The 229,246-nt window shown below is 37.2% G+C and overlaps 1 protein-coding gene across 1 annotated transcript; it reads left to right on the forward strand.

Annotated features, from left to right (window-relative positions):
- The first annotated feature begins 76,560 nt into the window (after positions 1 to 76,560).
- ASXL3 (ASXL transcriptional regulator 3) lies at positions 76,561 to 198,439 on the forward strand. The gene is made up of 14 exons (XM_062513457.1): positions 76,561 to 76,614; positions 76,884 to 77,099; positions 77,532 to 77,660; positions 102,278 to 102,360; positions 133,524 to 133,632; positions 134,975 to 135,086; positions 144,589 to 144,710; positions 157,059 to 157,176; positions 158,098 to 158,217; positions 162,639 to 162,802; positions 183,458 to 183,554; positions 184,032 to 184,137; positions 189,944 to 191,885; positions 194,185 to 198,439. The coding sequence occupies exons 1-14, from the start codon at positions 76,561 to 76,563 to the stop codon at positions 197,854 to 197,856; spliced, it is 7,044 nt and encodes a 2,347-aa protein (XP_062369441.1). The 3' UTR covers positions 197,857 to 198,439.
- Positions 198,440 to 229,246: the final 30,807 nt, after the last annotated feature.

Consider the following 229,246-nt stretch of genomic DNA (forward strand, 5'->3'; position numbering starts at 1 on the left):
CAGAATTTCACTAGATTTTAGATTATGTGGAAACAAATTTTGGGAAACTTTTCCTGAATTCCCATATCCACCATAGAAAATACAAAAAGGAATTTCTTCTAAATTAGAACAGCACCCTTAGCAAAAAGCAAATGTATTATTAAAATATTATGAGTGACAAAACTATAATCAAATCTGGTTTGCAATCCAAATTAGAGATTTTGTCTTTGTAGAAAGAATAATTAATAGTCATTTTTAAAAATTAGAATATTACAAGAGTTCTCACTTATGCTGGTTAAAATATAGTGAGGGATAATTTGCTCATAATTATTATGCATATGGCTTATTTTTCAATGGAGAAATATAAAGCTACCCCTTAAGATTTCTATTAACCTTCCACTTTTACATCCCTTAGGGTTTCACCCAGAGTATTATTACTCTCATGGCACCCAACCTCCTGCTATGCATTTTCCTCAGAAGGCAAGGTAAGTGACTTCCTTGTGAGCCAATAAAATCAGTGGGATGGTTATTTGGGTAATTCTGCTGGCTCGTCCCACAGGACAGCATGTAAGTTGATATACAAAGACTACCCAAGATCATAGGGTAAGATTCAAAACTCCATCTTGTAACATTGAGTCCGACAGACCACTGTAACACACTGTTGGAAGCCACTGAGACAACTAATTAAAGACAATTTTATAGACAGAATATTTGTTATTTGTACCCCATAATAACATAGAATGGCCTAAAGGGAGCAATGGCTCCCCACCTTTTTTTTTTTTTTAATCCTTTATTGTCATGTATTTTTAAATTTAATTCTTCTCTTTACATGGATATACTGTAACAAAGCTCTCCAGTAACATTAATACTGATTAACAGTGTTTTTTGAAAGTAAGAGAGGGAAACTACACTGAAAGTATCAGTGCAGCAAGACTTAAAAAATGACTAGAAGAAAAGGTAACCTAGAAGAAGAATAGTAAATTATAAAAGAGACCCAGTGGATTTTACCTAACACCATGATAATAAACAGACCCCTGGATCAAAATCAGTTTTTCTCTTTATCTTAATTCAGCTTTCAGAAGCATCATATTTCTATAACAAACCCTTCTGAAATATGCCATTTTGTAGATTATTTCATTAGTAATACTCTCAATATCTGATGAAACAACATATCAAAACTAGCTGTTAGAACCAGACATGGATTTTCTGATGTATCATTCCCCAGATGGAAAATGGTTTTCTGTGAAAAAGAAAGTAGTCATAAGAATATGCTGATTTGATTTAAAATGTAAAAAGATTTAGGTTCAGATAAAAATATTCTGATCAAACATTTGCAGACTCAACAGCAGGTTATCTAATAGCAAATTATAAAAAGCTTATTTTATTATCTATAAAATTTTAAATTTTTAATTTTTTTAGAGTATATTCTTCTCTTTTAAGTTCCCTGCATTGTGATAATGAGATGTTCCATGAGATGAATTTCCATATGTCCTTTTATATAGCTGAGAAATTCTCATTTAATTTTAGAAGAAACTTTGAGCTTGGTGCAATTCTAGGATACAATGTTAAAGAAACATCAATTTATTACTGTCTTCTTTTCCGTCATGCAACAGTCAAATATATCACAGAAAATTTGGAAAAACCATTGGGATATAATAGAGATTTTAGAGAAGACTAATAATTAATAGAGTTAGGAAGTTAGGATATTGCTATTATTTCAAAGCAAAAAGGAAGTAGTGCATTGTATATTTGTTAAAGCTCTTTTGATATTTAATATGTTTATCAAGAGTGTAAGTCTGTATCCACCTCAATTTCAAAATTTCAAAATACATAATCATGTGTCCAAAAGCAAATACTAACGAGGACAAATGTTAACATTCCAAAAGAGTTTTGGTCATTTAAATTGTCTTGCTCAATCTCCAAAAACCACAGTAACCGCTTTTACAGCTCCTGTAATTGAAAGTACAGTAATCACATTAGCAGCAGAAAAAAAGCACAAGCAGGCTTGTTTCAAGGTTAAGAAAACAAGGCACAACATAATCATTCTGAATGTGATCCAGCCCTCATTACGAATTGTATGTCAAAGAATTCTTATCTGCGTGTTTAATACAGCACATATCAGCACTGAACCAAATGGCAATATGATAGTTTGGGGACTGTACTGTCTTGGTGGAACAGGAGGTAATGAGTAGCTGTGAGAGCACTTAAAGAGAGCACAGTGATAAAATAGGCCTGTAAGGTATACCTTCCTCATTTTACACTGGGGTTTCACCACTTTCAGTAGCATGACTACTAGTAAATCAATAGCCACACCTTGTGTTTACCTGTGACATTTGTTACCTTCACGTGTCCCAGCCTCACCACTCAGCAATTCCCTCTCCTGTGGGCAGACAGGGTCTAGAAGGTGTGAAAATGAGGAGCTCAGCGTTCCAGCCATGTCACACATGATGTGTGCTCCTGCAAGAACCAGGCACACAGACACTTCAGCTTCACATCCTTATCAGTCCTGATCATGAATGGATGATTTCCAGCCCTCCGTGCACCACAAGAGTCATCTCACAACTTTTCTTTCTCTGTGTCTGTGCTGAAGACACTAGTTTCTTATGAAGATTCTCCCCCTATTTGGACCATTCTTCAACTCCATTTCCCTTCTTGATGCCAACAATAAGCATCCCAAGTTTTCTCACCAAGTATCTCACCTAATTTAGGGTCAGTTTATCTTGTGACAAGAGATTGTTTTATTTCCTTTAGGTATTTAACAGTCTCATCTAATCTCCAGGAGAGAGGGAACTTCTTGCTTGAATAAAGATGCAACTTTCTATGTCTTTCCTGTCAAGCTTCTTTTTGTGGCAAAAAGTCTTTCCATCTTTTTATTCTTGCTTACAAGCTTTTACTCTCCCTCACAAAACCTGCAGGTAACCACAAAAAGGCCATTTTACAGGACCTTTTCATAGACCTCAGACTGGGATTTTCCATCTCACTGGTCTTTCCATTTATTTCTTCATCATTCTCTCCTGCATAAGTTGTAATGGCTCATATCTGTCCATCTTAAAAATGAGATAATGAGAATGACTTGTAATTCTGACCTCCAAACTGCACTGTTTGCTGTGCACCTCTAACTATTTGTACTGTCGTATACATATGTACATCTCCTTAAGCAGAAGGAACTATGAGCTAACTTTCCATTTTCAGAGTTTAGAGTTTGTTTTCTTGCTTAAATTTCTCCCTGAATCAACCAAAGCATCTGACAATGCTTTTCCCAGACTAAAAGATATAACTTACATTGAGTTCCTCGAGGTTTTGTTTTCACCTTGGCTATAAGCACTTACAGCATTACCATATATATGCACTCCCTGCATAGGAAACATCCACTTTTAGTTTCTGTAGTTCAAGATACTTGGAACAAGTGTTCTTTTGTTTTCAACTATCAAGACAGGCGTTTTCATTCAGTATAATATCTCACTAGAATTTTTAGAAACCCTAGATGAACTCTTGAACTGCTTCCTTTAATCTGTACTCCAGAAGTTGAGGTGCTGCTTTTTTATATCTTTCTATCCTTGGGCAGAAATTCTCCATATGTTTTTTATTCCTGCTTTAACCTTTTCTCATATTCTGCCATCTTATCTTGGATATTATTAAATGTCATCTGAATGTTTGCTGCTTAAACACTACACCACTTAATTTTTTTTTGAAAGAGAAAAAAAACAATTAAATAATCAAAACATTCTGCTGTACTGTTTTTTTTGTCTTTACTTACAAGTTTCATTTTTAATTTGATTATAGATAAAAGTGTTTTCTCACAACTAATGATACCCTTAAAAAAGAGAAGCTATATGATAGAGCTTATAATGAGTTTTAGACCACCTAAAGACCGCAGTCTTCCTATCAATCCTTTTCCAATGATTCTATTGAGATACATAACATCCACAGTTTTGAAAAACAGCTTGCATTTTCAGAGAACAGACTAGCTCACCGTGTTTAAATATCTGCTTAAATAATAATATTCTGTGACACAGAATTAATCCATGGCCAGTGCTATATTGAGTAACCACAGTTTTATTATTTGCTGGGACTGGAACTCAGAGATTCACATTATTTGTGCATTGTCTCTGTCCATACCTAGTAGGGTTGCTTTAACCTGTACAGTCTAAATATGTAAAGTTAAGCAATTTTCAGATGTTTTCACCTGGTACTGAAATGCTGTGCTCTCGGGGTCTGTATTTCTATTAATCATAGACAGAATAATATTAAAAGAAAAAAAAGGCAGAAAAGCTTTTCTAACTGATTTTCTGCAAGATAACCTAAACTGAAGCCTAGGAGGGAATGTAACAGTTGGCTGCGTAATAAAGACTGCATCACAATGTGCACACATGCACAAAAAAAAAAGAAACTCAGGAGACAAGTTTAAACCTAATTTTCTAATGTTAAGGCATGGTTATGTAAACTCAGTGTTATATTGACACTAAAAAAAAATATGTTTTTAACTTTTAAACAAATGAACAGTCAAAGAAAGGGAAGAATCTGTCATGTAACGATGAAGCTGACCGCTCAGGAGCCATTTACACCATCAAGAAAGGAACAGCTGGGACCAATAATAAGCTGTTATCCTTCTTAGTGATTAGCTGATACTTGACAGAACAGATGTAATTAGGAGTTTTGGAACCTAGTTCTAAATTCTGGAGGTCACAAGTCTCTTACTGAGACTCTTCAGAAAAATAAATCTTGCAGAAAATTAAAGCAAGTAAGATGTCCTCTGAATCTAAAGACAGACTTGGGGAATCCATCAGAAATTACCTGGAGATCTTTTCACTAAAACACCCTTCCAGACTTCCCAAGTCTAGGATACCTCCATATCTTTTTTCCTGCTCTTATTTCCTTTCCTGATGGAGGTGTAGGCACACCATACAGCAACTAATGCGTATAAATGTGGGGGTCAATGGAAGTAAAGATGCTCCTTACATACACCTTGGATTCACAGGATCTGTTCATCTTCTTTCTAATTCAATTAGCACCAAACTTCACCAAGATAAAGACAACTGAACAAATACATTTTGTCTTCATACTTAACTTCAGATATGAAGACATGTTGTTGTCTTTCAAAAATGCAAAAAAACAATTTTTCAGAAATTATGAGACAGTTTCTACATGATATATGGTACGTAATTTCCTTTGGGTAGCATGTTAGGCTATATTTTGCAGTAGAGTTCAGTTCGGTAGTAAATTTTAGTGTGGAAAAGTATTTATTTCAAACTACTGTTGTTTTAAACCATTGTGTCAGTGTTTCTATTTCACTCTAGTGGCTATTATTTGGTCTTTTTATTGCATTAACAGTAAGCAATAATAAGTTGAGGAGATTTTATTCAGAGAAAGATGCAAAGTACCCACAAAGGCACAACAGTGAAGACTGAAAGCAGAAGCAGGGACTCATTTACTTCAAATTTCTCTACCAGTTCTGGCTGCCAAAAAAAGAGGGAAATAAAAGCCAAGAGTAAATGTAAAAACAGGTATCCCATTATTCCCATGTTTTATAAAAATTCAGACAAGAAGAAAGAAGAGAAGAGAAGAGAAGAGAAGAGAAGAGAAGAGAAGAGAAGAGAAGAGAAGAGAAGAGAAGAGAAGAGAAGAGAAGAGAAGAGAAGAGAAGAGAAGAGAAGAGAAGAGAAGAGAAGAGAAGAGAGAAGAGATCTGTTCTCTTATCATTCATTCTCTTATGAAGAGAAGAAATACCTGTTCAAGCAAATAAGAATATTTGATATTGAACTATATGTGAAACACAAAATGTAACAGGAATTAAGTAATAGAGTAGACTGTGTTAAAATAGGTTGATTAAATGCCATGTGATATGATCTATAACTGAAAATATTAATAGAAGAATAATAAAAATGATTAGCCCAAAATAATTTTTTTCTCACTGTTGTCGTCATTGATCTTCACTAATGAAAAACAGTAAGCAAAGAAAAAGCACCTGCAACACCAAACTCTTCCTCTCCTTCCCCCCTCTAGTACAGAGTCTGCTCTGTCAATCAGAAGGCAGAACCAAGCTGCCAGTTTTCATCATGCCACATGATGGAGAAATTCCTGTGCCCTGTGCCTTCTGTATTCAGAGAATGAGAAAAAGTAACACTAGTCATTGGGATGTACAGGGTGGAAGTCAGGGGAATTTTTTGTCTGTAGACTTCTTCCTGTTAGGCAGGATCTCTAAAAGCATTTGAGAAAAAATGCAGGTTTTCTTTACTATCTATTTCAAGTCTAGAAGTTGCAGAATTTTCAAGAAAATTTCTCTTTGAAAGGGAGATGAACTTGTTTACCAGTAGTTTACTAGTATTGAAGCAACAAATTGCTGGAATGAACTTTTTAGGGCCACTTTATGTTGTCATTATCCATTTCTTCTCCGAGCCTGAATGTAACTGATATGTCACTGATAGGAAACCACTGAGTACTGACTAAAAATAGTGAAAAATGAGAATGTTTTTCAGTCATGGAAAGATGCCTTCAGTTCTTGAAGTTCACTAAGTTCCATTGTGCATTGGGCTCCTTTGAATCATTCTTTTTTAACAAAGATCTGGGAAAAAACATATCCCATCCAATATATTAATCAAAAAAATGTACAGAGATTTTTTTTTCCCCCAAGTCAAGAATTTTATGGAATCATCTCTCAGACATCTTTCAACATCAACAGCACATAAATGAAGGAGATCATTGAAAGAGAGCTGTAGTATAATGATGTAAGAATGACTTTTTCACTGTTTAGTCATCCCCTACAATTCAACAGTCTGAGCTGCTTTCGTTTGACATTGCACAGCAGGCTCACTTTTATCCTTGAAGAGTAAACCTGCTGTGCAATCAGCATATGCAGCCCTCCAAGGCTTGCATGGCCTAGAAGGAAGTCTGCGTTACCCGCTGGATAGAGCCCTTCGAGACTCTTTTCAGCAGTCATCAGTCACAGTAAGTTTAGGCCCACATTTCTTAAACCAAAGAAAATACAAAGTGCATTGAATTCTCCGTTAGTTAAGAATGCAACTGACCATGAATATTATCAGAATTCTGAAGGGAATTTTGGTGACCAAAATTCAGTTGGGTAGACAATTTCTCATTAAGAACATCAACAGATGTGTTTAAACTATAAGTAGTGGTCATACAAAAATACTCTTAAATTATTGATGAAAAGTACATCTTTTCTAGAAATAATACTGTGAAATAACCATCTTTCACAATAAAGTAAAATTGCTAATTTGCTTTTATTAATGTCATTAATTTTCCTTTAAAATTCATATAATAGATAGTTCTTACCTCAAATTAGCAAAGATTTTCCTGTATAGTCTATTTGCATTTGCTTCACGTTCCATAATAATTTAATTCTTCACATTCATTCTTTACGTTTACCATAGTGTGATAGTTTTCAGCAATTTAGGAATTTAAAAAACAACCAACCAACCAATGATCAACACCATCACCAACAAAAAATACATATCATGTAAATTAGGCAAGGATAGATTTCCAAGTACTGTGTTTTAATCACATTCATGTATGATCATGTGCGAAACTTCATGACAATATATGCCCAAAGAAAGGGAAAGCCTTTAAGGAATAGCTCTTAAAGCACTCAGTGCAACTGGCAAAATTGCATTTATGTAAGAGAACAGCTTTGCAAATCTAGAGTTCTCCAGCTTGTTGCATGGTACTTGTATTATATATGCACAGATTTTGTGACACCTGTATTTTGCAATTGCCTATGTTGTATGTGGATTTATGCGTATTTGTAGGCCACCATCTTCAAAAAATACATGTCCATTTTATTTTTGTCCCTATAAAAGAAAATTTTTCTAATAAACTGTGGCTTGCACAACAAAATCATTTATAATGACAGCAAGAAGTAACAATATTTGTGTGTGGTCCAAGTGTGGGACTATTTATTTCAGTGTGTGCAGAATCAGTTTCCAGCTTTAATTGCTAGACTATTCAAGTACTTACAAAATAGAATGCTGTTTGAGACTGATACCTAAACCACCTGAATTTCAGGAAAAAAATCAGTACTTTTTGTTGCTATTCCCCAGAGCATTTTTCATTTAGTTGCCTGAATCGAGAGTTGTCTCCTTTCAGAGGTCAAGTTTTTCATAACATTTTTGTCCGCACTCCACAGACAGAGGAGGATTAAAGCACAGAGAATCATTCCTTTCTTCAGCTGAAACTTGAAGTGATGCTGACATTAAGCTACTGAAAACCTTTAAATTCTAAAGTGTTTTCACTAAAGTTCCTGCTCTACAGAAGAGAGGTTAAATTACACTCTCTTTCTTGCACCAAATGTGACAGATGGTCACAGAACCCAAAAAATATTTAGCATTCATAACACAAGCAAACTCAACTTTCAAGAGCAAGAGTATCTGTTAAACAAAGCTGCAGCTTCCTCACACTGAACAAGGTAAACATAAAGCATTGTAGCAGCTCAGCAGTAATAAACAGGTGGGAGTCTTCTATTTGGGTGATACTTGTAAAGTGGTCTTGCTGCATTAGATTTTGTAACCCAGACTAATGGGCTGTAAGCAGCTATGTAAATGGGTTAAATTAAGAGGAAGGAAAATACCTTTTGATTATCCTTATATATACACATATGTACACATACAAGTTGAGTGTACACATGTATAAACAGCAGATTTCAGGACCTCATCAATAGGCAAATAATGCTTCATAGTATTTTAAGATCAGTATTTTAAAAAATTCTTCTTTAGACACTGTCCCATTTTTTTTCTGGAGCAGCAGTATCATGCACAGTCTAAGGAAATTTTTCCTTATGAAACAACTTAATATGAAAGGTATACCTGAAAGGTAGCTATATAAAAAACAGAGGAATCAAAACTTTTGTAACAGTTGTTAGCACAGATACATGAAGTTGTGCAGGGATGTCAGATTTTTAAGGCCTTCAAATTTCGTAAATGTATAATAAGTATCTGTACAGCATTAGATGAAAAGGTCATGTATCTTGCAGAAACAGAATCATTGGAAAGAAAATGAAGGCAAAATAATTGATGCAAATTCCTATGTAACTGAACTGCCAGTCTCAAACCCCTGAGGAAAAGTTTTAAGCTCAGTACCAGCAGAGCCTGGTGCAATGTGATACCCTGTGTTATATAGGATGTCTGTATGATCTGTCCTGGCCTTAAACTCTGCAAACCTGAGATGATTAATACATCGTGTCCAGATATAAATATGCACGCAAACATGCCATGACATGCTTTGTACCAAAGACTAAGGGCCATGCTTGAACTCTGTTGGAACAAAACTGTCAGTGAAGAAGAATTTTGCATCTTTGACTTCCTTCACTTTTCTCACAACCTTTTAACCAAGACAAACAAAACCTGAAAATGTTGGCTTATGAACATATGAAATGCTAGCCCTTGAGTCAGTGCAACTTGGTATTTAATGCAGAAGAGAGAGAATTTGCCATCAGCTTTTAGAATAAACAAACAAAAATGGTGAGATACTCTGCAGTCTGTGATCCAAATACCAACTGACAGAATATCTGCACTTAATGGCTTGCTGTAGTGGATAACAGACCACTATCCTGCCTAAGCTGAACGAGTCTCTTGGCACTTGGTCATTCAGCTCTTCAACACATGAACACTATTCTTCATTCTTCCTAGTTGCTGAACATGACCACTTGTGTTTTATGAGGTAGAATTCATATGCTGTTATCTAGGTATTCAGATTTTTGACATATTTAAATGTCAGCTGGCCAAACTAAGTCACTTCATATTGAATGCTATGATGCAGTAGCCTCCTCATTGTGATTCAGCTTGACTTAAAATGAGCAAAATGTGATGCACTGAGTGAATTGCTTGGTCAGTTGAAAGGTGGAGACTCTAAATTGCTCCTCTAAGGAGAATACTACACATCACAGCCATTCCTTTCATAACATCATGTAAGCTCCACACTGGCTTTAATAAGACAATGTCTTAATCACAGAAGAGCAATAATATGTCTGAATACAACTTTTTCTGAAAAACAAAAGACCATGATTAGATCAATCATATAATGTAATCCTGCACAACTAGTGGTATGAGTTATTGTTAAAACAAGGCAGCCCATTTTATGAAACTTTAATTTCAACAATCAAGGAACTGTATCAGGCTGTAAAAATGCAATATTTAGGTATCCAAGTGCTGTTACCAGTTCAGAGCTCCACAAATCTCATAAAATAGGCTTTATACATTGCTTTATTCCACTTAGCAGTCCTCTGTTCCTTCAGAACACAAACTCAAATATTACTCAAGTAAATAATGGATGCAGTTATTAAGAGTTACTAGGGGAAGCAGCATTAAAAGCAGCAATAAAGAAAAGTATAGGAAACAAGTGCCCTGAAAAACATTGTAGAGTTACTGATTATCTGCCTCCTGACTCATCAGTCATTTCTGCACATTTTAAGATCTCTTGGTAAACCTGCAATTTGGTAGAGCATCGCCTTTAACAGAGAGGGATATATAACTTCATTTTCCCTGTGAAATTTAGAAACCTGTGTGAATCAATGAATGCTTAATTTAAGATTCTGTGATATATAAGAAATCTTGGAATTTTCCCACAGAAATTACAGGACTCCTAAAAGCTACCCTGAACAACATGAAAGCTTTTATTGTTTTATATATGTATGTACATGATTCATCTTTGATGCTGTAATATCTAACAAGTTTATACAAGATGGAAATAAAAGAATAATAAAAATTGGCAGAATTTTAGAGAAAAATGGTTGTTTCTTCTAATAATATGTTTATACAAACACAATGTTCAGTAATGAAATTCAGTAATTCACTTCCATGGATTATAGTTTAGTAAGTAATACAGCAGATAGGAGCCATCATTTACAAGAAGATGCCATCTGCTGAGCAAACATGCAATCAGCAGGCACTTCCTATTACACTGGAATCTTTTTTGTCCTTTATTGCATTTCTAAAGCCCCTCAAGCAATCTGAGCCAGTGCAGCAAATGAAGAAAGCAAAGGACTTCTCAATGACCTCAATATCAATTCTGTTCTGCGCTTCACACTGTCTCAAGGCTATGGACCTCATAGGTTAGTTCAAGCAAGAGACAGAAAATAGTACATAAAGTGTGTGCATGTATACAGTTCCAAGGCAACTCTGTAGAAATGACGCCTAACGTTTGAGATTAAAGATACTTCAAAAAAGAATTACAACATTAAACGTACTTCGATGTAAGCATTAAATTATTCACCCCTACACCATTTAGTTGCTGCTTCATAATGCTTCTCTTTTTTTTGTTCCACTTGTTCAGTTTGCTTCTGCTCTTTATCTACCTCATGAACACTCTGATTCAGATAGGAGACCTTCTGGAGAATTTATGCATAAATAGATGCATTAGTATTCAAAAGTTGCTGTCCTACAGATATATGTCATTAAAATAAAAAAAAAAACATTAGTCATTAAATACTTTCACAGTTACCATTCCTAAGCTTATTTTGGTTTTCCCTTCCATACTGATTTTCTCATCATGTAGGTTTAAGTACCGTATGCTTTGAATGATTAAATACATTTTAAAATAGAAAATACCTCTGCTGCTTCATAAAACATTTTTCACCTTGCAGAAAGACTAAATAAAGTTCTGAAGTAAAATATATATATTTGAAATAGCTTCCATGGAGCAAAATAGAAGTTTATTAAATATTATCACTACTTCATGTAAAATACAGCTAAGGATAGCTAACAAGAGGAGGAAGAAGAAACTCATATATTACAATATCCCATTTTTCTCTTTTTCATTAATCCAGTCTATTATTAATTGGCATCTCAAGAAAAACAGTTCTTGTCTATTGTATTAATTTCATTTGCATCATTAACACAAGGACCAAATATTAAATGAAAGAAACTATGATTAATACACGTAGTAAAGAAATTTTTGCATTAATAAATATGCTTAAATGAATTGCATAACATTTATACTATTCAAAGTTTAAAATTCCATCTGGAAGATATTAAAAATATTAAAATAAATATTCATTCTTCCATTCTGAAAAGCTTTATACAAGGCAAAAGTTCTCCCTGGAAATTACCACTGTCTTTTGGATATCACTTGCATGCAAATCTGCTTGTGCAAACTCTCCAAGCTTTTAGCACAGAAGCAAATACACAGGTGCAGACCATGATGTACAACTCACGCCACACCCCTCTAGGTTTCCACAGAACTAATGATGTGATCTTTGTCACACTGTTTCTACTTAGTTTCAGCTGGGGAAGGGCTAACAACATTAGTCACTGCCATTAATGCCTTGTTTTGAGAATACTATTAGGTATTAGAAGAATCTTCTTTCTTTTTTTTTTTAATTTTTCAATTTGACTTATTAAGCCTGCATTAAAAATAAACTACCACATAATCCATTATCTGAACTCAAACCATTCAACATCCCCCATCTCTCATCCAAAAGTGGGGAAGTGTCGCTGCATGCAGATTATGCCAAGGGTCCTTCAAAGAGAGTAACACTAAAAATTTGAAGATGGTATTCCATGACAAGCTGTGTACTAACAGTTGGGTAACAGAACTAGGAATCTACAGACTGATTCTTCAACAAAACACCCTCCCTGATGATGCAGCAGGAATTGCTGTCTCTGGGCCTTGCGAAAAAATAAAAAATACTGTATCTAAACTCAATAGCCTCAATAGATGCTGATACTTCAATGTTCTCTAGAATGTATATGGCTTACAGAAAACTCCTTGTCTTAATTAATAGATAGTTTTTCTACTCTGTTTCACTTATGACAGAAGACTGAAAATGAATTAAATTTTACCCACATTTCCTGTTGTTTTCAGAGCCAATTCGCAAAAGAAGAAAAGGAACAAGCACCTGCCTAAGAAAAAGATATTCAAAAAGACTAAAGATCAAAGTCTAAAGTGTTGGGGTTTTTCAACAAAGATTAAAACAATTCTAGGGACTGGTCCTGACTCTACTACTTTCACTTCATGGCTGTCTTGAAATGTATCTTTATTTCTAAATCAGCTACTTGTGTCTCAGTCTCTTCAATGCTCTTCCTATCTTCATAGATTCATAGAATGTTAAGGGACCTCAAGGATCACCTAGTTGCAAACTGTTCTTTTCAAAATATAGTTGTTGGTGGTAAATATACCCTTTTTCTGTTTTAAATCATAGTCTACAAACATAGTTATGCTTACTGCGAGTCTTTCAAGCAGGAAATGCAGCATAATTTCTGAATTCCTATAGAATGGCACAATATGAGGTAAAGCTACAGATGTGACAATCTGGTTAGTAGGAATGGACACGCTTCCCAGAAAACCACTAACATTTCTTGGTCTCTGTCACATTAGAAGATCCCCTTTGGCTGTCTCAGAATAGAGTCTCATCTAAACTGCTCTGTACTTTGACCATCACTAGCAAATGATAGCTTTTGTACTTTCCAAAGCCTTTGACATCATCATTAAACTTTGTTATAATAGGAAGAAAAAGCCCCTTGACAGCAAGGATGTGAATGTTGTCTAACACAGAGAAATAAGGCTTTGGAAGAAAAATAGGAGAAAAAGGCTTAGTTGAAACAGAACTTAAAAACCACCTTAAAAGAAGTAAAACATGCATCTCAAGGACTCTTTATCATGACAAAACATGAGCTACAATTAAAAAAACAAAAACAAACAAACAAACAAACAAAATCTAGGGAACAAATTTACTGCCTATTAGGAAAGTGTCCTTTTTTTCTGTATGTAAAAGGAAAAATAGTGGGCTGAAAATGCCACTAAGAATCTTGCTCAAGAATCCAGTGAACAGAAAGGAGCCTTTTAGTTTCAGTGAGTAATCAAAAAGAATGAGTATTGAATAGAAAAAAGGGAGGAAGATGTTTGGAATCAAACCTATCATGTTGTGTCAGTCAGTCCCAGAAATGTTCCCTTCAGCCTTCTCTAAAGCAAAACCTCAGAATCAGAGTGAAGCTGCACATCAATCACAAATACATGTGATGGAGACCCTGTGCATCACCAGGCTTAGAAGAGGAACATTCAACATTTTCTGCTAATGTTTTGGACAAACAGGAATTTCAGGGTCTCTCTTAGGGCTTATCTTTCTATAAATTGGACATGTAGATATCAGATTCTAATCTGAGTTCTTGCACAGTTCAAAGTCACAGAATGGAAGAGAGCAAGTTTTGTAACAAAAGCAAATGGAGATTGTCACTGTTCAGGAGAAAATAAAAAAGATTCAGACTTCTCTCTTCAAAAAGAGGGGAATAAAAATCTCAGGAGGAATTCTGGTCATCACAGTAAATCCAACATTCAGTTCTAAAGAAAAATAGCCTTTGACAGCTCTCAGAGTAAATCTCTCCTATCTGAGACCACTGCAAAAGGACCCAAATGGGGTTCTGACTCAAGGACTTATAGCAAAAGTTTTAAATGCTTCCCTCCATTTTTGTTTCATTCTGATCCCATAAGGTGTTGGAATCCATCAGAACACTCACAGCATGGGAATATTCATTTCAGGCTGAGCAGGAGGGAACAATGGAGCCAAAAAATCCTTTATTTCATAATGGCAAGTGTGGGAGTATTAATAGTAAAGATATTTCTTCCAAGAGGTATTATAGGTCTCCTTTATAGGAAGAAAGAGATGGCGAATCTCAGTGGTACTCACTACCAAGTATGAGAGGGCTCTCAGGATGCCTTACACACTGGTGTGCTAATAATGCATCACAGGAGATCTTTTCCAGCTATTAGAAGGAGTTTGGATGAGAAGAAAATATTTAATTTTACTGTTTATCTGGTATCAAGTTTTATATAAGAAAAAGGCCATGGTCTTACTTTGTGCTAGGGTTCTATATGTAGTCAGTGCTGGCTTAAGATCTAAACAGCCATTGTCACTGCATCCTCCTCACCTTCTCCACAGAATATGCACAAAAATAGCAACTGGAAATCTACAGCTAGTTACTGGGCAGTCACCACTAATAACGCAGTTAGTTCAGCTGCTGCTGGGTTTTTTTTCTAGGTGTGCTGGGTTTTTGTGGTAAGCTTCTGGCAGCAATGGGGCTACTGAATCACAGAATGAACTGAGACTATATGAGAACAACAGCTCTGCAAACATGGTCAATGGAGAAGGAGGTGGAGAAGGTAGTCCAGGTGATGGAGCAGAAATTCCCCTACAGCCCATGGAGGTTCATGCTGGAGCAGATATCCACCTGCAGCTTGTGGAGAATCCCACGCTGGAGCAGGTGGATGCTTGAGAGGAAGCCGTGAACCTGTGGAAGCTGTGAATCCTGCACTGGCACAGCCTGTACCATGAAGGCCCTGTGGAACTGTGGAGAAAGGAACCCACAACAGATCAGGCTTTGCTGGCAGAACTTCCAGTTCTGTAGAGAACCCACCTTGGAGCAGTCTGCTCCTGAAGGATTGCACCCTGTGGAAAGGAGCCATCCTGGAGCAGGCTGTGAAGAGCTGAAGCCCATGGTTAGGAGTCATGCAGGACAATTTCAAGGACAACTTTGTCTCACTGTCTCCTGTGGAACATTGTCTACACTGGAACAGGGGAAAAATGGGAAGAGTCCTCCTGCTGAGGAGAAAGCAGCACCAGAGACAATATGTGATGAACTGACCACAGTTTATCTCCCATTCCCCATCCCTTTGTGCTACTCCAGGGAAGGAGATAAGAAAAATCATGAGTCGAGGAAGAAGGAAGTGATGGGGAGAAGGTGTTTTTAAGGCTTATTTTACTTCTCAGTGTCCTGACAGGGATTATGTTAATAAGTTCAACTGATATCATCTTGTTCAGTCTGTTTTGCCCTTGCTGGTGCTCAGTGAGTGATCTCTCCCAGCCCTTATGAACCCATTTTCTATATTTTCTCTCCCCTGTCCAACCGAGAAGGGAAGTGAGCTGCTTGTTGGGTGCTTAGCATGCAGCCAGGGTCAACATGCTACACTTGCAAAGACAGCTTAAAGAACAAAAAAATCTAAAAAGTAACATTGTAGTAAAAAAAAAATAAAAAGAGGTTTTATAAAAATTGTTTTATTAAAATCTTTCTGGTGTCCAACATCTAAAAATAAAATATTTGCAAGCCAAAGGGAGATTACTTACAGATACTATATTGGAGGCTTAAGGGACATGTGAGCAAGCATTGACAGATACTTTGGAAATATTAAAAAAAAATAATCAATGTCACTAACAGAAGGAGAACTATTAGTAGCAAGACAAAAAATTGAAAATATGTCTAAAAGAGAAAAACAGAAAAGATCATGATCTTTGCTTATTTAAATACTAAAATGCAATCAGGCAGGGTAAATAAGAGTATTTGGAAAAACCTGCAAGAGACTTAAACCAAGTATTTTTTCAAACACATCTGACAGAAAGTCTGCAAGAGACAAAGTAAGCCAAACAGATGATCAGAAGGACTAATAGACAGACTTACCATGAACACTCAGAAAACAAACTATGATAGGGGTAAAAAGAACCCGAATTCCAAAATAGATAAAATCTGTAAAGTCCTAAGAAGCAATCTCAAATTATTGAATTATTTTTGAATAACTCATTAATAATTGAATTACCATAAAATTTGTTTTTCTTCCAAATGGAAAACTTGATGCACAGGAGAGGAATCAGCATGACCAGGCAGCAGTGCCTCAAAATTCATCAGTTTTCTGAAGGATTCAATTAGAATGTGAGAAAGGATATATGGGTGATATAATCTACCTGGACTCCTAAGTGGTATTTGATAAATATATTTTAATAAAAGGATGTAAGACAGCAAATAATCAGGGTCTTTATTTGAATCACCTCTAAAATCCTAATTTCTAAGACTAATAACTGAAAATGCTTAAATAGCTAAACCGTAAGATTCCCCTGATTGTAAAGTGGAACATTCATTTGTGTAAATGTTTCAGCACACAACACTGACCTCCAAATTGACCTTGTGCCACTGAGCACCACCCTCTGGGCTTGGCCATTCAGCTAATTTTCAGTTCACCTCACTGTCTGCTCATCTAGCCCTTGGATCAATAGCCTGTCTGTGAGGATCTTAGTGGGAGGCAGTGTGAGACCAGGCAGACAATATCCATTGTTCCTCCCCTGTCTACCAGGCCAGTCATTTCTGTTTGATAACTGGTCAAGCATGACATTTCTTTGGTGAATCCATGCACATACTCATGATGACTTTCTTTCCTTTTAAAGGTGCCTGGAAAATGTTTTGCAGGATTGGCTGCTCCATCATTTTTCTATGGATTGAGGCAAGGCTGACTAGCCTGTAGATCCATGATTTCTCCTTCTTGCCTTTCTTGAACACAGGGGTGACATTTTCCTTCTTGCAGTCTAGAAGCACTTCTCCCAGTCATAATCTTCCTCAGTGCTCCTGGGTGTATCCCATCAAGGCCCATGGAATTATGAATGTCCAGTTTGAATAAGTACTGCCTGGTCCAATTCCCTTTCATGAAGGGTATGCATTCTTTTCTCCAGCCTTTCCCCTTGGTCTCTGGGACCCAAGATTCCTGAAGGCTGGCTCTTGCAGAACAGCCCTGAGCAAAGAAGGAATTCAGTACTGCAGCCTTTTCCTGCACTATCAGGGTGCCTTCCCCAAGCAGCAATGGGATCACAATTTCTGTAGTCCTCCTTTTGTGATGTCTGCACTTAGAGAAGTCCTTCTTGTTGTCTTTGATATCTCCCAGATTCAATTCCATTTTGGCTTCAACTTTTCCAGCTCCATCTCTGCATGCTCATACAATGTTGCTGTATTTCTCCCACGTTACCTGTCCCTGATTCTATTTTCTATATTACACCTTCTATATTCTTCCTTTTTGCATCTGAGTTTTGCCTGGAGCTCCTTGTTCATCCATGCAAGCCTCCTGGCATTTTTGCCTGACTTCCTACTCATTGGAATGGATGGCTCTTATGTTTGAAGGAGATGATATTTGAATACTAAACAGGTTTTTTTGGCCCCTCTTCCCAAATACAATATAAAACTATCAATTTTGGATGAGAGGAAAGTATCAAGGACAGCCCTTTTATAAGAAAGTGTTAAATTGGTCAAAGAGTCTCAGTTCATCTCTTTTATGATAAATGGCCATGTATGGCATATTTCTTACCAGTGCAGAGGTATGTTAGATAGTTATATAGCTGATAAGTTAAAATTACAAGTTACTACTTCCAGAATTCTTAGGTCATGTAAAACAATTTATTTGCAAACTTTCAGTAGAAGTGAACTCTTTAACAGAAGCAAACTTAAAATACCACTCAATTACACCTTTGGGCTACACAGAAAAAGCCCACAGCAACTTAGCTGCCCTGCCCAAAATTCAAGTAAAAAGAGCCCAAAAGAAGAGAACAAAACACACTGCCCATACACCTCTCAATGAATTACACCCAACCTAGACAGCAAAGTGTGAACTTTCTGTGCACCAGCTGGGAATCAAACCCCAGTCACAAGAATGGGAACCTTGCATGATACCACTACACCACTGGTGCCACTACACCACTGGTGCTCCCCTCCAGAATCTTCTCATTTAGGGTTATTTCACTCTCATCCAACCCAGGGGCTCTATTACTAACCTCAGTTACCCTTCCTCAGAGGTGGGTCATAGTAAGGACTAAGCAGGAAAAAAGAGTTTTCTACCAGAAAAAAATTACATTAAGAACATAACACTCATCCTAAAATACTGACAAAATTGTCACTGGACAATTAACTTCTCCCTTTTCCTAGGGATATTTTGAAAAAGTAAACATGGAAAGCCCTAAAGAAGTCTTCTGTTTGCTTCTTAAAATGTGTATACATAGTCAATCTTCTTTTGGTGAAGGCAAAGACTAAATGGCTTCACAGAGTCCTTCCAAAATGTCTATGATTATAAAAAGACTTAAATTTAAAAACAAGCAAAGCCAAGACAGTAATTCATTTCAACAGTGCAGAGTAAGCAGATGTATGCTGAAGCTGAAAAGAAATTAAAGGAACCAAACAATAATTGTTCCATTCTGACTTCCTATACCTTTCGTGTGGAGCAAAATTCTTTTGATGCATACACGGCTACATGTGACTCTGCAAGTCAAAGCACTTTAGGCATGGATGCAGAAAAACATAAATATTCCAGGCAGAAAAGCAAGTGGACTGCAGTTGAAAGAAGTTCTTCGGTGCAATGTGTTCCATGGCCCACTTCATGTACAGGTGTTGAAACTTTTGCCACAGCTTCTGCAGCTTACTCAGGAACTCTGCCCCATTTGAAAAGCATACTAAGTGTTTAATTTTTGAAATTAATTTATTATTATTTAAAATTATTTAATTATTTAGACTATTTTCTGAAGATTTCATGCATTTAGCAACTGTACATAGCATGAGAACCTGAGATTTCCTGATCAAGTAATATCTGTAAAATTTATTCTGTCTTCATGGGAATTGAGTTAGTATCAGGTTAAATGCACTGCTTTTCCTCAGCTTCTTTTATTCAAGATATCTAACATAATATGAAGGAAAGTTAACACAAAGGAAGAAATTAGTGGCAGTCCAAAGAATTTAAAGGTTTCTGAGCAGAACCAAATACCCTGCCTCTCTCATAGCACTTAATGGCAACTCCCCAACTATATTTATTTACAAGCCTCGTTTAAAACAAATTTCTTAATCAACCAGTAACTCCAGAAAAGATAAATGGAGACTTTCAAATAAAAAGACCTACGAACAACCCTCTTTCTTTGTCCTTGCACCCAGTAACAGATAGGAGGAATGGACACAACTTCTAATTTTTAGGAGAGATTAGCAATTGCTTTCTTCCTTAAGATCTAATATATTAGATGCTATGTTGGTGGTTTTGAAAGTAGAATTGAGAAAATGTAAAGGTTCCATAAAATAGCATTCCAGAAAGTCCCTTTAAGAGTTAACTTAAATTATCATAGGAAAGCCATAAACAGAAATCTGGGATTGTATCAGAAGAAGAATCCTGTTTTTGCACTAAAGCAAGATGTAGAATGCATTTCTTCTGAATTGAATACTACACTTAGACTACACTTATTATTTCTTGTGACTAGAATAAATGGAAGTGTGAAAAGATGCTTCTTTCTCTAAGGATTGTTTCAGATCATCCTTTGAAGATATAAATAGAGCTCCTGGAATCCCTCATTACTGGGAGCTTTCCATCATTTTGTCATTCTCTGGGACTTGAATCTGAACTTTCACATGCACTTCTTGAATTTCCAAACATGTGGAAAGACAATGACCAGGACACACTTACAGCAATACTAATTATATATGGAATGGACAATACCCTAAGGATTTATTTTGTGAATGTCTCCAGTCTTTCTACAATCTCTGCAAACTTTTAGTGTACAACATGGTCTCAATGCTTCTCAAATCTGTTTTCTGAGAACTTGCCTCTCAATCCTGCTTCTTTCTATTTGTCTCTACAAATTCTTAAAAACCTGAGTTTCCTCTTTCAGCTTATGAGTTAATACTTCCAAAACAGGTAAGAGCTGTCTCTGTTATTAGAGGTTTGATAAAATAAAAATTCTGTTGGTCAAGAAAGATATCAATGAAATTAAAAAAAAAATAAATTTGGAAAGCTGTCACTGATTTTAAAATGTTATAATAATCCAAATAAGTAGTTCCATCAACATCAGAACTAATGAACCCTGGTTTATTACCTATTTGTGTCCCATCATTGATTTACATAGGTGTGTTAAGGTATGAGCTCTGACGTGGACCATTAATAAGGACTCTGGACATAACTCCTCCATTCTTTCATCTCTTTATCCCCTCTCTTTTCCCACAGCTCTTATATAGCACTTTTGGGATCTAGTAAGGAATGCTACCAAGCTGACAGGGTGTATTTATTCAACTCAGTCATCAATTTCTACAAAACTTGTAAGAATCTAAATATTTTCAAGAATTTTTTTTCAGATGACGGTTGAAACCAGACAATAAAACCCAAGGTTTCTGAGGGGATAAAGATGATAACCTGTGAGAAAATAAAACCAGCATACAAGCAGAGTTCAAAGGAAAAGGGAACTAAAAAAATCTGATTTTTTATTTTCCTGCACTGAGGATATTGTATACATTATAGTTTAAAGTATAGATATTTGGAATCAATAAACTGGAAAGCTACAAAATACATGTGCATATCTTAAAAGAATTCACAGAAAATAGAGAAAAATACTATTTCAGATACTATGTTTATAACCATCACAAATGAAAAAAAAAATCATAAAAGCTTTTACCAAAATGCTTTGGGGACTGGGATTTCTATAAACCAAAAAATAATTTCAGAATCTTCCTCATTTTCAAGGTATGCATTTTCTTTTTGCGTAATTTTAGTTGTTTTTCTTTCAAGTAAAATCAAAAAAGTTAACTGATAAATTTCAGCCTGAAATAATTTGAAATTGTTGAAATGTGATTTTACAGACAGACTTACATGAAAAGTAAGGTTCATTTTTTAGGCATGTTTCACGTGCAAAAATTAAGTTTTCATCCTATATTTATATTGCTGGCATTGCCTATTTCTTATATTTTGCACAAATTCTCTATTTTTTCTCCTCATGTTCTTAATTTTTAATTTTCAAACTCTCCAATGTTTAATTAATACTTAGAATCCTTTGATTAATAGCCAGTAGATTGTTTTCCTGGATGGATTTCTGATGAACATTAGACCATTAAGACACCTCAACATAAGCTGAAATTATTTCAGACCAACACAGAAGACACAAGTACGCAAGTATTTTTAACTGATTTACATTAAAAAAAAAAAAGGATACTGGTTCTTCCACAGCTTTTATCATTTAAGAAGCAGAATCTGATAATTTTACACTCTCATCTCCTTGGACTGCTATTTTATTATTCAAATATTCTATATAAAAATATTTTATAAAGTAAGCAATACAAATATCTCATGTTTCTTTGTGATAATTAAGCAGCATTTTTTAAAAGTAAATTTAAAAGGGAGGCTATTAAAGAGCAGTTAGGGATGTTTTATGCTATAGTGTACATTTGTGCACTGCCCTTGCAGTGTATCCTAGCAGAATATTTAGTATTCACAGTCTCAGTGAGGGCACACTAACAACCAATTCATACACAGCATATGTGGTAAAACTAAGCAGAATACCTCAAGTTTTTCACCACCTTAAGATTTTTCTTAATATCTCTCTACCTATCCTTATCACTCTCTCTAACTCACTGAAAGGTGGCTGTAGTCAGGTGGGGGCTGGTCTCTTTCTCCAGGCAACAACTGACACAACCAGAGGACACAGTCTTGAGCTGTGCCAAGGGAAATAAAGGTTGGATATTAGGAAAAAGGTTTTGACGGAAAGAGTGATAAAGTCCTGGAATGATCTGCCTGGGGAGGTGGTGGAGTCACCATCCCTGAACGTGTTTAATAAAAGACTGGATGTGGCATTCAGTGCCATGGTTCAGTTGAGGTGTTAGGGCATGGGTTGGACTTGATGATCTTGAAGGTCTCTACCAATCTAGTCATTCTGTGAACTCTGTGAATCTCAATATCTCTCTTAATTAATTTGAATCATGCAGAGATTCATAAAATTGCATAATGGTTTGGGTTGGGACAGACCTTAAAGTTCATCAGGCTCCAACCCCCTTTGCCACAGAGAGGACACCTTCCTCTAGATTAGGTTGCTCAGGGACCCATCCAACCTGGCTTTGAGCACTCTCAGGGATGGAGAATCCATAACTTCTCTGCTCAAATCAGTGATGGACCAATGACTAGAGCTTAAGGAAAAATGAGGACGTTAGGGAAGCAACAGTCCAGAGGATAAGGAACTAATTTAAAGTGGCTTTAGATGGAGAAAGGTTTAACTGTTCACAGGAAGCCTAATAAACTTTCTTTCCTTCCCTCTCCTTCCTCTGAAAAAGTTGAAACAACATCATATCCTGGCAGAACTTACCTATGCAATTCATATAGTCACCAGAGTCCAACTGGAATATGACCAAACTACAAACATGTTGGGTAGTCTAGCACTATCAAGGTTGATAACAAAAGTCTTAGAGAATAATACATGTGAGAAAATCAGGATTAGGATGCAGGTAGTTTGAATGGCATGTAATTTCTCACTGATATCTAAAGCATCTGATGAAGAACAGATTTACATAAGAACATTTGTGACTATGTCCCAGCAGCTAAGGAGGGACTTGTTATCTTGACCAGAATGTCACAGCTCTGTTGTACTTCTCTAGGATTCTGGCAATTGTCTGTGGATGGCTGTACCCTCCTAAATAGCTGGGGACTGAAAGTCCTAACCTGAATGATTATGGATTGTAAGGCATGATCTGAGAAAAAACTGCAGGGAAGCACCTTTACTAACCTAGAAAGAGGAGATAAAACCCCAATTGTTAAGTATCCCAATATATAAAATACTCAGAGAAATATAATGCCCCAACCCTGAAAATGTTCAAGGCCAGGTTGGATGGAGCTTTGAGGAACCTGAACTAGTGGAAGATGTCCCTGTCCTCAGCAAGGGGCTTGAACTAGATGATCTTTAAGGTCCCTTCCAATCCAAATCATTCTATGACTCTAAATATAGTTCAGGTGAAGTGTGACAAAGAGTTGGCTATATCTACAGGGAAAACAAACAAACAAACCCAACTGATTAAGTATGAGCAAAATGACCTAGTTTTTAAATTGCTAGTGTACAGGAAAAACATTCAGAAGTGTTTTTCTCTTTTTCAGTGCTTTTTAGAGCAAACATTTTGACAAGAATTACTTGAAATAATGTCATACTGTGCAGGTAATTAATGAAGACAAAAGAATAAAAGAATAATATTAAAGTATGGGAACAATTTTATAAGAACAGTTTCTTTTAATCTTTGAGAACCAAAGCCCATGTAGATACAGAAAATAGGTTTAATCCATACAGACACCTTTTGTAATGTAAATCTAAGTAGCATGACAAAAATAAAACTCAAAGTTGTCCTTACAGTGTCAAAAGTTGTAACACTGACTAGATCACATATAACATTTAAAATCAGCATGAATTAACACCAAAAAAAAAAGGAGCTACGAAAAACAGTGCCGAAAAACATTAGTGCACATCACTTATTCTGTCTTCAAAATTATTGGCATATGTGGCAATTGTTATGTTATAATTGGGTCTGATTCAAACCCTGCTGAAGACACTGAAAAAAATCCCAATATTTTCCTATTTCCCAAAACAACTAAATTACCTCAGAAATATTTCAATGATGATCAGAAGAATAACTCTGTGCTCTGTGAATATCCACCCTTATTTATAAAGTTGTATTCAGCTTGTTGATTTAGCCATGTTTTTGAAGGAAATTGGCAATAACAAATCAGCTTTTTGCTAAACTTAATTTGGCTCACCTTTAGGTGGTCACCTAATGGAGCAGCTCCATGCTCCAACTTATCCCTGTTGTGCATGACTCTCTTTATCTCGTCTTGGTCTTAATAACCAGGTGGTACCTGATGAAGTATATCTGGTGATCAATCCCAGATGGTAATATATGCAAAAAGAAAAATAAAATGACAAAAAAGGCTTATTAATAAGTATTGGCTCTATTTGAATGTAGCTGTGTTCTCAATATTTGTTGGTAGCAATTGCTACACCACTAATAGAAATAAAACTGTAATACACAGCTAAAAATAAAAAAGGCAAGAACACGCCCATTGTGGTTGTAGCATGACTGTATCTTTATTTTTGCAGGGTGTGAAGGTGCTGTGGGGATTTCTTTTTGTTAAATTCTGGGCGTGGTTGGTACATTCAGCTTCTCGTAAATCCTCCACATTTTATATTCTGGATTCCACTTGATCCTTAGCAGGACCTGTTTATTAATATGGACAATCCACAATGGTACTGAGCATGTACAAAAGAATAAATTGCATATTTATTTACATTTGTGTATATGTATGCACAGATATATTTACATACATGTAAAAAAATAACAGATTCTGTTGTAGGCATCTAGATTTTCTAGGCATTTTCTACTGGTTCAACAGGAGCTGTCACTTTACTGAAAACTCACAATCAGGCTCTGTGAGGAGCTCCAGTTCAGATTTTAGACTACAAAGTACAAGATTTCAAAATTAATTATAGGCAAATATAGCAGAAAACAGGGAAATTTTAAGTAAAATAGGGTATCATTATGCATGATGTAAAAGTGTATCACATGCCATCTAAGATTAAAAATTCTGCTAACTCCAGAGAACACTTATACTGTCCTGCTACCTGCACACATTATTCCAGATGGTTTAAGAAGATAAGAAATATTAGGCAGATATGTGCCCAAAACCAAAAGTTATCCAGGTCACTTACAGAACTGATGGTTATTATATTTTTAACAATTAAATTAGAAAAATAATATTAGAACAAAATAATGAACAAGAGAGTACTACAGAATTTACCACTTCTAATTTTAAAATCTGAATTTTTATTTTTACTCTTACAGAGGATCTTAACTCTTAAACATACAAAATAGTTAGGGATTAATGTACTTTTCAATAAAAGATATTCATTTACTTGCTTGTTTATAAATATTCAAGAGTCAATTTGCTGTTCCAACATTTTGCATCTTCCTGGATTTCTGCTTTTTGCTTCACTAACTCCTCAAGGTGTTTTTCATCCTTTATAATCTTCTCTTCTGTTTCTTTTAACTTCATACAGTATTCGGTCCAAAAAAATTCAGAATACTTTAACTCATTCCTAATAGAAATACACAGAAAGTGAATCCATCTATTTGGAAATACGCCAAGGTAGTCCCTCTCCACAAAGGAAAGTGTAAAGCAGATCTGAATTAGTAAAGATTTATTTTGATTCTCTACTATGTTCCTTGAACAGGCAAGCATGAGATAATTCCAAAATAGCCATCCTGGGAGTCTCATGCAATTTCAGCCAGATAAAAAAACTACTTATGCTACCAGTTGACTTGCACTTAAACAGCCTGCCAACATTACAACTTCTAATTGGACCTCTGAGCAGGCACTGGTGTAGTTAAAGGCAGGGCTTTGTTTCATACCTCACTCGTTAACTAAACAAAGTAGGAGTCAACATTCTGCCAGTGGCTGAATCTAGCTCAGAGCCATCCTCCCTTAATCAACCCACTGCACTGTAATTTTGTGGATAAATGTCATTTGTGAATTAAATTTTTCACTTGTTCATGCTAAAAGGAACTTGAAGGCAAGTCAAAGGAGGGGTTAAGGACTTTCACTCTGAATAGCAGATTTAAGGGCATTATAGGAGGGAAACATTGCCATAATTATAGAACAAGATACTAATAGCTACAACAATTGTCAGGAAAACACTTCCATGAGACATGGTTATAGGCCTCATTATAGGCTGCAAAAATGCCTTCTTTTATGTCTGTGAATGGGTTTAACAAAAAGCCTAAAGAAATAGAGGCATATCAGATAAAAATTTTACAATGGCTGCTGGTGTTTGTCCATTATTTTTATTATTGTTTCAGCAGGCAGAAAAATCTCTCCATGCTTCTGAGAGAACTCCTCTGGTCAATAACATATTCCAAAGTGTGCCTTATATTGCAAAATAAATCCACCACTACAGAACTAAGACCAACAGTACCTGAGTTTTAGAGGGAACTATTGCAATATAAACCAAAAAACTCCCTGCAATAAGAGAAAACAATCATAAAGATGCTTCATCACTAATTCAAGAGCCTCTTCTACAAGATTATTTAAGAGACATTCTTCATTTGCTTGCTTCCAAGATCTCATCTAATGCTGAAGTAAAGACTTACCTTGCAAGGTGTCACAGGCTGTGTATAGCATGAGCATGAAGCCCAGCATTTTGAACTCCTCCACTTCCTTAGGTCCCACCACCCATGAAAGAGACATATAAATAGTATTTGGCATTACTCTAGCAACAGACATGTAACAGTCATAGGCTGTAATTTTCTTCCCATATTACCTATCAGCTACAACTTTCTGAATAGTAGCTGTCATGAAAAATTGCAGCACCATCAGCCACAATGTGTGCATGTAAGCCACAGACTGTGCCGTGTGATTTATAACAGTCTCAGTATTTTCAGTTTCATGCAATCTTCATAATTTTCTCAGTGATGGCACTGAACATAAAGAAAAGAGTATGAACTGCAGAGCAGTCTTTCAAGTCTGTGCCACCACAAATCTGTCTTTCACATGCCTAACAACACTATGTTATTCTAGTCCTCCTCAGATGGCAGCTGGAGGGATCTGCTTCCTCTGCAATGTAAGCATGACTTTAATTACCAGTTTAGCAAATAGCTGCAAAGAAATTTAAATACAAAGTTAAAAAATGACCACCCTCTCCCCAAAAACCAACCAACAAACGAAAACCCCCAAAAAATCAAAACCCCAAGAAAACATAAATAAATGAGTGATAGAAAAAAAGAGTTTTCTACTTGACTTTTTCCTGAAAACACCGATATTGCTAAAAACACTGGTATCATTAGCATTTCCACTTTAATTCACAGTCATGCAAAACAGGTTACAGGGTGCACCAGAGTCTACATCACTGTCATGTGATATGAAAAGGAAATCATATAGCTAGGTGAAACAGAAAACATAGGTGGCATATTTCTGTCAGTATAGATGATTAGTTTTGTCATTATTTACATATTGTCATTATCATGGGGATTTTACTTATATAATGACTTCTTTCAAAAGAACAAAAAAACATAGAAATTTTAAAACATCTCAGAACAAAGGTTAATTACAGGAAAACACTACGGTTCCTTTCTTGCGTATGAAACAATCTCAAGCACACCAATTTCCACCAAGACTACCAAAAACCCCAGAAAAACTGCCCATGCTGCCTACAACTACAAAGCAACCTAACAGCTGTGACACAATGGCAGAATTTAGAGGGAACTGAAAAAAAATCTTGCACAAAGAACCTTTAAAAAGTGGTTACAAGACAAGATGAAAAAAATCTAATATTGTTTAAAAAAATGAAGAAGTGAGATCAGATGATCAATTTTCATTGAAAATTTAGGTTGGAGGATGGTATCTCAAAATCCCATATCTGTTGTTTTGATATATTTACAAATTATGTGAAAAGGCAAGTGTAGTGAAATTAAAAGTCTGCATATAATGTGATTACAGTAAGAAAGCTCAAAACAAGCTAAAAAATTTCACAAAACCTTCAGAACAAACTAAGCAACTGGGGAATAAAACATCATATACCATTCAGTGTCCAAACTCCAAGTGGAAGAGCAGAGAAATTAAGCACATCTTAAAATTCTAAATTAACTGTTTATATTTTAGAGTAACATGTGCTTATTTCCATAAACACACAGGAAGTCTACTCAATATTTAGCACAGTTAAAGAAGCTCTAAGAAGGTTAAATTAAACAAGAAATGGGATGGAAAATATTAGAATAAAAAATGAGAGTATACATCCCTCTTAAAGTCAGTGACATGGCTTAAGCTGGAATACTCTTTGTATTCCAACACTTTCAACCCATTTCAGAAAACTATATCACAGAAATGAAAATAAATCAGAGGGCATCTTAGAAAATGCAGAATAAAATGCAGAATTCTTCTTAAAGCTCATTGAAAATTATGAAAATTGATTTAGAAAAAAGAAAGGAATAATGAACAAATAAGTCCAAAGACACAGAGAATATAGCCTAGTGAAGAAAGTTGACAATACACAGAAATATTTATTATTACATACACCTTAAGATTCAACTCCTAAACTACAGCAATTTGCCTACAAAAGAAAAAAACAAATAGCTGCTGATCACTCTATAAGTATGAATCAATAATGAATAAAGTTCAATAATAAGTATAAGATGGAAAAAAATGATTAAAAAATGAAATTAAAAAAACCCCAGAAAATATACTTTAAAAATATTTTTTTCTGGAGTTGCATGATAAAATCACCTCTATCAATGGTTACTAAAATCAGAGTATCAGAATGCATACTAATGTATCACATGACATTTTGGTAATACATCTTACTCAGTACCTGATCTTTACCATAATTAAAATCAACATGAGGTTTGCAATGAACTTAACAAGTTATAGAATCAAGGTCCATGCTTTCTGATTTCTCTCAGCTGGAACCCACAAAGGAGCTAATGAGTATTTGATCAGATCATCTCCATAAACATATTTAAACAATAATTGAAATTCCAAACATTATGAAGACTTGCATTCGCAGGCTCATATACATTTTAAAAAAGTATTTTTTCATATTCTTCACACACCTTTTGCTTAGACATACATTAATTGAAGAATTAAATGGCAATTTTCAGAAGTCACTCCAGCTTTGTCAGGTGTTACTACAAAATTCTGATTTCCAGTTTTGTGTAATCAAATACTTCCACTTTAGCTTTATATCTGACTATAACTTTAATTTTTCATATACTAATATTCTTTTCAGAGGGTAAACTAGGTGCTGAAATTAAGCTAAATCTTAGTTAACTAAAACCAAATGTGTTGACTGTGGATGTACCTTAGAGGTAAGAAAATATAATTAGCAAAAATATCTCTAATATAATGTCAAAAATATCCTGACTCAATAAATCAAATACTTAGAAATTCACTGTAAAGGTTAGGATCCAGATTGTAAAAATTTAGACATGGTGGAAAAAGAAAAATGTCAGAGAGAGACACTTAGATCTCCCGTATTGCTAAGCTATCCATCTTAGAGAAAAATACATTTTTTGATCCTACACTGACTCATCTTTCCTGAGACATGGACAGTTTGGATCATATTACAAGTGCATTGACACTTTATGAGTGCAAGGCCAGAACTCCCCAAACAGCAACACCATTTGAGTGAATGAGTTACCAAGATGCCTCCTGCTGCCACACCAGGGCCAAATTTGTTACAGAGAGAGCTGTGATCCTTTAGTTCTGCTGCTTAGTTCCAATGACAAAGAGATCCACGGTGATGCAGTATCTTAAACTAACGGGATTATTGCATCTAAGCAACCTTCCCTTGTTCAAGAATGTGTCAGTAAGGCTTCTGCTCTGCCTTGCAAGCACAGATCTCCCTGGATAGCAGACATCAAAAGCACCAGTCATATTAGCCAGAGAAATGAGTTCCTGATGTTGATAATACCTAGGTCAAAATATACTGTAAGAGTGTCCTGTTTTTCAAAAGTCAGGGTTATTACTTTCTGTTTCAAGGCTAAGTAGCTTGAAAGATTCTGAGGCAGACAGCAAGTATTCCTGTGGGACTAAATGAGGTGTTTCAAGGTCCTGAGCACTAAACAGTGTTTGAAATAAAGTTGCTGATGTTTCTAATCTAGACAGACTGAAAATGACACAACCAACTCACATTATTTTAATCAGGCGCAGCTCTTAACTATGGCATATAGAGTACCATAAACAGTAAGCAAAAACAATCACAGTTATTAATTTCGATTATTTATTGAAGAAAGAACTTCAAATCAAGAGACCTACTCTGACCTCTTCTTTTTGTATCTCTGAGAGTGGGTCCTTTCACAGAGATGATCAGGATACCTTACTCCCAAATTCTACTGTGTCTTTTTTTTATTCAAACGTATCTGTGTCATTAAAGAAGTTGAAATACAGTTTAAATAGAATAACAATTCTTCCTATTTGTTATATCAAATGAAAATGTCACTCATGGTATCTTCTAATCTCTCATTTACTTGAAGATTTTGTTTTGGACTTAATGGTAGACAAGCCTACAAAAGAGATTTCACTGGCAGAATGCAGGCATTACAATAGGCAAGGTATAAGTGTACTGGTTTGGGCTGTAATCCAGTCCATTTCTTCATAGCATCATGTATGAGGCTCTGTTGTGTTTTTGTGCTGGAAATGGTGTTGTTTCCACACAGGGATGTTAGCAGGACTTACACAGAGCCAAGCCCTTTCCTGCACCTCACCCTGCCAGTGAGCAGGCTGGGGGTGCACAAGGGCTTGAGGGGGACACAGCCAGGACAGCTGACCCCAACTGACCAAAGGGACATCCCACATCATTTGGCATTATGCCCAGCACATCAAGTTGCAGGGAGGAAGGGGGTGTTGGTCAGTGATGGTGTTTGTCTTCTCAAGCAACTGTCAGGTGCGATGGAGCCCGGCTTTTATGGAGATGGCTGAACACCTGCCTGCCCATGGAAGTGGTAAATTCATTTCTTGCTTTGTTTTCCTTGTGTGTATGGCTTCTTTTTCTCTTAAACGGTTTTCCTTCCACCAATTGCTTTTTTGTTTACCCTTCTGATTCTCCACACCAGCCTGGCTCAGGGGAAGTGAGTGACAGTGTGTGGGGCTCAGGTGCCTACAGAGGTTAAACCATGACAATCACATTCACATTGCTTACTTTTTGTGTTTTTAGAAAGCCTGGCTGTGTGCTGCTGGCTTGTAAAAAGTGAAAATGACAACGTTTATTTCTGCTAGTAACAACCTCTGGAATTCAGTGATTTTTTGGCAGAGATGGCTTGGCCTGTGGCATAAGATTCTTAGGTATATACAGATGAGAATGACCCTTGGCAAATAGGCATTCACTGAGCAGAAGTGAATAACAGCTTTTACAGGTGTTATACCTGTGCTGGTGGTAAGAGTAGCTCTTGTAGTTCACAGTCATATTTAAATGTACAAAGAAAGACTGTCACAGCATTGTGGAATCACCCAGTTGTCTCACAGATAGACAACCCATCTCTTTGAGGAATCTAATGTTGCTGCCAGGAACTTAATGAAATTCCACTGTTAGTCCAATAAACAGAATTCTCCTCTAGAAATTATATCCTCTATAATACATCAGTATGTTGCATTCACAGTACTTCCTGTGAGCTGAATGGACCAGTGGATGGAAACAGAGATCCTGCAGTAAGAGAACTTCAGTGTCTTCATGTTGAAGAGACATGGCAGTACCCTGAGATGATAAATGGATCTGTAGATAACAGACACCTTTTGAAGTCCTTGTTTCTTTAAAAAATAAGAAATTCGGTAACAAGAAACATTTCTTCAGCTCTGTAAATGCTTCTTTACCGCTCTTAGGTAATCTAATGAGGCCAACTCAATAGTGACTTCAAATGAAAATTATCCTTTAGAAGAAACAGGGAATGAGAGATGGGACAATCCCTTGCAATGATTGTGCTGTATGGAAAATTGACATTTACTGGAATTGCCAAGGACACCAGTTTGCACATACAACTCAACCATTAGCATTAGTCTTACTGCCTTGAATGAAGCATCAGTGAGCAGGACAGGTTTTCAACCCCTGCTGTACATGAGGCACTTTTTAACATCAGCTCTCTGGAATATCAGAACAGTGCATGCTGACCCAACTCAGGTGCTGCAGAGCACATCTTGAATTATGAACTGGCATGTAAATTCCTAGTGAAGCCAGGTAGTTCTGAATTAATAAGATGGACCAAATTTGAGGACTTACTATGAAATTTATAAACTCTATAATTACCATGCATTTTTAAAATTACCTAATATTTGAAGTATAGGTGCTGTCACATGGCTGCAGTACAGTAAATGTCTGCTATGGCCACTCAAGATATTTCAAAAATTTATTGCTGCCTTTCAAATTTTCCTGTGAGCTTTCCTCATCTCAAGTGAAAAGGAAAAGGCCCCTGTGTCACTTGCTACTTTGCCAGATAAAAGCTGGCAATGAGCCATGGGCATATGCAGCAAAGTTGAGCGTAACTTCTTACCAAACATCAAATACTTGATATTCTTGCTCTTTGCACAGTTATTCTTGGTGCTGACTCTTTGTCTGTATATTCAGAGAGAGAAAAGAAGTGACTGTTTTCATTTTTCAGTAACTGGCCATTAGTGGTGTCTAATTGTTACTATAGCTCTTCTTGATAATTCAGGGGTTAATGACTTGATAAGAGGTTACAGCAAGGAAACTCCAACATAAGACACTACCATATAGAAGCTACCTTGCAAACCAATGAAGTAATTTTTTTGGTTTGCTAAAAAAAAAATACAAATGTATTCTGATAAATTCCAGTAATTTGTGCAGTGAATAAGAATGATAGCAAAATGTCCTATCAAAGGGATTAAAAATTCATAAGCAAGCAATACAAGGAAAAAATGGCATGCTTTAGGAGCTAATTCATGGAACTTTATATTTGGATATGATTCTGGACGTTGTGTCTTCCTTATTCTGCTAATGCAAGCTAAGACAAGAGAGGCAAACATTTACATATAATTTTATTATGTTAATTGAAAAAAAAAACCCAAGAGAATTTAAAATAATTTCTAAAAGCAAATTTTGTATAATTTGATTGCCACTTTTAAAACCCAACAGGAAATTATAATGCCATAGTGGATAGCTCTTACTTGTATTGATTTAATAGCATCTCAGCACATTTAATTTTCTTGCATGCACTCATACATCTTTTTTTCAGATTCTTCATCAATCCTTTTCATTGTCTTTTGTGTTTCTATGAGTTCACAATGAACATCTCTGCGTATTTTTTGATGACAGAAAACAAGTGTTCTGAGAGATGTTATATAAAAAGCATACATAATATTTGAAATACAAAATAATTCCAAGGTTTGCCAGATCCTTATCAGTTTAAAAACTGATGTTTAAAGTTGAAGTTCCAGGGAAAGACAACAGAATATGTTGCAAAATTGTATAATTTAAAGAAATGCCAGCAAGAGGGCTTTCATTCCGTTACTGAATTTTGGACTAATTTTGAAAAGGTGTCTACTTTCATGGGAAGATAGTGACCTCTGGAGCAGAAAGAAAGAAATAATTTGCAAAGAAGCCACTGAGGTTTCCATCAGTAAACTGACAAATTCATTACTGAAAAACCTCTTAGAGGCTGTGCAGCCTTTGCAGACAACACAATGACTATATTTTTTTTAATGGGATAGATAATACTGGGGCACTCAGTACAACAACTCTCAAATAGAGAGAAAGCATATCTTTGCTTTTTAAAATATCACAAATATAAACAAATAACATGATAAAAAAACCTTTACTAGAATCTAGCTTAACTTCACTACTTAAACTAGTTCTCTGGATATTAAAAACTAGAGATTCAAAATTAAATAATTCTTTTAATTGCAAAGGTAACTGAGTATCAGCTGCTTTTTAAGATCATGGCAAGAAACTCAAAACCTGAGTATCAAAGAGTTAAATCAGAGAACACAATAAAAGTCACAGGTAATTTACTTGACATTTTTAAATTCTGTTGCAATGAAATTTATAAATAAATACATATACATAAAGACATATAAATACAGTAGTGTTAAGTCTATCTTCTTGCGATATGCAGTGCCAATATTTGGAAATAAAGAAAAGAAACCCTCTGAAAAAAAAAGAGGACTTTAAAATAGCTTTTAAAAATATTTTAAGTCTATTTAATGAGTTGTATTTTAGTACAGCTCAATATTTTAGCTGCATATAATATATTTTAGGACATTAACATAAAAGAAAGACATACAATTAAAAAATATGTTACCAACTTCATTTTAATTACTATTTCAAATATATAGCTCTGATAGAATGGTGATGTATTTCATACCTCAGAACTAGTTCATGGTAATACTTATATTATTTTTGTAATAGGCAATTAACTTTTTCATTTCAGAAGTATTTTGACATGACTGCAGAATTCCCAAAATTGAATGCAAAATAAAACAATTAAAAAGAAACAACATTATGAATCACTTACCAAGAAAAGATCATTTTAGACTGTAATTACCTTGAAAAAGAGATTGTACTCCAGACTTGTACTTAAAAGTTATTATAGAAAATATATGGAGAACATAATAATTATTCCTAATATGTGAACTTGAAGTACCGCAGTATCCCTCCAATTTTAGAAATCAATTTTAAGCTACCTGCAGCTTTGTTCTACATTGATTATTTAGACTGGTATCCTCTACATTAGATATTTATCATATAAAAATATATTATCAATATTAAAATCAATAAATACCATAAGTAATATAGGAAAAATATACGTCAGCACTAAAGAATAATTGAATCTTGTAAACTTTTTTTGACAGCTTCTGATGTCTGCATATTCTGAAACACAGACATCTGTGAAAAACGTTAGGAGAATCAATGCAAATATTAGATATGTGGCTTCTACCTTCCCCAGGAAAAATCCCACATGAAATCATCTTACAAAGTTAGAATTGCATTCCATGTATGGTTGAGAGATATTTATTAAGGGCTAACAGCATTATCATCCCCGGACTGTGTCAGCACTGAATGTCTGCATGTAGTGGGACAAAATGTAAAGTGGACTCTGGTACTTCCAGCAGACTGCTGCTCTCTAAAAGGGCACCTACATAGTGGAAAGAAACTAAAAGAAAACTTTGTGTATACATCCTCTTCATACATCCTCCACAGCTTTTCCTTGGATTCAGCTTTTCTTCCAGCAGAGGGCTGTGTTTCTTCACAAAGTATATTTTTGTTGAATCTCTGTGTTGGCTCTTTCTTACATATTTGGCTCTGTACCTGCAGCAGATGACAGCTTTTATAGTCAAAATGCCATTGTAGCTCCAAGGTATCTTAAACACATATTTAATATTCTGTTTAAAAGATAATTAGCATAACAAAATGTGAGTATCTGAATGACACCATGAATAACTAGTGAGATTAGGAAATATCTTGTCATAATGCCAAGACTTGCAAAATTTTGCTATAAGTTCCTTTGAAGGCTGAGGAAGGACATTGATGCAAAAAGATCAGCAGATATTGCATTAGGAGTGGATCTGGTTTATAAACTCATACTTAGTTATCCTTGTATGTAAGTCAAGCAACTGCTCAAAGCTGGAGTGATTTTGTTTTTATGAAGGAAATGAAAACACCTCGCCTTAAGGCATATGTAGAGGAGGCTATTATGACACAAGAACAGCTCTACTGAGCTTCCTAGCCTCCAGCTATGCTGATATATGGCATATGTTGGTGCAGAGAAAGAACAGGGGCAGTACAGATCGCACATCCCCTTGATACAAAAACTATTTTCAGTTCAGGGACACTTCCCGAACTAAACGTGGTTTCAGGAAAGTTAAACTAAAGATACAAACTTAAAACCAACAAAAAACCCCCCCATATTCCTGTTGTCACACAAAATATATTCTTGTTGACACACAGAAGTATTATCTTGTGATTGCCACACAGTCTTAATTCAGATTGCTGCATTTTCTTTTCTGACTTTGGCATAAATTTCCTATGGGTGTTTACAAGAAAATAGGTGACGAGACCACTAGTTGCTGAATAGCAGCTTGTATCTTATCTTATTTTGCCTAGGAAAAAGAAAGCTTATTACAGGCAGTGTTTTGCAGCAGCTGATGGGAAATTTATTGGTATAAAACTACAGAAAGTAAAGTAAGAATATCAGATGAGAAAAAAAAATCAAATATCTCAGGAACAGTAAACTTTGCCATAAATTTGACAGAGAAGTACATTTTACTGATATACAAAACACTCTACCTCTGAGAAGTAGCTGTGAAATATTCAATGCAATTCCCTAAGTCAATAAATCTTGCTGTGTTAACAAGACATAAATCCAAAATTTGCAAAATTATTATTTCATTGCTACTAAAACTTAGAGATATGGCAAGACCAAGTGGCTTTTCTACATTATACAAAGTAGTGCCTAACATAAGATGAATAAAATGTGGTTTGTATTGGATTTTTGTTTATTTCAGAGAAAGTAATTTCTGAAGATTGGTTACATCATTTTAATTACCTGAGTGTGCTACAGGACATAGGTGCAGCAGAAATTAGGAATAATAGAAATCAAGGTAAGTCTGAAGAAACAAATGGATTCAGTGTCTACTCTGAATGGGTCATGCAACTCTAAATTAATCTCGTGGGTTTGTAATACTTAGGTTAGAGATAATTATAACATCCCTGAGGGTCTTTACCTCAATTCCATGTTAGCTTTTTGGGGTTTTTTTTGTCTTAAAGATAATACTACGAAAAGTTATAATCTTGAAAATTATAGAATTTATTCCAAGGACATGACATCATACTGACATAGCCCACTGATAAACCAAGGGAGAAGAAACTGGTCAATTTTCACAGTTAAACTTAATAGTGGTTTTTTTCACCTTTAAAAAATGCTGCATCATTGCTTACATTAATGGAGCAGAAAATGTGCTAATTATATTCTACAATTCTAAACTTTTGTTATTTAAAGAAAATGCTAAATACTAAAGAGAAGGAAACAGAAATGTGTAGCCACACACAGAGATAATTTACAGCTACATCAATGTAGGCAAGAACATCAAAAAGTAAAAGGTAACGCCTCTGCAGCTCAAATCTTGAGCTACTATACTTGCAGTTATTTACTTCTGTAAAATTGACCTTTCAGTGCCACAGATTTGCTCCTGAAAGCAATCTGTAAACAATTTTTAGTTCCGAGTCTTTTTTCAATCTCTTCCTCTGTTTCCAGGGCATCATAAATGTTCCCTAAGAGGCAATTGCTTTTTAGATGAGCAATCTCTGCAAACTGGGAACACCTTAACATAGGTTTCTAATTTCCAAGTCAAGAGATAGCCATTGACTAAAGCAAGCAAGCAAACAAACAAACAAACATATTTCTCCTATGTTGTTAGGGGTGTGCTCTATTTGACGCTTTGCCTTCAGGGATGGGGTTGAAAGCACTTTTTACTAAACAGCTGGCTTGCCTCCATTACACACTGATCTCCATGTAATGCTTACCCATCACTAAATCAGTCATGGAGGACTCCTGCACTGCCACCACACTCAGGACTGTGAGATGCTTGTCCAAGACCTCTGGGTGATGTGCACCAGAATATGCACAGAAGTATAACCTTGATTTTACATCTAGCAACTTACTGTGACAAATTATGTTACTTTCCTAAAGCCTAGGTTCAGGCAGTACGTGCTTTTGCCCATGAGCCAGAACACAAACAACAAACTGTTAAGTAGCTCCTTTTTTGTTGTTGTTTTTCCTTTTCTTTATTTAATTTTATTGTGTAGATACCTACAAAAGGCAATGAAAAAAATCTGGGGTTTTAAGGACACATATTAATGGTTATGTCAAATAATTTGTATGAAATATATGTGAATGTTGTTCAAATTTATCGCATTTTCATTTTTCTCAAAACAAATATTTTTTTAATTTATTTCTGGTTTAATCTGTAGTTTAACTCAAATGTACTATTTTATAATTATGATTCAGCTTCTCATTTCTTTCCCCAAACTAAGTATTTATTATCATCTTAAGTGTCTTGTCTACTCTTACGTCATTTCTCAGAAAACATTGAACATTTCATAGTACTTCCCATTATTTCCCAAATATGTATTCAAGTGTACCAGTCTCAGAAATGTAAATCTTGTAATCCTTTCACAGTAAATACAACTACAGTAATATCTGGATTTTTGCTCTTGGTAAAGAGCCGACCGAAAAATTACAATATTCTTAGTTTCAATATCAATACCTTTTTGTATGGCTGCAAGGAGTTGCTGAAGCCTCCAAAGTGACATACAATCAATTTTCACGGCAAGCTTGTTCCTTCATTTTTTCTCCAACTCCAAAGATTTTTCTCCCTCATGATCAGCCTTCAGCTGCTTAATTAGCTCAGTAACTTCCAATAGTAAAGCTTCTGTTTCCTGCTTCAAAGTTAACGTCTTTGCCATCTTTAAAAATACATTAGAAATATTTTTTTAATGAAAACTTAATCATATGCTCTTTAGTTGAGCTTCCTTCTCAACACAAAGCTGGCTTGTTCAGAGTAGGCACAATCAGTTACATTTCTGTCTTTAAAAATAGATTATAATTGTTCCTTATGAAGGCTCAAACACACACTCAGAATTCCAGATCCTTTCTCAGGATAAAGCTGACTCTTCAATTCTATCAAGGCAAGCACAACTGGTTACAAACACAACTTTCACATTCAGTATGATTTTCCTCCTGCTTATTTCCAATGCAAATCACAAAAAAAAAAGTGTTAATATAGATGGCACAAAATTTTCATCTTTGTGTCTTTGCTTGGATAAGTAATCTCCAAATAACAGTACAAGTTCCTAATTATCTCAATTATGTCAAGAATAATTATTTAATTTAATTTTCTACACAAACTTCAATTAATTCATTAAAGTTTTTGGAGTTATAAGAATATTCATTATAATATCTCAACAACACTGTTTTACTGGTGATACACCAAACAATCATTCCATTCTGTGACATTTGGATGCCAAAAATGGGGGGTTTTCTTTGTGACTTTCTTTTGGCAAAAGATTCTTTGGGGTCATTATCCATTGTCCCGGTCTACAAAAAATGGGAGTTATATAAGCAAGGGTCCAAGACTTTTCTCTTTTGATTCCACAGTCAATAATTCCTTAAATTATTTGAACTGAAACCTGAAAGCATTTAAAAGAAGGAAAACTACTTTAAAATCTGGAGTGAAATTTTTGCCTTACTGCTTTCAACAGAAATTTTATCACACAATTTACTGCAGATGGGATTGCCTCAGGCTAGTAGTACTTAAAAGGTTGCACAATGGTTTAAAAAAATGCACACAATCTCTTTAATATTTAAAACTTAATTTAAAAATGCATATTCTGACTCAAGATGAAAACTATATGAAACAGAATTCTCTGTCGGGAGAATATTACGAATATCCTGAAATAGTAATGTAGTTATTTCTTTTACAAAAGAAACTAAATGAAAAAAATATCTAGTTTCCAACACCCAACATAACCAGTTTAGTTGGTTCAAATCCAGGAGGGGTTAAAATATAGCATGGATCTAAATACAGACATGTAAATTATCTTCTTGCAAATAGGATGACTTAACAGTACTTAATATATAATTCAAATGTATGTAACTTTCAGTTTACAGATGATACACACAGATTTCAAAGGATACTCACATCATTTACATAAGACACGGAGCAGGGAACAAAATTAATCTGCAAGCAAGATTGAAAAATAAATAACACAAGAAGTCAAGAACGTAAGCAAGTCATTTCAATGAGCACTTAAAAGGCTCATTAGCCTATTGGAGCTGAAAACCAGGGGAGGAAAGAAAATTACCACCCACTTATGCCCACATATGAGGCTTAAAGGGCACATACGGGTCCTTCATATGCAGGTAAGATGGAACAAAACCTGTGGTCACAGGATTACATCACACACACATCCATAACTTGAGCACACGTAAATTTGAAAAAATTCCTGGAAGAATGCCACAAAAAAAAAAAAAAAATCCCTTTGCCCTGTAGATACGGCAGACAAAAAATGCTATGCCAAAAATAGACCAAGAGAAATACCCCCACTGAAGCCTTCGTAGCTCAACACAAAATACAGAGAATAGGGAAAAAAAAGACCTGTGCAATAATGGAAAACAGCAAGACACATTGGGTAGGAAAACTGGGACCTGAAGAGGAATCGAATTAGTTACAGAAACAGAAGTTTGATAAACAAGAATTAAATAAGTAGGCAAACACAAAATAGCTCAATAGGTGTATCTGACATGAAGTAAAAATAGTCAGGGAAATACAAGGTTTCTTGAGCAAAACAGCCAGGACAACAAGCTCAATACATGAGATACAAAGATTAAGAGAGGAGTTTGAAGAGGAGAATGTAACTAGAACTACACCATAAGGTGCTCTGCATCATGAAAAATTTAAAGTGACAGATTCAGGCTTACTTCCTGTTTTTTTTCTGATTTTCTCCCTTTGAAATATACCTGTATTATATTGTATTACATGCCTACTGGACACATGGCTAGAAATAATTTATTATGGAGTATATAAATAAATCCATATGTAAATAATTGAAATCAAACCCCTCTATATTTGTAGCATAGTTATTTCATTCTATATGCCTAATTCTTAAGTGCATTCATGAAATATTCTCACTATAGCAACCATACCTCTTCTCCTTTTAACTTGTAGTTGTAATACGGTCACCATCCAAAGACTTCAGAATATTTTAAATCTCTATATAATAAGTAACAACAATTAGAAGAGATGTGGAAAATATATGCAAGCCTAGCAAAACCAATTTAAGCTAACAATAAAATGAATAAACATCTGGACCTGTCAATGATTATCCAACTAATGTATATTGATATAAAATTATGACATTGAAATAATTTCACTGTTCTCACACTATTTTAAATAAAGTTGTATGAGGCAATAAAAATTTTCCAGTCAAATTAATGTCTGTACTATAAATAAAGCTATAGTTCATGCACCTTAGATTCTTGAAGCATCTCTACTGCAGTTGAAGAAATTTCCCTGCAGAGTATTTAACAGCATTTGTGGAATACTAATCCGAGACAGCTTTCCTGATGTGCTGCTATGATGACATTACTGCCAGTATTGCAGATAAATTATTTAAATATAACTTGTCTGTGCGGGCAGCTATCAGAACTTCTTGCAGCAGTGTAGATATATGCAAAATTTATTAACATTTGAAAAACACTTTTCCAGTAAAAGTGAATTATTTAGATTACACTAATCATGTTCTCAAAGAGGTTAATGGGAAGGATTTTACAACACTTCAAAATTATATATATATATATAGGATTGTTTCTTCCTCTACATACCCATTTTTTAAAGTTGCCTTTATTCTTGATTCTATTAATTTCTATGAATCCATATAGACTAGGAAAAAATCACGTGCTGCTACAGATAGAATCATAACATTTTCAATTTTGTCTTTCTATAACAATGAAACCGTTCAATCAAGGAATCCTTAAGTAATGTTCACGAAAAAACATTGCTTACTATAAGTGAGAGAAAATGGCACTGAGCTCCACTGATGCTCTATTCAAGATTAGTAACAAAAATTATTTTACAGATGATATCACTGAATCAGCTTGACTCTGACTCATTATGCGTGAATCTATTAATCTAGATGATATATGGATATTACATTATGATATTGTGCTATACTGATTGCAATGAAATATTTTCATTTGCCAAAACTGTTAAGTAGGTGAAAAATAAAATGACTAGTAAATTAAATTCTCAGGCACTATTTCGAGAAGTACATGTCATATGAAATTAAAATTTTTGTAAAAATCAACATAGTAATCCTAATTAACTATATATCAGATCCTATAAGGATAAAAGTGTACCATGAATGTCCCAGTTGGAAGCATTTTTCCTCCTTTAATTCTAATTCTTTAATATGAGGAATAACTTTGTTAATACAGGGTAACGGAGTATTTACAAAAACACAGCTATGTTGCCTTGTGGTGATCCACTTATTCTAGTCTGGAAAAAGAAAGGTAATAAAGAAGGCTACTAAGCTTCATCTGTAGGCTGATATCAGATCTTTTTGTACCTGATTTTCTTCCTTAAATTTGTAACTTTGCTAGCTTTGGTCTTGAAAATGACTAATGTAGAACGTAACAGCTATATTTATTACTTTGCACACAATTTGCTCTAATTCTTTCTCCTTTTTTAGTACAATGTCAGCTACAAGGAGGGAGATTAAAAAAATGCTTTACGAATGTAAAAGGATAATTTCAAAGAAATGAGATATGATAAAGAGGGCTAGGGTCAAAATATTATTCACTGTAACTAGTTTTACATAATTAATCCCAAAAGATTCTTATGATTTTACATTAGTCCTCAGCAAGGATTTTGTCCAAACAGAAAAAAATATCACAATCGAAAAAGGCAAATGTGGCAGCTACTATAAAAACACCCAGAGCAAAATCGAAAAGGTCACAAGACTTAGAGACAAGCTTAGACTACTCTTATGTACACAAGACTTAGTTCCAGCAAATGTTTGCTTCCACTTTATAAAGGGGTGAAGTTTCCCAACAGTAATTCCTGTGATGGAAATTTAAAGCTACGTGACATAAATGAACTGTTCTAGGAGAACAAGGGGATTTCAGAATTATGTTTTCTTTAAACTCTGTTAGCCTTGTAACTGCATAAATAAATGATGCTGTGTCACACAATTGAATGTTAACTATTGAGTTAATACACAGCACAGGAATTTGATTGCAGAGGTCACTGATGAGAGGTGTCAGGAACCAGAACAAGATACTGAAACCTAGCACTAGAGCTGCTAAAAAATCTAAGAAGCTGTCCTACAAACATGAAACATTAACCTAATTAAGTTCAGAGGGATAAAATGATTCAATGTGCCTTGGAAATGGACCAAAAGTAACAACAGTGATAGAGATTAAACGGTAAAAAAGAACCAGACAGTCTTCATATGCAGTCTGTAGATTTGTTTGTTGGGGTTTTTTCAAAGAATAATTTCAGTGTTCTAATTAATTAAAGTGCCAGCCTAAAAGATCAACAGCCTATATGTTACATAAGGGTCTTTTAGAATAACTTTATCATAAACAGATGTACTGGAATTGAAGAAAAGGTTGGGAATATTTTGTTTAAAAAGGCAGCCCTCAAAAATGGAAAACAAAACCCATTTTCTAGACCCTTTCTCTGCCTGTTTTTAGACCCAGAAACCTTCACAGGATGCCTGCACAGCACAATCCTAACAAAGTCTATACACAGAAGTTTACCCAACACAATTCAGATTTGAAAACCAGCATTAATTTCACTTAGTTGCTTCTACTGTTATATAATTATATATATTCTGTTTATATCACTAGAGCAACTAACAATATAGCCACTTGAAAAACCCCAAGATTTTTGAAAAGCTTTAATTAAAAAACATTGTTATTCTACAATTTGGTCTTCCTTAGTAAATGCAAGCAATTTTACATGCAAGTCTTCTAATCTCTTTATAAAAGCAAGCTGGATATATAAAGTGGAATACACCACTGATAAGTATCAGGTATATTTTTAGAGGTTAGAAAATCCATTCTCACTTTCTCTACTAAGGGAAATGCAGCAACTAAACAGTTGATGTCATTACAAATTATAGACTGGATTCCACTTAAGTAATGAAATTACAGCTAAAAAGCAAATTAGAATGAAAACAACCCAATTTCAAACTATGTGACCTGGCTTTTAAAATTATACATGCTTTTTGGGATCTTATTACAACAGTAGTAACCAATACTAATTGAAAAATGTGAAAACAAAATGTATAATCTATGAGATTAATTTTAACTAAGAAAACTATCAGTGGAAGGGAGGTTCATAAGCTTGTACTCTGAAACATTGTCATTTCACTGGACAAGAGACATGCAATAGAGGAAAAAAAATCCACTTATTTGCATGTAAATGTATAACTCAAAATTGCTACAATAAAAATCCCCATATTATTTATTTATAATTTACATAATTCAAAAAGTAATACTGGCTGAAAACTTAGGTAGTTAAATCTCAGGACCACAAATTGAGGTAGTTTATCAAAATACTTTATCACCTTTATCACCAGGCAGGCACCTTCTGGATGGTAGAATTAGCATACTAGAAGTTCCTAGTAAATTGTAATTTCCAACTGAATTATCAACCTACAAAAAATGACTGGTAAAATAGCAAAAAAACTCCACACGTATATTACAACCTTCATCAAAACAAAATATTGGGAAAAAAATCAGCTAGATCATAGATTTTAGCAATTTGTATTCTTTAAATTATACTATGAAAAAGAAGAGGTATGTTTATTCCAGGCTGTCTGAAATGGAAAGTAGCTGCCTAAGAGATGCTCAGAGAAACAAAGAGCAAGATCAAAATGTGCATTTCACATTCTTCACAGCTCACTTTATTGATCCACCAAACTCAAATTCAAGACTGTTCCAAAGAAATGTTAGAGGGATGTAAGTGTGCCAGGCTTGCCAGAAGAAATGCTGAATCCATGGCTGACCTTTGACACTCACTCCCACATACTGCAATGCAGACAGCATTATTGTTCTGTTACCATAACAAGCTACCTCACTAGGAGGCTCTGGGTTATACCAAGAAAATTGCACACTTTTCAGACTAAAGCTATGGAAAAGGTAAATTTATTATACATATAACAAGCTTTAAGTCACCATATTTTCAACTCTACAACTCTCCCCAGGAAATTATGGAAAGTGAATGATGTCACTCTTGGATGGCATTTGCACATTAATAACTTTTTTCAAGTTTCATGGCTTTTTAAATTTTATGAATTAATTGTTTTCAATGGCAGGATTCAGTGCTGTTTAAAGAAATGCAATGATTTGTTGAGGAGGAATTTTTAACTGTATTTGTGACAGGGTGTCAGCCTCTTGGACTCAGCAAAGTGAAATTGGAATCTCCTAAAGGCTCATCCTAGCAGTCAGACCAGATGGACAGTGCTAGCTCCAACAAAGAGTACAAAAGAATCTGACATTCTTAGTAAGTAAAAGAAAAAAAAAAGTATAGGATGGCTCTAGAGAAAGGAGGGAAAATAAGAAAAAATACTACATATGAAAGGACAAAATCCAGAAGTAAAGCTTAAGACAACAGCCATTTGTTGCTCCTTAAAGAGCTGGTTATATATGCAGGACAACATATGAATAGACTATTACCTGATATGTGAGCATGTGTTAAGAAAAAGATGAGAGCATCCCTTGCCTGGTGAGTCGCCAGTTACACAACACAATGATGGATTCCACTGTGCAAAACAATACACTTTGAAAAAAATATTGGACAAATCCACAGTTGATGAAAAAAAAAACATAATTTCAATATGAGGAATGAAAAAAAATAGTCAAAACACAGCTTACTTTATATCTGTTGACAATCTTAGGCTCAATATATATATAAATACAACAATATTTTACTGCTGTACCTATCAAAATTTAAAAAAAATTGTCTTACACATGAAAAAATCAGACAAATCCAGTGAGTTAGCACTCATAGTTTTGTAGCATATACATCTGACCTTAGGGAATTGTTATATGCACAGAATTCCAACATTTTCACTCCAGTGAATATAACCAGCACTTTAATCATTTTACTAAAGTATAACTTTGAAGTCATTCCATGCAACTCTGTAAATAAGAAGCAAAAAACGAGCTGTGAATCTTTCATCAGATAAATTTATATGTTTTTCAATATATTTGTACCTCATCTGTCTTACTAAATATAAATACAAATAGAGCAAACACATACAATGTTTTAATTACTTTCTTGGTACTTTAATGTAACAGAAATAATAATTCAGCTCCTAAAATTAATTTACAATAACAACATCTCAAACAGAAGGATGAGAAACTAAAAAATTTTTGTTAAAAGAAAAATCTGTGATAAAAATTTTTCCAATGAAAGAGAACAGCATTCAGATGTTAGTATTTTTATCCATCTAACAAAGATAGCATTACTATTTTCCCATACTTACCCCTCACCAAAATCTAGTTCACCATGAAGTAAAGTGAAAATTGAGATAGTCTACCTCATAAGAAAAATTAGATATGGCTTAATATTTGTTGAAAAGGTTGTCATTGATTCCTCCTTCGTTGTAACTATGACATTTGCGTTCAAATTTTTTGTCCTTCCACAAAATTCAGTCAGCCTAAATAGAAGTGATAAACTAATCATAGTTAAAAGGAGCTAACATTTCCTGATCTCCAAATGTTCACTTTCTGAAAATGCAAAAAGTGAACATATTTTACCGTTGGATTCTAAGTTCCTAGAATTTACTTCACAATTTTGCCTGTCCTAAAGTGATTCAGTGAACCCTTTTAAAACCTGAAATGCAGCCCAGATTTACTTTAGAATACACATAAGAGGATTAATCTACCTTAAATTCTTGCCTCAAATAACATTTAGTGCACATATTCCAAAGCAGTACTTTGTATGTTTTAAATAGCAATTTTAAGCATTAAAATATGTTATGGTGATAGTCTGGTCTCCCACTTGAAAACCAACCTTCATGTAGAATTTTGTAGGGGTTAAGATAACCATCAACTGTAAGAAAACTATTAGAATTATTATTAAAATCAACAAAGGAGAATAAAAATTTGTGCTTTCTTCGTTTTGCTGAAATAAGATCCCAAGAACTAGTCCCTTACACTAGCCACTCTAAGCTTTAAGCAAGGAATTAAGATTAAATAATGTACTCTCACAAACTTCTAATGATACACAAAACTAAAAATATTATAGCCAACATCTCACTGCTGTAATGTAAATACCTGAAATAGTTCTGTATCAAAATAAATTTGATTAATTTCTCAGTATTCCACCAGTCTTGTGGTACTTTCCACCTAGACAATCTGCACTTCAAGTAAACTTATGACTTATTCTTCTTCCACACACTGTAGGGCAACTCTAAATTCTAGACAAACAATCCAACCGACAGACAATGACATAGGATGAAAACCAAGAACAGTGGAAATCTGTGATATATAAGGGTACTAAACCCAGGTATTCTGTGCCATAGTCACAAATGTCTCACTTTTCATTCTCTATATATTCTTGAGTTCCACTATTCTGTCATCAATTGGAAAAGAGAAATTATACTTCTACCCAGTTGTACTGAGAAAATAATACCTTAAGACTGATTCTGTGACTTGGGTTCACATAAAACATAACTATCTCTGACTAAAGATTGTACCTAACCTTCTGTTTCAGTGTCCCTCCTCATACATTCCAAGACCAGAAAGCAAACAGAACTACTGTTTTCTTCCTCATTCTTGTGAGGTCAAAGAGACCTGACAACAGCAGGAGCAAGCTCCATGTTCAAGCAAAAAAATGTGATGCAATTGTTAGAAATGAGCATTGAAGATGCCATTACCACAAAAATCCCCTAAATATGTGTTAAATATGATCAGTTCCAATGTTCATGCTACTAACCACGTTAGTTATTTGATCTATCCCCTTACACATAATTAAAATATCATGTAATGTTACACAATAGTTTTGAAATTATTATTAAATCTTAAATCTGCCATCTTCTATTCCACTGTATATGTCTAAATGAAATACAGTGAATTTTTGTTACCATAGTAACAACAGAACTGAAGAAATTTGGTTTTGGCATAATTGCTGCATATGTTCATACAAATCACATCTCTTATTCTGAGCATTAGAAATGAAGACACTTCTTAATTCCCTTTTTTAAAAATAGAGTAATGAAGAAACAAAAAATGAGATTCAGTTTCTATAGACATAAGACAACACATTCTTGTTTAATTAGCTCATTTGCTTTTCTTTTATAATTAGAGTATATTTTCTTGCATTCTATTAAACCATTAGCTAAGTACTGTTTAAGTTATCTTTTCATGTTGACAATTAAGCCAGTTCTGTTGTAGTCACTAAATTTAAATTATTATTTTAGAATAATAAATATGTTATTAGTCAAACATCCAGGAAGTGCTATAGAAACTTTAGCAAAAATAAACACAACCAACAGTCTGGAATATACTTATTTTGTTTTATCATTTGCAATGAGGTTCACATTGAATAAGTATAAATTTATGTATGTCTTTAGTTTCAAGAAATAGTAGAAAAAGAAAAAACACTCTAAGCATGCTGACACTCAGTCTTACAACAGCATAATTTTTTCAGCAGCATTAAAAAACATGCATTCAGCAGGAACAAATTAACTCAATTCAACCGGCCTACGAGTTATCTACAAATTCCTTTCCACTTCCTTATCAGCTCCCAGAATGAATCTTAAATGTCTCATAAAATCTCTACCCCAAAGCAATCCCATAACTCCATGGGACAAATGAACAGTGGAATAGGGGAATTTCTATGTTTTCACTTCAGAACTAGAATTCTTTCATCCTTTCCCTTCTCTAGCTTTGATCACTTGATAGTTTAGTACTGATTGTGTTGTTCCAGAGCTACCTTACACTTGCCAAGTTTATTACCATCACTACCTTTCATTTTGATATTCAGAAATATAAACAAACATAATTTCAGAAAGAGTTTGGTAATACAGAACAGAGACTAATAAGTCATAGTTAACATCAGAACAGAAATCACTGTTTGAAAACTTTAAGTCTTGGAAACTCAGAAATTTTTTTATTAAGCCATCTCATATATTGAATGAAATCCTGCAATCATACAAGGCATTGCAACAAAGAAATGCAAAGTAGAAGTCCAATAATTTGTTTAGCACATGGTGCAATGCTTCTAACTTGAAGTATCAACAATATCATTTTCAGTTTACCTTATTTCCTCAGACTCTTCCCAGCATTAATGGGCCAAGGTATTCAGGTTTTCGTGAACTTGTGGAATTGAACCACACAGATTTTAAAGGATACGTTTCTCACCAAAAGCAAAAACAAAAACAAAAACAAAAAAAAGTATGAATAATGAATGGATGAATGAAAGTTCATATTATTTGAAATAATCACTGTTTTTAATGAGATGTCTCACAGCTGTTGCAAATAACAAGAGAAAAAACGCTGAAAGGATTTCAGAAAATTCCCCATGACCATTAGAATCGGTGAAGCCTGGTTTTCCAGAGATACATGTGCAGTGTTCCCTCACAGAAGCCCAGTGTCACTGAGACTAGTGTCACTGAGTCTGACCAACCTAGATTCCCCTGATATTCCCTTCTGAGCATGTTCATAGAACTGTTTTGGCTGGCTATTCAAGATGTGTCAATCAGTCAGCTGACTGCTACCCTACAGAATATGTACAGGGCTAATCTATAACTTCTTCCTTTCAGAGAAGGAAATAATTTGGGCCTGCCTATTTTCATGAAACTTGGAAGAACTCAACATCTTTGAGAATCCTAGCCATCTGTCAAATCCAGGTGGAAGAGACAAAAGCTACCAGAGTACAGGCACTGGCAGACCATATACAATGACAGCATACACTTTGTTTTCTTAGATATAGAATGCCCCCTGCCTCTTTACTTGGAGAGTCCCTCCATTGACTGCTGTCATTTGCTTCATTACCTTTCCATCAAACTATATTTTGTCAGGATCTTAAAGTTTACTCTTTCATCAGTAAAACATATACAGGTAAAAGAGAAAAGGATCAGATCTCATACATACTGAAAACTAAAGAAAAATATAGTAAAAAAAAAAGACAAAAACAAGTGTGAGAAAAAAGCAGGGTGTGCTGGCAATAGTAATGAAAAGCAGTTGGGATAGTGCATTCAAGGAATGAAAGGTGCTTGCAAGAAAAGCTAGAAAACATGTATTACACAGAGTAAGTACAAAGATACAAAGCTGACAAAGTAAATGAAAGCTAAAGGGGGAAAAAAAAAAAAAAAAGATCTTACCTGCCAAAACTGGAATGGGACAAAACAAGCAAGTGACAAAGCATCTGTAAGGAAAAAAAAAAAATTGATTACTTAATTGAGCATTTACAGAATTCCATGACAGAGTGTAAGGGGTCAAACCACGTTGAAAAATTATTTTCTCTTTAGTGATAACAGAAGTGCAAAATAATGTTAAAACAGACTCCATTTGCAAAATCATACCTCAATGAATTGATCAATAGCTCTGTGAAAAGATCTAAGGCAATTTCAACTAAATCTTAACCATTTCTGGCAGATGCATGTTAAATCTGTTTTAATATCTTTTATCGTTGGTTTCTACCAGATGTCTAGGCAAACTTAAACCAAGATTTTTAAACATCTTTGTCATTAATTAGCCACCCTAATGTATAATATACCCTCCTCGTCACATCTGCATGGGCACAGAAACTTCCTTAGGATTTGAGAACTGCTGTTGCTTTCCTTCTCTACACTAAACAGACCAAATTCTTCTAAGTTTTTGCACACACACCCTTCTACCCCAGAGATTATTCTTTACAACTTTTTTCCTGGTCTCTTTCTCCAAGTTTTTCCCAGCTGGCCCAGTTCCAGACATTAACTCTTAGACAACCACAGCCTTCCAGCTTATTCATCACATAAGAAGAGTGGGCAATGATTTTGTTTTAGTATCCTGATAAAGCTCTTGTTTCTATCCCAACAGCATGACATGGTTAGCTCGTCAGCTTACAGACACTTCCATACTTTGTCTAGCATTTTCTTGTCCTTGGTACCCATTATTCTGCTTATGGATAATACTTGGTACTTTTTCTTCCTGATTTATACCCCATTCTCTGACTTCATAAGATCATTTTGCATTTGAAATGATCCTGTCCTTCAGAATGCTTGCAGCTCCCCTCCACCAAGATGTTGTGTCCAGACTGGGAAAGAATCATGCAGTAAGTGCTTGCAGTCAGCATTATTTCATTGTTCTTCAGTGCCATGCATAAGACTGGTTCTGTGACCTTTCAAAGAAAAAAAAAATAAGAAAAAAAGGAGAAAGGAACATTTTAAAATGCTGATCCATGTCAATTTGATTTTTCATTTTAAGCTGCATACATTTTATTACTTTATATTTCAGAGGGGCTTGAAGTTAAATAGTAGTAAATAGTTCACTTGCAAAGATTAGAGAAACAAAATGAGTTGAAAATTTGGCAGGATAATGCAATCTATTTAAAATAAGAAAAGAGAACACAACACACCATCAAATAACATGAAATTGCATCTGTGTGTTCTCTAGCTTGAGAAGATCTTGCCAAATTCCAAATCAAGTGCTGAGTAACTATGAACATATTCTTGTTCAGTTGGAGTAAGATGTATTTTGTGGCACTGTTCACATCTTAGCAGCTAGTTAAGTCTTGATGTTATAAAGGAAAATTGTTTAAAAAGAAACAATAGAAAAACATTTTTAAATTATACAGTCTGAGACTCCGTTTTTATTAGGATTCACCATTAAAGGAAAGACTAACACAACTGAATATAGCTACATCAAGAGTACCTTCTTGTATCTGCCATGATCACAACCATAAAAAAGTTACTGCTCTGACATAAAGCTGTGCATGACAGGAAAATTAAGAAAGGAAAAAATTGGAAAAAAAAAGAGGGAAAAAAGGACTAGAGTAGAAATAATAGATAAAAAAGCCAGTAATACCACCAAGCTAACTGGAGCTGCTGTTCACTCAAGCAAATTCTTTCTCACCACCATCCAAAGTGAGACATTTTAAACCATAAAAAATTTTCTATAGGAAATGTGATCATTACCTTTACTTGGTGTTTGTGCCCCATAATTTAGCAATTCAACTTGAATTTTCAAACAAACTAAAAAGATGCACATTAAAATTAACCCAGAAAGAAATTTTTGAAACTTTATATTAAATTTTGCTGCATATTACAGAAAAAAAACCAAAAAAAAAAAAAACAAGAGAGACTTTTTGCTAGATTTACTCTGTGAACTTCTTTATCACAAATTTGTTCTCAAATAGATAATAGTTCACTGTGTACACATTTCCAAGGTCCTATAAATACCCATTTTTTGTTAGAGAAGTTTTAGTTTCTTATCCATATGAACAGACTGGCATAATCCTTGGTGTCTTTACTTTTCTTGATGGGAATGAAGACAGTGCAAAGCCCAGTTAGATACATACAGATAGCCTACAATTTAACATCGCCCTTCACAAGGGGATGCTTTCCCTCATTCTGTCTTCACATCAACAGTTTCAGACCTACCTGTTCTATTATGCAGAATATTAAACCTGAAATAGTCACCTAGAGTGCAGTTACTGCTACCATGTCCTTAATTCATTTAGCACCATCTAAAAGTTCATTACAAAAAGGCATATATATAAAGCTATCATATTTACATCTTAATACCACACCTTAAAGTCAGGCAAACTCTTATCAGACAGAGGCTGCATAATCTGAAAAGATGAGAGCATTTACAAAATTTGAGAGCCCCTCAATGGGGAAGCAGGCTTAGGAGACACAGGTATCAATTTTGTAATGATAGTGGCACAGAGTCACTAGAGGCAGTCACACTGAAACTCCAGGAACAATAACCTTAGAGGACTACAAATCAAACACCTTCAAACCCTAGTCAATATCTCCATTGCCAAAATTATACTCAAATGAGAGGTTCTCATTTGGCAGTCTTCCAATACTCAGTCTTCCAATCAGAGCAGTTTGAAAGAGCATGACCAGTCCCAGAATGATGACATTTCATTTGGCATCATAACCAAAGCCTCAACTCCGAATGCGCATCTCAATGTGATCAATACAGAAAAACAAGAAGGAATTTCTGCTCAGGTTATGTTCTGATGAAGCACTCAGTCAAGCCTACAGGCACAGCGCCCATGAGCCCATCCCTGGCATTGTTCAAGTCCAGGTTGGATAGGGCTCTGGGAAACCTGGTCCTGTGGAAGGTGTCCCTGGCCATGGCAGTGGGGGTGTGGGGGGAGGGGGGTGAGGGGTGGTTGGATGATGATTTTTAAGGTCCCTTCCAACCCAAACCATTCTCAGATCTGAGGAAACTCACAACTTGCTCTATGCCCCACTTCTGCCTGATCAATGTTTTCCAACTTTCAGTGCTTGCACGGCCAGTGCCCTGAAATCACTTTGAATTTTAATGTTTCCAGTTAGAACTTTGCTGCTGAGATGGACTGTGCAAATTATAATTTATAATTTGGGAACTAGTAATTTAGAGAATAAATCCAATCTTTGCCTCTTTAATTCTTTCATATATACATTATTAGTTACTAATAAACCTGCTCCAGAGCAGTTTCCATGGTTGCTGCTGGTCCTGATTATTAAAAAAAAAAAAGTCCTGGAAATTCTTGCATGATGTGAAAAGCCTTTTCACACAAATTTAAGTAGAGACTAGGACTCATGGAGGGCTCAAATGGCACTCTTAATTAAATCTGGTTCCCTCTTGAGAAGTATATGCTCAGCCTTCCATGCTTCTTTACTTTAAAGACGGGAGGTTAAAATTAAGTCAGAGGAATAGCCAAAAGGTGTCTCACTTGTATTTACTCCTAGATTGTCCTTTGCTTCTACTTTCAACACCATTTACCATATCAGAAAACAAAAGACATTTAGGGGACAGTCCAGAAATAAAAAAAATCAGTTTCTGATGTATTCTGTGTATTCCTTCTCATAATTTTTTTGTGTAGACCTTATGTGAATTCTAGTGTATTTGTCTTCAGACTGTATGTATTGAATGAGAAAAAGAAAGAGGGTGATGAAGTCTTTAACTTCACTTTACTTGCTCGGTATAATCTTGGTAAAGACAAGATGTGGTACTTCTAAGGTAATCACGTAAAAGCAATGAGTTTTAAAGTCTTCAGTTTATTAAATCCTCTCTCTCTCTTTATATAGGTGTATATATATTATATGAAGACTAACTACATCTGCATTCTGTTGTCCTGGCAACATCTGGGTGACTGCTGAAATACCAGACACAAATGGTTCACAAATATCAAGGAATATTGTCCAGTTTCCATGTACTACTACTATCATGCCTATTTACATATCAAAAGGAAAAAAATGATAGATGTGTTATTGCAACTAAAATTATTTTTAGTAAACATATACATCATGCTACAAATCAAATTTAAGAGCTATTGGGACAGCTGTTACAACATCATCTGGAAAGAATGGCAGTATCAGCTACAGATCTTCCTTCGTCCTTCTGATAGGCTCCATCAGGGGCATGGGCCAGTACCACCATTAATCCCTTGTACTATGCTGTAGGTTCAACATCTGCAGCAAGTACCACTGATCAAAGGAGCCTGTAACACAGACACTGACTTCAGAGCCAGTCCTAACAATGGTGTTTTCAATGCCAGCTCCTCCTGGGAAATAGAGAGGCAACTTGAAAAGCAGTCGAAACTACACTTACCTCTCCAATAATGTTGCGTTGTGGTAAATATCTCAAAATAAATAGCCTTTTATAAAGAACAAAAAAATAATCTTCAGTACCCAAGAAAACTGTGGGACAGCAGTTACAAGGAAAATAAATACTATATTCTGATATTTTAGAGGCTTTGAAATCGCAATTTTAACATTTGCCAAGACTGAAGAAAGGAGAAAGGTAAAGGCGATTTTTACAGACTGTATTTTATTTTTCCAGGCTAAGTTCAGGACTTCAGATCCCCAAGCTGTTGCACATATTTCTCATATTTTTATTAATTGCTCCTTATTTCATAATACAGGTTTTGCTTTCTTCTGTACTTTTCTAAGGAAAAAAGAAACTACTCTTAAAGCAACAAAAGTCACTCTTCTGAGTCACAAATATATAACTATTTTCATCATCACTGTGTTTGATCTAGTGCAGTAGTAATTGATCTCGGTAACCATTATGATACAAAGAACATGTTGCTTAATCTTCTAATCACTATTAAATAGTACTGTGGCCATCCTTACTTTTAGATTTCTCAAACAAATTAAGAAAAAAAAATAATTTAGATAGCTGCCATCTAACTGATACTTTTGAAACTTTATATGGTGCTAGTAAAACTGGATTTATCCAGAATCTGAGTGTCTTTGTAGTTAGCTACATAATTTATTAATAAATGGGAATACAGCTTCAAGAGTGTATTAATATATTCATTAATCTCATAAAAGGCATTATCTGGTGCCTTTTTTTTTTCTTAGAATAGCATTAAGATTATTCTTGCAGTTAAACACCACAATTTATGTTTTAAAAGTTGCTGAAAAGAAGGACTGAGCACATGACATTTTAATCATGTATAGGTATATTAAGGAACATTTTAAGATTTTGCAATTGTGGATTTATAAGCATATAAAAGATTCAAAAAACCCATGTATATCCTCAGCTCCCAGTTAGCACATTACCAGCTAAGTATTTCCAGTGAATGTCTCTTTAGGCCTTTCTTGTAACCTTTCACCCTCATTAAAGGCCAACTAAGAATTTAACAGAACTAAGAAAATCCTGAACATCTACCATATGTTGCTCTTTTGTGATTTTTTGGTTTTTTTTGCAGAATCCTCTCATAGACCAGAGAATGTAAAATGACACAATAGAGAATATTGCAAAAGTACACCATATGCTAAAATATAGATTATTTTACTCCTCTGTAGGATTCTTCTGAACCTGCTTTTCCCCCCTTTGTTATTGACAGTAAAATATATGCTAGATCAGTCCATAAAGGAAGTGCAGATGATCTGTATTGTGTGTGTTGCAAAATAGGAAAATCTGAAAATGTGGGACCAATTGTGCCTTTTTTCCCAGCTTACACACAAAGCATACACTGCAAAGAAAAGATCCAAGAAGCTGAGCTCATAGTATAGAATGCTGAATTGTGATATTAACATGCAGGATCTGCTTCTTTAATATTCCCTTCTGCAACAAAAGTGAGAAATTTGTACATGAATGACAAAAAAATTACAGGAGCAAACATACCATTATATATCTTCTGGAATAATAAAGACCAAATATTGCAAGGATGTTAAGCCACATCATGCTGCAGAAGCAGCACCAGGCCAGGAACCATAGCAGTATTTCTACACCTAGCTGCTAACTAGGAACTTAACTCAATGCTTTCACTTTGAATGAGGTGCCTAAAATCATCTACAACTCAAAATTTCAGCACCTAAGTTTACACTTCTCCTGTGCCACCTCTCTGGTCTGCATCTCATGAAATGGAATGGAGCTGGCCAGTCTCAAGTTGCCTTGGACCAGAGTGTTGTCAAAATAATGCAGCGTTTATTCCCTTCCTTTTTTTTATTCCTTTTCATACTTCAGAACAAATAAATTATGAGATGTGTAATAATAAATTATTAGATGTCCAATAATGTCTAATAAATTTGATTTAATTATGTATATATAGGAGTGTAACTGACAATTCAAATTTCACATAGCTTAAAACATTAAATAACACAAATTCTGGTAGTGTATAAACTGCAAGAAATTCCTACTAACTCTGCAATTCTAGGTGTAACATACAGTTGACACCCTGCCTCACTTGCTTATTAAATGTACCACAAATGTTTCAGCAGATTCGAGGAGAAAATTTATTTGTGTAACAGTGCACAATTTTCATTAAGTATATTTTCAGAGCAATATCATATCCTGAGGTTTCCTTTTAAAGAGTTTTTGAATTTTCAGCCTTTATGCAATATTTTAATAATCCAGTATTGTCTTATGCAGGAAAATAGAATGTGTGTCCCAGATTCACTTCATAATGCCTGCTTCCTACAAATTAAGTAGTGCAAAATTAATTGCATTTAGTATAATGAGTTTCCCCTTCTGCAACTTTGAGAAACACCTAGTGTGATGGAGGAACGTCTCAGTTGTTCCTGTATCACATTGAAAGCTCATCATGTAATATATAGGGTGGAAGAAAAGTGCACCTACTGCAGGATGTACTACTGCTGCCTCATCCCCAGATTTTGCAATTACATTTCAGGGCAAAATGTGAATAGCCCCCCAAAGAAGCTGCATTATTGGAGAGAAGACTAAGCAGCAAGACTCTTACAAAAAGTTCATGGAAAAGCATGAAACAGAGATTTTATTGAAGGAACTTTTTTTTTTATTGCATCTTCTAGAGTATTTGATGAAATATATTTGCAAATTTTAGAATGGTGAGATAGAATTATCCAGATTGCATTCCTAACTCAAAAGAACTAGTTAGATGTAATCAAAACAAGCCACTTCATACCAGTACTATAGCAATGGATAAGAGCTTCATATGAAAACTGGAGGGAGAAGATTTTCTGGCAAGTTAGAGAACTCACTTTTTTATTATGGTGTCAAAAACGCTGTATTTGGCCCTGATTAAGCAAGGGGTAGGACCAGATGACCTCCAGAGATCCCTTTCAACCTCAAATTCTCTGATTCTGTTTAAAATGCTGAAGTATTTGAGTTAAATTTTGTGAGGCATAGTTTTAATCCCTCAAGGAATTGCACATGTAAGTCAGAGAAACAGTAGGTATTGCATATAGGTTTCTTGCACCTGGGGTTGGCTGCTTCATTACTGCACTTCTGAATGAGGGCAGTCAGAGTGTGGATGTCTATAAGCTTTTCTTTTCTTCCAGCTGCCAGGAAAAAAATTATGTTACAGCACAAACAATATGTTTAATTTAGCATAATTTTTTTCTCCTAGTGTAAAAAGCCACAGATTTGGTTCTTTATGACTCATTCCCACCACATACATTTTTCACTTCGGCTGAGAAGGCAAATATTCAATTATTCATGCAACTCTCTTTAGAACACACTGCAGCTATGACAATGCTGGAAAGCCAAATATTATGCTTAAAAATGGTGTCTTGGCCGCCTAAACTAATATCCCTGTATATGATTGTTATCATGGCCTGCCATAAAACTGCAACGTGTCATGTGTTAAAATGCAAGTTCTGTGACCATTGGGTACTTTTTCCAGGGTTTGCTTGTCTATGTATATAAATGCTGTCTCTGTTCCATTCTCTAACTGTAGCAGGGATTCTGGGTGATACTTATATACTTCTTTTTAGGCAATCAATTTCTTTTTGATTCCTGTAAGTCTAAAAGAAACCATCACTAAAGCAATAGAGTTTCTCACCTGAGTCAGGTAGATTTGCACTGAACAGCTGATAAAAATCATATCTGGTATCAAAATACATGGTACAGGGAGACAGACATTGTCTTCCAACCATTATGAGGTGAGAGATGCAAATTTTTGTGACAGAGCTGTTGATAACCTTGAAGCTGCTGCCATGAATTTAAAAAGAAAAATTCCCCACTCAGATCTTAGCAGGAAAACAAGGTGAAGCATATGAAGATAATACACCCAAAACACAGGCTACAGGCATAATACACACAAAATAATTTATAGTAGAGGGTGGCAACCAAGGCATTAATAACAGATATGGAAATGTATCACTGTGTGGAAGGATATTATACTGCTTGTAAAACTATGTTTGACTTTATATTCATTTAAAAGTAAGTTATGGATCAGAAAATTCTGAACCAAAGACTTAAGAATGACATAAGGATCAATCTTTGAAAACAGGCAAAAACAAAACATTGATTGAAATCATCTGAGCATTTCTTCCCATGAAATACATCTGTCTATAAGAAATCACAAAATATGGATCTGTGTTTCTACATAATCCAGAACATGTACATTAATACATGAATGTCAGCACTCCTAACTAGGAATTGCCCATTAGGGAAACCACTACCTATTGCATTGATTCAGTGTCATTACTTCCCTTTGTAAAATTCTTACTTTGCAACAATGTAGATCATGAATCTTTATCTGAAAAGGAACACCAAGCCCACCCTGGACAAAGACAAACCTTCCACAGGCTTTAGCTGAGACTTATGTATGAATTAACATATATACACCTCCAAACATAACAGAATGCATGAAAACAGATCCTGTAAACAAATTTTTAACCTAGAAGACCTCATTACAATTAATGCAGAAAAACATGTATTGTTTCCCCTGTTTTTCCCCCTAGGATCCCTTCCTTAACTAAGAAATCCTATAAGATGATACTGAGCCAAGGAAAGGCTCCTGAATATATCTCAGATCACCATAATTATACACAGCGAGTGGCTGTGTGGTACTTAGTTCCCAGCAGGGGTTAAACCATGACAATATTTATACACAATATAATAAAAACAGCAGCAGAAGGCAGTGGTGTAAATTTGAGATGATTTTACATTTTTTTTACATGAAATTTACAATACACTTAACATGAGATAAACAGCAAATATAAATACCTCCCAAAGTGTGCTCCTGGCAACAAAAAGTGTTTATTCACTTGGAAGCTGTCTAGAAGCTGAAGTCTTGCCAATAATTCTAATCTTATCTCTCACATACGGAAAATTATAATATTTTTCATTATTTATAATATAGCTTAAATGAAGCTTAAGGAAAATATTTTCAGATAGATAAAAAGAATAATTGTTGTAATAAAATTCTTCCATTTTTTCAGACTGCAGCTGATACACTCAAATATGCATCTCCCCTGTCAGAACTGTCATTCAAACATTATGTCACAGAAGCTCTTAGGTCTCAAAATTTCATAGTTTTAATTAGCTTTCAAGAAGAAAGCAGATTAAAACAGCTTACACTTTGGTGAATTTTGAGAAAGCAATTGTCTTTTCTAACTATCAGCATGCTGCCTAGAAAATGCAAATAATTAAATTACATGTACTGACAATAGTCCAGATATTCACAGCAGTGATGCTCTTAGACCTGTAATTACATTTTTTAGTTTGAATTCTTATTAAAATCTCCCTCATAGGAAAAGTTTTAAGGAATCCAATAATGAAAGAGACTGTTTTCTGAATTTTGAAAATCTACAGAGAATGTAATCCACTGAACATTTCAGATAAGTCTAAAATGCATATTATCTGTTAATGTTTATTTTACTTGGAGAAAGTGGCATTCTTACTTCACATTATTATCTTCACAGATATTACTGAATAATAAAATCATGTTTTGCTATTCATTTCTATTTTCATGGTGCATTATCTAGTGGGAGCACAAAACTAAATAATATATATGCAATGGATTTTGAGAAAGCATTCTAAAATGTTTTGTTACATAGTGAACAAACAGCAGAAGAATTATTTTTTATTTTTTTACTTTTATGGTCACGAATGCTCACAATCTAAATTGTCTAGAAGTATATGTAATAAAAGACCAAAAGAGAAAGCAAAAAATGGATCCCTTAGTCATATTGGTGCGTCCAAGTATGAGAACTATTAACCAGTTTTCTTACTTTTAATACATGTAAAACATGTTAGATACATTCAGAAGTAAGAACAATATATGTATATTTCAAAGATGAAAAGGAACTCATGCAAACTTGTCAAGTAAGAGCTCATTACATGTTAAAGAAATGTTTAATTTCTTTATAGTAATTTAAATGCCTTCAGTAGTTTGAACATAACATTGCTGTAGTTTCCCATATTTCAAATGGAATTCTTTTTCTGGATTCCATTGCAAGATCCTCTGAGGACCTTTCATTTTAAAAATATTGCAGCAGATAGAGATTAATTGAAAGGTGTCATAGATTGAGTAAAATAGAATTCTCTGACAAATACTAGGAGTTTTCAGAAAGTGCTAATATTACTTGGACTTTGACAGTGGAAATATTTTTCCAGAAATTCTCTAGTGGTCTACCTAGAATTTTAATTCCATTAAGATGCACCATTTTATTATCTGGATTTTAACTACTTTGTTGAAGCACAAGTGAGAGCCCAAAAGCATCCTGAAGCTTCAGTCTACAGGAAGCATAGCAGAGTCCTGGGAAGAGGTGTTTGGCTGTTGAAGGAGTTATCTGAAATAAAAAGAGAAACTAAATGCAGCTGGAACCTCAATTTTTCATTTTGAATAAAATGTAAATTGGGGAAGGTAAAGGAAAGGGAGAGAATGCACTTTAAATCAGAATATACATATGCAGTGTTCATATTTCCAGCAAAATGGCATTTAAAAATACGAGTCAAATTGAAACATTTTCCTTTGATAAAGTCAATTATATTGTGTTGATGATATAGACGTCCTTTGCTTCAATGCCAAAATTATATTAAGTCCTCAAAATATTCCATTCCTAATTTATCTTTTCATTTCTCTGAACAGCTCGTCTGTAATGCTGTCACAGTCTACAAAAACAATATCTACACAAAGTAATGCTCTACTGGTTACATGAACATTCAGAAAGAAATGCATTACCTATCACATCTTCATTTGTAGGTCTCACAACTTACTAGTAATATGTGCTCTGCAATTTGTTTCTAAAAAAGGCTGCTGTTAATAACACTGTCCCTGCCAATATTTAGAGCTGTTATATATATGGAAGTAATATAAAACACTCACTGGTGCAATAAATTTATTTATTTCTATATTTGATGCATGAAGTGCAGATATATTTCCGCACTGTCTATATTTCTGTTACATTTAAATAATGATCATTGCACCAAATTAGAGAGTCTCTTATATGGTTTTCCACAAGAAAAGGTTCTAGCCAGGGACAAAAAGAAATAGAAATATTTCTAACACATAATTATGTTAAATACTCAGTAAAATTAGTCAATATTCCCTATCCTGACAGATTTAGCAAGAGTTCTATTTATCAAATGGTATCTAACTATGACAGTAGTCTCTCATTCTTTTATATATGTTTTATCCAAGCTGAGGCTTTAATCAAAAATCAGATACTGATTATTCTCTTAATTCAGTAAATAACCAGGTAACTGTGACAAGATACATTTTAACAATAGTCAAGGTTTTAAAATATTCTAATATTATTGGAATATTCTTGTTAATAGCTGAAGGTAAGCCAGTATTCACTTACAATGAGAGAAAATGAGTAGCGCACAAAAACAAAATTGCAAATCTTTATCTGCAAATGATCTGCACTCTTATGGTACCATTATGAAACAGTAATTTCATAATTAATACTTAATTTTCATGAGGAATTAGTTTAAATAAATTATTGATGGTCTCCTAAAGAAAATAGTCAATTTTAACAAAAGAGAGTCTGTTAATTAAATTGATTACTCTCAATAAAACCAACTGTGAGATTTTAATTATATTTTCAGCTACTCTGTTCAGACATGACAAATCTGTTAGTTTCTAACGTAACTTTTAGAACTAGTTGTTTTCATGATGTGAATAGCCATGTTCTTGCTGATGGAACTCTGCTTTTAGATCATAATGAAACACAACCCGAATATAGGTTTATAGAATGTTACATGTGCTGACAAGTATTAGTTGTGCTTTTTACTTGTCAATATTGCTGCCCTCGGAAATTCTAAGGTTTATGGAATGATGCCCATGAGCTATGTATTATGGAAACATGAATTTCAATAAAATTTGTAATATCAACATTCTCAGGTTATATAGTCGAGGCTGGAAAAAAATCCTGATCTCATGAAGTTAATGGTAACATTCCGACCAATTTTCTTCTCCTGGGTCCAATGCCCCATTTTAAAATTTCCAGTCAGTTGAAAGTTGTCTGTGTTGTTCTTTGAAATATTTTGTCTCTTTCAACATGACTGACACCTTTTAAAGATTAAAACACTTGCAAAATACAGTCATAAGGGGAATTATCACCACAAAAGGGGAAATAAATTTATATCTATGTGTAGGTCTTTTAATTGAGAAAATTAAAATCTGTGAAAATTATAATAGGTAAGGCTAGATGTTTGTATAAAATTTGGCTAAGCTATTGAATATGTAATTCCATATATGTACAATGCTGCCTATCACTCACTTCCTAAAATAAAGTACTTCATGCATTTAACATCTGAATTTTTCAGAGGCTTAAACAGATTTAAGTAATGATTCAGTGCAAATTATCATTTGTGGTCTCATACACTTAGAACAAAGGGTAGAAATGCAGAATTACTTCATTACTTACTAAATGTCTATGTAAAGGTCTCATGGAGAAAGTGAGCTCCAAACAGCTGTTTTACATTTTTAATGTATTTGTCTGGAACGAATTGCCTGTCTTTATTCAGTCTCTACAATACACATGAATTACAACAACATTGTCAAGATGTATTGGAGGAGGACAAATCAAAACGTAGGGAACAGACATATACCAAATATGGTCATAATTATTCCATAAATTACTAGAAGGCATGTCAACAGCACTATGAATAGTATTGACTTTCATTCCTGAGTTACAAAATGTAGTACATTTTCTGAATTATTTATTTGGAAGAACAAAGTATCACTTTCCAAACAAAATGTAAGGAAATTGTTTGAAGCATTGTACTGCGTTTGTGTGGCCAGATTTTGGTAGCAGAAGGCTGCAGGGATGGTTTCTATGAGATGGCGCTGAAAGCTTTCCCCATGTCCTAGAGAGCCAATGCCACCCATCTCCAGGACAGACCCACTGCCAACCAAGGCCAAATCCATCAGTGATGGCGATAGACCTCAGAGATACCAGAGTTAAGAATGGGGGCAAAAAGCTGTTCATTTGCAGTCAGAGGGAGATATGAGACAAGAATATGTGAGAGCAACTGCAGACACCAAGTCAGTGCTGAAGAAGGGACAGAAGGTGATCCAGGCAGCAGAGCTGAGATTCCCCTGTAGCCCATGGTGAGGCAGTTGTGTCCCTGCAGCCCATGGAGGATCACAGGGATGCAGAGATCTACCTGCAGCCCATGGAGGATGACCAAAGGAGGCTGTGAACCCGAGGGATGTCCATCCAGGAGCAGGTTCGCTGGCAGGACTTAAGCCCCTGTGGAGAACAGACACTGGAGAAGGACTGTCCCCCATGGGAGGGATCCACGATAGAGCAGAGGAAGAGTGTGGGGAGGGAAGGAGTGGCAGAGACAGCATGTGAAGAACTGGTTGTAGCCCCCATTCCCTGCTCCCCCTGTGTCCCTGCAGGGAGGGGGGTAAAGAAAATCATGATTGAAGCTGAGCCTGCAGATAAGGGAGGAATGGCGGGAAGGTGTTTTAAGATTTGGGTTTATTTCTTGTTTTCCTACTCTGATTTGATAGCTAATAAATTAAACTAATTTCTTCAAGTTGAGTCTGTTTTGCCTGTGCAAGTAACTGATGAGTGATCTCTCCCTGTTCTTTTCACAACCCACAAGCCTTTTGTTGTATTTTCTTTCCCCTGTCTGGCTGAGGAGGTGAAGGATAGAGCAGCTTTGGTGGGCACCTGGCACCCAGCCAGGGTCAATGCACTGCAAATATAAATATCATAAGTACATAAATCCAAACTAGATGCATCTCAATCTTTTTACATTTTTAATCAACCAATTATGAGACACACTGAGACTGTCTGTATGGAACAAATATACTTTGTGGATTACTGAACCGCATTAAGCTACAGAAATCTGGCATTTAGGAATAAAGGTCAAAACCTGTAGGTTCCAGAGGGAATAAGATTCTGTAACCTGAAATCCCCAACAGTAGAAGATAGAACACTACTGCCAGTGGTCAAAGAATATTGATATTTTGCATTTTAAAAGAGTAACAATCTGGAAAAATATTGAAGAGTGGTAGCTAAAAGAGTCAATACATTACATTTTACATATAATTATTTTTATGCCTTTCTGTTTGGTAACAAAAAAAAATATTTAATCGAGAGTGCTTCTTACCTTTTCACACTCTCTGCTGATGAAAAGAAACCCTATCTCTTTGCATAGTAAAAGCGCATATATTTACTTGAGGACAAAACAAACAGCAGGAATAGGGTTGTTGGAATAGTGTTGGAATCACATAGAAATAATGTAGACCTAATCATTACCACAGCTTGTGCAGTATTAACATTGGAATGCAGAGGCATAATAGTTACACAAATAAGGCAAGCCATGTTGACTGCAGAGTTTCTGGTCGTGAAAGTATGACAATCTATGTCTGAATTTTTCTTCAGTAGCTCATATTTTAAGCAGTAAAGAATAATTTTTGAAGAGTAATTTTCTTCAAGTTAAACCTGACCAACTTCAAGTGAATGTAAACCTTTTAACAATGTTTTACAATGTTTGGTACAGTGGTTTTCAGTCATGAAATTGCAAAACCTGAGGAGATTTGAATTTAAGGAGCCCTTTGAAAGTGAACACAGGTATGACAATTTATCTCACCATTCTCAGAGCCTCAAACACTTCAGAAAATGGAATTACTAGAAAAGAAAAAGTCTGGGCATACAATTAATATTTCTTATTCAAAAATAAACAGAGGAAGATAATTCTCCTTAGAAATTATAAACAGCCACTAGTACAGTAATTTATTCTTATGTTAGCATCTGTGCTGAAAACGCCTTCATACAGAATGGCCAAATTCATTCAGTTTTTGCAGTCTGATAAAATTATTGCTGGTTCATACCTTTGTGATGTTCCATTTGCACAAAACATCCAGAAAGCTGCTCTCACTGGCCAGCTGACAATTTTCTACCCCTCAGTCAACAGACTGGACTGCTCCCATGTGACATTTCAACATCTGACATTCCCTAGAAATCTTCACGGAAAAAAACTGAGGCAATAATTTTTCATTGGAAAAATTTATTTTTAAAATATTATACAACTTACCTTAATACACACACACACACACACACACACACACACACACACACACAAACACACACACACACACACACACACACATATATGTATAAATTCCTTCATATAGTAGCCTGAGAGACCAAACCAATATCAGGTTTCTTCTTTGCTCCATGATGTATACATACCAAGAGATTTTCAGACTCTGTTTGGACAAGCTTTCAATTTGAATAAGCAAGAAAGACAAATGGAGGAAAAAATTAAATATTAACATCTCTAGTTTGAGTTGGAGAACTGTGCTAGAGGAAAAGCAACTGACTTCCAGGGATTCAAAGAAAGACCAGAGCCAGGATCCAAATGTAGAATTTCTGCAATAGTGCAGCATCTCTGTTTGAACATTTTCTTTCTTCTGTGCCTTGTAGGATTTCACATTTGATACTTTTTAAACCAAATTGGTTTGCAGTCCTGACTACAGCAACCACAGTTTTGCTTGTTCAGACCAGAATAACCATCCTCCATTTATTCTGGAACCTGAAACTCTTGTTCCAACCTCTTCCCCACAGAAGAAATGCCAAAGGAAAAGAATGTTTTAATAACGTATGGATAACCACAAAAGTAAAGCTGGAGTAATTTTATGTGAAACTTGATCTTATGAAAGAAAATCTGTATATTTTAGCTAGCTTATTCACTCCTTAAAAAAGTATAACTACAGCACTGAAGTAAGTAAGTAAGAGAATATCTTCCTATTTTTCAGAATCAGAGATGGAGTATTAGGCACCTTACTAAATTCTCTGATTACAAGTAGACTGTTTTCTTTCAGTAAATCACTAAATGTAACCAGATGCCCCATCACACACTGCTTGCTACCTTTAAGGTAGAATTTCAGGTGCCTTGCCTGGCTGCTCACAGAAGACATGCACAGAAGCAGCATGGTATCAAGCATGCATGGAATGGGCAGCTCAGCAGGGAGGCTCCATAGGATATTGTACATTCCAGGCAAAGAAAATCCAGGGGAAAAGTGTTGGGGTTTGTGACTTTGAATTAAGGCATTGATGTCTGAGCCTAATTCAGGCATGTCAGCCTTTTCTTGGCTTGTAAGCATGAGAAATATTTCTTAGGATCGCCTCATGGATGCATGAAATGAATCCTCCATGTAAATGTTTACAGAACTGGTCTTCAAAACAGTTAATTAGAGGAACAACACTGTATACATCTTAGGAACCTTAGACTAATCCTGATTTGAAAAATTAAAAATGAACAATTTTTCCTTGAAATTGCTAGGACACATTCACTTACAGGCTAAATGGACCTGGGATAGGATATGTCTGCAGTTCATGTAGTTGGGCTGCTTAGTGAGCACTGATCAGCCGAAAAATAGCAGTGATCTCTGTCACGTGGTGGAAGATTAAAAACACATCTTGGTATTTTCACTGTAGTATGCTCCTATACAATAGGTAATGTAGACTGTCATGCATCATGTAAATGATGTATAGGCTGAGCTGGCCCCTTCCTCAATAGCAAATTTGCATCTAAGAATTTAGCATATGTTGTGTAAGGAAGTTTTACAATAAGCCTTTTGCTGTTGAGCTGTAACATTCTCATTTACCTGCCTAAAATATCACTATAACTGGAGTGGCATAAGTGATGTTTTATTCCCACAATGCTTATTAATATAGAAAATTGTCATATGCTCTGAAAAACTGCTTGTAATGCACTCCTTGTTCCAGTTACCTTTTTGTATATAAATAACCATTTTACATCTTTTAAATCAAATAAAGACAACTTCTTTTTTATAAAAACTCTTATTTTTGATGCATGCAAATGGCTGGCCTTTATAAAGGCAGGGTAAATGCTATGCATGCAGAATATTATTCTTTTGCAAACACTTTCAGTAACTATGCATAACTATTTTTTTTCCTTTTCCATAAGTTGTAGCAGGATGAATACAGCAAATTAAAAGGTTATTTTAATCATCTCTTAAATGCAAATTGAGTTGAGAAACCGAGTCAGCCAAAAAGGCAGTTATCAGAAATTATACTCTCCTGTTAAAAAATATGTGATGGATCCTTTCATTTCCCCAAATAACTTCCTTACAGGTTTTCCTCCTTATAATTGTTGAGTGTAACCCAAAAGGCAGCTATTTGAAGTGACTGATCTAAAAAGCTCACAGCCCACAAGCCTTCATTATGAATTGTGCACACACTTATAATCCACCTTGTAACCTTTACTTCCTGCCCCTGCCCTAGCCTCTGGCTCTAAAAAGAGTCATTTGCCATGCAAATCCTTACATTTTCCAAATTAGCTTTCCAGTAACTTATCATAATCTGTTGATAGGGTTTTCTGTCCACAAACTTCACAAGGGCCAAATAAAACCCAGTGTAGTTATGCAGTCAATGTCCAGTAATAACAATGAACATCCATAGGCGTTAATACTTCTAGAAGAACATCCAAAATCATCTGTGTCTGTGTTTAATTAATTTTAAATGGTTACTTAAAATTAACTTTCTTAACTTCATAAACTCACATATTTAAAAGGATGCTTTAAAAAATTTTGGAAAATGGAGAATTAAAACATTAATTTCTGTAAGTTATCTCTATATCTTAGTACAAGATCTACTAGACATTGTAGAAAAGTGCTACGCTCACTTTTGATTTTTTAAGAATTTACAAAGAAACAGAAGATCCAGATATCACAGGTATGTGTCTCTTCCATGTGCCCTCTGCAATCCAGCCAAATAGCTTCCAATGTGCATATTACATGCTGCCATGCTGGGAGTCTGGTTCTACTAATGTTTCAATATTTCCTTAACACAGCTAGTCTCATGAACTTCAGCAGGCTACTCACATATTTTAAATTGTAAAAGGTATAGAACTGGGAATAGAAAGGGATTCAGACTTCACCTCACCCTCCTTTAAACTCTGAAATATCACTAAGTGGGCAAATACAGACCAACTGAACTGTGATGTGTCATATGCTCAGTATTGATATTACATTTTAATTTAATTCTGTAGCCCATAATGAACATGATGAACTGTATATACGAATAGAGATGAAAATTTACTTCTTAACTATAGTGGGAAAATTTTTCATATAAAAGTAAAAAGGTGATATCAAATAGTAATTTTCTTTGTTTCTTTAAGGTCTAAGTGACCTCTGGTTGAATGGCTGGAATATAGAAAATGGATGGCTCAAAGGAATAGAATTTTCTAAGCACGAGCATAAGTTTTTCTGAGATATAGCAGAGAGTAGCTGAGAACAAAAACAGAAAGATGACTGAAGAAACCAAGCACTGAAAACTGACATAAAAATTTTAACCTCATTGTTCTAACTAGGATGTATGTAAGTTTTGGTTTCTTGTGTGATGTTCATATGATATTTAAACTTATTATTTATTAACAGTTTTAAAGAGTATATAAGTCAAATGTGCATAACTTCAACTTACACATATAGATATATATGTATATACTTTTGCTGTTATGGTGCCTACAAACTAATATCTGATGTGGTTACCACATTACATTCACACTCCCAAGGACCAGCCTCTGCTGCAAATTACAACACATACCTTTTTACAGTCAATAAAGAAAATATTGTCATTTTAATAACTATGTTATTTGGTCATTATCTGGCTTCTATTATATTACACTTAAATAGCTAATATAAGACAATCTATAAAACGGCACTGGTGCTGCAAGTATTGGTGTGGATGGGGTATCTTGCAGAGCTGTGGCCTCAACCAGCAGAATTAGAGAATCACAGAATCATTAAGGTAGGAAAAGACTTTCAAGATCATTGAGTAAGACCTTTGACCAAACATGACCATGCCAACTTAACCGCAGCACTGAGTGCTATGTCCAGTCATGTCTCAAACACTGCCAGGGATGGTGACTTTACGACTTCCCTAAGCAGCCCCTTCCATGAAGAAATTCTTCCTAATGTCCAACCTGAACCTTCCCTAATGCAGTTTGAGGCCATGTCTTGTCACTAGGTGACTGGGAGAAGAGACAGACCCCCAGCTTCTTACAACCTCCTTTCAGGTGGTTGTAAAGAGTGGTAAGGCCTCCCCAAGCCTCCTTTCCTTTTCTCCAGGTTAAACATCCCCAGCTCCCTCAGCCACTATTCATAGGACTTACTCTCCAGATCCTTCACAAACTTGGTTGCCCTTCCCTGGACATGCTCCAGCATCTCAATGTCTTTCTTTGTTCCAAGCACTCACAGAATTGTCTGCTAACTTCAGGAGAGAAGATGTTCTTGCAGAACTGGCACAGCTCAAACAGAGAAATATAATATAATACATCTAGACCAAATTTGACTATCAATCTGTGCTGAAGCATCATATGATATGTGGTGTAGTTGATGGCTTTTTCACAGCCATAAAGGAGCTGCAGAAGAGAAAACCATCACTTATACAGCAAGAGACTCTACTAAACATAAATAAAGGATTCCCCGGACTGAAGTTAGTTTTTTCACATTAGTGCACCAGAGAAATGACCTCTGCCAGCACTGCATCAAACCCATTCTCCTTCTTAAAAAGTCTGTGGTATTAATAAACTAATACTCTATTTCTCTCCTATTTTTGTTATTGTCTAGAAGTTGCAGATGCATGTAGTAGATACCTGCAAGTAGCAGAAGGCTGAGCAGACTGTGTTGTTCATTTATCTTGCAATGCAAAGGTAAGGGAAAGCAATCCATTATGCACAAACAATTCAAAATATTTCCAAGTTGCCCTTGGCAAGCAGGTGCAAGCAGGTGTGTACTTATCCCAAAGATAGCTCATATGTATGTAGTCCTTTCCCCCCAACAAGCTGGAGACACAACTTAAATTCTGAATTCCCTTATGACAGGATTAATTTCACAGCCTTTTCACAGGCTTTGGAACTTACAAAGACGAATTTGAATTGCGTATCTGCAGTACAAGAATGATCTTTATTACTTTTAATTATGTTGGACTGTATGTTTTGTATCTGCATCTAAACACAGCAACATATAGTTCAATGTGTGTAGGTCTCCAGGCATTAGTTTAGGAAATTATTCATGTGATTACATGCATGGCATGTAAAAATTTACAATTAGTCTGTTAAGAAGGTCTTCAAAGTTGGTTTGGGCTCTTTTTTTGTTTTTGTTTTGATTTTTGTTTGGTTTTGGGTTTCTGTTTGTTACTTTTTTATTTTGTTTTGTTTTGGCTTTTTTTTTTTTTGTATTTTTTCAGGTTTTCTGTGAATTCTCTTTTAAAATTCTAGTTCCTCATCAGCTTTACCTGATGATATCTTATACATATTCCTAGAAAAAATAAAAATAAAAATTATTCATTGTAAGAAGTTAAATGGTACTAATTCTTACAGCTTTCAGTTGTGGGTGAAAACAGAACAGAAAGTAAGTAGAGTAGCAGCTGTCACATAATGTAAATGCTCTTCTGGGTCATTTTATGGTTGTCTATTACAGAAAGATAGCTAGATAGCTGGAATAATTGCCAAAAAATTATGCAACTGCCAAAATTGACTATGATATCAGTCATTCACAAAAAAATTTGCAAGGGGTAGACTGTAAAGGTACTGCATGAGTCACTTGTCTTAATTTTGATAAGCAGTTTTAGTAATAAGCTTTAGTACTTCATATCTGGTTCTGGATACCAGAGCTTGTCCTGCAATCATTGGTTTGTTATGACAACTTGAGACTTACCATGAGCAAGTTGTATAAATTTTGCCTGTAATTCCTCCAGGAAACCTTCACAATTCCTTGAAATTCTATATAATTTAAGATGATATTTCATTGTGTGTCTATCTTGTGGGTGAAGTTCATTCTGTGGTACCATTCATATCATATTAGAATAGCATCCATACATCTGGAATTCTGGAATTCTGGAATCTCTTTCTAGATATGAAGGCATGTAATTTCTGTTAAATCAGACAAAACAAGTAAACAGTTTCAATTTTTTTTCTCTTGTAATTGCATATTTATAATCCATGTGGCAACTTCCATATAATCAACTAGATAAGCATCTAAAAAAGAGAAGATGAGATAAACTATCAGCTGCTCTGTTTTTGATTTGACTAAACTGCGTCATATAAAAATGAAAGTAATCTTGTGAGCCATCTGCACACATTTCCTGCTCCTCTGAGGTTTACAGAACTGCCAGGAGGTGTGATCTATATGCAGTTGGAGTGCAATGCCTCAGAGGCAGGTTCTCTTCTGTTGTGTATGTACAAAGAAACATTTTCTTTCCAACATTTTTATGGCAACTTGTAAACTGTTCATTGTTCAGAGACAATGGTCTTCTCATAGAAATTGTCCCTATGGATTTGGGAAAAGGTGGTTCCATATCTGTAGTACAATAAATGATGGCCAGCATGGCCAAGGGAAGTGCTACCTGGAGGTAGTTTGGAAGGTGACTGCTTGGGAAGCTCTCTGTGCTGGGTGTATCACTTCTCACATGTTGGGAGGGAAAGGTGGACCACAGCTTAGCTGCAACCACATTGTTTAGATTAGCTGCAGTGCCATGAAAAAGACCTGAGTGTTTATCTGCCTGCTGGAGAGCTACAGGAGGGAGAAAAGGACATAACCCTATATTTATAGTATTTGGCTATTCCCAGTCTGAGACAAAAGCAATGACAATTGTGGTGAACTCCAAAGCCAACAGAATAAATCCTCAGTATTTACAGTCAAAGCTTTCATTATTTGAAAATTTTCTATGGTTAGATAGGTCTCAGGTAAACTTCAGATTTTACAGTGCACTGTTATTAATAGTTCTGCACAGTTAGGAATAAATGCACATAATTTAGGTGTACCTAAATAATTTACACCTTGATTTCAGAACTGAAAAGTATGGTTGTGATTTTTTTGGGGGGAGGAGGGAAGAGTGAGCTCTTCCACATATTCTATGACCTCTACCAATCTTCAAGAAGATATGGCATGCTCAAGAAAAGATTACTCTGTGCATATGAGTCAGTATTTAGCAAAATTTACCTTTCACCCTCCTTTATCAAGTACAGCCTGTAGAATCTGTTTTTTTCATCAACTACATGAGACTTTCCAAATACAGTAACATCATCCTGATCATATTAGATTATGAGCTTGTTATTATGACTTAGCAGCATATTTGAAAACATGGGATGTTGATTCAGGTCCATATGGCATATGATTAAAAAAGTTCCATTAAGTGTAATAAATGCTGTGAAGCTCAAACTCTCTGGATATTTGGAAATAGGCATTTTAAAAATCAATAGGATAAAACACTCTACTATGACAACAGGATCTGCAAATGGTTAACTGTCAGTTGTCAATCCCAATGGCTTTGGTTTCCCCTAAGTCCACACAAACAGAAATTTTCTGGTTTGCTTTTTGCCACCACTTTAGGAAATGCAGTGACTCCATTAGTATCTTCTGGGATATTTTCTTAATTATCTTCTAACTCAGCATCTCTTGTTCAGTTGCAGAGAATATAATTTCCATTGTACAAGTGGCACATTAGATTGAATTGTCATGCTGTGAATAAATCATTCTGGCACACATGGCATTTTCATGTAACAGCTGATACTAGTTCTTTTGTAAGAGCTGAAACTGAAATTTGTATTGAAACAGGTTCACTGTATTGAAGCAAATGCATATTTTTATATATATAAACACTTGCATAAGAAGTGGAGGTCAGAGATTTCTGCTTAACAGGAGTATTACTGTACACAAGAATAAAAATTGGCAGTATACATTAAAAGTAATTTGTCTATGCAGGAAATAAGAAGTTCTTCAGGTGGCTTACTAGATAATGTCAAGCCTAAAACTTCTACAGCAGTCCAGGTAGATGCATTCACTGAGTACCGAAGCTCAGAAATCAGCCTCCAATGTTATTTTAGTATCATTTGACCACTCTATGGGCGCAAGAAAATGTAACTGGAGACAAATGCATCCATAATAAACAACCGATTCCATCCACGGTCAAAACAGCAACATCTGGTACTGTAACATCACACAAATATTGCTTATGTTAAAATTCATTATGTATTTTAATGCAACATCTTTCTGCAGTATTTGCAGGGTATCCAACCTGGTCTATATATTTATACACACACACGCACTTATATGTGTGTGTGTATATATATATATATACACACACTTAACACATGTCATATATGCTGAGCTTTTATCCATTGTTCCAATGGCTGCAGTTTGAAGGTAGTTCACCATTTCACAAATTTCCTATTGCCAATTCAATTAGAGAAGCAACAGTTGTGATCTCCTGTAGTGTCAGGTCCAATTCATGCAGTAAATAGTAGCTATAATCAATAGTAAATGCTTTCTTCCATAAGATAAACTTGACATGTTTTTGCTGTGATTCTAGACTTACACATGATTTTTAACTCCCTTAAAGCAGAAGTGTATTGTTCCGTTCAGGCAGTTGGTTTCTGTGTATGCTGGCAAATTTTATTGGACTCAGCCACAACATTTATTGCAGGAAAAAAAAAAAATCTATTCCAGGAGTACAGTTTATTTTTTTTTTCCTATCATGTAACATAGACAGTACCCCCCAGCTCTCTGCTCTCGTGGGTATTCTCCAGAGTGTCCTATACAGCAAGCAGCATAACAGGTTTTCTTTCTCCAGCAACGGCAGCACCACTATCACTATTTGATTCCCAACCATTTTCATGTGAACAACAGAAGGAACTTTCAAGGCCAGGTTGGATGGGTCATTGAGCTACCTAGTCTAGTGGGAGATGTCCCTGCTTATGAAAGAGTGGTTGGAGTCAGATGATATCCAGGGCCCTTACAATCCAACCATTCTATGACTTAGGAGCATCTGGTCTGTGTAAGAATGATGCAAATAAATTAAATGACATGACACTGTCATTTAACCAGTGTAATAGAAAGGATGTAGAACTAAAAAGATTACTCTAGGTTCCATGAAATACCAAAAGGAAGTCTAATCTTGACTGCAGCAGACAGTATGAGAAACCAACCAAACCAACCAAAAAATCCACAAAGTCAGATTAGGTTTAGGGGCTCATTGAACTGCTTTTCCCTACAAATGTCCTTTTCTGTCCAACACCACCACTGCAACACCAGGGGTCTCATAACAGAAGATCATGTTACATACGTGAAACCAGCTACCTATGAAGAGATGGCAACTAATGCAGAATATTTCCTTCTGTCTTCCAACAGCCAGTTATGAGGGCAGTGACTGACAAATGTCTCTACATTTTTTTATTTTGTTGTATTTTCAATACTGAAAACAAAGAAGGTATTTCAAAGGCAGTTGTAATGAAGTACTCAAATACTATAGACTTAGGCTTTTAGCATGGGGGGTCAGATGTGAATAAAGCCTGCACGATTTGGAAAACAAAGTCACTAAAGGTGAGGAAATGCAAAGATAAAAAACTGAAGTAGGACAGAGACATCAAAAGGTGAAAATGAAGTCAAAACAACAAAACATAGAGAAGTGATAGCAACAGAAAGCATTTTCTTTCTAAATATTACTAAGGTGACAAAGACATCATTCAGTAAATAACAAAGGAATATGTACCTGTTTCGACAACTGGCCGATTGTAAAAATTTTTGCACAACCTCTCTGTCAAACCTGAAACATTGCAGTTGCAACAATATTTTTCTCAAGAACATTTCTGAGGCATACTCAAATACTCTGCTTAATGTTATATAGACTAGAATCAAAACTAAATTTAGAAGCAGCTGTTTCAATATAATTTTGGTTTGCTCATGTTTTTAATATTTTTTTAGAAGTGGGAGTGAATCATGAAGTCTGGAAAGGTGCTACCTTCCATACATCATTTCCCACTAAAATATGAGGAGGAAGAGCCAAAACACCAGACTATGTGAGTGCTCATTTAGAGTCTTTGGGGGATGCTATCAGGTTCTTCTGTTTCCTTGAGGGACTGAAGGTCCTCAAGGCTGCCCTGGTCCTTTTTTTGATAAAACAGGGTAAGCATTGTGGTAGTTGGGCACGATTCTTTTTTGCACCCACTAAACTGTGTATTTTTGGAGAAATAAGATTTAATGTCACCAAAGGAACCAGGCAAGGCGTAACACGGGTGCTGCTGAGAGGACAAAGGAGGGGGAGCAGGCACTGAGTAGATGGATACAGAAAACCCTGAATAATTTCTAACTCGTTGCAATCCGAACAAAAAATACCTACTGCATTTCGATAAAATTCCTAATGCAGTTTAATAGCTGGCGAAGGGAGGAAAAGGGGGGGAAAACCCCGCATAACAATATCCTGCAACTCAGGAAGGTGTGCCAAGTCCCTTCGCTCCGCATTTCGTGGGCATCTTAATCCTGGGTCATCCAATTAAAGAAAACCTCCTTCGGCGGTTTTACGAGCGCAGCACATCAACTCCCTTTGTTTACACACTGGAACAAGATGTTCATTCCTGTTCCGACAAGAAAAGGAGCTGAAACGCTACCGCGGGGTCCCTGCACGCTGGCACCGGCCCGCCCGGGGCTGCCTTTGGTTCGGCAATCCCGCACCGGGTCCGGCCCAAACGAGGAGGGCACGGGCGGCACCGCCGGGGCGGGGGGCTGCCCCAGCCGTAAGTAAGAACCAGCGAGCCCTCCGGGGGAGGGCCGGGCGGTACGCCGGGCCGGTTTGACGGAACGCGGCGCGGCGGGAAGCGGGCAGAGGGCGGAGAGGAAGGGGAGGAAGAAGGGGCCGAGGGGGCCGCCCTCACCACCACCTCCGACCGCCGCCCCCGCCCCGGCAGCGCCCCCAGCGCCGCGTCCCCGGGGAGCCGCCGCGGAGCATCACGGGAGTTGTAGTGCGGCGGCGCCGGCCGGCCCGCCATCCCGCTCCCCTCACCGCCCCCGGCCCGCGGCCCCGCTCTCGCGAGGCTTGGGGGGCGGGCGCGCTCTGGGGCGGGGGGCGCCGCCGCCGCCGCCGCCGTGGGGATGTTGGGCGCGGGCGCGGTTCCCCCGCGTGACGTCACAGCGCATTGTTGTGAGCGCGGCGGAGCATCCCTCAAGCTGTCACAGCTGTGCCGCCGCCGCGGGGAGCCTCTGCCCCCACCCTCCTCCTCCTCGTCCGCCCCCGCCCCTCCCGTCCCGGGGGCTCCAGAGCTCGGTGTCACCGTATCATTGTCCGTGCGGAACCCCTCCGGGCCCCCCCCACACTCCCGGTCCGCCCTCCCCCCGCTCCCCCCCCCCGAACCACCTCAATGAGATGCAAACATGAAAGACAAGAGGAAGAAGAAGGACCGCACCTGGGCCGAGGCTGCCCGCCTGGTAGGTGCCGCGGTGGCAGCGGCAGCATTGTGTGTGTGTGTGTGTGTGTGTGTGTGTGTGTGTGTGTGTGTGTGTGTGTGTGTGTGTCCGTGTCCGTGTGTGTGTGTCCGTGTCCGTCTGTGTGTGTGTGCGCGCGGGGTGAGCGCGTCCCGCCGCCGCCAGCCCGGCGCGCTGCCCGCCCGCCCGCCGCTTTGTTGCTGGCGGTCGGGGCCACTGTGAGGCGGGACGGGAGGGGGAGAGACAGAGCGAGAGCGTGTGAGCGAGTCTAGGGGAAAGAGTATGCGAGGAACTCCGAGTGCGAGGGAGAACGAGGGACAGAGAGCGGGGGCGTGAGTGCGAGGGAGCGGGAAGGGGCGCGGGAGTGCCCGTGCGGCAGCGTCGGGAGGGTGCGGGTGCGTGAGCCGGGCTGGCGGTCCGGGCAGCCCGCGGCTCTGCCGCCCGTCCACGCCTGCCTGGACAGAAGAAATACCTACGTCCCTTCCGCGGTGTGTGCGTGAGGAAATGCCTTTATTCTTTCTTTCTGCATGTGTGTGTGTAAATACCCAGGGATCGTGTCTGTCTCCGCAAAGTTCGTCCATATCCCGGGAAAATCTCTTCTTTTAATCTAGAGAAAAGTGAAATAGCCGGGATTTGCCTTTCTGTCCCTTTAGTGGGGACAGGACAGGAGCGAGGGGCGTTAGAGACAACTCTGACCTGGGATTTCGCTTCACCCTCTCTACTTCCACCACGGAGCTGGGCAATGTCCAGGGCAATGTAACCCGCTAATGGAAAGGTTCCGTGGCTCTGGATACCCGGTCCATTCCCACTTCATTAAGAAACTCTCTCCTTAACCCTACTGTATCTGTTCTCATGATTCTGTATTACTGTTTGCTAAGTGTAATAGAGTACATCGTTTATGTTGTTTTCCCCTTTCGGAGTACGCCTGGGTTCTCTCTATTCGAGGAATTTTACAACAAATAGTTATGCACGGTACAGCACGTATGGTTGTACACGTCCGTATGCGTGTCTTCTGCAAAGTTGGGTCTGGTTCAGCTCCAGCCCAGTGCGTAGAAAGATGACAAAGCTGGAAAGAGAGGCTGCTGGCTACGTTGCTTTTTTGTATCTACACGAACTTTATCTTTTATTCATCTCCGATACAGACTGAATTATTTAAGCAACATGCCATTGCTAGTGTTGCATCTGTTTCTTGTAGTGGGTAATGCTATCTTCTTACTATTATTTGTTTAGTGTATTTGTGAAGCACTTTCCTTGTAAAAACGTTTTCACCTCATTATATGAATTCCTAGATAGGAAGTTCATCCTCTCTGTCCTACGTAAATCATTACAAGGTATTAGACAGACACTACCTATAGATGTCTCTGTAAGCTGTACGGAGGTAATCTTGCAGCCTTGGGCAGTGCTAAATTCTGATGTGGCTCGTTATACGTCCCCCAACATTTTGTAATAATGCAGCATTAGTGAAGATGTTCTGATACAGTGTCGCTACTGTACTCTCTGATTTCTCGTGATTGTAACAGAAGTTTTACTGCAGTAAAATACTCACCTTTGCCAAAGTAGTTTTGGCAGCAGATGTTGCTAGGGTACTTGTTTCTCTGTGCTCTAAGCTGACAAACATGCATTCAAAAGTCTATAAAATACATCAAATTGCTATCCTAACTTTACTCTTTCAAGCTGCTGCTGCAGTTACCATTACAAGCTGTATTTTGTTTGACAAATGTGCATAAAGGAATTTATTGTGTATTGAGTAAAATTGCTGTTCCCATGTGGTCTAATACAAGGAAAAGTTTAAAGCCTCTGTAGAACAAAGGCTGAGCCACTGCTGTGGAGAAGGGCTAAGAGTCTTATTTTCACGATATCCCATTGCTTCACATCTCCCCCCAGAAGAGTAATGATTTGTTAAAATCAAGTAGCATGTAAGATGATACACTGCTGTATATAAATGGTGGTGATACACAAGGTCCACAGTGTGGTTTTGTCCAGCCTCCTGGGGTTGCCAAGTTCTGCAGAGCTTGTCCCAAGTCTGTTATGTGAATGACACATGCTGCTGCTCAGACCAACTACAGTCTTGCATTGGTCTTTGCTACTTGTATATAGTCACATATGTTTGCAAATCACAATGAAAGATTGAAGCCAAAATTGTTGCTCCTTACAGCGTTTTATGTTAGGACCCTGATGGTTCATTATGACTTTGTTTTCTTGGACTACATCAATAATGTATTACTGCAAGGTTTGATTAAATCAATTTCTTTCCACAGACAAGTAAACAATGAAGTGATTGATACCTACTCACGAAAAAACGACTCATGACTTACCTAGATCAATATGTTGTAAAATTGTGTACTGCTGAATTATTTTTAGGAAAAAAGATAGTGAATTAATGCATAGAGCAACTGTATGGATATTTACGTTGTAGATTTTCTATAAAAGCCCTTACATTGCAACAATATCAGGCTTTCAAAGTGAAGTGCTAAAAAGTATTAAATTATACAGTTAACATTGCTGGCATTGCTTTATCACTCTGTTGTTCATGTCCATATATTACAATGTACATTTTAAGTTATGTACTTGCGTGCCAGTTTCCCAAGTATTCTGAGTTCACTCACTGGAGCTGCAGAATTGTAATTATGTTTTCTTTCTTTGTTGTGAGGTGCCGTACTTATTTTTTATACACCTTTCAAGCAGTTCTGAAGCAGATTTTTATTTTGTGTTTCAATTTTACATATACAGCTATTATTAGCAGCACCCAGTAGCTTCCCAAATGCAAATGTTTCTATACTTGCAACATGCCTATGAGGTTAAGTATTTTGACCTCTGCTTTACCCATGCAGAGTTGAGACATGGAAAGATTAAGTACCTTACTCAAAGCTGTTCAGGAAATCTGTGGGAGAGGTAGTTATGATAGCAACAGCGTCTCTGTAGTAGTTCTGTTTCACAGTCGTAAAATCATCTTCCTTTATGTGGCTACACTTTTGCCTCATTCATTCTCTGTTACTACTTCTCTCACAGTAATTATGACAGAAATTGATATGGTCATGTCTCTGTATTCAATCTATATTGAAACTCATAATGTACCATATAGTAGTTATGGATAAAAAGGAGCACAAAAACCAGGCTTGAGCCTGAAATTGTTTCACAGCCTTCTGTTTCCCATATTCGCAATGAAAAAGTACTTCAGAAAAAATGTATTACATGGCAGTCTTAAAGCACATTGTAATGTGTAAGTGCTGAGACTCCAGAGTAACTGTCAGTGTTGTATTTACTCACTCTCAGTATTTGATTAAGGGGTCTTTGAAAACCTCCTGCAATGCAGTGTTTTTTCAAGCTGTTCTCTTAATTTTTAAAACACAAGCAGGAAAAGTCTCCCATTATATTAATCTCTTACTGTAAATACCACGTATGTGATACAGGCAATAAAGCAGGAGCCACTGGCATGCCCTCTGTCAGAACTTGTGTTTTATGGAAGAAGTCTCCTGCAGAGAGTCGAATCTTTCTGTCTGTGACACACTGCTTTTTTCCTCATGCAAGCCTGCTTATCTTAGGGCAAGGCATAGCCCAGCTTACAAGCATTCCTGAGAAATGAACGCATGTGCAGGATCAATGGAATGGTGGCATACCACTAACAGTTCATGTTACAGAGCCCATTTTGTAGAACACACATTTTTATGGACAAAATTGCAACTTGTCTTTACAACCTGCCAAAGGGCATGTCTTTTATGTAGACCTGATATGTCGACTCACTTAGTATTTTGCAGCAGACTAAAGCAGTGCTTATGTATGACCTGGGCATTATCTCCATGCCAGTTTTCAGCTTTTTGTGTCTGACAGACTAAGACAGAAATGAGAACAAAAGAAAACCTCTCAAGGAAGGAGGAGACACATCTCTTTTCTTTGTCTCTTAGTTGATCCTCATTTGATGTAGCATTACTGTTGTTTTCTAATCATACATGGAACTAATTAAAATTGTATGGAAAGGTTAAACACTTGAGTAGTTAGAACAATTTGTAGTGACTCCTTTCAAGGAATCTTCTATCTGTTTAGCTTCACAAGGACTCTCAAACTATTTCTAGAAGTCCTGAAATAATGAATTCTATTCTTAAAAATTTAATGTCATAAAATTCTGCATAAAAACTATTGAATTGAAAAATACTGAGAACAAAACATGCCCAAGGATACTCTGCTGCATAAGAACTGATGACAATTTTAAGTAGGCAGCAGTGATCCAACTATTATCATTTGACTTCTAGATGTGATCTGTTGTTACTTGTAGAACTTTGAACCAAAGGGCTGAACAGAGTGAGTGGAGACTAGTCACTTTGGGAATGCAGAGCTCAGAAGCATAGACCATCTGCCTATGAAGGGTGATAGTTTATAGTAACGTTTTAATTTTTTAAAAATTTTTTTATTAATAGTTTGCCCTTATTATTGTCCTTTCCTGTAAGTGATATTTTGAAATTTAATTAAGTCTCTGCCACAAGCTGACAATAAACCAGAAGAAAATCCCAAGAATGAGAACAGTAGTCCTTGTTTGGTTATTTGTATGCTGGATCATCTTTCTAGTATTTTTGCTCTTCTCCAAATTTTGTTCTGAAAGAAAGGTTTTCTTGTGTTACTGTAGACTTATGTGCTTTACAGTTCTATGGAAAGTCCTTGTGGTTCAGGTGACATGTCCATATTGGCTGAGTAATACTAATATATTAATTTTTGTGTTTCTTGCACATTTGTTGTCTCCTGACAGGATCCAGCTCTTAACTAAGAGCTGTTTTTTTCCTCTTGTAAACTTTATGAAAATTATGCTAATTAATTAGGGTAACTGATGCTTGGGAAAAAAAACATGAAAACCAGCCATTGAAATTCTTAGCTTGCATGCTACTGTTTAATGTGGCTGGCTGTCCAAAAGCTGATTGTTACTTCATCTGGTGTGCTGAGATAGTATAGTTGAAACAGATCATGTTGTGGTATGGAAGTATTTTTGTATTGCATCTTCATGTTTAAAGACTACACATGAAACAGAAAAGTAGAAGAGTAACTTCTGCTTAACCATTGATGATAATCCCTTTGACTTTTATGTTAAGTCTCTGATTTTGTTACTATAAATAACATTTAAATGCATTGTGCTAAAGGAGCTTCGTATATCTTTAAAATGGAAAATTTGACATAACTTTGTTTTGTGGTATTAAGGATTTCTTTGCTGTTGGCTTAACAGAGACCTGCTATTATTTCCGTATTTGTTCTGAGTTAATTATTTTTCAGACATGCAGAAACATTGTGGCTTGGGAAGTTTTGATGGCCTTTCCCTTTGATCCACAATCAATGCTGCTTTGAAGGGCTATATTTTAGTTTGGTTGGCTCTAGGGCTTCCTCCAGTCTGTTTTATTCAATGTAATTTTTGCAGCTGCTAGACAAGGTTGAACCTGCACTTATTTTTTTCTACCTTCTGTGGTTTTTGTTGTCAATATTTTATTTTGTTAGTGTGAAATACTGTTAATAAGTGTGGGTTTAGTGTTTTTTTTATTAAAAAAATAAAAAATCTAAAAATAATGTCATCTGTTTCAGCTCACCTTTTGCATTATTCTAGGGTAGGTTGAGAGAAATGAGATTCTAACTCTTCTAACTCTTGACACAGCCCTTTAACCCTTGGCATCGCAGACCTTTAGATAGGCAAGAACCTCACCCAGGAATGGGACCTGTTCTCAGTAATGTCACATTATTTCTGTCAAAGCAGGGTAACATAGGAGAAAACCCTAATAGGAACCTAAATGTGAGCATTCCTCAATAGTGTGAAGGCATTCCCAGTGCCTTAAGGTGTGATTAATGTTCCCTGTTACAGTGAATATTTCCAGTATTTTCTGGCTTACCTTTCTCTGTAGAAAAGCCGATATTTTCCTGACATACTGGATTTTCTGTTGAAATAACTGTTCTGTCTTTTCTTCTTCCGAGAGTAGATTTGGTCAGTTGCATGTGCAACCACAGTGAAGTAGTTTCCACTAACCACACTCCAGACCCTACCACTCTTCACAGCTATGTAGCATTGGATTTGCTAGCCCAGTTCAGCATTTCTCTTTATCCAAACCATGGCATTGCAGCATCTTAGTCTGGACCAGGCAGCATGCTGTTCTCAAGGTGAAAAGCCAAAACTTACTGTACTTCCTGCTGGAGCTTCTTTTGTTCTTTATAGTGTAATCAGCAAATTACAGTCACGTGGAGAAACATGTGCTAAACTTGACCTCTTGACTTTGGAGTAGTTTTTCTTTTGTTGGGTTTCTTTTTAGTGTTGTAAGCTTCAAAGTGTTTTCTGTTTTGCTGGGTGTGATGATGATGATCTTGGTATTCCCTGTTAATAGCAATAACTTAATAGAGGCTTTGTTTTGTACTATCAAGACATGGGACAAGATGAGATTAGTGGAAATTATTTCATTATCTTTCCATGGGTTTCAGATGACACTGAGCAAATCCTTCTTCTGTGGAATTTGCAGACTGAAGAAACCAAATATCTTAGCCTTCACTTTGGGTCATCTTCCAATGCAAAGGCAGAACAATAAGCAGCACATCCTGGTACAGCCCTTTTGTTCATGAGTTCACGTAGCAAATCCTTGTGCTGCTCCAGCACAACAGATTGGTCATAGGTGGTCTGTTTAATCACTTAGCAACTTTGAATGACAATTACCAACCCCAAAGAACCCCAAATTGTTGACATACAGGCCCATTGAGGCTGCTTTCTTTTTGAGAAGCCCTGCCATATAGGTTCTGTTGTTGAAGTTCCTGCCTTGGGAGGATATGTACTTGCTGGGAATGTAAAATGGTAGAGAAGTGCCTACTGATTACCTGCAGCTTATCTTGGTTTGAAAGCATGACCTACAACTTTCTGAATGATGATAGGACTCTAGCACAGACATTATATGAGTGTCAGGAGACAGGCAAGCCATCTGGCAGTACATGCTGTCTTCCTGGAGCTTCTTTGATATCAGTGCACTGATTGTGGTTAGGGGTGTCACTTAGTGTTAAAGGGGTCTAGAGGAGCTCCGTTAACTTTGGTTCAAGTAAGCTCTGGTGTTTCTGATGTTAGAACAGGAACGTCTGGGTGATCTGATGTTTTCATCCTTTGATTTAAATGGTCAGCTCTTTAGAACTTCTTGAGCTCAACAGGACAAAATTCTGTGGACCCTGGCATGTGACTTTACTCAATATTGGAGGACCTTTTCCTGGAGTTTTTAAATGTATGGGATCCAACTTTTGTATTGCAGGTTATGACTGATGTGTCCTCTTGTACCTCAGGTGTCTGAGATTTGCTTTGCAGTGTAGCATTGGGTTTTGTTTCTGACAGCATTTGCCAAGATCAGCAGCCACAGTTCAGTTTGTTGCTTTGGAATCATCAGACTCATGAGAGGATTTGGCTATAGTTCCATGTAGAAGATATTCCAGGTCACATCCTAGAGTATTGTTCATGATTTTGGATCATCAGAAAGTAATTTGTTTAGAAGGTACATATTACATGCTATGTTTTGAAACTTGTCCTCCTATATGCATAGATTGGTCTAGACAAGCCTGTAATGAGAATCTCCTCACTGTTTGTAGTGGGTCAGCTCTAGAGATCATTATCCTGTGGGTGACAGTTGCATCCTATAGAACATAGACTGTCTTATAGATAACATTTCCTAAACTTCTGCAACTTCAGAAGTGTTCCTTGAGAGACAAGATCCTGAACTACTAGGTTAGTTGCTTAGGAAACTCAAGGCTATTTTCTTTCTTTTTTGTGATTTTGCTTAGATCTTATAGACAGAATTAGGAATTTAATGAACCAATCAGGGTTTATAATTGTTTTATCCTATTTAGTTTCTTGTGTAACCTGACATCTAGAGAGGGAAGAGAGCCTTAGCTGAAGTATACATCAAACATTTGAAGGTTGAAGTTTGATTCCATTTCAGCTGACTCTTAGCAGCCTGCAGAACCTAACTGTGTAGTGGTTCACATGTTTAGTGAGATGTCTTGTGAAATGCCCAGAGTCTAGTACTTCACAATCAAATTCATGTCCCATATGATTTGTTCCTACTTTTGTGACTTGAACCTTCTTTTTATATAAGATGAGGCTTTATCACTATTGTTGTTTTGCCAAAGTACTTAACTATTTTTCATTAAGTGATACCATCTGGTATCTGGTTTGATTTCTTCGTTTTCTGTCCCATAAATTTAAACTGAATGTCTATTGATACCTACTTTTAGATAAATGTTAATTATTTTTATACCTCAAAATTCCCAGTTAGCCATCCCCTGCTGGCATTGTTATATCAGTGAAGCATGTGACATTCCATGTCATGATGGACCAATATCTGCCAATATTATCTAGCAAGGGTAATGGGAAAAAAATAGACCCTTATTGTCCATAGCCTGCTGTCACTTTTCTGGACCAAGATTCTGGAAGCTATCTCAAAATTACTACATTCTCTGATCATACTAGCTTCTTTAATCTCATTAGGCATTTCTATCATTTAGAAATTTCAGACTGGTAAGACCAATGAGGACCTCTTTGGAACCTGGTGTTTCAATTGAGAAAATCATCTTAATTAGAGCATTACTTTGATAGAAGGTGGTGTTGGAAAGGCCTCAAGGTCACCTTGTCTATTTACACTTGAAAAGAAGTCATGCAACCCAAGTTAGTTTTAGTTTTGTGAAATCAATAAAATTATTAGCTTTTATTACTGATAGGAACTATGAGTTGTCTGGCCTTTGCCAGAATCTGCTCTTTTAGTGAAAGTTTACATTCTGCTTTAAAAATTGGAAGAACGAAGAAAATAAAGTTATTAGGAAAACTTGATGATGCATAATTTAGAATTTAGATGCATTGTGTTTTTTTCTGACAGTGACTAGACAGAAAACGTCAATTTTCTATTACAGTTTGAGAATTCTGTATCCAGTTAATGGTTCTCATTCATGTTCTCATCTTTTTTTTGAGGCATTTTGGGCTTAGTCTCTTGCTTTTTTTTTTGGCGGGGGGGAGTTTGGTGCAGCAATGCTGCAGCAGGTTTGTACATAGAGCAGTAGTTCTTAATGCATTCTAATCTATTCCATGATTTGTTTCATTCATATGCAGATTTTTGAGACATTTTGCAACTACGTGTCTTCTGTTTTAAAAATTAAAATGTAGAATAATGTAGTGAGGCTCATCATCTAGATGTGGAATAAGCTCAGAATTCACTGTAGAATAAATCTTCAAATGATGTACCACTAAAGAGATGTTAATATCTTTTTGTTTCTAGTTTCAGGATGACCCATGGCTCCAAAAGTGTGTACCTTCCTGAAGGTGCCCTCCTGGGCAACATCTAAAGTGCTTTTTGCTAGATATCCCAGGAGGAAATATTTGGTGGGAGGGAAAAATAAGGACTAAAGGTTTTGAAGCAGTCCCTTGAATTCCTGACTTGCAGTCCTAATTTTATATATATATATATATATATATATATATATATGTATGTATGTATGTATATATATATGTATGTATGTATGTATATGTACACACACGCACACGTATATATGTACACACACACATATCTATGTACACACACACACACATATATATATATATATACACATATGTACATGTAGATTTTCAGGTATTGGGTTACAGGCCTGTGAAACTGACTGAGAGAATCACAGAAATTAGGCAGCATGCCTGGGATAGTTGATCTGCCCATAATGAGCCTCAGCATCCTTTGAGTAGACAATTATCAATAGCAAGAAATGGATGCTGCTCTCAGGTTGGTCCAGTTTTGTGGTTGTTTCTTCTCGCAGTCAGATTCTTCATACTAAAATCCTGTTCCTTCAGTCAGTGTTCAGGGTTCAGCTGACTTAGTACCAACTTCCCCTGTTGCTTTTGGAATGAGAGCTACCCATCTGAGTGGAATGTCAGGGATAACCAACCCTATGACTTTGTCTTGGACTGATGTCCCTTTTCTTCAGAAAATGTTTGTTGCTGAAATCTCTGGTTTTTAGAGCAGGGGATTGGCTCTCAAGGAGCAAACACTGAAAGAAAATGGAATTACGGCTTGGAGCCATCTTGAATGCTGCGGTTGTCTTATGAGGAAGGATCTTTCCTGCTCTTTGTAATAACAGTGTTCCAATGACTGAGTGAGCAAGCCCCACTAAGTGGTTGTGATGTTAAAACATGCTCTGGCTTGGGTTTCTAGAGGCACTTGAAACGTAGGGGTCTGTGGCTTCACAAGGTAGGCCTGGAGATCATCAGTCTTTTGTGCAGGTTACTGCATGCCTTTGATACGTGTATCAGTGACAGTTGCTGCATTTACTAAGTAGCTCCGCAGGAGCTTCTCAGTACTCGTGCTGCTGATCAGCCTGTGGCAGTAAATGTTTGATGTTCACTGCAACCATTGCGGGTTGTTAATTTAGCCTCCTGTCCCAGCAGCATCTGCACCTGAGGAGGAGGCTTCAGAGCTCTCATCTGGCTGTCTGAGGAGTTTTCTGGTGAGAGGGGATATCTGTATGGGAGAAGTGTGAACAAAAAGTTGCATGACTGACTGAAGGATGCAGGAGATGATGCAAGAAAGGAACAATAATGTAAGCAAGCAGAGTGAAGGCCCTTGAGAATAAAGTCAGTGTCTGAGAAGCGATTTTAGCTATTGTGTTTCATGGAATCCAGAAAGGTAGTCTGTCAGGTGGTCTGTGAACTACGCAGTGAAAAATTCAATAGAAGATGGGGAGCAATAAAAAAAATTGAGTAATGAAGTCAAAACAGTTGCTCAAAACTGTTTGGTATGGAATTCAAAAGTTAGATCAGAAAAGCATTGTCTTACTTATTTTTAATCTGTTTGATAAAATGAACCAACCAAAAAACAAAGATACTTTAGTAAAAATAAATGAAATATTATTATTATTATTATTATTATTATTATTATTATTATTATTATTATTCAGGGACCTGTTTTGTTGGGGCTGTTAGGGGTTATATTTGTTTGTTTGGGGTTTTTTGGTAGATTTATATTTAATTAAGTAATTGTTATTTTGCATAATAGAACATTTCTGTTTCCAGCAATTCCTCGGTTTTGCTACTTTGCTTGAAAATAGACTGTTTGACACATTATCAAACCTTTTTAATTGTACAAGAACAGGTTGCCTGGAGAAGTTATGAATGCCCAATCCCTGGAAGTGTTCAGTGCCAGGTTGGATGGGGCTTTGAACAATTTGGTCTAGTGAAAGATGTCCCTGCCCAAGGCAGGTATGTTGAAACCAGATGATATCTAAAATCCCTGCCAACCCAAACCATTCTATGGTTCTATAATTCTCAGAATCTGTAACACTTCCATTAAGTAAAAAAATAACAGGAATATAACAGCTCTGTCATTGTTAGTCAATTTTAAATGTCCTTGATGAGGATAGACTCAGTTTCATACTGTAATTTTCTTGTGCTAGTTCATTTTATTAGTGTCTGAGCTGTAGGAAAATGTTTCAAGCTATTTAAAGTAATGTTAAATAGAGTGAAATAATGCTCCTGTCTTCATTTTGAGCCAGATCCATAAAAGTGGCAGCTTGAATAAGTGAGGCTGGTGTATATGCATGGTGTTTGGGAAATGCTTCTCAAAGAGCTACAAAGGGATTAAAAGGTTTAAGAAAATTTTAAAAACACTGCACCCGTTCGCTGTTATCTGCATTGTTGGAGCTGTTATGGCAAGGAGCTTCATGTGTGAGTTCAAGTGTTGTTAAAAGTTGAAATTAATTTTATAGAAAGATATGTGTGTGGAGGAAGAAGGAGGGGATCTGGGAAAAGCATTCTGAGAATTAATGTTCTGAAAAATAAATGAGGTTTTAAATGCCCCATACATATATAATAATAATTATGAAGCTTACTACTTTTAGTGCTTGCATATATTTTCTGGGATTAGTAGGAGAGAATGAAACTGGGTTTATGTCTGTTGGCATGTCATGTCACCACAAGAAGAGTGTGTGCCTGCGTGATACCAATGTAATCCTGGGTAGAAAAACAACACTACTGCACTGGGGGACAGCAGAGAAAATTGAGGTGTTCTTGTACCAATGAGAAGTAGAATAGCATAGATAGTGAAGGAAGTAAAAAAATAAATCTGACTGACCATGAAAAAAAAAAGAACAAAAACCCCACTCTCTCAATTCAGTGACAAAATCACATATAATTTTATTTATTAATTTTTCTACCATTTTCCTTAATTATATCATCAGCTAAAGTCCCCAAACTTTCATCTTTAAAATTGGAATTTTTCTCAGACTTTAAGAATAAAAGGATTTCAATGAAACAGAGATTAAAAAAAAAAGTCTGTCTTTTCTCCTTTTGTAAAATACAGGGCCTGTGTCTTGGAAATAAAATACTGTATTTACAGGATGTTACATTCAGTTTAATTTTAGAACAGGTTGTAATATGGTCTATCTTGTCTAAAGGGGTGTTGTTGAAATTGCAAGTAATGCTCTTGAAATAATTGAAAAAGAAAACCGATTTGTCATCTGAAATATTTTCTCATTCATTTGGTACTAAGATCTCCTAATAGGATTTTCAGAAATCGTTTGAAATTATCTTGCCCGTATTATTACTAGAGCAGCAACAATGAAAACAAAATCTAGATTCTTCTGTTGGAGATTCTCCTAGAATCTCCCACTGGAGACTCCAGGTCCGGGACCATCTTAGGCACAGTGACCACAATATGATGGAGTTTTCAGTTCTTGGTGAAGTAAGGAAGTGGTTCACCAAAACTATCTTGGACTTCTGGAGGACAGATTTCAGCCTGTCCAGGACAGTGGTTCAGAGATTGTCTTGGGAAATAGCCCCTTAAACACAAAGGGTTCCAGGAAGGCTGGATATATTTAAAGAAGGAAATCTTATAGGCACAGGAGCAGGCTATCCCTAGGTGCCAAAAGATTTGCCATCGGGGTAGAAGACTGGCCTGGCTGAACAGGGAGCTTTTTCTGGAACTTGGGGAGAAGAAAAAGAGTTTGTGACCTTGGCAAATAGGGGCAGACAGCTCAAGAGGAGTACAAGGATGTCATTAGGTCTTGTAGAGGGAAAACTGAATTGGTGAAAGCTCAGCTAGAACTCCATGTGGTCACTGCTGTGAATAATACAAAGTGTTTTTATAAATACGTTAATAAAAAAAGAGGGCCAAGGAAAATCTTCATCATTTGTTGGATGCAGAGGGGAACATATAACCAAGGATGAGGCAAAGGCTGAGGTACTTGATGCCTTTGCTCAGTCTTCAGCAGAAAGACCTAACATCTTCAAGGCAGCTGGACTGCTGGGCTGGTGAGCAGGGACAGGGAGCAGAAGGGGCTCCTGTGACCCAGGAGGGAGCAGAAGAGGCTCCTGTGACCCAGGAGGGAGCAGTCAGTCCCTGCTGTGCCATTGACACCCACCAGGCTGTGGGGCCAGGTGGGATCCACACCAGGGTACTGAGGGAGCTGGTGGGAGAGCCTGGCCATGCCCCAACATTTATCACCAGTCCTGGTTAACCAGGGGGGACCCAGAGAGCTGGAGGCTGGCCAGTGGGATGCTCACCTGCAAGAAGGATTGGAAGGAGGATTTGGGGAACTACAGCCTGTCAGTCTGACCTCATTGTCTGGGGAAGTCACCATCTTGTAGCACATACAGGACAACCAGGTGATCAGGCCCAGACAGAACAGGTTTAGGGAAGTAATGCCCTGCTTTACCCAGCTGATCACCCTTTTATGACCAGGTGACCCATCTACTGGATGAGGGAAAGGCTCTGGATGTTTTCTACCTGGATTTCAGTAATGCCTTCAATACTGGCTCCCTCAGCATTCTTGTGTAGAAACTGTCTGCTCGTGGCTTTGATGGGTGTACTTTTCGCTGGGTTAAAACTGGCTGGATGGCTGAGCCCAGACAGCCGTGGTGAATGGTGCTAAATTCAAATGGTGACGAGTCACCAGTGGTGTTCCCCCCAGGGCTCAGTTTTGGTGCCAGTATTGGAGCCATCCAGTTTAATATCTTTGTAAGTGATTTGGACAGGGGGATTGAGTGCTTCCTCATTGAGTTTGCAGATGACACCAAATTGGGTGGGAGTGTTGATCCTGGAGGGCAGGGAGGTTCTGCAGAGGGATCTGGACAGGCTGAATCAATGGACAAGGCTAAGTGCTAGGTCCTGCACTTCAGTCACAACCCCAGGCAGTGCCACAGGTTGGGGGAAGAGTGACTGGAAAGCAACCCAGTGGAAAAGGACCTGAGGGTGCTGGTTGACAGTGGCTAAACATGAACCAGCATGTGCCCAGGTGGCCAAAAAGGCCAATGGCATCCTGGCCTGGATCAGAAATAGCAGGATGAGGGCAGTGATTGTCCCCCTGTACTCAGCACTGGTGAGGTCATGCCTTGAATCCTGTGTTCAGTGCTGGGCCTCTCACTACAAGAAGGACATTGAGGGGCTGGAGTGCATCCAGAGAAGGGAAATGGAGCTGTTGAAGGGTCTGGAGCACGAGTGTGATGAGGAACAGCTGAAGGAGTTAGGGGTGTTTATCCTGGAGAAAATGAGGCTTAGGAGAGACCTTACTGCACTCTACAACTGCCTGAAAGGAGGCTGTAGCCAGGTGGGGGATGCTCTCCCAGGAAACCAGTGACAGGACAAGAGGAAATGGCCTTATGCTGCACCAGGGGAGGTTCAGGTTGGACAGTGTGAAGAAATTTTTCACTGAAATATCTTTAAGCATTTAAATGGACTGCCCAGGAAAGTGGTGGAGTCACCATCCCTGAAAGTGTTCAAAAATTGCTGGATGTGGCAGTCAGTGCTGTGGTCTAGTTGACAAGGTAGTGTTTGGTCAAATGTTGTACTCAACGATCTTAGAGGTCTTTTCCAACCTCAGTGATTCTGTGATTCTGATTGTTTCAAAGGTAGAGTATGATGTCAGTAGTTACACCAGAAACCCAAGCTGAGGCACTATAATTTTTCCCTACAGCTAAAATAGATTATTCTTCCATACAGCTAAAATATATTAGTGTCAACTTCTGAAACATTAAATATAAATTTATATACCTAAACCCCATAGACTTTTTGAATTTATTTGCGAGTAGCATTTTCTAGAGCTGGCAATTTTTTGTCCTACATTTGCTGAGGAGATGTGACATTGGGAAAATTCAGATCTTCCTGTTGTTTCTCATAGAAGAAGCAAAGAACCCATGACAGAATATAATGTATAACGTGTTTTACTCCCTTTTTGTTTGCTTTTCTTGGGTTACAGTTAGCATCCTGTAAGATAACAGTTCCTCTGTTCACTGTATAGTGAGGGGTCTTAGGATAAGAAATGTACAATGATTTCTAGGGACCCCTAGAAATAGAAGCTTGTCTTGAACAGGAAGCCCAACTTTATCAGAAGTTTCTGCATTTATATTCCCTTTTAAAATCTTCTGTGATTCCCCTCTGTTGACCAATTACTTTGCTGTAATTCTGGTGTTTGGTGGTGGTAGTTGAATGATGTGTGTGGCTTATGGCCATTTCACTTTGTAACCTGGTCAGTCCAGTCCAGCTTGACTTGGAGGGGTCAGCCAGTCTTGCAGCTTGAAATAATTTCTTTAGGCAGAGTCAGGAGTTTGGAACCTTCACAACTGCAAATTATACTGAACAGTGTCAGGTTGTACTCGCACAGGGAAAGACATGTTCTGTATTTTGTTTTGAGATCTGATTGCAAACTGTTGGTTTAACAATCAGCATTTTGTCTCTTCATGAACTCCAGCCTTGAATTCACTGTTCACTTTTCTCCTTTATAGACTGGAGGTCCTATTGAATTTGTTCACCTGTGCCAAGTGATTGCTCCTATTGGTTTTAATCTCTAAGGAAAATCAGCATCCAGCTGGTAGACAGTTGTACTGATGAGGACCCATTGATTTTTGTCTCCTATCCACTTACCATCAATAAGAAATGTCCTTAGCTTTCACAATACTTTTTCCCTGCCATAATGTTGCCCTGTTACCTGACTGTCAAGGCTGGTCTCAGTTGCTGTTCACGTTGAATGTGGATGTGATTAACAGCCTGATAAAAATGTTTAAGTCAATATTTGAGAAGCCTAGATAAAGATAACACTTTATCATGAGAGCTTTTTAATAATGTGTTCTGTTTGATGTACACCAATGGTAGGGAATTGCTGTTTTTTAACAAAAAAACCCTTTTTTATCCAGGGATTTTTTGATTAAGCAGTATTTAGAAAAGGAGATTTAAGAAAATGAAGAATGTTCATGTTCTGGTTTGTAGGAAAAATGATTCTTTCCTTTTTTACAGAACTTTTGCTTATCATGTTGGTGGGTTTTTTTTGGTTTGGTTTGTTGTTTTGTTGTTCTTTCACTTTTTTACAGTGTTATTTAAAGTATTTTTTTCCATAAGAAGTAGTGAGCAGCATGTAAACAAAAAATTCTGTTTGCATTTCTCGAAAGTGATAAGCTTTTGAAAAATTACTACCTTCAGTTTAGGATGGTCAGATTATTTTACAAGGTCCCTGGGAAGAGGTGAGCACGTAACTTCTCAAATCTTGAGGAAAGTTGTTTATGCATCTTACACAAACTTAGATACAGAGCCATTATATACTCTTACTAATCTGCCTGTGTTGTGACAAATGTTTCTTGGTAATAGTTGTTAAATAGCGTGTTTTTTAAACCTTTAAACAGATGCTACCAAAAATTGATATAAACCAGCAGTATGGACTTCAGTTTTACAATAAATGTGTTTGAGAGGACAAGTGTGGGTGGGCTTAGGTGGTGAGTTGGGGGAAGGGACTGTGTGGAAGCACTGCTAAGAAGGATTGAACAAATAAATGACACAAAGTGGATATGAGTTAGTGAGCTGCAGAATACTCTCCTATTTTTGAAAATCTTAGATGACTAATTGTCAACCGTGCCATATGTAAGTAACGTGGGCTTCCAAACTTGTGGCAATTAAAACTGCTTAGCAACCCACTCCAGCCCTGTATTATATTCTGTGTACAAGTCAGTACTGAAGACTAATCTTTTATGACATTAATCGTCTCACAAGGAGAGATAGAATAAATCACAGTAGCCCTTCCTCTCTTCACTCCTGAAGATAAATGCCATAACACGATGGCTGATCTTTGTTATGACACTAACCATTATATATTTAACAGAGATAGCAAAATCTCCCTGACAGCTAACAAAAGAATTCTCTCTTTATACATTCTTTGAGAAGGCTGTATTTCTTTAGTTCAAAAACATGACTTATATCTATTCTCAGAGCAATTTAAGCAGTAGATCTGAATGGTGCCAGTGAACTGTACTCTGTGCATAATGATGTCATGATTCAGACTAATAAAACCTGATGTGAAATAATTGTGAAGACTTGGAAGGAAAAAAAAGGTACTTAACGTGCAAGGACTCTTAACTCTGCTCTTTTCTATTGTCTGTTTGGGCAAGAAGGAATATTCTCCTATTTAAAACAAACAACACTTCTTCTTCCTCCCCAAAACCAAGCCATTGGTTTTGGATTAAAATTTTTCATTTTGTGAAAATTTTAGTTTGCTGTTTTCATTTTGTGGAAATTTTGGTTTTCCATTTTCATTTAGTACTTGAAGAGGTGGACCAGGGAACTTAAAGAACTGAAAGTAGATTTCTGTTGTGTCTGTGATTGCAAGGGACTTCTATTTTTTCCAGCTTTATCACTTGCTGTACATCTCTCAGGAATTTAATTCTGTGTTTTCCATGCATTAGGCACATTGTAGTATTTCTTTCTGGGATACATTTATAAAGAAGGATTCTTAGTTATGTTCTACATGTCCATTTACTTGTTGTTTTGAAGGGTGTATCATCCTATGAGTGATGCACAGTCCAGACAAAGGAGTAGTGAAATTTATGGACTTCTCTTCTGAGGTTAAGAGGATCAGTGTGACTTATCCTGGTTGTTCACCAAAACATCAAAATATGCTGTAAATTTCAAGAGCTAGTTTCTTGCCATTTATCCCACACAATTAAAATGGAAGTATAATTTTTATGGTTTTATATTTGCTCTCATTAGACATTCTGTAAACATAAATAGATTCATGGTGGATCAGTGGAATCATTGTCAGTTGCAGCATTAGATGTCTCCTTTTAGTAAGTCAATTTTTCCAGGACGAAATGCTTAAAATGGTCAAAACTAATATGCAAGAATATATATGTAGAATGCGAGGTTTAAAATATTTTATTTATTTTCTGTTTTCTCTTCTGTTTTATTTTCTCATGTTTTCTTTTTTGCCTTCTAGAAATCTTAAGTCTGTATCTTTAGGACACTGTCTAACAAGATAAGCTTTGATAGTAAAGCAGTGGTAAGAAAATCAGCACAACTGTCACCTCCTGTTAAATTTGGTACATTCAGAGAGTAGCCAGTAGGAATTTTATTTCTCACATTAAAAGTAACCCTTACACATTATGCTTGCCTGAGGAAAATAAAGCGATGAAGGCTTCTGAAACAAACATATATTCATTCTCTCTGTTGATTTTTCTGTAAAGTTTTGCTCTTTGCAATTATATTTATTATCCTACTATGGTAAAATATAAGTTATGCAGCAAACCTTTCAGTGCCTCAGAAAAAAAAAATCTGTATCATATTCCAATAGAGAAAACAGCATATATGGAAACAAATGTTTCAGGTTTGGTGTTTCTTAATTTTCTAGGGGGCGTTTTGTTTCTTTAGTAGTGATGAATGCATTCAGACTGTAGTAGTTCTTTCCTCTGTTATCTGTAATGTCAAGACTGCTGACAGGCAATTGGTATCCATTCAGGTCCATTGGTTCCAGTCACCTAAGCAAGGTCTCTGTTTTGTACCAGGTAGGTGCCAAAGGAAAATTTTTATCCCTGCCACAATTAAAGGCATTTCAGGAAAATGGCCTGAATGAGTACAGATTTCAGTAACACTTTTGGATGGCAGAGCTTTTTTTGATTCCTTGTCTCTTCTCTGAATTAGTGATTTGTAGTTTTAAAAGCTTTGACCCAAGTTTTCCTGCTGGGTCAGCACTGGTGAAACTTCTACTCTAAACTAAGTAGGCAAGAGAATGTGGTTCACAAGCTGGAGGAGGTCTGCATCACAATTTGTCCTCTCACCACCTAAGAGCTACAGTGTGCTGCCAGCAAGGTACCAGTGCTGATTACCTATGCGGCCGCTTGTGTGCGGGTTTTGGGGAACCCACAGCATGAGCTGCATCTCTAGGAATGCACTCATACTGGGGGAGGGTGGAGGATATAGAAGTGTCCTCTAGGCTTGGACTGTGGTAAGGATTAGGGAAGAAAGATATTTGGATAGGGATGTAAGAAGGTGGGAGATAAGTTAGGGTTATTGCAACACCTCAAAAGATGAGAGAGTATCAGTTTGAGAGTAGGGAAAGACTGGACACAGTGAGAGGCAATGGAGTATTGCAGTAGGAAACAATGAGAGGTATAGCTTGCATGGCTAAGCAGAAACTGGCACTGAACATGGCACTATCAGAACTGAGCAGTCATTCTGGGAATCTAGGTGCTCCATTGCTTGAAGTGGAATCATTGTTAGTAACCCTGTTGCTAATAGTGGAACCCATACTGGGATGGCAATTTTCACACCATGCTTATTGGGGTATCTTTGATCCTGATCTTAGAAATTTGAAGGATTCTGTGTGCTCACTAGGTTCATCCTGCTACAGTCACACAGGTATTTATAGATCTGTCCTGACAGAGCCTATAAGGGAAACTTCCTTGTTGATTGGACAGGCTGATTGTGTTAGTAAAGAGAGAAATATAACGGTTTCCATTTTTTCCAGTGTGCTAGACCAGATCAATAAGTTATTATAATGAAAGTCAGTTGTTTAGAGCTAAAAACTTTGCCCTACATTTTCTGTTGTGATGTATGAGTCTGCTAGCAATGGTAGGATGTCACTGCACACTGCTTGTGTGTTTTAAAGGAATAGCCCAACTGTATGTTAATTTTAACTGAATTGTAATCCAATTTCTTTTGAATTCAAAATGTCCAGAGTACAGTTTATCTGGAATTTCCAAAGCTGCCTTTATATCCATTTGAAATATGACATTATAAACAAATTTTGGAAAGAAAATAAAAGTTTGACATCTTAGAACAAGCCTCAACTGATCTGGTTAAAGCAATGGCATGAACAAAGAAACTATTCAGCTTCTTTCTTGCTCTTTTCTTTCATTCAGTACTTTAGGAGATGATGATAATGCCTTATGTATCTGGCAGGTTAGCAAAGCTAGATGATTTCAGACCAACTTGCAAATTCTGTAATAGAAATTCTCTTGTGGGACACACTCGCACAGTTGTTCTCTATAGTTCATGCTAAAGGAACGGTAAAATGTTTTTCACCCAAAGAGAGCTGGGGAAAATTACTTTATGAGTGTGCTTTAAACCATTTGAGTTCCATTGGTTAGTAACATTACCTCTGAACATAGAAAAAGATGTGGACGAGCAAGTATAGACAAAACTGATGCTGAAACTTAATGTATTTCATCATATTATGGTGTTTTTAATGTGCTCCTTTGTTATTCATGTGACATATTTGTCCCTTTCCTTGCTTGGTGTTTCTTCTCTTGCTTATCTGTAGTGTCAAGTGGATTACAAGAACAAATTCATAGTGTGGAGAATGCTGAGAGTGACATGTCTTATGGAATGTACCTCCTTCTACTTAGATCTTATTATTTCCTTGTAATTTCAACTGCTGAAAGACAAAAGTCCTAACAGGAAAATTATTACTCCTGTTTCAAGTTCTTTTAATATTTTAGTACCTGGAAACCACTCTTTATCTTTCTCTTGATCACTATCAGCAAAAGTTCTGTGAATTTGAGAACTTGTGTTATAATAGGCCATAATGTACATACCCTTATATTCATCTCTCTTTTTCATGTATTGTATACCCCTCCTTGCTGTTTTTGCCTCTTCATCCACCTCTATGCACTTCCTTTCTTTCCCCTCTCTGTACCCTCCCCTCCTCTCCAAACCACTTACCCCTCTTTCTTCACACAAAGGGCTTTGAACTTTTACCAAGCCGCTGATAATTCCCCAATGTCTGAAGCTGTTAATCAGAAATGAACACAAAAGATTTGAGTGGGGCATTTCCCACAATAGAAGTCAGTCCTCCTGTTAACCTCACATAAGCAGCTGTAGAAGACAATGCTGGATTTTTTCCAGGATACTGTTATTTCTTGTACCCTGTTTGGTACTCCATCTTTCAAGTCATTAATTTAGTAATGGGTGGCTAGAAAATAATTCATATTTTCTGCTTAGGAGAAAGAAAGGTTTTGGTGGGTTTTGTTTGGTGGCTGTGATTGCTTGTTTGTTTGGTTGCTTTTTTTTGTTCTTTTATTCACCCTGCTGTCTTTGGGCATTGAAGATTGTCCATTGTGTAGTTCAGCCTGACTTGTCTTTTAGCTGATGAGTAGGAGCACTGGGAATAATTGTGCTGTTCCTCTTTCTCCTCCTCCTCAGTTTTTTAAAATAATGTTCTAAGGAGAATTGCTTCAGTTTATGACTAGTGGCTCAGCCTATTACGATAAAATGATCCTGAATTTTTTCAGCTACCTGACCTTCAGATCCCTGCCAGCAGCATCCAGAAGTGGAAGAAGCTCTGGCTGGTTTCAGACTGGTCACACAATCAGCAGCATTAACCCCACCAGGCTGATCTGCCTGCTGCTTTTGGACCACAATGCAGTATCAGAACACACTTGGTTCTTGTTTAGAACAATTATTTTCTGTCAGTGTGATAACTGATAGCTGCAGGCAAAACTTCCCACTTTCTGCAGGAATGTTTATGGGTGGCAAGAAGGCCAAATCTCTGGTTTGCCTTTCTTTACTTTGTCCCTCTGTTGTATTCTCTTCAGTGTCTAAAATGCAAATGATTGAGCAGATCTGATTCAGGTAGTCACAAGCATCTTTATATATAAATTAAACTAATAATTACATCAATTATAGAGAAGTCCTCCTCTGATTTTGTAGGTAAGCTGGGCATTCAGAATTTTTCTCTTATGCAAAGCTGAAAGTCTTCACTGTGCACTAGAGTCTTCCTACTAACAGTTCACTGGAAAGTGTTTTTCCCTGGTGTGGCAACTGATATTTTTCAAGCAGTTGTCAACACACAGATGATGATAGATGCCATGGTGAGAAAAGGAATTTGTATTTCTTCTTGTCCCATATAACTGACATGACTTTTCCAGTGAAACTGGGAATGCATGTGTTTATGGCATCTGTGTGAGGGTTTAATATCTCTGAAGTTGTGAGTTGATACCTGTAGGTGATACAAATACTACAAGTTGTCAGGCTGTTTGTTGGGAGGTTGGATTTCCACTGTGCTTGGTATGATCAGAGCCTTCTTTTCCTTGAGCTGTTAACCCGGGTTTGAATGAACACCAAGAATGTTGTCTGTGCAGTGACTACTTCTGTTCTCTTTACAATTGTCCTGATGGGTTTCACATTATTTGTCCCAATTATTTAGCGGCTGTCCCTTTTTAAGGCTGTGGTTGAATGGCAGGAATAAATAGAGCATATCTGATCCTCTTTGATAGAGGTTGCAGTCAGTGCAAACCATTCTTATGACATTGTCCTTCTTAACGAAATATATTAAAGCAGTCATGTTCTTCACGACAGTACTTTGGCATGCTTTAATTTCAGCATTATTAGTCACTGCCCATACATGATATGAGTGTTGGTGGATGGAGTGGGAGGAAGAAAAAAGATATTTAAAACAAATTAGGGCTTCCTCCCCTGATGCACATTACTATGTCTGACCAAGAAGCCTATGACTTAACTATTCCTTTTGCATTTTAGTATGTTGTTTGCCTTAAGGCACAGTTAGTTATTCAGTTTGAATTTATAATGTTATTTTTAAAAGTCTCAGAAATGCAAAAGGAATTGCAGGCTTTTTGCAGTGTTAGTGGTGAGATACAGAGGCAAGAGATACTAGTGTAATTAACAGTTCAATGTATTCATTAGCTCACAGAATCTTAAATAATACTCCGGTGATGTTTTCCATAACTGAGGGAAGAAAATTATATTATCATTGAAAGGTTTTTACAAGTAATTATTTTTATTATTGTGATAAATTGTTAGGCTAAAACTGGGGGGAGGGGGGGAGCAATGATGAGGATGGACAGTATGGTGGGAGGGGCAGAAAAAGCCCATCCTTGCTAAGGTTTTCTGCTAATTAATCTTTGTTATGATGAAAATTTAATCATGTACATAATAACAGGATTCTCAGCTTAAGCAGTGTTTAAATTGGAGAATTTATGCTTTTCAGTTAGGGAATGAACAGTTCTTTAAATAACAAGATTTAAAGGGTTAGATGAACAGAACTAAATTTGTGGGGTTTATGAGCTGCAGCCCACACTACATGTCCAGTGTCATGCAAATCCACACAATGGACAATTATTTACTCCAGCAGTTTCAGCTCTGTCTAACAGTCTGCATTTCACTTTGTCATGATACCCTGAATATGTTCACTTCATACTGTGGTATTTGAAATCTGCCCTGTGGGTTTCATTAAACTTTCTGTAGTGGTGTTATGCATCCTACTTGTTGGTTTCATTGTTGTATGGTGAAGATGATCTTCCATATCCGTATGCCTGGCCATTGTTTCCACAGCCAGTTCAGTGCAGCTTCCTCAGCACAAACTGTTCTCCCTTCTCTCATTGTCCAGGACAGGGTGACTTCTGATGTTTGCTTAGCGTTATTGTTTCTTTCCCATTATTGTCAAACTCTCATGGTAATACTTGGCACTTTTACTGACTTTATAGAGTAGGATGTGATGTCGTAGAGAAGGGGACAGGGCTACCCAAATTTTCTCAATTGCAGGGAGGAGCTGCCCAGGTGTGCTGAGGGGCCTGTACTCAGGAAGAGAAACAGGGAATCCTCCACAGTGAGTAACCCCACTTTCAAGTGCACAGTTTCCTTCATAGCTGTGTCCAGTACAGTGTAGTATCCTCTCCCGTCCTTTCCAGTTTGCCCTCTGGAATGTTCCCAGTTTGGTTCTCTTTTCCCTTTATTTTGGTGTATTCTCATTTTACCTTGTACTTTTTCTTCTTTCTGAAGGTTAAAGTTTCCATTTTTGTCTCTTCACACCATTAATCTTTTCTCATCCTAGTCTTAATCTTTATACGCATTGTCATTTTTCCACTGTGTCATTGTTGTTCTGTCACTAATGCATCATATAATTTCTCTTCCTTATGTGCAATGGCCCTTTTCCCAGCCCTGTGCAGTTTCTTCTGTCCTTACTCATTGCTGTACTTTTACTCTTTCCAACCTTCTCTTCTTTCTCCTTTTAAATCACCTTTTGGTTTTCCTTTCCTGATGGGTCCGTTTTGAATCTTGCCTATTGATGTACATGAGACAAGCGCAGTTCAGCTCACTGACCTTTCTCGTGCAACTTTCCCCTATACCTTTTCCTTTGTGGAGCTGAAAGATGAAGGATACAAAGCACATCTGTAACAAAGAATTGAAGGATTTGGTAAACTGTGTTGTGGCTGTGAAAGAGAACAGGAAGGAAATCAGAGCAGTAAAATGGCAGCAAAGGGCTGAGCTGGTCAAGCTGTAGTGAGTAGGCACTCTGGCTTTAGGTGAGCTGCTGAATTACAGCCCTGGCCAGCACCTTTCACAGTTGGATTTGTGTGATATGATGTGGTGGTGTCTCTAGTTCCTAGTGAGCAGGTATCCACATAGTAGTAGCTGCTTTCACAATTGCCATAATTTGGTAACTACTACAGAGAAGCTCAGGAATTAGACCAAACTGATTTCATAGTTACAGAGGGTAGAAATGCAAGTTCTGGCTGAGATATGCTGGCAAGGTGGTCTGGGAAGCTTGATTGCTGTGGCCTGTGCCTCACCTTTTCCTGCTGATTGAAGGGTTTCATTTCTACAGGGCTGTCAGTCTAGCATTTTACACAAGCAAAAGAGTGGCATAAAACTGATGGGGACAAAAAGGAAGTGGAAAATCAGAAAAAATCTTGCAAGATGGTTCTATCTGTGAAGAGGACTGAGTTACTTTGAGCTCAATTGGAAAAGGCAAAGGAGTGGAAAACTGAGTTGAACTGGAAAAATATACTGCACTCTGTCATGTAGCATCTTGTGTGCTGTGACTGTTCTGACTGCTTTATTTTTCATTGTTTTTAGAATAAAAAGACATTTTAAAATTGAAACCCCACTGTGTCGATTCTTATAGTGTCGATTCTTATACTGTCGATTCTTATAGTAGCTCCTGGTCTACAAACAGAAGGTTTTAGCCAGTTTTTTTCTGAGGTCATGGCAAAGCTAAGTGTAGAATAGTCAAATGACCTCAAAGAATTCTAAAGTAATAAAAATCAAAGAAAGTGCTAGTGGGTTTGGGGTTTTTTTGTTTTTTTTTTTTTTTTCCTTTGGCTCTTGTGTTTTATGTATTTCCCCTCATGCCCGAAAGAAAATCTGTTGCTGTGTCATAAAACCATTGCATATTCCAACTCTTTTATTTGTAACCTGGTAAGAGTTTTCCCAGGCAGATGTAGCAGATGATGTACAAAAGCAGCAAGTAAATCTTTTTCTTGCTGTAGTTTTCTGGGTTGTAGCTGGCCTTCCAGCAGACAGAGGACTTCAGTCTCAATACTGTCATTCCCTGCCTTTTACAAATGACTGCATAAAAACCTGCATGATCACATAACCTTTCAGATTCACAGGACAGCTGTGTCTTGTCACTTACATTTATTATTTCTTTTTAGGCATTGGAAAGGTATCCCAATTCGCCAATGACTGCAAAACAAATACTGGAAGTCATTCAGAAAGAAGGGTTAAAAGAAACAAGGTCAGTGTTTATATGTTCTATATTTCTGCTATCTCTGTGAAAATGATCTAGGGATGTTGTATAATCTTTACAAAACTTCAAGTGCTGGCTTAATTGATTTCCAGTGTCAAAGTGGGAAATACAGTTGATGGGTTTTGATTGTTAGTTCAAGGCTTTTAAAAGGGTTAGTGACTGTCTTAACTTTGTATCTTACCAAAGGAGTCTGTGGTCCAGCTCCAGTCCAGTGCCCCTAGTCTTTAGAAAGACAGTATCATTTGCTCAGACAGCCTAGTGCTGCATTTCATTTTTGCTTAAGGACTGAAGCTCATCAACGGGGTTACCTCTGCCACTGTGAGAATGGAGAAAGTGCAAGATGAGGCTTGGTGCACTTCTCACTTAGATTTATGGTCTGGAACTTAAATTGCTGTCAGGACTTGCTGGTGTTGCTTGTGATAACAAGAGATTGTGCTGATAAAGAACTGGGAATGGAAGGAAAGGGAGGTTTGAACACTGGGAGCTAGTCTGTGTCTTCGGAGTGTGGATACAATAACTGATACAGTGACTCAAACTTGCTTGATAACAGCATACTTTGGGTGTAGATTCAAGTGATAACAATTACCCTTTTAGAGGATAGATGTGTTATTCAGAGAATGTGGAAATCGATCAGTTGTCTTCCACTGCTGCCTGGTTCAGATGTACATGCAGTTTTGTTTTTTTTCTCAAAGGTGACTGTGTACTTGCTAGGTCCTCTAGTGACATTCCAGTGGAAACTTGGGCAGGAAATGAAAATAAGGAAAAACTGGTTGGCTGAGGGGAGTCTCCTACAAGATGCAATTGCCTCTTCTTCAAATATTACAGTAACATTCTATGGTTTAATAAATTAATACTTCTTGCTCTCTCAAAGCACAGGGAGACATGTGCTTTTATTTTAATTATGTTCTTCCAGTATGGAACCTAAGGTTCAGAACAAGAGAACTTCAAACTCCATGTAAAGGTAAACCAGAAGTAACCATGGGACATATTTTTACTGAATTCACTGTTGTTCCTAGAAAATAGAACAGTACACAATCTGTGTGATTGTTTGCACAGCATAACCATGCACCTCTTTATCGGCAGCCTCATAACATGCTCATAGTAGCTATATTTTGATAAACTTGCAAAAGAGATGGTATGGAAAGTGAAATTGGTTTTGCCACCTTTTGCAGATTTAAAGTGCTTTAGTTCCTGTCGAGAAATTGCTTTGAGTATATTTGGCAATGATTCCAAGGAAGCGAGGGCATGGAAACTTTTGAAAATGAATGTCCAAATGTGTTATACCACAATGATTTGCGTACAGAAACAACAAAATTGCAAGAAAACGCAGGTTTGAAAATCTGTTCTATTCAGATACTGTTTCTCACAGCAGTGAATGAATTGCTTTCTTCTTATGTCTTGTGATATGAGAATTGCCTGCGAGGGGCTCTAATGCCTGCTAATAGCATTTCTTTGTAATTTTAAAAAATTCTTGTTTTCATGGTCAGTGCATGAATAAAATTTTGAGTGGAAAACCTATGGAAAGGAATAAAGGCAGTGTTTTATATTTTGAATATAGAAAAAGTCAAAGCCCTTTTTAATTGCTGCAGAATGGATCGTAAGATAAAGATTCCTTTAAACAGGTTCCAAATAAGATGCTCTTTCATTTCTTCAGTTACTAAGGAACTGAGAATTGCAGAGAAATAGGAAAGATATTCAGATTCTTCTGATTTTTATTCATAGTATGTGCAGGTATATGTGACAGTGTAGTAGATTGCAGGATGCTGTACTTGCTCATGAGTTCTAGAAAACTTAGAGGGATAAAATTCAATGTTCTTTACACTTGAAATATTTTCATCCTAAACTCCTTAGCCTATGCATTTTGAGTTCTGCAGTAGTAAAATGAGAAAAAGCTGATTCTGTATTGATTTCTAAATATTTGGATTTTCACTTAACTTCTGATTTCATGTAGAAGTTGTATTTTTGCTGCATTTTAATATTGATTAGGGACAAACTTTTAAGAGTTACCCGAGTGCCTAACTCATAATAGGAGGCAATAAGGGGTTTGACTTCATACACAGATTTGTTGATTGGGCCTCAGTATGTCAGTAATGTTTGGTTTTCACAGTACTTGAATTTCGAATCTCATGTTTGCTTCATCCAGCTCTGCAATTTCTTTCAGTACCTTCCTGCCACTTGATGCCTTTGCTTTTACTAAAGATAGTCCTTCCTGGTCTCTCTGCTGCAGCCAGCTAAGATGAGCAAGGGATGTAAATTTATGATGTGCAGTCATCTGGCCGTAAGCAGCAGAATGGCACTAGCATATTTTATTCTGTATCTATTTGTGTATTCTTCCAAGTCTGAACTTGTGCCAGGATTATGTTACTACTCTAATACACTTTACTTATTCCTTTTTACTGATTATCATTGTCAGTAGAACCTAGGCGATTCTACATTAAGTTCCTAAAAACTCCCCTCTCTACTCTTCCATTTGTAGATGAATGAGGTTAATTGTCTTAGTCATTTTTCATATATATTGTAGCATTAATTAATCTAAAGCTTTTTGCTATGATAGTAAATCTGAAAGAATAATGTATGATTTTCAGCCATCTCATTGTCATTATGTGTAATCTTAAAAAAACCTACTGTCAGACTATTCAGCCTCTTTTACTTTTTTTTTTTACCATAAAGGCATCAAGTTGCACATTCATTTTTGTATTACTCATATAATTAAATACAAAAGGATTAACTTCCAAATTTACAAAGCAGATATATGTTAGAAAATAAACCAAAAAACTTTACTGATATACCCTGTGAGAGGTTATACACCTAGCTCATTTTTCACATCTTGGAGAAGAAACAACATATTATTGTTTCTTAAATATCTTTCTTGTTATGTTGGTTGGTTGTAAAATGGTCGGCAGGCAGGCAGTTCTTCTGCCACCTAGAAGGTGTAAAAACTTTTAAAGCAAACCTTTCAGGGACATAGAAAATGTATGGTGTTCTTCTGTGGGTGGTGGCAGGGAGGAAGAAGTATTTACTTAACATTCATATTTGTGCTGATGGTGAACAGGACAACAGACCTGGACGCTGAAATATCTTTACAAAGAAAACAGACAGCAGCTCTCTTCAGAGTACAGTATTCTGGATTTTCTGTCCTGAAAATGATTTCCCTGCCCTGCTGTAGGTTTCCAGGCTCACCACCTGCTGTCTGTACACCTTAGCTTGAGCTTTTGCTGATTCTGCTATTGAGACATAGTCAGAGTATGATCCACTCTCGCCTCAGTGCTCCTTTTTCCCTGTGCCACTGCCTCACTTGTCGTTCTCCATCTTGCATTTCTTTTGTTGCTTATTCTTGTTAAGCTCTAAAATTTCCCTTACTGAATTGTATTTAGGTTTTCTGCAGACTGTTTCTCAAATTCAGTAAAATTGCTTTAACAATGTACTCTTGTCATCCAACATGCACGCAGCATTTCCAAGCTTTAGTGTTGTCTGCTTAGTAGAACTTAATTTCTTTTTGTAGCATTGTATTTCTCTTTGCTGGTGGAAGTCCGTGAGAAACAGTGGCCAAAAACTTATTAAGTTGGGCTATATGGTACCTACTGCTGCTTTTCTAGCAACAGCATCTGCTGCTATGTCCCAAAGAATCTTTTGTTATATTTTAAGTAATTTGTTCTTGAAAGCCTATGTATTATTCAACTTCTTATATGCTAATATTTCCAAATAATTTTATTTCATATTTTGGGGGAATTGAAATTCAGTTGCAGCATCTCTACTTCTTTGGACCTGTATTTTTTTCATTTTTTTTGAAGGCTAATCACTGAGTGTTTTCCATTCTTTTGGAATCACTGATATCCTTTACAAATGCTCAAAAATTGCTATTGATAATTCTGAGGCTGATCCAGTCAGCTTTAATTACCTATGGTGAATTTCAGCACATTTAGCTGATGTGAGAATAACTAATTTATTTAATTATTAATCTAATAAATTTTCCCATGTTTGTTCCTGGTGTTGGTTTTAGTAGCTGTCCAATCATACACACATTTCTGATTAGGCATTAGAACCCCTGTGCTTTGAGTGTAAGTACTCAGTGCCAACCCCTTCTTGGAAGAGCAAGTTGTTTCCTTTCCGCTGGTGTGCTTACAGAAATTTCTTTGTGCATGTTGTGTGGGTGAAGTTTAATTTCCTGAAACCCTTTTCATCTTTTTGTGTTCTCCCTTGTTTGTGTAAAAATGAACAGTCATCCTTTCATGAATGCTCAGTGTTTTATCTGCTTCTTCTTTACAGGTTCAAGTCAACCTAGTACAGTTCCGGATGCTTTTCTGTTCCTGTATTTCTTTTCTCCTGGTTTTGTCCTCTTTTGTCATTACCTGGAAATTGCCATAGAACCAACAGAAGTAACCTGTCTGCTCCATTCTGTTTGGAGCACTTCACCTTTGTGAGGAACAGGACCAATTGAAGACCACTAAAATTATCAGGGAGATAAAAATAAGACAGAGCTGGTATGAATTAGTTGTTTGGATTAAGGAAGGAAAGATTGAATATAGGCATAGTAAATGTTCAGCTACACAAAAGATAGGACAAGAGTGAAGGAGTAAGTTATCCTGAATGTCTGTTATGGACAGAGCAAGTAATAAGGCCTTTAAATTGTAGAATGAGATTATGCCAATTAGACAGTACAAAGTTTGGATTTTTTAGGCAGGAATCGTTAATTCTTGTCACAAGCTATGGAAGAGATATTAAAGGTTGGTAGGTCTCACCACAACCCAGTGTGGCCATGTGTCTGTCAGGAAGTGCATGGATTTGGTTGATCCTGCCTTGAATTAGGGGAATGAACTAGTATATCCCTTGATCCCTGTTTTTCTATGAATTTTTCCAGAAGAGTTTCAGTTCTTGGGCCATATACATTGTTTGAGTCCAAGGGGAGAATATCCAGCCAAACTCTGATACATGCTTGATGCTAATAACCCTAGATTAAGTCTTGGCTTTTTGTAGTTCCCTTTCTCCTTTTCATGGTGAGGCTGGGAAACTGACTTGTCTGGATAAAATTAAAGCCAGAGATTCTCAGTATAAGTTAAAAGCCAATAAACTTTCAAAATGGGACAAGCTGCTTAATTTCTCAGAGTACAACTTTAGCCCACATCTATGATAGCTATTTGCTTTCCTCCTCCACTAGACTCAGGACTGTGAATGCTGGAATGGGATAATTTCATAGTGTTTTTGCCATTCAGCTTGAGTAACTGACTTCTGTATGGTCAACTAATTTGACCATGACCTTATTCTGTTCAGGTATTTCATAGAAGAGATTATAAAAGTTGCTTTGTCTCACTGTTTTCCATTTTCCAGTAGGAATCTTAAACTTCCTTCTCTTGATGTTTTTGTTGATCTTAATTTCAACTGTGGGAATCAGAGAATCAGCTGTATCTCCTCCTCTTCCTCCGTTTTCTTCTCTGCATTACTCTCTCTTTTGCTTTGCAAGACTAAGCTGTTTATTGATTTATTGTTGTGACAATAATCTTTCAGGAGACTTAAGAGATGCTTGCCACTGGCACTGGCAATAGTGCTGTTTCTTCTGCACTCCACAGTGTTGATAATATTTATCATGAATGATATCATACCATATTAAGTCTTCTGAGCATAGGAAAACAGCCCAAAGTATGACCCTAATAAATTTCAAAGACACACTTACTAGATTTACAGTCTTTGTAAAGAAATATGAAACTAGTAGGTTAGCTAGAATTAAACCCACTTTGAACTGCAGAGTGGAGTCATCAATGGAATAAAACACATGATCTGTGCAGGGTCTGTCTTTAGCTTTGAAGTTAGAGGGGACTCCTGAAAATGTTACCGTCACTTGTGAATCCTTTGATCTTTTTGACAGTGTCTCTTTAAGCCTTTGCATACTTCATCCTTAGAGCTGTTGACTTAAAAAAAAATCCCTTCTGAATGCTGCTGTTTCTGTAAATAGGCTAAATGAGCTGGCAACTGTCTTCTGTTGTTTATCATTTTCAGGTTCCTTGTTTTATTGTGTACATATAGACAGAATTTTTTACTTTCTTTCTCTGTAAAGTAATTCCAAGATGTCATTGTAATTCACAATTATTAAGTCACAGTTTTTATCTTTCACTTAAAAAAGAAAAAAAAAACAAATGCCCTGCAATTACCAAAACCACTTAAAAATTTAATTGAAAGAACCACAATTTTTGTCTTAAGGCTGTGGTTGCCAGCGGAAGAGCAGAGACAGTTAGGAGGCTTCTGTGGTTGCATATGTCTGATAGAATTTATTTGGGAGCCTCTTCAGCTGAAGGGAGTGTATTGTTTTGTCTGAAGGTAGTTATTCCCTGCAATGGACTGAAAAGAAGCCATGATGGAAAAAGAGGGAGAAAGCTATTCAGATTCTTTTGCCTGGCATTATTAGGTTGATTTTCATGCTTCTACAGATGTGGCTTTTGGCTGTAAAGCAGTGAAAGAAACAAACTTGAGTACAACCTGTCTTTCTGCATAAATTCTCTTCAGACATGTCTTTGAAATGCTGTTCTTTTCAGTGTAACAACAGACCACCTAATTTGGTAGGCAGTTCTGATAGCAGCAATTTGCCAGCTGAAAATCTCAGGCTTGCTCCTTCTTGCCTAGGCAATTCCCAGCATTGTTATGTGTGGTGTCGTTTAACCTGGTAAAAATCAGTGGGTTTTTCTATATTGCATTCCAGCACTGGAACTGTAACTTGGGTAATCACACCTCTGTCACTTCTGTAATAATTATTTCAGTTTTTGGTAGCAATGATTGATCTTAGTGATCAACCCTAAGTTTAGTGTTGTGAATTCTTGGTTGCATATTGCTGCATTGTGATTACCCTACTGTTCCAAGCTTGTCTCTATCTGGACAGCAGTAATCTCACCTTTGTATTGATTTGGAAAACTGGTTATGAGTGAGATGTAGAACAGATGTAAAATAATAAAATCTCAAGTGTTTTCCTCTCAGGGAATTGCAAATATGAAGAATTTTTTTAGTGAGTGGTGAGTCTTCCATCGGGTATACCTATATAAGATATATTTCAATATAAGACATTTTGCTACCTGAAATGTTGGGATTTTTTTTTGCCTAAGCCACCATTATCCTAATTTTTTTCTCCATATTTTAGTATTTTAGAAATTATCTGGAGACTTTTATTTCTTTTAGTGCTGCTCTTCTTTCCTTCACAAAACAGTGGAGTCTCTGTCTAGAGAGTTTAATAAACAGTCCAGTAAAATCAGTCTGCATGTCAGTGGTTTTTACAAAGTTATCTTTATAATTAAGGTGCGAATTTAATTTTGAGTTTCAGATGATAAATGGCATAGCTTAAATTGTAAGTACCTTTTGAATATGACACAGAATACTCTGGAGGATACTGTTCTTACTGATATGAGTATTAACTGAGCATATGTAAAAAGAGTGGAGACGGTAGCAAAGTAATGTTTATCAAAGCTAAATATAGAGCTAAGAATATAACCTGGTCCTTGTCTCCTCCACTCCCAGTGTCCCATCCATTAAATTGGTGCTGCCTGTGCACTATCTACTAGTTCCCATCTATATGCAGTTCTGTGTCCCATGAGTTTCTGCAAGTTGAATCTTCCTGCTTTGTCATACAGGGTCATCCACCCCATGCTCTCCAATTACCCTGATCTGCTTTCACCCTTTTTCCCTTCCTTTGCTGACTGAAACTCCATTCTGTGTGCCTGAAATTTTGTCAAGTGTTACATTGTAAGCATCTCAGTATTTATTTCATGTTCTGACTTGCGGCCTGTCAAGCATTTTTCCTTAGTTTGGTTCCAGGGCCAGTTATGAGAAAATAAAACAGTTCCATTTTTTTGCCATGTCTGGTACCTTCAACTGTGGTTTAGAAAAGTTCATATGGTTTCCTCTTTTGTCCTTAGCCCTTGATTTATCATCATACTGAAGTTTGTCCCTGCATTCTTGGGTCAACTGAAATTTTAGAACAGTCAGTTCTCTTTTCTTTAAGAGTAACATGTTGCTGTTACTTTTCTGTATGCATTTTTGCCCATTTAGTGTTCATGAATTTAGTTTCCATTTGGTACAATATTTCTCTGTTTTTGGGTGCTAAAACATGCATGGTAAACAGTGTTCCTTCTTTCATGTAAGTTATAGGAAATAGTCTTGTGTGATTTTTTTTTTTAATATTTTTTGAAGATCTGGATAAACCTTTTTTGCTTTCCATCTATTAATAGTTCTACAAAATGTATCTGCAAAGATTGGGAAAACAGATATCCAGTCTGTGTGACATACTTGTCTCTTAGGTGCCATTAAACTGTTTTTACTTTACTTGTACTATTTATGTTTCTGCTCCTTCCACACAAGCCTAATCTGTGTGTAAAGCACTGTATGAAGCTTTTTAAAGTTTGGTTGATGCTTTCTTGGTAAGTGAAAGTGATTGTTAAGTATTCAAGTTATGATACGTTATATCAAGTTATAATATTAAGAGGACATGTGAATGATTTAAAAGTTGGGGTTTTTTTACCTGTAAGGTAAAAAAATAAGGAAGACTTATGATAGTTAGGTTTTGTGATGTGATAAACTTTTCAAGTTCTAAAGATCTATATTGAAAATATTTTTCTATGTTTAAGTGCACCCAAGTCCTTCCTCTGTATCATAGCTTGATATTCTGAAATTAAAACCTCCATTAATTTAATGTTAAAGATACTAATTTTTTTAAATACAACTTGAAGTCCAACAACTTAGATGTAAAAAATAATGTATAGAAATGTAGATCTTAAAAGATTTACTAGTTTTGTGCTGTCATGATATCACTTTCTCTTAAAGGTTGTTTTATTTTGAAGTATGAGGCGGACATCATCTGTGACTAGATAATGTAAATTTGTTAGCAATTCCAGTGTTGCTTTTCATGGTGTAGTAATTCCCTTATCAATATATTCTTATGTTTAATGTGTGAATTTAAGTTGTGTTGGCTTTTTCCTATGTTGTCTCTCTCAGTGTAGACTACTGTGCAAAGAGACTGAGAAAGCAACAATGTAGTTAAGGCTGATGAAAAGAGAAACCTTCTACATTATAAATTGGTGTTACCAAAAGAGTATATTGTGTCCTATCTGTCTTCCCATATTTCTCTGAGACAGTATAACTACACTGTATGCTCAGATATTTTTTTCTTCAATGTTTTGCTATTTTGAAGAGTAATTTTGCATTAAAAATAGTGTCTCTTTTTCGAAAAGAGAAATTAAATAAAGCTATCCAAGAGACCTAAATGCATTCAAAATAATTGGATGCTCTCTGAAGTTAGATCAGGAAACTTTCACCATATCTTCAGTCCATCCTCCCAGCAGGGAAGGTGTTAGGGTTGGTTTATTTGTTTGGGGTGGAGGTTTTGGGTGGTTTGGTGGCTATTTTGTTTTGTGTACGTGTAGTGTTTCCTATAGTGTAGTGCATTAGCTTCAATTAAAAAAAAAATACTGAAGAGATGCAGTTTTCCAGTCTACAGACTGTTTTCTTTCCTTTTTTCTGAAGTCTAGCAGCAGTTGTATAAGCATGACTATGTGAAAGGTAGGTTAAGGATTAAGATTCAAGATTAAATGTGTTCTCTGATTCTACTGCCTTAATAGAGCTCTTTTGCCAGCATCACTTTAAGAGAAGCAAGGACAAAGAAGAACTTTCCAATAATAGTTGTCCATTGTTGTCCAGACACAAAATTTTCAAAAATATTCTGGGGAAACTGTGACAGAATATGTTTTTCTTTCCATCATTGTCCTAAAATTAAGATGCGCCACATATTAACACTAATGTACAGAACTAATAGACCATTGTTTTTGAAATAAAAATCTGAAGGAAGAGAGCTTTGTATCAATATGCAGTTGATATAACTAATAGACATAACTGATGCTGGTTAGGGGCAAAGTGTAAGAATCTTGTGGAGTACCCAGTAACCTTGCTCAGCTCTCTTGTGCTTGGAAAAGGCAGGACTAATCTACTGGATTTACTTCGGATAGTATTTGGACAAATACAGTTCAACACATAAGCCTGTCAGGACCAGCTGTATATATAAAAATTTCAAACACAGAAGGATACAGACACTTCAGCTAGAAGGAGTCACCTTTTGAATGTACACTCTGGTAAAATATACTTAGGAAAAGAGTTTAATCTGTTGAAGGCTTAAAACCTGCAGTGAAAATTGAAGTCTGGCTGAGAACTTGAAGACATGCCTGCGTTTAATGGATTTATGAGCTTTTGTTGCACCATACAAGTAACCTAAGAAGCTGCTTTTCCTTGCAGGTGTAGAATGAATTACTGTAGGTTTCAACTTGCCTTTGCTGATTGAGATTTATTTGTTGGGCTTGAATTTTTTTGGCATTTGTTTTGTTCTCTGTATTTCCCTATTGCATTGAAAAGTTAGTATTTAAGCCTTTTATTTATTACTGCTTTGAATTTCATTTATCCCACAGCTGACTTTTGTCTATATTTCTAAACATTCTGTCTTAAGGGACATGCACAACATCCCACAATATAGTATAATCTTCTTTATGCTATTTCTAGTATTCCATAGCAACTGAGGGGAAAGAAAAAAGACTAAACTGAACACTACAACACAGGCAATTCATTACAGATTTTCCGCTTAGTATTCAGTAAATTGTCAAGTCCTTATTTTCATCATTAGCATATTTTTCACAGAGCAGAAGCATAGCCATTTCTGGCAGACTTAAATCTGTTTTACTTGAATGTGAAAGAAGAAAACATTGTCAGGCTTTCTATGAAAGCATCATTTTCTATTAATAATTTATTTCTCTGGAAGAGTTTGCTGCGGATGTCTTTATGTTTCTATAAAGATATGGGTGTGTATGTTTCAGTCTACCTGTAATTAAACCATTCCTTAGCCGTAGGGGGAAAACCACAGAAAAATCAATGAGGCCTTTTTTGGTGTTTTTTTGGTGGATTGTGTTTTGTTTTGGTTTTTTTTTTCTGTTCATATTGCACAAGCTGAGAAGTTTACTAGCTCTCTTTCAGAGAGATTGATGGCTATGCACTGCCACATGTAATTTAAAATTTTGTAGTACATTTTAATAGAATCAAGCCTCCAAAAAACGCCTCAGAATTTCACTGTCTGAGGACAATGAAAAGGATCAAGTATAACTATCCAGAAATTTTTTTACATACGTGAATTTCTTTTCTTTATAAGGCTAGCTGATAGCAATTCCATTTTATTCCAGTCTCGTAGGTAGTCTTAATTACTATGAAATTAAATTATGTGCATCCTTGTCATTTTAAAACAATTTTAAAAATGCCTGAACATATTTTGCTTGCTTATGTACTGTCATGTGAAGTAAAAATGTTTTATTCAAGATCTGATTTTTCTTTCAGCAGTTTAGAAAGCTGTCTTCTATTTGCAATCCCAATATACTCTGCATTGGTCACCGAGTCTGTTTTATGATAGCTGTATGCTAGAACCAGTCATTGTGTGGCTGACAGATATTTACAATATTAAAAGAGAACTGGGGACCAAAATGTATACCTCAAAGGAAAGTATAAATAAAAACTTAAAAACTGCATATATGAAATTGTGTTTATGGGCTTCATCGCGTAAATAACAGCTACAGACACAGAGTCACCACTGTACATGTGCAGATGCCTTTATGTACATATAAATTGTAAATCACAGAATTATAGTCAAATACATCCTTTGCTCAGTTATTCCAAGATCTGAGTATGGGAAACAACTCAAATGATCTTCAAGAACTGTTTTGCTGTTTGCCCTGAGTAGCTAAAAGAGGACAAATTGATTTCTCCCTCATTTCCTTTGGTTTTTATTGTATTTGTAATATGAGGGAAGGAAAATGGGTTCTAGTAGCTCTCTCAAGTATGTGCTACCTCCCAGCAAATAAAAAACAAGTGCACATAGCTGAGTCACCCTATTTAGGATCTTGCAGCATCCATAGCTACTGCTGCATCATTAATGTTTCAATAAGGTTGCTTAAGATACAGTTATTTGCTATCAGAATCCATGGAGATACACCATTCAGAGATTCACTGGCATGCTTTTATATTTAATTAGCAAATAAGTGTGGGATGCAGACAACTATTCTCTCCTGCAAATGTTCCCTAATACTTGCTATTCCTTCCTTTCTTTTTTTTGATGTTACCAATGTACCTGGAGTTTTTTCTTTCTAGAGTGTTAAATACTTTAGGTAAGCATTATCAAACATGAAATCATTGTGTAAAAAAATAACATGTCCTCTACAGTGACAGCCAGGAGATTTTTGAGAAGTTATCTTAAAGTATATATGACAAGCAGGAAGCTGTTGTTTTGCTTTTATTTGTTAGTTTGTTTTGCTAAAGACTGCTTGTTTTCTATCAGGGAATTTTTCCTTGGCCAGTGAAAATTTGGCAGTTTCAAAGTGTGTCTGTACTCCTTATTGTCTGTCCCCTTCATCCAAAGCCAGCATCACTAAACCCAGTCCAGTCATGGATCTTTCTGTGTTTGTAATAGTAAACTTGCATCTAAATATCATTCAGTCAAATGATATACTGAACTATATAAATTAGTGTTGGTACAGAATTATTTGTGCCCAAGCTACAATCCAGGAATTAATGGCATGATTGGTACTGTTAATTAATTTAATAGTCTACTTCTCTTTCAATTTTTACTGAAAACAGAAAAATAGAAAGCAATTTTGGGCTACAACTGAATTTTTTTTTTTTCCAATGTGTTCCATGTTATTTTAAGTTTCTTTGGCATGTGTATCTCATCTCCTTTATTCAAAGAGACTTTAATAAGGACTTCAGCAAACTTCCTTTCAGGTGGAATGATGTGGCTGTCAAAAATTACTAGTTTGAAACTTTTATTTTTGTTATCAGTGCTTATTTTCAGAAAATATTTGATGGTTTGTTTTGTTATAATTCGAAAACATTGTATGTGACATATTGAAATTAGATTGACTTCTATTTATAAGTTAAATAGAAATTTAAGTTTTCCAGTTCCCGACTTAAGGAGCTGCCTTAAGTCAAAGAAGAATAAGGAGATCTACTAATAGACTAATTTGCAACAGCTGGAGTAAGTTAAAACACAAAAATAAAAGTATCTGCTTTGTCCTTTGAGGGAAGGAAAATAAGTTTTACTGTGCTGTTTTGCCAAGCTAAACTCCCTTATGTACTACAAGTATAAATTAAACATCTCACATCAATGCAAATATTTTAATTTGACACAATACAATAAATCATACATTGCTATATTTTTTAAAGGTGCAGGGTGTACTGTGATTGCCCATACTCTGTCTATCTTCAGGTTTTCTTACAGGCAAGAGCTCTTAACAAAAATATTTTATGCACCTAATTAGCATGTATTAGTCAACAAAGTTGTAGTAGTTACATTTATATAGGGTGAAAGTATGGTCATGCTTAAACAACTCATTTCTAGGAATAAGAATTTCTAGAAAACAATAACTTGCTTCAGATCTAATTTCATGTTTACTCCCAGCCTCCTTATTCTTTGCATCAGTTTCATTTTTTTGCCTGTTTTGGTGATTGAGTAAAAGATGCTCAAGTTCTGATTGACTCTTCAAGTACATGAATAATGAGAAAAGTCTTCTCTAAGAAAAGAAATTATTATTTTTATTAATTTAGTCTCTCACATGATAAGACAGACTTTAGAATTTTTTCTTTTTCAATTGAATGTGAATTGAAGGTGTAGAAATAGGTTGTTCTTTTATGTCCTAGCATTCTCTTTTTGGATTGGTTGCAACATTCTGGATGTTAAAAATAAACATGTGGCTTCTGCATAATTGTTCTAGAATTTGACATTTAGTTTCAAAATTCCGAATTCCTTCAGTTAAAAGTTACATCATAATTGAAAACTGGAGAGAAGGAACAAAGAAACTGGAGATTTTCCTTAACTTTGGTGAATAAGAAGGCATAAGATATGGCACACTTTCTTTGGTTTTGAATAGAAATTAACAAAAGTAAAATTAAATTTAGGGATTTCAATTGTTCTGGCTTAATAAAAAAATGTACTATTATTTTATATTTCTGTTTTAAAAGAAATACACTTATTTTATCAGAACAGGAAGCTATAAGACAAAGGTGGGGAGGGCAGGAGAGAAAGGGAGAAGACACTGGGAGAAGAATGAGGAAGAGAGAAGAGAAAGGAAGCAAAGACAAAAGATAAAGTAGGGAAAGTAGAAAGATAAAGGAGCGAGGAAAGGGAAATGAAAGAATATGAGAAGACAGAATGAAGAGGTTTTCATGATAATGCTCCAGCTGTGTCGGGCTGCAGGGCCAGACACAGCCTTGTGGCTGAGATGGTGGCGCCTCTGGGGTAACATATTGAAGAAAAGACAAAACCAGCACTCGGGCAGAAGAGGAGGGTAAAAATCAGAGTGTAGAACAGTGCTGTGAACACCAAGGCCGAGAGGAAGGGGAAGGGAAGATCAAGGACAAGGGAAGGAGAAGGACAAGGGGGAAAGGGAAAAAGGGGAAAAGGGGAGCCAGAGCAGAGGATCCCTTGTGGGCTCTGGAGGGTCTCACCAGAGCTGATATCTACATCGCGGCCAGTGCAGGACATGGCACTGGGACATTTGGCTATTTCCTGATGGAGGTGTTGTCCACAGAGAGTCCAGGCTGGAGCAGACAAAACTGTGAGGAGGAAGCAGCAGCAGAGAGGAGCAGTTGTGGACTGAGTGTATCCCTATTCCTCAGTGCCACTCAGCATGGGAAAGGTAGATGAGTTGGGAATGAAGAAGGAAGGTTGACTCTGTAAGAGGAAAGCTGGGTTTTTTTTTTTTTTTTTTTTTTGGTTTTTTTTTTTGGTCTTTACTTCTCTCTATCCAAATCTTTTTAAATTAGCAATAAGTATATTTTCATCTAGTCAACTCTGTTCTGTCTCTTACTGTAACTTGTAAGCGATCTCAATGTGTTTTTGTCAACCCACAGGTTTTTCATCCCCTCTTCTCACTGTTTCCTGTTGGGGAGGGGGAGGAAAGGGGGGGGGTAGGCATTTGGCTGCTAGCCTGGGCAAACTCACCACAGGAAGAAAGGAAGGAAAAGCAAGGGAGAAAAAGAGAGGAACAAATAAGGTAAAGAGAAGAGAAATGAGAGGAATAAAGATAGAAGGAAAATAGTAAAGAAAGGAGGAGGAAGAGAGAAGTGAAAACGAAGAAAGAAAAATAAAACTGAGAAAAAAAGAAAATGAAGTAAAAAAGAGGGAGAAATGAAAAGAGAAGAGAGGAAACAAAGAATGAAAATGACAGAAAATAAATAGAGAAAATGAAAGAGGAAACAATGAAAAAGTAAGAAAGCAAGCAGAAAAGAACGTAGAAGAAGGAGGAAGGGAGAGAAGATAAGTAATGAAGAGAGAAATTAAAGGGGAAAGACAAATGTGCAGTGGGAGAGAAGAGAGAAAAAAAAGTAAGGAAGGAAAATAGAAGATTGGGAAGAAAAAGAAAGATAAAGGAAAAAACTGAAGAAAAGCAGACAGAAGATAAAATAAGAGCAAAAATAATGAAAAGGAATGAAGTCCAAGCAAGTTCACCATAGTTGAGGTATCTGTAGCTGAATGCTTTTAGCAGCAATGTTAAATTTTTTAAATGACAGACCTTTTATGTGGTAACCAAGACCCTGGAAATTACTTTCCATCAAGTAAAAGTGATAAAATCCCTATGTTAAAATAACTCAGCTTTGGTTTCAGCATCGCCATTCAATGAATAGATGCATTATTTTCAGGTAAAAATTTCCAAAGAAATTGTAATAAGCATTAAGAACTCTCTTACTGACTTGGACTGATTACTTAGGTGTGTGGGCTGAATGGCATAGTAAACTCTAACAGGCCAGCATGTTGCATGCATCAGTTTTTAGGAAGAGGCATAGTTGCTGGGCCAGTTTAATTGGGTTAACTGAGTAGGATTTTTGGTGGTAAAAAAGAAATCACTTTAAATTCAGCATACCAATTTACTTTCACACTGTTGTTTGTATCAGGAAGAAATATTGTTTAATAAAGTGATGTCATATTACAGCCTGGTAGCTCAACATTTAGTAACATATTAAAGATTTAAAGATTTCTGATATGAAAAAATAAAACCATAATTCTCATGAAATACAAAGAATAGTTTTAAACTGTGTAGTACTTAGTAAAGTTCTTTATATAGTACTTTGCTTGGCAGTACTCTTCTATTATTTCCTTGAGTGGTTGAATCTTGCCATAATTTAAGCATTTTCAGTGATGTACATCACATGCCTTTTAGAATTCAATTTGGATGGGTCTTAACAGCATGTTGTGCTTTGCCTTTTGTGTTTTGTTTTCATTACTGGGGGAAGGTAGAAGGAGACGTATGCTCATAAGCCCATCTTCGAGTTTTATAAATTTAGTTGTAGTCGGTTTTAGAGGCAACGACTGGGAAATTGCATCAAAATCACGTGAGAGAGCCAGGAACATGACAAAAGGCTCCAGCGGAGAAGCATGTGGGCGTGTGGGGCTCCATGAAGCTTGGTAATTGTGCTTTCCCTCAGCAGGGTGGTACCCCCGCCTCTCCCCTCCTCTGCATCCTCTGGCGCCAGATGCAGCAGCCCAGGGGGTTACGGCTGAGGCGAGCCAGCTGCATCTGGCACGGAGGTTCGGGAGCAGCCTTAGCTGACAAAAGGTGAAATGCTGGCCTTGCTCTGAGGAGTCTGAAATGGGAACCAGTTGTGTCAGTCTGAGGCCATCCTTCTCCAGTTACTGTAAACCAATATTGTAGCCGAAAGAATAATCCTGTTCTCTCCAAGCTGCTTTTCCTGTTCTGCGCTGCCCATCTCCCTGGATGCTGGCACAAGCATTCATATGGCTGTTTGGGGAGATAATCAAGTTTTAAATAAAGAAGGAAGGGGTGTGGGGGGAGAACATATAATGGAGACAGGAACATGTGGTCTGCCTTAGAGGGAAGCCACTCAAGCTGCTATTTTGAGTAGCAGAGCTGATAGAAAGTGACATGAGTCCAGTATTAGTCCTGGTGTAAACCTTGCTGGTGAAAGCAGAAACTGCTCTGTGGTCTTACAAAAAGGCACAGAAATGCACTAATGCTGGCATAACTGCAGGGTGGTGTCCTGTGACCATTACAGCTGTGGTAACAGAAGTCCCTGCTGTGGATGATAAGAAAGGCTGGAAACTCTTCTAATCAATCAGGGGAGGAGTGTGGCTAGAAGCTGTGACTTGCGTGAGGATTATGGTTCTGGTACAGCATGATAAAGTAGGAATCCTACCTAGTCTTCTGAACTAGGCCTGGCTCACAGTGGTTTTCTGGCAACACTTTGTTCTTCCTTTTTTTCCCCTTTTTCATTGTGCAACAGAGTTAATGAAGCCACTGTCAGATGCTGCATGGGCTTCCTCTGTGGGTGGTGCAACAGCTCAGAAGTCCTGTTGTTCTTTTGCAGTATATTTTGTCACTTTGTTGCAGATCTCCAGCAGAGGCAGCTAATCGGAGAAGGAACAGTTGCAGCGGTTTTCAGGCTTCTTGAGCGAGCTTCAGGGAAAATCTCCTGGGAGCTCCTATTTCTGGGAACTTCGGTGGTATGCTGCAGCATGTCAGGGCCAGCCTATGGAGGCATTTGACTCTGTCAGTTCTGACAGACAGCTTTTGTTGGCTACTTCCCGGTTGTGGACTACCTATGTAGTAGTCATAAGGTCCCTGTGGATAGAGACTGCTAAGATTGGGAAGATTGAAACTTAGGACTTCAGGTAGTAGAAGAAAGCCTAAAGAGGTGGGTAGGTGTAGTGCACTGGAGAGAGGTCAGAGGAGGATTGTCAGAGGAGACAATCAGAGCCAGCTGAGGCTCAGCCATGTTGTGTACATGAAGAAGAAAATGAGGGAGATTGTTATTTGAGATCATATCAAGACAGTCACCCACCTTCCAGCCTGCCACATGTTTGCTGTAGCTGGAGGTTTACTTCTTGTTGGGTACTTGAATCACAGATGTTGTAGATGGACATCTCTGAGGGCTGTCCAACCCTCAGACTTCACCCCTTGGTGTTCATCCATGTGGTTTCCATGACACTACTTGGGGTGAGCCCACGTGTGTTAAAAGAGACTGCATGGCTCTGGTGGCAAGAGTGAAGAGCACAAATGCTCAGGTGGTGTTTTCTTAATCCTGACAGCGAGGTGGAATTGCTCATGTGGCAAGGGGACGCATCCATCAAGTCCAAGTCTGGCTGCATGATTGGTGTCACAGGCAAAGCTGTAGCACCCCCTTAGAGGAGTAAGGATTACTGTATAGGGACAGGATTCATAAGATGGAGTGTGGCAAAGGCATCTTTGCTGACAGTCTCAGTCTTTTCTGGAGGGATTTGAAGCAGCTACTTAATGTGAAGGTTGCTAGAATTTGAAGAGGAATAAAGGCATGGGGAGCATCATGGAAGTGTCTGGGGAAAACATAATTGGAAAAACCTCGTACGTTCTTTATGCGGTGTCTGCACACTTTTTGAGCACCTTAGTGTTACAAATACTTGGAGGGATAATGCACACAATAGGATGCTCCTGTGCCTAGTTGGAGGGATGTAGGCTGGCAAAGAGGGGCAGTGCATGCAAAGAAGGGGTGGGAGTGCAGAGTACATTGCCCTAGAATGAGTACTGAGCCTGAGGCAGAACAACATGGGTAGTGCTGGGGTAAACATCTGCTGCTGACCATCTGGCCAAGCAGTAGGTGAGGCCTTAAAGTAACTGCTGGGCGCCTTGCAATTGCTGCAGACCATAATAGTTGTGGGGGATGCAAGCAGGCCAGGACGTTCCTGAAAGACAGTTTCTTGATGCAGGTGATGTGATTCCCGGACTTGTTAAAAGGAAGGTCTGGTTGAATGTACGAAGTTTGGTGAGCACCTTGGTCAAACTTTGAACAAAAGGGTCCAGGAAGGCTGTTTTATCTCTCTTGGTGAATGAGAATGGCTTATTATTATGCACAAAAAATCTAGCAAGTGTGTCAGAAAGCCAGTATGGGTGAGAAGAGGCAAATCATGCCTGGCCAGCCTCTTCACCTTCCACGTTCAGATGACTGGTTCTGTGCATGATATGACAGCAGTGGATATCTTATACCTTGACTTTAGCAAGATATTTGGCATCATTTCCCATAGTATCTTGACAGCAAACTGATGATACAGGAACTCAATAAGTGGACAGTAAGGTAGATGGAAATTTGCTTTGACTTCAGACCCCAGTGTTTTGATCAAAGGTACTAACTCCAGTTGGTGACCGGTTACTAAGTGGTGCTGTTCACATATTGATACTGAGGGTGTTACTGGTAATGTTGCTGTTAAACACCTAGAATATGGGGCAGAGTGCACATTCATCAGGTTTAGAGGGAGCAGTTGGTACACTGAAGACTAGGCTGTTGTTCAGAGGGATCTAGGCAGCAGAGAACTGTGCTAACAGGAGCCTTGTGAAATTCAACACAGGCCAGAGCAAACTTCTTCATCTGGAACACAGTAATCTGTGGTGGTGTAGGCTGGGGGCTAACAGGGCAGGAATCAGCTTTGCAGAAAATTACCTGGGAGTCCTGGTGGTTAACAAGGCAGCTATTAGTCCATCAATGTTCCCTTGCAGCAAAGAAGAGCAAGCCCATGTTGGGCTGTGCTAGCAGGACTGCGACCAGCAGGTCAAGTGAACTGATCTTTCCCCTCTGTTCAGCACTTGTGAGACTGCATTTGGAGAACCATGTCCAGTTTGGGTCTACTATTCCAGGAAAGAGATGGATACATCAGAGTCCAGTGAAGGTTCACCAAGATGGCTGGAGGCTGGATCATATGATATATGAGGAGAGGCTGAGAGCTAGGCTTGTTCAAACAGCAGAAGAGAAGGCTCAGGGGGATCCCAGTGCACTCCACTGCTAACTGATGGGAGTGTGTAGGGAAGAAAGAGCCAGGCTTTTCTTGGAGGTTGCATAGTGACAGCATGAGAAGCAAAGAATGAGAGGCAGCAGACACAAACTGGAGCATGAAACATTCCAATTTGATACAATGAAAAATATTTTCCCAGTTGGAACAGTTAGGTGTGGGACAGAGGTTGTTCAGGGAGGCTGCGAAGTCTCTGCTCTTGGAGATTGCACAAAACTTGAGTGGACAAGGCTGAGGTCCAAGTGGCCCTGCTTTGAGCAGAAGGTTGGACTAGATAACTTTTGGAAGCTCCTAGCAGTGTAAATTATATGAGGGCATGAAACTTAGTGGAGCTGAATGTTTTTAAAAATAGCTGTAACTTTTTCAGTGGGGAAGGGTGGGTGGGTGGTTTGGCATGTATTTTTTATTTTGCAATTGGCTAACCAGTTGTGTATCAGTAATACACACACACAAGGTATTCTTAAAACACTAAAGGGAAAGTTGTGGAGACTGGCCAGTTAAAAAGCCAAATTAAACAAGAGAACTTGGGATAATTTCATACAGGCCCCTTGTGAGGAGTGATTAAGTTTTAAAGGCCAAAAAGCATTCAGTGATTATTGACTATGTCTTGTTCAGCATAGTCAATAGTCACTTTAGTTTCCACCTTAACAATTTTTTTCCTTGAGGAGTAAGCTTCACCCACCTTTAAGCCAAGAATATTTGGAAGGGTGGGGCGCATTTTTTCATTTTATACATTGCACATTTTATGGCAATGTTTTTCTTGGGTTTAGTACATTTTTGACTGTAGCACAGTCATTACTTCATTTTTCTAAACACATGTATTTAAAGCCCACAAGGGTCTGTGAAATCTGATACTAAAATAAGACATCATATATACTAAAACTATGGTTTCTTTAAGAAAGCCATTTTTTAACCTCTACTCCAGAATTCCTTTAATGTGGTAGGAATTTTTTTTTTTACTTTATTTATTGTTTTTTCCTTCATGGTGATTATTGATATTGGAGTAGAAAATGAAAAATGTACTACTGTATTTTTATGAAATCAGTTAAAACTATTAAAAGGAAAATCTTTTATTAAAAAGAGAAAAGGGCAAAAAAGTGCATTCTTGAATAGGAAGTAGCTGTCAGAGAGAACTGTGTTATTTAACAAGTATAAGAATTTGTTACACAAAAAAAAAATCAAATAATTTGTTTTAAGTGGTGTTGAATGAGGAGGCTGTTTTCAGTCTGGGGACACCTTAGCTGTCCTGGCTCTCTCTGATGCATGCTGATTTCTTGTTCTCTTGGGATGATTTTCTTTCTGAAACACTTTCTGAAACACAGGATGATTTCAAGAGGTACTCTTTAATATTTGCCTTTGTCTTTTTACAACACGTTCAAAGTGCCCTTTTTTTAGCATTTTTTTTTCTTGTATTATTGGTACTACTTCTAATGAAATGGTAAGGATTCAAAGTGCAGAGATGCATTTACATATGTATCTTTTCTTTGAGATTTTTCTTCACAAAGAAGAAAAACCTGGGATTTTCCCAGGTGTTAGGGAGCACAGAGGGGTGTAAACATTTCTCTATAAAATTGTATTCTCATTTCCTTTCTGGTTGAGGAATGCTTGCTGCCATATGTGAATATCATTTAAAGAGGTGTCATGGTGTTTCAAACATACTTTACAGAACATCCAGAGTACTCAAGGAGACCTACTCAGAGGCATGGCTGGCAAAGGGTAATCAGCAAAACTAATGGCTAGGGGTATTTGATTTTCAGGACAATTGCTAACATCTTTCAGCCTATAGTATTTAACGGCATTGGTACAATGGGTTTGTGTGCTTTTTATTTTCTCTTCTCAAATTTACCTGCTGTACTGAGAGCATCTTGTTTTCAGATGCATTACAAATATTTTTGAGGGAAAATCCATAATGGTAGCTCCATAAAATTCTGTTCAGGAAGCCTTAAATTTTACACAGGTTCTGGAACTTTTATAAATAAAGGTTTCCTTGTGGTAGAAAATGTGTTTTGTCTATTTTTTTTTGTTGTTGCTGTTGTGTGTGTTTTTGGTTTGTTTTTTTTTAAAAAAGGAAAATGCCTGTCTGGCTTAAAGAGAACTGAGATTTGCAGTGAACTTTAGTTCATGGGGCTTTTCATTTTATTGCTTTAGAAAAGTCGTAATAATGCTCCACTTTCAGCATGCATGAACTCCATTTGCTGTTTTTTTTCTGAAACATTTCTGTGGCTATTGTCACCAGGTTTGACACCATCAGAAGTTTTCTCAGGCTGCCAGCACCATGAGATAAAATAGATTGTGTCTAGATAGCAAAAAGACTCATTACCAGTGTTGTACATTATGGAACTTTATCTACCTTGGCCTCAGACCACAGAGCACTTAAAAGGTAAGGGTGGAAATGCCAAACCTGATTGAAATTTCTATGAAAGGCCATTGCACAGAGCAGAGGGGCAGGATCAGATGTGTTTTCAGTAATCTTTACCCCTGAGGGAAAAAAGAAACACCAGATACACGATAGTGCTGCAATACAGCTAAAAAGTGAAAAAAATGCCTAAGTCTATCCCATCATTTGCAAAAGTGAGCCAAACTCTTAGCTACAGTGAAGGAATTAGAATTAAAATTTATGTGTAGCTATGCATGAGAGCTTTGCTTTCCAAGAAACATCTTTAACTTTAGTGGTCAGTTAGTCACTTGAAACTGACTGTGGGTGAATGCAGCCAGTCTGGCAAACTCTGAAAGAAAAAAAGCCACATTTTCATACCAGCATCCCTTGTCTTTCTGTTCTGTTTGCCTTCAGCTAGCAGTTTCATTCACATGTCCACCTTAGTTTTGACATGATATATACATCTAGAGGTTTATTACATTTGTGCTTTATTGTACGTGTTAATGGCCTGTAATCACTGGGCACAATGACTGTATCTAGATGTACAAAAGGTCCAGAGGGAGATTGCTTCGTGCAAGAGGATCCTAGGATTAATAGAAATAGGTCCTAAGGGTAGTGGCATAAGCTCCAGTATTTGTTTATTATATATATTCTTCACAGAAGTCTTGAATAATATTTGTACATCTCTCTTCCAAGAAGAGACAGTGTTGTTTAATGCTTCAAAGGTAGTAGAGTGAGGAAACCTGTTCTGTGAAAGCAGCTTCATTTCTGACTCCTTCCCTGATTCAAGTCTGGGTTAATTCAAAATGTAAAACTAGACTTAAGTGAGATTGTAAATGAGATTTCCTGCTGAGAATGCAGAAAAACAAAAAACAAAAAAACCAAACAAACAAAAAAAAACAAAAAACAAAAAAAAACACAAAAAAACAAACAAACAAAAAAAAAACACCCCACCACCAACAAAAAAAACCCCACCTTTTCATAATACCTAGTTTGAATTTAGGATCCAGGTTGAGTTTTTATTGTTTCAGACCATTTAATATTTGAAGTATATTGATAAGGTTCAGTTTCTTGGTGATGTATCACTTTAGTCAACTGCAATTCCAGCTGCTTGTAACTCCCTCAAAGCTGCAAAGGGCAGGGTTCAAGTTCATTGCTAGGTTCTTCTGGTTTAGAATTTGGGGGGGTCAATACTTTTGGTTAACTTCAGTGAAAACTGATGTGTATGTCTGCTAGTTTGTGGGACAGACATGGGGTATCTATGACAGATGTGTTACATCTGTGTATGTCTGTACTGGTCCTTGTTTTTCCATCATACTACCAATAATTGCACCTCTCTCGCCTCCATTTTCTTCTCTGATTTAGAAAAACAAGAAATCTGTATGACAGTTGAGGATGAAGCAGTGTCAGTTGTAAAAATAATAGGTCTTTCTCTAGCATCTTATGGTAGTTATTTGCAGTCTGTGAGACTAGAGATAAATGAGCTGTACTGCTTTGTCTTGTTGCCTGATAGCCTGGCTTATTTGCTCTCCCCAGGAATAGTAGCCTTGTTGGTGATATTCAAAGGCTGAAAGTGAGGGACCATTTGTGAAGCATATGTAGGAGCAGAGATGTAAAAATTTTCTTCAGGGTGCTGCCTAAATGAGAACAAAACTGATGTTAATTCTGGTTTCTGTGGATTAAAATGGTTGGAAATAAACTTAAAAAATATATTTATTTTAAAAATTATCTTTTAATCCTTTAAAATATATTTAAATATTCAAGTGGGAGAGCTTATGTTAGGAATAAACCTGGAATATGTTTTATTCAGACTGTATAAATAATATTTAACCTGCATGTACTTCAGTTCCTATAAAACCTAAGCAAATAACTTAAGGCTTAAGACTTTATTTATTATGACTTTATTATTTAAATGGTTAAGACTTCAGAATATAAATAGTTTTGACAGTCATGTCGACTGTTCATATTGAGTATTCTCTGTAGTTCTCATTAGTAGTCCCTTTAAAATTAAAAAGTCAATTGGAAACTCAAAAAGAAAAATACTTTTTTTATTGCTCCAATTTATGAATAAGAACTTTGTGTGAGACTGAAATCTTCCAGCTCTACAGTTTCACTAGACTGTATATATAAAAATAGTAGATGGTTCCCTAGCTACCTACTACCCACATATTAAGAGATGGTTTTATTGTTTAATAAATCATGTTGGATATGTGATATTTTGGAAAGTCTCTATTTTTTTCCTATTAAATATCCCGCACATATAGTGTATTTTCATTCAGCATTTGAAAGTCAATCTCTTAATCAAATCAAGGTTCTTTCCAGAAAATATTTGACAGAAAGAAGTACACTTGTAATGATTTAGTAAGTATGGTGGTCAGTGCTATTTTAACATTGGAAAATATGACATGGATTAATTTCTGTACAATAAGTTAGATAATTGATGAATGCATTTATAGTCTCTGAATAAATAAAAAGTGAGATTACATTAAAGCTCTGTTTTTTGGCTGATGGGGGTATTTTAATCATTTCAAGCATTGAACAAATTAACCTTGCAGCAGAAAAATAAATGGAAAAAATCAAAAGCAAGATTTTAATTGATTGTTCAAATCAAGTTTTCTGTGTGATAATTTAAATTGGTTTAGTTTGGATTATCATGTTTAGTCTTACGATTTTGCTACGGAAATAAGGCTGCCTGAGTGCAAGTGTACCTGGACTGTGTAGTCTGTATATATTACAGTGGCTGAGCAAGCAAATATACTGCTTGCAGTCTTTCTGTGTGTTTTGGGTTTTCATGGCCAGGTTTTCATAGTGGGAGGCTACAGGGGTGGCTTCTGTGAGAAATTTCCCTCACGTCTGATGGAGTCAATGCCACCTGGCTCCAAAAACAGCCCCATTGCTGCCCAAGACCAAGCCCATCAGCCATGATGGTGGTGCCTCTTGGGTAACAGAGCCTAGGAGGGGGGAAAAAACCTGCACAACAGCAACTACAGCTGCAGAGAGGAGTGGGAATGTGTGAGAACAACAACTGTGCAGACACCAGGGTCAGCGAAGAAGTAGGGAGAGGAGGTGCTCCAGATGCTGGAGCAGAGGTTGCCCTGCAGCCTGTGGTGAAGACCATAGTCCTGAAGGTCTGCAACCTGTGGAAGGGACCCAACCCAGGACAGGGCGGGGAGTGTCCGGGGTCCCCATCGTAAAGGGATGAGCAGCAGAGACAATGTGTCATGAACTGACTGCAATTCCCATTCCCTGTTCCCCTATGCTGCTGGGGAGGAGGTAGAGAAAACCATGAGTGAAAATAAGCCCGTAAAGGAGGGAAGGGAGGAGGGAAGGAAAGTGTTTTGAGGTTTGGTTTTATTTCTTGTCTTCTTTGTCTGATTTAATTGGTAATAAACAAAATTCTTATTTCCTCAAGTCAAGTCTGTTTTGCCCATGATTATTGCTGAGTGATCTTTCCCTGTCCTTTACCTCGCAAGCTTTTCCTTATATTTTCTCTCCATAGCTCAACTGAGAAGGGGAGTGATAAAGCAGCTTTGGTGGGCAAGTGATGTCCAGACTGGGACAGCTGTTTGGTTTGTTTAGACTAACTTGATGCATTTATTGCTGAAAAAGTTGTAGGTGGTTGGCAGGAAATCTTTCACTCACCAGCAGCTTTGTTTTCCACTATTTATCTGTGCTTTCTGCTTCCCTCTGTTCCAAGGGAAGGATCCTGTGCCATTTGAATATATTAAAATACCTGGGTCTTTTATTCAGTCGTCAATTTGCTGGACCTCTCCTGGATGTTCCTCTTGAGCCCAGGCTGGTAGAATGTGCCTTTGCCCCAGCACTAACTGCTGATGCAGCACTGCCAGCTCAGCCAAGCCCGGCTGTGGGAGGAGAATAGCTCTAGACTGGTCAGCAGCGGTTTGCCTGTCATCTTCATAAATAGCACAGCTATTTTCTCATCTTGGCAAAGCTGCTGAGGTTCCTGGTGGTTTTCTGTGTCACTCCTGAGCTAGGTCACAGCCACAGTCCTGTGAGACAGGTTGGGACATTTTGCTGACACTTGACAGCAGGACTGTGGGAACATGGTTCCTTGAGGATTGTGGGAGAGCTTTTAAGAAGAAACCAAAGGGCTTCATCACACCAGGCACGCAGTGCTGTGCAGAACGCTTCAGCAAACAATGCATGTCTAGACATCAAGTCAATTTTCCAGCTTTTCTAGCTGCTATAGATGTTGGAACAAGTATACTTAGGGCACATGATTAACCTCAGCCTTAACCAAAATTTTGATTTATTGAAGAGTTAGGAATCACAGGTTACAGTGTTGGGTAAATGCTCAAGAGAACATTCAATGCAAATACTGAGACAGGTTCCAGTGTGTGTATCAGCCAGGACTGGTGTGTGTATCATCTTCTGAAGAAGGTTGTTTTACAGACTCCCCTGCTCTGTTCTGGTGTTGATTAAAAAAACATCAGCAGCTACATTCACATTTTTAGGCTGTCCATGAACTTTCTTTTTCTTCTCCCCATGGCCATGAAGAACATTCATCTCCATTGACTTCAACAGCTTTTTACATATTTCTGGAGAATCACAATTACGCCTTCTTTTCTGTTTACCACACAAGTGGGTTTTCCACAGCCTTCCCTGATAAGTTTCATTTTATCTGTTGTTACTCTAAAATTGGTGTAGCTTACATGCATTATGAACATGTTGTATTCTGTGTGACTTCAAATCATGCCTAGAAATTAGTTCTTAAGCCTTTTATTTCTAGCAGTCAGTAAAAATTGTTACTCCCTTGTGGCTATTTACGGAAACGTAAAAAGAGCAGATGATTTCAAACAAATAAATACTGAATAAGTTTAGGACACCTAGGTGCTTTTCTCCCAGCACTCATCATTAGTTTTGGGGACTTGTCAGGAAGAGGAGAGTGGTACACATGTACAGTGGGGCTGAGTGGCTGAAATGCTGCCTGCTGCAGGACCCGAGGTGCCTTGTCTGCAAAGTGTCAGGGAACTTTCACTGTCTGTCACACTATATTGCCTGGACAAGGCAGCTTTAGTCCATTTATTTTCTGTATGTAAGACATCATCCTTTTTTGCCAAGATCATAGTTTTTGTCTCTTGGCAAGCAGTCTAGCAAAGACCATTAGAATTATATGTATAACCACAGTTTTCTAGGTTTTCTGACAGAAACATGTGTTTGAGAAGTTTACAGTATAAGTAATGTTTTTACTGATTTTTTAACGAATTTTTAATAGGGCTTTGGGAAGGGTGACAGAGGAGGAAGTAACTGAAACCTGTACTTCCCCTACATGTTTTAGCAGAGATTGGTGTGTGGAAAGTCTGGCATTTCGATTTAGGTAACACTGGCTGCGTGACCAGTAGAGGGAGCCCAGAATCACAAAATGTTGGAGATATTTTTGACTGGGGGAGTCTGGGGTGCAAAGTTTGATTTGATAATGTACAGGAATTTTGAAGGGATGTGCTGAGTACTACCAGTTTATAGTGATTTTGGGAAAGAGAGTTTATGAAACGTTGAAATAAATGCCTGATGTCTTCTGAATGATCAAGTTGTATTAGCAACATTTATATTGGAAGGTTAATGAGTGTTTTGTTGTTTTTTTTTTCTTTCATATGTTGCTGGTTGGTAACATCATAACATCACTTTTACAGAAAGTAAGTAACTTTTCATCTTTTAAACCTTTTAAACCTAGAAGCGTGTGTGGAGGTAATACTCCTTGTATTTGTGTATAGATGTTTATGTATATCAAACAAACACATAAGCAGAAACGTACCAATCTTAAAGACATACTGCTACAGACTGTAACTTCTATATATGAATGACTTCTAGAATACCACAGTGGTTTAAAGCAGTCTCACCCAAATGATGATAAATAGTATGAAAGTTCTGCATCTGAAGACTGTAAATGGTAAACATATTTCTTGTGTGCAGACTGTGGCAATAAAACTTGCAGCATATCAATTTAAAATATATTACGGCTCTAAAAATTCACAGATATCAAGTTACAAAGTAGAATATTATTGTATCCAGTTTCATTTAACTGAATCAAAGTTGAACTGATTTGGAGTGTTTCAAGAACTTAGGTCAAGCTGAGACATTTTTGATATTCAGAGATACTCAGTCTTACATTGGCAGGCCTTGACTGCAGTATTAATGCATGCCAGGAGCTCTGAACAGAAGGAACATGTCCTCAGGCAGTAAGAGAATTTAGAAAGCATGCAATAAGTAATACAGGTCCCTCAGAAAGTGCTTTGTGATTCAGACATCAGTCTGCATCATGGGATCTTTGCTGGCTTTTTGAACCACAGTCCCATGTGTTGTGATAGCATGTGTTGCAAGCATTTCCAGTGTCAGTTGTGTGTAACATTTAGGTTTTCTAATATGGAGTTTTAAGGACTCTTTAAGAAGAATAGGCAAGTCACTGGTTGACATGGGTCAAAGCAGCACTGACAAAGGACACTGGGGAACTTCAGTTTGATCTGTTACCTCAAAATAAATCCCACTCTTCAGTGTTCCCAGATTATTTTCATTTGCAAATTTAGTGTGTTCTGTGTGGTTTGTTTTGTGCTCCTTATGGACATACCCAACTCCAGTTTTCAAGAAGGGTGGATATGGCCCTTTGGTTGCATGCCATTAGGAGTTGCAGATATCAGAAAGGAACAAGCATAGCAGTAGTTAAAGTGTTTCTTGGCTCGGTAGCCAATAAGGACTTTCTAAGTCAGAGAGTAATTTCTTTTGTCCACTTGCCAGTTGTCTAGACTTTGAAGATTAAGATATCTGCTGTGAGCACAGCAGTGATCATGAGATGTTGCCAAAGCCTCTATTTTGGGTTCATTCATCCTGTATCATTTTAATTGGTTAATGATATCTAAAAATAAGTGTGGAATCCAGAGTATCCCCATCAGAATAGGAGGAAAATACAAATCACGCATACCTGCACACACAGTTTTGTTTCTTGTTGACATACTAAGTTTGTGTTCTGCTGCAAAGTCAGCAAGTTCTTTCTGTCTTACAGAGAAAGTCTTAATCGGTGATAATGTTTCACTAAAAAGATCCAAGTCTGAGAGAGTTGAAATTGCTTCATGTTATGTATGTTAACATATGGAAGAAATTACACAACCATAACTGCTGTATTAAATGCTTTGTGTCTTTGCTTGTCAAGCATTAATACAGTCAGGAAAATGTGTAAAGAGAAGTATCCTACAAATTACAAAAGTGTTTAAGTAATCGTTAAACTCAATGAACTCTCCTAATGTCTTCTGTCCCACTGCTAGCAGTATCATTTTATTTCCAACATATTTCAGTTTGTATTTTGTTAAAGTATTGTATCAAAACCAAATGTGGAGCTAGTTTTATTTGCAGGGAATCAAAAGAAACAGCAAAAGCTTGTCAGAATTTTCATAATGCGTGATCATATTTAGAATACCCATAAAATAAATACCTATTGCATATCTGATGTATTTATCAACAAGCAGCATTTTGCCTGCAATTTTGTATTTTAGATGTAGTAATATGATACATTAGGTGACCTGTAGTACATAAATTATAATAGACAGGACTTCCTGGCCTGAGGGCACTTCATAGTTTAATTTTTACCGGAAGAGTAATTACCACACTATTGATCTTGCCATTAAAATAATGATACATGTACAGTAAGGATGAAATTTGTTGTAACAGAGCCATGGAAATCAACAGAAAGCATAACCATGTGAAATACAACAATTTCAGTCCAGTTAAAAAAAAAAAATCAGATGTGCAATTTTCAACCATGATTGGATGTTGTGTTATAATACAGCAGAATAAACAAGAGTACTTTCTGATGACCTTTGAAGCCCTGTTCCTGGTTTATAGTTGAGTATATAATTAATCCTGAAATACTTCACAACACACTTAATTTAATGCACAGGCATTGTTCCACTTAACCAAGTGGAATATATTTACGTGGCTAAAGATAAGTGTGCGTGCAGACTGGGGACCCCAGGGAAGAAGCACAGTTTCATATTCAGTCCCCGAGAACACCATGTACAGTAGCCAGCAAATGGGGAAAAAGATGTGATAGCACATCTATAGCTCTTGTACTTCAGTTTTTAAATTAAAATTAAATAAAATAATTTATGACTGCCTTCTTCTGCACTATTTTTTAGATCAACTTTTCAGAATAGTATACATCTATCTGGGGTAGAAATATTTGCTTTCTTTTTCCAATGTAAGCATATATATACTACAATGATATCCCTGTCCAAATACTCTTTTATATTTCTTAATGTGTTGTATTTCTTTTAAAAGAGTTCTTTAACATGCATTCCACAGTGGTATTAACATTATTACCTTGAGGAGGTCAGTCTCATAATCTCTAAAACAATTCTAAATAGAAGATATAATACTTCATGAAAGGCACAAATGTGCATATATTTGTGTATAATAATGCATGCTGACCGTGTTGAGCCAGAAGAAGGCTTTACTATATATCACTTTTAATTTTAAATGTGTTCTTTCTGGGCTCTTTATTATTCTTTTGTTGCCTTTCATCCTATGGGATGCAGCTGCCCTTGAACTTGGTACTGTTTTGATCATTCATGTGCAGCAGCCACATTGTCTGTAACATTTTAAAAATGAGGCTTCATGGTGTTATTTATGAAGTAATTTCACATAAATATTTGGACTTTGGTTCTTTCAGAATGTGGAGCTGGTTGCTGTATGAAGAAAAGCGTAATTATAATTCACAGACTTTTTGCCTCGAGCCTAGGGGACAGATGCATATGATTAAGTTTGAAACTGGCCTGTTATTGTAATGTAGATGTTTTCAGGGTTGAGAGAATTAAAAAAAAGGGGGGGGGGGCAAAAAAAATAAAAAGAAGCCAGGCAAGCATGAGTTTTTAAAAAAAATAGACCGAGGGAATAGTTTTACAAGAGGCACTCAATCTCAGACTGCACAATTTTATTTTTCAGTGGAACCTCTCCATTAGCTTGCCTGAATGCAATGCTTCATACTAACACTCGTGTAGGTGATGGAACATTCTTCAAAATCCCTGGGAAATCAGGACTCTATGCTCTCAAAGTAAGTTTAAATTTTGTATATGGATTGTACATACAGCTATTAATCCATTTTATGAATGTCTCAATAGATAAAAAGGTAAACAGATTAGATTCTTTGGCAAGGAAATGACCTGATAGTCCTTCTAACTGCTTTCAGATGTCTTTTAAAAGGATTTATAATGAAAGTAAACATTGAATATTTTATTCTAGAAAGCATATACATGTTCTTGAATTTGGCACATGGTATAAAAAACATGTAGCTTAGTTAAAATGCTGCTTTTTTGGAGTTGCTCACAGTAAGGCCTTTGTTTTATGAGTACTGATCTCAAGAGGATCACTGACTTTCTAATTAAGTAACTGTATTAATGTTTGATTTTTGAATAGTGAAAAATTATTTGCAAGTCTAATATAAATCAGCTTTTAATTCAAAGGTTGCATCATTGGTTTTGAGAAGGAATACAATTATAGTGATAGAATTTTGCCTTTATTCTGTTTATATTCCTTTTTTTTGTTTTGTTTTGATATTAACATGATGTTTAATGTGGGTGGAAATTTTTTCTTGTTGTACATGATCAAACTTAGAGGGGTTTCACAATGGAAGTTGAATAATATGAGGAAGAGATGAGAAAAAGAAAGTGAGATTATCTGCTTGGCAGTGTAAATATAGTCAACTAAAATTTTGGGCTGGAGGAAACAATCTTTTGTAATATATGACAGATGTATTTGATGTTAAGGGTATAAAAATATAAAAGTATATAGATTTGTCTGCTCCTGCTAACTGAAAATCCTGTACTTGAAATTGAGTTAATAGATTTCAGAAGCTGTCTTTCCTAATTTACTAGAACAAATGCTGTTGTTTTTCTTTAAATCGGGAGATATTCTTGGCACAATTCCAGGAATTCACAATCACTCCCATGCTTGTGAGCTCCAGGTTGCTTCAGCTATTTGAATTCAGGAAACAGGCAAAGGCAGAAAAGAAACATTAAAGGATTTGTGTTTTGCTGCAGTGCTGTAGACACTCAACTGGAAAACTAGGATTTTTAACAGCCACGCAAGTCTGTTTCTGTTAAAAAAAAAGAAGAAAAAGTGGAAGATCTTGCATTTTATGGGACTTCTTTGGTTTTAAAAAGAGCATGTTATGACCTGACAAAACAGCTTTTTGCTTTTAGTTTGCAAGGTTTTTTATAAAAAGTCTGGTTTTTATGGCTCTCTCTAGAGTAACTCACATGCGTATTTTATTTTATTCTTGGTTTTTTTTGAAATGTAAGAATGAGACTACACTGCAGTAATCTATTTTCGGAGATGCAGAAAGACCATAATTGATTTTTTTTCTTGTTAATTTTATTTTTATTTTTTAACTGTAGAAAGAAGAATCAGCATGCCCTACTGATGGAACATTGGATTTAGGATGTGAATCTGAGTTAGATGGCACTGAAATGGCTGAGACAAACAATAATAATGGAGAAGAAAATGGTGGTAGGTGATTTAATCTCAGTATTAGAGGGCATATTTTGGGAAAAGAAAAAGTATTGTTTTCTTCAGATTTTCGTGGTGTGATTTCTAAGCAGCGTAAATAATATTTTGTACTCAGTGGAACTATTTTGAGTGACTCCCTCTTTTTTGACCTTATGAAGGAATGAGGAACGCTAAGTGCCTTTATCTGACTTAGGGTTTTAAAAGACAAATAGTGCTGTTTGGTGTGTTTTCAGTAGGTAATTTTTTGGCTTACAATTTTTTTTTTGTTTAGGGCCCAGAGCAAAAGAGTAATTTGCCTTTACCAGGCTTCAGACTTGGCAGTTGTCAGATTCAGACATCTCACTGATTTCAGTATGGACATGTGGGGTTGGTCCCTCAGTAGAGTTCTGAAAAGAGGACAAAGGTTTTTATTTTTTTTATTTCAGGCAGAGGTGCTCCTGTTTGCCATCTTGACATAATGACCTCTTGAAGTGTCAAATGCTGTGCATTTTTTTCCTCTAAGAAAATGTCAAACTGAAACACTGAAATAACAGAAATGGCTTTTTTTTTTTCCTTTTTTTGAGAGTTAATAGTCATAGAGAGAACATCAGTCACCAATTATTACTTTGCAGGTAACAGAAGTGAATATTGTTATAATTATGCTCATGTAGTAATTGTAGAGTGAATGCTTTATTTAAAAAATAATCTGACTGTCCAGGACTTCTAAAATAAACCTTTCCTTGGCCAGTTTTCTGCTGCACCATCACAACCTGTCCACTGCTGGACTGCAGCCTGTTGTTTGGGCTTAATTGGTATATGGTGAGAGGGTGTCCTGTTTACAACTAGGACATGAAAAGGCTCAGTTTATGTTGTTGTTCAGTTACAGACTTCCTTTTTTAACTTGAGCAACTTACTTAGCTCCCATGCTGCACCTTTACAGGACTGATAGTGCAATTTTTGTATTGCTCTCCAGCTGCAGTGAAAAATCATTAAGTGTTCAGTGATAGGAATAACAGGACTATCCAAGACATGTTGTGGATCTATCCAGGACTGAAGTTTTGAATCTCTGTTTAAACAAAAGTCCAGAGTTATTAAATATCTCTGCTTCCTCATTTTCTATGAAATATTATGTCTATAAATTTACAGACCCTGCATGTGCAGTGGTTTGATGCTTATGTAGTGTATGCTGTGTATGTAAGTGAACTTGCATGCTTGTAGCTCTTTAACAATTCCTGTTTGATACTCAGAAGATTTGTTGATGCACAGTTCCTGAAATTGCAGGAAGCATAGATCTGTAAAAAGCAGTGTAAATACAGTTGCAAATACAAAGCAAAAGTTGATGTTATTTGTTATAAACAAATAAAAATCCTGACAAAAAATGGGCAATTATTTAGGAGTGTTAGGATGTAAATAGGATGTTATAGAATGTAAATAGGATGTTATAATTCCAGAAGTAGAAGATTGCTGTGTTTTGACTGGGAGTAGGCTATGTACTATTTTCACAGTTCACGGTAATAAAAATAATTATAGCACTTGTGATGACATAAAAGAGAAGCTGAGAAAATTTAACATTTTGAAATAGAGCATTAAATTACACCTAGATTGGTTTTAAAGCTAAGAATTTTCCATCATTTATCATCTTTAACAAATCTCGGAAAACTGCAATATAATTAACATTTTGAGAACAAGACATTTAAATTTTCTTTTTGTCCTGCAATGGATATCAATGGATATATTAAAAAAAAGTAAATGGGATGGCAGTAGTGATATTGCATATAGAAAGGCCAGTGCTGGATGTGATCAATTAAGAATTAAATGCAGCATGTATTTCATAAATAGCCTATCAATTAGCTAATACAGAACATAATTGTGCCAAAGATGTTTGATAATAGCTTTTCTTCAGACTGCAAGTTTGTTGTTAACGATATCATTTATATACTCTTAGAATTCTCATTCCATTTACAATATAGAAGGCTTGGCTTAAAAATAGGACCATGCCCAAAAACACATCCACTTTTTGGTGGATTGAAATTGCAAATTATTTAATCTGCAAAGGCATAGGAATCACCACCCATGCTAGGCATTTTGCTCTGGAGAGTGTTATTTCACTGCTCTTCATTCAATTTTTTTCTGTCAATACTTTTTGAAAACTATGAAATCTTTCTAGCTTAAATTTATTGATAATAAATAATAGTTTTGAGACATTTTTGATTGCCTTGTAAATTATTGCAGTTGAACAGCATGACTTTTTTAGACTTTCAAGCAAAGAAAAAAGGTCACATTTATACAACACAAGTATGTATGTGATAAATCAGTATATCTGAAAAACATTTAGGGATCACAACATAAAATAAATTAAACATGAATGAGATGGTTTTGATAATTAGTCCAATGCAGTTCTTAGACTATCATTCTGGTAGTATTGATTAAAGAATAGAGGCACAGATTTTTCTTTGGGTTAAATGATTACCAGTGTATTGCATTGATTATAGCTGTAAGAAGGAATTAAAGTAAACAGGAAAGGATTTAGAAAAGATACATAAGAAGTCCTGAGAGAACAAATACCTCCTTTGTTCTGGGGGATTTAATAGGGATGGTCTCATTAGTTTATGAAAGGTGAGGTGGTGTCTTGATCAGTTTGTAAATATTTGAGAAAAGTTATTACTGCAGAAAATATTTGGTGTAACAGACCAATTACTATTTGGTCAAACAGAGCAATTTCACACTAAAGCTGAGGGGTTTTTTTCTTTCCAGGAAACCATTCTGTGGCATGAAAGTAGCATTTAGTTCAGTGCAAAAAACACTTCATGAAATTCTCTGACTTGTGTTTTAGAATATGTGTGATACATATTAAGATGGACGTTGCTTGCACATTGAATTCCTAATTGCCCAGTTGATTGCATTTTTATTTCCTCTTTTCCACTCTGATTGAGTCCAGAAGCTACAGTTGTGACAGAGTGATCAGAAACTGTTTAGCAAGAGTTTAAAAAAAATGCCTCTTTAAATGTAGCTGGAAGCAAAAGGATGAAACTGTAAGCAACATCCTCAGCCCATTTGTGGGCTTTTAGACCATAGTCTTTGGGAATAAAAAGTACCAGCTGACACTCAGAGAGAGAAGAATCACATAATTCCTCAGCAGGCACATTTTTCACAGTATAAATGCAGGCTACTGAACAATTTTTTCAGCATAATAATACAAAAATTCTTAACCATTATAAACACATGACTTGGCAAAAGCTGTTACAGCACATCAGTATTGCTAAGTGGACGAGTGGAATGGTCACACGTCAGGATTTTGCAGATGCTGTGGAGAATTTTTCTTTCCCCACCTTCTCCAAAGGCATATGTTAAAGCAACTCTTTATGCTACAGTTGATTTTGTTTGAAATGGGATTTCTAATAGAAGCTCTGTAGCAGTCCCATATCTTTAAAATTCCATTTTCCTCAAATACAGGGGTAGCATGTAGAGGTGCCGTGGGTAAAAGAATTAAAATCCCAATTACTGTTGCCTGGGAAAATGATGACTATAATATCCTTTTGCCCATCAATGGGATGTTCAGTTCTCAAAAAGCATTTGTCCCTAGGGTTTCTGAAGCCAGGGCTAATCCATCAGCCACAGAGTGCAGTTGATTAAAATTGGTCTTTGCGCTAGCCAGTGGAATGCACAATGATGTAAGTGTGGAGTAGACAGCAATTCCTCCTATAGTGTGACTTCCCTCTCCACCTCAGCCCAAACAGGGCTTCTGATGTGTGCCCAAATATGAGCAACCTATGTCTCCTCCTGAGACACTTTGGTTTTCAGCACTTCCTGAAGTGTATGTTCTTCAACTACGAACATGAAATGGCAGGGTTAATTCCTTAGGCAGTTTTCTTAGAGATAGTTGACAAAATGATGGACAGCAGAGAATCATGTTCATGCTGAATCCTGAAATTTTGCTTTATATTTTTGAACACCTTGTGCTTTTTAGACTAGGAAACCCTGTGACAACTCTGTAGCAAGGAATGTTCACCAATGTTTGAAATGTGAGTCCCCATTTGGATATTCAATTCCTTTCCAGGAATGGAATTCCTGGCAATTCAGTGAAACCTGTTGCTATTAGCATCTTGTCTCTTGGGAATAATATTGGATGATTCTACTGAAAATGTGACACGTGGCAACATCTGGATGTGAGATAGACTCTTCTGAAAGCAGAAGAGCAGCAATGGAGTAGCAGCTCAAACATAGAGTTTTGGGTGGCACGTCAGCAAGAGGTAGTTTTTTACTTTGCTTTGAAATTTTGTGTGTTTTTCCTTCATCTTTCTGCAGCTATAAAATAAAACATGGTACCTGGGATTGAGCTTAATTTCTTTTGATTCATTACCACTTGAAGGGAGTCATAAGAGAAGATACTGTGAGGCTTGAGGATGCTTCTCACCTGCTGTTTTTTCCAGTATAGCAGTTAATGAGGTCTAAGGAATTGGTGGCTTAGTGATGACAAGCTGTATATTTTTGGTGGGAAATGTTGACTTGCTTTGGAAGAAGGATTCACAGTTTCCTAAGCTTTGTGAAATGTTTGGGCTCAAAAACATGCATATAATATAATGGGATTCAGTGAAAGTGAAGAAGCTGATGTGGTATTTGATGTATTTTTCCAAAAAATACTATTCAATACTATTTATTAATTCACAGTGTTAGTGTTGCTTTTCAGAAAGAATATTGCAGTCACCATAGTACCCTTGATGTATACATCTGGTTTTGCTTGCTTCGGCAAACTCATACAATTAACTAACTCCCAAACTGGTTTTCATTTTCAAGAGCTGATGGCAACAGGCAAGTTCTGAGTTGTTCAGTTTTGGCATGTTGGGCTCTAGAGATCAAAGAATGATGGAGGTGAATTAGTCGATACATCTGTGTTGGCAAAGTGCAACTATTTATGTCACTACAAGTATAGATCTGTGTCACCCAAAGAAAATATTGAATTTTATGGATATTCTAAAGACAGAAATTGTGTGTATGTTTTCCTGAGGGCATTCTCTCTGGAATTTCATATCTCCAGAGTGTGTGCATACATTTTATGCTTGAGATAGACTCTAGTCTTTAGCATATGGTAACAATATTAATTTGTGCTTTGCAATGTGACCATTAGTAAACAATCCTTCTCATCTGCTGTGGTTACTTTAATAAAAAGGAAAGTGGACTGCTGTTGAATTTGCTGGTTTGATTTTAAATCAATATGATCTGACAGAAATCAAAATTAATTATGCTGCCGATTTGGGAAAAATAAGCCCTTTACTGGACAGGAATTTTTCTGTCCATCTAGTTACATAAATCTGTTTACAGTTATTCCTAATAACTTTCAGTGGCAAGGAAACAGAATAATTTTTTGTAGTATTCCTCAAAATGTTTCTTTGAAGAAACATGTCTGCCAATGTGTTTTATAGAGGTGTTATTTCTTGGGTGGGGAAGGTAAAAGGTAATAAAAAATAACAAGAGATGGCCTGTAAAATTTGAAATTCAGAGACAGTATTGTTGATTTTTATGAATTGTATCCTTTTATAATAATTAACAAAACTAGTCTTGGAAAAATGGAAGAGAGGAAGTTATTTTAAATGGAGTTTGCCAAAAACATTTTTAACATACTTTTTGCTAAGTAATTCTAATTCTGTCATTCATGTTAACAGTCTCTGAACACTCACTAAGGAGGTCTTATCTTCAGAAACCCAGCTGCTCTTCCAGCTCATAACCTAACAGTTTACAGCTTAATAGCTGCTTTTTCTTTATTCCTTCACTTGGTCCTGGCCCTTGAGGAAGCCGATTTAAAGAACTGATCCTAATTATTCTCCACTAAATGGAAATGCCTCCTCTAGGCTTAAAACCATTCTTGTTTCCTTTTTTTACTGTAGCAATAATGGTGAATCCTCTTTATTTGCTATCCAAATGTTTTCCCTTTATCTGTCACATTCTCTCAGGGTTTTTTTCTTTCCCTCCCCAGCACCCAGTTTATTTTTAGCATTCTTTTCTGATACATATTTTCAAGTGAACATGGATCTGATAATATTCATGGATCTTCAGCACTTTTGGAAAAAGCGGTTGCAGCTTTCCAAAGTTGTATATATGTACAAAGGACACTTTAAATTTGCTTTTCTTTTACTGTGATCTTTGGTTTCCCTAGGAGAAATGCCTGTTTTGCTCTTAAGGCAGTTTTTTTTCACTGGGATCATCAATGTTGACTTCACTTATATGTCTTTCTGTCATATTTTTCCCTTTCTTTATGTCTGACCCATTCTGAGAAAAGCAGTTGGACTTTATCCATAGAAATGAAGAAATAAATAATGATAATTTTATGTGGTCACAGGCGTTTTAATGCAGTCACCCTTTGGCACACACTGATTTAAATTACTAAGTAGCAGAACATGTTTTAAAGATGAAATTTATTAATGGTTGCATATTTGTATTTAATTTCCTACAGAAAAGACAACTCATATTGGTTTTAAACAATATCTTGATTATCCTCTAAATCAAGCCTGTATGTCAATTTTAGTATTACTTTTTGCTAATGAAGTGAGTAGACTGTAAAAGTTATTAAGTAATCGTATAATTGAACACATTGTATTTAGATTTTTAATGTTTGTGTCTTCTACTTTTGGAGAATAGGCAGTGACATCTCTTATTTACTACATGGTTAGGTTCATAGCCATGTTTTGTATCAAGCTGGTTTTAAATGGAAATGAAAATTTAATTAAAACATAAAAAGTAACATTTAAAGTAGTTTCCTAGTATCTTACTATTTTGAGCTACAAGGTATATGAAGAAAAATACAACGTACAAAATAAGTTTTAGAAAGGAAGTATCATTTGTTCTAAATGAATTGTGTTTCTCTAGTCCCAGTGACATTTTAAGTATTTTTAGCAGCAGATTTCAACTTCATGTATCTATTTCTTTAACCATGAACCACAGAAAAAATCATGTTTTTTTTTCAAAACTCTAAACAAATTAGGTTTGGGTTGCACTAAACAACCAGCCTGAAGTGTGGTATCTTTCTGTACTTGCAGGAGAGATTACAGTGATGGAGAGCTATTCGTAGTTTCAGTGGGTTTCAGTTCCAGTTGTTTCGCCCACTAGAACTGTCCCTGTTTCTTGGTTTAACTTTGTTGTAAAAGTTTTAAAGGAACAGAAGCAAAATAAACCAATACACTGATATTTTATGCAAAATTTAAGTAATTATAGAAATAAAAAAATGTGGCCTCTTATAAATTCTGTCACAACTTCAGGTTTATTGTTAAAGGAGAAATTAATGAAAGTACAAAATTAGTATAGAGCTGTGTTTTTTTTTTTTTTATTCCTGCTGTATTGTGACTTTGACATTAATGGTTGTAGTGTTCAGTATCATCAGATAGCTGTCAAATCTCTTCAGGATGAAATTTATCACCAGGATAAGTAGGAGAGACTCCTGGACAAAATCCTATATCACCATAATGAAAATCTGAATTTCCCATCTCAACCAGAAGACAATGGCAGTTGCAGTCATTCTGGGGAACAGGAATAGGTTTATCATGGCAGGTCGTGGTGTGTCTATCCTGTTTTAGGAGCAGCACTTGGGTTTACTAGGTTCCATCCTTTAGGGATTTTTGAATGTGTTCTCTTCTCTTGTTAACTTTGGGGTCTGTGTGCACGTGCTGTTTCTGGGGTTTTCCTTTGGTTCTTTGAGTCCCAAAATTTGCCAGAACACAGTGAAAAAAAAGGTTTCTTTGAAGAAGAAGACAAAATCTGGGAAATTTGAAATGTCACATTTTTATTTACTTGTAGGTGTTATTTGTCTCAAGAGCTTAGCTGTTGCAGTGATTTGGATTATATAAACCAGCTGTTGTTTGTTTTCTGTGGACACATTGCAGCTCCTTTACATTGTCTTATTTGATAGTAAGCCTTACTCATCATGTGGAAAAGATTGATCCAAACCAGGTGATTGTGTAAACTCAGAACCTGTTTTGTGTTGAAACTTCTTTGTATATTTTGACAAATCCTGCAAGTATACAGGAAAAAGAAAATAGAAAAAGATAAAAAACAGTTATAAATCTTGTGACAAAATATCATTTCTCTTACCTAGTAATGAAAAATTTTAATCAAATATGACAATTATCTTGGCATAATAGCAATGCCATAGAGTGTATTCTCTCTTACTGAGGTAAGTACTAATTAGTTTTTCTTTCAGTGTGGAAAAGAAGGTTTAATACCTCATGCATCTTATGATGACCATTAATTATTCATATAAATTGTCTGTGTCTTTTTTGCTTACAAACTCAAATCAAAAAACATTACAATGTTTCTTCTCAGAAACATTGGTAAAGGCATGGGACTTAGCTACTTTGGGTGTCTGCTCATCTCACTGAAGGGTGGGCAGAGAAAATAGATTAACACCAGGCTGCATTATTTCTGGCATATGTCTGTGAAGCTTCTTTGAGTGTCTTCAGACTATTCTGGTGGTGTGCAAAGTATGGCAAATCTTGGAAAACCATTTACTGCTCCAAAACATTGTAAAGAAGGTATGTCAACACACAAACCAGCTTTGAACATTGCTGGAAGGCAGAGTTGAATTGAGTCAGCAGAGGAGAATAGAAGAAAAGCTGCTTCACTTCTGGATCCATGCTAATGCTGGTTTAGCTGGGCAGCCTTAGGTTACTAGTGATAGTAATAGTAGTGCAAAGCATTAAGAGTGGAAAGGCTTCTACAGCCCTTTTAGTTGAGTTGCTGACCACCAAGACTAACAGGATCCTCCAGCTGTTCTCACATCTTTCTTATCTGTTTATTAAAGCTGTGTTTTAAAAAAACAAATAATATTTTCATTTTTCTTTAACCAAGAGGCCTTTTCTGTGTCGCACACATTTATTCAAGAGGCTGTTTAATGCAAGTAGTGTAGTATTTGTTCATTAAAGCATGTATTATTTAGAAAGCTGACAAGTATAGCAGCATGTGTTAGCTGAGAAACCAGAATTAATCTTGCAGGTACTCCAGTCTACCTATTAAACAGCAAAGTGTGTTCTTAGCTTTGCCAAGAAGTACTTGTAAAATAGGTGAGTCTGGCTTCTAAGAAGACATTACAATCTGATATGAAGTTACGTATGTGTGAATCTTTCTAGATTCAGGGGTCATCAGTGTCTCTTGTATAAATGCTCATTTAGATACCTTATAATCCATTAAAATGTTTTGATGAGGAAGGTAGTTTTTTGTCTAGCTTCTACGTGAAATCTGTTGTTAAACTATTTCAGTTACCTTTCAGGACCTGAAAGGCAAAATATACAAGGCCTCCTGAACTGAATAGAAAGGGTATGATGAGGTACAAATATTTGTGAAGCAGTGCATTTACTTAGAATATGCCCAGATTTTCAGCTGATGTGGACCTCATGATCAGCTAAATATTCTACAGCAAGCTTTTTGGTTTTGAGGCATTTGCTTGTATTAGTTTATTTTTCCATCCTTACGACTCGTCGAGAAATAGGGAAGATAACCCCCATAACAGTATTCTGATTTTTTATTTCTTTTTATAAAGTTTGCCCAAAGCAGACATCTGAGGAAATGTCTTCCAATCGTGATTCAAGCCTTACTAATGCACCGGTGCAAAGCAAGCTAGTATCTTCCTTCCAGCAGCACACAAAGAAAGCACTTAAACAGGTAAGCTTGTACTGACTGGTCAGCAGTTGGCTTCCCTTTAGCATCTCTGTCATTCCTGTGTGAGTGGGATGTCAGCATAACTTAAAGAGTCTTCTAAAGATTATTAGTGCTGTGTTCAGTGGCATTTTGTTGGGTGCTTTGCTGTGTTTTTAGCAAGGGTGCAGTCCTATTTGTTATGCGTTTAAAGGGGGTTTAAGTGCAGTAAGTGCTTAAAGTCAAGTCAATTTCAGGTAAGCAGAATTCTCCATATTATCACACCCCTGCTTTTCCTATGTAAGCATTTGTGTTGAAATTTTAATGTGAGGTTAAAAATAAATTAAAAAAAAAAAACATTTTGAAAGAAGTGCTGTGGATAGGAAAGACTAGGTATACTTGTTTGGTTTTTCTTTATGATCTGTTAAATTTTTTTTTTCATACTGTATTTGGTACTGCAGGGCATAAAAGTGGGGTAGGGTTATTTTTATAAAAAAAGTTATGATTTGGATGATTTAGGTCCCATAAGTATTAAAGCTTGCAAAAGCAACTGATTATTCGAAGTCACCTATTAGCTGAAAGCACGATAATGTGAATATTATTTTCCAGCATTTCCAAATTAATTCAGCTTGCAGCCAGAAAAATGAAAAAAGAAGCAACTAGAATTCGTAAAATCCCCTATCATTACCTCTTCTCCATTTTGAGTTGTGACTTTTCTAAAGTGTTAGGATAATGAGATGTTATTGTTGTAATTTTTCTCAGAACTGCTCTCCTAATTATGGTTAATGGAGATCTTGTATTTCATGGGGTAGTTTTTTTCTTAATAGTTTGTTTAGGCTAAAGTTAAGCAAAGCTTGTCCACATCTCTTCTAAACACTTTAGCTTTTCATGCAGGCTGAGTTTAAATCCAGTAAAATTAATATATGTTTATCATTCACATAAGGTTATATTGTATTTAGAGGCTCTGAGGACTGAAAAGGATGATTAGGTTGAGGTTTTACATGTTTTTGTTCAGGACAATTGAACAGTGGGCACAAAACAGCTCAGTAACCATTAGGATAGTTGTGAAAAATTTACAGTTTTTGGAAACTCTTCTATACAAATCTTTTGTGATCTTTGAATTTCCCTAGGGTGGAGGGAGTAGGCAAAGGGAAAGGCAAAAGGGAAAGAAGGGAGAAAAAAAGAGCAAAACCACAAATTTTTGAATTTCCATAATTGTTTAAACTCTAGCATTTGTCACTTAGAAGATATATAGCATTGTGAATAATTTTAAAAGGGAAAATAAATCAGAATAGCTTAATTAATATAAAAAGTCAAATCATTGATGTGAATATTTGAAAACATTCCCTAAGGCAGTAGGGTTAAAGCAACATCAGAAAGTTAAGTAATCGATAAAAAGAAATTAGTTTTAATTAAGTTGATGGTAATTAGATGCTGTATTTCAGAGTATGAGAGTAGCATTGCAGCTATCAGCAAAATGTTTTCTCTGTGCACAATGTGAGACAAATGGGCATTTGTATGGTGGAATAGTAGCTTTTTGCTTTGTTTTCTCTTAAAAGTTTCTGGCGTTGGCTACTGCCACATATACATATTGCAGATTTGATACGTAGCAGAGGTGAATAAACCTTAACAGTGATTTTATTTATAAAATTGCTGTTGGAAATCTATTATTTCACTTTCCAATCTTTCAATTGCTTTTATGGATGTGACACTTAAAACTGATACAAACTTACTGGTTCCATGCTAAAGTAACAGCAGATAAGTCGTCATCATACTCTGAGCAAGTGCTTATAATATATAAATGTATATATATTGCATATAATATGTTGTAATGGGATCTTCCTTACCTATTGCTTTTTATCTACTGTGAAGCAGTCTTCAAAGAATGAAAACCTACAAGATAGTTTTCAGTTTCCTACTCAATTTATTTAAAACCAGTGGGTTCTTCACATTACTTTGATCTTGTATGTATTTGTTTTGTAACCTCTAAAAATAAAGTGAGAGGGAAGTTGATAATGTGCAGTTCTCCTTGAAGATCTGAGCTGGAAATAGAAGATCTTCTCTACTGTTTATCTACTTATTAACCACTCATATGTAATTCTCTTTAAATTATGTGCTGGATTTACATATGATTTGCTTTTTAATGAATTCTGGAGATATATTCCTGGGTTTAGATTGCAAAGAGCAATCTCATGTTTGGCTTGTAAAAGCCCACATTTTAGGATGTTCTCATGAATCAAATTTTCCACAATGCTGCATTGCATATGCACTACAAGGAGCATGGAGGAAAGGGCATTTTTTGAGCCCTGGCTCTTGGTTTTGATTTCTCTCACGTAGCAGTGAATTTGGGGTGCTTTGCAGGTACTAAGGAGGTTGACAGTTGCAGTGGATTTTCATAAGGTCTGTGTCATAGATCAGCCCTTATGTCTTCACCTGGCTGGGCTGCCATTTTGGTCTGGAGACTTTCTAGCTTCATCACCTTCCACAGTGTCCATGTTGGGAAAGAGATTTTTTGTGTTTTACCACTGAGTGTGTTTCGTACTTCCCTTTGGTTTCTGAGGGAGTTTCAGTTTTGCTCTTGTAAAATGCTTACACTTTGCTCTGAGGGTAATGTTCCACAAACCAGTTCCTGTTCATGAGAGTGTAGACAAAAGAGCCTATGGTGTAGAGCTGCCTTTTATGCTTGGCTTTCTTATGGCAGATTTTACAGATTTCTGTTTCCCTTGTGCTGTTGAAAGTGCTTGGGCGTGTGTTCCCAGCTGTTGCTGATCTTGTACCTTTGAAAAGAAGGCTTATTGCACTCTGTCACACGCTGATTTCCTATCAGTACTGATCAGTTCCTTACTGATTTACCTCATTTTCACACTTGTGAGTTTTGGCATGCAGACCCATGTAAGGATCTCTTCCTGGGAAAAGTACTGAACTACACCTGCATCTGCTAGCAGTGGTACATGGTCACACTACTGTGTGCATTATTCTTGCTCTGGACAAGGCTTACTCCAGTATGGACATCAAGTCATGGCATAGTATCTACATGCTTCTGTCTGGTCCATTTTCTGTTCCATTGACTTGAGGTGATACCTTTTTTGTGGAAGTCTTCGCTGTATACAGATTTATCTTTATCTACCAAGATGTTCTTGGAACATTTCTCAGAAGAAACGATCATACCTGCAAACTGGCCTCACATAGGTAACACTGAGATTGTGTGAATATCCAAGACATTGAGGTGGTGTTAGTGTCTGTTGGACTCTGATAGCCAAGTGTAAGAGCACCTTGCCCATCAGTGTACCAGGTGTTCCCTGGGTCAGTACCAAGAGAGGAGAAAGAACTCGAAGATGCGCTATAATGGTGTCTGGGATGATAGTAGACCTCCCAGACATGGAAGAAAATCCTGCCTCCCTTTTGGCACTTTGGAATCAGCACCAAGAAGGGTACCCATAAATTTTCTGTTGGGAGAAGAGAAGGATACTCCATTCAGACTCAGGATCTGAATACAGAACCAGGACATGTCTGAGACTGTGCTGGGCATCCAGATCTCTTTGTAGAGACAGAAACTCCAGAGACAGCAGCCAAGTGGGTTTGGGAGGAGAGAAGCTCAGGAAATAAGGGAATCAACACAAGGTATGTCACTGCCATGGTTTGTTTTGTTTTCCTTAACTTTGGGCTTTGTCTGCATGCTTGGTGGCTGGGTTCATATATGTGCCACTATTTGATTCATAAAGTGGGTAGATGCAGTTTTTTAATGAGAAGGAAGGCACCCATTTGATTTGTTCTTATAGTAAAAATGGCGAGTCCACCCCCTTTTTTTTTTTTTCCAGTGGATGCTGTCACACCCCAAGCAGTAATAGAGCTATGGGGAAGTTAGGGTTTAGCTCATGTGTTGCTTCTGAATTGTAGGACATTAGACCTGTACAGCTCCAAATAACATTTCAGGCTGACATTTCTGCCACAGCTGTAATTCTCATTAGAAACCAGCCTTCAAGAAACTAAATTTCAAGATGCTTAACACTGTAATTTAGCCCTGACTTGCTGACTTACCCAAATTCCTAGAACCAGTTTATCAAGATCTCTTTGTTTGTTTCTTTTATTTTTTATTTTTTTTTGGACACAGGTGTCCAAGTGCCTAGGTTGGCACTGAAGGTAGAATCCTGATCTCCCATGATGCTGGTGTGAATTTGCTTTCCTGTCTTCAGCACACACTGCTTACCTTTCTTTCAGAGAAGAGCAAACTCACCAGTCTTGCTCCCTCTACACTCATTCTGTTAGGACTTCTTTCCTTGACCACAGCCAGATGCAGGTTATCTTGAAGCATTTTGCTGTCCATAGGAAGTAATCCAGTCTGAGTCTGTCTGTGGTGTCTCTCCTTTGACTCATTTGAACAACTGCTCCCTCATGTGCTCTAATATAAGCCTGATATATTTGCCTGCCCTGCTTTCCCTTCCTTACCCCAAAGAAGCAAAGATGACAGAGATCATTATGATTTTGTCCTAATCACTTAGAATTTAAGTTCAGGGTGTCTTCCTGAAAGGCTCTGAAAATCCACTGTGAACTGAGAGGTATATTTAGTACTGAATTCCTCGTTATAGAGAGTTTGTTGCTGTTGTCTCTGTTAACCACTTTCTTATGTTTCATTTCAGATGCAACAAATGTACCAATGCTGCAGTTGGAGAATTCTGGCTCCCTAGCTGAAGAATTTGATCAGATGTCTGGCAACATAAGTGATGATTCTTGACAAATTTTCCTGACAACAAATGGAAAAGAAGGAAAACATGTTGCTTTTTGACTTCTAGAGAGATATGGGAAGGGACACTGGAGTTTACAATATGCATTCCGGAAAATGGAAGTTCGAAGATGATAAACTAAACTGATTTTCTGATTGCCAAGACAAGTCTAGGGAAGAGGACAGAGAAACTATGGCAGGGAGACTGCATAATGGGGAAAAGAAGCTGGGAGAGCAAGAATTCCAGCAGAAGCTGTTCAGGGAGTACATGCATTGCCCGAAGGCTGGCTGCACGGTATGTCCCTCTAAAGGTCCCTATACATGGGCAGCATGTACCAGCTGCTCAGCACAGTGCTTTTGGTAAGACACAAGACAGTGTTTATGAGACTCTCCTCTGGGTCATCCCCGTGGTCCTCAGCCCTTACCTGTGATGGAAAGAAAGGGACAGGAATCCCCACAATCCCTGCTTTCTTTTTGTACTGCGTTTTAATAACTACCTCCCAGTTGCTGGAGCGTTCTGCTTGTTTCTCCTCTGGGATTGTTTGCACAGCATGCTTTTTACAGCACTCCTGCACTTAAATGCATTAAATTAATATAAATAATACAAATAAATAATACAAATAAATGTATTTTACTGAATTTCTTAATCTGAGAAATAACTAAAGAATTTTAAAGCAATTTTAAGTGTTGGAGTGTAGTTGCCCCTCTACCTCAGTGTAGGACAGTATCCTTCACTTAATATATGTCCTGGCAGGATCATTACCTTTGTTTAAATTTACCACTGCAACATAGTGGAATCTTCTTCCCAAATACAGCTTGAAAGTGTTCTCTTTCTTCTGTTCTGTAGATGCAGTTGCTTTTTCGAAGTCTCAGGTAGTCAAACTGAAGATAGAAGCCTAGTTCTAAGCACTTAATTTATCTGATAATGTGTTTCTTTAAATAGCCTGGGGAATTCCCTCAAGTAGCCTGGGGAACTATTTCGGGTGGATTGGTCATTGCTATTGTATTAATGAAAATATAATTACTAGAGACTGGAGTCCCAGTAAAGCTTTTCCAGTGGAGTTATGTGATTTTTTTCCTTATAGTGGCAGTGAATATCTAAGTGAGTATCTTCTTTTGGGCCATGTGAAAAGAACAGTTTTTGATTTAAATAGTTTGTAACATGAAATTATATCCAGGTGACAATGGATCATTCCTTGATTTTGAAATGCATCCTAGAAATTGTTAGCCTTTTCAGGAAAAGGCAGGATTTGGAGCAGCTCACAACTCTTCACAGCTCTAGGAAGCCTCCTACAAAATGTTGACAAGCAGTTATCTACAAATGGTGTTCCAGGAGCTGTTGGGTAGGTCCCCAGAAGGCTGTGTGCTCAGGATGTGTGGGCAAGCCAGAGTACCCAGGCTGAAACAGGATGTCAGGCAGAAAGACACTACACTGCCTACTGTGGTGCAATGTAAATTGTTTGAGTGGTAATATGAAAAGTTTTTGATATATCTAGGGAGTCTGACCATGAAGCCCCTGTTGTATGCTTTGAGCCCTGTGCAGAATGTGTTTGAAAATTTGAACTCATGGAAACTGTTGATTAATGTTTTAAGATTTTGTATTGACACTCCTATCTTTATTTTAATTTGTTTTTTAACTGCTTTCTTCAAACTGTTTCCTTACCTATATGTGCTTTCTTGTGCCAAAGAACAGATTTCCCTATAAAATACTTTTCAGCTGGTGGATGTTGTTAATTTAATACTACACAAACAATTAAAAAAACCCCAAACTATTCTCTTTCCAGAAAAGATTTCACTGTGTTGATGCATATGCCATCATCATTCCCATTCACATGCAAGTCAAAAAAAACACATCACATGTGGTTTTTGTCCTTTTTCCTGTAGTTGGGAAAGCACCAAAAACATTTACTTTGCAGTCTGTCGTGATCCTCAGCCACTGTAGCTGTGACTGCATTATTGTAATCCTGTAGAAAGTAATGCTGGCTTGCAAGTGTACAGACACACATGTGACAGACAAATCTCCTTGTCTCTGTCCCACAAAGGTCCAAGCACTTCAGTTCTGTTTTGGTTGGTACACAGGTCAATGCTCAGTACTAATGTATACTGAGCCCTACTGAGACCTAAAGAACAAATAGGTAGCAATACATTATTTTTATTCTAAATACAGATGTAACTATTGTGAGGTAGGAGGATGGCATGGGACAAGAGTAGATGCTTATTTGAGAAGGTATTAGCATTTGAAAATAAACCCCAGGTTTCCAAACTTCCATCCTGCTGATTCTGACACTACTTTTCATCTCCAGATGACCAGTTGTGTACACTTGGCACCCTACCGACATGTTTAGAGTACTAGTCTGGTTGGAAGTGAATTAATTTGCTTTGGAAATGGTACTTGTGCTTTGTAGTTGTTTCCATAGGACATGTTTATTGTGTTTTAATCTTATGGTTGCATGCTTATAACTGAGTGCTTTGTTTATGTTTAATATAAGAATTAGTGGCATTCAGGAAATAATAATGGGTTTACTCTTCATGATTTCTGGTGCTTACTGTTTTAGTTTAACTGCTCTGTCTATCCATGAAACAGGTTGCCACTGAGAAATTCTAATTTAACTGAGGCATCGGAATTAAAGGCTCTTAACTTTACTAATAAAATGAGGGTGAGAGAGAAGACAAAGACTGAGTGTTATGGTGGTGTTCAGTGAATCAGTGATAAACCATAAGCCTGTTTCTTCTTTGTCAATTTGGGATCCATAACCATGATGTAGAGTCATTATTTATTTTGTGCAAGAGACATTGCTCAGTGTATCATATCTTGTGTTTTCACATGGCAGAATAGAGGAATTCCATAGCTTTACATTTATGACCCATAATGTGTGAAATTTCAAAGGTTATGTTTCATTACATGAGTTTCAGAATGTAGACTTGACATTTATGGAACAAGTAGAAATCTGGGACAATGTTGCTTAATGCAACCAAGTGTTACATGTCTTTGTTGATAATAACTTTAATTTTTAACATTCTCAGCATGTCATGCATTTAAGCTCAAATGAAAGCAGTTTTCTGCATTAATGGTTTACCTGTGTACTCCATTTTTTCATTCTGAGTTGAAAAGATGTAGGAAAGAAAAATAACTTTAAAAATTGCCAAGCATCGGTAAAATTGGAGTGCAGAGGCTGGCATTTTGCTTCTGGTGCTCTTTTGGGGAGGTATTTTGCCCCCATCTCCAGTTACCTTTTACTTTATATTGTTTCCTTTTATTTCTGCTTGAAAGATACTTTGTGAGTTTCTACTTAAGACAGTCAACCATTGTGTCACATGGGTGAAGAAGTCTTTCCTGTGTAAAAATCAACTAGACATGAAATTATTATTCTTAAGAGCATATAATGGCATTCATGAAACCTCCAAAATACTGCTATACTCCAGTAGGGATAGAAACTCCCTGAAAAAAGGAAGGAACCTTGCTCTTGTCACCTCTTTATTAAAAAAAAAAAATAAAAAATGCTTGGAATTAGAAGTTCACTGTTTAATGTTAATTTCATGGTGTTTTTCTTTTGCCATCTATCTTCAGAGTTTGTTTTCTTAATTCTCATGTTTTTATTTTGAATTCTTTGGATGAAAATGGATTGATAGTTTACTTAAAGATTTTGGCAATAAAAATAATTTCATTAAACCAAGTAATTATGCCAAGCACTGTATAATGACCATGGCAGTGTTATTCAACAGATGGTCACAGGTTCATTTTTATGAATGGGAATACTGGGAATTCTCCATACTCATTATGTGCAAGAGATTCACAGATGTCCTTTGCAAATCTGCTTGTGAAAGGCTGGATGTAAGTATTATATTTTGGTGGTAATTTTAAGTGAGCTTGTAATGTTTTAGCTTGTATATTACATGAACTTTAATTTCCTTTCGTTTTTTAAATTAGTTTGTTGCACAAATAGGACGGTAGTAATGTCTTACAGAATACTTCAGTGGTGACTAGGTATTTAAAACGTGCAGCTTTCTTAAGCATTTAGCATGAAGTGACTGAATGCATTTGAAATGTAAGCATAGTCTCATTAAAGAAAAATATTCTTTATATAAGCTATCATATGCACTACATGTGTTTTTCTCTAATTTTCCATAGTGAAATTGGCACCTTATCATGTGGTAAAATCATCATCTGTTTCTTGCAGTTCTGTAGGAAGTCCAGCTAGGAGGTTATATATCTCTAAATATGGATGAGATGCAAAAGGCTGTGTTGGTAAAAGATGACAATGTAGTATGTGTTAGTTACTGTTTCCATATCTACAGTGAATCTGGAACCATTTTCCATGGGATAAGTTACAGCATTTCTCATTTTCTTCAGTGCTAGTTATAAATTTGATTTATTTGGTCGTGGTGACTAGGAAAGCACTAAATTAGCTTGGTGCACTAAAAGCTCAGTATAGCAGGCATTTGGTGCATGTTTCACTTGGAGTAATCTCATTGACTTCCCAGCTAAGTAGAATTAATCTTGGGTTACAAGATTCTTGTCTTATCCTACAGTAGTCTTGTATTCTAAAATGAATATCCCTCAGGCTAGGTCTAGAGAAGTTGTATATTTGTCCTCAGCAGAGACTACAGAGATTGTCCTTTGTTTATACTTAACTCCTTCTGGTGTTTGGCTTCTCTTGTAACTGAGTGTCAGTCAGTAATTTCTCCCACTGCTGGGTTCCTCCTAGTGTTGTCTTGCAAAGATTTGTCTGTCCAAAATTTCAGATCCTGCAGCTTCAAATTCAGGGGAGAATTTAACACAGAGCTGTGATTAGCTGGGCATATCACAAGAATGTCTGTGTAGAATCTCAGCCATCTCTTTACCCTGCAAATCATGTTAGATTGTTTACTTGATAGCTTTGTACCTTCTTCCCCTGTATCATAGCTTTCATTTGACAAATGAAAAGACAGGCATGGGGAAGGTTATGTGTCTATTCTCTGTACACAGGGTAATTGATTGGTAATTTGTTAACTTTGTGTTAAAAGTTTTACTTAGATTTATTGTCCTCATTGTTGTGGGGGGTTGGGTTTTGGGGGGGTTTGGGTTTGGTGTTTGCTTTTTTTTGTTGTTGTGTTTTGGTTTGTTTGTTTGTTTTTTTGTTCTACAGCCTGTCCTTCAGGTGTGTGTAGCTTTACTGTGAACTTGATTTTCAGACTTAATTTGGGCCCTTTTCGGTGATCAGTTCCTTGTGCTGTGAAACTGGAGGAGCTGGGGAAGGGACTGGCAGTGGATCAATGTATGTTAGGGAAAAAGAAACCTTGAAAAACAAATGTTGTCAAAGGAAAATGATGTCTTTACGGTTTATGCTTGGCCCTCACATATAGAGGTTCTTAGGCTGTAGCTCAAGAAGTGTGCTATGCCTTGAAGTAAGTAGTTCTGGTGGCTTTGTCTGCTCCCAGCTGTATTTCCTCATCTAACTGTCCAGGGAGTGTCTTGCATTAGTGCTCCATGGGCATGAGCTGTCCTGTGCTTCTTGCAAATGCCAGATCAATTGCATAAATATATTCTTAAGAACCACAGGGGGCTTGCCAGTAACAGAAAAGAAGGTAAGTGGTGCTCCTAACAAATACTGGGTACTGCTGGCCTCACTCTGGCAGCACATGTGCCACCTGAGGGGTATGAACACTGTGTTCCTGTCACTGGTGCTGGATACACTCCTGGTTCCTTTCTCTCCTTCATGGGAATTCAGTCTAAGCATTGAGAATCGACTGTGAGCCTTGACAAAGAATCTGCCTTTGCCACAGAGGCTGTAAAAATCATTAAAATGGTATTTCCATATGGATGCTGCCAGCAAGGCTATGAACCCTTGGTAGGGGTGGAAATTATCTTGGAAAGTCAGGAGGAGAGCATGGAGCTTTGTTTGGGCTCTATCCATTTGCCTTGGGTGAAGGAAATGGGGATGACATGAGGTAAATCGGGCTGTGGGGCACCATGATACAAAGTTTGGGTTGTGGTTATATTGGTGTACTGGTAGTGCAGACATTGCCAGTCTTTTCCGTTTATTTTTAGTGAACTCTTTCCCACTGTGTCTGTGGTATTACTATTCATTAAGGATCACCTGATCTGACACTTAGGTTTGCAGGGTCATTTTTGGAATTTTGAGGGATTTTTGAGAAAAGTTGACACTTCATAAATTTCTGTCCACAAGTCTGGCTGTGATTGCTCAATACCAGTATGAATTTTTGTCTTAAAAATGTTTGAAGTATAGGGCATTCATTATGGCTTTCTGCTGCTTCTTTGGCTCAGTGCAGATCTGACCAGCTTCCTCTTTTTGTTTGATTTCAAGTCTTCTAATTTGCTTTTTATTGCACAGTGCTTACATGTCTTTTAAGAAGTACAATAAAATGGGTTAATCCATGAAATAGCTTCTATGTGGCTTGCTCTACTTTATGTTGTGTAGAATGTTATTTGAGGAATAGACCAATATCGATTTCTTTCTTCTCAGTGTGGGTTTTTTTTTTTGGGGGGGGGGGGGTTTCCCCTATTATTTAGCTATGTGAACAATTTGGAAAGGTATTACAATCCATTAAAGTTACAGACTTAAGCCTCATAGGGCATCATTCATTCATGCTCATAAACCTGTGGGGATAATTCATTTCAAGTATGTTCCTTGTTGACATGGTATTACTTTAATAAATCCCCCAAGTTCATAACACAAATCACAATTGTAAAAATAGAGTGCACGGTAAGAATGGAGAAAAATAGACAGGAGGCTAGGAGAGATTTGTATTAAGCCGAGCCTGTTCTGATTAATTCCAGAATTTTAATGCTTGCAGATGTATTAATTGGCAGGTATTCATATTTGTATGTTTTAAGACATTTTGAATGAGATATCATTTTCCATATAAAATAGTCTGATGGGTATTTGCTATTTCTAAACTGTAGATATTTTATATTACATTATCAGTCCTGTATTCGATACATTTATGAAACACAAAGCACTACCATATGTCGAGATTTATTCATGTATCATTTTCCCCCAGATTTGCCAGAACACCATCATGTTCGTGTTCTGAAGGTTAATGCCCAAAGTCAAACAGACAGAAGCCAAATGCTGCAAGGTTTCCAAGATTAGGACTGATTCCCTTCACGAAAATAAATGATTCCTGCCATGTTCAGTGATTTTGTGCAGCACTACTCACGGCTGAGTGAGTGCATCAATACTGTAGTCCTTACATGCTGTACATACTGATGACACTCTGTGTTAACTTGATTGACTGAGCAGTATACTGGGGAGGATGCACCTGCGAGAGATGTGCAGACATATATATTTTTATTCTAGTTTTGAAACATTTTGGGTTTACTTTTTTTTTGGAAGTCTTAGTTTCACATTTCATGGGTTATCATGTTGTGCTGTTAAGGCAGAGAAAAGTTACGTGTTTCTTTGTTGTCAAAACTGGATTGGAAAATGATCTAAGGTTCATCTTCTTTCTCTATAAAAAAAGGAAAAAAGCCTGATTGTGTATTTTAAAAGAAAATGACATAAAGAGGACGAGGGTGAAGTCTGGCAAGTCAGTAGCTGTGTAAATTCTGCTTATTTTAAGGATTCAGTTTAATGGTAGAGAAATGTCATGTGTAATTCACTTATAAGCACTATTTTTTGCTACAGTTTTATGTTTTGTTATCGTTTTTGTAGGCTTTGAGACAACAGCAGAAAAGAAGAAATGGAGTCTCAATGATGGTAAACAAGACTGTTCCTCGTGTTGTTTTGACACCATTAAAGGTGTCAGATGAGCAGTCGGACTCACCTTCAGGTAAATAGCTAAAGGACCATTTGCAAGATCAGCTGTAGTCACAGAGCCTTCCCTGAATCAGATGTGTAGCATACAGAATTTGGAATTGCTGAAATAATATTTCCACTGGGTGGCTTTGTTTAACGTCTTTATTTCCTTATCAAGACTCATGTCTCAAGGATGGAGATTTTTCTTTAATAAAGAACTGAAGGCACACAGTAAAAAGACAATTGGTAATAACAGCAGCTTTAAAGGAATGCAAAATAACATTTTGTTTGGCTCTGGAGCTCTAATGGAGGACCACATGCTGGTATTCAATGCCATAAAAAAGAAAAGGGGGGGGGGGAAGGCAGGCATTCTTCTCTGTGAATCTGAATTTGTGTCTCAGTTCTTCATTGCAATACTCAAATCCTTTTGTTATCTTTTCTTCTTCTTATACCATGCTTATCACTGCAGCATAACCTTGACCTTTAGCTTTGGTGGTTAAGTTGCTTCATTTTAAGAGATTTCTGTGTCTATGCTTAACACAATTTGACAATTTTATTTCCAGACCTATCTTTTCTTTAAATGTTTCTTCAAAAAGAAATGATCTTTTTTCAGCCTTAGATTGCTTTGCTACCCCATAACTTAAGGTTAAAGTATTTTAAAAAATATCTCCTGGGCATTATAGAACTGTGTTATTTTTATTAGATCACTGAACATTTTTATTGACTGCAGCATTCAGTAAACTTTAGTTTTCAGCTCTCAATTGATTTATTGAGCTTTTACTTCCTGATGAGGAGGAATTGTATTGTGACCAGAAAAGTATATTGCCTTTCAGCAAGAAGATATCCATTTTTTTTAAATTCTATTTTTGTTTTGTTTACGGTGTAAGTGGTGCTGAGGGGATTGTTAGTAAAAGTGCAAAAGCATCATATTTGAGGGATTTTACTTTTTCCAAAGGATCGGAATCTAAAAATGGTGAAGCAGATGGTTCTGATAAAGAGATGAAACATGGGCAAAAGTCTCCAACTGGAAAGCAAACAAGCCAGCACTTAAAGAGGTTAAAAAAATCTGGTTTAGGTGAGTAGGAGTAAAACAAATATCTTACTTGTAATAGTGATGTTTTTCTAAAGTCTGTGTTCTCTTGAAAAGTTTTATTTTTCTGCTTACCTGTCCCTTTTTCAAACTCAGCCACTGACCCTTTCTCAAGAAGACATCTTTCTGTCTACCTGGAAAATCGATGGTCAATTTTTTTTCCCATCCTCAGTGGTTGCTTTATAAAGTTTGACAGACCAAAGCAACTGCAGGCAGAGAGGTGATTTAGCTATTAGATTCTGATTATTATGTAATGATTTTCTGGGGGATAGGGGTGGTGTGTAACAGATACTCTTTCTTCATGGTGAATTTGCTTGCCTAATGTGCATTTATTCCCAGAGATAGTAGAATATTTGCTTACATGCTTGTCTGAGTAGAAGTTAACATTCTCTTTTCTTCCATTCCATTATTGCATGTCATATGGAGATTTGGCATAAAAGTTTTGGTTGGTTCTCCTTTGGTTGATTTAGTTCTTCAGTTGGATCTGTAACTATTTTGAAGCCACATCTCTTGAGGTGATAGATACAGTTTCTGGTTTTATTTTCTGTGGGTTTTTAAATGAGGTTCATGGATCATGTTCTGTAATTAACGAAGAATTTTCTCTGAAGAGATGCTAGAAGTAAATTCTCAGTCTCCATGTGATAGGCAGATTTTCCTGCTCTGCATGAAATTTAATTGGAAAAGTTCCCTAGGGGGCACAAAATGTAGTGCTCACTAAGACTCTTGTCTCTGCTTAAGTGAAGTCAAATAATGGCATAACTGTTTCTTTATCTTTACAAAGTACTTCTTCCATTCAGCAGAATGCTGAATCATTTAGAGAAGTATTTTGCAATGTGGCCATGTTGGAAAAGATAACAAACAAGCTTTATGTAGAGGCTAAATCCTAGAAGTTATTTTATGTCTGTCTTCATGGGGATGAGATTGTTTTTAATTAATCATCCAGCCTAGTCCTATTTTTATATATAATGATCCTGTGAAATAGCTCCAAGTCACTTTACTTCCTAAATGCCATAGGACAGTTGTTAAATGTTCTTGGCAGTGTAACCTATAAGCCTTATTGTATCACAGCCTCCCAGGAAAGTGTACTTTGGTTGCATGTATGATCTTTCTGCAGATTATCAATCAGTCCCATGTGGATAGCTGATTCTCTATGTTGATCCAACATCACTATTAAAACTGGACAATACTCCTTCAGTATTACACCTTTTGCTGTGCAATGTTCAGTGTTAGATGATTTCCTGTAATTTTTCTCTACATTTAAGACTGAGATACATAATTTCAGGTATACATTCCTCCCCATCTTCAGATATGACATCAACTGTTGGCTGATGATATAAAATTAATTCATTAGGGGCTTTTTGGTGGATTTTGGAAAATAAATCTACTGGCCTTTTGGAACACTGCTCATGGAGTGCAGGGAGCTTCATATAAGGTTTAAGGGTTTCTGCTCTTGTATCTGCTGAAATATATCTCTCATGACACAATGTTTCTTGGAATGCTAAAAGTGCAGTTGTAGAGCAACTTTGAGAATGGGTTCAGGGTCCTGTGTAGTGCACAGTTCAGGTCCAGATACTGTTTGATTTTCTGAAACTCTGCTGATCTGCCCAACATTTGTTCGTGTTTGGTAGACTTTCTGAGCTCAGATTAAATATGATTACTATTTTTCCCTTTTAGTTAATGGATTCTGCCAGCTGTGTGATTCCTGTCCTTTTTCTGATTTCATTTTTATACCTTTATGTAGAACCATGGTGCTCCCATCTCCTTATGATTAATTCTCTGTATTAAAGACTAAACTCTTATTTTCCCAAGCTGCAAGCCTGAGTTGCTCTCTTGTCTTACAGCTTCTATTTCTGATCTGGACAATGATACCCCTGAACTATATAAGGATTCGAAGTGTCCCTGTAAAAAACAACATAAAAAGCATTTTCACATGTTTTGTCATAAACTCTTCTCAGGGCTATGACTAGTGATGCAGTAGTGTCATACTTCCATGCTACTCCCAAATACTTCACTAAATCTCATTATAAACTTGGGACCTGCTATACAGATCCTAAATTTCCCTTAGGTGTGCAGGAGAGATAATTTGTTGTTCTTCTGAACAGACTTTGAGGGTTTTTTTTAAAGCAGGACTGTGGTGGGCATCCACAGTTTGCTACTGGCCTAGAAGCAATACACACACTTCTTCCAGGATAAAACTTCCACAGTACTCTGTAAGTGATAGCAGGTCAAATAAATCAGAAGATGTAGGTCTGACTCTTTGTCTTGGACTTTTCATGTTTTGAGAATATCTGCCACTGGAGTATGTTACTGATTTTGCAGTCACGTATCTTATTTCAGTTTGGGTTATCTCTGTGTGTATGCCTTCCCATAGGATATGAAGCTCTAGCTGGGGAAAATGTTACTCTAATTTGGAGTAACTTAGAAGATGTGGATATGTATTTTATATTGATTAAAGAAGAGAATATAGATACAGACATTAAAATTCAATACTTTATACAGCTTACGTTAAGCTCAGGGACTGTGTTCTTTTTACATTTATATTTAGTGGGTGGAACAGATGGTGAGAATAGTTTATTTTGATGCGTTCATGAAAATGGGCACTTCTTCCATGCAATTGTCCTGTATAACAAGGCATTCATTTGTTGGTAATGGAGTCTTTGCCGTACTGAAATAGAGTATGTTAGAAATATGTGTTGGGAAAGGTTATCCTGTGCTGAGTGCAAAGTAGTCCTTGTCTCATTCAGTTACTATTGTCTGCTGAAAAATAAAATAAAATTGCAAGAATATTTACAGGAGGCTGTGACTGAAATGGAGCTTTTAGAATTTTCAAATCTTAATTTTCTTGCACATGTGTACTTTGTAGTTGCAGACTTTCAGGGAACAGACCACCATAGGTCCTCTAATAAATCTAAAACATAATTGCATTCCCTTCTATTAATGTTACTGCTAAGTAGCTTGTAGCATTTGAGACACTCCTAATAATCAGTATGCCCAAATTTTCTCATTTATAAAACATATTTATTCTTCTTAACATGTCAGTTTTAATTGTTGCTGAGAAATACTATGTAAATGCCAAATGCCATCATTCATCATAGCAGTGGAATAATTTTTTAATTACTTTTTTAGAGATTCTGGTGGAGTTTGTTTTATATAGTTCAGGCCCTTCTTACACCATTTTTGAAATATTTGAAAGTACAACAGACTGAAACCTGAAGAAGTTTCCTGGAAGGGGTTAGAAGCTTTTGAGTTTTTCCAGCCGCCTGGACTTTGATATGTCCTCTAAGATTTAGAGGAAAAAAGGGATTGTAGCAGTATATAAATACCTTGAAGCAGGAAGCTCTTTAAACTTTTAAAAGTATCTTCTAAATATTATCCTAGAAATACTAACAAAATCAGACCAGACAGGATCTCCAGTGATCATCTAATTTGTTCATCAGTCATAGGTCAAAATCAGATATGCAGGTATTTGTCTAACATATTCTTAACGGATTTTCACTGATGGAGACTGTAATGCCTCCTTGTGAATCTAATCCAGCATCTCCTTGTTTTTGGTGGTTGAAAGCTTTCTTTTCCCAATATTTAACAGATATACTTCTTACTGTGCAAGAGTTTAAGTTGTTAGCCTTACTGTCCACTAAGAAGACATCATTTTGTAGTGCATGCATGAGCCATATGTGTATTTCCCTCTGCTGAGTCTCTGTCTTAACCATGGGTTTGTGTCATTCCTCACATACCCTGTTTACTAATCTCACAATTCCTGCTGCTGCCTTCTCTGTGTTGATCATTTTAGATCATCAGTTCTTAGGAAAATTCTGAAAAATGCCTTTTTTTTTTTTTTTTTTTGTGGTTAGTGTTTTCAGACATCAACATATTAAATGTTCTCATCTCTTTGATCACTCTCTATTCACACAGGTAGTTTTAGCAGGTGCAATGGGACAAGTTGTGTAGGTCACAGCACATTGCTGATGGCAAAAAGAAAAGCTATCCATAATGACTGATTCACATCAGCCTCATCAAGCAGCCTTTTGCTTGAAAATAGGTGCTTATATAATTATTGTTGATGACATGACAGGATTATTTTCTGTGGCTGTTCACTTGAGTTGGTCTCGAGCTGGAAGTAAGAATATGTCAGCTGTGATGCTGACTGGAACATAAGAGGTCAAGAGACAAATGCATTTTGTCTCTTGAATAGAAAATAAAAATATTTTATATTCAAGAGGCAAATATAAAATATTTCTTATTATATAAAAGCTGTTAAGACACCTAGAAAAGGCTGTATTACCCTTCTCAGAGTACCATTTCTCTGGAGCTTATTGTATTATAAAATAAAACTAAAAACTTAAAAAGAAGACTCGTTCCTAATCTCTTCCTTTATGTTTAAAGTTATTTCTGTTTATTTACTCCAGGACATTTGAAATGGACCAAAGCTGAGGATATTGACATAGAAACACCTGGATCTATTCTAGTGAACACTAACCTGAGGGCTTTAATAAATAAACACACCTTTGCTTCTTTACCTCAGCATTTTCAACAATACCTCCTGCTCTTGCTTCCAGAAGTAGACAGGCAGGTAAGTAGCATCATAAAATATTTCTATTTTTAGTGGTACTTCTTTACAGTGTGTTTGCATAAACTGATTTGACTGACTAGGAATCGTTCCAGGAAAGAATTAGAAAATCTCCATACTTTCTTAGGTAAAACTGTTAGATGTAGAATGACTGTAAAGTTTATCTATGAAAACCAGCTCCTGCTTCTTTGCTTCCTGAAAACTCTGCAGCTCCCTGCTTTGTCTGAATGGAAATTGGGCAGCAAATCTTTCAAACTTGCCAAATCATTTAATTAGGTTTTCTACCTATGGTGTTGAATATACACTTCTCATTTTCAAGACTTTCTTTATTCTGCGTCTCTTTTCACCTGTGATCCTTCTTGGTGCTCTGCCAGCAATGTCTAGGTCAATATTATTTCTCTTCATACTCCTGCTCTTCACCTTTTACACACACTTGCATATGATCTCTCAGTTCCAGTGCACTGAATCCACTCGTTCACACCTTTTATAAGGAATATCTTCTCCAGAGCTTATGTCCGTATGCTTGGATCTGTTGAGGAGAATGATTTGGAGAGTAACAGGCTGAAAAAAAAAATTCAGTTTTGTGATCTTTTCTACAATGTCCAGTCCTTCCTGCATTTGTTGGTCAGATTGCAGAGTTCCTTAGAGCAAGGAAAAGAAGTCTTTCCAGCATGTCTAGTAGTTAAAATAGAAAAGAGATTTCATTTACTCACTTGCCTCACTTAGGGATTCGAACAGACTTACCAGTTTCAATGGGGAATACTCATGCACATAATTCAGACTCGTTAACTTACCCAAATAGGGTATTATATTTTTTTGCAGATGGTCAGTATCCCTCTTTTAATATAGTAACTAGAGAATGCAGATCACTTAAATGACTAATTAAAACCTGCATCTGAAATCAGTATTTCATTCCAGCATTGCAGGTTTTATTTCTTAAACTGTTAGTAGTTAGTCTACCACTAAAGCAGGGCAAAGAAGTACAATATGACACAAAAAGAGAAAGAAAAATTGTATTGATTTACGTTTACTCAGCCTCTTATCAAATTAGATACTGTGTGTTGTGGGCCCTAATTTGGCATTTAATAACAGAATGCTTGAGAAAGAACAGCAGAACAAGATCCATAGGAGAAACAATATAAACTTATTTATTCTCAAGCTCCCACAATGCAGTCAAAGTCAATATTGACAAGTTTTAAGAATTTTCTCTTCTGTCAAACACATTTTAACTCAGTGCCCAGCAAATATTTGTCTGATAGTTTTGATTTTTTTTTGTCCTCTATCTAGTTAATTCATCAGAAAATATTTAAAAAGTGTACTAGGTAAAATCATGTTTTCTCTCCAACCATGAAAGACCCAATGTTCATAAATTACATTATAAGTATGGGGTCTCTATTTAGAAGTTTTTTACTTTAAAATTTATTTTTAAAAGTGGAGTATCTACAACTGACAAACCACTTACCTTCTTATCAGTGTTCTTCCAGCAGAGTTTTTTGGCAAGGAAATCAAGAGAATAGTTGTTGAATTTAAACATGCCTCTGTAATTAAAAGCAGTGCATTTTTTTAAACTTTTATTTCAAAAAGCATTCACATAATGCATATAAGATGTTATTTCAGAAGCCCAACACTACATAATTGGACACCGTTACTTTTCAAGCAAATGTTGTGATAAGACATTTACAGGTGTCCTTCTGTCTGTCATCTTCTCACAGCACTCTGTAGGTTTATATAGCATACCAGGTTTTCACCTGCATTTGGAAGGCAGGAGTCTGGAAGTTTAATGGAAATGTTTGGCCTCTAAGTGTGAAAGTTTGAAAATTGTTTTCCAGTAGAGAGTGAAATAGCCCTGAACCCACACTTTGCAGAAGTCTTAGCAGAGAAATGAATGCATTTCTTTCCTTGATATCTGAAAATATGTTCTCGGCTATGTCTGAAGTGTGGTATCCCAGGTACAGACTGATGAAAGCAATTGAAGTGATGTTCTTTTCCTTCCTGTGGCAAGTGGAAGGTGCCCATGTAGTGCTTAAGGATCATGTAAAAGGACTGAGAATTTTAGCCAGGGAGCTCTGGTGGGAGTCTCTGCTGTTGGTCACTCTGACTGAGCAAGGCAAGGATATTCAGTTTTCCTCTTTTGTTTCTACTTTCTAAATCAAATGGGGCATCTGGCAAGCCACACGGTGCAACACTATTCTTTGAGTTAGCTACACATCTCTGGGAGTTTAATTTTATTGTTTTATATTGTCCTTTCCTTGATTCATCTGAAAATTCTTATTTCTGCTCTTCTGGCTTAGAAGTGTTTCTTCCCAGTGTGCTGCTCTGCAGTTGGCTGCTGTTGTCTTCCCCAGAGAAAGCTGCATTTCTGTGTTGCCATGTGGATATAGAATGTGAAGTACTGTAATAAATGGCACTATAAAAATGTAATAGAGTTATGCTATTTGTGTATATATAGTGATCTGTGAAATAAATTACTAATGAAGTGCAGTTTCATTTAGGCTTTATTACTGCTTCACATAGAAAAACCCCATGATGAATGATTCTTTGTCATTTCTGTCATAAACACCATTTTTCTGGGTGGTATAACTCCTCCTCCTTAAATCGTACTCAGCCAAAACTTGTCATGCATGTGTCAGTTTGAATAAGCATTTTTAGAAACCATTAGTTAAGGGAGTTGAGGTTTTCTGGTTCTTTATATGCAAGTGTTTACTATAAATAAATGACTGTCTCAACCTTGGTTAGTCTAATGTGTTCAAGAAAAGTTCAGGGACAAATTAAGAGCTTGTTGGGATGTGTTTTCTGATCTTTCTTTCATTTTCAAGTTTTGTGGTTGCTGTCAGGGAGGTATTGGAGCTCATGGAACAGAAAACCTTAGGAAAGATGTCCCAGAAAGGAAGAAGTTGAGAATAATTCTTCTGATGTTCATGCTGTCATTTTTCCTACTTCAGTTAGATTTTTGACAAAGTGGAAGAATAGGGTCATTGCCTTTTTTTCCCCTTGGGAAAAGATAAACTGTATCATGAGTTATTATTACAATTTAAATTGATTTCAGCTTGCATATTAGTTTAAATTTTATTTCAGTAGCAATGAGACCATGTGTAATTTTCTGTATTCAAAATGCCTATAAAAAGAAATTGGAGCAAGTTGGCAATTATGGTAGATGCATTTTATCAAGGGTTTTATTTGTTGTGATTTGGGTTCAGAGGGAATAAGTATATACACATTGTTCAAATCATAGAAAAAAAGAATGTCCTGAGTTGGAAGGGACCCATGAGGGTCAACCAGTCAAGCTTCCCACCAGGCACAGGACAGCCTCAAGAATCACACCATGAGCATTGTCCAAATGCTTCTTGAACTCTGTGAGGCTTGGTGCTGTGGCCACTTTCCTGAGGACCTTCTTCCAGTGCCCAGCAACCTCCTGGGTGAAAAACCTTTTCCTAATATCCAGCCTAAGCCTTCCCTGACATGACTTCAGGGCATTCCCTCAGGTCCTGTCACTGGTCACTACAGAGAAGAGCTCAGTCCCAGTCATGGTTGAAAAGCAGCCATGTCCCAGATTTGTCTGTTTAGCAGACTGCTCCAAAGTCTTACGTCACTGGAGATCGGGAACCTCATGGCTGAAATTTGAACATCCAGATTTTCAGCTCTTCATTAACCTGTATAGATTCAAAGACTCAAAATCCTTGAAGCTCAGCTGATACAGAAGCCAATATGACTGAGCTGGAAATATAGAAAACATGCAGGTATAGAAACTATATGGAAAGAAAAGTCTCTGCACAAGATATTTCGGTTGTCACAAATTCCAGCAAGGTATTTTTCTTTACAGCTCTAATTAGAACATTCTACAGCTAAACAGCAATGGATTTTTCATCAAGTACCTACTTCTGACATTGATACATCAAGCCGATAATTATATTTAACAGAAGCCTTCTTGAACCACATCTCAGCAAATACCTTCAAAGCAGGAAGTTTCTGTCCATATCTAGATTGCTGTATGGCATCATTGAGTCATTAAATATTAATTAAACAATGTATATTGTGCAACAGGTCTGCACAGCAGGTTGCTGAAAATGAATGGCCGTTGGCCATGTTGTGTCTACACCAGCTTGCCTTGTGGTGCTTTGTAGTCAAATTTCTCCTCTTAACACTGGTCAATAGGCAAAAAGAAGGGGAGCACACCCACCTGCTTAGCTTCCAAGAAGAGAAGTGTAACATTATCTGAAGAGTAGCAGAAAGCTGAATTGCTTTTACTAATCCTTAGAAAGCTCTGAAAAAAAGTGTGTCTTTTCAGACTCTGTGACTGCTTAACACCTTCCTGATCTTTCAGAATTTCACTCCATCTTGCATTTTCTCTTCTGGTAACACTGAGCTCTTTTGATTCTCTTGTGATTTGCACCTGCCCTGCCCTTTCACACAGGAACTGAACTTCGTCCTACATAATTACTTCAAAGCTACCTCAGACATGTGTGTTAGGTAGCACTGCCATTTTATCAGACCAAATATATTCAGAAAGAACATTCAAAACAGTAGAGGAAATCCCAGCAGTAGTTGTATCTTGTCTCAGCTTTACTTGTTTAATGAAAGAAATTTAGCAATTATCTATCTTATATACACAGTTTATAGATAGTCAACTCAGTTACTTAAATTAGAAACTTCAGTATTCCGAAAGAATTACTTGTGTCATGTAGTATTGCAGAAAGGCTATAAATATTTCAGATTGGTAGCAGGTCAGTCTACTAAAAAGAAGAACATGATATACAAATCAAAAGATTCTAGAATGTGTCAAAACCCACCTTATTCTCTTTCTCTTTATTTCTAAATCAGCGAATCCCAAAATAATTACTGTCTCTTGCATCAGTGCTAGTATTGCTATGCAATCACATCACAGCATCCTTTTATTTTAAGGTCAGTGCAGGTTCTGCATTTCTGTCTTGGCCTGTTCATTTTAGATTGATGCAGTTTGAATCTGTCACCTTGTAAAGATTCCTTTTCACCTTGAATTGAGAAAAGGCACAGGGTGATGTCAGTTAGTGATTTAAAATAATAAGTTATTTTGAGGAAGGTTATCTACAGAATTCCAATTCAAACCTCTTTGTTTTCATGCAGTATGAATCAGCTTAATATCTGTTCCTACAATTTGAGCGATGATAGCAAAAGGTAACCATTGTTTTTGATGTGCAGAAATTACTCCTACTCCCAAGCACATCAGTTGAAATTCTGTGGTGGAGTGGGTAATGAATAATACAAAATATTCTTTTACTTGTAAAAGTAAAGAAGAGAAGTCTGGTGACATTCTGAACACTTAGTATTTAGTATGTACCTTACTGTTTATTAGTATTTTTTATTAGTATGTATCTTTCTGTATATTAGGTTTTTTATTAGAAGAGACTAAGTGAAGATTGATTTTCGCAGTTTGTTTTTTGTAGCGATGTAACCATTTCCTGTTTATTAACTTAGAGGATTGTATTTGCCATTGGATTTTTGCAGAATTACCTTTATAAAAAGACCAACTGCAGAAATTAGTGCTGCATGTATCATTTGCTTCCAGGGTTTTTTTATGTTTCTCTACATGGAATTATTGTGTAGTTGTAGTTAAACAGTTACTTTAGCTGCCTTTTTCTGCTGATACTACAACCTTTTAGCTATGTCTTTTTCCATTCTCTATCATCAGTATCTTCCAAATATTTATTATTATGTTCCTGTAAATGTTTGAGTTTTACCCTGAAATAGATTTAGGGTTATGACAAACGAATTTAGTTCAGAGAACATTTGCAACTGAAGGTTAAATGTAACATATGTCATTTCCACCTAAGCAGATTTAAAAAGCTGTTAAATTGGCACCCCTGTGTGTGCAGTAATTGAAGGTCATTTTATGTCACATTTCTCCCTTTAGCTGACACTTTTTCTTGGGTTTTACAGGTTGATGTGGACAGCATAGTGTTGTTATAATGTGCTTTATTTGTACAGCTTTATTAGGGTAGTTTTAATGCAGGTATCTTACAGGCTAGATATATGAAGAAATTCCAAAGATTTAATCTTTTCAATAAGATTCTGTTTCTGATTCCTGAGCTGAGCTAGCTAAGGATTTTCAGACAGTTTACTACCCCCAGCTGGCCTTCTGTCCTTACGCAGGAAGTTATTACTTATTTTACCTAACACACCTGTATGGGTGCTGTGTGTGTGTATTTCACAGTCATGTATTAACTACAAACAAAGCTGAAGCATTTTACTTCAAAATCCCGGTTGTCTTTAGCTGCAAGAAAGCTACTCTTTCAGCTTCCCTGGGCAGTCCAGAAAGGCTCACTGCAGTTGCATTGCAATCTGGCTGCTCTGATTGATGTGGTAATGGAATTCTTGTTTGCTTGTTTGCAGTAATCCCTAGAGGTCCTACTCAGTATCAGTACGTCTACATATGTGACTAGGAAGCTTTATATTTTTGATTAAGTGTCATGGTTTCATATTTCTGCAAGCTTGGTCACTGTATTTCAGAAGTGTGAATCTGTGTTTTCCACCCTGTCACATCCATGTTATGGAAGTTCTTTTTTGATTTCTAAAGCCTAGATACAAGCTGTCGTCACACTTAAAACATGTCTCACCTTTAAGAACACGTTTTGCAAAGGTGTTAGCAGAACTATTGCATTTGCTTTTGTCTGTAGCAAGGCTAAATTCAGAACATCTGGTAGGACACAGCAATGCTGCTATGCCCCCTAAAGCTAAAAGATACAAGATCCACAGCTGTCTCTGCAGCATCCTTTCCCATAAGTCCTTCTGATGTGTGAGGAGCCCTTCATTCAAGGTTGTTCTGATGCAGACTAGTGAAGCTTTTGTTTCCTTCTTGCTCCCTTCAAGCAAGTTTTCTAATGTACAGTGCACAGCTGTTAGTGCTTAAAAAGAGGACTTTGTATGCAATACAAGTTCCATTTACATTTGACAGAATTATTAGTACTTTAAAAAGAAAAGTGATGAAGCATCTCCCTTCCAGTGGGAAAGTAAGTGCCTCACATAAGTGCCTTTTTAAAAGACTGTGTTAGGAGCTCTGTTATGAGAGTGTAACTAATGTGTGGACATAAGTGGTAACGTGTATGGGCACAAGAGACTGGTATGCTCCAAGTTATGTAGCTGTTAAGGATGCACTGCAGTACTGCAGTGTGCAGTGTTCAAACTGCACCTCCCTTGCAAAGTGCTAATAATGAAGTGATATGAGTCAGTCTGCAGTGACTCCAGTGTTGCCACTGTAGGGCTGTGCTGGAATGAGATGGAGAACAGGACATTCCTTACCGTTCTGGATCTGAAGACAGACGAGGACTTGAAACAGGATGTTGGATGCAGGTGTGGCAAGAGGAAGAGCCAGCAGAAGTGATCCATCCATGCTTCTGCAGCACTCTCCCCCTCTTCACCCTTGCTCCCACCCTCTCTCTGCTCTTCCCTCACCTTTTCCTGACCTCACGCTTTTCCAGGATATTTGTTTGGCTTAAATGCAAAAGGGAAAAAAAAGTTGAGACTTTTTTCCTAATTGTTTCAGAACATTGCTATTCTTTGAATTATTTAATCTCAGATTTAGCTTGTTCTCTCTTGTGTTAATGACATGCGGCTTTTTTTTTTTTTTTTTTGCATAGAAAGGCAGTGTTTTCTAATGCCTACAGGAGAGGGATTAGATGCAGGATTTTTATTTTTTGACAGTCATCGAAAATGACTGACTAAAATTAGTTGTCTACATGTTACTTCCCGTCACTTTCTGCTTCTTGGGCTCAAAGGTATATGCCTATAATTTTATTATTAAAAGCTAAGTGAATAGACCATGGTTGTTTTTATCCCTTTTCCTGCGCTCTCCACAAAATATGAACATTGTTGGATAATTTAATAATGTTTAACTTCCTCAGAGTCATCTTTCCTTAAACAAGTTCTATGCATGCTTGCCTTGATCACAATCCATATATGCTTCTCTGCCTATTTTTCCCCAAGGCTTATGTGCTTTTTCTGCTACCTTTATAAATGCTTGCTTTTTTCTGTGTTCTGACATGCTTGGGTTCACTAATTACATGAACTATGTATTTGAAAAAAGGAGTTTTAATTGTTACTTCTAGAATTTGAATGTAGATAGATGGTACTGTTTGCTGCATGTTCTAGGATTTTTTTCTATTTTGCATGGGGTTTGTTTCATTTTAAAGCATGCTTTATCTTTTCATTTTGTCAGATTTATTACTTGCCTAAAATTCTTCATCTAATTTCTTGCATCTGAGCTCAAACAGATTGGATTCTATTGTCTTTTTTGACACTACAGTGTATTGGAATGAATATAGCTATCCCACTTGTCTTCTTGATTTAGACAAGGTCTAAATTAACAAGTCACATTTCATTTTGAAAGCACACGTTTGTGATTCTTCAGCCTTACTCGGCATATTTCCCACTTTAGTGAAGATGGAAAAGGTCTTTGTTTCTTTCTCTTAAAAGATGCTTCTTGCTTTTCTCCTCATGTCTGAAACAATTATTCCTAGAGTAGTAGATGTTTTCTTTTTCATCCTTTGATGTTTTACTTCTAAGTTTAATCTGGTTATTTTTTATAGGACTAAAGTAATACTCAGAATCACTTTCACCATCTGTCTTGAAAATCTGTCTTTTCATTTTGTATTTGAAGGCAGACTGTTCATGTTATGTCAGTGATCAGGTGGGAATGACAAAGAGCTTTACTTATAAAGATTGATAACTTCATAAGCAGAACTACAGAAGATTAGCCATATTCTAGATCACATTACCTTTACTGTGAAGAGGTGAGACCCATGGCAGAGATCTTATACAGAGTGAACATGAACACCCATGCTGAGGTACATCAGAATTGCTGAGAGAGCCATAGGATGGGTTGGTACCTAGCCATGTCACCTCCCCAGACCTGAACTTGTGGCTGACTTTGTTGTTCTGGCAGCAGCTCTTGAGCCAGATTCTGTATTTCTGTTTGCTGTATTTACATATGTATATAGTGTTGGATCTATCTCTTACCATTAATGTATTTCTCAGTGTTACTGTAGATATTTTGTGGTCACAGCAGCAAAAAGGCCCTGGTAGTCACATCTTGTCAGAAGTATTTCTCTTATATTCCTGTTTATATACTTTCTACTCAGAAACTCCTCCACTGTTGGCTTTAAATACATGGTAACTGGTTTAAGAAAGGATAGATTTTTCATCAGTCATGACACTGTGTAAATGCGTTAATTTTTCTGTTTTAGATGAGCCTCTGAGTGTTCCTTATCTTCAGGCAAAGAAGCAGTTGCTATCCTATTGTGTCTGGGTTTTTTACAAAGCCTGTCTCGTTTTTAAAAATGTCTGTCTTTACCTTCATTACTTCCTCCACTTTTCTGGTATCTGTGTCCTCAAAACCTGAAGTCATCAATGTTTTGTACTAAACTTCATAATTACTGACTCCTTGACTATTCACTCCCCTCCTTTTTTTGCTTCTCTCCAGTATTACACTGTGCCTTTCTCTGTATGTTTCCCTTTCCTTTTTTTTATGTATATCAGAGCTGTTCATAAGCTTCTTCTGCTCTCAAAACAAAAGACAGGCAGAGAAGAAAACAGGGAGTGGTTTCCCTCAAGGGGATCAGCATGTGCGTGGACCTCTTCTATAAGGGTGGATTACGGTCAGGTTCAGATTTTAGGGTTTGGGATCAGAGAAGAGTCAATGGCATGAATAACAGACCATCCCATCTAACTCAGCACTCGTAGGACCACACCTAGAACACCTTGTCCAGTTGTAGGACTTTGCCTAGATAAGAGCAGGGCCAGGGGTAAGTTTACCAATCTGCATAAAAGGATGTGTCATTACCAGAGGCAGTAGGTACAAACCAAAAGGCAGGACCTTCCATATGGATGTGAAGCAGAAGTTTTTTTAGTGGGGCACGGGCTGTTGAGGGCACTGTTAGAGAGGTTGTGAGTTCTCCATCCTTGCACATATTAAAAACTAATTGATTTTTATTTCCACCTGAAGTGTGCTGTTGTAGTTCAATAACACAAACATGTTAATACTTTCAGTGTGATTCTCTCAGGTCTGGGAGATGAATGAAAGGCCTGAGCCTTAACTTGGTAGGTTATCTATCACATGTACAGATGCTTCCTGTGGATGGGGTTTTGTAATTATGGACAGCTCAGCAGAAACATCTGTTCAGTCAACCTTTAAGCAACAACAACACCAGGGAGGCTGCACTAAACAAAATGCACTTTCCAGGAAATAAATACTATTAAGTCATCATCTTCAATATTAAGCATGGCCATTTCATTTCAGAAGCTGTTGAAAGAACTCAGAGGAGGGCACTAAAATTTGCACAAGCCATAAAAACGTCTAAAGAAAAATTACTGGACTTGAGCTTTTTAATCTACCAGAACAAAATTAAAAGTGAAGAGCATCAAATTTAATACAATCAACTACTATATTTCATACAATAGACAACTAACCATGGAAGTCTTTTGCATACTAAAAGTTAGTATTGATTGCTGCCACAGTTCTACTGATATAAATAGAAGATGGTGGGTGCATATATATGAGTAGTAGCCACAGTTATATCAGACAGACTGAAATATTTATGGACATTAAAATTCCCTTTTTCAATCTAACACCAGCTAAACTAAATAGAAATAGAAATCTTTTATTTGACAGCTTTCCTAGTAATTGGCTATTATAAAGCTTTCACAAGCTTTATCTACATGATCTGTTCCTTGAAATTATCAAGGGTTAGTTCAACCTCTGCTTTGATCTGATATTGTTACCATATGGTACCACTCAGATATGATTAAATGCTGTAAAATACAGCATCTTTGCTTAGCATTGAGTTGTGTAGCAGAAACACTACCATCAAAAATGCAGCCATTGTTTAACAGAACTTACAGATTTTTTATGACAACTACAGCTGCATTTCCTTTTGACCCAAGTGCATTCACACTCAATCTCTATTATAGACTTTGCCAACTGTTAGAGCATTCTTTTCGTTTGGTCCCATTTATCACATTCTCTTTTGAATAGTAGTTGTATAAGTAGAGAAATGACTTTTAGATAGGTAATGGCATACTTGAACAGTCAGCAGTATTCTGTAGGAAATGGAGAAATTTACTCAATTATTTTCTTACTAGAAATACATGTGAGTTCGCTTAAAAGTATTTTGCAGATGGATATAGAAGTTAAGCTTTATAATTGCCATTACTTAACAAGGAGAGCTCTAGCTGTGGATAACTCCTTGGCATAATTGGTTCCCAGGTCATTAGCCAAAGGAGTGAACAGGATAATGATTGTTTTGCATTATTGTAGAGAATTTAAGCTTTTATAAGTGCAAGCACATCTTGTTAGTTTCTGAAGAATGTGTCAGTCACAACATGAACAGTCCAGAGACTAACAGGAGCACATATAGTAATAAGTTCTGTTTCACTTTTTAGTACCTTGTACTAAAATATTGGTATGGACAAAATGAATGGCTTTATAATACTAGTCTCTGCAGCCATCCAGTATTTTTCCAATGAGAATTTCTGTCCCTTGGGCTTAATGAGAAATCTCTTCCACAGGGTTGCCACACTCAGCCTCAAGGGAGAAAGTATCTACCTTGAATTTTAGCATGGCTCAGTCTATCAACTGCTAGTACAAAAGTTGTTCATGAATAAGTAAGGGTCCTTCCAGCCATCATGAAGCATAACTGGTAGCAGATACAATGGGCTTGTGTTTGAGAATGGTGGTTCCAGAAACTGAGTGTAATCTAAGGTTTTAACTGTATGCAGGCAAGTTAAGCCATTATCTTATGAAATCACAGTGTTTCCAAAGGTCACACTGTCCAAATGAGGGGCTCTTTCAGATAAGAATCACGAGCTGTGGTCAATTATATTAGACTGCATAGAGTGACTCCACTGGAAGGGCATTAAGAGGTTAGAAGCGTGGCAGCCAGAATGCAAGGACTGACTCTTAAGCACCTTTCTTTGAAACTGGAGGTTGGTAACTGGTCGGAATTTAAATATATGCAAGAGCACTTTTAATTTTCTTTTTAATGATGTTGTAATAGATGGCAATTTGTTATACCATCTTGATGTAGAAAAGATGGCAAGAAAAGAAAATCTATCTCATCTTCTCTACACTAAGGTAAAATCAACAATGCCTGCTTTTCTTTATATTGGCTAAAACTTTTTTTTTTTTGGCTGCTCAGTGGTGGAGAATTCACAGCCTCTCCCAAAGAAATCTAGGGCTTCATTGTTTTCACTGATAGAAAGCTTTTTCCTCGGGGTCTGATCTGAATCTCTTGCTGCAATTCTGACTGTTCCTCTTTGTTCTTTTTGGCATCTACATGTAGAGTATGGAGATTGCTGTGTCCCTGTTTCTTTTTCTTGAGAAACAGCCCATAACAATGCAGTCTTTGTAGATCTAGGACCTTAAGTCTGTTTTTAGCCTCATTTATCTCCTTTGCATTTTGTATGGTTTCTGAGTTGCATCAGTCAGAATTGAATGTATTATTCCAGCTCAACTGGTAAGTAACACCAAGGAGAGCAAAACTCATTTCTCTGCTTTTACACAGTACTCCTGTTTGCAACTTAGAGTGTTGTGCTCACTTTCTTTACAATTGCAAGGCTGATTTATATTCAGTTTGGTAACAGTCCATCAATACAAGTACTTTTCTACAGAACCATTGCATAGCCACTTAGTTTCCTCATTTTGCATTTTTCTAGTTCTGTATTATACAGGAGTGTCAAACTTTGCATTTGCCACTATTGCAATGCCCTGGTTATCCCTGTTGTTTCCAAAGTAATTCACAAAACCATCAAGAGAATTCTGACACTCTCTTTACATGTTCTCTGACTGATAGCATTTTCAAGTTGCTTCCATCTTTTTATCATGCCTCTGAATACACAGACTCCCAGTTGATAATAAATAAACAATAGTTCTCTCAGTAAAGAGTTCTGAGTAGTTCTTTGGTGACCTAATTACAATTTATATATCCTTGCTTTGCTTAAGAAAATATTAAGCAACACTTCATTGTTATGATCAAGACACACAACTTGTGCTGCTTCTCTTCTATCACAAGGCCTTTTATACTGTCAGAGAGAAAATAGACTGATCTGGCATAACCTACTCTTGGCAAATCTGTATTGGCTGTTGTCCAACTTTTGGTTAATTTTCAGGCAGTTGTGTGTGGTGTGATACCTTAAATGGGTTAGTGGTGGGCTTGGCAGTGCTGGGTTAATGGTTGGATTCAATGGTATTAAAGGTTTTTTCCAACCTAGATGATTCTATGATTCTATCATCTTGTGCTTGAACCATTGCACATATTTTCTAGAGCATGAAGACAGGGGAGAAGCAAGCTACTTAAACACAGGATTCTTGGGCTAGCTGAGAGGCTATCACCTATCTTTTTCAAAATGTTAAGGGTCCCATGTGGATTCTGGGTTGTGTCTGCTCAGAATGTGTCCCTATCAGTATCTTAGGACAGCCTTGAGTAGCACAAAGAAGAATGGGTTGTCTATGCATAGGCCATGAAGTTCTGAAGCTGCCTAAGTCTGTAAGTCCTTAGCTGTTCCTAGTCCCTTATTTAGACACATGTGATACATATGTGCTATATATGTATAACTAGCATGTATAATTTTGCATTTGTACTCATCATTTCTTCAAAATTCATCTTTTAGCAGTTCTGAAATAGGTTCATATCTGGGCATTTGACAGGCTAGACTATCAAGTCCGGATGATTTGCATGCATTTAAGTAATATTTATTGAGCTCTTTGCCTGTTCAAGGTCAGTTCTGACCCTTTTGCCTGTTGTTGCTGCCTTTAATTGTATTAAACACCTCAACCCAGTAGATTTGTGGTGAAGATTCATGCAAAAAAAAAAAAAAAAAGTTTTAACATTAGTTTTGTCTCTGTATTCCCCTAGTACTCCCCAGTGCTGCACAGTGGACATTTTCTTTCATCATCTTCTTGCTTTTAATTTGCTTACAGAATTATTTCTTCTGGAGTTTGATGTGTCCCTTTCCAACTGTGTCTAATTTTGGTCCATTATACCACGTTCTGAGATGTATTCTTGCTTAGTAACTTGACCTCGTTTCCATTCCCTACATGCTGTGAGATCAGCAGCAAGATCCTAACTCAGACAATGTGGTCTTATTGTACAATCCCCATTACTCCTTTGCAGGAGGCTTTGCACTCCATGTGGTCAGCATTGTTTATTTAAAGAAATGTGACAGTTTTTTTGACTCCTTTTTCACTAGTACCATGTTCTTCAGGATTCTTCCAACTAATTCTGCATTTATGAAAGTATGCCTACTTAAATCACATTTTTAAAATTCTTTTGTCATTTCTTTCTTTTCTTTTTCTTTTTCACAAACAAGCCTAATCTTTTATATTACTATCAGTCATGAATTATCAGATCGTCATTTTGCCAGTTAAGTCAAAAATGTCGATTGTCAGCTAAATCTTCCAAGTCCTCCTACGTACCATTTGCAGTTCTTGCATTGGTGTTCAACCATCAAAGACTGAAATAAATGTACCATTTCCATCACATTATCATCTTCTTTAACCCCTTCTTTTATAAATAAACTTATTTTGGCAGTGGATCGCAGAGCAGCATTTATTTGAATTTGATTTGCCCATACTGTTGGGCTGTGCATATAAATACAGCATTCAAATTTTGAAGAAATAGGCAAGTCTGTCTAAAGAGCATATTCCTTTCCTCCACAAGGGCTGTTTGCAATCACTGTTTACCTATTGCCATATCTCTAAACCTTCTTGGGCATCACCACGTGTTGAAAATGACAAAGCCATTCTGCCTATAGCATCTATTAAACCACCACTTCATTTTCAGTATGTGTCTATCACTGCTGATAAAATTATCAACAGATCCCTAGGTTCCATGATGGTTCCTACAGTCTCCTTGTCACTTCTGATCCACTCAGCCTCATGTCTGGCAATATTCTTAGGGTGAAGGTGGAGGGACATCATGAACAGTGAAAATGGTAGGTTTTGCAGGTATCATACCTACCAACACCTTCCTGAGGTACATTACACGGTCTCTATGTCCTCATTCCCTCATTTCAGATGATGTAAATCAAGTCAATACATGAGCATAAAGCTCTCTAAAGTGTCTGCCTTCAGAATGTCAGGCACTAAAGTTGCTGCATGTTCAGATGCTCCATCTTCACTGTACAATAATCTTAGGTCACTGGAATGCTGGTGCCCAGCGCTGGAGAATTGAATTTGTTACAAATTCGTGTTAGAAAACAGCAGTGGTGTCTCTCTGCACACATAAATAAAATGTAATGTTTCCTGTGTGTGATTTAAGTGCTCCTAAATTTTTCATTTGTAGTATTTCAGAAGCTTTAATGCAAAAAACATAAAAATGTACTTTCTCATATCTTCCATCTTTTATAGATAATTTCTTTTACATACCTTTGGGAAAGTATGTGAATTATAGGATTGTTCTTCCTCCAAGATAAAATATAGAGTTAGTAGCAATTTTTAGAGAGGGTATAAAAAATGAGTGGTGCCAGACCCTTCATTTGGATGACTCTTCACTTCCTTTGCTGATTTTTGATTGCTTTTGTATTTGCATTTTTGGTTGGTTGGTTTTGATTTTGTTTGGTATTTTTGTTGTAAAGCTGAGAGAATTGGGATGGCTAGGCCTGTAAAAATGATGGGGAAAAACTTCTTTGCAGGGCCTGTTGCTGTAGGACTGAGAGGTAATGGTTTTAAACTGAAGGAGAGTTGATTCAGATTAGATATAAGGAAAAATGGTTGTTATGAGGAGGGTGGTAAAACACTGAAACAGGTTGTCAATTGAGGTGGTAGCTGCCTCACGCTGGAACTTTCAAGGTCAGTTTGGATGAGGCTCTGAGGCACCTGATGGTGAATGTGTCCCTCTGATAGTTCAGTGTGTCCCTGCTCATTGCAGAGGGGTTGGTCTAGATGACCTTAAAAGATCCCTTCCAACTCAAACTATTCTATGATTCTAGTCAAATGGCATGATATTCACACATAAGCTTTCATGTAAGAAATACAGTATGCCACATGAGAACTGTGTACAGCGGATCATTAGAAATTTTATAAATACCTTATGAGAAATGTGAATTATTTGAAAGAGATATAGAAATAATAGATTGACCAATTCCTTCTCTTTCCAAATTCTAGCCAAAATCAGGTAACCTACCAGTACAGACCTATGCAGTAATTGCTGTGTACTTACTGAACACCAATGTGCATCTTTAGGTTGAGCTAAAAAATAATCCCTGCTTTATTTTCAGAAGAGAATTTTCAGTGAAAGTTGGAGGAAAATAATTGAAGTAGTTGTTTTAGAAAAGTTACTCAGTTCATTCTGATAAGAGTTTTTGAGATTTGCTTTGTAATGCAAATAGACAGTGGGTTTTAACAGATATGTTTTGGGGTTGGGTGGTTTTTTGTTTGCTCCCAATAAAAAGAGGAACTTTCAAAAGCCATTGTGAATTCTGCATGAAAGTATTAATTAGAAAACATAATTCTAACATTGTGCTTAATCAGAAAAACCCAGAAATTTAAAGCCCAACAGAATAAAATATAAACATTCCAAGAAATGTTTGTTTTTCCAGCTCATTAACACACTGTCTCTGTTGGACAGCATTTTTTAAATACCATAAAAATTAACAGTGTATTTAAGAACTGCTTTGTTGGCATGTTTCTTCAAATTCTAATTTAAAGCTAGTGGTTAATTGTGCTGTCTCTATCATCAGAGTTTAGAGAAGTGAATACACTCCATGGCTTCAAAATTTCCACTTTAACTTGTTGATTTGGGTGAAAATGCATTCTCTAGGTGAAGTAAGAAAATATTTCAGTAGAGGTTGTTAGCTAACATTATAGAAGGATGACTTCTTAGTCCTTCAAAGTTTAACAGAGCATAAAAAATCTTAGCCTGATTTGGCATGACTAGGGTATTGAGAAAAAGCATTAAGCATCTTTTTAAGTTTTATTGTTTCTGATGGACTCTTTCAAAACAGCTAGTTGTAAAATTACTTGTGTTTTGTCTATTCCAACTTGTTCAAACTGTTTTTCACTGTGTAGAATTCTTTACATGAACTGAAAATGGCTAAACAATTGAACTTTTTGTTAATTTAGTTTGGGTAGTGGTATCCGCTTTCTGCATAGTGCTTTATTCTTTCTATAATATTTTCAAAATATCTGTTTTATTTGCTTTGTATCTTTGGCCATTATGAGTTTCTTTAGCTTTTTTGTCCTCATCCTTTTCTCTTTGAGCTTTTTCTGGTTCCTTCCTGTTCCATTCCCAGCAAATGTTTTCTTTGATCTCAATTTCCTAAGCAAGTTGCACAAAGTCACAGGGGCTGCACAGCTCTTTGTTTCCTCCATTTTTAACATTAGTATCCATGTGTATATCAAGTCTAGATAATGATGTCTACTTTTCTTACATCCCTCTATGCTGTTTAAGCCTGAAATTATTCTTTCATGCAGTATTAAAATAGATTGTTGTAAGATTCTACTCTAAATAGTTATTATTAATTATTTCTTTAACATAAATAATTTCTACCTGGTGTATCATTAGATGCTCTTCTGTTTAGATTTTGATTGTTCTAACTACATACACCTTCCATTAATTATGTGGACCCATGGACCCAGGTCTCTGGAAAGGCCCTTCTCTGCCAGTTCATCAGTGGCAATGACTATCATGCTGTCAGTCAGTGACTTCATGTTTACTTTGTTTTTCTTACATTTCTTAATCTAAACATCTTGAACATCATCTTTTCAGTCTTCTGAACATAGTTCCCCAGCATTTGTGACCTGCTGCAGTTCATACCTAAACTGGTCAGTGAAGTATGTGTCTGTTTTTTGATACAGTTCACAAGTGGACTTCCATTATTAGATGGCCTATAGTATTTTTTCTTTTTAGGTAAGCAATATAATTCTTCCTTTTTGCTGTTCTCTTGGGAGTTTGTTTCCCCTTTCTTTTTTTCTTTTAGAGATACTTACTACTTGGCAATTTTTTTCTGGTCCACAAGAGCTAATGACCTTTACTGATGACCTTGCTAACATTTGCTTTCTGTTCTGAAGTTCCAGCCTGTGCTTTTTTCTCAGGTGAACTAGATCACATTTGAATTTGTTTGGACCTTTTCCTAGCATTTAGCTTGGGGTTCACAGTTTGTTTTTGAAACTTTGTTAAGAAAGTAGCACCCAAAAACTTGGCACTTTTTTCTGAAGTATATTAGCCAACAAAAAGAAAAGGTGTGGTAACTCTTCCTACAAAACTTGCTTTTCTCCTGTCCTTGCAACAACAGGGTTACAATGAGGCTAATACTGCTCTTCTTGTATTCACATGGTAATACAACTCGGCAGTCTTTATAATGCTCTTCATTTATGCAGTCTGGTGAAATAGCTCAATCACACTTGGCTGCAGTTTCAAATTATGTTTAATGCAATCTGATAGTGGATTGCTGCTGACAAGTGGCAATCTCTTTCCACCTATTGTGGTACATTCCAGCTTCGCATGAAATCTAATAGAGGTGTGACCTTAGAATAAGTTGGATAATTTTGCTCATTTAACAGAAAATTATTGTCCACAAATCATTACTTTCCTATGAGATCTTTTGATCTGGCTGGTGATATGGCTACACCATTTGTCAACAGATGAGCCATGGAGTTTGAGGAGGTCCATACCTTTCAGACACAGCCTACAGTTAAATGTGGTTAAATATTATTATAGTTTAATGTCTGTATGACTCTTTTTTGCAAAACACTGTCATGCTTGGCAAAAATCTTGAATTGAGTAAAGATTGGAGTAGAACATATGTTGGCAAGTGAGTGTTTCCATTTAATCTCCTTTTATGTTGAAACTTAAGGTAGCTTCATCACCTTTCTTAGAGGATCAAAAAGTTGTTTGTTTAGGAAGTTGTGATTCTTTTCTTTGTGACTTTGCATCTGACCTTTATAGAAAATTGTGTAAGTGCTAGTTTTGACCATATACTGGTTTGTTTGTTCAGGTGATAGAGGAGCTGGTATTTAAAAATCCCTCTTCAATGTATTAATTGTGGAATTTAAGTGTTTCTGGCAAAATTCATTTGTGCAGGAAAAAGATAATGTGTCATAGTAGTTTGATTTATACAATAAGTGCATGTTCTTTATCACCTTTCTCACCTCACTGGTTTCATTATCTTGCTGCTTCTGCTGCATGTTTCACTTTTCCTTTCCAGTTTTCCTCTAGTTTCAGCATTAGTCATACCCTACCTGTAATTAATGTGCATGTGTTCCATAACCCGCATCATGAGATGTATAGAAATGTTACATATCCAACCCACTTAAATCCAACTTCTATGACATGTTGGCAAAACAATGCCATATAGCAAGAAAGCACAGGCAGCAGTTCTGTAGGTTCATATCCTGCTGAGGAACTCTGTACCACGCACACATTATTTTCTTCCTGTAATCAAATGCCTTTAGCAATGCCTGTTTTTCAGAGTCCGTGCTAATTTCTGTTTCTCTGGTTGCTACTTCACATCTTTCTGGTTTACTCCTCTGAGATATTTGTGGGACAGGTTGCCAACTAGGCAACAAGTAAATTAGCAAAGATTTCTCAAAATAGAGCCTGTATTATCAATGAAATATAGAGCTCCATGAGGTAACTACATTGAAATATCATTCAGTGTTTCTGGCATGCCTGTGTTTTTCTGGCTCTGGTTTGAAACAGGCACTGAGCATGAGGGGATATTGCTTAGCTAAAACATCTGTTAATATGCTAGAAAATGTGCTGAACTTTACTGCTAGATTACAAGTAGTGTTCTCAAACATTTATCCCTTACTTACCTGGAAGGATGTAACATAGTGAGAAGTGTTTGTTCCTCTCTTTTTAATTTGCTACTTTATTATTTTTTTTACTGTCTATTTATTATGCTAGAGATTATACCCACTCCTAATTTTTTTCATTCAGTTACTTTTTTCAATTACTAGAATTCTTTTGGAAACTTAAATAACCTCAAAAACCTGAAAATATGCATTAAGTTCTGTGGAAAAGACAGCTCAATAGTTGGGTTGCTTAAAAAAAGTATTGTAGAAAATACTGTGATTAATTAATTTTAATGTTGTCTTATAACTGAATATTTGACAGATGTAGAAAATACAAATAATTCTACTGTTCTTCCACAGATTCCACTTTTGATGCCTATAAAATCCTAAGTTTTCAGTTTCAGTGCTGAGTTTCCATCAGTTCTTTTATTAAGGATGCCTGTCATCCACACTTTGGCCAGTACAGCTTATTAGCTAGCATGAGTATTAGGTTTATTTAGAAACGGCAAAGTTACTTGCCTTCATTGAATTTAATTAATTTGTTTTGTACTGTATTATAGGCAGATGCACAAGTACAATAATGATCTTGATTTTTGATTGCGTACAACGCCTCTAGACATAGTCTCAAGACAGGGATGTGATTAAAGCACATCAGTCAGTTGTAAGCTGTGTTATCATCAGTAGCACTTCTGACTGAAGAGAGCGTGTTGATGCTGGATTAGTTCACTTCCATTTACAGTAATGACTATCATGAAGATGCCGGTTTAGTAGTAGTTGTTTTGTGTTCTTCCCACTGCCTACACTTCCCCCATCTCCCCTAATTGAAACTCTGCTTTGATGTGATCTTAGCTGACGCTGTTTCTGACACTATCTTCTGCTGCCATCGGCTTATTTTCTAGATGGGGAGCGATGGAGTTTTGCGCCTCAGTAGCTCTGCTCTAAATAACGAGTTCTTCGCATATGCAGCGCAAGGGTGGAAACAGCGACTGGCAGAAGGTAACTCTCTGCTTGCTCTCAGGTTTGCCCAAGGTTAATTGTTTTTATGAGGAATGCATCTTTCTCTACATTTGAGAAACACTTTCAGAATAGAAACTGTAATAGACCAGTAATTCAGCAAAAGAGAAATTGCTGATTCCATTTTGAATTTAGTGTGCATTTTACAGCTTGCTGTGGCAGCTTATTTTGACAGTTAAAAAAAAAAAATAACCCGAGTATTTTCATCACTGTCAGCCTTGGAAACATGAATGCATGCAACTAAACCCTGCCAATATACCTTTGAAATACTGATGGTATATGGTAAATTAAATCTTTCTGTGTCACTCTCTCTTTTGGTTTTCATTATTTTCATTTGGCATTGTTGGATGACTGTATCAGAAATCACTGTACGTCATCGTTGTATCCACAATTTATAATTACCTGTACTGAATTAATCCTTGACAACTTTTGTTCAATATGTTAGTATGTGTTTTTTAGGAGAATTTACACCAGAAATGCAGTTGCGCATCAGACAAGAGATTGAAAAGGAAAAGAAAACAGAACCTTGGAAAGAAAAATTCTTTGAGAGGTTTTATGGTGAAAAGTAAGTACTGAAGGAAATAAAAAGGATTTTTTTTATATTTTCGTTTAGGGGAAAATGAAAATATAATTCTGTGCTTCACATAGCACGGTCATATGCTGTAAAACTTAATAAAGCAGTTATCAAGAGCAGTCATTCCCCAGTATAAGAAGTTGTGGGTAGAATTATAGTTGTGTGTCTGCACTTGCATTGCAATTGCATTTTTAAAGAGTCATAACTCATCCATAAAAATTCATTCCAAAGAGAGCTTAAGACACAAGCATGTGAATATTTTTAATTATCTTTTAAAAGATAGTATTAGGGCAATTTCTCCCTTCTGCAAAATACAAATACAGCTTCTACAGACGAAAAGACCAATAGCAATATTTCTGTAATATATATATTTTTTTTTTCTAAGCTTAGTTGCAAAGTTACTAAAATTAAATAGAGTTGGGGTTTTTTTGACTGAGATGGACCATTGGCCTGAGAAGTATATATGACATAGAACAAATATTGGCTTGAGACAAATGAAAGTGACAATGACTAATCTAATTTTAGAAGTAAGATACAAAGAATAAATAAATAAATACCTTTAACTGACTAAAATTAAATATGGTATCACTCCAGGTGCGCAGCTGGGGTGAGTCAGCACAATTTCAGTTTGATGATGATACAGAGATGGCATTCTTCAGCAGCTGAATATTCACTGCTTATCTTCATTTTTTTAAAAAACAGAATTTAAGGAGATTCACATCCTAAAATCCAAGAATTTTCCTTTTAGAAATTGTTTTTAAAAGCTAGTTCATCAATACTTAGAATTATATGTCTGTTTTTAAAAATACTAAGAATTTATTATAAAGTATAAACTAGATATTTAAAAATTACTGATTCTTTCTTTTTATTTTATGGTGTTTTTTAATTATATCACAGAACCACAGAATGGGTCAGGTTGGAAGGGACTGCAGTCACTCATCTGGTCTAAGCTCCCTGCTCAAACAGGGTCATCCTTGAGCACATGGCACAGGATTGCTTTCAGGCAGTTTTCCAGTGAGGAAGACTCCACAACGTCTCTGGGCAATCTGTTCCAGTGCTCAGTCACTGCATAGTGAAGTTCTTTGTCACAATCAGGTGGAATCTCCAGTGCCTCAGCTTCTGCCCATTAGCTCTTGTCCTATTCCTTGGCACCACTGAGCAGAGCCTGGCCCCATCCTCTAGACGTTCTCCCTTTAGGTACTTAGAGACATTGATGAGGTCTCCTTTCAGTTGCCTCTTCTCCAGGCTGAACAGGCCCAGCTCCCTCAGCCTTTCTTCCTAAGACAGTTGCTCCAGCCCCTTAATCATCTTTGTTGCCCTCCACTGGACCACCTTAGAAGCTCTATGTCTCTCTTGTACCAAGAAGTCAGAACTGGACACAGCGTTCCACCTGTGGCCTCTCCAGGGCACAGCAGAGAGGCAGAAGCACCTCCCTCAACCTGCTGGAATGCTCTTCCTAAATGCTTCCAGGATACCCTTGGCCACCAAGGCAACCTGTTGGCTCATGGACAGCTCATTGTCCACCAGGACCCTCAGGTCCTTCTTGACAGAGCTGCTTCCCAGCAGGTCAGCCCCCAGCCTGTGCTGGTACCTGGAGTTATTCCTCCCCAGGTGCAGGACGCTGCACTTGCCTTTGCTGAATTTCAGACAGTTCTCTGCCCACCTTTCCTGCCTGTCAAGGTCCTTCTGAAGGGCTGCACAGGCTCTGGTGTATCAGCCACTTGTCCCAGCTTTGTGTTGTCAGTGAACTTGCTGAGCAGGCATCTACCCCTTCATCCAAGTCATTGATGAGTAAGTTGAACAGTATTGGGCCCAGTATTGAGCCTTGGGGGACACCACTAGTGACGGGCCTCCAAATACACCCTGTGCCACTGATTACAGCTGTCTGGGCTCTGCCATTCTGTCAGTTCTCAATCTACCTCACTGTCTACTCAATCAAATATAAATATAATACTTAGCAGAAAAATTGTTCAATGGGAACCATCATTACATAAGTTGTCTTAGCTTTACTGTCAGATGTTTTTCACTTAAGAAATCCAGGGCACAGGGAACCCTTCATGTAACTGATTATCTTAAAGATGAACTAAAATATTTCTGCACTAACTGTACTACTTCTCACAATCCTCTGCCTTGGACCACTGGGAGATGTAGTGAAATCCAGGCAAGAAATGGACAGATCCATTTTAGTGTTTTATTTTCTTCGCCCTTGCTAGATGCTTTCCCCCAGTGTATCTTTTCTCCAGCACCTTATCTTTACATATAATGGAAATTCTAGGCTCTTAATGTGTCAGATTGTCTTATTGTTAAGTGCTTAATTTCTTAGCAAACAGCTTTGAGACTTCAGTTTAATCCAGGTGTTGATCCTTTTAGTATCAAAAAAATACTTGTTAGGTTTAGATAAAGAACATAATAACTTCTCATTGTGCATGTCAAGAGAAGAGTCAGTGACTAACCTTTCATGTAGGAAAGGCCTGTGTAAGATTCTGGTGTAGGGCCTTCCACAAGAAGTACAATTTTATTACCAGCAATGCTGGAGTTCCTCAGTCAAAAATGACTGTTACATGCACAGAGAATGATGTTCATAATTCTGCAGAGCCAGCAGTCCTGCTGGGCTGGCTGAATGCTGAGTGCCATAGTGGTTGGCAGATAATCGCTCTGTCTGTGATGATACATGTCATTTGGTTTCATAGGTTTCTGCCATCAACATTGTTATGCAAAATGTCATATTCCACATAATTTCCATTTTGACTGAAGTATTGAATCTGGTCCCCCCTGCCCTTTCCCCTGCTTGCATTGTTTCACTTACATTCTTCTGCTTGGCTATTATATAGGCAGATGTACTTTGCTGGCTTTCAGCACTTTTCCTCATTGTTTACTGACTGAATGGTAGTTTTTGCTGTAGCTTCCACGTTGTGTTGGTTCATGGGGCAGTCCTGTGCAGGGGCAGGAGTTGGACTCAGTGATATTGTGGATCCTTTTCAACTCAGGATGTCCTGTGACTCCATGATTCTTTTACCTTTTTTCACTTTGGTTTTTAAACTAGCTTTTAGTATGATTGGGCTTTGTCTCTTTTCAGCTATACTGATTTGACTCAACTAGCAGAATTTGTAAGCTTCCCTGACCTGTTTCTCACGTGCATTGTCTGAAAAATGAATCTGTCTTGCAGTCTAACTTGCTCACTTTACAATCAGAGTAGGATCTTTCCTCTGACATAAGCAAGTTTCACCTTCTACTTAGAGAAGGACCATTAATAGATGCAGAATCTCAGTAAACATTTTTATACACTTCACAGTTGATGGCAATCAAAGACTTTAGAGTGCTTTTTCACTGTTAGCTCTACACATTGCATCTTGTGTTTGCTCTTATCTGCACCCAGGCTGTTTATCGTGGCACTGTCAGTTGCAGTTTGCATCCATCCGTTTTTGTTCTTTTTCTACTTCCTCATATTTGTTCATTTTAACTCTCTCTGACTTTCTTCAAAATACAAAATCTTATTTTTCAGTCATTTATCTAGGATCTGCTGATGTATGTTGCTAGAAATCCACATTCTTCTGGCTTGTTGCAACAAGATTGCAAGGGCTATACTCCATTATGTCAAGATATTATTTCTTTTCTCACTTTTGAGAGTTACATGTTGGAATAAAGATCAAAGCTTTAATTTTGGGTAGACCTTCTCCAAATTTTATTGCTGATTTAATAATTTTCTTACTTTTTTTTTTCCCCTCACACTACTACTTATCACAGTACTAGAATATCAGCATTCATATATCCTTGAGTAGCTTTTTTGTTGGTTTTTTTTTTACTGGATGACTGAGTGCCCTTACTTTGCCAGTTGAATCCTGTCCTTAGCACTTTAATTGAAATCTGTTTGCTGCTGCACTCATTTTTTTTGTGCTGTTTTGCAAACTCAGTGTGTCTTTTTCTCTAAGGGAGAAGATAGATCATCTGTTTATTTTGCAATCTGAGATTGCCTTAAACATGCTGATCTTGAGCCTTCTTCTTTGCAAAGCCTTTTTCTTCACTTCAGTTTCTTCTTCAACGTAGTATTTCCAATATTGAAAAATACTATTAAGATTCACTACATGTTCTGCTGGCCTTAATCTGCTTTATCTTATTTCCCTTACAGTTCTTTATCTTCAATATGTTACTAGAATGTGTGTATTTGTATAGTGTCCATGTGACAGTTTCATTCACCTTTATCCTGTCCTTCATTCCTTTGCTGATTTTCAGTCCATAAAGATAACCATCAAGCAATATCTTTTCATGATGTTACCCAGCTAGAGAAAATAGACCATTAATTCAGTTTTCAGTAGTGGAGTGGATTTTTTTTTCCCTTCTCATTTTCCCGAGATAACTTTGGCTCCTTAACACAAGGAATTTTGTAGGAAGTTACTCACCAAAACCTTGGTTAAACAAAACTTTACTCACCTAAACTTATAATGTAAACTTAGACCATATGGGGAACTTCTGGTCAGAAAGACACATCTTCTAGTATGCATTCAGTGTAGGAATTGTGAATTTGCTGCTCTGAATTGCTCTCTAGAGAATCCTTCCTCATCATATCGGTGGCATAGGGAGACTTTGTTCATGAGTAGTGTCTAGTAGTAAGCAATACTAATAATTAAGTGTGCTTTTTGGGATGCCGGTTTCAGGCTGGGTTGCTTTGGGGTTTTTTTATGTTTACAGCTCTCGCTGTAATACATCTCTCCAGTATTTTTAAAGTGCACAACCACAGGTTTTGGTTTTTTACGTGTTCTGTACTTTCATCTGAATAGGCCTTTGTATCTCTGTGTCTTCTGGGTAGACACTGGCAAGCAATTTTGCTTCCATAGCTTCTGAATATCTTTTATGTTTGCTTGTTTCCATTTCATTCTTTATTTTCTGATTAAAATGACAACAGAGATCTGTTTAGTAGATTAGGAGATCCTTAAGACCATGAAATTTCTTTTAAGGCCTCCCACCAAGCTTTTGTGTATTTTCTACTGTTATGGAATTGCTGAAGCATAAAGTCTGCTTGGAAAATCTTACTAAAGATGCTGAACGTCTGTACTTCCACTGGCCTTAGAAGGAAAGGAGGATCTCAGAACACAAATACTTTTTAAAACGACCTTTTTTTTAGCTCTTGGCCTTAGTTTTGTTTTGGGTTTTTTTGTAGATTTTTTAATTCTTCTGGAGTAATAAAACTTTATTTAAACTAGTATTTTCAGGATAAAAGGTAAGAAAATCTTTAGAAACACGCATAGTATACATGGTTCCTTAGCAATCAATCCGTGAGAATGAATGCTTACATTACAAATATGTATTTTTTAGCTCCTTACGAATGTCAAACTTCTCTCATATTGCTGGCTGTGTTGACCTTAAAAGCAGGTGAAGGAGGGAAAAAGGGATTTCCTTTACAATTGTTCCTGCTAGAAGAAGATGCAGTTGTACGTTTCTTGTGCAGTGGATGCTGTAATCTTGCAATATTATGTTGTTATTTAAAGAGAAAAAAAAAAGAAAAGAAAAAAGCCCCACAAAAAATAACAACAAAAAAAAACCAAACCAGGATTGTAAACAGAGATTACTTGTATTAAAAATATTCATGGTTTTTAACACTTGTAAGAAAATCTCAGTAGTTAGGTTTCCAAAATACATAAAACTGTATATAAATTAGTTAGCCACCACTTAAGCAAGCCACTGTTTTAAACTAGAAAATATGTGGTTTTTGGAAATTAAAAAGTGTGGTTGAGAAAGGTTAGCTTATTCCCTTATTCTTAATGTGATGGAAATACCTGTTTTAATTTCTGTTTTTCTTTAGGTTGGGAATGTCAAGAGGAGAATCAACGAAGCTCACTGCAGTACAGAGCAATGATGAAGATGAAAGCAGTTCTTTGTGCAGATCTTCTGGCACACCCGGTCCTTCCAAGCAAGCTATCTTTGAGGATCAAGAGGAGAAAGGTGCTAAAGCTCCACCTTTACCAGAGAGAGATAATAGTCCATCTCACTGTAGTATGGAACAGGTTCCTGTCAAGGATCTAACAGCAGATTCTGAGGATATACTGATACCTGAAGAATCAGTCATTCAGGAGGAAATTGCTGAAGAGGTCGAGACAAGTATTTGTGAATGCCAAGAGGAGAACCATAAGACAGAACATGAGTTTTCTGAGGAGTCTGTAAGTCCAACTGGCACAAATGAGGAAACAGAGGCAGTACAGCTTGCAGACAGCACTGAGTCCTGTGTCATGATGAATGACGTAACTGATACTGCATCTCACATTGAAATTAAAGTAGAGTTGAAGTCAGAATGCCCTCAGGAGGAGATGTCAGTTGTGATAGATCAGCTGGAGGATTGCATATCACCAGCACAATCAGCTTCATCCACAAACTCTGTCAGCGGTACAGCTGAGAAGGATTCTGAGTCTTCAAAAGAGATAATTGTGCCAGAAATGCAAAGTGCTGCTCTGGAAGGTTCCTTGTTCACTGGTGGAGGCATTGCAGTGGATATGGAGCTTCATAGTGACCCTGAGGAGCAGTTGTCTGAGAATGCTTGTATTTCTGAAACTTCCTTTTCCTCTGGAAGTCCAGAAGTTTGTATTGCCTCACCTGGAGGAGACACTCAGTCAACTTCAGAGGAACCCTGTACTCCAGCATCTCTTGAAACAGCTTGCTCATCTGAAGTGTCCAGTTCTGAAAACACTGAAGGTGATACTCAGCAAAAGGCCAGTGATGAAAACATGCACACACCCTTAATGTCAGAAATCTCTCCAATGTCCACCTCACCTGTAACCTCAGAAGCATCTTTGATGTCAAATTTACCTTTAACATCAGAGGCATCACCTGCTTCTAATTTGCCTTTAACTTCAGAAACATCTCCAATGTCTGATTTGCCTTTAACTTCAGAAACATCTTCAGTATCTTCTGTTCTTCTAACTTCTGAAACATTTGTGACAAATAGTTTGCCTCTTCCATCAGAGATATCTCCAGTTTCTAATTCCCCAAGCAGTGAAAGACTTTCCCTGCAACAAAGGAAATCACCATGTTTGTTAGAAGACTCCCTTCCCACTCCAAAAGAAGAAATCTCTGTCATTCCTAAGGTGATTCAAGAAGAGAATCTTGTTCAGTCAAAACAACTTCAGAGTGTCTCTGAAAATATGAAAGTTGGTCCACTAACAATTACACCTGATACTTCAGTGTTGGAAGAGTCCCAAAGCACAAACCTTAGTCATCAGCCATGTAAGTCACATTCTGAAACTGAGAAACCCTACATTGCATCCATCCCAGAACACACTCCTCCAGAGGTGATGAAAAATAAAAATCACAGTGTTCAGCAAAGAGGTGACAAGAAAGGTACGCTCTTGTCCTCAGAGGTATCTGTCTTATCAGAAGGATCACTTGGCAAAAATATTGAATTGCTTCCATCAAAACCACATGATAAACTATATACCTCATCTCTAGAGAAAGCTACGTTCTCTGAAGTGTGCAGAAGTAAATCTCACAAGCTAACAAGCAGCACCCAAAGTCGTCTAGAGAGTTCACATTCTTCCAAGTCTTTAGAACCCACAAAATCACCAGAAGCAAGAAATGAAAGTAGAGACCCAGAGATCCCAAAGAGGAAAACCGCAGAACAGCATGGTTTTGGAATCTCTAAAGAGAAGAGAGCTAGAATAGATGATGATCTGCCTAATCGTAATGCTTCATCAACAAGTCCATCTGATAAAGAACAGCCACCCAGAGAGGAGCCCCGAGTTCCACCTCTTAAGGTAATGAATAAACAGGACATAAAAAATTTATGTCCCTCTATGAACTGCATGCAGGCACAGTGCATGGTGTATTTTTTGGGGATGTATAAGGGCTGTGGTACTGATGGTTTTGCCTTACTATTGCATTTTCACCATGCAAAATTACTTCTGATACAGACATATCTACAGTTGTTCAGTAAGGGTCTTGGCTCAAAAATTGAATTTGTTTGGGAGAGCTCTCCAGGATCCATAGCTTAATCTAATTCAAGATCTTCCCCATCAGTCGCATGCAGCACTTGTTTTTTTAACTGCCCATCTGTATTTTGTGCTTGTTCTTCTGTGGATGTCTTCTCCAGCAAGCATGACTAATAAATGTTGTCATAACCAGTACTTAGAAAAACAACCAGTACCTTTATCCAGCCAGAGAACCAAGAGTCAGAATAGTCAAAGTTCCTTTTGCAAGCCCAAGGCTTGGGTAGGCTGAAATATAAGATTTCCCTGTAGAATTAACTGGAAACAGAAACCTATCGGGGGAAGTATCTTATTTATATATATAGAGAGAGATACCTTTGTTATTCTGCTATGTAATAAAGTATATCTCAGTTGAAAAGGTTTTTTTTTTCATAGCAGAGAGTTCTGTAGATACAGTTATATATAGACTCAGTGTTTTGACCCTTTTAATTTCATAGTTGATGACATCAGCCAAGTTTAAGATCCCATTTACTGCATTTAAGCCATTGACTTTGCAATAGTAGTTCCTGATTATTCAGAAATGCCCTTTTCTGCATTTATTTTTAACTGCTGCAGTCACTGAACACTTTTAATTTGGCCGGGAGGGCAAATAGACTAACTGCTTTAATCACTAGTGCAGAAGCATATTTCAGCTAATTTATTTTTAAGAGCAGTGATGCAATTATAAGTTAGCTCCATTCTGAGTTTAGTGATATTCTTTCATATTTGGAAGGTGTCTATCTAGCATAATAAATTCTAATAAGTCTCTAAGCGTAAGGGAATATAGATCACTAGGGAATAAAAAAAGGTCATTACTATAATAATAATAAAAAATAACCAAATAGTTAGAGCTCTAGGAGTTCTGGTAATGAAAAGTGGAAACTGGAAGGAGTTGCTTCTGATACCAAAAGCAGGATGTTATGAAGAATTATGGGCAATCAATTCTAGTATGCTTTTTGTTTAACAAATATTTTGGCTCTTGTATCATCTCACCAGCAAACCCCTAGCCTTTGTAATTAAAGGAGGAAAAAAGAACCCCAGTTCTTCTAAGGCATTCTGCTATATGGCTGTCACATCCCATCATATCTTAGAGTACTTTTCCACAAATACTACCTAGTTTTCCTCTCAGTTCCTTTCAGAAGATGAGTCATAGCATTAACCACTAAGTCCTATTGCTAGGGACAGCCAGTAGACATATGTCCATTTTAAGAAACGGAATTTTTTTTTGCCAACCTTGGGGTATGATGAGAGTGTGTGAGTTACAAAGTGGTTCCAAGATTCTTAACCCTGAAAAACTATATGCCTAATTGAAAGCATCCTAATAATTCAAGTGATTTTACAGGTTATTATTTTGCTTAAAGTGGTAGGTATTTAAATTTTTAATATTTGTGGGTTTATTATTTATAGTCTTGAAGATTAAATTTTTGAAGAGCAGTAATGTAGAAGTTATCCAGGGATATACTAAAGCGAGTCTATTAAAAGTGCAAGTGAGGAAAGGAAAGGCGTGTCCTTTAGTGACTCACTTCTTTTATACCTCTTAAATCCTCCATCCTGGAAGCTGGGAACCAGGCTCTGTGGACATACCACTACACCTACCGAATGCAAGACTTGTTGTCTGGTTTATAGCAAAACACAGGCTGTTCCTGATGTCTTAATCACTGGTGACCAAGGAGAAAGGCACTACATCATTGTTATTTTTTCACGTTTGCAGGAAGGGGTTGCTTGCAGGTTCTTGTCCAATATCACTGCACAAGGCTTGCTGATCATCTCAGGTGGATGCACTGAATATAAAACAGGTCTGACAAATTGTATCTGATAAGCATCATGTTGTTGTCCAGTTCAATCTTCCTTCCTGTCAGAAGGATCAGTGTGAGTAGGCTAATACAGGTGTCAGTTATTCACGCTGGAGGATGATAAAATATTGAAGCATAAATATAATTAAATTTTAGCCGTTTTCTGTCCACCTGCATTGAACAGTAATTCCTTTCATTACTTTCTCTGCCCCTTAAAGAGACAGCTGGTTATTTTAGTGAGTTGATGATCTCATTAAAATTTACTGTTTTTTTTTTTTTTCTTTTTCTTCCTTTAGATTCAGCTTTCAAAAATTGGACCACCTTTTATCATCAAGAGCCAGCCTGTTTCTAAACCAGAACCTCGAGTTTCCCCAAGCACATCAGTCAGCAGTGGGAGAAACACTGGGGCTAGAACTCTGGCAGATATCAAAGCAAGAGCTCAGCAAGCAAGAGCCCAAAGAGAAGCTGCAGCTGCAGCAGCCGTGGCAGCAGCTGCCAGCATAGTCTCTGGTGCAATGGGGACCCCATGTGAAGGTGGAAAGACAAGAACACTGGCACACATCAAGGAGCAAACAAAGGCCAAGCTATTTGCAAAGCATCAAGCCAGAGCTCATTTACTCCAGACTAATAAAGAATCAAAGTCACAGTTCAGCTCAAAGGAAAGTAGTACCTCATCTCTGGAGATACCAACGACTACTGACACAAAGATTGAAGGTTCTACTGGTGTCATTATAGTTAATCCTAACTGCAGGTCCCCTAGCAACAAGTCTTCTCATCACCGTGAGACTACCACTTTATTGCAGCAGTCCCTTAACACAGCTACATTACCAGAAACTGCTACTGAGATATCTGTGCACAGTTCTGATGAAAATATACCTGTGCCACAATTGTGTGAGAAAATTATTTCATCTACCTCTACTGAAAGTAACAGTGTGCCAGTGCTTTATAATAAAAGTTCAGTCTCTGTGTGTGTTTGCAGCACTGCTATGTCTGGAGCAATTAAAGAACTTTCTTTTGCAAGTTCTGTTGATAAATCCTCTGTGTTAATGTCTGTTGACAGCGCAAACACAGCAATTTCAGCTTGTAATATAAATATGCTGAAAACCATCCAGGGGGCTGATACTCCGTGCATAACTGTTGGACCAAAATGTATTGATAACAGTAATGTACCAGTCCCCATAGACAACACAATCTTATCAAACTCCATTGATGACAAAAGGTTGCCAGTACCCAGTAGCAATGTGAATAACGCAGTCTCCGGTCATTATGCCGCTGTGCCAGCTTCATCTATTGCAAGTAACTTGCCAAATCATCTCTCTGGTAGTTCTGTACTGATTCCCCCAGTGGGGACTACCAACAGATTTCCTTCTGATAAGATAGCCATAACCGGGTGTAGTGAGCAGACCACTGTCTCCATCCACACTACCGTCAGGTCAGCTTTAAGTTGCAGTGAGGCCCTTGCAGCATCAGATGCTATTGCAAGGCCACCCATTTCAATGTTTACTGGTAACATGGTGACAATAAGCTCTTATGATAACGCTACTAAATTGAATGCTGATCTCTTAGAAAAAAGCTCTGGAGCACGAAACCGGATGGATCTCTCTGGTAAATCTCATCCACTGAGCTTTACGCAAACTGCCATGAATAGGTCTATACCTTGTAAAGTCATTGTTGACCACACTACGAACCAGAATTCTAGTCTGTCACTTTCTTCCTCTATTGAAAATGCAGAAAACAGCATTGACCTGCAGAGCAGACCTGTAAGGACAGAAGCTCCCTTGCAAAGCATAGCCTGTCCTCAGGTGTCTGTCATAAGCAGGCCTGAAGTGGTCACTAATGAAAACCTTGAGCACAGTTCCAGCTTTATCGCCATTACAGCAAAGCAAGACAGCAAAAACTTGCAGGCAGGTTGTTCAAGTCTTCGAGAAGTGCCTCTTGCTCCTCAAGATAAATTAATTGAGGTGGTTACTACCAGCCAAGGCTTTGCTGAGCAACGAAGAGGCCCTTCAGCACTGAAAAATGAAGCCAATGCTGCCTGTACCAATCAGTACAACACTAACAATAGAATTTGTTGGCGTGATGAGGAAGCAATGAATACAGAACAGCCAGTGGTCAGCCATCTTACCTCTGGTAAGCATAAGGAATATGCAGAGCAAAACTGCATGAAAAATGTCAAAAGCGAACCTTCCAGTTACACACAAATGTCAGAACTGCAGTCCAGGAGTCTTTTGGCAAGCATTGCTGTTCCTGTTAAATCAGAAACTAATGAGTCTGACAAGTGCTTCAGGATGGACACTGAGGATTTTACAGGACCTGAAATGCCTGCCCAGTCTGCAGAAATTGCCACGAGTGTGCAGCCACCGCAAACCTCCAAGACATCCATCACAGACTCCATGGAAGACTCCCTGTCCCTGACAACAGAAACCCTAAAGAGAGTTACGAGTGCCGGGGGCTCTAGCTGTCGCTTGTCGTCAGTGGAGGCCAACAATCCCTTAGTGACACAGTTACTGCAAGGCAATCTGCCTTTAGAAAAAGTGCTGCCGCAGCCCAGATCAGGAGCCAAACTAGAAATTAACAGGCTTCCCTTGCCTTTGCAAACTACCTCAGTATGTAAAACAGTAGTGGCTGAGAGAAATATTGTTGAACATGCTTCCAACTCTCCTAATCCAGATGGTAAAGGATTTACAGCAGGCAGCATAGCCCCGCTACAAAGCAGAAAGCGTGAAAACCATCCGAAAAAGAGGATGGCCAGGACTATAGGGGAACATGCTCAAATTAAATGTGAGCCTGGGAAGGTGTCAATGGACACAGATGTTAAAGTGGCTCCTTGTGTAATTAGTTCCAGCATGAATCAGCTAGGGCATGGACAGCCGTTTAAGCAGGAGTGGCTTAACAAACATGCCATTCATAGCCGGATTGCTCACAGCCCAGAGATCAAGCAACAGAAGAGACCATTGCCTTCATGCAGTTTCCAGCAGAGCTTATTTCACATTGATAAAAATGGCAGCTTTCATGCAGAAGCCAGTACCTCACATAGACAGCATTTTTACCAAATGTCCATGGCTGCAAGAGGCCCCGTTCCTACGGCAGCTTTGTTGCAAGCTGCTTCAAAAGGCCCGCCTGGCTGCAACACGTTTGCTTTTAGCAGACACCTGGAACAGAAGGGTTTGGGAGACGTGAGTATTTCTACAGCAGCTCACCAGCTGAGGCTAGGAAGTGTGTTTTCCCCTAATACTCAAATTAAGGAAGGTGATGACATTGCCAGTGCCTCTCAAACTCTGCCGAGTAAGACATTAGTGCATCCCCCTGCTCCCCCTCCGCCCCTGCCACCTCCTCCCCCTCCTCACCCAAATGCAGAAGTCCCCTCTGATCAAAAACAACCGACAGTTACTATGGAAACCACTAAAAGACTTAGTTGGCCTCAGCCAGCAAGCATCTGTAGCAATATAAAATCTGAACCTATTTCTTTTGAGGAAGGTTTAAGCAGCAGCTGCGAACTGGGCATGAAACAAGCTTCCTATGATCAAAACGAAGTGAAAGAACAGTTAAAAGTATTTGCATTAAAAAATGCAGATTTCTCTTCCTATATACTTTCTGAGCCACAGAAGCCTTTTACCCAACTTGCTGCTCAGAAAATACAGACGCAGCACCCGCAGCAGCAGCAGCAGCTCTGTGGAAATTATCCAACAATACACTTTGGTAGCACAAGTTTCAAAAGGGCAGCATCTGCAATTGAGAAATCGATTGGGATTTTAGGAAGTGGTTCAAACACTGCCACAGGCCTGTCAAACCAGAACGCGCAGATCCCAGTTCAGAAATTTGCTGACAGCAGCAACGCTGATGAGCTGGAACTGAAATGCTCCTGCAGGCTGAAAGCTATGATCGTGTGCAAAGGCTGCGGAGCCTTCTGTCATGATGACTGCATAGGGCCTTCCAAACTGTGTGTAGCTTGCCTGGTCGTGCGGTAGGAGCTGAGTCAAAGATGCAGTATCCCTTATCAGCGTGGGAGAGCAGGACAAAGGAACAGAGAAATTGGAACAGTTTAGGCCACTAATGGTTTGCAATTAGTGGATTGATTTTTTTTTTTAAACTGGTTTTTTGTTTTTTTTTTTTTTTTTTTTCTTCTACGTGGTGCTTTCAGAACTTAGTTATTCTGCTTGAGTGCCATTTTCTGGGAAGAAGAGGAAACCTGTAGAAGTAGTTTTAAAAAAGCCTTGTTACTGAAGCATCTATGAGCTCTCTCGTTGTGCTAAAAAAAAAGAAAAAAGAAAAATGCATTAATGCATGTCATTCATAGCTTCTATTTATTTGCACAAAGTGCAGCACATTTTTTTCTCCACTGTTTGATAGTAGATACAAGCTGCAGGTTAAAGATCAGTGGAAGAATAGCACTGTAAGAAGTGGAGTAACTATGCAGAATGAATGACACACTGAATAGCAACTGGTGTGAGTGGGGTAGTGGCAAGATGTGGGGTGCCGACCATCATAGCTTCTAAGTCAGTTTGCAGTCTTTCTGCTTACAAGATTGTTTTCTTCAATTGACTTTCACTATCTAGGGCTGAAATATAGTCACTTCACCTAACAAAATTTAAAAGAGGAATTTAGATTGTTAGAGAAGTTTCCTTATGTGCCTGCCAGGGACTGTGGAACTCAAATCTTACTCATCATCTCTTTGTTGATTCCTTGAGAAAGATTTGTATATATGATGAGTTAGCAGGACCAGCAATGGAAACACATTGGCTTCAGTAGATCTGGGGAAAGTAACTTCTCTGCTGGAGATTAGAGACCTCTTTTCTCTTCCTGTTTCTCACTCAAATGGTCTTTATTTGTAATTGTCTCTCTAATATGTCCTCTAGGTTTGTCAGTCCCGAATATATATGAAAATAAGGTCAGACATAGGACATTGGTTGTCGAGGTTGTAGCCTTTCTGTGGCCTAAAAATGATGCATTCTTCTGATGAATGAATAAGGCAAGATTTTAATTGCATATTGGTTGAATGTTGGTTTATATCTTTTTCCTCTTATGTGAGTTACTCTATTTAAATAACATCTGTGAGTTTTGCCATTTAAAGGAATTCTTAGAAGTATTTACAACACTGACTTTTTTTTCTCAAAGGAAGTCAGACCCCTTTTAGGAAGTTGGAAGCAAAATGTATTTTTAAAAGGGATACTGCATCTTTAAAGTAACCTTCAGTAATTATCCAGTACTGTATTTACCTTCAGGATTATAGCTGCATTCCAGATGTGCTAGCCACCATAAAAGCAAAAAAGAGAAACAGTGATTTTGAAGTCCTATTCACCTAAAAGGAAAATATAAAGGGATAAAGCACATGCAGTTGCTGGGGAGATGAAAACACCTTGGGGTTTTTTTACTCCCACTTCAAGAACGCAAAACGTGGAGTTCAAGTCATCCATCTGCCAATATGTGGTTGGGTCTGCCCATATGTCAGCATCAAGAGAAACTTTTATTTTTAACATCACAGCAGAACCTCACTAATCCAAAGACCATTACCGCCTGTCCAAGAAAACTGATTTTCCTTGGACAGTTTTAAGAGAGCAGTGTAGTAAAAATGTGTGAGATGTAAGACTGCTTGGTTTCATCTTGCAGTGATCTGTTGCATTCTGAAGTACTAATGTGAATGATAGAGCTACATTTAGGAAATGAAAAGTATGCTATATTTTAGAGCATACTTTTTAAATCTGATATTTGTTTGTGTACTTTTCATCACCTATGACCGGTCTCCCTGACTTGAGGGTGTATTAGTGAGGCTCTGCTGAATGAAGGAACCATATTTATTTTCTTGCAGGACCATTTTCGCAAACATGATAAATGCCGTTTGTTGTCTTAAAAGTGAGCTGGAATATCTACCACATACATTCCTGTCATAGGAAGCTCTATGGTGCACCTTGATGTTCTCTTTTATTGTAATTAGCAACATATCAATATTGTTTTTGACACTGTGTGGTACAAAGGCCATTTGTAATAACTAACAAATTTGTTGCTGATACAATAATACATTTCTTTTTCTATACAAAAGTGCTCCTTAATATGACATGTGAACTAAGGAACGGCTTCTCAGCACTTTCAGGTCTTCTGGTAGGAAAATAAGCCAGCCAAGCAAAAACCTAAAAGTAACCAAGTGAAAATTAGCATCAACTGCTATGCCAGCAGCTGCCAAAACAGCAACTGGGCAATACTCATGAGTAGGCATGAGTGTAGTCAGTTAATGTGTATCAGACTCATAGTTGAGGAGCCTTTGTATTGGAATTGTATTGCGTTGTATTTATACTTGGTAGAGCTAGGATCTTCTCTTAAAAAAAAAAAAAAAAGAGAGCAGCCGGTCTTGGACTTCTATTTACCTATGTTTATATAAGCCTGCTGGGAATCCTTATTTCTAGCTCAGGTTTTCCTGTCCACAGCACATAAGTCAATATTTGTTTGTATTTGCATCTTGAAATAGTTCTTGTATTGACTGACATAATACAGAAATAAGTTCCGACCACAACATGGTTTTCCTTTGTTTGAAGGGTAAGAGTGTGACTAATGTGATAGGTCACTCATTCATGTCATATTGTCATTTTTGTATCAGGATTGCAATTTGCATGTGTGAGGTCATGATAAAATGTATTTAAAATGGCATTAGACTGGATGGTGCTATGTTACATTACACAACTGACCAAACTCTTCCATAGTGCAGTTCCACTCCTTTCATTTTTGAGTCATTGGAGTTGCACCAGGATTAAATTCGAGCAATTAGTTAGCAACAGTGGTGAAGTGTTGCCAATTAGGTTTAGGGTATGAAAACACTCAAAAGCAACAGCGGTGATATGAGAGCCTGATTGAATCCTAGCGTGACTGAAAACCTTACATGGATTTTGGTATCACACAAATGCTTAGGGGAGAGCGACCCTAGGCCTTTGGTAAGAACCCAGTCACATTTAGATGTTAATTTTGAATTACTCCTTTTTTTGTTGTTTGATTGTTCAGGTTTCAGGCTCAATGTCATCGTGTTTTCTAATGACCATGCTGTTTGCACCATGGGTTGTTAATAGTTTATGCACTGAAAAGTGGTGAAAGAATTACTTAAGAACACACTGCTCTGTGTTTGTGTGTACGTACATATGTCTCCCAGTGTGTCCAGCATGTATAATTTACCCTTTTTTTTTAATCTCCAAAATTGTCCCCCTACTCCTACCCCTGGAGCAGCACTTTTGGGTGAGAGGGAGAAACACTTTTTTCTTTCCTCCCTCTTATTGTTTTAATTGCATACCTGTGAGATATGCAGATAACGTTAGGGCATTTGCAGTGAGTGTGCTTGTGTGTTTCTGTTCTGAAATGATTTTCCAAGCAGAAACTCCCTTTGAAATAAAGTTAAAAAAATAATTAAGAAATGGTGAACTGGATGCTCCCTGTTTGCATTTTATTTATCTGCTGAGATCTAGTACATGAAATAGCATTTAAAAGATAAAAATAAAGGTTGAGCCATAAAGCGAAAGGTATATTCTCTGTACTATAGACTTTCTTGAGGGTGGTGCATGTTGTCAGGGTAAGCTACAGAACGTGCAGATGGTTTTTCAGGGCCCTGCAATCCCTTGCACAGTTTTTAAGCTGGTGCATATGGTGCTTTATAATGCAATTTCTGAAGTAAAATTACCTTATGCTGCACCCCCTTCCCTTTATGAACACACGCACAATTTTCAGAATCGTTATTGTAGCCTCTGGTTTAGCAGTTTCTCTAAGGTGTGGTGAAGTACCAGGATAAACACTCGAGATGAGCTGAGAAGTGTCACCAAAAGGGATCATTTTAGCTGACGCACATGAACATGAACATGCTCTGAACACTGAATGGCTTCTGCAGTCTCCTGGCAGCAGTGCAGGGGCCGTAGCTCTGCGAAACTCTGGGGGGGAAGCAGCAAAATATTCAGTGGCTTTATCATGGACCTGTGTAGCTAAATGTTTCTGAGTCTGTGAAATCCTGTTGTCTTCAGTCATCATGCTTTGTCACTGTAAAACCAACGAAAAGGAAAAAAAAAACATTTTTTAGTCTAATTTAAGGAGCTGCTTCTTTTATAGCACATAATATTTCGCTTTGTACTATATTTGATAGTTAAAGAATAATTTAGTCCGTAGAAAACTTTGTTGTATTTGTACTGTTCATGAATGTTACAAGAAAAGTGCTTTACTTTGTTGCCATAATTCTCTTGTACTGCTGTAAAATATTTTTTCTGCTTTATGGAAACTTAACTTGGTTCACATTTTCAGTACAGGGGGTTTTGTGTGTATGTTTTTTTTTGGTTTTTTGGGGTTTTTTTTGTCAGTATTCTGAATGTTTACATCTGTTCAACATTAGCCATTCTATGCCTTTATAGGGCAGTATTACTCCTGCAGTGTAACAGCAATGTGAAATCCACTCTAACATGCATGAGAAATACAGATTTATTGGGGAGATCCCTAACGTGCATAGATACTTTTTCTATCTGCATTCAGTGAAGTAAATACCCTCCTTCAGTCCTCTACCAAAGAAAATGTTATTCCCACAGGACAAGCTCGGAAAGTGGTTCTCTGAATTTTCAGAAGGGGGTGTAGTTGGTTTCAGCAAGATTGCTACAGTTTAATATGCTGTTATGCTTTGCTTTGTTACCCCACCAGATGTGACAGGGTGAAACAAGCATTTTAGCAATTTTTTGTGTTTCAAGACAGTGTTTTGTTTAGAATTCAGGGATCATGCTTTCTTTAATGGTGCTGTTTGTTTTCTTATTCTTTTTAAGAAACAACCTTTTGTTGCCTACAGAAATGACCATTCACAAAACCATAAATTAAATAAAATAATTTGTCTTCATAATGTTTCTCCCTTTCCTTTCCCCCTTCCCTGTCCCTTGAAAATAACAACTTGGGCTTCAATATTAAAATATTCTGGAAAAAAATAAAGAGATAAAATAATATTTGTCATTTGTTTATTTATTTTAAGTTCAGTGCCTTAGGCAGGAGATCCTCCTTGTGCATGTTTGTTGTATGTACAGGTTGATGAACTAGAAATGTGAGAGAGAAATCAGCCCTTTGTAAAAGATTTTTCAATTATGATGATGTAAGGCGCAGTTTGAGTGACTTCTGATGTAATTCAAATATTAATCAACTTATACTGGTAAAATGAAAATAGGCGTTGTATACTAAGTTGTTTAAGTAGAACAGCTTGTGGATGAAAGTGATTCTATTACTTCAGGTAGTTTATGCTGGGTGCATTTTAATGTTTTGCCTCTGTCTGCAACCCCGTCCAGAACATCCTTAAGAACAGCAACCATCCCAGCATGAACTTCCCTGATTTCCCATTCCTACAGCAGAAGAAATTAAATGTCCATGATGCATGAAAAGCAACCAGTCCAAGCTATATTCCTCAAAGCAGTTATTTCTTCAGGTCTGGAAGGCCTTCCTGTATTGGAAATTCAGTAGCCATTATATTAAAATGTTAAAAAACGCACCATTTTTTTTTTGTCATGTTCATATGCAAAAAGAGCTTTGAGTACTGATGGTGATGGTGCAAAATGTTGCAGGATGAACAACAAACAGCTTTTTCACAATCTTGCTTGGAAATCTCAGAACTAAACACCATCTTTTGTCCAGCCTCCTGTCATCATTATTTCAGATGTGATACCATCTGAGGGTCTTGTTAGCAGCAGATGACAGCCCTGTCTGCCAAAATCTGTCCAAATGCAGAAAGAAAGCAATACCAACCTCTGTAATTTATAATTCAGTGACCTCTTTTTTTCATATGCAATATCCACCTAGCAAAAACCCCTCAACACCTACTGTCATGCAGATTTTTTTTTTTTTTTAAGCAGGCCTCTGCCAAAGCAGGGTCCAGGTCTGTTTCTGGCAGTAACTTTTTTTTTTCTAATTATTTTATTTTTCATCTGTGCAATGTCATGTAAATAATTTTGTCAAAGATGTACTAACTAAATATTAACTTTTGTCCTTTCTCTAATTTTAAACCTGTAAAATAATTTTGTGCATTTTTATTCCATCTTAAAAAATAAGAATTCCGTTTTTCTGAGGGGTTTGCCTTGTAAGTGTTGCTAAGTGAAGCCTTGTGATGGTTTTTATGTGTGCCTGGGTGAGCCCAGCCTTAGCCTGGCGGTTCAGCCAGCAGATGGCATCAGGAGAAAACAGGCTGCTATGGTCTCCGAGCATTCCAGTCCTCCGGCAAGCGTACCCAGAACGGAGAAATTCTGCCTGCCGCCAATACTGAGGGTTTCTGGGTTCGTGTTCCTTTTGTGCAAAGCTTTGGTTGCAGTGAAAACAACTTCCTTCCCCCTCCTCAGTTCTGGGACTTGGCTTTCAGTAGAAATGATGCCCTGAAGCTCACATCATCCTTTCCTGCTCTTGGCACTGTCTGAGTCGTGCAGTCTGGAATTGAAGTACTGATACACTGGAAAAAATTCTTCCCCAGGCTGGAGTCGGCGCTTTTTTTCCCCCACCCCCCAGTTTTCTTTGTCACTCGTGGATGAAAAGCAGCAGAACAAAGCTCTTTGTATTGAGGTGCTCCACAGAATATAATCTGAAGGTATTACCACATCTTGGTGTGCAGAGATTGGTGTGATGTTATCAAGCCTGGCCTTTGTTGGATGGCAGGACTTGCAGTGGAAGGACCATCAGCATACAGAAATAGAGTAGTTTAGGTTGGAAGGAATCTTAAAGACCACCTAGTTCCAGCTCCTCCACCGTGGGCAGGAGCACCTTCCACCGCACCAGGTTGCTCAAAGCCCCATCAGCCTGACCTTCAACACTCCCAGGAACAGGGCATCCACAGTTTTTCCTGGCAATCTGTTCCAATATCCCACCACCTTCACAGCAGAGAATTTCTTGTTAATATGTAATCTAAACCTTCCTATATCTAATTTGAAACTACTCATTTTGGGGCACCACCACACTGGGGACAGCTTTGCATGCTAAGGAAGGTAGACAGTCACAGGTTACCTGCTGGTAACAGCTTGTGGAGGCAGATTACATTATTTGTACAGCTGGGTTTTTATAGGAACTGAGCTAGACATAGAAATAAAGCCACATTCATTGAGATAATTCAGGAACCTGGACATTGGCACTCTGCAAGTACATAGGAGGCACTGATAAGAGAAGCTTGTATCTCAGTTAAATATCAGGCACTTGCTTTTTAGGTATTGAAGGTTCATGCTCAGAGGAGGTGTCTCTTGATTCACCATCAGTGATGATACCAACAGTTGTTTCACATAGTCATGGGGGCAAAATAGCTGGATTGTACATTTTGGAAGCTGATGACACTGGATAAATGTGAGTTTCTGTGTACAGCTCACCTTTCTGTTCTGTGTCTTTTGTCCTGATCTTGTAGAGCTTTGTTCATCCATCAGTTTTATCTCCATGTCTTTCCAACAAAAATTGAGCTTTCTTCCAATTTCTCTGGCATCCTCATGCATCTGCCAGCAGGGCAGAGAATAGTTTAATATCCTACACAGAAAAAAAAAAAAAAAAACAGATTTGGGAATACACTGATTATACTGGATAGTTTGCTTCTGTGAATAAGAAATCATTGCTATACTGAGAAAATAAGTGACTGTTTATATCAATATGAAGGGGGAGATGTGTTGTTTTTAATCTTGGTCCTTGCCATAGTCTTACATGCTTCTGATACCTGGCTGCTCAGAACCATTCAACAAATCACTTTTTTGTTCCCCTTGACTGAGGTTTCTCAGTCCAACATCTGTCATGAAGAATCTTTGCTATTGCTGTGTGCATTTCTGGCATCTAAAGGAGGAAATCTGGACAATGGTGGAGAGACTTGTGTGCAGCACATTGATCATCACTCATTTACCTCTGCATTGTGCAGAATAAGATAGAGTCTTTGGAGAAAATAATAGAAATAACTGTGGAAATGCAGTAACAACACATGTTCCTTGACTTCCTTTAGATCATTGAGTGAAAAAGTCCATGCCTCAGTTTTTTTAATGAGGGTGAGCAGGAGCTCAGAACAGACCATAATCCCAAATTCTATCCAGAAGTGAGCATATAGAGTTCAGCAAGCCCAAAATATCCTCATATTATTATTAGGAAAACAGAGCCAACAAAGACAAAATCATAGAGCTCTTAAGGTTGGAAAAGATCTCTGAGTCCATCCAGTCCCACTCAGTGTCAACCAAGTCTGTCACAGGAAAGAAGCATGAATAAGGAGGTAGCTTGAGACTAGAGAAAAAGAATCTTAGTTGCATTTTTGGAAAAAGTGATCCTGCCAATTGCTTTAATTTTTCAGTATCTGTAGAATTGCAACCATTAAGAACATCTTTTGTAGCTCTAAATTCAGAGAGAAATTGAAATATTTAAGGAAGAACAGGTCCACAGCTATTTGATAGGATAAAATTACAAAAATTCATGGCTCATTTCTTTAAAACTATGTTTGAGGGCATTTTTCTGGTTATAAGATTTAAGTTACTGTATGATCAACATTTTTCACGTTAATGGTCTTCATTTTGGTTTCCTAAAATAGGAATTTCAGAACATCAGTATCCTGGTTATAAAATTATTTGCTTGCACTGCCACACAAGTCTTAATTATGTTCTTCATTGTGTAGGACAGCTCAAAAAATAATCCAGAAATATATTCAGTGTCACCTATTTCAGATAAATAAGTCATGTTGCCTAGAACTAACTAATCTAAGTAGGAGGGGAAATCTGCATTTGTCTTTTCAGTTCCTTCAAAATCAAGTGAAAGGGCAATGAAGATAGCCATGGAATTCAAAGGAATTTGAAGAGTATTACTGGATTTGGAGAAGGTACCTTCTCCATTCTGCATCTTCTTAATTTTGTGAAAAATAATGTCAAAACCTTTATGAAGTGTGTAGGTGAGAGCAAAGAGGAATTATATGTACAGTGGTGCCAGTGGTACTTGAATAATTAATAAAAAAGGATTTAGAGAAACTTTGGCAGAAAATTAAATTACTCTTGTGCGGAATAGAAAAAAATATGTGTGAGGTGTCAGTCACAAGGGATTCTTCTCTCTGGCATCTGATGATTGTGACATGGTTTAAAAATAAAAAGATTAAGGACAACAAGAGCAGACCAAAGCATTAGAAAAGTGGGCTATGAAGTACATTTAAATCAGGATTAGTATTACAGAATTTCTTCTGCTGCAAAAAGAAGGCTGATTTTGTTCACATACTTCAGAACCTAAAAAATAGGATTGCCAGAAATCCAAAGGCCAGCTTGTCTCTGGTGCTCCTCAGTAGTCTCACACAGCTGAGGGTGGTGCTGGTGGTGGTGGTGGTGGTGAAGGTCTGCTTCACCCACACTGCATGGCCTTCACTTATGGACAGTTTGTTGCAGAGCTTCATTGTTACAATTAGAGGGCTTGTCCTAATGTTTAACCCAGATCTTCCTTGCTGCTGTTTAAGCCCATTCAGTCTTATCTACTCCTCACAGGCATGGAAAATAGCTTTTTCCTATACTCTTCCCAGCAGTCTATTAGATATCTAGGCTGTTCATTTTTCTCTCTTGCTTTTCCATTGTTTAATTTAAATAATCCTGATAATCAGCCTTTCTTGATAGATCATGTTTTCCAAACTTCTGTCATTTTCATTGATCTTCCCTCCAGTTAGCTCAGATTCTTTTTGTTTTCAGATCCCAAGAGTGAACACATTATCTCAGTTTGAGGCTGAGCAGAAGTTGGGACTGGTCTGCATGCCCTGGAGGCTAAAACTGTACTCTGTGTCCCAGATCAGTGTTTTTGTCAATGACCTGCTTGACTTGGCCCAGTAACGCTCTGCATCCTTTTCAGTAAATCTGCTTTTAGCTGCCTCTTTCCCATTTATCAGTACTTAGTGGTATCATAAGTTTTTAAACCATAACTTGAACTTGTCCAAATAATTATAAATTCCAGTCCTATGTCTCAATAAGGTTACAGTGTTGCCCAGGTAGGTATCATCTGCAAATTCAGAAAAAGAGGACCATAGTGTCACAGGGTAACTCCTGTTGAAGGATCCTCCATAAGTCATCAAGCCCAGTCTTCTGCTCAGAACTTCTTGTCCCATCACTCACCTCATTGACTAAAATGCTGCAAGGAACTGGATCCAAGCCAGAACTGACTGCTGTAGTTGCTGCTATGACTGTAAGAATGATTTTCCCCCCATTTTTTTGACTAATTGGTTAACAGTCTTACCTAGACCTTATTTTTCTGGTTAACTTATGAAAATGTCATGGAAACAATGCTAAAAGCTTTATTGAAATTCAAATGTGAGATCTAGTGCTCTTAAGTCCACAGAGCCTGTTACTCTGTCAGGGAGGGAGATTAGACTGGGTTGGCTCAGCTTCTTCTTCACCAATTCATATTGATAGTAGCTGGTTTGATTTTTTGCACCGGAGGGTGCTTATACACCACTGAGTTGTGCTAACACTCTTCTAGAGAACGAAATGAAGCTGATTATACTAGCTCCCTGTCACTCCCTTTGTTTTTTGTTTTTTTTTAATCTAGGTGGTTATTATGTTAATCCTTCCCCAGTTTTCCCTACATCACCTGATTTGACAGGTTCTGCAAGGTAAATCCTGGTGGCCCTGTGGCAGAATCAGCCCTACTTCAAGTGCTACCCAGTGACAGTCCTGATGCTCACATCAGTATAAAACATATAGCTCATAGATGTTCGCTATAACTTATTTAAGACTAAGATGTACCCTTTTCTCTCTGGTGCCAATTATGTTAATTATCTGATAATAATAAATATTTTTAGGGATGGTTTTCCCTCTCCTTTTAAGTAGTTGAGTAGCTGGCACTTTGCTGTTCCTCTTAACTGCTGATGTCCAACAAGAATGCCTATTCTTTTGTTGTTGTTTTTAATATCCTTTCCTGATCAAACAGGCTTGTACTAGAGGTTATCACTTTTTGTGTACTAGTTTTCCTCAAGGAAAGAAGTGCTCCAGAAGAGGAAACATTGTTAAAAGTTGTCCTCTGGCTATCGCTTATCACTTCTCTGCAGTAAAAATTGACATGCTTCTTCAAAACCTTGTTTGAACTGAAAACAAAACACCAAAAAGCTTTGTGACAATCCAAACCCATCAAGTAATTTTAAGCTGAATATTAAAATACCTCCCAACCATTATTGAAAGTTTCTAAAATTTGAAAGGCAAAATTGATTTCAAGGTGTTCCAGATCAATAATATACAATACACAAGAGAGGAACTATGATGTTCAGATCACAAAGACAAACTAGGAAGAAAATAGTACCTTGAAACAGTATCTTTTTATCAAGAGAAGGCTAGTCCTGAAACAAAAAGATGGGTCCCTACTGAATATCAGAAAATTAGCTCTAATGCTAACTACAGAAAAATTATAAAGAAACAGTGATCATAATGTCTATTTGGTCTAAAACATGAAGAGCCTAAGGGATTAAATCCCCTTTATACACCACACAAAAATAATTTCAAAGTACTAATTCACCTGTCATAAACACTAAATTAAAATCAGCTGCACTTCATCACTTTCTTACATATTTTGCAGAAATAAGTGATTTTTTATTGGTTTTCTGTGGCTGTACAACTGGTAGTTATTTGCTCCAATGTTAGGAAGTGAAAATGGGTACCAGTTCACTATTACAGGATTCTGAATCAGCTTAATGTTCATTTTATTTGTGAATAGATCTCTGTCACTTGTCAAGAAGAAAGAATTTATTTCCTCTAATATTAATAGGTGCTTTGGGGCCTGCTCATGCAGAAGCATTACATGTAGATGAAGTACAGAATGGTTCAAAGCATGCACACAGAAAATAAAGAAAAACACTGGCATTATTTATGTTTTGGTCCCTTTATTAGCCTTTATTTTGATACCTATTCCTTAGAATAGATTGAGGTTTGTTTGGAACTGGAATGCATATACAGAAGGACCCCGAAGTTGAATATCCAACCCCCCAAAGTGCAGCAAAACCCCCACTGCAGCTGCCACTATCAGCCCTCTGAAGTGATGCCCCCTCTGTCACCTCACCAAGAAGGAGCTGTTGCAGAAAAAAAAATAATTTCTCTATCATTCGACCAAGCAGGAGAGGTCTCAGCTTTGGCTGAGATGCAGGAATGTGCAAAAAAAATGCTAATCAGACATTTTGAATGGCAAGCTTTCCTTGTTTGTGCCTCAAAAATAATCTTTCTTCTGCTTGAGGCAAAATGTTATTAAAGAGTATGGGGTTCATACACAAATTTTTTCCTATCAAAAATCAATGGCATAGAGAAGTAGGTTTATTATTGCTTAAATTATAGGGTTTTATTTAAAAAGTACCTGGTATTACACAATAAGCTTTTCTTATATTTCAAAATTCTTACTCTTTAGTTGTCTGTCTACTTGCACTCTAAAAATTATTAGTGTTGTGAGTTTGTACTCATCTTCCTACTAAGAGTTGCACGAATTCACCACATTCACTCTGGAGCAAGTGGGAATGAAGCAGAGTTAGGTAGCACAACCACGTAAAGTGTCCCAAAGTACATGGGTGGGGTAATCACGATTGCTTCTTAATTCCGCATGCATTTGTGTGTGTAATGCTTGTAAATTTCATTGTAGTTACAGAGCATATCTGCCAAAGACTTTTTCTTCTGAAATTATGGTCCTGGTAGGCAGGAGGACCTTGCCCTGCAGTCAGTGTGGACAGCAGGCCATGCTGACTAAACTACTGATGTCTGGGAGTGTTTGTACCTTTGTCTGGAAATGTGTGTGAGCTCCAAGGCCAACTGGCAGAGCCAGCACTGTGACTCTCCTGGAATGGTGCTTCTTGGCACAGGCCAGAACATCAGAAGAAGTGGTTCCTACAGTGTATTAGGAGATATGACTGTGTTTAATTGCTAAAAAAACTGTCCTGGACACTTCTTCATTTACAGTCATAGAAGAAGACAAGATGTCTGTCAAGATACACAGGGTTTATTTCCTGTGCATGGGTTGCTAGGTCACATGTGAAGGCACAAGCAGACAAGGAGTCTGAGGTGTATCACTTTTACAGGCATACTTCAGTCATCAGGCAATTGTGGGCATATCAGGATTATTGCTACATGCTCACTAGAGGCACACTTTTAGCCTGAAAATGTCAGGCAGTAATATGGTAACCATAAAAGGGGGGGCTGAGTCTGTGCAAAGAATTGTTTTGACTTTTCACGGTACCCCTTCCTTCTATCATTTGCTACTGTGCTTTGCTGAAAAGCTGTTAAGTGTAAGATTAACATGGTTGCAGATTTTACTCATGATCTCCTCATTGTGTTTCTCAGTATTTTTCTCATTCAGCAGCTTAACAAGCTTATGTTCTCAAGAGGAAATTACAGATGTAGCTCACTTATACTACTGGGCTCAGCATTACACATCTATCACCTCAATTCTATTTCAGTATGATCTTGTTCTTTTCTTCTCTCTAAACATGCCGTGTTAGTCAACTGTACTTCTGAAAGCCAGAATTTATTCCACAAAAGGCAGAAAGAAAAATTCAGGTCTCTAATAGAGGCAAGAATTCCTTTCTCCAGTATTTACAAGACATTTTGGAATTTTCATTGTCTTTTGCAAAGGATCAGTATTGTATTTTTCCTCAGGCAAGAGCACTCAAAATGTCAACACTCTCTGTTTTATATGATCTCTCCCCTGCCTCAGAAATATAACTTTTCTCTAGCTCCTCTGATTGTATCTCTTTCATACCTACTTTCCTTCTCATTTTATTGCTCTGACTTGTCCAGTGGTGCTGTCTCTCCTGTATTTGCTACCTTTACTTTAATTATTTAGTTCCTTGGAGTTTTATTTGTTCAAGACTTGTTGGCTTCCAATATTGATACAAGCCTTTGAGACAAGTCCTCATTTCCCAGTGATGCTTATCTACACAGGATAGTGGAGACACAGTTGGCTGTGTCTAAGATGGACGATGATTCTTTTATACATCCATAAGTCCCAAGATCTGCTTGTGATCCCATGGGATACAGCTTTGGAGAAAGGGTCCAGGAGAACTGGCTGATTTTCAAGAATTACTTATCTGAACTCAAGAATGACCCATCCCTACAAAAACGTAATCAAGCAAAGCCAGCAGCAGGAGACCTGCATGAATGAATGAGGAACTCCTCTCTTTGGGAATAAGGTTGTCTTTTCTTTCCAATTTCATCTTTCTAACACAAGGACTCTCCTTTTCTCTTCTATTTATTTTGGACTTTTCACCCTGTTTCGGTCTGTGAATGTAACTCCTCAGGTTATGGTAGTGTGTAAAAACCACATACCAGCTGTTGCTAAAATTTTGTGTCTCAGAGCTGTCACATGGAAAAATGCGTAGAAAAATGGGTGGAAATTTCCTTCTTTATTATAATAAAGAAAAAAGTATTATTCTCATAATTATTAATTTATAAATAATAATATTACTAGTTATAATTTATTGGTTTGTCCTTTTTTCACTATTTAGCTTTTGAATATCATTCTTCTCTTTACTTCTCAATTACAAACTAGTGGGGAAAAAAATCACAAAAAATGTTTATGCAGTCTCAAAAGTCCCAGCATAATTCTTCTTAATCTTGGTTTATGTGAGCTGTGTGAAAGGATGGTCCCAACGAATTTCTGCTGAAGGAGCATTCAGTGAAGAAAAGGAAGGTCTTGTTGGTGACCATCCTGTTCATACCATCTCTGGCTTTCCTCAGAACTTTGCTATTCAGGTTATATAAGGCAATGGAGTTCCCATCATGGGTATTAACTGATCTATCAATCTTCATGACCAGGACTTATGACTAAATTACTGGTTCCCAAAACACCAGATGAAGGCATATGGTGAGCAGAATTCCAAGGTGTGCTTGGTATGATGAAGAAGTAACTATGGGTAGAGCCCAGATTTCCAGTAAAAATCATTCTTTTGAATGCATTTTATACTATACTCAAGAGAAATATGCCTGAATAATACTTTATTAAGTATTTATTAAGCTTTAAAAAAAATTAAAATGTTTGTATAGGATTTCAAGTGTCTACAATAATTTCTTTCTCTTTTCAAGCCCTTGTCATTGCTTTGGGAGAGGTGACTGGACTCAAGGAAGTTATTTAAGTGGAAGGGAACATGTATAAAACAACCTTTTTTATGCTAATCACCCAGGTTTCTGTAGTCTCTGCTAAGGAATGCAACTCTGGCTTCTCAAGTCTGTTAAAGCATTTGGATTTTCAGATAAAATGCACTTCTCAAAATCACAAGTTAGAGTTCTGACCTCATTAAGAAATATCCAAAAGGAGAAATGTTATATTAGACTATTAGATTTATGCATTCTTTTTCATTATTTTAATGATCTATACATACCTAATATAGATAGTTTAATTAAAAATAAAAGTGGGCAGATTATTCCTGGACGAAAATGCTAATTCTTTCCCTTTTGTTTCAAACATTTGATTAAATATACTTCCCCATTATTTAACTTTAAGTGCAAATTGCACTTTGATATGTAATTAACCTTATCTTTATTTTAGTCTTCCTAAGAACCACACTTTACTTTCAAAAATGTAATTTGACTTTCAGGAAACTATGGTTTCACCACTGTTTTTGCGCTTGAAATATGAACAGAAATTCATGTTTTTCTCATGAAAACTGAGCAACAGCTTATTGAATTAACATAGCAAATATCAGTCCAAGTTGAAATTCACAAAAACACAGGCTGAGTTAAAAACGTCTTACTCTTACATGGATAATCATCAAATTTAATAGACAGAGTTAACAAATTAGTGTGGGCTTTTTGGCAATAGACAGTCCTGGTTTGGTTTAAATTGGAATGTAGAGATGGTATTAACTCTTTCTTTAGCTTTTGTGCATCTGCCACTAAACCCCACCAATTCAGGTGTCCAAAACAAATAAATAACTTTGAAAACTTGGTAAGAATTTGCAAATAGCTGCAAAATTACTTGAAAAAGGCTGGAGATAAAAGACTTTGAAGTTTCATAGTATCTAAATACTGAAGGCAGTTAAAGAAGTGACTTGAACATGGATTTTTAATAGATAACTCTATTTGTTGAAGGTGCAAAAAATAGTTTGGATAGAAGCTAAACTGAGCAATTTAAAGTTATATTTTTAACAATGACAGGAAAATGATAAATCTCTGTAAAGAGGTCCTGAAGCATCAAGAGTTGTGGCCAATTCTCCATCACCCATTGTGCATTTATCAGTCAAACATTCCACTAGTTCTTATCTACTTCAACCTATTTTAGGTGTCATGGGTGAAACACTCTCAAATGGGGGGAAATTTTACTTGATTTAATGTCAATTATCACCATCTTCTGATTTAGGTATTTGGTGGGGGGCGGGGTGTCATAAATGAGAAAGTAGCTCTTTCCTTCCTGTTTCCCAGGCTTAAGACAAACATCTCTGCTTCTCTTACTAGCATCACCCTGCCTCGGGTTTGTGTGGATTACCCTCAGCCCCTCCTTATTAATTCCATGGGTGCATGGGCAGCTCCTGCACCTAGTGCTTTCTTTCTGCTGTTCCTTGCTCATTTTCTCCCTGCTCCATGGCCACAGTCCCTCAGGGGTGCTTCCATGCTGCAATCCCTTGAGCTGTCCCACTGTGACATGCACAGTGCCTCACCTCTGTGCCCCAAAATGTCTCCTTCCCCGGGCCTCCTTCTGTGTGCCTCATTCCCTGTGCCTCCTTGACACATCTGCCCAAGATCCTCTCCCTGTGTGCCCCCTGACCTTTGTGGCTGCCACCTTTTCCAAGGTGGCATTGGAGCAGGGACACCACGTGTTCCTTCAGCATTGAAGCTTTGCAGGCTGTGAGTTGCTCACACCAGTTTCAGAGCTGGCTGGACCTACCTGTTTCCTACCCAGGGCAACTCATGACCTTCTCCCATGCAGCCCCCAGCTACCTAAATGCTGTCTGTTGTGCTCAACACAGCATCCAAGATTTTCATATGTCAGTGTACCTCAGGCTCTATAATCAAAACATTGTCCAGCCCGTGCCTAAAGCAAGGCAGAGCAGATACCATTCTCAGAGTTCCAAAACAGCTTGTGTTATGTGACTTATTCTGCCTAATATTTCCTGTTACCACAGAATAAAGTCATGTTTGGGAGTACCATATTCTTCTGATCTTACGAGATTTATTTTCAGCTACTTTGTCATTCTGTAATGACAAGAAAGCATATTCCATTATGTCAAAAAAAAAAAGTTTTGTAAAAATGTGTATTTTCTCTGAAACTAAAGGCAACATTTCCATTTGCCTTCCATCATTTCCTATTTGGCCCGATTTCAGTAATTCAAGAGCTCTTTGCTCAGTCTATAAAACTTCACTGATAAAGTCACACACTTAAAAATGTCCCATTTCAATAAGGCTGTTATGTCAGTATATAACTGTAAACACATGCATTTAAGTCAGTCAGAAATGCCCTTTTAAATGCCTAAAAAATAAAATAGAAATTACATTCTCTAAGTGTCTGGAATAGGCTCTTTTTTAAAACTCAAATGCTGCTTTTGCAATCTTTTTTGCTACTCTTTTGCAATCAACACTCCCATTGAGTACCATTAGGTGTCAAGATTTCACCTTGAAACATAATCTCTCACTGGATTTTAGCAAACAAAGCCACGAGGGCAGTCTGAACCCAGGAAAATGAAACTTACCACCGACATTTGTTACTGATGATGTGGGGCCCTAATAGATGATTCAATTTGAGAGTGCAAATTCAATTCCTGACCCACATGACACTATACAGAAGGTTTATGTAATTATCATTAGTGTGTTGTTATTTATCCGTGCATAGATCCTGCTGACTTTTTATTACTAGCTGCTAATGTTGTCATTAAAAATGCATACCAATTAACATAACTTTAAAAGGCAACATGAAAAATACCTAATTTATCTTTACATTTCAATTATTTACTTTATTTCTTTTACTTTCCCTTCAGCAATTTCAAAATAACAGTCTGGGTAGTCAATACATAGGTAAATAGTAGCCAAGTTTTGTAATTCTCTTACCTCTGTAGGTTAAAGTGACAAGCTTGTCATTTTGTCCTAGGCAAATCACAAGCTATCACCAGTCTTTGGCCAGTCATTCCTTTTCATTAAAAAAACCCAGACCCTAGCACAAATGTCAATATCTTGTTGCAGCATTTCAGTTCCAGGCCCTTCATGAATCACTTGAGTAGATAAAATAGCATCTGTCAATTTTATTATACTGGATTTATTGAAACCAGGAAATTAGGAGGATGTAAGTATACATTAGTCTCTATTTGGCATTTTATTGCAGCACTCGGTTACCCTGGATGGCAAATTCCAATCCCTTTACTAAAATCTTCAGAAATCATTTTCTTTCTTGCTTTACTTGACTGAGGAGGCTTAATGATCACAATTTTATGAGGCTCTGTTTTTTATAACAGTAAAAGCCTTGACATTTCTTTTTAGATCAACTTCTCAGAGCCTTATCCAGAACACAGGTTTCACATAAGCTTCAAGATGAAGAGGAAAGTGGGGAATGATCTTAGCAGGGAGCTAAAATCAGCAATTTCAGTACAAGAAAATGATTGCTCTATTCAGGAGAAACCCATTCCCTGGAATTGCTGCCTCCTGTTCTGCCAGGAGGGCTAAGTCCCAATGGCTTCCCAGATGTCAGAAAGAGTTAAGGACCAAATGTCAGAAATGTTGAAATGAACCTGTGGCTGGTGATTGGGTCCCTCAGGCAAGACAGTAGGTTGCCTAAGTCTAAGTTTCTTGCTGAAGACCAGTATCTACACACAGCTCTTTCAGTAATAACACTTGCATTTCACATGCATAGCACCTTCAGTTTATGTTATCTTCTCTATTTTGCCTTTGTTTTTGACAAGATGGGAAATCAGAGCAAGCAAGGCCACAAGTTTTTTTTCCATCATGCACACTCTTGATTCATTAACAAGAATATTAATTGAATTTGAGGGTAATCATTTTTATACTCTTTCCTTTGATTTTTTTTTTTATTATTTGCATAGACTATGGTGAGTTGGCAGGGACCCACCAGGATCATGGAGTCTGACTCTATAGCTACAATGAGTTTGAAATACTTTTTGTGATTTTCAATTTGAACAGAGCAAAACAGTGAACACTGCTAATGCCAAAACATGCACCTTGTCAGTCAAATCCAGTGCCCCCCCAAAATCTAATCTTATATCTGGCTGCCTGAATCTGGTAAAGGCCTGATATTTCACCTCATATTGCCATCTGGTGAAATATTAGTCACGTTGCAGCTTTGATTGCTGTTCTATTTCTCTGCTAGATAAACTACATAAGTGTATTTTAGGGGAAGAGAGAGACTTGGAAGTTGGATATTCCATCCATAGACTATCTAGTCTTTTATTTCTTTCAGGATCCATTCCAGCCATTCCATCTGAAAAATCTTCCAGAATTTCCATTTTCTTTCCCGGTTTCCATAGTGAATATCCCAGAGCTGGAGCCATGCCTATCTCTGCCCTGATGGGGAGTAAGATCCTGAAACACGAGCTCAGCCATATGGAACAGAAGTGAAACATGATTTTGATGGAGGTCCCTTGTGCAATGAAGGAAAGAAAGTGCTGACACAGTGAATATTTTTTGTTTGTTTTCATTCATGCTAGGCTCTTGAATGGCTCGATAGGAAAGATTTGTGGTGCATTTCAGCGCAAAAAGACACACAGTGTTGGAAATTGGCTTTTACAAATGTCACTGGAAAAGGAACATTCTGCTCATTAAGTGTATGCATAAAAAGATTCTGCACTAAGTGGAAGTTCCCATACTGTTCTGTTTTCCTTCTTTCTCCCTTTTTCTTTCCCCTTTTATTTTTAATTTTTAAATTAATATTTTAACATGTGTTCTCCTGGCAAGGCTTACGAGATCGAGTGAGGTTTACTAGCACTGCTGTTTTCTGTTTTAACATTACTGGTCTCAGTAGTGTTAGCTGAAACAAATGTATAATATCCTGCAGTACATTATCTGGTACTAGAGGTTTCAGATCCTTTCATAGCACCACACTTGGGCCTTTGTATCATCATTCTCCTCAGTATGAGGAAGGCTAAGGCAAAGATAGTGATGAGATGGAAAGTGCTCTGTTACAGCAGTGGCAGAATATCCAAAGGTATTGGTGTGTGGTGCATTCCCAGTGAGGTGTTCAGGGGAAAGGGTTTAAGGACAGGATGCTGAGACCCTGAATCAGGAGAGAGAAACTGAAATAAGGTAAGGATTCAATCCTTTTTAACATTCCTTTTATGTTATTATTCATTATGGGGAACCGAGTAACTTCAAAAAGTCATATTGATTACAATTTAATTTGGCATATTTATCTTGGAATGAGGAGCATTTTTCAGAAATGAGAAAATTATAAGTATATATAGCAATCAATCAAATGCTAGTTATAACTGTGTTAGCTTCCTATTTCAGAGGTCAAATACTGGGAAAAACCCTGTAACATGTATGAAACACACTCACTGATAATAAAGTCTGTGAGTTTTAGTGGTTCATCCTATGCTTTTTTTTAATTCACAATTTTAAATAAAGATCAGAAATAGCAGCTTCATAAGAGAGCTCTATGGGAGTAGGTTTATATGCTAATATACGAAACTATCCATGAATAATTTAGAACAAACATTAGATTAGAGAAATGGCACTCTATCTTCTAATAATAAAATTAAAGAAAAATTAAGAAACAGGTAAGTTTATTTCTTGAGCCACCAAAGCAATATTTGCCTGATGGATTAGTCCTATTTAATCAGGACAGTGAGCAGCTGGATAAATCCTAGCTAGGAGAATATTAGGTCATTTGTTTGCCCTTCAGCCAATTACAGCTGCAGCTGCTCTGTGCTATCTTTTTCTTCTCATCACTGAGCTGCTTTTTTTCCTGGAAAACACTAGATGATGAGCCCTCAATAGATAAGAATGTAGGGCAGAGAGATCTTACAGCATCAGGGTGCTGGTGGATAAAATATGGTTCCTCTCATCACCAAGAGAGTGTCAGTGAAACATGTTTGTGGAACTGGAGAACTGTAGGGCCAGGGTCTAGTCCTGACTTTCAAGAAGACAGCTGGAGTGCCTTTTACTCTTCTGCTTAAGAAACATTTTCTTCTTGTTTATCTTTTTTTAAAGAAACTACTTAGTTCTTGAGGTTTTATTTTTTTATTACCATTTTCATCTATGCTGTCATTGTAATGGTAATGTTTGTGCTCATCAGTTTGCTTTGGTGTTTGGGGGTGTTTTAATGGGTTTTATTTTGTTAAAAAGCAAGCAAACCCAGGTGAGCAAATAGCTGAAAAGTCTTGTCAGTGCTCCTGAAAGCAAGGGTGAGTGGGGTCTTCATTCCACAGCACTGAAAGAGCTGGGTGATGTCATGTCATCACCAAACCTCTCTCCATTATTTTTCAGCAGTCTCAGGAGTCTGGAGAAGTCTAATCTGTCTGGAAACTGGCAAATGTTGCCCCAGTTTTCCAGAAGAGTAAGTAGAAAGGCCTTGGTAATTGCAGGCCTGCCCATCGCTCTTCAGTGATTAGTAAAATTATGGGAAATGTTATTCTGGGAGTTATTCTGAAAAACGCTTAAGAGTCCTTAGTCATGGCCAGCACAGGTTCACAAAGGTAAAGTCCTGCTTGACAAACTTAATTCCCCTCTATGACAAAGTCACCCATCTAATTGACCAAGGGGAGATGTAGGAGCTTGTGCTTTTAGCAAAGCTTTTGATACTGTCTCTCGCAGTTTCCTTCTGGATAATCTATCCAGCACACAGCTGGATATCAGCACACATCATGCAACTGGTGAGCAACCAGCTCACAGGTTGGGCACAAGGGATTATAGTATATGAAGTCACAACAGACTTCATAGTGGCATTGCCCCAGCCTCTGTCTCAAGGTCAGTGCTCTTTAGTGTTTTTATAAATGATCTGGGTGCAAGAATCTGATGTGCATTAAGTAAGTTAGCTGATGCTACTAAATGAGGAGGAGCCTTGCAAAGAGATCAAGTGCTGGGCAGTCACCAGCTGCATGGAATTTAATGAGACCAAATGCTGGATTGTCCAACAGGGACAAGGTAACCCTGGTTACACCTACAGACGGGGGCGCAAGAAGTTGAAGAGCAGCTCAGTGGAAGGGGACCTGGGAGTCCTGGTCCATGGCAAGTTGAATCTCAGTCAGCAGTGCCCTGGCAGCCAGGAGGGTGAAACATGTCCTGGGGACATCAGATACAGGGCTGGGCAAGGAGGGGATTGTTCTGCTCTGCTCTGCACTGGGGCAGCCTCACCTTGAGACCTGGGAGCACTGTCAGGAGCCACAATACAAAACAGACACAAACTTATAGAGCATGTCCAGAGAAAGGTGACTAAAATGTCCTGAGGATAAGACAGAACCACAGAACTAACTAGGTTAGAAAAGACCTCTGAGATCTCTGAGTCCAACCTATGATAAAACACCATCTTGTTAACTAGACCATGGCACAAAGTGCCACATCCAGTCTTTTCTTATACACCTCCAGGGATGGTGACTCCACCACATCTCTAGGCAGCCCATTCCAATGCCCAAGCACTCTTTCTGCGAACAGCTTCTTACTAAAGATATAATACCAGTGGCTGAGATTTCTTTTTTTTGTTCCACTTGGAGAAAAGAAGGTAGAAAGGTGGCTTCCTCCTAGTCTGCTTCTCTGAGGAGGACAACAGAGGCAGAGGTGTTGATCTGCTCTCTGGTGACTAGAAGTAGGACACAAGGAATGGAAAATGCATGTGGAGAAGTTCAGGTTGGACTTTATCTAAAGTTTCTGTACTGAGGGGGTGATCAGTGACTGGAGCAGGCCCCCAAGGGAAGAGGTCATGACACCTAGCCTGTCAGAGTTCAAGGAGCATGCCAGTGATGACCTTAGCCATATGCTTTAGTTCTAGTTGGTTCTGCTTGGAGAAGGGAGCTAATGCTCCTTCTGGCTCTCTTTCAACTTGAGATAATCTGTGATTTTGTGAAATATTTGGACCATGTCATGTGAGCTAAGTTTTGGGGTTTAATCAGTTATGCAAGGTGGAGTTCTGTTTCTTTAGTGCGTTGTAGAGGAATGAGAGAGGTATTTTGGTACCCGGCTTGGTCAGATGTGTTTTGTACCCTCTCTGCCTCACCTTTGTCTTTCAGGAGCTACTGGTGGTAACACAACACTGAACTACAGCTCTGTAGCAGCCAAGCGACATTTGGAGTTCATGGGATATTCAGTGGCAAATTACACCTTGCATTTTATTGACTGGTTCTGTCTCAAGCACCAGCTTTGTGCTGCAGGGCATCCCCAAGTTACTCCATGTGCTAATAACAGTATGTGCTCTTTTTGTACACATTAATTTTATTTTATGTTTACACAATGCATGAATGTGAATCAACTGAAGCTTGGCATTCCTATTTCAGGGTAGGAATAACTGGTCAATATGAGCTGATATTATTGACTGGCCTGTTTATGTATCTCTTATGCAAACCATACAGGTAATGAATATCAATATACAAGAATCTGCTGAAATGCTTTACAGTCAAAATCATGGAGGCTGAACATGGAAGGCAGTTTTCCATGTTGGAAAGCAGTTGCCCGTATTTTGGTACAATAGATTCATCTGTAATCTAAAGTATACATAAAAGAAAAAATGTGAAATACTCTGTCTTAAAGGGAAAACATGAACATATGTTTCACAGTACACTTCTGACATGTGGTGTCTCACACTCCAGAGAGACTTTTTTTTAACATTGGATGCAGAGCTGGTGTTACAGTTATGGAGCTTCACACAGAAGCACATTGGAACCTCTTTTCTAGCTAAATTCTACTGCCTTGCTCTGCTGCCTCCTCCAAATTTGACAGACAGACCTTCTCCTGCCTGTCCTCAGTGGTCTGAGATTCTAAGAACTTGCTCTGATTCTTGTCTTTAAATCTTGATTTAATCAGGTACGTGTTTCAAGGAGACAATTAGGATTAAAGAGCAATTAGGAATGGATAATATGCCATTATTGTAAATCAGGATTACTAAGCATTTACATCACTGTAATGACAATATTTGTAGAAGAGGAGACCAAATGAATGACTAGTAAGGGAAAATTAAGATTAATCATAAGCCAATTGTTGGCTTTGTAACATGGCCCCTGCAGCAGTCATGGGGTCCATCTGGGCTGTCTCAGGAGCAGAATAGGGACAGAGCTGTGACTCTGGGAGCTGCGATACACTCCCTGAGACAGGACACAGAAGGATTAGTTGGTGCTTCCTGACTAACAGCAGATTGACTGAGCTGACTGGTGTGCTGCGGATTACTGCAGCACAGGCAACAAGTCGATTGTAATCTAAAAAACCCTCTGTTTCTTTTCTCTTATTTTGTTAATAGTCTGTAAATATGTCTATACATGCCCCGAGCAGATTCAAGCTTACTTCAAAAAAACAAAAAATGGTTCTCAGCAAGGCTTATTATAGCTTGGGCCCAGCTTTATGCAGGCATGGCTGTCCAGCCTTCATTCAGAACTCTCTTGTTTCTAGCTAACTCCAAGTGTGGGCAGAATATGATAATGACAGTACACAAATTGCCATGCAGGCATAACTCAGTTCCTCATGATTTTTAGAAACATGATATTCTTTTAACACTTACATTTGTGAGTGGGTAATAAAGTTACATAAAGCAAACAGTTGAATCAATTCTCCTTGTTTAGAATGGGATTCCTCCTAGAAAAGCTCTGTGGTTTATATTTTAGCGTTCTTCATATGAGATCTGTCATCCATATGCTGTCACTTCTGTGGAACCTGGGATGTCATTTTATGGTCATGATGAACTTCCCATTGCTTGCAAATAGAGTGGCTAATATGGTTCCAAGGCACAGGGTACCAGGAGACCAATTTTTATGTCTTAGTGGCAATATGGGGAGAATAATAATGAAGTGTTATATACACACTAAGCTACAAGAGGCTCTAGCACAGTTTGCACTGGAAAATAAGAACTACCTCCTTGGGAATACAAAGCTTTTGCTTCCATTCACAAGGGAGTAGAACCTTGCCTCTGTGAAGCTTAGCTGGGGATGCTGACATAAGGGCTACCAGCCTTTAATTTTGTCGCTCATAAATACGTGAAGTTATTCACATATATTCACCAAAATGTTGGTGTGAATATCTAAATTCATGGACATGAGCACTAATATTGTTCCACATTGCTTATGTTGCTTATTAATCCTTTCTGGACTGTTAAGGAACAGGCACAGAGGGTTTTAATCAATGTTCTATGATGAACCTGAAGAATGTTGATAAACATTTTGAATTCTCCTTTGGCACTATTTCATCTAACTGAATCCAAATAATTTTCTTATTCAAAATCTGAACTCCATTTTATTTTCTACTTTCAATCTCTCTCATCAATGCCATTCATTTTATGTATGCTGTGACTTTCTGGAACAATCCTATTGTAGAATTACTAAATATACTTTTTGCCTTATCAGGCTTATCAGAAATTATTGAATATTGAGTTTTTTATCTTTCTTGAGGAAAAAGGAATTGTTGTTTTTTCAAGCTGGGTAGTTTAGGGCTAAATCTGTTTTGTTTAGAGTGAGGTAGTATTCCAATTAGTGGAAAACCATTACAGTGATTAGTTATCCTATGCCAAATACATTTATTTGTTTACCACAACCAAATTGTTTATCTGTGAGTAAAAACAAATCATCTGAAGTAATCCCATTTGACAGGTGTTGACTATTGCAACAAAATAACTTCCTCTGGGCTTTATACAGTTGGTCCATATTACATCCAGGATCATCTCATTAGATAGCCCACAATGATTACAGCAGTCTCTTTCTGAGAGGTATCCCTATAAATATTTTAGATGACATTTCATTAGAAAACAGTCTTAAGTTTTAAGCCATGACCTTCTCAAAGCACTATACCAATAAGGAAGATGCCTGTAAAATTTTTCTAACATTCCAAGTTCTCTTCCCTCTCCTACTTTCTCCTTCTCCTACACCTTGTCCTTGTTCTTCTCCTTCTCTTTCTTTCTGTGACCCAAGTTTGCAGGTGACAATTTGGAAGGCTCTATTTGTGTGTTTCAAACTATTCGCCATTTGTTGTGCAGAGAGGTGTCACCCAAGAATCTGACAACACAGAAAAAGGTGGCTGATGGCCTTTGGTAAAAAAAGAAGATGTCAATTGATAGGTTAAATTCAGAGTTGTATGCATCAGTTCTGTCACTGGCCCAACAGAAAGGAATATTCTACACAGCACATACTCAGATAGCAGCCTATTTGGAAAGAGAATCATAGGAAGTTCTTAAATCTTACCATGCATAAAGCCACAGTCACCAGGCACATTTCATTTTTGATAATTTTCCTTAAAAAAGAGAAGATGTATGCCACTGTACACCAATTAATGCTCCCATACTTTGCAGGATATTCAGAGTTACAGTTGTCTAAAACCTATATTTCCACCAGTCCCACTGCTTGGATATTCAAGGAATACGAGCTGCCTTCTTCATACTGGCAGTTCTCCAAGAGTCAGCAGTTGGAACTCTGAACAGAAGAAACAGACTTGGATTTTTCTTGGTATACTCATGTGTTTAGCTCATCTCTGTCATGTTTACCTCGTGCAGATTGTGGTGAAGACAGTTGCTGCTCACGTATGTGTTACTTTCTCCCCCCATGTATGCAATGTGTGCATGGGAAGAGTTTTGGAGAGCAGGTGGGGATGACACAGCCATGTGTTGCAAATATATTCATAGATTACGGAGCCAAGAGGCAGGGCTGCAACAGTTGAATCTGATTTCTCACATCACGTTCTTTCGTAGATGTATAAAACTGTCTGAGAGGAAACATTCCATTTTGGTTGAAGCATTTATTTCATTAGCTATGTTATTCAGTAGTCCTCAATACCAAGGACCTCATTTCTCCTGAGATAATAAAATTCTTATGTGTTAAGGCAGAAGGGATGTGTTGGGGTGTTGAATAATAAAAAAAGCGCATGCCACCAATGACTGGATTCCTCTCCAGGCCCATACATCTGTCCTTGAACTCTTTGTAATCTGTGCAATTGAAAGGCTTTTCTTCAAGCTTCTTGAAATTTTGTTTTGATTTTTTCAGCTTTCTTGTAGCAGACCCCTTGCATTTTACTTGTTGTCGCACTTTCTTTAACCATGTGAGCTGACAATCAGTCTTTGTTCCTCCAATGATTCAGCTTCTGCTTCTAATTTTCAGCTGTAGCTCTGTTTCCTCTGTGTCTGTTCTTTGTGCCCAACCCCTATTTCACTCCCCCCCAGTCTTGGTCTTGTACATCAGAGGGGGAAAATTGTCTTCAATTTTTCAATTTTTCAATTGTCTTTCGATATTTGTGGGTTTTTAAATAATTCACAGCTTTAGCCATTTTCATGTGTCTCTCTCTTACAGTGATGCAGCTGAGTCACTGTTTTCCTGCCACCATTTCTAATTCTTTTTCTTTTAATTACTTTTCTTGCATTTCTAGATAAGTATTTTAGGATCCAGCTCTGCTGATGATCCTGCAAGTAACATGTGCCAACAATATCAAGCCCATTGGGAGTATTGTGTTGAAGCAGCCATGGCTATTCAAGTGCAACTGCTTCAGATGGAATTGGTTTTTCAGGTAGATTGTGAAAGAGATAAAAAAGACCTCTGGTTAACTGCATCATTGGTAAATTCTTCCTCTACCAAGTCTGGGAGGGAGACCACCCCATCTGACTTTGTAGTTCCTCTTTCTCTCCTGCTTTCTGCTTTCCTGAATCTGTTGACTTAAGAATTTCCCCAACAAATGTATGCTTTTCAGCAGTATGTATTTTTTCCCCACTTGCTAGGATGGAGACCATCCTGCTTCTCAGAGTCCAATCAGCAAAACTTGTCCCTGAGTTCTCCTTCAGCTCCAGTTTTTGTGATTGTTGTGCAATTAATATTTTGAATATAATTACTTCACTTTTGATTTATTTTTTTTCATTTTGTTTCTTTCTCTGGCCTTATGTGGGAGAGACAAGCCAATCCAGCACCCTGAACTGATGAATTTCCATTATTTTGTCTTGCTGCAGGTTGTGGACCTCAAAAATTTATCCCAGAAGACACTCAAACAGTAATGTGTGTCAAAAAGAAAAGTTTCCTTGATAAACTTTGTCTTGCCTCCGAAGAAATACAGAGCATGACTCATGTCTGACAATTGTTTCTCTCCTAGAAGGAATCTAGAAAATATCCTGCACTCCTGATATATTTGTGGAAGAGTATCACAAAATCTTTCTGTAACAGGGAGCTGGGGCCAGCCACTAGAAGGCAACATGATCCCACAAACAGCCAAAGACACTATTCCCTCAGAGCTACTTTAAGCCCAAATCTGCACTGCTGCTCAATGAAATCACCTCTGCCACTTGTGTGTGTCCCAGGTAGGGGATCCATTAAAAACACAGAGCTTCTCCTGGGCAGTGGTTGCAGCAGTGAAACATTTGAGAGGCTCAGCACGAGAAGGGGCAGTGGTCGCTGGTGGCGCAGAGCTGCTCGGTCTTGTGCTTTAACAGCATTTACTGTATTTATAATCAGCTGTGTTTGCAATGCAGGCAGACCACCATTTATTGGAAAAAAGCAGTTATTTGCATGTCAATTATAGTCTCTTGATGACCAGTGACACCTGAAGCCCTCTAGGACTGTGTGAAGGGGATTTGCTGTGCTAACTTGCTTTTGTGAGCTATCAGTAGTAAATAATTTGCCTCTGTCAGGAATTTAATGCCCCCGAAGCATGGTTAATATACCCCTATGTCTGGGTTAGTATACAACTACAAAGTAGATGTGGTGCTCCTGCTTCACCTTTTCCTTTTCATCTCTCTCTTAGCTGAGAGACCCAACAGATGGTCCTTTATATGTCTGTTAAAACTGTAGTGTAAGAAATGCCAGCAGGTATTTTCTGCCTTTTAATTTTAAAGAAAACATGTAAATGGAGGAAATCTTGCTGTGTGGATTAAAAGAAGAGAGCCTAATTAGCCCAGCACTCTGGTTTTGGAGTGCTGCCCCAAACCAAGCCCCTTAAAGCTCCTGAAAGGACCATCTTGATCTTTGTCACCTGCTTTGGGAGTACTGGAGACATATTTTCTTACTGTTTTTTCTAGCATTCACCTGAAATTCTACTGTCTTTGCTGTAATAACTTAGTCTCTTTCAGTGGATTTTGTCATATTTGTGAAAAACAAGGACCTTTCTCTGTATTTAGTCCTTTTTATGCACTTGGGCCTCGTGCAGCCTCCTCAGGTACCTGCTGGAGGCTGGAAGAGATGCTGTGGTGTCCCTCAGAGCACATCTTCTTCAACAGCATGAAGGGGAGGGGAGAAAAAAATGCCTGAGGGGAAATATCCTTGCAGCAGGTGAGTAACTCCTTCTCCTCACTATTCCTCCTGATTTGGTAAGTTTGTGGGAACAGGCAAGTGTACGTACTGTAGAACCTAATAATATGCCAAGATTTAATTAAATCAGACAAGAGAGTGATAAAATGATCATGTGTAGCTTTAAAAGTACCCTCTCACCTGTTACAGTTAGGATACATAGTTCTCTTATCTTTGATGCCTATGCCTAACAAAAATCAGGCTTTTAGCACAGCTTCACTCCTCAGAGAACAAAAAGTCCTACCTTGTACCAAGCCTCCAGATCCTCAGAAATAACTCACAAATGTTCTGTACTGTATCAAAGCACTCTACAAGGCACATGTATTTGGCTATTGTGCCACAGTACTTTTTTCATTATCATTGATCCTGTTTGTGTGTGTGTGTGTGATGAGAATTATCCATAAACTAGAAATCTAATTAGGGAGATTTTCATGTCTCATGGCTCAGTAAAATACTACCGAGACAAGGGCAGGGCAAACCTCTGTTGCTGAAGGACAAGTCAATACTGATAGAGTCTGACTAATCCCTGAGGCTGCTGTGCAGGGGGAGGGCAGGGCTCCCTGTGTGCCCACTGGCTGGCTGGGATACAGGTCAGGGTTTTGCTCAGGCAGGTGCAGAGCCTGTTGTTTATTTAACAAGGTGGGTGTCAGCTGCTGCCACTGCTTCGGAGCAATTAAAGAATGTGTTGTTTGGTATGAGGTTGCCAGGTGCTGGCTGTCTTATATGCTGTGACAAGCAGGGCAAAATTTCATGTAAACACCTGCCAGCATCCCAGGCAGACCTGAGCTAATGGGCTATTATGTACCTGCCATTAAGCAGTTTGTGGGTTTAGCCGATAGCAGCACATGCACACCAGCTACAGCAGCAAGGGCTTGGAGAGATAAGATATGCCTGTGTTTCCTTGCCTCCAACAGATGCCAGGCCAGGGTGTTTGAGAAACACGAACAACCATTTCAGATTTACCCTCTTCAATACGTGGGGCCCAGTCCTTGCATGGGGTGACTCAGTGCTGTGCTGGAGGCTCCTGCTGACAGCAGGAGAAAGGTGTGATGCACGTTCTGGAGCTCTGACAGGGATCAGACCTGCCAGCCACAGCTTGGTGTTTCACTATCGGGTCATTTTTCCTTATGGGACCTGGATTTGGGTGGGCTTTATTGCCTCCACAAACATGGCATGGCAGGTTAGCCCCTTAGCTGATTCTCAAGTATGGATGTGATCTCTTCTCCATTAACTGAGACTGGTGCAACTAGTGTCAGTAGTCACAAATTTCCCCTAAAAAAGAACAGATGCTGCTACTGAAAAAAAAAAAAAAAAATCGCGTCTTTGAAATATTTAAAAACATATCTTACAATGATTAATAAACTTCTGAGAATGCAGGTGATGCATTGTGTTTCTGTTACTTTAGTGTATGAGACACCCAGGTATTCTGCTGCAGCGGTCCTCTGAGAGCATAACTCAGTACAGGAGGCCAAAAATGGTTACAGGCTGCACCTTCTTTGAGGTGATACAGCCAGGAATCAGGAATAGTCTCTCAGAGCTCCACTCCAGAGTTCTGTGGCTAATAGCCCTCAACATTGACCAGGCAGAAATGGCTGAATGAAGTAGGGATGTAGCCTCTGCCTTCCCATCCAGAGTGATACTGGAGGAGCAGGTAGGAGGGCTGGCTCTGGCACAGAGGCTTTTGTATCTGGGAAGAGGATCCTGCAGCTAACAGACCCACAAGTGACAGCAGCCATAACATGGGGAGGTGGAACCAGAACATTTTCAGTTTATTGACATAAATTAGACCATCAAAGTTTATTTCTCCTGTGTGCTTTAGCATGAAAATGGGTGCTCTGATTTGTGAAGTTTGAGAGTCAATGGATTGCTGTTCAGAATTGGGTTTTGTTTCAAAAGGAAAATGAAAATCTTTTCAGAAGAATAGTTGTGGCAACAGTTGCTAAATTCACTGACCTTGCTGAATTAATGAGTCCAGTAGCAGCGACAGAGAGCTACCCTCCTTCCTGCAAACCCCATCCAACTACTCCTGTTCCTAACTCTGTTTGAACTCTGTGACCTCTTCCACGTTCAGT

Source organism: Cinclus cinclus, chromosome 1, assembly GCF_963662255.1.
Source record: "Cinclus cinclus chromosome 1, bCinCin1.1, whole genome shotgun sequence".
Taxonomy (NCBI): domain Eukaryota; kingdom Metazoa; phylum Chordata; class Aves; order Passeriformes; family Cinclidae; genus Cinclus; species Cinclus cinclus.

What these genes read in the sequence shown, in the direction of transcription:
- ASXL3 (XM_062513457.1), top strand. Translation starts at nt 76,561, where the DNA reads ATGAAAGACAAGAGGAAGAAGAAGGACCGCACCTGGGCCGAGGCTGCC. An exon ending in GAAGGGTTAAAAGAAACAAG is followed by an intron (nt 102,361 to 133,523) that starts GTCAGTGTTTAT and finishes TTTATTTTTCAG; the next exon opens with TGGAACCTCTCCATTAGCTT. An exon ending in CAGGACTCTATGCTCTCAAA is followed by an intron (nt 133,633 to 134,974) that starts GTAAGTTTAAAT and finishes TTTTAACTGTAG; the next exon opens with AAAGAAGAATCAGCATGCCC.